The 288,358-nt window shown below is 36.9% G+C and overlaps 2 protein-coding genes and 1 pseudogene across 4 annotated transcripts; 1 reads left to right on the top strand and 2 right to left on the bottom strand.

Moving 5' to 3' along the window:
• Positions 1 to 19,632: 19,632 nt before the first annotated feature.
• Positions 19,633 to 20,113, bottom strand: LOC123580146 (annotated as a pseudogene).
• Positions 20,114 to 46,683: 26,570 nt separating this feature from the next.
• CWC27 (CWC27 spliceosome associated cyclophilin) lies at positions 46,684 to 243,372 on the bottom strand. 3 transcript variants are annotated; one of them, XM_045494468.1, is made up of 14 exons: positions 243,091 to 243,372; positions 235,379 to 235,475; positions 227,166 to 227,278; positions 224,512 to 224,655; positions 222,740 to 222,838; positions 221,995 to 222,098; positions 220,211 to 220,280; positions 211,793 to 211,872; positions 210,805 to 210,838; positions 209,401 to 209,555; positions 146,473 to 146,576; positions 79,711 to 79,820; positions 75,564 to 75,667; positions 46,684 to 47,285 (listed from the first exon to the last, which is right to left on the bottom strand). In XM_045494468.1, exons 1-14 carry the CDS (start codon positions 243,130 to 243,132, stop codon positions 47,123 to 47,125), a joined length of 1,419 nt encoding a protein of 472 aa, XP_045350424.1. In that variant the 5' UTR covers positions 243,133 to 243,372; the 3' UTR covers positions 46,684 to 47,122. The 3 variants fall into 3 exon arrangements, with proteins under 3 accessions (XP_045350424.1, XP_045350430.1, XP_045350437.1); XM_045494474.1 differs by lacking the exon at positions 46,684 to 47,285 and adding an exon at positions 49,343 to 49,361; XM_045494481.1 differs by lacking the exons at positions 46,684 to 47,285; positions 75,564 to 75,667; positions 79,711 to 79,820 and adding an exon at positions 135,078 to 135,383.
• Positions 243,373 to 243,540: 168 nt separating this feature from the next.
• Positions 243,541 to 287,784, top strand: SREK1IP1 (SREK1 interacting protein 1). The gene is made up of 5 exons (XM_045494495.1): positions 243,541 to 243,760; positions 254,351 to 254,398; positions 264,281 to 264,424; positions 282,074 to 282,146; positions 284,683 to 287,784. The coding sequence occupies exons 1-5, from the start codon at positions 243,556 to 243,558 to the stop codon at positions 284,870 to 284,872; spliced, it is 660 nt and encodes a 219-aa protein (XP_045350451.1). The 5' UTR covers positions 243,541 to 243,555; the 3' UTR covers positions 284,873 to 287,784.
• Positions 287,785 to 288,358: the final 574 nt, after the last annotated feature.

The following is a 288,358-nucleotide window of genomic DNA, read 5'->3' as shown; positions in this document are numbered from 1 at the left end:
CTCACTGTGTGAGACTAAGTCAGGTTTCTTGCTCTTGACTTAAGGAGAATGCTTCAGACAGAAGGCCAGATGGAGGCTCATGCAGGCCCTGTCCAAACCACCACTGGGCTAGGAACAGTGAAAAATGGCCACGCTATTCCTTCCTCACTTAGATGATGACAGGTGGGATGCGAATTACTTCTATAATAAAAGCATAAGTAAAAACTCTTGTCCAAATGTCCCTAAGTCTTACTGGCTTGCGGATATAAATCAAGTCATATCAGTGTAGTTCCTTAGCCCCCTTCTTAAAGCCTGCCCACACCACTTGGGGGAGCCCTGCATGGGTTAATATTTTGATATCATTCCATCTGAACATATATGTGGTGTATATTGTTTTGTCATCTCTTTTTGCACTTAATGTACTGTAAACTTTCTCCTATGGGTTAGATATTTTTCTATAACATGATTTTTTTATGGTTATGTAGTATTTCATCATATAGCTAATTTGTTTTAACCAGCCTCTTTATTGTTGTACATTTACTACCAATAATAAGTAATTCTGTGGTGAATATCTTTGCACATATTTCTAATTATGGTCCTGAAATAATTCCTGGCCATGGAATTGTTTGGCCAAGTGCTTATCAAAAAGGGTTAATGCTAGAATTACTAATAAATAATGATATCTCAAGTACTACTAAACATTGGTCCAATGGGAGGTAATTCCTCCGGAGAGAGCTCTTGAAAACAAAAATGCAACACTTACAGCCTTTCAATAATGCATTTTAAGGGTGCCTGGGTGGCTCAGTGGGTTAAGTGACCAATTCTTGATTCCGTCTCAAGTCATGATCTCACAATTCATGAGACTGAGCTCTGCCTTGAGCTCTGCACTGACAGCGCAGACCCTGCTTGGGTTTCTCTCTCTCTCCCTTTTTTCCTTGCCCCTCCCCTTTTCATGCACGCATGTTCTCTCTCGGTCTCAAAATAAATAAACTTGAAAAAAAATAATGCATTTTAAGCAACAAAAACCATTCCAGATTTATCAGTACAGAGGAACAATTTTGAATTTTGAAACCCCTTTATAAGGTGACATTTGTTTCCTAAAACTTAAATACAATATTTTTATGTAGGAATGGTAGTATCTATTTAAAAGACAATAATGGGGGTGTCTGGGTGGCTCAGTTGGTGGAGCGTCCGACTTTGGCTCAGGTCATGACCTCGAGGTTCGTGAGTTCGAGCCCAGCATCGGGCTCTGTGCTGACAGCTCAGAGCCTAGAGCCTGCTTCAGATTCTGTGTGTGTCTCTCTCTGCCTCTCCCATGCTTGTGCTCTGTCTCTCTCACTCTAAAAATAAATAAACATTAAACATTTTTTTAAATAAATAAAATACAATAATGTATAAGTTGTTTATTAGTGAATGTATCATCACCAAGTCATGCAGGGATATTTTATACTGTAGGCGAAAGCTTGGCCTCCCAGAGTTTGTTAATTTTCTACCATGGAGATTTTAAAGGTCCAGTGGTCAGTAAGGGATTAAGTGGGCGGTATGACTTGTATCCTTAACTAGATTTTAAGAGAAAGGAGTTGTCACCAATACATTTTGACCAAATGTCTTATTAAAGGCGCCACCAAGAGCAGAGCTTGGAAGCAAGTGTAGCCCCGACGCCCCTGGCAGCCCGAGCATTCTGTACTGTAATAACTCATCAGCAACAGGATGAAGTAGTTTATGTTCCAGACTTTGCCTCCTGGTATCTAGATTTTTATAGGTGTTTTGACTGAGGTGTAGAGGAGGCATTTTTTGGCCACTGATTTCTATTCCAGATTGCGGGATGTGAATAATTTGGTAAATTAACATCAATGGGTTAGACTGTTCTTTGTTACCAAAGGCCCCTGGGCTGCCTGTTCCACTGGATGGTCACATTAATTTGTAACCACATGAGGATGGCTGCTGGGCACACACGCCCAAGTTAAATTTCCTTTTGCAGGTTTTCCCCCTATTTTGGATATTCAGGTAGCCACTGAAGTCTGAGGCAGCTCTCTCTTGTGCATTCATAATTCTGACTAAACCTAGGGTTTCCAAAACTAATATCAGAGAGGAAAGATCCAAACCTTAGTGCCTTTGTGGCTTTTTTTTTTTCTGGGGCCAGCTTTCGGCCATGTTTCCAATGATCAATCTGTACCCCTAGTTATACACTAAATGCATAAACTGTGTGTGCTGCAAATGATGTTTTTCTAGCCTGTCCGTATAGCCTATTAAACCAGAGTTGGCAGTTTTCCATCCCTTAGGAGAAGCATTTGGCATAAATAATATTGTCATTTGGGAAGGCTAGACATGGTTTGAAGAAGTGACCTTGTATAAATATTGTCTGAGGTATGACTGAGGCTAAATTATAATACAGGGAGCTAGTATAGTCTGGGCTCTGGGCCCTCCTGGTAATGAAGTTGCTTCTTGTAGCAATGGAACTCTTCAAATTGAAAATGTAATCAAATATATCAGATGCTGTTAAAAACACAGGAACGAGCCTATTTATGAACCCCCAGGGTCCAAAGAATGGCAATATGTTACTGGAATTTCTTTGTCATTCAAATGGATTTGTCTTTTTAAGAGACAAAATGTCCTAGAAAGTGCCTTTTGTCTTCACCGCAGAACTTCCCCCCAGTGTTGAGACTGCTGAACATGCCAGGCCTTTGTTGATCCTCTGCCCACATGTGGGATGAGCAGTGGGCACAGACCACAGTGTCCCTGGCTGTTTGTGGGTGACTTTGTCAGTAGAACAAATACAACCCCTAATAGCCACTTTCCATTCCCTTTTCATTATCCTTGTTTAGAATTTTATTTCCTGGGTGACTCAGTTGGTTTAGCATCCAATTTCGGCTCAGGTCATGATCTCACTGTTCATGGGATCAAGCCCTGCATTGGACTCTGCACTGACAGCTTAGAGCCTGCTGGAGATTCTCTCTCCCTCTCTCTCTGCCCCTCCCCTGCTCTGTGTCTTTCTTAAAAATAAATAAATAAACATTAAAAAAAATTTATTTCCCCTTTCCTGGCCAATGTTACTCAAATGGCCTACTAATCATACAGAACTCCTGCCCTTCACTCTCTCCTCCTTTTATCAACTGATTTGTCAGATCTGTCTTTCAAAAGCGTGATTTTATTTTTATCAATCCATTGATTTATTCATTTATTCATTCCACAAATATTGATTGAATGTGGACCATTTGTCAACCACTTAGCTCTCTGCTATAAGATTTACAGTCTAATGGGGCAGACAGATATTTGACAAATAATCCCAGTATTGAACAGACAATTATAAGATAATGTGAGCATTCTGCAGGGATGAAGCAAGATTCTTTGGTAGTATAAAACGAAGACACTTTCTCTGGATGGAGGAGCAGGGGAGGCTCCTCTGAGGAAATGATAATTATATTGCAGTGTGAGCATGTATAGGTATAGATTTTAGTGAGGCAAAAGAGTAAGGCGGAGAGTAGGACAGGAGGGGCTGGGTGGAGTGTTTCCCTAAAAGAGGAACAGGCCATGGCAAGGGTAAGCGTAGTGCCATCTGAGGAATGGAGACAAGGCGGCTATGGCTGGAATATGAAGGATGAGGGCCACGCCAGGAGGGCTATGTAAGTCATGTTAAGGATTATGGTCTATGTCTACTAGTTGTGGGAAGTCATTGAAGAGCATGTAAACAGTCTGTGACTGGATCAGATTTGCATTGAGAAAAGGCCAGTTGGGCCGCAGTGGGGGGAATTGATTGGCAGTGGCAAAGAAATGAGGAAGGGGAGATAATAGTGAACTCAGGTATTAGCAGTGGAGATGAGAATTAGACAGGTCTGAATGTTGTTTATGTGGGGAAAAAAAAGACACGGTGTTTTATAATAGATTGGACATGAGGGAGAAGACATCATTGAGGATGATTGTGAGGCTCCAGTATGTGCAGCTGGATTGGTTGAGCTGCCATTTACTGAGTGGGGGGTTCCTGAAAAAGAGGACTGGAATCATGAGCAAAGACCTGGAATTTATGTAGAGAAATGATACACAAACTCATGAGAAAGGATGAGTTCACTAGAGGAGAAAGGATAATTAGAGGAGAAATGAAAATATTTTGAAACTAAGCATAAAGAAGAAAATTCTAGTCAGAATTAAGAGCAAACTTGTTGAGTTTCAAGGAATTGCAAGGAGGAGGGCAGTAGGAAATGAAAACACACAGATGTGATTGGAGAAGTTGGCAGACTGGACCATGTAGAGCCATGTAGTCCATTGGGAAAGGATTTTAGCTTTTAACTGAGTGAGATGGGAAGTTATTGGAGGGTTGCTTTTTGTGTTTTGTTTTGTTTTGCTTTGCTTTGTTTTAGAGAGAATGTGTGCAAGCTGGGGAGGGGCAGAGAGAGAGAGAGAGAGAGAGAGAATCTCAGGCAGGCTCCACACCAAGCACAGAGCCTGACCTGGGGCTCCATCTCATGACCATGAGATCATGACCTGAGCCTAAATCAAGAGTTGGACGCTTAACTGAATGAGCTACCCAGGTGCCCCTATTGGAGGGTTTTGATCAGAGGAATTACATGGTGTGACTTAGACTTTTGAAAGATTACTGTGGCTGCTCTGTGGAGAAAAGACTTTAGGGAAATAAGGCCAACATCAAGGACATCAGTTGGGTAACAATTGCAATAATCCAAGTGGAAGATGGCAGTGGTGGTGACTTACTCACATGAGGGTGGTAGCTGAGAAGGTGGTAAGAAGTGGTTACAGCCTGGATAGATTTTTAATATAGAACCAGCGGCATTTTCTGATGCACTGTTGTAGTGAGAAAGAAAGAGAAGAGTGAATGATGACACCAAGATTTTTGGCTGGAGCTACTGGAAAGATGGATTGTCTTTCACAAAGATGTAGAAGATAGTTGGAAACTTGGGAGTTTGGCTTTGAATATTATGTTTGAGATCCTTATTAGGTATCCAAGTGGAAAGATTAAGTAGGCTGATGGACATATGGCCTGAAGTTCAAAGGAGAGATACAGCATAAAAATATAAATTTGGTTATATTTGAGGTGTAGATAAATGACACTGAAACTCATGAGAAAGGATGAGTTCACTACAGGAGAAAGGATAATTAGAGAAGAAATGAAAATGTTTAGAAACAAAGCATAGAGAAGAAAATTCTAGTCAGTGATCAAGGTTTATATCACCAGGAATAAGACATACCAACATCATGTACCCCTTGATATGATGCACTGAGAAGAGTATAACATCACTTTTGTGGTATTTTTGCCCAAAAATGGATAATCTCACTATATCCATGAGAAAATAGCAGATATCCAAACTGAGAGACATTCTACAAAAATAATGACCAGCACCCTTCAAAAGGTCAAGGTCATGAAAGACAATGAATAAGAAACTCACAGATTAAAAAAACTAAAAAGGCATAACAAGTAAATACAGTGTGAGACTCCAGATTGGATCCTGGAACAGGAAAAGTATATTAGTGGGAAAACTGCTGAAATTCAAATAAAGACTGTAGTTCAGTTAACAGTATTGTACCAATGGTATTTTCCTGGTTTGGATCATTGCACTATGGTCATATAAAATGTAAATATTAAGGGAAGCTCGTTTAGAGAAATGGGTGAACTTCCTGTTTTATTTTTTGCAACTTGTCTATAGTCTAAAATTATTCCAAAAGAGAAAGTTTTAAAAAGTTAGGTTATGGCTTTTAGGCATGTACCCCCCAAGGATATGGCTGCCTTCATTTCCAGTCTTTCTAGCTTGGCATAGAGATGCTGAAGATGTTGGCAGGACCTCCCAAAGGGGTCTTTAGACTGTGTGAAAGACTTTGTACTTTTCTCTAAGAGCCAGTGAAGGATTAGGCAGGGAATGTGGAGGAAGATGGGAAACTAGACATGTTTGTTTTAGGCAAAAAGAGACAAGAAAACAGAATAAATACTGGGTTAGGCCCAGATTCAGGCAAACACCCAGTTACTCTCAATTATTCATCCTGTTCTCCAAACAGAATTGACCATGAGTTAGTTCATGACTCACAAGGGTGTTAGCACATTGTAACGTCTGGCTGGGAAGATTGCTCAAATCCCAGAGGATTATCCTTGTGGAGCCTTGCAAGTGTCCTGTTTTCTCCCGACACTCCTACAGTGCAGGCAGAACTGTAGAGGGGATTTTAAGCTTGTAAGCCTTAAAGGTAAGTTGTGGGTGCATTGTATCTGACCTTCCTTGTCTGGAATGTTTCCAGAACAAAGCTGGATTGAGATACCAACCTACAGTGAACGATCTAAATGATCGTTAGAAATGGGGCGAGAGACTCTTCCTGCACTCTGCCAACTCTGCTGGGGCAGAGGGTCACGGTAAGATGGGGCGGGGCAGGGAGTATTAGAGAATCCAACACATCAAAGTTCCCAAGGGTGTTTGTGGACCAGTTGGAGACGGTGACTGAGAAGTACTAATTAGAAAATGACATATTAAGTATTAGCCTTGGGGAAATTATACAAGTGGTTCATACAGAGGACAGAAAGGTTCCCTGAAGCTGAGGAGTCTATGCCTCTGCCCAAAGAAAGGGTGAACCATTGAGAAACGTGCTCTTTCATCTGCCTGCTGTCCTATGGGGGATAGGCTAGAAATCAGGAGAGTCCCTGGAGTCTAGGGTAGGATCACCTCCGCACCCTCACTATTACCAACGTACCTCATTGCCTGGCCTGGCAGGAAACTGCATGTCAGTACCAATGGCTAGATCTCCTCTTAGAAACTCTGAAATCATGAAATCCAATACCCTAAAGTTTAGATCCTACAAAATCCTATTATTAATGGTAGCTGTCAATTTCTGAATACTTACTACATGCTAGGCTCTTTATATAATTGCTTCTAATCCTTCTAGCAACCCTTCAAAGTAGTCATTATCATCCCCGTATGACAGGATTTTACCTGTGAGGAAATAGAGACTTAGCTTGTCTGAGGTTATACAACTAGTGAGAAACTAAGTTGGGATTTGAACCCAGGCCTGGCTTCCTGCAGAATCCCAGAGCTCTCCACTAAAATTAATGCCTTCCTAATATAGAGTGGACCCATGGAGCCAGGAGTAAGTAATCCCCTGGGAGAATATTAGCGACTCTGGGAAGTGCAGTGACTGGCACTGACCCAATTTTATAGACATATACCAATGTGCAGGATTTCAGGAAGTTTCACTAGGGATGTGGAATCAGCAGCCCATGACTCATCAGGCCAAATTCGGGGGAGGCTGCCTGATGGTGAGGCTGCAGGCAGTTTACAGTAACTGAGATCTGTGAAGAGTGAGGGGGAAGGGCCTGAGAGTCATGACCAGCACACCTGGGCTCCTGATGTTGGAAACTCATGAGGATGTTCTGTCAGTGTTGGCCTTAAGCTCCATTTCTGGCTTAAATTTGGGTGGCTTACCAAGCCTCAAAGGCGGAAAGAACAAATCATGTTGAGAGTTTGACAGTAAGCGAGGTCCAGGGTTCGAGCTGGCTCTTTGCCACAGGGTTGACGTGTGAAGAGGGGCAGAGTAGCTTCTTCCTCACCATCAAAGTCTGTCATCTGCCCCAGGCATCCCACACACAGAAAGGTAGCCAGGCCTCAACCCCACTTTCTGGAAAGAACCCCTTTGATGCAGAATTATGGAGGAGTCTAGGCCCACAAAAGGCATTATATATAACAAACTACCATATTGACAAAACAGATATGCTATTAACTATTTTCATTAGGTTCAAGCAATAGGGCAAGAGCATTTTGGGTGTTGGGGACATTTTAAGAAGTCATTGTTTTCTAGGAAAGGTAAAGGAGGGGAAAAAAAGTCACCTTCTCATTGTGGGTATTGAGGAGACAGTAAAACATGAACTCTGCAGCACCATTTAAAAGATCCAACCCCTGCCTTTTCCCTGTTCTATCTTCCACTGTTGCTTTCCTTAGCCTTTGCTCCAGTTATATCCTTCTCTTGCCAGTCTGCTTTTACATGCTTCTCTCTCTCCCTGACATAGCCCTGCCTGATTCCTCTCCCTGCTCCCTATCACCTCAGTCACTCCTACCTGTCCTTCATAACTCAGCTCAGTGTTTCCTGTCCCCACCCCCCGCAGCTGCCAGGGATATCTTCCCTGCTTACCTAAGCTATTTCCAGCTGTAAACTAGACTTCTCTACACGGATGTCCCACTGGCTCCTCCAAGTGAGTTGATCTGCACTTCCACGTGGGTTCCTTATCATCTCAGTGCCTCCATTGACCATCTCTGATCCTTCTCTCCCCATCTCCTTTATTCAATCACCCAGTAAGTCCTGTCCATTCAGATAACAATAAGGTTGAGCCCTTAATATATGTTAGATATTGTCAAAAGTACTATACGTGTGCAAACTCACTTAAGCCTCAGACAACAACACTATAAAGTGGATCCTGTCATCCTATTGCTTTTTGGATGAGAAAATTAAGGCAAAAGACCATATAAGTAGTTTGCCTAAAATCACACAGCTAAAAAGTGATAGAACCAGGATTAGGACTCCAAAGCCTTATCTCCTAAATATGTCTCAGTCTCCACAGGCCACCATAATCTCATTTCCCCCTGCAATCTATCCTTATAATGCAGTTAGAGTCATTTTTCTGAGTGAACTCTCCTTGACTCAACTTCCAGCTTCTTATTTCCCTCTAGACAGACCCCACATGTCTTAAGGCAAATGAAAAGGCACTTCTCCCATATACCCCTGCCCACCTTCCAGCCTTATCTCATGCCACACCTCAGCTCAACTCCTGGGTCCAGGACTTCCTGTCTATGGAGCACTATGGTCTCCTCCTCTCTCTGCCTAGTCATACTCTCTTCGCCCTTAGATCTCAACTCGGATGTCACTTCTTTCAGCAAGCTCTCCCTGGCCTCTGACTCCTTGGTCCTGCCACGGCATCCAGTGCTTACCTCTTTGCAACAGTCATCCTTCCCTTGAAGAGTCTGCTCCCTTCCTCTGTCTTCTGCATTAGCTGTAGGCTCTCTGAATGCAGATGTTGGGTCTTGTTTTCAGTGAATCCCCCAGGAATAGTAAAGTATTCAACAAATGTTTGTTAAATGTAGGAATAAAGTGTATCAAATTTCTGACCTGACTGATTGTACAAAGGTCCCTATCCCTACATCTTCCCAATGATATTACATGCAAAATTGCCAGATTTGTGAGTGAAGATGGTATTAAAGAGCAGATGACATGGAAGAGGGGACCACAAAGGGAAACAGCCACTCTTCCCTTGACACAACATCAACTTCCATTTCCCAAGGGGATGCAGAAGCCTTCTTGGGACTTTTTGCTTGAGAGTCTGGCTTTAAATCATTTGTCCTGCATGTATCCAGTAATCAGAGGGCTGTGGAAAGTTCGGGCTACCTGCAGTTCCTTACAGGTGTCATCACTACTCATTTGCTGGCTTTTGGACTTGGATGTAGCTGTACAAAGCCTCATTTTACTCATTTGGAAAAGACTACCTGGGCTTCAATTTGGGGAAGTATAACAAATTAGATGCCCTGGCTAACCCTTTCAACTGAAACAACTAAAATGAAATAACACAGGGGCGCCTGGGTGGCGCAGTCGGTTAAGCGTCCGACTTCAGCCAGGTCACGATCTCGCAGTCCGTGAGTTCGAGCCCCGCGTCAGGCTCTGGGCTGATGGCTCAGAGCCTGGAGCCTGTTTCCGATTCTGTGTCTCCCTCTCTCTCTGCCCCTCCCCCGTTCATGCTCTGTCTCTCTCTGTCCCAAAAATAAATAAACGTTGAAAAAAAAAATTTTTTTAAATGAAATAACACAAAAAGAAAGTTTTTTGTTTTTGTTTCTTAAACCACATTGTTCAAGTGTCCTAAAAGTAAAGAATCTGAGAATCTCAGGGTGCCTGGGTGGCTCAGTAGGTTGTTTCCAACTCTTGATCTCAGCTCAGGTCATGATGCCATGATTTAGGAGATCGAGCCCCGTGTCAGGCTCTTTGCTGACAACGCAGGAGCCCTGCTTGGGATTCTCGCTCTCTCCCTCTTTCTCTGCCCCTCTCCTGTTCATGTGCACTCTTCTGTCTCAAAATAGCAAAATAAACTAAAAAAAAAAAAGAATGTGTGAATCCCCAAAATGAGGTTAAGAGCGGGAAGTCAGAGGTAACTGAAGAATAAGGTGATTTCCATTCTAAGGTTTTTGCCTCAGCCAGGAAACTTGAACTTCTATTTTGATGAATATGCAGGACTTGAGAAATTGGAGATAAAGCCTTGAGCTTGCCCAAAGTGGAAACTGAATAAGACATAAACCGGGATCCCAAAGGCATGAGCCAGAAAAAAACTCTGCTATACGGAAGGTGAGATCAAGGAGACTTGCTTATATTGACCTAGCCACTGGGTGGAGGGACAGAACAGCTCCTCCCCTAAAGTTATATAACCATAACTGAGCCTTCATAAGGAGTTTCCAGTCTGAATTCATGCCACCTGAGTAGTCAAAAAAACGTTGTGTGAAGAAGCAACTTAAAGTAGTACCAGAATAGTGCCCCCAGGAGACTGACAGAAGTAACTTGAATCTTCTTGAAAGGTACTCACCTTCAACTCAAGCCTTTAACATTTTTTTCCAGATAAAGTTACAAGGAAAATGAACAACTTGTAATAAAAATAAAACTCAAAAATATCCTAGGAAAACAGTACACTATGAATGAAAACAAGAAGAAAAAAAAAGATAGCAGAAGCAAAATTGCAATTATGAAAATATTTAATAGGTAAAAACAAGACATTATAAACAGAAATATTTTACAGAAAATATTTAATTTAAAAGGAAAAATTGAAAATGTTCATTATTTTATTTTATTTTATTTTATTTTATTTTATTTTATTTTATTTTATTTTATTTTGTTTTGTTTTAAATACAATATACTCCCCAACATGGAGCTCAAACTCACAACCCCAAGATCAAGGGGTCCTACTTAGCCAGCCAGGTGCCCTAAGCATTGAAAATGTTCTACTTAAGATCCAAAAAAAGAAAAAGAGGTCCATTAGACATCCAGTATTTTACCGGAAACCCTAGTCAATGCATTGCCTGGAAAATTAGAAAAGATAAGAAGAGGGAAAAAAATAGCATCGTTTGCATAGCTAGTGCTTGAAAATTTAAATGGAAAGAAAAGCTTTGAACACTCAAAAAGATCTACAGATTGAGGATGCATAAGTGAGTTTGCAGCAAGACTGGATTCAAGAGCAATAAATGAACAATCACATTCATCATCAGTGCTCAATAAAAAAAAGTATTTTAAAGAAAATAATCATTTATGGAAACACCAAAATGTAAGTAGGAACAAATCTAAGAAGACAATGTGAAACTGCTTTGTGAACAAAATTATAGAACTGTATTGAAATTCGAAGAAGATCTAATAAATGGAGCCAGATAACAGATTTTTCAACAGGAAGCTTCAATAGCTTAAGTATTGTTAAATATAGAGATTCAATAGAATTCAAGTCAGTATTCTCCAGAGGTTTTCCTGGGGCTTGACAAATCGATACTAGAATTTTTATGAAGAAGTAAAAGGCCTAGAATAGCCAGTACTCTTGGGAAGATGAAGAGAGGCTGGGGAATTTGTCCTACCAGATATCAAGACCTAACTGAGCTACAAGAATTAAGTCAATGTGATATCGGCGCAGGGACAGACAAACAGATCAGTAGAACAGAATAGAGGGCTCTAAAAAATATGGACATATAAAAACTTGAATTAGGACAAAGTAGCCATTGTAGATAGCATGGAAAGAAACAAATGGTGTGGGGACAATGGTTATTCATAGGGAAAAACCTGAAATTAAATCCCAATTTACACCATATACAAATAGCAAGTTCAAGTACAATAAAGACTTACATATGAAAGGCAAAGGTGTAAACTTTTAGAAGACAAATTAGAAGAATATCTTTATGATAGTCTAGAGTAAAGAAGGATTTCTTTAAGCAAAATACAAAAACATAGACCATAAAATAAATTTTAAAAAATCCAAATCTGTCAAAGGTCTGTTGTAAAAAGACATTGTATAGAGAGTAAAAAAAGTCATACAAATGAAGATATTTCAACACATAAAATCAATAATCAAAATGACTAGTACCCAGAGTATTTTCAAAATTCATATAAATCAATAAGAAAAAGACAATACAATCCAGTAGGAAAATGGACAAAAATAGGTACTTTATGAGAGAGGGGTTCAACCTTACTAGTGCTCATCCTTTTTATTAATCTAGGAAATACATATTAAAATTATAATTTCCAGGGCACCTGAGTGGCTCAGCTGGTTAGGTATCTGACCCTTGATCTCACCTCAGGTATTGATCTCAGGGTTGTAGGTCCAAGTCCTGCTTTGGGCTAGGCTCCTCACTGGGTGTGAAGCCCACTTTAAACACACACACACACACACACACACACACACACATACACACACAAAACATCTGATAAATCCAGATGTTGGCCAATCTGTAATGAGACCTCTCATCCACTTTTAGCAGGAATGTAGCTTGGTATAAGCATCTCAGAAACACTTTGACATTACCTAATAAAGTTAAAATGTGTTTATCCTAAACTCATCCATTATATTTCTGAGTATGTAGCCGAGGGAAATTCTTACTATGTGAGCTGAAAGACATGTAGAAGAATGTATGAGCAGCATTGTTCATAATAGCTCCAATTCATAACACTCCAAATATCCATAAAGAGTAGAATGGATTGTGTGTGTGTGTGTGTGGGGGGCAGGTTATACAAAGGAAGATTACACAGCAGAGAAAATGATCAAGCTACTTTTACATGTAGCAACATGGATGAATCTTTAAAAACATAATGATGATTGAAAGAAATAAGCTACTAAGACTACTACAAGGAGTATGATTCCATTTACATAAAGAACAAAATTGGTAAAACAAAGTATTATACTCTAAGAGATGCATACATACTTGGTAAACTATAGAAAAGAGGGCTATGATTAATACAGAATTCAGATGCTGTTTCTCTTGCAGGGAAGAGAGGGTGGTATCATTGGAGAGAGGTCCACAGAAACCTCTAGAATACTGGAAATATCCTGTTTCTTATCCAGGACAGAGGTTACACTTTCTATCATTTAAAAAAATTTACAGATAAAATTATTCATTATAAAATATGTATTCTGCAAATAAATGAAAAGTTTGGTTTGTGCTAGTATGGCAAAGTTGAATGACACAAAGTGCATAAAGTGCCAGGCATCTAAGAAGTGCTCAATATGATATATGTCCAAATTTTAAAAATAGAATAAAATGATTCTAAGGCCTGGGGGTGAGAAAAGAAGGCACAGAGGAGTGGGCTGGATACTAGGATAGATTCTTATGGACCCCAAGTAGGGATGCAGAGACTCGGACATTGGCTGGAGCTGACCCAGTCCTGGAGAAATCTGCCAAGCAAAGCAGGCAGACACATTCCAGAAGATGGCATGTTTACAGCTTCTTGGCCCAACACCACGGCCACAAAAGCAGCCAGCCCAAATCCCTTTCTTCTTATCCACAGATGAGCCCCAGGACATTATACCTTTCCTGGGAGGAAATAATGTTTTCTAAGAGAAGCTGAGCCTCATTCACCATGTCTCCTCTCCACCCACCAGCCATGCAGAGATTTAGCAGAGAATGATGTGGGCATCAGATAGTGCTTATCCACCTCACCCTTGCCCATGGGCGGAGGGTCTCAAACATACCGGCTGGGGGCCAGGTCTTCCTGGGGGGTATTCAAGATCTTTTAAGAAACCTTAACTGAACATCTGCTAACTGCAAGACACTTTACCAGACAACATAGTGTTACATGTTGAATTATGTCCCCTCCAAAATATGTTAAAGTCTTAATTCCCAGAACCTGTAAATATGACCTTGTTTTGAAATAGGTCTTTGCAGATGATCTAGTGGGCCCTAGTCCAAAGCCACAGTTTCCTTATGAAAGGGAAATATGGACATAGGCACGTAGGAAAAAGGCCATGTGAAGATGAGCATTTTCCTGCCACAAGCTAAGGAACTTACCAGAAGCCAGGAGAGAGGCCTGGAACAGATCCTCCGTTAGTGCCTCAGCACCGCCCACACCTCGACCTCACACTTCAGCTCCTTAGAAATGTGACACCACACATTTCTGTGTTGTAAGCCACCCAGTTTGTGGTGCTTTAGTTTGGCGACCCTACAAATCTAATACAAATGGTGGACATGGAAGGGAGAAAGGTATAACTCCCTGCCCTCAAGGAGCTCACTGTCTCCAAGGGCATGGGAAAACAATTGCATTTTAAGCAGAATGAAATAAGTAAAAAGGCAAAAAGGCAAGGGAAGGCTTTTGGCTGTATAGGCTGGAGTGTGAGGAGTTCTAACTGCAGAGGACAAGACACAGTTTCACAGGGTCATCTATTTATCCTTTCTTCCACATATTCATTCATTCACAGGGGCTGTAGAATGTTCTGAGTAAGAGTCCAGGCTTTGAAATCAAGTAAGAGTTCATATGCCAAGTCAGGTGGTTCTTAGGTATATGATACCAGAAAAGTTTCCCTCATCTATAAAATGAGGATAATCATACCTACTTGACAGGGTCTGACGCATAGTAACTGTTCCATAAAAGCAGACAACTGTTGGCAGCATTACTATTCACCCAACTAAAGTTTACTGTGTCTGCTATGAGCCAGACAACGTATTAGGGATACAACAATAAGACAATAGTTCCTGCCTTCCCTGAGATCACAGTCTAGCTCCTTCCTGGCTTGGAGACAGACATAAAAGCAAACAGTTACAACATAATAGGATAAGTACTACTAGAGGTAGGCATCAAGGGAGAGCCAAGTTGGGAGTGTCTTGTCCTGAATGAGGCAGGGATGAGGGTAGAGGCAGAGAAGAAGGTGATGCTTGAGGTGACTTTTGAAGGATGAGTAAGGGTTTGTTGAGGAGAGAGCCATTCCAAGGAGGGGGAAGGAATGTGTATAAAGCAATAGAAACAGGAGAGAACAGGTGACATTTGGAGAAGGGCAAACAGTTTGGTGCAGCTGAAGCACAGGATCCTGAGTGAGGAGAGAATCTTGGGAAGATGGGCCAGGGCCATGTTGTGAGAAGTTCCATATGCCAGCCTGAGGAGTTTGGACTTTGTCTAAAGGCAGTGAGAGCTTTTGACTTTTTAAATAATGGACGGTAAGCAAGGGAGTGACATGGTAAGATTTGCTTTTAGATGTATTGCTCTAGCATTAGTGTGGAGGTGAGAAAAGGGGCAGGCTAGCCTGTTAGGAGGTTATCACATTAGTCAAGACCACAGACTCTGAAGGCTAGAACTGAGTCAGTGGTGATGGGGTAGACTTGGGAAACAGAACATAGTGTTAACTGACATCTGTGATGTCTGGTGGCTGCCCAGCATTTCGCAAACACCCTTCCCATGGTTGGGGGATTTCCCAGCCGATGTGTCCATTCTCCTCAAAGAAGAAGCCGGAAACTCACTTTCCCAGCGTCCCTGTCAGATGGGGCGCATGCGTAAAATCTGACCTCTGCCCATCAAGACTTAGTTTTGGGGAAGAGGGTTATGAAGAAGATAGCACATGTAATCCATTCTGACAAGGGTAGTGGGGGGACCCTGTAGTCACTCTCCCCCCAGGGGCTTGCCTGTGATGTGACGCACAGTAGTGCACCAGCCAGCGGTAGCAGCAGCAGGGTGTCTACTGGACAGCCGGGCTCGCAGGCCTTCCTGAAGATTCTCTGTGCTATCGAACAACTTAATAAATTCTTTTTGTTTGTTTGTTTGTTTAAGCTAGCTAGAGTGGCTTCCGTTATTTGTAACTAAGAACACAGCCTGGTACAAATAGAAATGACAAGATTTGGTGATAGATTGGGGGTGAGAGAGAACATGAAATCTGCAATGATGCCCAGATTTCCATCTTAGGTGCCTGGGTGAATGATAATGCTGTTAATTAAGCTTGGGAATGAGGAGGGAAGAACAGCTGTGGGAGGAGAGCTGGAAGTAATAATGAGCTCAGTTGAGTTCAGTTTTCAACATGCTGAGTTTGAGTTTCCTTTGGGACATATGGGTCCTAGATAGATACACGAAATATATGGATCTGGATATCAGTAAGGAAGTCTGAATATGAGTTTTAGGCTTGTTAGAATATATTTATCATTAGATTAATATTAATTGAACACTTAAAATGTTACAGTCACTGGGGAAACAACTATGAATAAGATAAAATCCCTGCTCTCATAAAATTTAATGGGATAAATCATAAATAAATAAACAGGTCAATAGAAAATGTGATTTGGGGGTGATATGTACTACAAAGAAGAGTGAAGTAAGGAGATAGAGAGTGATGGTTGGAGGTGGGGCTGGGAAGTGTGTCCAGGGAAGTTGTCTCTGTGGAGGTGACACTTGAATAGAATTAGAGAGTGAGCTCTAAAAAGGTTTGGGGGCAAAGAAAAGCAATCTAGGCAAAGGGAATAACAAATGCAAAGGGATAATAAGCTTAGAGTTTTTAAGGAGAAGCAAGAAGGCCAATGTGGCTAGAGTGAAATGAGCAAGAGAATGGTGGATGTGCAAGATGACTTCGCAGGGAGGTAAACAGGGACCAGACCACGTGGTATCTATACTGTTGACCATGATGAGGAATTTTTATTTCATTCTGAATTTGATGAGAAGCATCAGAGGTTCTGAGCAGGGTTCTGTGACTTATGGTTTTAAAGATCCCAGCTGCCACATGGAGTAACATCTTTGAGGGACAAAAGTAGAAGAAAATAGACCAGCTGGGAGGCTGTTGCATTAATGCAGGCAGATGATGGTGGTGGCTTAGACAGAAGAGATGATGAGGATGGCAGGTGGTGAGAAATGGTTAAATTATGGATATCTTTAGAAGGAACAATCAGTAGGACTTGCCAGTGAGATTGCTGTGGATGTTAGCGGGAGAGAAATCTTGGAGATTGACTCCCATGCTTTTGGCCTATGGAACTAGGTGACCAGTGACATGCTTTATTTATTTTTAAAATTTATTGATTTATTCTGAGAGAGAGAGAGCACATGTGGGCATGAGTGGGGACGGGCAGAGAGAGAGGGAGAGAGAGAATCCCAAACAGGCTCCACACTGTCAGTGCAGAGCCCAATGTGGGGGTCGAACTCGTGAACTGTGAGGTCATGACCTGAGCCAATATCAAGAGTTGGACACTTAACCAACTGAGCCACCCAGGCACCCCAGTGGTATGCTTTAATGAGGGGTGTGGTGAGAGCTGGTTGGGGAGTGGTGGTAGAAATAAAATATTTTGGTTTGAAAGTAAGTTGGAGATGTCTATTAGACCCCAAAACAGAAAGGTTGGGGCAAAACTGATCAATTTGGACATCATCCTCTCAGAGACAGTATTTAGCCACATCCCTTCCCTTCCCTCCCCCCATAAATCCATTCTCAAATCCCCCCTGCAGCCTCAGGGAAGCTTCCTGTCATGGGTGACTTATGGAAGGAATCTTTTATCTTTCCTCTCTGGCACAAGTCTTTCCCCAGGAGGTCTGTGCTGAGCCTACCACAAGTAAAATCTAGAAAATAGAAAAAGCAGAAAACCAAGACAAGACATTTTAAAGAAAAGTACATTGTATTGCAGTGCATTATGAATTTAAAAATTGTAAGTTGATTGATTATATATGTGTGCTACATGTTTTAGGATTTAAACTTCTGTAAAGCAGCAGTTGTTCTGTTCTGTGTTTTCTTGGGAGGCAGTTTAGAAAAGCGGTTAAGATCACTGGCCTTGGACTCCTACTCCTTGGGTCCAATTTAGAGATATGTAATTCTGGTCTAGTTATTAAATCTCTCAGCACCTCAGTATCCCCATATGTGAAATGGAGGTTGTAATAGAACTGCCATTTTAGGGCTATTGTAGAGATTAAATGACTGAGCCTGAGTAAAGCCCTTAGGATGGTTCCCATATAGAATGAACTCAATAATCACTGACTGTTAGTACATATTATGTGTTCTACAGGAACATAGCATATTGTGGATCCCACATAAGAAATACTCAAGCAGAGGCTAAAATACTCCTGTAAGAATGGTGTAGGAGGAACACCTTATTGGGAGGGGGTAGTTTCTGGATCTAAAACCTTCTAATTTTGGATTCTTTTCCATTCTATGAAGTAACTCCTGTGCTGCCTGGGAGCATGGTATGTTGATTGACCATGTGACAAAGTGTGAGGCTGGTGAAAACAGGGAACTTCTTGGTTTCCTTTAGATGCCATCATTTTTGTTGAGCTGCCTACCCTTATCCCAGATGCCAGAGGATCTGCTGTGCTTTCTGCTTACCTGGGTTCCCTGCCTCTGTCATCCTATCCAGACTCCTGATTCTTTAGGTGAGAGTCTGCTAGCCAGCTGACCATAAGGTGTAGTCTTTCATTATGGCTGGTAGGCAGTATTCACATTCATGACAAGTTTGCAGAGGTGAGCAGTGACGGGCACACTGAGTGAGGAAGAGGATTGCAGAACCTGCACTGGACACTGTAGTGGGATTTAGATAGTTGCAGGTCCCTGTGGCCCATCCTGCTGGAGCCCTGGGGAAAGTTATTCTAGAAGAAACTAAATGTATCTAAAATCTAAGTTCTGGAAAAGAGGAAATGAAATTTGTACACCGACCAGTTGTCACCATGCTTACATACAGGGCCGGACTCTATGTTCTCTGGAGAGAACGGATAAGATCTTTAAGTCTGAGAACAAACACGGTAAAACTCGTTTGCAGCTGTGTTTAAGTGTTGTGCTATTTGCAAGTAGGCGCCATATCCCTGCACTTGCTTCAGAAAATCCAGCTATGTGGTTTGCATTAAAACACACACACACACACACACACACACACACACACACACAAGAACCTAACCATTACAGTGTCAGCTCCAGGTGGTTCCTTTCTTTTTTGGTATTAAATCTGTTTAATATCTTTAATAATTCTCTTACTTCTAAATCTTTCCACAAAGGGCAGTACAGTTCTTCAGCTTATTGCAAACATGTCTTTAAAAAAAAAAAAAAAGCAACCTTAATGTTGAAGGTCTAGTTACAAAATTTTAGTTATTGGCATTATACCATAAAGCCAAATATTGTCCTTGTTTTAAAACAAGGTCAATATTTCACTGGAGAATATAGCCAACACATTTTTTTCCTCTATATATCTACATCCAATGGTGGTATTTTATAGGCTAATTTAAAAACAAATGCAAATTTTAAAAAATTAATGAAAGCCATGTTCTGCTCAGGAATACTATTGTACACATACCACGGAGGTTGTTTTTTTTTTTATTTTTTATTAAAAAAAATTTTTTTACGTTTATTTATTTTTGAGACAGAGAGAGAGCATGAACAGGGGAGGGTCAGAGAGAGAGGGAGACACAGAATCTGAAACAGGCTCCAGGCTGTGAGCTGTCAGCACAGAGCCCGATGTGGGGCTCGAACTCACGGACTGCGAGATCATGACCTGAGCCGAAGTCGGTCACGCAACCGACTGAGCCACCCAGGCACCCCCGGAGGTTGTTTTTACAGCAGATACTAGTTTGCCAAACTTCAATGGCGAAACACTAAGTTGTGAGTTTGGTATTGTCCCCCTAGCTGCTTCTTGCTGCCCTGGAGAATCTGGCCATGAGTGATGTTGACAAACCACCTTGTTGCCACCATTTCCCTTCTTACAGGTGACCGCACAGTGCAGAATATGCATATCCTTAAGATGCAAGGCCTAGCAAAAAGCCTCCCACAAATCCACTGGATATCAACATGTTCTGTTTGATAAATTCTGTTGCTTCTTCAATTATACTATTGATTTTAGGTGCTGCTGTATTTGCTCATTTCTCAATCTTTCACTTGGTTTACATCTTTTTTGCTCTCTTCCAGTCAGTCTGCACACAGCCACTGTGACGGGCAATCTGCAGAAGAGCAAAGCCACCTCCTACTGCAGTTGCTGTAAGCTCTCCAGCTCTCCGGGACAAAACCCCCTGCATGCCAGCCAGTCACACCACCCATTACAATCTGGGTGGCTACTGAGTATTTTTCTACCACAGGTCCAGAACTGTGGCCAAATACTCGATTCCACCAATGGTGTCTTCTTGCATACTCAGTTAAATCTAACCCTTCCTAGGACTCATCATCGCCTTCCTACTCTTGGGGGGTGGGTGCGGTTGGAGGGTGCGGTTCCGGGGTCGCCATGACACCGCCAGTCCAGGTGGTTCCTTTCAGATGTAACTGAACCAACCATCTCTCTCTGTTCTGCCCCTCCCTCACGGAGACTGTGAGGAGTGTGGTCCTCAGCCAGGTATTTAACAGAAGGTCTCACAAGGGGAAACGCTAACACTTTCACTGGGTCTTTGCATAACCAAGTGAGCAGCCAAATAAAAGCTTTTCCTAAAAGAACGTAACAGCCAAATGTCATGGGTGATTCCAGATTGGATCCTGAATTTAAAAAAAAAAAAAACTGTCAAATATATTTTGGGACAATTGAAGACAGTTGACTATGGATTGTATGCTAATTAGATCCTCATCATTCAGAATGTAGGCCACTGACCACACCAGCCTCATCACCTAGGAGCTTGTAAGAAATGCAGTGAAGGGGGGCGCCTGGGTGGCGCAGTCGGTTAAGCGTCCGACTTCAGCCAGGTCACGATCTCGCGGTCCGTGAGTTCGAGCCCCGCGTCAGGCTCTGGGCTGATGGCTCAGAGCCTGGAGCCTGTTTCCGGTTCTGTGTCTCCCTCTCTCTCTGCCCCTCCCCCGTTCATGCTCTGTCTCTCTCTGTCCCAAAAATAAATAAACGTTGGAAAAAAAAAAAAAAGAAAAAAAGAAATGCAGTGAAGGGTCTGGGTGGCTCCGTCAGTTAAGCATCCGACTTTGGCTCTGATCATGATCTCAGGGGTTTGTGAGTTTGAGCCCTGCATCAGTCTCTGTGCTGTCAGCGCAAAGCCCCCTTCAAATACTCTCTTTCCCTGTCTCTCTGCCCCTCACTCGCTCCCGTGCACACGTACTCTTTCTCTCTCAAAAATAAACATTAAAAAATAAATAAATAAATTATGGGCACCTGGGTGGCTTAGTCAGTTAAGCATCAGACTTCACCTCAGGTCATGATCTTGCAGTTGGTCAGTTAGAGCCTGGAGTCAGGCTCTGTGCTGACAGTTCAGAGCCTGGAATATTCTGTGTCTCCCTCTTTTCTCTGCCCCTCCCCCACTAGCACCCTGTCTCTCTCTCTCAAAATAAATAAACATTTAAATTTTTTTTAAATAAATAAGTTTAAAACAATAGAAATGCAGCATCAGTCCCCACCCCACGTCGTTTATATGCACATTAAAGATTGAGAAGCATGTGTGTGAGTGCTCGTGCATATTCCAAGTAGAATTCAGAGGTATGTTTGCAAACCAGACTGAAAGTGATGCTTTTAAAGGAACTGGATCGTAGATTCCTACAAGGCACCATGGACTGTCCTGCTGGAGCCATTAGTCTTCTAAGTGGACAGACCAGGCATGGAGCTATCTACTGCACCAAGAAGAGGAGGAATGATGGAGTTAGACCACCCCACGGGAAGAAGCTCCAGAGACCCAAAGGTGCCTGGGGATTCATTGTCACTATGCGACAAGAAGTCAACAAGGTTAGGAGTTTGGGTGTATCCCCTTAACTTGGTGGGGATTTTTTTCCCTCAGTTGGATGACACAGCTTAAAATTCCTTCCTTCATGTGTTGTAATTCCCTCTGGTTTTCCCCAACCTTTACTGTGGTTGGACAACACCCCTTCAACTTTGTGTGTTGGTGACAGGGGAGAAGTGAGACCTTCCCTGTGGTCACAGCCCTTAGTAGAGGCCTTTGCAGGGGTAGAAGCATCCATGGCAGGGTGCAGGGGGCCCTGGGTTCCAGGCTGCATTTTCTAGAAGGAGAGTTGGCACGTTGCCACTCCTGGGTCTCATTTAAGTGTCTCTGTCTCCTTGCGGGTCTGAGCCTTGTATTCAGGATTACTAACTCTGAGAACTTGTAAGTGCCAAATCACAGAAGGGGAAGTGGTCAGGATGAGCCTCCCCCAAGCCCCATATTTCTCTAGCTATAGAGAATTTGAGTCATGTTGGGGCATTTATTTCACATAAAGACTAGCAAAACCAAAAAGAACTGAGAAATTACCTCTCCCCATTCTTGTTTCCAAATTCCATTCAGGTTTGGAACTTATTTGAACAATTTTCATTTTGAAACATGAAAAGGTGGAAGATTCCAGCCTCTTTCTGTTAACAGTAGACAAAGATAAGCATCTCTCCACAAAGGTACAAGATTATGTTACCCTTCTGGAATCCTGGTAGCCAATTCAAGTTGTTTTTGAAGCACAATGCTACCCATGAGGCCTAAACCAAAAGAACCAGACATTCCAGATTGACTCAAATAATTCCATTTTTTAAATGTAATGTTCTGGCACCTCTGTGATTTCCATATTTGTTCCAGTTTTCATCACACCCTGTGATACTGAATGGCAACATCAGGAACAGAATGCTTCTTTGAATAACTCAGCTGCCTTCCTACCTTGTGGCTATCAGGTGTAGGACACAGTTTGTCAGGAATTAAAAGAAAACACAATTTCCATTCAAGAATTTAATTCTCTTTCAACACACATAAAAACGGGAAAATTTATTTTGTGGTTTATTGTGCGGAGGACAAGTCTTCTAAAAAAAACGAAAGAAAGCAATTCTCAATGGAAACTATGGATCTTTGATGAACTTTTTATTTCTGCATGATTTGAGATTTATGAAGAGCCAAACTAAAACCTATTTTGTTTTTCACTGTGTCTTATAAGTAGGGGAAAAAATGACATTAGTAACTATTGAGCCATGTGACTCTCAAATACATAGTAACTTGGCTTTGTATTCGCTCACAATGCTTCTAGAAACCCCACGATAGAAAGATTAAATCCTTTTCATTTTCTTTGGAACTATTTGGAAACATTCACAGCTCAGAGCTGGGATGTCCATCCTATAGTTTATGTAGCATAACTGTGCTGTCTCTGATTCTCCAGAACAAGAGTTTACAACCGAACTGGAAAACAACTGTCCTGCGCTACGTCTAGTCTAGCTACGTAGGCCAGACTTTATCAGTTTTTGGTACTGCTTGTGATAATTACCTCTTGCCAAACATGCTTGTCTGAATTATTCCATAAAACACGCTTGATAAATGGACTTATCAAGACCATTAGGTCTTGAAGAACTTAAATTAGTCCCAGATGACTCTCTTTTCAGTTAAAAGATAAATTTAAATAAAATGTGAATGTAAACATATTTTCAACTCAGAGTTCTATTTTAACCACTGAAGCACATTCTGGCACTAAGTACTGTATCTATTTTTGACATTTATGACTTTTGCATTTGTTGGAAACACACAAGACCTCAGGTGGCTGTATCTATTTTTTATATTTACGACTCTTTTGTATTTGCTGGAAACAAACAAGTTCTCAATTTTCTATCTGTAAAATGAAATAATAACAGATGCTTCATAAGGATCTGAGGATGAGTAAATAAGATAGTAGAAAGAAAGGGGTTTATCACAGTACCTGGTACATAGTGAGTGTTCAGTAAATGTTACAATAGAATTCCTTTAACTTGTGGCAGAGGTACACACATTAGGGAGGTGATTTAAATATATTCATTTCCCTTGGTTTTCAGACTAATGTATTTATCTTTCATTGTACTATAATGGCTATCAATAGCAATTCGGAGCTATTTGTGCATTAGTTAAGTTTTAAAAATGTGAGGCTCCTTCTGATCTGCTTTTAAGGCCCTCTGCTTTTCTGGTGCAGCTTCACTTCTTTCCTGCTCCCAGCTCACCATCTGTACAGAACCATGACTGGCCCTAAGAGATACTCCACAGTTTCTTTTCCATTCTTACTGACATATAATTGACACATAACACTGTGTAAATTTACAGCGTATTATCGTGTATGGATTTGATACATTTACACATTGCAAAATGATTACCACCATAGGATTGGGTACAACCTCCCTCAGGTCACATAACTACTTTGTGTGTGTGTGTGTGTTTATATGGTGAGACATTTAAGATTTATTCCCCTAGGAACTTCTCGGTATATAATACAGTATTATTAACTATTAATCACCATGCCATCTAGTAGATCCCTAGAACATATTCATTTTCTAATGAATATAAAACTGGCATTTTGTGCTTTTTGACCAACATCCCCCTATTTCCTACCTCCCACCCCCAACCCCTGGTGACCAACATTCTACTCTCTGTTTCTATGAGTTCAGCTTTTTAATTTTTTTAGCTTTTTCTAAGTAAGCTCTATGCCCATCGTGATGTTTGAACTCATGACCCTCAGATCAAAAGTCAGATATTCTACCCACTGAGCCAGCCAGGTACCCCGAGTTCAACTTTTTTAGAATCCATATATAAGTGAGATCAGACAGTGTTTGTCTTTCTCTGACTTATTTCACTTAGCATAATGCCTTCAAAGTCCATCCACATTGTCAAAAATAGCAGAATGTTCTTTCTTGTGGCTGAATATTTTAATATATACATATATATATATCACATATGTATCACATATATCATATATATATCACATCTGCTTTATCAATTCATCCATTGCAGAGCACTTAGGTTGTTTCCATACCATAGCTATTGACTCCACAGTTTCTTGTATCATTTTTTTTTTCCTGTCTGGAAAACTTCCCCAGCTCTCTTGGTTATGATTCTGTTCTTCCTTTAAGACCTGGCTCACACATTTTTTCTTTTACAAACTTATCTCTGATTCCCTTAGTCCAAAAATAATCTCTACCTTAGAGTCATTCTAATGACATTGAAAAAAAATTTTTAAGGTTTTTTTTTTTTTTTTTTTTTTTTTTTGAGAGGGAGGGAGAGAGAGAGTGCACAAGCACAAGCGGGGGAGGGGCAGAAAGTGAGAGGGGGACACAGAATCCAAAGCAGGCTCCAGGCTCTGAGCTGTCAGCACAGAGCCTGACGCAGGGCTGGAACCCACGAACCATAGGATCATGACCTGAGCCAAAGTCAGACGCACAACCAACTGAGCCACCCAGGTCCCGACATTGAAAATTTTTTAAATAAAACTTTAAATTTAGAATAGGATCAGAATTACAGAATAGTTGTGAAGATTATATAGAGGATTCCTATATACCCCTTAGCTCATGTCTCCTAATGCTCATATTACTATACTACATTTGCTACAATGAATAATCCAGCATTGGTACATGCATTGAGCCCTTTTAATTTATTTTGTAGCCGACTCAACTGTAAACTCCTTGAGGCCAGACTCTGTGGCCAGTAACCTTTTCATTCCTGTAATCTGTACAAAGTCTATGCTTACCATCGTGCACTGACTAGGTACTAAAACAATATTTGTTGAATGAATAGTTGCCTTCATTGCCTTAACTGCCTGCTTCAACAAAACCCTCAGTTTGTTTATTGTAAATCAACTTTGTGTTCAAGTAGAACATACATGCAAAAAATGTGATCATAAATATGGAGCTCAATGAATTTTCACAAAGTGGACACATTCATGTAACTATCACTGAGATCTTCAAATAGAACACTTCCTGCTTATTTCCTTTCCTTGGAAGCCCCCCAGTGCACCCCTTCCAGTCTTCCATTTTGACTTCTTATAATGCCCTCATTTTTATTTTAACAATGGGATTCAGTGTCATGGTTTATGATTATAATGTAACTTTCTTTTATATTGTTATCATATCCATGCAACGTAGCTTGAATCTATCTATTAAAAAATTCACTGCTGATTAAAGGAAGTACGATGAAGTAGATTTTCCAACCGCCAAACAATGTCCATTGTCCTTGTAGTTTATATAATTTCTTCATCAAGGCCCAGCTTATAGTTGGGTGTACCCACTTTGAGCTGAAGGACAATTCCAGTCTGAAAACATCAGTCGGGCCACTGTAGGAAGTAGGATATAAACCATTTTGGTTTCTGTTCCCTTAGAAACACATGGAACAAAATAAAGTTTGCCAAATGGAAATATACAAAACCACTGGGGAAATAAATGTTATTTTTAAGCTTCTAAGAGGCTATCACAAATAACCGGGAGGAGAGTGGAAAGAATTCAAAAAGCAGGTGACCTTTTAACAGGCAGAACACAGCAGGGTTAGCAAGTGCCTGGAGAATGTTGTGACTTGGAGAAAGAGATGCTGAGAGCCCAGGCTGGGCGGGACTGACCTCAGTGGACATGATGAGAATGGAGCTGGCTTTTCCCCATCTTACGACAACTGGATAGCAAAAAGGAAACCATCCTCCAGAAATGGGAGCTGTGAGAATCCCTGGGTACCAAAAAAGGAGCAGATTTGGAGATCTGGGAGCTGGTGGGTTTTTGTTGGCAGCCCTATCTGGAGCGTCACGCTCAGAAGGCTGGCTTTCCTCCACTCTTAGAGCAAATATCACCCTGCAGAGACACCAGGGTGACCTGTCCTCTAGGTGGAGACCACAGAGGCAAGGCAGGTTGGTTAAAAGGAGGAGGATAGCTGCACTGTCAGTAGAGAAAGCTGCTCTGGAAACGAGACAGGGAGAAGGGCAGGCGTCTCTTCTGGGTTCAGAGGGGAAAAGAATCCACCGTGGCCTGTCTCTGTCCTTCTGAGGTTACTTCACTGCTAGCGTTCTCAGATGGATCAGGAATTGACAGCTAGTTTGCACAATATATACCAGTTACACAAGTTGCCTGCTTTGTGGTGTGTATTTATTTATTTAAAATTTTTTTTCTTTTTCTTTCTTTTTTTTTTTTAACTTATTTTTGAAGGACAGAGCATGAGTGGGGGAGAAACAGAGAGAGAGGGAAACACAGAATTTGAAGGCTCCAGGCTCTATGCTGTCAGCACAGAGCCCGACGCGGGGCTCGAACTCACGAACCGCGAGATCATGACCTGAGCCGAAGTCAGACGCTCAACCGACTGAGCCACCCAGGCAACCCCCCCCCAATTTTTTTTAATGTTTATTTATTTTTTGATAGAGACTGAGTATGAACAGGGTAGGGGTAGAAAGAGAGAGACACAGAATCTGAAGCAGGCTCCAGGCTGTCACCACAGAGCACAACACAGGGCTCGAACTCACTAACTGTGAGATCATGACCTGGGCCAAACTCAGCCGATTAACCAAGTAAGCCACCCAGGCACCCCTATGGTGTGTGTTTAAAACAAGACAGAGAATGTTGCCAGTTGGTCAGTCTAGCTTTCCACACAGAGATAGCTTTGAGAAAACTGGCTCGACTAGAGATAGTGCATGCCACATTTTCTCTCATAAAGGGAAAGCCTCTCCAGACCAAGCAAAGAGGGAGATGCCAAGAGCTGGCTGTTCCTGCTTATCCCTTGGGTTACAGACAGTCACAACTCTAAGCACAGCAGGGACCCATAGTGCTGTGGCATTCACGTAACTACTAGCATCGCATGTCCTTTAATGAGCAGACTAACAAACAACAGTATGTGTAAGATCTTCTGGAAAAACGCTCTCAGAAGCCTGAATGTGTTCTCAAACCATCAGCCTTTCTTCACCATTTCCTTCTACTACCACAACGGTCAAAGTGACTTGCCGGAGGTTAGTAGAATAGGTGCATGTAGGAGCTCACAGAGAAGTACTGGATGGCTCCTGGGCTTTGTTTATCCTAGATACCTGCAATCTTACAAAAATAGACCAATCTCTCTTTCTAGCGAGGCAATTCACAGCAAGGCAGAAAACACACTAAGTGGCGTTACTCTTCCTTCGCTTAGCCCAGTTCTTTTTCCTCATTTCTGATTTTTTGTTTTTAATAAGAGAAAGAGACAAGAAGAGTTTTCCCAAATAACACATTGAAGCTTGTGACGAACAGAAGTAAAACTGAATGTTCAACATCAGTGTTATAAAAATCATCCACTTATCTTCCTGGAGAGTTTTTCTTTTAGGTGCCAGCTTACTGTTTTTTTGTGGACTCTCTTCCTTACCTGAATGAGAGGTGCGTTCTCTTTTGCTACTAACCTCCACCTCCATTGCAAAGACTGTGACCTCCCACTTTAGAGGCACAAAATCTCAGCCCACTGCTCTGTACAATCAGTCCTCTCTCCTTGCTCTCTACCATCAACAATATGGAAAAGAGCAGAAGTGTCCAAGGTTCCGTCACTCCTGAACATACACTGGGTGAAATTTAGGCAGGGATTGTATGCTTGTATGCTCCACCAACCAACAACCCCTAAACACGGGCAAGGGTGTAGGGATGGCCTACTCACTACCTATATACCAGTGAAAGTTAAGAGACATACTAGATGCCCATAAATTGAAATTGTGTTTAAATAACTGATGGCACATCCACTAAGGGGACTCTAGGAGCTTTAATGTTTGCTAAAAGTGCATAACATGTTTCTGCTACAATATTAAGTAAAAAAGGTAGGATACAAAATATATGTATAATATGACTGCAGCTGAGCAATGTTTAAAACCTAAAAATCTTTTGCAAAGAAAAAAAGAAGGAGAAGGAGGAGGAGGAGGAGGAAGAGAAGGAAAAGGAGAAAAAAAGACTGGACACAAATGCTTCAGAATCAACAGACTGAGCCCTGAGGGTGACACTTTGGGTGATTCCTTCTCTGTTTGTAATTTTCCACCTTTTACTCGAGCATGTCCTCCTTTTATAATTATGAAAATCTTGAGTTCTTGCATTTAACCAGTGAGCAAAAGCAGTAGACAGAGGCGCTGTGGCCGGGCACCCAGTGCTCCAGGGGCCAACCGGGCGGATTTGGCGGTGGCTGCCTGGGCCGGGCGAGGTCCCTGAGCCAGCCTCCGGGACACAGGACTCTGCTGGGGCAGAAGCCTCCAGAGAGGAGCCTAATTTATCTGAGCACAGCTGACGTCGCTCAGAGAAATCCAGAAAGTGCTGCTGATTAATCACGCAGTCAGGGCTAATCCCTGGAAAGAACTCGAGTCGAGGTGACACAAAACAGTGCCCCAGGCGGGAACACGACCTCAGGCGCCGCCGCGGGGCCAAAATCTGGGCCTCCACGTCTCGCCGCCGCCTGGAACGCTCTGCGGCGCTGGCTGCGCAGGTGGCGCATGCGCACCCCGCAGGCCGGCCCCTCCAGCCGCCGGCCCGCCACCTGCTCGGCGTCCCCAGGCTCGCGCCCGCCCCGGGCCGGTTCTTGTGAGCGTCAACTCTGTTTACTGCTTCGTGGTCGCCAACCCATGGGCACTGCTCTTAAGGTTGACTGTCACCGTGGTGGGAAGACATTGGCCAAGAACTGTTTTCCTTGGAGAGAGCTCTCACACAGTCTGAGAGAAAATTAGTATTAAAGGTTGTCTGCTCTAGAGGAGAAAAGAGTGATTCAAAAGACCGTGGAGACCTGAGATGTCAGTGGAGGCACCTGGCAGTGAACTATATTGCTCTTACGAATGGCTTTATAAGGGGCGCCTGGGTGGATCAGTTGATTAAGCCACCTGCTCTTGGTTTTGGCTCAGGTCATGATTTCACAGTTCCTGGGGTTCGAGCCCCCGTCAGGCCCCGAAATCTTCGAAAAGAATCCTGGGCGAGGCCAGGCAAGCAGGAGAAAGACTCGAAGCGTTCCAAGTGGGAACCTACTGGGCTCTGCTCAGAAGGAAACGCTGCAAAGAGTGCGGAGGAGCCGGGGGAGTGCGGGACGGCTCCTCTTGCCTTCAGAGCGTTGCCTCCTAACAGCAGAAGCTCGCGCTAACTTGGCTCTGCTGTCAGTCTTGAGGGAGCCCCCCCATTGGTCTCCTGCAGCGCAGTGCCCCAGCTCCCCCAGCCCGGGCTTGTCTAGTTTATTAGGCACCCAATGGGCAGGGTGTAAGAAAGTACCTGGCACCTGGAGGCGAGTGGAAATAAAGCTGGAGTTCTGGTCCAGGTATGTGCAACTGGTACCCTCCCCCCCCCCCCCCCCCCCCCCCCCCCCCCCCCCCCCGCCGCACGCCAAATACCCACAAACACAAATTGCCCTCCTGATTTGTTTTAATCACTTCAAGTCACAATCTTTATATTTTCTTTCCTGTTTTACTTACTGTTAGAAAACAAAGGTCTCACTAGGCTTGTTTTATGACCTTCACCAGTACACTTGTGCTATATCATGTTAGATTGGCTTGGCAAGGGGAAGGGCGCTTTATCTTCTTTTGATCACTGTCGGAGTCACAGGCCTTTAAATCTTTTGAACTCACATCCCTTGTTCCACACTAGCTGCTACTGATTCTACAACCCTGGTGCTCTCTCTTTGACTCAAATATGAGATCTTTTCTGTTTCTTGGGCCCAAGGGACTGGGATGTGGAGGAAGGTTCCTAAGCCATAATCAGCAGCTTAAGTTCCTGTGACCTTGTTGGAGTTCATAGTCACCAGAATCAACAACAAACTGGGTTTAGGGGAAACAGAAGCAGGTTTATGTAGTTCAGAAAAGATAACCCAGTTCCAAGACATGGGGAGAACAGATAAGCATGTTTGGTAGTTGTTAAAATGAGAGCTTCTCAAACTGGGGTTATCATCAGAATCACCCAGACACCTTAAAAATACAGACTTCCAGGGTAGGGAGTGGGGCAGACATCTGTGTTTTTCAAAACCCTTGGGTGATTCTGACATCAGCAAAGGCAGGGCCTGCTGGTTTATGGCTAGGCCTACTGTGAATCAGGGGCATCACTCAGCTTAGGCAATACAGTGTGTCTGGGGTTGGAGTTGCTGATCAGAACTTATGAGGGTCTAGAGACACGTTTGGCCCAGTTTGCCAAAATTATACCCTTACTGTTGGATATGACCTTAAGACTTGGGGCTCAGAGGTGAAGGGGTCTGGGAAGAGGACAGACAGAAGTACCCACCTTCTGAGTGACTAGGTAGGAATCAAAGACTTGCAGATTCCTAAGCCCTGGGGAAGGGTATTAGGCTCAGGTCAAGGAACCACCAGTGGAGAGGAATAGTAACAGGAGAATCCAGGATAGCTGTACAGTTCTGCTGAGCCTCCACCGACCTCATTGCCAGCTCCACCAGCAGGGAGGAGCTGTAACTTAGAGCCTACCGGAGTCTAAAACTTACTATTAGACAAATATTCTAAACTAGGTAAGTTTTGATTGAAGGAGGTAACAATAATATTAATAATAATTATTACTAACACAAATGCTATCGGGATTAGCACTTATTGAGCACTGTGCGAAACACTTTACAAGAATGGGCTCTTATAATCCCTTTGAGGTAAACCGTATGTCCAATTTATAGATGAGGAAACCAAAGCTCAGAGAGTTTAGGTGCATCATCTAAGGATTCCCAACTAGGTGCTGGCAGAGACAGAACTTGAACATATGGCCATTTGACTCCAGAATGTGAGTTCTTTTGATGTAAGACTTCCCATTTCAGCGGCCTGGTTAGTCCCACCAGAGTGGAGCTGAACACAAGTCAAAGAGTGGGATGGTGGTTAAGAGAAACTTAAGAATGAATGGCTGTAAATGCTAAAATACGCAGAGAGCAATTAATTTGAAAACTCACATTTTACAGAGGTAGGATTGTTGTTTCGATGTGGTTATTCATAATCTGAGATTATAGTAGGTCCATGACACCTTTATATCAACCTGAAGATTAGATAGGCACATAATAAACCAAATCAGTGAGCCTGGAGGATAGTTAGGTTCTAAATTTTATTTTATTATATTTTTAATGTTTTATTTATTTTTGAGGGAGAGAGAGAGCATGAGCTGGGGAAGGGTAGAGAGAGAGGGGGACAGAGGATCCAAAGCAGACTCTGCTAACAGCAATGAGCCCAGTGCTGGGCTTGAATTCGCAAACCATGAGATCATGACCTGAGCCAAAATCGGACACTCAACCAACTGAGCCACACAGGTGCCCCCTAAATCTTGTTTTAATAAACAATTATTCATACCTTTCCAGAATCATGAAAAAAAACAAAAACCAAAAAACAAAACAAAAAAAAAACCCAACCCTAGTAGTACTTTGTTAATGTAGCTTTCACATTTTAGCACTGTCTCTAAAGTGCTCACCAACATGGTTTGAGTAGAAGATTGGCAATGACTTGGAAAATATGTCGTCCTTGTAACATGGGCTTGAGAGTCCAGTGAGGGAAGACTAAAGGAAATGACAAAGCACCCTTTGGAGGATGATGACAGAAATCTACGTATGAAAATAATCACACCTTGGGGATCTTGGAGGGTCTGCAAGCACTACTGATTACTCACCAGTTGTAAGCTCTCCCAGCATTAATCCATCTTGGCAGTGGGAAGGACATTACTACATGACTGCATTGCCTGCTGGCTTCTTACAAACTCCTGGCTGGAAAAGAAAATGAGTGAATATTCACTCTGGAAGATGGAATTGTTTCCTGTGTAGAGTCTACCTCATGGAGGTCCTTCAGGCAAGTAAACCAGGTTTTAAATTTTTATTTTTCTGTTGACCACATTCCAACAAATTTTGAAGCATCTAATTCCTATCTTGGAAGAGTTTCCTTAAGGTTTAACCAGACTCATGTCAGGCCAGTGACCACCAAGGTTATTTTTTTAGCCCTATTATAATTTTAGACTGCAATGAAAATGTCAAATCTCCCCCACCCCCCATCATATTGGCTGAGAAGGGGGAAAAAAAACCCTGCTTAGTTCTTGAAGGTGCTTTAACATTTTTATTTCAATGTTTACTTCGTTTTCAGCGTGTAAGATGGTTAGAGAAAAGGTGCACTTGTAGAAAAACAAAACATCCTCCCCTCCCGCCATCAGTGGGATATATTTTACTCACAAAGAGTAAGGATAATGTGGGATACAAGGCAAAGGAAACTAGCATTCAGGTGCTGGAAGACTTTGGCCACCATGGATTTTGAAATGGCTGTCTCTTCAAGTGGTTCTTTATGGGATTGTCAGGAAAAAAAAGCCAGTAAGTTCAGGAAGCATTGTCCTGGATATTTAAAGGAGGGAGAAAGAGAGAAGAGAGGGGAGAGAGAAAGGGGTATGTTTACCATTCTAGCATATTACTAACCCTTGTTAGAGGAGGTTGTCTTTGAAGAGAGGCAATAAATACTTTTCCGACATTTTGCATTCAGGAAGGGTTCACCCAGGAGCTGAAGGCAGGTCGTGGACCATATCAGAATGTCATCCAGGAACATGATCTTCCCTAAGCCCAGTAAGTCATGAAGATCTCATTCTTAAACTTGGGAATATCACTAGCCAGTGGAGAGACACTTTAGTTACTCATAGCGCTTACAGGGCTGTGAAGAATATCTTTGTTCCTCACCATACTGGGTGGCTATTGAATTATAGGCTTGATGAGGAACCATCTTCCTCAGAATGTTGTGGAAGGTTGGAGGCCAGAAGCAGAGGGCTGTGGCCCTGGACAGTGATTCGCAGAAGTCTTTTTAGTTACTATAGAGTCTGAAATTCCAGATCCTTCTCCCGAACAAGCCATGGGGCTCTGCAGATGCAATGGAATATCACATGGCTCAAGTCACGGATGATTGTCTTGTCACTGAATCTAGAGGCCTGTGCCCCACATTTTACAGGAAGACAAGCATTTACTGGAATATTTGCCCTGGGAAACAGGGAAGGGGTACAGGCTAAGTTGTATTGGATAGGCAGCCCTTTTAGCTTCCACCTGCAAAATACCTTAGCTCCAAAGGCCATTTTAGCTCAGGGAGAATTGACAAGATTCCTCAGAATTAGAGTCTAAGAACAGAGCCCACAGAAAACAGGAGCAGAACAAGAATTGCTACTAGGAAAGGGAGAAAGAGAAATCAGGATTAAGAGTGGGAGGACAGTGACCTTATCCACAGCAACTTCTTACTCAACACGTCTCTGGAGACAAGGGAAACAAAAGCAAAATGAACTATTGGGACCTCATCAAGATAAAAAGCTTCTGCACAGAGAAGGGAATAAAACTAAAAGGTACCCGACTGAAATGGGAGAACATATTTGCAGATGACATATCACATAAAGGGCTAGTATCCAAAATCTATGAAGAATTTATCAAATTCAACACCCAAAAACCAAATAATCCAGTGAAGCAATGGGCAAAAGACGTGAATAGACACTTTTCTAAAGAAGACATCCAGATGACTAACGGACATATGAAAAGATGCTCAGCCTCACTCATCATCAGAGAAATACAAATCAAAACCACAATGAGATACCACCTCACAGCTGTCAGAATGGCTAAAATTAAAAACTCAGGCAATGATAGATGCTGGCAAGGATGCAGAGAAAGAGGAACGCTTTTGTGCTGCTGGTAGGAATACAAACTGGTTCATCCGCTCTGGAAAACGGTATGGAGGTTCCTGAAAAAATTAAAAATAGAACTACCCTACCACCCAGCAATTGCCCTATTAGGTATTTATCCAAAGGATACAGGTGTGCTGTTTCAGAGGGGCACATGCACCCCAATTTTATAGCAGTGCTATTGACAATAGCCAAAATATGGAAAGAACCCAAATGTCCATTGACAGATGAATGGATAAAGAAGAAGTGGTATATCTATACAATGGAGTATTACTCGGCAATCAAAAAGAATGAAATTTTGCCATTTGCAACAATGTGGATGGAACTAGAGTGTATTATGCTAAGTGAGAGTAGTCAGTCAGAGAAAGATAAATAGGACTTCACTTATATGTGGAATTTAAGATACAAAACATGAACATTTTTTTCAAAACATGAACAAAAATAATATAAAAACAGGGAGGGGGACAAAGCATAAGAGACTCTTAAATACAGAGAATAAACTGAGGGCTGCTGGAGGGGTTGTGGGTGGGGGGATGGGCTAAATGGGCAAGGGGCATTAAGGAAGACACTTGTTGGGATGAGCACTAGGTGTTATACATAGGGGATGGATTACTGGAATCTACTCCTGAAATCATTATTGCACTGTGTGCTAACTTGGATGTAAATTAAAAAAAAAAAAAATACATATATATATATATATATACACACACACATATAGATATACGTATATATATATACATATATATATACGTATATCTATATGTGTATATATATAATTTAAAAAAAAAGTGGGAGGAGAGAATTCCAAGAAGGTAGATTTGAATTTGAATTTGACAGGAAGAGTATCATGAGTGATCTTTGAGAGAGCAATTTACTAGAGTTTCAGTAGGACTCAGGAGCATCTGGGCTGGCTAGCAAATGGAGAAGTCTGAAAGCAAAGGGAGAGAAGGACTAGCTGTTTCTCACAGTTGTGCCATTTTGATCATTGCACAAGGGTACTGTGACTAAGGGGACATGATTTCCATGGCCAGCAACATAGATTTGATATTTGTTATCTCAGTTTTTCTTGCAGATGTGGTGAAGTGTCTTTTTCAAACAAAATCAGTATATTATTTCAATTTTATGACATATGGAAGTAAAATGTCTTGGGGAATGGGTGCCTCTTTCTAATTCACATAAAGGCACCCTATGGACTAGTAATGACCCTGAGGAAAAAAAAGCACAGTGCTCAAAAGACATTTCAATGCTATAAATCATGCCAAAGCTATAGAATCAATGAAATACTCTAGAGAGAATATGTTTATTTTTTTACCCTTCTCAATCTGTGGTTAAGATGTAGGCATTGAAGGTTAATATTTTTATGTGGGTGACAAGTAGGAGATCCTGGAAATGAATCTTTCTGTTTTAACCTGTATCAAAATGCAAGTACATTCTATGTTTTGAAAATTTGTAAGGGTTTTCTTCTGCAATCCTGTCATTTCCTAACTCCCTCCCACTTGGGCATGAGATCGTTTTCTGCGGTTGCTAGATGAGATTTGAAAGTGGCAGGAGAATGGGTAAGTGGGAAAGAATCACTACTCAAGTCAAAACCACTTGACTTACATGTGAAATCCTCATTGTGTTTCAAAAGCATCATTTGAAACACATAAATAGTGATTTTGACTTTCAATTGTGACACCTTAGGTAATGAGGGCCTCTAACAAAATTCTCCCAATTTATTTTCTTTCCTATATCCTTGGAAGAATATTAAGAGAATGAGTTGATGGAGCTCAAAATAAAGAAACAAACAAACAAAAATAAATCCACTTATCTCTCTTGTATTGTAGTATAGTCAGTGCTGCCAAAAAAGAGGCACCTAACAGAGGATATGTAAAGAAGAAACACTCTAATCTTGATGTTATTATGGGGCACATTTCACTGATGAACTCTTTGAATAACTAGTTAGCTATCTACTAATTTCAAGGTTTTATGAAACGATGGCTGTGGGTAGGTTATACTCAAATACCTGGATAAATCACCCATCGGTTCAGTGAACTCAACTGCTTTTTTTCTGTGTGATAAATAAATGACTCACTTAGCCTTGGAGCACTAGAGAGATTTACCAAGATCATTTGTTACGATTACCTATCAGGTAAACATTGTGTTCAGGAAGGGCTGTAGTGGGAAGTGTAGTCTTGCTGCTACTCACGCTGATTGCATAGGTGTATTTGACTTGATGCTGTTTCTGTGGAAAATTCCGCACATCAGAGAACACAGTGGATTTACCTACGAGCTTATTACATGAAGGAATAATGAAGGGTTGTGATTTTTTGGGTTAAGAAAAGAAAATTAAATCTGTTTTATCATTTTATAGTCACATGTCCAATAGATGGTTTTCATTTTCTAGCTTTCCCCTTTAAGGCAGCATGTCTAAGTCCAATTTTCAGAAAATAGGCATCAGAATTGGTTGGGAGAAATTGTTAAAAATCAAACAAAAAAACAACAGCTTCTTAGGCTCCTATCCCAGATCAATAGACTTGTCATTTCTGAGGCCTGGGAAACTGATTTTAACAAGTTTCCTGAACCTTCTGCCTCCTCTAGGGTGATTTTGAAACACATTAATATATTTATGATCTTACATTCTGTGTTATTCCTCTGGTTGGAGGAGGGGGAGGAAAGAGAGGGAGAGATAGACAGAGATTGAATCTCAATTTTGTACCAAACCATGAACAAGGAGAGATTAACTTCTGTTCAAGGCTCTTTCTCTTTTGAAATGAACAAGGAAGTAGTTGAAGAAAACCTGGATGTGTTTGTAAAGGGCATACAACTGGCTGTGTAGGCTGATAAGCCTGGGGCTGTAAATATTTGAAACTGCAAATTTGTAAAACCATGAATTGCATAGATATTTAGAATATTTTTTTAATATGCGTGAGCACACTATTATACAACTAGCATAGTTTGAATCTAATAGATTGGAATTTGTAAGATAAACTTGATTCTGATCAAATAAGATACTTGGAATTTTTAAAAATCTACAAAATATCTAAACCAAGAGCTAAACATTCCAAAGTTTCATAAATTAAGGATTTAAAAAATATATATTGTGGGGTGCCTGGGTGGTTCAGTCAGTTAGGCATCTGACTTCAGCTCAGGTCATGATCTCACCATTCATGGGTTCGAGCCGTGCATTGGGCTCTGTGCTGACAGCTCAGAGCCTGGAGACTGCTTCAGATTCTGTGTCTCCCTATCTCTGCCCCTCCCTTTCTTGTGCTTGGTCTCTGTCTCTCAAAAATAAATAAATGTTAAAAAAAATTTTTAAAAATATATTGTAACTTTTTGGATTCAGCCATAATTCATGCCTGTTAACAGGCTTCTATAATGCCAATCTGTCAAGTAATGTATGTATTGTGTAATTTCTCACAATCTCATTTCATCTAATTTACTCATACCTTTGTATATCTAAAGTTTACATTATATGCTGTATAAAAGCAAATGCCATTAAAATACCATCTTTTTGGACTTTTCACTGAAGTTATGTCTACCTGACAACCTGAATCCAGCCTTCTCAATCCTTTCATGAAATTGGGCTTGACGAGAAGGCAATGTAGGTGGCTCATAAAGGAGAGATGTGTCTGTGGTTCATGTACCCTCTGCCCATGGTCCTGGCTGTGGCCTCTGAGTGGGCGGTTGAGGGGAGGGGTCTCTTGGGGATCCCCTCTCACTTTACTACTGTGGTGAGGCTGAAGGCAGCTGCTTTCCCAGGCCTCCGCGCTTCCAACCTTAGGGTGATGTGCAGTTTCACTCCCTTGTCTAGCCCATCATGACTTCCTGTTCTTTTTCTGTAATGTTTTTCAGATCCACTCCTTCCTGTTGCTTTCCCAAGCCTGATTCTGATCCAGGCTCTAATTACCTCACACACACCTGCACTCTCCTAACATCCTCTTTCCTGTCTACAACTTTTCCTCTCACCATTTTTTTTTTCAGGGTTGTTAGAATCCTCTTCCTGAAGCATCATTTCCATCACACTCCTCCTCCAGCAGCTCCCAGTTGCATCAAATCTAAGCTCCAGGTTCTCTGCTCCAAAGCCCCCTCTCGTTGCCTGGGCCATTATCTCCTTTACAGCTGGACTCCACTCCAGCCAAGCAAACGTCCTGACACCATGTCTATACAATGCTATAACATCTGGTTAATCCCGTCAACTCTGTCAGATCTTCAGTTAATCATCTGGATGTTTTGTCTACAAGATGCCAAACATCTGGATTGACTGAAGAAATTCACTACATTGATAGAAATTTTTTTTTAACTGAATTGACCAGATGTTTTGGCATTATGTAGACACATTGCTGTCTCCTACATTTATCTTAATAGCTTGTCTGCACAATGTCCTCTCCACCAGAAACATGACCTGTCTTCTCGATGCCATGTTCCCCTTTCCTTCCATATTATGGTCAAAATTGTCTGTCATGAAGCAGTTCTAGATTAATGCCACCAAACTTAAATCCTGGTTCATTCTAGCATCCACTTAGTTTTTACATATATAATTTGTTTCAGGTCAAATCATTGTGTTCTGTGTTTTAATTTTTGGGTATTGTCTTCCCCCTTTGCCTCCCTAGATTATAAACTCTATAGGCACATATAAGGTATACTGTAAAACAGTCTGGCTTGTGTAGTGAGAGGCATGGTGGCTTGACCAAGAGCAGAAATTCTGGGAGTCAATCTTATTTTTAATTCTAGCTCCTCTACTTACTGTGTAACCTGGACAAATCATTTAACTTCTCTAAGCCTCAGATATCCTCCGCATTTGTAAATTGGAGATAATAATAGAGCGTACTTCATAGAGTTGTTTATAAGGATTGAAAGAGTTACTCAAGATAAAGTGCTCAGAAGGGTGTCTCTGGCATAAACTATCCGTTAAATTTTTGCTCTTATCATTATAAGCTTTGTAAGAGCTTGGTTTTCATGTCTATTCTTTCTTACTGTGACAGCTAGGTAGGAAAGGCAGCTGTTATTGTTCCCATGTGAGAGAAAAGAAAACATATTAGGAAGTTATACCATTTACCCACTAAATCACTTGCTGGTCTGAAACCTTATAGCCTTACTTTCTACATATTATGTGTTAGCCCTCAGTTCTTTCTAGTCTCAGGAGTTAGAATATTGCTTTCTATGAAGAGCAGGTACTCAGGGCTCCTGGGTGGCTCAGTCGATTGATTGAGTGTCTGACTCTTGATTTTGACTCAGGTCATGATCCCACGGTTGTGAGATTGAGCCTGCATCTGGCTCTGTGCCTGCTTAAGATTCTCTCTCTTCCTCTGCTGCTCGCCCCTGCTCATGTGTGCTCTCTCTCTTTCTCTAAAATAAACAAGTAAAAATATAAAAGCTAAAGAGCACGTGCTCAAGGGATATGGGTAGAAATGTGTTTCCCTACACACCAGTGGTTCCCCAAAATTGGTCTGTGGATCAATGCCCATCTGTGATAAAGTGTCTTGTGTTAAAAGGAGAAAAAGATAATATAATAGGTTTCCTAAAGCTGAATTTATTCAAATGTTAGAGCTGTCCCTGAGATGAGGTTGAATCATTCATTTATTTTTAATGTAAAAATGTTCTAACTCTGTGAAATGATGGCGATCTTAAATTATAAAATGTGGAATAATGTTATATTGTATACTTTTTAAAAGGTACTTGGTTGATTTATTCATTCAACAAGTATTGTTTATTTTTATTAAAACTTTTTTAAATGTTTGCTTATTTTTGAGAGAGAGACAGAGCACGAATTAGGGAGGGGCAGAGAGAGTGAGAGACACAGAATCTGAAGCAGGCTCCAGGCTCTGAGCTGTCAGCACAGAGCCTGATGCGGGGCTTGAACTCACTGACTGCAGGATCATGAACTGAGTTGAAGTTGGACTGCTAACCAACCGAGCCACTGAGGCACCCCATCAACAAGTATTTATTAAGTATCTACTATTTGTTAGGCATGGTTCTAGGCACTAGAACAATAGTAAAGTAAACTGAAAAAAATTCTTGTCCTCATGGAGGACCCTCTAGGATAGGAGATAGCTGATAATAAGTCAGTGAGTAACCTCTCTAAGGCACAGTTTCCTCTTCTGTATAATGATAATAAGGGCCTCTGCTACATAGGTTGTTTGTAAGAGTTGAATACATTGGGGGTGCCTGGGTGGCTCAGTTGGTTAAGCATCATACTTTGGCTCAGGTCATGGTCTCACGGTTTGGGATTCGAACCCTCTGTGGGCTCTGTGCTATCAGCATAGAGCCTGCTTCGGATCCTCTGTCTCCCTCTCTCTCTGCCCCTAGCCGTTCGTGTGCATGTGCACTCTCTCTTCCAAAAATAAACATTAAAAAAAAAAAAGGGTTAAGTATATTAGTGAGGCAGAGTGCTTAGGTGTTCATAGTATTATTGAATATAATGGGAGACAGAGATTTGGAAAGATTGAGCATATGGGGAGGAGATGGGTTGCAATTTGAAAGTAGAGCAGTTACTATAGGCCTTCTTGAGAAAGTGCCATTTGAGCAGACTTGATGGAGCTGAGGGAGATAGACATTTGGACATCTTGGGGAGAGTGTTTCAGGTGGAGGGACCATTCAGTACCAAGCACCCGAGGTGGACCACACCCAGCTCATTTGATGAAGTGCTGGAAGGCTGGTGTGGCTGGGACAGAGTAAGCAATGGTGAGGGTAGTGAGAGAGGATGTCAGAGGTTAAGGGGTAGGGGTGGCAATTATCTGGAGTCTTGTAGGCTTTTATGGGTATATGAGTTTTTACTCTGAATTAAGTGAGGGAACTACTGAAGGGTTTTGAGGGGAGAAGTATAACTATATGACTTCTGTTTTAGAGAGTTTCACTTGGCTACTCTGTTAATAATAAATTACAGGGAAACAAGGGTAAAGCAGGGAGACTAGTTAGTATTTGTAGTCCATGTGCAAGTTGATGGTCCCTTTGACCTTGGTGGTAGCGGTGGGAAGTAGTAAATAATGGTGAAATTCTGGATATAGTTTGAAGGTACCATCAACAGAATGTCATAACAGAATGGATGTGGGGAGTGAGGTAAAGACAGGAATCCAAACATTTATCCCGAGCAGCTGGAAAGATGGCATTGCCCTTAGCAGAGATAGTAACACTATGGGTGAAGTGGGACTGGTGGAGGCATGGCTAGGAGGCTAGGAACTGCAGAGGAGAGTGTAGTTTTGGACATGTCATTGATGGGACATGAAGTCCATATAATGAAATTATGAAATTTCACTCTGAAGCAGATCTGGGCCTCACATAGTATCATGTATAACTTGTCTAAATTAATTCAAAAATCACTTGTTGAATTCTTTCGTTGCTTGGGAGATAGTATCCATTCTTAGTCTATTCATTTACACTGATAAGACAGTACAACTTTAGAACAGAGATGAAATGGTCATATTCCTCTTACCCCCGATAAAATATTTCCTCAGAAATTGCAAATAAAAGAAATAATTTGTACACATCAGAAAGAGGAAACTCACAAATTTTAAGTTCACTCATGACTGTTGAGAACTAGCCATAAAATATATTCTGCTTTAAAATAGTCATTTATTCTCTACACATGATACCCTTCATATTTCAAATATATTGTCTTTAAAACATTTGAATATTGAAGCTCCAACTAGATTAAATTCAGAAAATATAGGAGGAAGTGAAGAGTTTCCTCCTCTCAAAATTTTTTTTTTAATTTTTTAATGTTTATTTATTTTTGAGACAGAGAGAGAGAGACAGAGCATGAGCGGGAGAGGGCAGAGAGAGAAAGAAGGAGACACAGAATCTGAAGCAGACTCCAGGCTCTGAGCTGTCAGCACAGAGCCTAATGCAGGGCTCAAACCCACGGACCATGAGGTCATGACCTGAGCTGAAGTCAGGCACTTAACCGACTGAACCACCCAGGCGCCCCAAAATTATTTTGATTATTAAAAAGTATCTGTACATTAGCAACAGTTACTCTTTTTGGCATCATGAAGATGAGAGACTAAAAATTTTCAAAAAGACCAAGAATACCTTCTTTTTGAGTGGTGCTAAAAAGAAAGCCTCTAGAAGTTGTTTTTGCTGAACAAGTAACATGAATACCATGATCTAACCTTAAAGGAATAATTCCCAGCAGATGTGGAGAGACCAGACTTCTGTTTGCATTTTAATTAGAAGCCGGTCTTCTTTTCTCTTCAGGTAGGATTCTCCATCCCTAATCCAAAATACCTTAAAAAAAATTAAAAGATGAATTTATATGTTATCACTTATTAGAGAATAATTGAAAACCTATAATTCCATTTCTTTCCTTCCTGCCCCGCTACTTCTTTGCTGTGAAATTTGGTTGCGTCTTGAGTTGGACATGTGACTGAGGCAAAAATGACAGGCAGAGGGAATAAGAAATGTGAGCCATGTGGCTTTGGAAAACTCCATTGAAAGAGAATCTAAAGATACAAACTAGTCATAAAAACATAGAGTGCAGATCTTACTAGAACTTAGAACTTGACCAAATTATGTGAAGTAATCTTAAAATAGAAATACATATGAAGATTGTGATCTTGGAAAAAGTTTAAAAGCTTTTGTGAGTTCTTTAATGCCAATGCAAGAGTTAATATATAAGCTTTTAGCTCCTGGTGAAACAGAATGGGAAAAATTACCAGTTGTGTATTGGGGCTTCCTTTGGTGGCTTAAAGTCAGCCGTGGTATTTACATCATGGAAATCTGCATATGCTACAAATCAGCGCTTTTTTTTTTCTTTCCATTTATTTTGGGAGCTGATTGTAGTTCTGCATTGGGATTAATGAAACTTTTAGCACCTGTGACAAAGGTATTCCTGCATGGCTTTGGTGAGGGGCATTTTGGGGAATAAATGAGTATTTTTTTCTATAAGCAAGGGACTTCTAATACCCAACTTAGTAAGATTTGGTGTTTTATTATTTCTCTTGGAATTAAAATTTCATCAAATTCTTATGAAAAAGGATTTCTCTAAAATATGGCCTTTGTTTCACTTCGCTTCATTAAAAGGTAAAAGAAGATAAAATATATGTGTGGCAGGAAAACTTACTGCTTTCTAGTAAGCAGAAGTAGTACCACCTGATAAACTGTGTAGAGTCACTGGAATGGAGTCAAAGCCATAGAGAAACCAGACCTGCTTGCTTTTTTTTTTTTTTTTTTTGTGAATGACAGTGTTAAAGAATGTAACCCCTCTTAACTTCTCTACACCCCTAAATACAAATTGCTTATACTGATACAACCCTCAATGGTAACTCACTTCACACCTCTATTTTTTGTTTTTTTTTTTTCTTGTTATCACTAAGATTAAACAGCATGTTTGGGCAATATTCTGCATTCATCTAACCTTTCCCATACAGGCCACACTGATACAACAGAACAGGTTTATGTACCTCACACGTCAGATCCTATCAAGAAACTTGGTAGTGACAGTTTGATAAGGACACCATAGCTTATTGAACTTGTTCTAAAAACAACAGCAGCAAACCACTCATCTCACACGTTTTAGTGACCTTGTTCTATGGTGTCCCCATTTTTAAATGCGGCAGATGTATTACTGACTGGGTGGCTTTAGAGCATAAAGAAAGCTGAGGCATGTGACAATGTATGTTTTGATACTACTCTGTTAAAAATTGTAGAGAGATCTGTATTTAATTCAATTACCTATTGACAAAGGAGAGGTCTAGGGTTAGTTTTAACTTTCACCTTGCCAACAGCTTTAACCAAAGTGAAAAAAAATGGCTGGTCAGAAAGTGAGAAAAAAATTGCCAGGACCTTTTGCTCTTCAGAAAATCCAGGATTGTTATAGACAATGAACAAGAATTGTTAATAAACTTCACTGTTTCAGGGTAATATCTCTAGGGCAAGACACATAAAAGTAAACCCAAATAAATAAAACATTAGAATGACCCATAAAGGCTAATTTTCTTACATGTTTTTGTTTTTTTGTCTTTTGAACTGATTTTTTTTTTTTTTTTTTTTTGGCCCAAACACATTCCTGTGACATTTCCAAAGACTTTACTATAAGCACATTAAATATCATATTTAATAGATTATTTAAGTTTTTAAGCTTTAAAACATTGTTATTATTAAGTTAAAAGTGAATTTTATTCTCATGGTGAAATTTTCTGATGGGATTCTATCTAATCTTTGAAATTTCATATCTTTCTGCTCCTTGTGGTTAAAGCAGGATAAGGAGCATTCAACCAACTGAGGGTTTAATTTTGTCACTTTGTTATCTCTTTATACCTACAAATGTCATTCTTCCAGCTTGTGCTCTGGAGCTCTGTGGTCCCCTCTGTTGTTGGGATACAGTACACTGGTAAAGATGGAGATATTCAGGGAGAAACAGGAGAGAAACCTATAGGATTCTTTGATAGAAACAAATACAGTGCTAATGCATTTCATAATAACCAACAGAAACTTTATGAATATCTGTGAAACAACTGATGTTATAACTTTGTGGTGAGGGGAAGATGGCACGCTTCCAAACACTGGCTTATATTTTGGTGGGTTTGTGTCTGATCACTCTGCTTTTGAGTGGGTTGACATTTCTCCAGAACTCCCATATCATACCCTCTCCTCCTCTTTGAAACATTGTCCTACTTCTGAAGCAAAAATGAAAGTGTTCTTGTTAGTATCGGGAGCCCCTTATGTTTTCTCATCTCAGATTCTATAAAGGATCATAAAGGAAAAAACATGAAATATTTCAGGGATACTAGAATGTAGAGAGGGAATAATAGGCCTGAGTACCCACAATCTCCCTTATTACAAATGAAGCCCCTTATATATTCCTTGTGCCTCCTCAGAGGTTACCACTATTTTCATACATGTTTTTATACTTCTGCCACACATTGCCACATGTGTACATCCATAAACAAAGTAGAATGCTGTTTTGCTTGTTTACATTTTTATATAGATGGTTCCCTTTTTTCCCCCATTATATTATTTTTAAATGTATATTTATTTATTTTGAGAGAGAGAGAGAGAAATAGCACAAGCAGGGGAGGGGTAGAGAGAGAATCCCAAGCTAACAGCACATGTGGTGCCCGATCCCATGAACTGTGAGATCATGACCTGAGCCGAAACCAAGAGCCAGATTTAACCAACTGCGCCACCCAGGTGCCCCTCACATTATTATTATTTTTTTAATAAAGATGTCATATCCACATCCTATTTAAAAAAATTGTTTTAATGTTTATTTATTTTTGAGAGAGACAGACAGAATGCTAGCGGGGGAAGTACAGAAAGAGAGGGAGACACAGAATCCGAAGCAGGCTCCAGGCTCTGAGCTGTCAGCAGAGAGCCTGACACAGGGCTTGAACCCATGGACCGTGAGATCATGACCTGAGCTGAAGTCCGTTGCCTAACTGACTGAGCCACCCAGGTGCCCCTCCCTCACATTATTTTTAAGATAAGCTAACACATATAACTCTTGTTTATTGATCTTTACCACTACAAAGTATTCCATAGTACGGCTATACAACAACTTAGTTATCCATTCTTTGGTTGATGCTTTTGTGTATATTTAGTACAGGTTTTCTTGAGCAATGTTGTGAGAATTTCTTTAGGGGACAGACTTAAGATTAGAATTTTTGGATAACTGGATATGCCTATCTTTAACTTCACTAGATACTGCCATGCCCCCAAAATTGAATCATCAGCAGTGAAACCAGCAATCTGTATAATAAACCCTCCGGGTTCGAAGTTTCAGATTCAGTAATCTGGAAGTGTAGTCATGGTGGTGGGGAGTCTGGCAAGAATTTGCATTTCTTTTTTTTTTTTTTTTTTTTAATTTTTTAAAAATGTTCATTTATTTTTGTGAGAGACAGAGAGACAGAGCATGAGTGGGGAAGGGGCAGAGAGAGAGGGAGACACAGAATCCGAAGTAGGCTCCAGGCTCTGAACTGTCAGCACAGAGCCTGATGCAGGGCTTAAACTCATGAACTGGGAGATCATGACCTGTGCTGAAGTCAAATGCACAACTGACTGAGCCACCCAGGCGCCCCAAGAATTTGCATTTCTAACGTCCCCAAGTAATGCTATTGCCACTGCATTGTAGTGCCTGGGACTACATTTTGAGAACAGGTGTTCTAGGGAAAGTCTATTGGATTACTTTTGGGAAAAGAGAGCCGATGAGACATTACCTGGAAAGATGTGGCTGGTGAGGTTTTATTAGGTAACCGAAAGTTAGCCTGAGGTATTATTTGAGGAATCAGATTCTAGAAAAACTGAGTTAGTATAGATAATATACAGTAAATAACCAGTGTGAGTGGTTGTCATCAAGAGCTAAATTCTTGATAGTTCTGTTGCTAGTGTCACCTCTGCATGTGCTCTTGTTGCTATGCTGAAAGGGCAGAGGAGTGGGCAGGAGGCCTGCTGTTGGGCCAGGGTGTGCAGTAAGCTTGGCTGACCTTATTTAGTGTATTAGCGTCTTGATTACGTCTATAAAACCCAGGCTTTGGCTTAGATGCAGGTGACAATATTCCCTTGGAGATTCCTCAGGCTTTAAGGCATGAAGCTACTGGGTCTTACTGATTTGGCTATTTTTAGATATTTATATGCAAAACGACAACAACAAAAATCAATCTTTATGTATATAATTTTTATTCTATTCCAAATTCAGTACTGTGGTAACAGAATGCCAGGGAGGTTTCCCTTAAATACTCTTTCTTGAAAGAAACTTCTTATAAAAAGTCTTGAAAACAAAGCCTTCGCATATTTTAGGATAAAAAGACATAAACAGGCTGGCACAGTCTACAAATGGTTAACATGTAAACTGGCAGGAAAGTTATTTCAGATTTAGCAATAGAAAAAGTCAATTACAGAAAAAAAAGCATGAACCAAAAGCATTTGCTTACATCATCCCACAATTTACATAACAAGATAATTTTTTTTCAAAACCAGACAACAGGTTCAAAAATACTTCTTTTCACACCCTTAAGTGATGTTGTTGGGAACAACGGCTGTTATAAGGCCATTTATTGCAGGCACATTTCTACCTAATTATCATGACTGTAATTTTATCTTCTTTCTTTTTTCTCTCTCATCAGCTTTTTGCTTTCTTCTCGTCTTCTCTTATTCACTGGATTCCGAGGATCATAGATTTCAAATGTGTCTGAATCTTGCATGCTTGCATCTTTCACTTTTCTGCTTTTATCCTCAAACTGAAGTACATGTGACATCCTGAAAAGGGAGAGAGACAGTTCAGTGATTTTGGCAGGAGAATGGAAAGTGGAAATTTTATACTATACTGTCCTTGGCATAATGAACCATAAGGGTACAGAACACCAACATGGGTTTATTGTTTGTTGGTGCTTATACCACATGGAAACCAACTTCTCAGAAAACACTTAAATTTGAAAAACATGACTGGAGTTTGGTCCTGCTGCTTTGTATTTTTAGTAATGAGTCTCTTTGCCTCCGTCTTCACTTGAAGGTCCTTCCTGGATGAGAGGTTAAAAGAGCTCTACCCAGGGTATTCCTTCAACTAAGAGACCGTTCTGCCAGCTTCCTTTAAAGAGCACACTCACTTAGCCAGAGTGGGCAGGGTTGCAGAGCAAAACCCCTAACAAACCAGCCCTATCTGATCCTGTTTTTAGTAGTTGAAGGGGTCAAGAGTCAGGAATGTGTTAAGAAAATTCTTGTTCAAATGGTGTTATGATCCTTTTTCTGGGGAGTTGCAGGGTTAAAAAAATTATTTTTTTTCGTGCAAAATGAAACTAAGCTTTGGCATGGCTCCATGGACTAATTTCCTCCTCTTACTGTTGATTACAACAAATTTAGCCATCCTGCTTTCCCACTTTATCAAATGCTTACTGGTCTTAAGGTATCAACATGTACTTGAATCGTAAGTGGTCATAAGCTGGCTATCCTTAGCAGCCGGGAAATATGTAAGTGATTAGCTCTGCCCCCATTAGGAGGTGTCAGAAATAAATAGGGAAGTCAAAGACCAGATTTCAAGGCAGTTGAATGAATTTGGAAAGAGAAAAGTTCAGTTTTGACATATAAACAAAACTTCTAAGGCTTTTCCTACTCATTATAAAAGCAATTTAAAAATGGGCATACTCAGCACTTTTATCACAGCTGATAGGGCTAAATTGCCTATAGGATTAACACTCCCGATACACCCATTGTAACTTTCCGATGAAACCCAAATATTACATTAATTTATTTTTCCCTAAATAAGCAGAGATTTGGGCAGTAGGTAATAGCATAGATCCCCCACCCCTTTTCCCTGCAAGTAGCACATATGCTGAGTGAAGTTTACTTATGCGACAAACTCTCATGGATATATTCAGATTTTGAAGAAAAGATTTTGTGGCAAATGAAAAGTTACGAGATTAGTGATACTGCAGTTACTGAGGGTTCAGTAGCTACTGTTCTACAGGGGTGACAAGTTGAGTCTTAACTACCATTCCCAACACTTCTATATGAGAAAAACTACTGGAATGCAATTAGTACAAGTGATATTATTATGTAGATGACGCAGAATATACTTTAACTTACTAAATGAGGTAAATCACATTCACATTTCTATACTTATTAATAATACTACTTACACCAAATTTCATAACTCATTTCAATACATGAACATGCCATATCATTCATCAGAACTGCTGACTTATACTTCTCTTGCTTTAGTAAACACCCTTATTTAGAAAAGGTGTCATAAGTTGTGTGTCAGGAGTGGACCTAGAGGGTATTATGCTAACTGAAATGAGCCAGACAAAAACAAATACCACATAATCTCACTTAGGTGTAGAATCTAAAAAATAAAACAAATCAATAAACAAGCAAAATCAGACCTATACATGCAGAGAACAAACTTATGGTTGCCAGAGGGGAGGAGGGTGGGAGGATGGGCAAAATGGGTGTATGGACATGGGATGTATAAGCTTCCAGTTATGGAATGAAAAGTCACCAGGATGAAAGGTATAGCAAAGGGAATATAGTCAATGGTATTGTAATAGTGCTGCATGGTGACAGATGGTAGCTACACTTCTGGTGAGCATAGCACAATGTATAGAGAAGTTGAATCACTATATCGTACACCTAAAACCAACCAATGTGATACTGTATGGCAGCTATATCCACACACACAAAAAAGCCCAACCAACAACCAAACAGAACAAAAAGAAAATCAGAAAGTATAGTTATCTCCTTACCATAGCAACTGCAGTGGAAAAACCATGCTGTTAAATTTTAAGAGTGGTGGCAATGAAGCCCATGCTTCCTGTTTCCAATTTAAGTTGTTTCTATCTTCATTAAAAAAGAGCAGATATATTTAATGGAAGAAATGGAAAAAAAGAGCTCTGAATTAAGGTAACAAAGAAAAAGCACCAATTTTATCATAGATAATCATATAATTTAGTAAGATACATTTGTAGATTCTTTGTGGGAGGAGGAAAATAGGGTATTCATAGGTATTGATTACAACTTTTCAATTGGAGATAACTAATAAAATCCCAGATGTTACAAATACGAAAAAAAAATGCATCATAGGATCATTGCTTATTTAAATGGATTCCTCAGAGTTTGATTTTCCTGTCCTTTCAATTTCCTACAGTATTTAAGTATTAGCTTCTGAGAATAAACAATCTCAACTCGTAGAAAAAGGCTCATCATTCTACATTCATGGTAACAAGGGACTACTAGACCCGGTTTGAAACACAAACTGGATTTAATAAATTAATGATTTGCATAGGCCTAAATGACCAGTGACAACTCAGTTCAGTAAACACACCTCTGAAAGCCAACTAATCAGTGACAGCCTTATGATTTTGAAGGTTGGCCAATCAGTGGTCAACTCAGTCTAGTAAACACATTTCTGAAAGCCAGCCAATCACTGACAGTCTCTCCTGAGTAATGGGGCTTCTGAGGCTGATGTCAACCACTAAATAATTCCTGATCCCAAAACTCTATATAAGATTTGCAACCCATTTAGCTCAGAGACTGTGCCTAAAAGCATAGCTCTTCCTTAGTTAAGTAGTAAATTAAACCTTTTGTTTCAGGTAGTGAGAGGTGGCCTTTTTCTTAGATACTTCTTACATTTTGTGCTGCATTCCCCAAAGTATACTTTTTTAGGAATTTTAAGTGTACTTCCACTGATGAGGAACAAGTTTAGAAAGGTGGGAGGATGTTCTTTTTAAGGTCCTTTACCACACATCATGGGGAGTCCAGATCCTGCACTGCATTTCAGTAAGTGCTTAGCAAGTGATTCTTGTGTAGATACCTAAGCCAAAACCAGGAAGTAGCTCAAAACATGCCCTTTAAAACAATTTCATTCAATACTCCCATATTGATAGTGAAAAACAAAAACCACTGTCTTTAGTTAACTTATTCATATATATATATATATATATATATATATATATATATTTCTAAAATTATTGGTCTCTCTGCCCAAAAATACAGATGGATTTTTTGTAATATCCATTTCTAGTAGAGACTGTCCACATTTCAAAAATGGCTTTGCCAGAACTTGTCAATTAAAACCAAATAGGCACCTTCCTCCTTTCTATCCCACGAGAGTATCTTGCAACTATTGGATTTAGTTGGCTCTGGTATAAGAAATGAACTCTAGACATGTGAACAACAGCACAAAGTCCACAAAGAGGAACAGATTTTCCTACAAATTTGAAAAAAACAGAAAGCCGTAAATTAAAGTAGCTGTCTTTTTCAACTGTTTGTTTCATACACCACTGCACTAAACAAGTCCAACATTTTGATTAATAACAAACCTAAACCCAGAGGAAAGAAAGGGCTCTCAGCTTACAAACTACTTCAGCTTTAATACCATAATACTTAGCATGGCTGGTTACTCAGCAATAATATTTAATCTTTAATAGAAATAAAAGCATAATCAAAATGGTTCACCCATTTATCTTTCAACATGCTTTGGTCACTTCATTTTAAAAAGCAAAACAAAACAGTTATTATGATTTTCAGCATAATAAACTCCTGACCTATGTGCCTCCATAAATCACAGACTGCAGGAATTGAAAGCATGCCCACATTTTAGTCTCCTGTGAGAATACACATGCAGACTTATAATACAGACTTAACTCAAGTACATAAGGGTCTGGTCATTTACAATTTTGTATGTCCCAATAACTCAGTACTATTTACTCTGTGGCTGGTTATGGAACTGACCAAACAAGAGCAGTGAATTTTTTGGAATTAATTGCATGCTGATCATTTACATATGAACATTTTAAAACTTGTTCACTTGAAGGCAAAGACACAAAATTTAGTTCTGATTAATAAAAAGATTTACATAAGCTCAGATTCTCAAATAAGAACACTGACTTGGGGTGCCTGGGTGGCTCAGGTGATTAAGCGTCTGACTCTTGATTTTGGCTCAGGTCATAATCTAATGGTTTATGAGATTAAGCCCCATGTCGGGCTCTTTGCTGAGATCACGGAGCCTGCTTGAGATTCTCTTTTTCCCTCTCTCTCTGCCCCTCCCTTGCTTATGCTGTCTGTCTCTCAAAATAAATAAACTTAAAAAAAAAAAAAAAGAACATTGACTTTAGTGTATTACAGAAATATAGAGGCTTACCATTTTCATAGAGGTTGTTTGACAGAGTAATTTTTTTTTCATATGGGATTGTATGAAATTATAAATAAAAGCAAACAACCGAATGTTTGAAAAAGACCTGGACCTTTAATAATCTCACTAATTTGACATCCAGTTTTAGAAGTTCTCCCACAGTTGTGAAACACATGAAGATTTATGACAGCAATTAATATTAATGGAGAACACAAGAGAGGTACTTAGTCTCAAACATACAGTAAGTACAATATAGAATTCCAGTACTAATTTGTTAATGACAAAAATGCAATTAGGTTATTTATGCTTATGTAATGTAAGCTGTTATCTTTTTCACTGGAAATTTTATAAACCACTCGTTTCCCATTTCCACTCGACTCTTAGACTTTTGTAGGTGTTCTAACTGTTCTACATCTGTACTATGTCTCTTTCAACCTCCAAAAGTTCTAAAATAGTCTTTCTTAAAAAAAAAAAAAATGTTGTTTTAAAATTAAGTAGGCTCCACACCCAACGTGGGACTTGAACTCGTGACCCCAACATCAAGAGTCACATGTTCTACAAACTGAGCCAGCCTGTTGCCCCTAAAATAATCTTTCTTTCTTTCTCTCTCTCTTTTTTAAATGTTTATTTATCTTTGAGACAGAGAGAGAGAGAGAGAGAGAGAGAGAGAGAGAGAGAGCACATGAGCAGGGGAGGGGCAGAGAGAGAGGGAGACACAGAATTCAAAGCAGGTTCCAAGCTCTTAGCTGTCAGCATAGAGCCCAACGCGGGGCTTGAACTCACGAATGTGAGATCATGACCTGAGCTGAAGTTGGATGCCCAACCCCCTGAGCCACCCAAGTGCCCCATAAAATAATCTTTCTTATACATTTCTTTCATACCATTTCTTTGACCAGGAATTATTGGCTATTGTGTTAGACTGAACAACTCGGCTGGACCCTTAAAACTCTGTAACAACTGCATCTTCCTATCTCACCAGCCTTATTTCATTTCTTTCATCAATTACTCTTTTGTAATTGGCTGTTGACTTAATTGTGAACAGACTGTCAGTTATTTGAGACAGTATGAGTCTTGTTCACAGCTGTATTCCCTGTGCTGAGAATGGTGATTTGTGTTGTAAAGCAAAGCCTTCAGATCCTTTGTACTGGCCAGGCCTGCTGGCTGGTACTAGCTGGTTTGCTAAACTAACACTTGACCTCCTTTTGTGGGCAGGGAATGTCTTTTATTTCTGTGACAAACTTCTAAAATGTCTAACAGCCTCTGCAGAAAGTCTCAGGCTCAGCACAAGCCCACCTTTTCATGACCTCTCATAGTTTAGCACATACTGATTGCTGCTTTTCCACTGTGCTCCTACCAGTGACAGCTAGTTTTATTTGTTCCTGCTCATAGACTGCAGTGGGAGCGTGCCTTATGTTCTTTTCCATTGACTTTGGTCCCTAATGTAAAACTAGATAGTTTATTTTTTATTTTTTATTAAGTAAACTCTACATCCAGTGTGGGGCTTAAAATCATGACCCGGAGATCAAGAGTCACATACCCCACCAACTGAGCCAGGCAGGCGCCCCTAGATTCTTTGTATTTTTTTTTAGCTTTTTAAAAATTTTATTTAAATCCAAGTTAGTTAATATATAGTATAATAATGGTTTTAGGAGTAGAATTTAGTGATTCATCACTTACATATAACAGCCAGTGCTTATCCCAACAAGTCCCCTCCTTACTATCCATCACCCATTTAGCCCATTAGATTTTTTTTTTAAAGTTTGTGTGTGGGGGGGCAGGGGGGGGGGAGAGAGAGAGAGAATGTGTGCGTGCACACACACACACGGGGGAGGGGCAGAGAGAGAGGACAGAGGATCCAAAGCAGGGCTCTCGCTGATAGTGGAGAGCCTGAATCAGGGCTCAAACTCACCAACTGCAAGATCATGACCTGAGCCACAGTCAGATGTTCAACCAACTGAGCCACCCAGGCACCCCTAGATAGATTTTTTTTTTTTTAAAGCAATGTCTCTCTAGAGCACTACATCAAACACAGATGCACATTAGAATCACTTCAGTAGCTTTAAAAACTATGCCAGGCTTCCAGCTACAGAAGTATTGATTTAACTGTCCTCGGATGGGGCCCCAGCATTGGTAATTTAAAAGTTTTTCCTGGTGATTTTAAAATACAGCCAAATTTAAACTATAACACTAAAGTTTAAGAACCTTTACATTTTCACACTGATTTATTTCATCAGCCATTTGTTCTGGCCCCTTCAGAGATGAATTGCTAGTTCCTATTGACAAGCTACTCACATGCTTGAAGAAGCATAAGTGGCCTCTGAGCCTATTAACTGAATAATCTCAAGTGTATTATCCATTTCTTATATATGGTTTGAAGATAAGGCAAGAAGCTAGATTCAATTATTCACTCAACAAACATTTGAGGACTTTTTATGTGTGAGACCCACTGTCAGACACTGGTGACACAAAGCCAAATATGACCCAGGCCCTGCCATCCTGAAGTGAACAGTCTGTTCAGGAGATGAACACACAGATACCAGAACAAATGCATATATTGGAATTGCCTGCAAAATGTGAGGCAACAATTATAAGACGATCCATTGATACAGCTCTCTACGAAAAGCTTTCACATGTTGTCTGCTATTATCTTCATAGTAGTAACTATATGGGGTAGGCAAGAAAGATGTGGTTATCACCCCCATTGCACAGACTGGGTAGTGCTTATTTTGGAATAAAGAAAATGCTAAAAATGCAATTGTAAAGAGACCAGAATTATTTGTGTAGCTCCCAGGCTGGCCTTTAAAGCAGTTCCAAAAGGGAAGCTCCAAAAATGTGGGAGCCTCTTTGGGCACCTCTCTTTTAGATGAACACTTGCTTAAAAAAAAAGGGGGGGGGTAATTAAAATTCACTGTAAATTTTATCTCAGCCTCAGTTTCTCCTTATACTTCCTACAATGGGGATGCCACCCCATTCTGGTGGAAGTCCCACAGGGGTACAGCCAAGGGCCCACAGCCTGACCCTATAAGGGTAGAGGTCTGGCAGTCTCCTCTCAGGCATCTAATTACTAAGGCATGCCTTGTGCTTGATGATGGTATCCAGGTCTTTTCTGTTACATATATATATATATGTATATATATATACATATTTTTTTTTCAAAAATGTAAATCTAGCCATGAAAACTCTCCTGTTTTAAATCCTTCACTGCTCCCCATTGTCTGCACAACGAAACCTAAATTTCTTATGTGGCCTCTATGATTTGGCTTTTGCTTCCCTCTTCAAGTTCCTTTGTCACTCGCCCCATCACATTTATATCCCAGGCATCCTGAATTGCTTGCAGTTTCCTGAACAGGGCCTGTCTCCAGCCTGTTTACTGCCTCTCTATGGTGATAACCCTTCTCTCCCTCATACTGGCTGAGGTGTCACCCCGGATTTCTCTCCTGGCCTCTCCTCTTTTTCCGTGGGGTTAGGCCCTCTTCTGTACAGCTCTCTAGTTTAGGCTCCCTCACTAGAGTGCACTTGGCTCTGTTTTATGGGCCTTTGTACTAGCACCAGTCACCAATACTTGGCAAGAAAAACACCTTCAATAAATTTCTGATGAATAAATAAATGTTTCTGAGAAACCAGTCACTTCTAAAACCTTTGGCTAGAATTCTGGTTTTGTTCACCATTCTCCTGGATAGTATTAACACATAATTCCAAATTACTTAGCTATTAGGTTTTAAACGCTTGAGTTTTCTAGGTTAGTAATTCTCCTTTCAAACTCCATTAATACCAGAGAAAAGGCTAATATTCAAAAATCTAAAACAAAATATTTCCACCACTACTAACTGTGCTATGAAAATCCAACACTTTCTCAAATGGCCACTTAAATTATCTAATGATTACATTTGTCTTTTGTACCCTTTGTCTTTGAGGTATGAGGTGGGGGAAAATGCATATATTGTCCTCAGCCTCCCTCCACTTGGGTTGAAAGGCCTTGCCATTCTTTACGAAACATTGTCATCCACGTAATTTGTCTTTTCTGTACTGTGTTGACAGGTTCTTATTTCTCTGTTAAATTAGAATTCTTAAGAAATCCAACTAAATAACTCCTGGTTATTATTTAAGTTTATCATTCTACAGGACTACAGATAGGGAACTTAATTGATATGGTTGAAGTTTTTTTTTTTTTTTTTTTTTTTGAGGGGAGAGCTGGAAAGGAGATTTGCATTTGAAAAGCAAAAACAGTCCTTTTTGTTTTTAAAGAAAAATTTCAGCAAGACAAAACAATTTTCAAGTTTTGCCCACATTTGATTCTCTGAAAGGACCACACCCTGTTCTGTATCATAGATGGCCTGCAGCATGCTTTCTTTGTCCATGTCACTTCTCTGGAATGCCCCACCACCCCCTTCCCATTGGTCTATGTCCCTTGTCCTTTCAAAGCCCAGTGTAATTCCCATTTTCTCCTAAAATTCTTCTCTGACTGCCCTGGGTTTCATTCAGGGCTGGCTCTTACTTTTGAATTTATCTGACACTTTCTGTGGAAACTTTTGTGGACTGCAGTTGGAAGACCTGGGTTTGAGTTATAATTCAGTCGCTAAATGTTACTGGAGGACAGTCACATTGCTTTTCAGGTCTATTTCTTCATCTGTGAAGAGGAGATGGTAATATGCACCCTAATTACCTCACATAATTAGAATGAGATTCAAACATCATTCCTCCAGTAAGTCCAACACTTACTTTCATGTCAATTTATTTTGTATTTTGTATGTATGTATACATACAAAGTGTGCTTGTATAAAGTTATCATTTTTATAACACTCTGTTATGCTTCATAGACTTTTTCAAAGTGTTTTCATTTATATCATCATACACAAGAACTTACTTATTTGATCTCGCCTAACTTTGGAGGCCTATATATATTTAATTTTTTTTAATGTTTATTTATTTTTGAGAGAGAAAAGGACAGAGCATGAGTAGGGGAGGGGCAGAGAGAGAGGGAGACACAGAATCCGAAGCAGGCTCCAGGCTCCGAGCTGTCAGCACAGGGCTTGAGCTCACGAACAGCAAGATCTTGACGTGAGGCGAAATCAGAACACTTAATCGACTGAGCCACCCAGGTGCCCTGGCTTATATATATTTAAAAATATATCCTGTCTGTCCTAGACTACATGCCATTCGACAGGTAGAAACTGTTTAAAGAATCAAAGAATTATAGAAATTTTACTTTTATAACTTTCGTGGCATGATTAGCATGTATTGACTATTTTTATGTGTTTTTCCCTTGTGTAAAGTAACATAATCCTGAGAAGCAAAAAGAAAAGACAAACAAAAATCATCTGTAATTCCATAGCTCAGCAGTAACTAGTGTAAACATATAGGTACATCACTTCCTGTACTTTTTTAATGCATCTCTATACATATATATGGATGTATGTATTATATATATGTGTGTATATGTATATATATTTGAAGGGATCATAATGCATGTATTTTATACTTTTTATACCCAACTATACCATGATCATCTTTTTTTTTACATGGATAATTATACTTCTATGTAATTTTATTCATTTTCTAGTATTTGATCTTATAGATAATTTACAATCAACCCTGTATTGTAGGATTCTTAGGCTTGTACATATTTTCACCTTTATGAACAGAATGCTGCGAATAATATCTATGTGAATAAGAAATATTTGGATTTTCTTATTTGTAGTAATTTTGGGAAGGAGAGGCAGGTTCAACCTTCTTTCTTTTGGTAGCATAATTCTTCTTTTTCTTTCAGAAATGACCCTTCCCCACTATGAGTCCATGTACTTGGAGTGGGATGACACCCCCTTGTGCTTGTCCCAGGGAGGGGACGCATGGAATAGGCCTGTCCAGAATAACCAGTAATTACATTTAGGGCATGGGCATTTGAATTTGAAAAGGCTAAACACAACTGGTTCAAGAACTTTTTCTAGAACTACTGGGTTGACTACATAATGTAAACCTAGAACTTCTGAAGGCCATCTTTGCCAACCCCTAGGGGAAGTCTTGGATGAGGCCAAGTGAGAGGAAAATGGGACCAGGAGACAGAAAACAGAGGGAGGGGGAGAGAGAGAGAGAAAGAAAGAGAGAGAGAGAGAGAGAGAGAGAGAGAGAGAGAGAGAGAGAGAGAGAGATTCCTGACACTGGTTGAATTCTCTGATCTAGTCACGCCCTAGGTCTACTCCTTAAGCTTTCCATGATGGATAAATTTCCCATTTTTGTTTAAGATATTACTATCATTTGTAATAATCTTTACTAATGCTTACTAATGCTTAGGATATATTCCTAGAAGTAGAATTCTTGGGACAAAGATTTGTACATATTTAAGGTATTTCATATGAATGGTCTAACTTCCCTCCACAGAGGATTTATCAGTTTACAATCTCATTGGCAGAGTGCCTCATTTTGCTCTAATACCTTTTGTTTTTATACCCTCCCCCCATTTTTTGGCTTTTTGAATTTCTTCTTTTGTGATATGTGTGTGCATCCTTTGCTCATGGAAAAAAAGTGGCATATTCATCTTTTCCTTATGGATTTGTGAGAATTTTTACTATGTTAAGAATATAAATCCATATTCATCACATAAATTGCAAACAACTTTTCTAGTTTGTCATTTATCCTTTAATTTTTTTTTTTTTTTTTTGGTCTAGGTTTACCTACCTATCTCCTTTCCTCTTCCATCCATCCCTCTGTCCTCCCTTCCATATAGAAATTTACAATTTTTTTATACAGTCATTATGAGCAGTCTCCTTCTGTTTTTAAAGTTATGCTTAGGTCTTTCTTCACATTAATACCATGTAAAAATCCACTATATTTTCTAATAGCACCTTTACATTTCTCTTTTCATTTGTTATTCTTGTATCAATTTAGAATTTTTTTTTAGTATACTGGGTCAGATAAAGTTCCAATTACTTTAATTATTTTTTCCATGTGGCTACCTAGTTGTTCCAACTTCATTTCTAGAATAATTCACCTTGTACAGTATCCCAACCCACTGGTTTAATTATTATAATTTTGGCATCTGACTGGGAAAGATCATTACTTTCTTATTCTTTAAAAAAGAGTATTTTTTTTAATAGACTCTATTTTTTCAAGAGGTTTAGACTTACAGAAAAATTGAGCAGTCAGTACATACAGAAAGTTCTCTCATACCCCCAAACCAATTTTTCCTATTATTAACATCTCATGTTAGTATTGTACATTTGTAACACTTAATGAACCAATATTGATAACTTATTATTATAAGTCCATAGCTTATTTATATTTCCTTAGTGTTATGGACTAAAGCGTTTCCCCAGAATTTGTAAGTTGAAGACCCAATTCCCAATATGACTATATTTGTAGATATTGTCTTTACAGATATGATTAACATAAAATGTCATTTTGCAACATATACAAATATTGAATAATTATGTAGTATATCTGAAACTCATATGCTAATTATACCTCAATTAAAAAATATCAAATGAGGTCATAAAGGTGGGCCATCTGCAAGCCAAGGAAAGAAGTCTCACTAGAAATCAACCCTGCTGACACTTTCATCTTAGACTTCTAGCCTCCAAAACTGTGAGAAAATAAATTTCTGTTGTTTAAGTAACCTAGTCTGTGGTATTTTGTTATGGTAGCTCTAGGAGACTAATACACTTAGCTTTTACCTAATGTCCTTTTTTTTTGTTGCAGGATCCCATTCAGGATATCACATTACATTTGGGTTGTCATGTTTCCATAGGCTATTCTTGGCTATGGCAATTTCTCAGAATTTCCTTGTTTTGATCACTTTGACAGTTTAGAGGAGTACTGGTTGGGTATTTTGTACGATGCCTACACTAAAGGGATTTATCTGATGTTTTTCTCAGGGTAAGAGTGGGCTTACAGGCTATTGGGAGAAAGACCACAATGTAAAGTGGAATTTTCATTACATCATATCAAGGGCAAATGCTATCAAAGTGATTTATGATGTTGATGTTGACCTTGATCACCTCACTGAGTGCTTGCCAGTGTTTTCCACTCTAAAGTTACTTTCCCCCCTTGCTTTCCATGTGGTACTCTTTGGAGGGAATTCAGTATGCATAGCCCACACCTAACGAGTGAGAAGTTGTGCTTTCCTACTCTTTTTATTAAAAAATTTCTGGGTTATTTTTGCTTGCATCTCTTCTCCCCTCCTTCAACTGGTATTTTATTTGTATGATATTAGGTTTATAAAATAATCTTGAGATAATTTGTTTTTTGTTAAAAATTAAGCATTCTAGAAACATGGTATACCTATCTCTTTATCTGTATAACAGGTTGAGTTTTCTCAATTAGAAAAATGTTTTCTAAGTGATAATTTCACAGCAGCTGATGAACTGATACTGATCTTTGTGTATTTATTTTGTTTCTGGCCACAATACTTGAAGTCTTAGAACTTTAGACAGATAACTTTGGATTTTCTATATCTGCAGATAACTTGGTTTCCTCCATTCCCTTTTACAATTAAGTAACTAAAGAGAAGCTATTGAATTTATTTATCAAACTGAAGCCTGCTTCCCAGTTCATAGCCTAAAAACTTTGGAAACCTAAATATGACAGATACTTTTAAGGGTCTTTTGCTGCTAATGAAAAATAAAAATTTCTGTAGAATCTGGGTAACTATGTTAAACATTTGATACTTATTAAAGTTTAAAGAAAGTATATCTAATATGAAAATCATAACTTTTAGATTTATTCCAAATGAATTAATCAAAAGTAGCTATATAGAGATGACATTATCAACCCCAATATTACAACTATATTTTTCTATGATTCTCTGCTAACTTTTGATACTGCTTAAAATGTAAGTGGCAATTTTGTTTGAACATTTTGACATTTTCATATGAAGTCTAGAATATATTTTCAAACATTAAATGGAGGATTCTTTCATTTTGATAATATTTTACCTATCAAAATGTAATATTTAGGTAAATGTCTTATAAACTTTTAATTTTAGAACTTTTCTCTATCAATAATTACAGGTAACTTAGGGTTCTCTTTTTACAAATGTTCAAAGCTTCTTAAGGAATTAAGATATTAAAGCATTAAAGTATCACTATATATGAAAACAGTGTGGATCTTTTTCAACACGAATTAGATAGTAGAAGTGACAGTAATTCATATGACAAGACAGACAGACAAAACATGAATGAGGCCAGAGATCAAAGTATATTTAAAAAAGTCCAGGAAAATGAGGTCACTGGGATTCTTCATGTCCAGCAGAGCAGGTCAGCACAGGACAGAGATGACTGAGAAACAGAAGAGGCTAAATAAGGGAATGAAATCAAGGAGAAAAAGGATAAAAGAAGAGTCAACATGGGAAACAGAAACAGTGACTTAAAGGAAGCAGAGAAAAATGCAGACAGAAATGGCCAAAACTTAGAAGAAATTTAAAAATTGACAGCAGGACAATAGTAACAAAACAATAAAAGAAAAACATTGAAATATTTGAAACAAATGAAAATCACTATAGGAAAATAGAACATTAGGTAAACCAAGCAAGCCACTGGCCTATGGAAAAGAAAACAAAGATAAAAACTAGTGGAATTTCTTTTACTGTTCATCATTAACATGGGAAAACTTCTTTTCTTCTAAATTTTGAATAAATGTTAATATTTCTCCTTTGCTTTGGGGTTTTGAAAAGCCACCTCTTAAAAAAACTTTTTGTTTTCCTCAGTTAAAAAGAAAAAAATAATCCTCATATTATAGAGTGTCTTGAATAAATATTGAGTATTGTTGGAACAAAAGTGAAAAGATGTAATTTTCAAAATATCTTCAGCAACGTGGGAATAGTTTCTCAGCTTTCTTGACTATCTAATATGCTTCACACTCTCAGTAGGGCACAGGTGGAAAGATTTAAGAGGCTTTCCAGAATAAATCTGTAATACGCATTCTTACACCTGCCCTGGGGTTTAACCAACTGCCCAGCCAATAACATTTAATCTGTGCCTGGTGAACTAACAAAACAACTTGGGGAGATGGGGTTCCCAGTCCAAAAGGCCTGGTAAGCAGCTGGGGTACATGGCTATCTGCCCGTCTCTCTCAACAAATCCACGAACAAAGCAAGCTTACCTAATGTGATAGAAACTTATTTCAGGTCAAACTGTATGAAAGCAGAGTAAATACAGCAGAGCTTTCTTTATTCAGAAGTAAAAGGGAGAAAAAGAGGTGACTTCAGGGACTGGACAGAGGGCTTAGAATGAAAATAACTGCCTTTCCAGGGTCAGCAATTCTGACAAGGTCCTATTTATAAAGAACCTCACTGGTCTTCTGCAGCATTATTTATAGTCCTTTATAAAATGAATACCAATTAGGCAACCGGGTCTATAATCATATTTCCTCTTGTTTCATTTTATCACTATCTTAGAACTTGGCTAAGAGAGAGAAACAGAAGAAAAACATTTACCTTACACTGAGTTGATAATTTTGTGCTCTCTAAAGTTTATATTAAAATTTTATTTATAGTTGATATCCCTTCTGCCATTTTAAGCACCAGTCTCAAGGAAAAACAACAACAATATTTCATTAATGAGGCATTACTGTCTACCATAAAAATATCAAATCTCAAATTTATTTTATCCTAGAAAGAATCATGATAGAAACTGAAGTTAACCATTGCAACTTATTATGGGTTAATTAAGAAAAGGTAAAAACAAACAAACAAAAAAACCTGTCAAACATTATAGAAATGGTATAAATTCTAATCATCTTGGTAGATCTACTGACAAATACAGAGAAATTAGTTTTCAAAAATATCAATGAGAACATCAAAAATGAGAACAACAAAACCTTTACTGAGCACTGATACCCTGTTAAATCCTTTAAAAAAAGTATTTCATGTAATCTACAAACTAACCTATCAGAAAGGTACTATTTACTATCCTCAGACTACAGTTTAAGCCACAGGATGAGACAGGTTATACAATTTGTCTGAAATCACACAGCTAATAAATTCAAATCAGGTCTGATTCCAAATCCCATATTCATAACCACTCTCCTGTATATTCCCATGGAAAATTCTGGGTAAATGTGGCAAGAACTTCTTATTCAAGTTAAACTTTTAAACAACTGTCTGCATTTTAATTTTTCAAATTAAAGGGATTATAATATTAGGGACATGGACTTAATATCTGCTGTGATTTAAAGGGAGCTGGACAATTTTTGACCAAAAATTTATAATAAAGTGCTGAAGTCACTTGTTTGGCCTTATTACTACAGCAATAAACAATGACACTGCTTTATAAGCAAATGTGAAAAATATGTAGGCTAGCTGGAGAAACTGTTGCAGTATAAAATCACACAAAAAAAGACAACTACTGAGCCAAGCATGATTAGCTATTTCTGAGATCTACCACTTTCTAGCTCTGAGATCTTGACCCAAGTTACTTAACCTTTCTCTGCTTCAGATTCTTCCCATATAATTTAATACCATTTAGCTTATAGGTTAAAAAAGATTAATATTTTGTAAATGTTAGTAAAAGTTAGCTTCTTCTTACAACTTTTATTTCTACTAAAAAAACAGCTCAAGCCCAACATTTTGTATATCGTGGCTGATTGAATTATCTGCACACAAAGAACAGAACATTATTGTTACATTTAACTTGATTATCTGCATTAATACCAGAGAGGATAAGGGATGTTAATAATTCAAAATGGTAGGTAGTAGAAAGATTATTAATGAATGTCTCTGGAAGAATATTTTGTGGCTTGCATTTATATACAGCAGTCCTAGATGTCCTGGGGATTACCATCATGTAAAATAAAAGTGAGATGTTATCTACTGTATGATTTTGTTAATCCTTTGTGCTTTTTTTTTTTTTTTCATTACCAGGGAAATGGAAAAAATTCTGATCAAACCTCTCATAAAAACATTTAATAACCTATACCATAAATTGGCAATCAAATATCCTAAATTTTGTTCTTTTTTATTCCTCATGCTACTTATTTTCCACATGCAATCTTTTCCATTACTTTGAAGGTAGGGAGTTTGTCTAAAGACTGATTATTTCCTTCTTGGCACTAGGGTCTCAATTCAGGTAGTGGCCACCTGTTAAATAATGGGGCCTTTTTATTGATTCCATGTTCAATTGTCTAAGATTTTTCCAGGTGTGGTTTACTCAAAGAAAATACAAATGGAGCACATTATCCAGTTGCTTAAACTTTTAAAGTAAAAATATGTGTTGAACAATAGAGATCCAACTTGCTTACCAGATATTAAATAGTATTATATGGCTGTAATAATTTAGCAGTGAGGTACTGACACAGGAATAGACAGAAAAATCCTTGTAAAATGATGAAACTGACCCAAAAATATTTCTAAGCCCTTAGTATATGATAAAGGACATGTGTAATATCAGTGGGGAAAAACAAAGGATTATTCACTTGTGGAAGTTAGTATAATACAAAAAAAAAAAAGTTATAAGAGTAACCTAATATAATACACCAAATAATAATTTCCAGGTAGATTAAAGATGTAAATTAAAAATGAAAATAAAACCACAAAAATACTAGAGAAAGATATAACTAGGTATTTATATAATCCTGGGATTATAAAAATTTAAAGAATGATGCTGGGCCAAAAACATGAAGAGCAAGATTGGCAGATTTATAAATACACATTTAAAACTCCATGTTAAAAACAAAGCCAAAACAAAACAAAGCAAACCCTTCACAAACAAATTGTTAGGTAATGACAAACTAGTAAAAATATTTAAAACAAAAAATAATATCCTTAATATTTTTAATTTTTTTAATGTTTATTTTTGAGAGAGAGCGAGTGAGCATGAGTGGGGGGAGGGGCAGAGAGAGAGGGAGACACAGAATCTGAAGCAGACTCCAGGCTCTGAGCTGTTAGCACAGAGCCCGATGCGGGGCTCGAACCCACGAACTACAAGATCATTACCTGAGCCATTGTTGGACGGTCTACTGACTGAGCCACCTAGGCGCCCCAAATTCCTTAATATTAAAAAGCTTTTGCAAAGCAGTAAGAAATATATAATCATATTAGACTATACACTTAATAAAAAAAAAAGCCTTATACACTTAATAACCACCACCACAAGAATGATGAAATATAAATGGCCAGTTAACACATTTTTAAAAGTTCAACTTCATCAGTAAACAAAGAAATACAAAATAATACAAAGTAGAAGCTGGCAAAGATTAATGTATCTATATCTATTACCTATGATATATTACAACATACACATACGTGATACTTAGCATAAGGAGAAACCAGCCACTTCATACATTACTGGTACAGGTATAAATGATTTAACCTTCTGGAATGCAATCTAGCAAAGATGTTATCAAGACACACTTGAGCTGACAAAAATCACAATGATCTGGGGGAGGGAACTGTTTGAAAGGGGCATGAGGGAAATTTCGGGGGTGATGTAAATGTTCTAGGTCTTGTTTTGGTGGTGTTTACTACACGGGTATGTACGATTTTGAAAATTCATCAAAATTAACAAATAAGAACTATGCAATTTCTTGTTTGTAAATTATAAAAAAATACTTAACAGTTTCACTTCCTTTAACCTAAGGAGATAACAGTGGACTTACAAAATATATAACAATTGGATTATTCACTCATGAAAGACTCCTAATGAAAAATCAAACAAATTTTTCCATTCTTGAGAAAAGTGTAATATAGGTATAGACAAAAGGATTAATGATGATTCTCTGTAGGGTATGAAATTACTAATGACTTTTTATTTCCTGTCCTTTTTCAATGTTTTTTATATAGATTGCATTATAACCACAGTGGGTTATTTGAAAAATCAATATGACAATTAGTATTGATTTCATCTAATAATTTTCTAAAAGAAAATGACACAAATTAAACATTTTTGAAAACAATTTAAAAAATTTGTAAAAATTTTATTTTTAGAAATACAAACAACTCTGTACAAATTCTGCATCTTCTTTCACAAAATTTCACCTGGAACCTTAGTACTTGGGTTTTTCTACATCATTTAACTTTGAGATATGGTTAAAGTAATAGAAATTTTGTTCCTATTTTCTTGATTGCCTGTGTATAATGGCCGCTTTCATTTTGTACTGGCTTGGTTGCTATCTGTAACTCCCACTATGAAATGATTTTTTTACTACAATGTGCTTAATCCCAAGGACCTTTGCTCCTTAAATCTTCTTCCCAATAGAAATGAACTACTTATGCCTACAAAGGCCTTTCTCTGTTTCAAAATGCTGTCAGCTATAAAAACCCCCAAAAAACAAAAAACAAAAAAAAGTTTCTGGAGACGGTCCAAGTCCACGATGTATGACTGTATATTCCCAGCATAAAAAAGGTATTCTTGTCTACTCTCCTCCTCTTTCTCTATGGATGCTGAATTTACATTAGCTAAACTCTGGATTCAGAGTTATATAAAATTATATTCAGAGTTATTATAGTTATTATAAAAGCCTTCGGATTTTATAATCAGATTCAGCTAAAGAATCTGCTTTATAATACTTGTCTCCTTTTCTCAAAAGATTTTAAAATAGAACCATCATGCACAGCTAGCAAATTTAATAATATATCCACATTCCTTCTAGGTTACAGACAACATAACTGAGGTAAATTAACATTTGCCTTTTATTTATATATTATTTTTCTTTGATATTATTACATCAAGACAACTGTATAACTAACAATTTGTCAATTTAATTTAGAGTGTTTACTGAGTAATTTGTCAGGCCTTACCAATATTACCCCAGTACCATGCACCCTTCTCCCTCTCTCACACCTAATATTTCCTGAGCATTTCCTTAGAGTCAGGAACTTTGTAACTTTAGAATAGAACCACTTTACACGAATTATCTCATTTAATTCTAATAATAACCCTGAGGTAGATATTGTTATTTCCACTTTACAGGTGAAGAAATTAAGGCTTGCAATAGAGGTTGCTTGTTCAGGCAGTCTGATTTAATAGCTCATTGTATAATTAAAATATAATTCAATATATAGAGCCTCCATAGTGGTGCATTTCTTGAAAAGAATGTGAAAAGTATTCCAAAGATTAGAATGGATGATAAATGTGCTATAACCAGCTCCATAAGACAGATAGTATTATTTAGAATCAAAGGTCTTTGAAAGTCAAGTTGATTTCCCCCACCCCTCATTTTTATCACTTCATGTTAAAATCACTGTGCTAGAAATTGGTATTCTGGGGCTCTTAAGTGTGACCAAGAGCCTCACTATTTATTACTGTGTGATCTTCGGCAAATAACCTAACTTTCTGAGTCTAAGTTTCTTCATTTATAGAATGGGAATAATACTGATTCTCTAGTGGAGCTGTAAGAAACAAACCCACCATAGCTGGTCCCTAACCTATGAGCCCTATGAGGGTTAAATGAGGGAAGATAGCATTAAGGTCCTAGCAGCATACCTGAAATATATCACATGCAAATATCTGCTTCAAGAATAAATTGGTTGAGGGGGGTGCCTGGGTGGCTCAGTTGGTTAAGTGTCCGACTTTGGCTCAGGTCATGATCTCACAGTTTGTGAGTTCGAGCCCCGCATTGGGCTCTGTGCTGACAGCTCAGAGCCTGGAGCCTGCTGTGGATTCTGTGTCTCCCTCTCTCTCTGCCCCTCACCTGCTTGCACACATTCTCTTTCTCTCTCTCTGTCTCTCAAAACTAAATAAATCATTTAAAAATTTTTATAAAAAAAAGAATGAATTGGTTGGATTCAGAACCACCTTTATCTCCTACTACCAGTAGAAGAATATGAACAAAAAGCATAAAAAGGATGTATATTTACTTTAAAGTCAAGTATAAGTGATTTCTACTGTCAGTTATTTTGCAAATCTTATTAATTAAGATGAATAACTGACAATTGGCTAAAAATATACTTAACAGCTGGTTATAAAAGAAATGATGAGATTGCACATTAAAAGTAACTGCAGACTTGCCAAAACTAAAATGTTTGTGAAAATGTAAACACTCCACAAGCAAAAAAAAAAAAAAAAAAAAAAAAAAAATCTAGACACAGATCCCACAGCCTTCAAAAAATAATTCACAATGGATCATTGGCCAAAATAAATAAGGCACAGAGATGAAAAGTACGGCATAGGGAATATAGTCAATAATACTGTAATAACGTTGTATGGTGACAGATGGGAATTACACTTGTCCTGGTGAGTGCTGAGTAATGTAGAGAATTGTTGGATAAATGTCATACACCTGAAACTAATATAACACTGTATGTTAATTTTATTTCAATTAAAAAATGGATCATAGACCTAAATGCAATATGCAACAGTGTAAAACTCCTAGAAGATAACATAGGAGAAAACCTAGATGACCTTGGCTATTAGATGCAACACCAAAGGCATGATCCATGAAACAAACAGTGGATTACCTGGATTTCATGGAAATTAAAAACTTCTGCTCTGTAGAAAACAGTACCAAGAGAATGAGAAGACAAGCCACAGACTGGGAGAAAATATTTACAAAAGACACACCTGAAGATACAAAGAACTCTGAAAACTCAATAAGAAGAAAATGAACAACTCGATTAAAAAGCGAGCAAAAAACCTTAGCAGACACCTCACAAAAGCAGGTACAGAGATGGCAAATAGCATGTGGAAAGATGATCAACATCATAGGTCATTGAGGAACTGCAAATTAAAAGTACAATGAAATACCACTCCACACCTGTCAGAAGGGTCAAAATCTAAAACACCGAGAACACCAAATTCCAGTAAGGAAGTGGAGCTATGGGGACTCTCATTCATTGCAGTGGGAAAGCAAAATGGTCAAGCCACTGTGGGTGATTGTTTGGCAGTTTCTTACAAAACTAAACATGCTCTTACCATATGATATAGCAATTATACTCCTTGGTATTTGCCCTAAAACTTATGTCCATACAAAAACTTACACATGGATGTTTATAGCAGCTTTATTCATGCTTGCCAAAACTTGAAAGTAGATGAGATGTCCTTTAGTAGGTGAATGCATAAGTAAACTGTGCTACGTACAGACAAGGAATATCATTCAGCACTAAAAAAAGATCCATGAAGGCATGAAGTTCATGGACGAATCTTAAATGCATATTACTAAGTGAAAGGAGCCAACCCAAAAAAGCTGTATACTCTCTGATCCCAACTATATGACATTCTGGAAAAGGCGAAACTGTGCACACAGTAAAATCATCTATGGTTGCCAGCCTTAGTGGGAAGATGAGAGATGAATAAGCAGAACATAGAGAATTTTTAGGGCAATGAAACTATTCTGTATGGTACTATAATGGTGGCTACATGTCATTATACATTTGTCCAAACCCATAGAATATACATCACTGACAGTGAACCCTAATGTAAACTGTGGCCTTTAAGAGATAATGATGTGTGAATATAGGCTTTTCATTTGTAACAAATGTACCATTCCGGTGTGGGATATTGATAGTTGAGAGGGCTGTGTGTTGCAGGGGAGGGAGGGGGAGGATTACGGGAACTTTTTATAGTTTCTGCTCAATTTTGCTGTGAGTCTAAAGCTACTCTAAAAAGCCTATTACGAAACATTTCTGAAAAAGGAAAAAGAGCAGTTAAATGCCAGTTTGGAGTTGCTATGGGCATGGTAAGAATTATGTTGTAAGCAGGTCTCAGCCAATAGGCCGGCCAAATTTAATTCGAAAGCACTACTTTGGTACTCCTTGAGAACAAGGATCACAAACTGCGAAGTTGAATAAAGCTTCCCAGGACTTATAAAGTGGGTTATTATATCTAACAAAAAGAATCATCATGACACACACAATGACTACAGATGCTTTAGTCCATCAGTTCTCAAACTGTGACTTGAGGATCGCTGTGTCTCTATTGTCAAAATTATTTTAGTATGAATATTAAAACATTGTCTTTTTTCATTTTCATTCTTATCCTTATGAATTCACGGTGGAATTTTTGAGAGAGTACATGATGTGTGGGATCAAAACAGAGTGAAGAAGAGGCGCCTGGGTGGCTCAGTCGGTTGAGCAACCGACTTCAGCTCAGGTCATGATCTCGTGAGTTCGAGCCCCGCATCGGGCTCTGTGCTGACAGCTCAGAGCTTGGAGCCTGCTTCTGATTCTCTGTCTCCCTCTCTCTCTGCCCCTCCCCCACTCATGCTCTGTCTCTGTCTCAGAAATAAACAAACATAAAAAAAATTAAAAAAAAAGACAGTGAAGAAGATATGAGAATCCGGCTGCTTCTGTTATGTCAGACATTGGGAGATATGCAAAAAAAAGGTAAATTAAAAAAAAAAAGGTAAATCAATGGCACTTTTCTCACTAGATTTTCTCCTATGAAAATATAATGGTTCTTCATACAATTTTTATTTATGTTAACATGAAATGGGTTTATTATTATTTTTAAGTGATTTCATTCTTTAGTTTTAATTTCTAGTAAGGTAAATATCAACAGATATATTCCATACAAATCAAAGCTCTTTGGAGTCCTCACTAATTTTTATAATTAAAAAAAATGTTTTTTTAAATTTTTATTTACTTTTTGAGAGAGAGAGAGCATGAGCGGAGGAGGGGCAGAGAGAGGGAGACACAGAATCTGAAGCAGGCTCCAGGCTCTGAGCTGTCAGCATAGAGCCCGACGTGGGGCTTGAACTCATGGACTGTGATCATGACCTGAGCTGAAGTCGGACGCTCAACCAAATGAGCCACCCAGGTGCCCCAATTTTTAAGAGTATAAAGGGGTCCAGAGAAAAAAGTGTGAGACCTGCTGTCTTGGCTAATGCTAAATGGGTAAAGAAGATCTCTTGCTTGGCTATTGTGAGTTTTCATTATTCTCACAGCATCTGTCCTTATACCTGTATTTGGGTTTGTCTACACTGACTTGTTATCCATGCTTGGCAAAGTCCTGATTGAATGAAGTGGAGACTATAATTACAATGTTCCTTTGTAGTCATTGTACCCTTCACTCAATACATGACTAAACCTCATAGAAATTACAGTATTTATTATATATAAAAAGTATTTAAAGCTTTGCCAATGAAGTGAAGCTATGTCCTTTAATGGTATCTTATAATGAGGTCTGAATGGACCTAACAGTCAATACTTTCTTTTACATCTGCATTATTAAATTTTCACAGTTTTGAATACTCAGACAACTGGTTTTTATTGCTTCTATGCTATGCTAACTCCTGAAGAACACTTGAAAACTACCTCATGCTAAATCTGGTTCTCAAACTCTAATCTCTAGCACAAACAATGACTGATGGACAAAGTGATTTTTAATGCAAGCCAAGGTGCAGTAATAAAACTGAAAAACAAAAACAAAAAAAGAATCCAGATCCAAAAGTCCTAACCAATAAGATTATCTTAGAAGGATAATTTTTTCAGAACCAAGAACAAAACCATTTAAACCTGAGGATCTTGAAGAGTTATGATGAAATGTGTACTAGTTTTATTAAAAACAGAAGCAAACCAGACTGCATATTTTTAAAAACTTTTCAAAGGCAAAACATGTTTTTGGAAACGTTATTCTCTTTCAGTAAGTACTACAAAGTACCTTAATTAATTATTGAGATTCTAACAGCCCTAAAAGCAAGTCATAAAAATGATATTTATTTGGGAGTATAGACTGGAATGACATTTTGGGAGGGCCATGAAAATATTTAGCAGAAGCCTAATATGCATACCCACTGACTAAGGAATTCCAGTTTTGGAAACTGATCTGGAGAAAACTGGCAATGATGAAGATACATGGATGTTCATTACAGTGTTGTGTATAATACATGTAAACTGGAGGGGCGCCTGGGTGGCTTAGTTGGTTAAGTGTCTGATTTTGGCTCAGGTCATGATCTCACAGTCTGTGAGTTCGAGCCCTGCATTGGGCTCTGTGCTGACAGTTCAGAGCCTGGAGCCTGCTCCGGATTCTGTGTCTCCCTCTCTCTCTCTGCCCCTCCCTCACTCATGCTCTGTCTCTCTCTGTCTCAAAAATAAATAAACATTAAAACAAATAAACAAAACATTAAATAAACAACAAAAAAAATAAACACTAAAAAAACAAACTGGAAAGAGCCTAAATATCCAAAAACATGGGGCTGATCAAGGAAACTGTGGTTTATTTTATAATGGCATACTATGTGGCCTAATACAAAAATATAAAAATTAATCATAAAATTATGTATGGCAAGGAAAAGTATTTACTTTTCTATATATGCTATATATTGCTAAAAGCTGAAAGCAAGTCATAAGATTATAGCATTATATGATTTCATTTCTGCCTAAAATGTGCATGGGCATAAAAATATCTGAGGTGTATAAATTAATGATATTTATTGTTGAGTTGGGGATCATAGGTGATTATTATTTACTTTTTTTGAGGTGTCCGTAATCTGGTTTTGGTATAGTGAACATCTTTTCTTTATATAGTAAAAATAATTATTCTCTAATTCTTAGAATACTGAATACTGTACGTACTATGAGAAAGTGGTGGTGGGGAGAGAGATGAGAAGAGGAGGGAGGAAGGCAGATAGACCTTTATATGGTTTATTATTTTATCATATATATTTGTTGCAAAGTATTAGGTTAATCTTAGATTAACCTGGAAAAACATTTGAATGGAACATAGTAGTAAATAGTTAAATGTTCACAAGATCACATTCTACTCTCATAGATTTAATTTTTCTCCTCTCCTTGGAATGCTGATTTTGTTCTGTAGGAGCAGGTGGCTTTCTTTTTTATGTCTCTCTTCTATCTTGTCAGAAACAGCTCTCACAAAACTTTTTTGGGAGCTAACCAAGCTTTATCTAACCAAACCCAAAATGGCATATGGACCTCATCCACATGGTCATATGAATCTGCCTCGCTGATGATTCCTGCCATGTATCTAATGGTTTTATAAAACCCATGCTTGAAGAAAGATTCTATAGCTATAAGAGTGTGATGCTGTGGGAAGAAGGAATGTAGTGGCAAAGATGCTACTTTAGCTGCTACACTGGAGTCTGGGAGCCATCACTGCCACCAAATACTGGCAGTATATATCTTAACAAAGGAAGAATCTTAATAATTTTGAGTGAAAAATTTCTATCATGCATTTCAGCTTAGATCTACTAATAACACTTCTTTAAATGCCTTGTTAGACAGTGAAATCTGGGAGTAATTATCAAACACCATATACAGTGTTTACAATAGAATCATATTTCTTTTTTTTTCCCCCTCCCACTGTTTTGTTTTGTTTTTTCGTTTTTTTTTTTTTTTTTTTTTTTTTTTTGCATAAAAAAGTAGAATGCTGCTGAATGGTACCCAAATGTCTGTTGTATACCATGCCAATACAGCAGCTTAGCCAAAAATGCGAACCGAAAGTTTGCCAAGTAAAAGAAAACATAACAAATTGGTAATGGTTTCTATCTTGACAGAAAATGAAAATGATCCCTCAATGTGTGGTCACTCATGCGGACACATAAAAATGTCTGAGAAGCAATCATTTTACCTCAGATAACAGACCTTGACAGTGTAGTACAGTACTGGCTGACTTTCACTTCTTAGAAAAGCGGTAACCGTGACCTACAAAATAGTCTGGTAACCATGTAATTTATGCATAACACACATGCACATGCCATGCACTCATAATATTTGCCATAAATCACTTTTAATATAAGACTTCTTTTCTGAGTGGAATATACTTTATGAGTGATGGTCTAAATCACTAGAGACCTGATAAACTTGAACGGGTGTATTTATGAACAGACAGGATGTTGTTGCTTATCAGGTTACAAAATTTCAGTAGTCTATATTGCAATAAAATAGTCCCATGTATTCTGTATGATTCTGTGTAGTGCCTTGAAACACTAAAGGTATTTTTTACTAGATGTTAGATAAAACAAATACAAAAAATGTGTAGGTACATAGTGTATAGTTCTGACTTTCTGTTTAGGAGACTGTAATTGAAAGTAGAAATGAACCCCCAGAAGACCTGGTAAGTCTTTAACATACTTACCCCTCCTTTTCCACTTAGTTTTGTTCCCCAAATGGAGAACTGGTCAACATCACTGACCAGCGATTTTACCATCTGGTAAAGTTTTCCCATTTGTTTACTTTCTAATGAGGATGTTAGAACATAGATTGTACTGTGAAATCACATCAAAAGCAAGAATGACAATTTTAAAAACACTGATTGACATCTGCAGCTAATGAGGAATTCACAGTGAGAGAATTCGGAACCAAGTGGCTCGGAAGAACCTTGGGAAGCTAAATGGTCTTGCCAAGTTAAAAGTAAATTTGAATCCTGTGTGTTATGAGTTTCAAATGAAATTTCTGGGTCTAAATTTGTTGGTGACTTTCCTGTTCAATAAAAAAGGACTTAAATGGCTTATAAAAAGGTTAAAAAAACTTATTGGGCATCAAACTGCTCTTACAAAACATCATCTTGATGAGTTAAGTGTAAATGAATCAGAAACACATGGATCATGTTTCCTTAAAAAATGCATATGGATTCAAAAATAAGGGGAAGAGGACTTGGCAAAACATTTTTTTTGTGTGGTGGCTGAACCCAAAACATTTGAAAGATATTTTGAGACATTCAGGGAATCCAAAATAAAACTAAACCTGTCCAGTCATATAAAAAAACAGAAAATTCTTCTATGTAATGTGCATTTATCTCTAAGGGTCAGTCAACACTCACTGAGCCTTCACCTTTGGCACACAACTGTGGGAGGAGCCAGCTTCTGCCTTTAAGCAACTTTGAATTTAAGTATAAATAAGTACATATAAGTAATAGAAACCAATTAAAAGAGTCTCAGGGTTAAAAAAAAAAAGTACATATCCTAGATCGTACAGAAATTATATTTTGAGAAATATATAAGCATTTCAGGGGCCTAGGGGAGGTAGGATTCATTCCATTCAAATCATCATCCCCTCAGTCCTTTTGATTAAAGTTGTATATAGTTGCAGAATCCTACTTGCTTAAATGTTTTCTTAATAAGTGTTTTTATGTCTTTTTAAATGTGTGTCCCAGCCCTCTTTCCTCCACCCTTTAGATTTGTGAGTGCTCAACAAATCTTGCTGACTGGTTTCCTGGAGGATGGGAGTGTTGAGCAGTTTTGAAATAGGAGAGAGATGCCGTCTGGCAGAGAGGAGTGAGGCTATGATTCTGGGTTGGGGTAATGGCACATGTGACAGTTCAGAGGCTCCAGAGGGTGAGTCATATGTGGGGGGTGACCCTTTGGCTTGCTTGCAGTAATGTGCTTGCGCCAGGGTGTAGTGGGAGGTGAGGGCAGTTAGGTGTGGGGAGTCCTAATATACTACATGTGAAGTCAACTGGAGGACAGAGGAGTGTGATAAGGGAAAGCGCAATTCTTATTCCTTTTTTTTTTTTTTTCCTTTTTGCCAGTATAGGATAAAGTGTTAAGCACAGGACATGTACAAGTCATTAATTCCTTTATTTCTTATCAGTGTCTTAAAAAGCTGAAAAACAGCCAAAGAAAAAATAAGTTGACTGTGTATGATTGCTAGGATCCTGTAGGTCATAAATTTTAAGAGGAACTTAGTAGGATTATGAAATGTATTACTGAGTCCTAAAATGTTTGTGGGAAAGTGTAAAAAATAAATGATTTAGAATCTTTTGAGGCTGCTTTCTAGCTGTTTAATGTGAATCTTATCTTTTCTACAATATTAGAAAGTTATTTAGGACAGGGAGAGTGTCAATATATGTCTTGTATATTTTCCACTGGCTAGCACAATACTGGGAATACACCAAGCACTCAATAAATGCTTATGGAAGTGAAATGAAGTCAAAAGATGCTGAGGCTCTATAATGATGAAGGTGTGATTAAAGGTGAAGTCTGGGGGTGAGGGGAGAAGACGACATAGTGGAAATGTCCTAATATCCTAATAGTACCTCTGCTCTGAGCCTATTTGTTCATGGTTAATACAGAGAAATCAAAGCCCTTACCATCCTTCATCATCTTCTACTTCTGCTTCAGAAATGTCATTTTCAGGAGTTTCAGCAATTGCTTGAGTGAGTTTAGATTTAAACTGGTTCAGCAGCGCCAGGGTCTGAAATAATGATTACATGGCTAAGTTTTCTGATAAGGATAAATATAATTTTAGAAGAGACACTGAAATTTGGTAGAAAAAATTTGAAACACTAAGACTTAGATGAATTTTTAATTTTGAAGGAAAATAACAAAACTCAAGCAGTGATTATTCTATAAACCTCGACAATGCCCAGTTTACATTTGCACTGACATTTTCCCTCAGGCATATGTGACAGTTTCTGATTTGGGGAACATAAGTTTGCTTATATAGAAGACACTTAAACTTTAAAATGCATGCTTGTTAATGACTAATTTTTAAGGTCCACAAGACAAGGAGCTACTTCACTAAAATATGAGAAATCACAAAATAAAACACCAATGACAAATAGTATTTGTCATTGAACAAATTGCCAAAAATGTAAAAATATCAATGGCAAGGAAGGCAAAATGAATAAACACATTAACTGGTGGAAGATGGGTAAATTGGAGTGATATTTTAAAAAGCTATTTAAATTTGTCAAAACTTTAAGGTGATCATTCCCTTTGACTCAATCACTTCAATCCTGGGAATACATGAAGAAAAATAGTATGAAACAGAAAATGGCTTATGGAAAAGATGTACACTGCAGCCATATTCCTACAAATGGAAAAATGAAAACATGTTAATATCTATCAGTAATGAACTAGATATATTTTGTAAAAAGTAATGAATATAGTATTACATTGTTAAAAATTATATACAACAGCATTACATTCTCTTGTTAAACAAGTGGGACGTAAATACCATGTTCAGTAGATTTTTAAGAAAAGGGCACAATTTCTGTGGTTCTTGTTTGTCTCCCATGTCCTTTGCGGGTAACAAACAACAAGTGTCTATAGTTTTGTAATTAATACTCAGCTTACCTCCAGAATATGAGTAGAGAACAAAAGCTGGAAAAAATATTTTTATTCTACAGTTTAAAAAAGTAAATACTTGTGAAATGGGGTGAAGTACTACCTGTCCAAAAAAATCAAATGACTGATTAAGAGACTAGCACATTGAATTCAGTATTAAAATACTCATATTTCACAAGGAAACAGAGGTATGATCGTTCAGTATGTGAATAACAAGTACAATACGGCATCACAATAAATTGCTAGGCTCTGTAATTTATCTAAGAAATACCACTGAGACCACAGTTCATGGAAACATTAAGAAGGTTTTGGTGGTCTAGAACTGAAGCTCAATAAAGACAGATGATACAAGAAACAAAGGCAGTTACTGCTACAAATGATAGTGAAAGTGCCTTATATACTTTATAAGTTCTGGAAATTTTAATGCCCACATGCACAACAGATGAAAATATACACATTACCATAGTGTCCACTTGGAAATGAGACAAGTTTTGGGGGAAACACTAAATTCCTACAGAATATCCTCACGGGCATTCAGAGGGCTCCTAGTGCATTGGGGTTAGGTATTTTGTCTGTTTTCAGAGTAGTAATTAAAAGATTAAGCTCTTCAAACAGTGTTAACAAAAAAAGAAGGCATCCCTTGTTTTTAAAACTTATTTGTTAAAAAAAAAACCTTTTGCTTACAAACTTTTCTTATATTTGCTTTATAATAAGGAAAAGTTTAATTTAGAAATATTAGAAAATAAGGAGAAGCAGAACAAAATTATCTATTATTCCATCACTAAGATTAACAATTTTTGACATTTTGGTATGTATCCTTCCAGGCTTTTTAGGTGTTTTTTATTTTTGTGTATGTGTACGAGCTTATATATCTATATATATGTTATATAAAATATATCTCTAAAAGTGTATTTCTGTGTCTATAGCTTAAAAGTAAACCCCATTAATTTTTTTAATGGTGGACCTTTGTACACTTGGAAATGTCTTTTCCAAAAACATAAAGAAAAATGAAAACAAAGGAGACTTCTTAGTGGAATGAAATTTAAAAGCTTCCTAGAAAATTATGCTAGACCTAGATCTTTTTCCTTGAGTTTTGAAAGTGGCAAGGCAGTCTGTTTTTAGGGCCAATTAATGTGCTACTGGCATTTGCTCAAAGAAAGAGGACTGTAGCAAAACATCCTCTTGGCCTTTCTTAGCTTCTCCTATATTTGTGATTAAACTTTTTCTAGCTGCGTTCTAAAGGCAGAAGACACTAGGCAGTAAAGCAAACGTCATGAAAATAATGGGGCACAACATATGGTGAAGAAGATAGGATTTGCATACGGGCATTTCTGTTCAGCATCTCTAGGGGAGTGGGTCTTCTGAAGAGTGAATGGCTAACTACTTACAGCATGGCTCTTCAACACAGTGAGAGTCTTCCTAGTAGGAGGAAACTGTTTTGAAGAGGTCCTGCCTTGGCAAACTTCATGCATGCATACCTACACAGAAGAGTCTCTTCAACTGGCCTCTACACCTCTAGTCCTGCTCTGGGTCCAGTATAGTCTCTATACCACAGCCAGATTGGAGGAATCTTCCCAAAGTGCAAATGAGATTATGTCATCTCCTTCTTTCAATGGCTCCCCTCTGCCCTTAGGGTAAATATAAATTTCTTAGTATAGCTCAAAAGTGCCTTGCATGAGTTGGTTTCTGCTTCCCTCTCCAGCATCATCTTTCTTTTAGTTTGGTATAGTCCATACTTAACATCTTTTATAGTTCTTCGCAAACAGATCCAACATTTCTTATATACTCTTCCTTTGTCTGGCCACCTGTCTCCTATTCAACTTTCAAAGTTCAACTGACCAATCATTTTCTCAGGGAGGCCTTCCTAGATTCTTAGTCCATGTTTAGTCCTACTGTTACACATTTACATAGTTCTCTATACTTAACCTGTCAGAATGCTCACCTTCTTTTATTGGCATTACTTGTTTAACTGGCTCTTTTCCCTAACAGCTCCAAGAGGACAGGGATGTGTCCACCTTGTTTAACACCAAATACAGTGATTAGTACATGGTAGGTTCTAAATAATTATTTGCTAGGAGGCAAAAAAGAAGAATGAATAAGAATGAAAAAATGATCCCTAGGGTATCTCTGGTAGTAAATTGACTGTAGTTGCTATTCAAAGGGCTTTGGACTCCATGAAATCAAGTTAATAATGTACTTTTTCTTAATTTCATTTGATGTGTCATTTCTTTTGAAAATTGCTCAAATTAGTTCTCTATAATTACAATTTCCTATACCTGATTTCTTACTGAACTTTCCTTATGGTTATTTTCATGGTAAGTACTGATGTATGATCCTTCTTTACCAGTAATTAGGTGCAATTTATAATATAGTCCCTGATTATATTAAGTTATTCAAATTATTCAAATACACTTGGGCTTTTTAATTTACTTTTATTTTTCCTATTTTATTTATACACCTAAAATAGCTTGTTCTCAAATATATATACATATATACACCAAAAACCATTTATTTTTGGTGCTGCCATATATAGCCATATATATATATACATGTATATGTATATATACGTACATATACACACACACACACATATATATATGTATATATGGCAGCACCAAAAATAAATGGTTTTTGCCTTCACCCTAGCTTTTCAATATGAAGGGTTGCTGGAGATTTATTTCGATTGCTAAGTGTTATATGGTGTGTACAATTGATTTTCAAATTGTTGAAATAGGTTTTTCTTATTTCTAACAATCTTATTCTTAAAGGTTCAGAAATTACTTACAAGAAGCAGAGTTCTGCAATATTATTTACAATATTGCCTTATTTACAGGCAGTGTACAACTTCAAGCAGAGTTGGCTAGTCAGCGTGTAAGATACTGTGCTAGAAGAGATCTCTTCATCATTTAATATGTGGCTTTGCAAGATTCCTATGCTTGATATGGGAGCACAAGGTTGAAACCTGAAAGTTTTAGGCTTTTTCCTGTAATGTCTGGAAAGAACATGAATGGCCAAGGTCCTTGTCATCCCACCCTATACGAATATGTCCTTTTTCATTTTTAAGAGGTAGTGCTTTCCCAATGTACAATCAAATTAGGCTCCATTAGCAGCACTTAAAGACAATTAAAAGGCAATGAATTACGTATGGATTTTGGTTTGTGACATTACCTGGTCTTCCCGGGAAGTTCCCTTCTTTGCCTGTTGCTTCCTCAGAGCTTCATACTTTTGCTTTTCTCTTCTGTATTCTGCAACAGCACCGTCAGGAGCAGTTTCTTCTTCTGAAGAATAATAGAATGTTCTTAGAATAAATAGTAAAAACGCTGGGTGGTTTCATATTAACATTTATGCTTATTACAGAAGATGAGGTCAAAACCTGGGATTGGTTCTCACCCATTTAAAAATCAAACCAATAAATGCCACCAGCTCCACAACTATTACCTACACTAGAAAGTGACTGGTATTAATTTATCAACCAATTTTATAAACATCTTCATTATATATTGTACTATTGTAGTTCTCACTTGTTTGACTGTAAAATTAGCTATCTCACTTTAAAAATAATTAAGATTTTCCTAAAATTCAGCAATGCCATTTTACATTATTCTCCTGCCTTATATAATCTTCCAGTATTGATTGATTTTCCAATTACCTACCACTTTTGTTCCCCAGTTAAAACAACAATAACAACAACAAATACACAAGTTCAATTTGATGTCATCATAAAAAATTAATATATCTAGCAAATAACTCAGGACAGTAATCAGAAGCAGATAAAAATAATTGTTACTAAGTTAGAAATTAGAAAACCAATTTATAGATTTGATCCTGCAATAATTCCCTATGAAGATTAGTTAACATCTGGGTTTACAGAACAGAGTTTTGCCTAAAAAAAAAAATTTTTTTTTTACATTAACTTACATGCACACAAATTAATGAAAATTTGTGACTTAAAACAAACACTCAACAACCTATCTCTTATTATTTTTGGCTGGTAAACCAAGAGGAGCTGATGTAATCAAGAATGCAAGTAATCTTGGGGCGCCTGGGTGGCGCAGTCGGTTAAGCGTCCGACTTCAGCCAGGTCCCGATCTCGCGGGCCGTGAGTTCGAGCCCCGCGTTAGGCTCTGGGCTGATGGCTCAGAGCCTGGAGCCTGTTTCCGATTCTGTGTCTCCCTCTCTCTCTGCCCCTCCCCCGTTCATGCTCTGTCTCTCTCTGTCCCAAAAATAAATAAACGTTGAAAAAAAAAAATTAAAAAAAAAAAAAAAAAAAAAGAATGCAAGCAATCTTTCTACTCAAATCTTGGTTTGCTGCTTGCTTTTTTGTTATAGAGTTTTAAGAATGTTATTAACATGCAGTGTATTAACAATTAACTATTTTGTTCAAGAGATTTTTTCTTTTTTTTTTTTGACTATATCAACATACTTTTATTTCACATCTTTTTAAAAAATAATTTATTTTATTTTACTTATTTATTTTTATTTTTTATTTTTTAACATTTATTTATTATTGAGAGACAGAGAGACAGAGCATGAGCATGGGAGGGGCAGAGAGAGGAGACACAGAATCTGAAGGAGGCTCCAGGCTCCGAGCTGTCAGCACAGAGCCTGATGCGGGACTTGAACTCACAAACCGAGCAAGATCATGACCTGAGCCGAAGTCAGACGCCCAACTGACCGAGCCACCCAGGCTCCCCATTTTTTTAAATAATTTATTGTCAAGTTAGTGAACATAGAGTGTATATACAGTATAGTCTTGGCTTCAGGAATAGATACCCATGGTTCATCACTTACATACAACACCCAGTGCTCATCCCAACAAGTGCCTTGCTCAGTGCTCATCAGCCATTTTCCCTGTCCCTCCCCAACCCTCCACCCCCATCAGCTCTCAGTTTGTTTTACAGAGAACAAATTTAAGAGTCTCTTATGGTTTGCTTCCCTCTCTGTAACTTATTTTTCCTTCCCTTCTCCTATGGTATTCTGTTAAGTTTCTCAAATTCCACATGTGAGTGATAACAGGATAACTGTCTTTTTCTGACTGACTTATTTCACTTAGGATAATACACTCCAGTTCCATCCATGTTGTTGCAAACAGCAAGATTTCATTCTTTCTTTACCACCGAGTGGTATTCCATATACACACACACACACACACACACACATATCTTCTTTATCCATTCATCCGTTGATGGACATTTGGATTTTTCCCATAATTTGGCTATTGTTCATACCACTGCTATAAACATTGGGGTACATGTGCCCCTATGAATCAGTACTCTTGTGTCCTTTGGATAAATTACTAGTAGTGCTATTGCTGGGTTGTAGAGTAATTCTATTTTTAATTTTTTGAGGAACTTCCACACTGTTTTCCAGAGTGGCTCCACCAGTTTGCATTTCCACCAACAGTGCAAGAGGGTTCCCCTTTCTCCACATCCTCACCAACATCGGTTGTTTCCTGAGTTGTTAATTTTACCCACTCTGACTGGTATGAGGTGGTATCTCAAAGTGGTTTTGATTTGTATTTCCCTTATGATTACACTATTGAGCATCTTTTCATGTGTCTGTTGGTCATCTGGATGTCTTTGGAAAAGTGTCTACTCATATCTTCTGCCGATTTCTTAACTGGATAATTTGTTTTCCAGGTGTTGAGTTCGTTAAGTTCTTTGTAGATTTTTGATACTAACCCTTTATCTGATGTCATTTGCAAACATCTTCTCCCATTCTGTTGGTTGCCTTTTAGTTTTGTTGATTGTTTCCTTAGCTGTGCAGAAGCTTTATACCTTGATGAAGTCCCAATAGTTCATTTTTGCTTTTATTTCCCTTGTCTTCGAAGACATGTAAGAAGATGCTGTGGGCAAGATCAAAGAAGTTGTTGCCTGTTTTCAAGGATTTTGATGGTTTCTGTGTTACATTTAGGTCTTTATCTATTTTGAATTTATTTTTGTGTATGGTGTAAGAAAGTGGTCCAGTTTCATTTTTCTGCATGTCACTGTCCAGTTTTCCTATCCATTTGATAAAGAGACTGTCTTTTTTCCATTGGATACTTTTTCCTGCTTTGTCGAAGATCAGTTGGCCATACATTTGTAGGTCCATTTCTGGTTTCTCTATTCTATTCCATTGGTCTATGTGTCTCTTTTTGTGCCAATACCATACTGTCTTGATGATTACAGCTTTGTAATAGAGTGTGAAGTCCAGGATTGTGATGCCTCCAGGTTTGGTTTTCATTTTCAATATTACTTTGGCTATTCAGGGTCTTTTGTGGTTCCATACAAATTTTAGGATCATTTGTTCTAGCTCTGTGAAGAATGCTGGTACTATTTTTATTGGGATTGCATTGGATGTATAGATTGCTTTGGGTAGTATCAACATTTTAACAATATTTGTTCTTCTCTTCCCTGAACATGAAATGTTCTTGCATTCGTTTGTGTCTTCTTTAATTTCTTTCATAAGCTTTCTCTAGTTTTCAGTGTACAGATTTTCTACCTATTTGGTTAGGTTTATTCCTAGGTATTTTATGATTCTTGGTACAATTTTAAATGGGATCTATTCCTTGATATCTCTTTCTGTTGCTTCATTATTGGTGTATAGAAATGCAACTGATAAGAGATTTTCTAACACAGTAACATTTGCTGCACAAACCCAACTGTGTGAAAAATCTGGTCAACTCTTTCTTTTTTTTAATTTTTTTTTTTTTTAACGTTTATTTATTTTTGAGACAGAGAGAGGCAGAGCATGAACGGGGGAGGGTCAGAGAGAGAGGGAGACACAGAATCGGAAGCAGGCTCCAGGCTCTGGGCCATCATCAGCCCAGAGCCCGACACGGGGCTCGAACTCACAGACCGTGAGATTGTGACCTGAGCTGAAGTCGGACGCTTAACCGACTGAGCCACCCAGCCGCCCCTCTGGTCAACTCTTATATTTCCTAACTGACTATATCACATTACTATAAAGTACTTCTCTTTATATATGATCAACTATGAATAATCACAGAACGTTAATTTTTCATTTTGATTTGTCAATGGTATACTCTGAATAATTTCCTTAGTTTTATTTCAGTTCACTAATTCTTTGTTTAGTTGTATCTAAGACATAAACTGTTTTAAGTTTTTAGTTTTAAGACATAAACTGAGCCATTGATTTTAATAATTATATATGTATTTTTTAGATATTCTATTTTGTTCTTCAAATTCACCTGCTCTTTTGATAGCCTTAGTATTTTCTTTTTTTAGGTTTATTTATGTATTTTGAGAGAGAGAGACAGTGAGCACGTGAGCAGGGGAGGGGCAGAGAAAGAGAAGGAGAGAGAGAATCCCAAGCAGGTTTTGTGCTGTCAGCATGGAGCCCAACGTGGGGCTCGATTTCATGAACCATGAGATCATGACCTGAGCCGAAATCCAGAGTCAGACACTTAACCGACTAAGTAACCCAAGAGCCCCAGTGATAGCCTTAGTCTTTTATTATGATATTTCATGATTTAAAAATCTCTTTTAATTATTTAAAATACACTTGTTATATTGTATCTTTCAGATTCTTCTTGGGTATCTTTCTGTTATGTCTTCTTTCTCTCTTCTTAGGCTTATCATTTCTCTCTGTGTTTTCTAATTTTTGATTGTGAGTTTATCTTGAGCTAGAGCTTCATCTCCATCATGCTCCATAGGAATCCTAGGCACCGCAGGATTGTGTAAGAATTTCTACAGAGAACTTTCACATTTGTTTCTACCAGGCAATTTAGGGTTTCCATTGGTCTGAAGTCATTCTTTTTTAAATTAATTTCTTGGCTTAGGATTCCTGTACCATATAGCTAGTGTGTACTCAAACTTTGTAGCCATGCCTGGTAGAGATTTAGAGTTTTGATTTTTTGTGAGACTCCTCCCACAGGTAGCTCTCAAAAATGAAAAGCTGCATTGTGGCCTTCCTGACCAGGTGGACAGTTTTTCTAGTTCCCATTTCTCTTGACCCAAGGCCACATTGCTGTCCATGTCTTAGATAAAAACCGCACTTTCTAGCTAGTAGAGCCTACATCTGGTTCCAATATGCCCCTGAGCAACTACAGTATCAGCTTGCCCACTTAATGCTCTGGTTACGCCTCCCCTTTGTTTCTAGTACCCAGGGCTTTTCTTTTTTTCTTATCTTCTCTCTCTCTCTTTGAAGCTTAGCTAAGTATGTAAATTGGGCTTGATCATATTTTATCTAGTGTTTCTATATATTTGAAGAAGAAGGAAGTTCTGTGCTCAGTCCATGTTGCTGGAACAGGAAGTAGCACATTCATTTCTCATGTGCTTGAATCCCCCTGAATAAACAAAAATTGAATAAGTGACTGGATGATTTTAGTGACATAAAACTGGCTAATAAAATACATGAGGAGTTTGAAAAATTTAGTTTCTCTAAGTACAGACTGTTCTTTTACTTTTCTTATAAATCTCAATATACAGTGGATGATAAGTCATAAATAATAATGACATAGTATGATGACTATTTGTCATTAACTGAAATTTCTACAAAACATGCTGAAAAATAGGAATAAAGAATAGTGGGGGAAAAGAACATTTACTAAAGGCTATAGTTAGGCACCATGCTAAGATGCTTTGATTATGAAGTGTCTATAAACCATATGAGGAAACAGGAATTAGAATATGGTAAAGCTGGGATTTGAGCCCAGGTATGATATGAAAGGCCAACGCTGTGCCCTACTGAGTTCAATTAAAACTTCAATCTGGAAAACAAAATTTTACTAAGTGTCTCTAACCTGGTGGGCATTCTGAGAAATGCTATAAAAGATATTTAAAACATAAATGATAACAAGCTTTTCATTCTATAATGTAATGGAAAAGGTAAAATGAACATAAGATAAAACATAAAAAATTCACATAAGATATGTGAAATAGTTAAGAAATCAAGTTACTGATTTTTAGTATCAAATTGCTGATTCCTTAGAGGGCTTAAAGCTTACCTATGTTGTAGTGTTAGAATAAAATATCTTTGCTGTCTCTGAGATAAAACTAGGTAATATACATGAAACGTTTTGGTGAGGGGAGTATCCAACATCACGGTAACCATCAGTTTAGTACTGGAGCATCAGTTTACTAGAGCACCAGAGCTGGAAGTTGCTTTGAGGATCTTCTCATCTAACTTCTCCCTTTATAGGTGAGGTAACCAATGTTAATGTAAGTGAAGTTACGCAGCCAGTCTCCCAGGGAGATCAGCAGCAGAGCCTGGGCTAAAACTTGTGTTCTGACTCTTAGTGAAGGTGACGGATCTAAGTTAAGTACTGTACTTCAGTTCCTGCATGTTACAAAGAATGCCTCTAAGCCTTCCCCTAAGGGCTAGTCAGAAACTTAATCCTTGCTCCACTTGAATCTCTTTTGTGAAACCTTTTTGTTCTGAACATAAAGGAATGGTGACTGGTCAGTCAACTGCGGTTACTTAGCTGAAGAACCAGTGGTATCCATCTACAAATCTCATTTTATAGATAAAGAGCTCATTCCGTCCCCTGTCTCAGGACTAGAGCTCAAGGAGCTAACAGCTCCAAGTAGCTGTACATTCATTCATTTTAAAAAAAAGCTTATCAAATGATCAGAAACAGTGTCAGAAACTGTTAGTAAGGCTGCTTATAAATTATTTTAAATATATCTGGATCTAGTACTTCAAGGAAATTTTTGAAAAATTCCCATGATAAATGAAAACTTTTATACAAATAAAGGTAATATATTACTGCTAATAGTAAACAGCATTTGGAAACAAAAGGGGTAGACTTTAATGGATATAGAATATATCAATGCTGGTGATACCTAGTTGTATCTCATCATAGTTCCTGGAAGCTAAAAAATATGTTTTTTAATCAAATTTTATATACACCCATTCTTAAATTAATTCTAGGAAATGTAACAGACTTGAATATAGCTAACATTTTAAGTACTCTCTATGTGCCAGATACCAGTACCTGAATTACTTGGTTAATCCTAATAACCGACCCAATGAAGGAGACATACTGTTAGCCTTATTTTGCTGATAAGGAAACTAAGGTAGTAAGAGGTTAAATAACTATGTAAGGAACTATAAACATGAGAATATAAACCCATGTAGTCTGGCTCTAAATGACAAGTTCTTAACCAGCTTGGTTATTTCTTCTTCATGTTTGACATACAAGAAAACAGAAAATACTCCAATTTGACACAAAAAGGCATCAGGTCACCAGTTGGATGTGTCTGATGAAATAAAATCCTGCCAAAAAAAGGTTCTAAATTCCTCTCAGACCATAATAAATGGGAAGTACAGTCTGCCAAACAGTGGGTTTATGTAAATAATTTCCACCTAAGAAGAATCCTTTATGGCTTTTTCTTGATAATCCTTAATTAATCATATTTTCCCCTCATTTCAGCCTTCAAACAATTTAAACACTATATCATAACCGCTTCTTTTTCTGTATTGCCCCTTGGCTACAAACACACATGGCAGGAATTGTCCCCTTTTTGGAGTCTAGCATATGTCTTGCATAAAGCGTGGACTCAATAAATAGTAGCTGAATGGACAAATGAACAATTTGATCCTCTTTAGGTCTTAAGTTCCCAGTGTCCCTAGTTGCCTTATTGCTCTTGCATGACGGAATGGCTCCCTGGGGGGTTTGTAGTGTGTTAGGACCCCTAGCATACAAATACTTTTTCAATAGATAGTTGTTGAACTAAGTTGAGTTACAGATAAATAATTTCTCACGTGTATTAAATAGACATAAGAGGAGTACAAGTCAACTTTAAGGTAGTTACCTCTGACTAAGGTCCCTGAACACTGAGCTTTCTGTGTAGAATCTGTGTTAAGAGTTGTACCCATTCACTGAAGCTTTACCATCTGCTTGAGGAGCTGCTGGGGATGAACTGTATATCCTGCCCCCAGCCAGAATGCCTATTTTTTGGTTTGTTTTATTAGGAAAATCCATTATGAAAAGGACAGTAATGGGGGTATTCTGTGACATTAAGGTGAGGGCCTACATATAGTATATTTTTTATTATCACTTTTCATAATTATAATCCATAGTACTTATTGAATGACAAGAGGTTAGATTTGTACTAATTATGTTTTAAAGATAATTAAAGGTTACTTAGATGATGTCTTTGAAAAGTGAATAAGAAGAAAAGTGGTCTCTCTTCCAATGAAACTACCCAAATGAAAATTATTCAGAATTAAGAAATTATTTAATAGAGGGAGGGTGCACATTTACAAAGATTAGACAGAATTTAGGGGAAGACTAGCTAAAAGTCTAGTGTCTTTCTGTACTGTGAGCTAAAATAAAAAATCTATGATTTATTCATTTTATTTAACTACTTTTTATTTTCAGCATATTTTTTGTGTTACAAATTGAACAATACTGGCTCCATCTGGTGGTCAAAATAAGCCTATAGTTTCATAAAGATAAGTCAAAGTGGTTGAATAATTCAGGGGCATCACCTGAAGTATCCTTGAACACCGAACACTGACATATGCTTCAACACTGAACAGTGATTAAATGGAATTCAGTCTCCATTTAGACGAAGTTTTTATTTTTCTTTCCCTGTTGTTCATCCTAATTTCAATGCTTCATGTTATTTTAGGCTTAAAATAATCCTCAAAATAAAGTAATACACAATATTTTCTAGTAGCTGTGTTTTTCTACTAGCTGATTCGAGAAATGTGAAGGTAACAAGTTATAATCCAATTAAATTAATCCAGATTTTCAAACTGTATTCCATTCTGGAATATAAATACAAAAATGCTGATTTTCAGCCTGCATTTTCCATTAAACATTTCTTTTTTTAATGTTTATTTATTTATTTTGAGAGAGAGGACAAGCATGTATGGGGGAGGAGCAGAGAGAAAGGGAGAGAGAGAATCCCACATAGGCTCCCTGCTGTCAGTGCAGTTTGATGTGGGGCTCAATCTCACAAATGGTGAGATCATGACCTGAGCTGAAAGCAAGAGTCAGAGGCTCAACTGAGCCACCCAGGCACCCCCACTCCATTAAACATTTCTAACAGGGATAGCCTATGAATAAATGGAAGTTCATATCTAGCAGTTCTGTATACTTCTAGTCTACTCGCTACTTAATCTTGATTTTTTTTGAACGAGAGTGAGAGTGCAAGCAGGGAAGGAGCGGAGGGAGAGAGAAATCTTGAGCAGACTCCACTCCCAGCACAAAGCACGACTTGGGGCTCAGTCTCACAACTGTGAGATCATGACCTGACCGAAATCAAGACTCAGATGCTTAACCGAATGAGTGACCCAAGCACCCCTACTAAATCTTAATTTTTAAATTCAGTACAAAAGGAATATGTCCAGTATCACAACACAAAATATTAGTACTATGAAGTTTTTAGGCAGCAATAACCAGCTCCTTTACAGATGAAAAAACTGAGGTTCAGAGAGGTCAAATGATTGTGTTAAGCTTGGAATATCAGAAACCAGATTTTCTGATCACTCAATGTTGTTTCCTCTCTCTATATACTACTATGTGTACTTTCTTTTTGGAATGTGTAATCACCACAGATGTATTTCATTATAATCTAATAGTCACTTTGAAATTATATACCTTTATACTACAGTGTGATCATTTATAAAATGGCATGAATCTCCAATATAGATTTAATTCTCTAATTAGGAGTCTTTTGGTTTTGGTTTAGTTTTTTAGAGACAGAGAGTGTGAGCAGGGGAGAGGAGGAAAGGGAGAATCCCAACCAGGCTCCATGCTCAGCACAGACCCCAACATGGGGCTTGATCCCACAACCTTGGGACTCATGACCAGAGCTGAAATCAAGAGTCAGATGCTCAACTGACTAAGCCACTCAGGCACCCCTCTAATTAGGAGTCTTCTTAATTTTAATTTTTGTTATTTTACCTTAAGATGTTAGAATCTTTAGGGGCACCTGGGTGGCTCAGTTGATTGAGCCTCCAACTTTGGCTCAGGTCATGATCTCACAGTTCCTGAGTTCAAGCCCCGCATCAGGCTCTGCTGACAGCTCAGATCCTGGAGCCTGCTTTGAGTTCTGTGTCTCCCTTTCTCTCTGCCCCTCTCTGCTCACACTCTATCTCTCTCCATCTCTCAAAAAGAAATAAACTTTAAAAAAATTAAAAAAAAAAGATATTAGAATTTTTTTTTTACATTTATTTGTTTTTGAGAGAGAGAGAGAGACAGAGCACGAGCTGGGGAAGGGCAGAGAGAGAGAGGGAGACACAGAATCCAAAGCAGGCTCCAGGCTCTGAGCTGTCAGCACAGACCCCAGTGTGCGGCTTGAACCCATGATCTGTGAGATCATGACCCTGAGCTGAAGTCGGAAGCTTAACTGACTGAGCCACCCAGTGCCCCAAGAAATTAGAATCTTTAAAATTAAATTAAGTTTTTAAAAGTTTATTTATTTACTTTGAGAAAGAAAGAGAGAGTGTGAGTGGGAAAGGGGCAGAGAGGAAGAGAAGGAGACTATCAAGCTGGCTCGACGCTCTGCACTGAGCCCCACATGGGCTGAGAGATCATGAGACCATGAGATCATGACCTGAACTGAAATCAAGAGTTGGTCACGTAACCGACTGGGCCACCCAGGTACCGAAGATATTAGAAAATTTTGAAAACTTGTTTTAATGCCCCAGTGCTATCCAAATACAAAATTTTACCTTTTATTTCCCTAAGTGTATTGCTTTGTTGAGTTTTTTTTAATTTTTTTTTTAATGTTTATTTATTTTTGAGACACAGAGAGACACAGCATGAATGGGGGAGGAGCAGAGAGAGGGAGACAAAGAATCCAAAGCAGTCAGGGTCCAGGCTCTGAACTGTCAGCACAGAGCACAATGTGGGGCTCAAACTTATGAACGGAGACATCATGACCTGAGCAGAAGTTGGACGCTTAACCGACTCATCCATCCAGGTGGCCTTGCTTTGTTGAGTTTATAATTCAAATAGCAGTCATGTTGGTAATAACTTACATAATAACACATAAATTAGTTACCACAAAATATTAAACTAAAAATCAATTCAAATGAATTAAATGAACTTATCTAACAAATTAAGAGATGAAGAGAGCTCTTACCAGTAAAGACAGGTTCTGAACACTAAAACATGAAATTGTGAGCTTAATTGTCTTATCTTCTACTAATACTTCTTTTTTTATTACACAGACTCTATCTGATAAGCTTTTTATCAGATGTTTCTCCATTTTTCTTAATAATGATCACAAAAAACAATTATAAAATGATTACTGAGAATTATTGAGGGACACGAAAGGCTTTTCTTCTGGGGGTTCCAGCTTTCCACCCGTCAGCTCTAGTCTGTTGTTTCTGTTAAAATTTACCTCATTCTTCCTCAGCTGGACCCCAGTACTAGCACAAAGATTGATGGATTTTTGTCCCCAGGTCTCTCAACAGAGCACACTTTGTACATCTCCAGATGGTGTGACCCACAATTCTTGCATTTTGATCGCCATTTTGATAATATCCCTACGTTGCACTTTCATTCTGGATATGGAAACTACAAATTTTATACTCTTTGTTGTAGCAAGAAGAAAAAAAAAAATACAAAATTCTTCAAGATAAAAAGATTTCATGAAACCAGTCAGGGAGGATACTAAAGAAAGCACTGCTATCTACAATTGCCCAAGGCTGTGATTACCCCTAGCAAATTAAACACTGCAGAATATCTACATTTCTAATAGCACTTAAAGGAGGGTTCTATTGTTTTGTAGTAAATTCATGAGGTACTTTTCCCCGAGTAGTTACAAGAGTTTACAGACCAGTTCAAAATAATCCTTAAATACTTGCATGTGTGGTTCGGCATGGGATTTTTTTTATCCCCTATGTGACTAAGGAAACTGAAGCAATAAAATGACCTCTAAAATACAAGTTAGGACCACTGCTACTAGCACTCCTACCACTTTTGAGGCCCTAGCATGTCTGAGATATAAGGCTAAAAAATCTGAGCCTGCTTTCTCACTTAATTCTGGAACAACAGAAGGGGTATTATCATCTCTATTTTATGCTTGAGGAAACAGAGGTTCAGAGAGGTTAAGTATCTTGCCCAAGGTTATATGGCTAATAAATGATAGACCAAGGATTTGAAATCAGAGCTGTCAGACTTCAAAGCCCATTGCTGTTTTTATTCTATTACACGGCGAGCAGTTATGGGAAAGGAGGGGGGCACTAGTGCCTATGGGAGTGAGTGAATCATAGACGGTTCCTGACATTAAGGAGCTCCTGGCTGGAAAAGGGATAAGATATATCTTTAACCGTGTGGTGGTACAAATGACATAAGAGAGGTCCTGATAAAGTACTTATGCAATTCATGCAGGGATGACAGAGGGAAAGTTGAGAGGAGGAAGTGGCAGCATAACTGGGCCTTGTAGGAGAAATAAGATTTAGCCACAGCAGGTGGAAGAGACAACACTACCAAAGCAGGAAGGCAACGTAGTGCAGGATGCACAAGAGGATGAGGAAAAATGTTCTCTGAAAGTGAAGAACAGGGGAATAAGATGAGAATAAGGAAAATAAGATAAAAATCTGATCATGCACATACTTTTTTTTGGTAAGCAATAGAACAGCCATAATACATATCTTGCAGGTCTATACTGAAAGGAAATCATTTACAAGTATTTATGAGCCTTTTGTAAAACTAAATAAAGTGGGTTGAACACCCTAGATTGGTATGTTGTTTGAGCTCATTTCTAAAAAAAAAAAAAAAAAAAAAATTAAAGAGTATTTTCTTATTATGATACTAGTTTGAGTTAGTTGATAAAACAGAGGATAGAGTCCCAAGTTTCCTCATGCCTACACTTCTGTTAATGAAAACAATGCCCGCCTCAGTAGTCCAGTGAACAAGAGGACAAAGGCAAGTAAGTAAGAGAGAGACAGAGAGAGACTGACTCCCAAAATCTCGTTGGGATTTTCCCCTAATTAGTTTAGGAAGGAACTCTGAAAAACACCCTGATAAAATTACTTTTCTATATCTATCAGAATATTCTAATTTAAATGTGAAAAGTGTGCAATTACTTAAAAGCACCATGTCCAGTTGTTTCTGGCTGCACTTTTTACCTGTAATTCTGAATTTGCTAAAGAATAAGCACTATCTAGGATACCTGTCTGGCTCAGTTGGTGGATCACATGACTCTTGATCTCAGGGTGGTGAGTTTGAGCTCCATGTTGGGTGTAGAGACTACTTAAAAAAAAATAAAATCTTAAAAAAAAAAAAGAAAAAGAAGAAGCACTACCTGCTGGCATACTGGTAGGATGGTAAATGTTCTGCCACTCTTATCACCTGTCTGTAGAACACTTGTACAAATAAGGTTTTCCGAAAATGTGCCAGTCAGTATTCTAAGTGCCCCTGTCTCAGCCTTTCTGAACCTGCCTACACCATATTCTCTACTACTGGTACACTAATTCTGGCTCAGATTTCACCCCTCTTCCTCAATCCTCATCTTAAATGTTATCTCTAACAAGCTAAATTTTGAGATGAGGTGAGGGAAGGACAAAGGTCATCACGTTATACTTCATCTGAAGTAGACCTGTGTTCAGATATGCTTTCTGGAACTTGAGGCTGGAGTGTGAGTTGGATGGGGGGGTCACCTTTCTCAGTCTTACTGGTAATGCTGTGAACTGTAGGCCAGCCCTCAGCTGAGCCAGTTGATTCTGGCTTCCAGCTAACAGGTCATTTTGCTTGTGGCTTATTTTATTTTATTTTTTAAGGAAACAATGAATTGCAGTTGTAGAGTGGAAAGAATATTGGACAGAAGTTCTGACTCCTCAAATTGTTTCATTTAGGATGAGTATTAAATGTTTTTAATGCTTAGGCTTCTTCGTTTGCAAAATAAGAACTATAATACTTGTTCAATCTACTTCTAAGGACTGTTACAGAACTAAATGTAATGAGGCATGTGACAAGACTTTGTAAACTGGTCATGTTCTACAAATATGAGGTATTATTATTTGGCACTGAAAATAGGGCACCATATTTTATGTCTGTAAGCTACTTCATAGCTATGGCTCCCTTCAAAAGATTAAATCTCATTTGAAGAAGCAAGGAGTAGATATAATAGTTTTCACTTTATTAGCCTATTTGTTTTTGTTTTTTAATGTTTATTTATTTTGAGAGAGAGAGAGAGAGACAGACAGAAAGACAGAGTGCGAGCAGGGGAGGGGCAGAAAGAGAGAGGGAGACACAGAATCCGAAGCAGGCTCCAGGCTCTGAGCTTTCAGCACACAGACCGACACGGGGCTCAAACCCACGAACTGTGAGATCATGACCGGAGCCGAAGTCAGATGCTTAACCAACTGAGCCACCCAGGCACCTCATTAACATATTTGTTTGAATAACAAATATTTCTGTATATTAAATCATATTTTCAAAGTACCAGTAATATTTACAGTTGGAAGAAATGTGGAAAATCCTTTTGTGAAGCAAATTATCAAAACAATTGAGTTATATTTCCATAAATTTAGATGTTCAAATGTAACATTCTTATCATGAGGCTTACCTATAATTTTGAATTTGCTGCAGAATAAGCACTATCTGGGGTGTCTGTCTGGCTCAGTTGGTGGAGCATGCGACTCTTGACCTTGGGGTTGTGAGTCTGAGCCCCACGTTGGGTGTAGCGATTACTTAAAAAAAATAAAATCTTAAAAAAGAAAAAAAGAAGAAGCACCATCTGCTGGCATACTGGTAGGATGAAACATGGAACACTTGTACAAATAGGGCTCTCCATGTGCCAGTGAGTATTCTAAGTGCTTTATGCAGAATAACTCATTTAAATACAACAGGGAAGGAACTGCCCCTGGAAAGTCCTAACCTTCTGAAAAAAGCTGAAGTTTGGAAAAGTATATGATGAATGAATACCTGTGAGCTCCAGCTGACATGAGTACCAAAAGCAGACCCAAGAATGTGAGTTCCTAGAGGGCAGGAACTTTTTTGTTTTCACCATTTTATGTCTAGAGAATTTGAACAGTGTCCGTAAATTTTCAGAGTCTTGAAAGAGATTATTTAAAAAAATTTTTTTTTCAACGTTTATTTATTTTTGGGACAGAGAGAGACAGAGCATGAACGGGGGAGGGGCAGAGAGAGAGGGAGACACAGAATCGGAAACAGGCTCCAGGCCCTGAGCCATCAGCCCAGAGCCCGACGTGGGGCTCAAACTCATGGACCGCGAGATCGTGACCTGGCTGAAGTTGGACGCTTAACCGACTGCGCCACCCAGGCGCCCCTTGAAAGAGATTATTTAAATGAGTTAATTAAGATATTTTTTAAAAAGGAAGACGATTTTTGAGAGTGAAGTGGATTTCTAGAGAAAGTAATTAGAAGAGAGAGTGGGGAGAAAGTAGGGACAAAGCAGGGTAGTCTGAATAACTGGCCTTCCTTGTCCCGAACCTTGAAAAGCTGCAGTCATCAAGTGCCACCTTAGCCTTAATGTCTCCCAACATTGCTTTTTCTAAGTAATATTTATTTATTTATTTATTTATTTATTTATTTATTTATTCATTCATTGAGAGAGAGAGAGAGAGAGAGAGAGAGAAAGAGCACACGAGTGGGGTGGGGAGGAGAGGGGCAGAAAGAGAGGAAGAGAATTTTAAGCAGGCTCCACACCCAGCACAGAGCCCTACACATATCTCACGACTGTGAGATCATGACCTAAGCTGAAGTCAAGAGTCAGACACTTAACTAACTGAGCCACCCAGGCACGCCTAAACATTTCTTATGTGGTACTGGCAGCCAAAACATGATCAGGAAACAATAGAAATACATTAAGATGATATATTAACTAAAGTTAGTCTCTGAACTCTATATTACAAAAACACATGTGCTAGGGAAAAGAAAAAAAATTATTTTTTAAAGTGCCTAAGATTTGAAATGGCATTAATTAATCTTTTAATAAAGAAGGATTATTTGGCTTATTTGTCTTATTAATTTCATAAGCTAAAATCGTTACACTAAAGCAATCTTATATTTTTTTTCTTGGTGAAGTGAACAATTTCTCACCCTCTTATTTTGGATTAGAACATAATTAGAGACACATTCTCACTGATTAATTTTTAAAAAAAAACCTTTGGCTTAGTCACAAAACAAAGCCAACACATTGAATGGACTGGGTTCAATATTTTGAGTTAGCAACTTCACATTCTATTCTCAGCTTCGTCACTCACTGGAGTGAAGGCTTGAGTTGGCTTCACAAATGCTTTGTCTTTATTTTCTTAGATGGTAAATTCAGTGTTAATTACTATTTCCTTAAAGGCATTTAAGGTAGTGAATTAATTAGTATGATACACTGTTAAACTATCCAAAACAGTAAAAGTATGAATAATAGAAAAATAAGCAAGCCAACCTTGAGAAATATTTCTGAGAAACTGAGTTGACTGGATTCTATCCCAGTAGTCTGCCTAGCATCTTCACAAGATACCACAGACCAGCAAAGTCCTTGGCTGTGGTAGAGTAAATACTGCAACCATTTTCTCTTCAACTACAATCAAATCAGTAAGAAAAAAACGTAATTATTCTTCTATATATGCCTCATATGGCAACTTATCATGGTGTGGAATAAAGTGTAAGGGACTTCTCCGTGGGTTTTAAGGAAGGGAGAGTACAAAGGATTTATTTTTGATGTTGTTTTTTTATCATTGACTCAAGCCAGTCTCCTCACGTCACAGTAATACTGCAACTAAGATATTAAAACAAACAAACAAACAAAAACACAGAAAAAAGTGGTGAAAAGGAAACTGATGCTAATTCTTGGTTGGCTTTATCTGAAAGGAGACCAAAGTGTAAGGTTGATTCTAGAGGGAAAATATAGTAATACAGTGTCTAATATACACTGTCAAATAATAACAATAAAAATATAGACTTACACAGTATAATAAAACTTTTATTCTTTCTTAGGTGTTCCAAGAGTAAATAGATGTTTTGTCGGTAAGCCTAAATGGTTATAGTAAAGGGAGAGGGTAAAAATGGCTGCATGAAAAATTCCATATCCTTCCCACTCTCTGTTCCACACTTAAAACTTGCAAGATAAGAAAAGGTGCCATGCTTTCTTTTATCTCCATGCATTTGCATGCACTGTATCCTCTGTCTTGAATGCATTCATTCAACTAACTTACTCACCTGAACCAGTAGCTTCAAAATTTGTAAAAGTGAGAGGTTTCTAGTGTACAAAATGACCCACTCGAGAGGTGACAAGAAACTGTTAGAATGCTATTTTATCTATCTATCTATCTATTTATCTAATGGTAATACATTTATTTCTTTATCTATTTATTTTTAAAGTAAGCTTTACGCCCAGCATGGGGCTTGAACTCATGACCCTGAGATCAAGAGGCTCTACCAACAGGCACCCCAAGAATGCTATTTGTATTAAACTATTATTTTTTGTGTAGGTTATATATAGTAAGTATAATGTTCAGTAATCTCTACAAATGAGTCATAAATACACTTAAAATTTATTTTATAACCCAAATGTCCATCAGTTGACAAAGAGATAAACAACATGTGGTATAGCTATAAAAGGGAATATCATTTATCCATAATGGGGAATGAAGTATTTGATACATCCTACAACACAGAAGAACACTGAAAATATGCTAAGTGAAAGAAGCCAATCACATTCATATGAAATGTCTATTACATAGAAATCTATAGAGGCATAAAGGAGATTAGTGGTTACCCAGGGCTGGGGGAGGGAAGTCAGAGTCTATAGCAACAGACAGTAAAGGGTACAGTGTTTCCTTCTGAGATCATGAAAATGTTCTAAAATTGACTGTGCTGATAGTTGAAGATACCTAATGAATATAGCAAAAGTCATTGAATCACATACTTTAAAATTGGTGAATTGTACAGTATGTGAACTCTATCTAAATAAAACTCTTAAAAATAAAATAAAATAAAGAAAAAACTTTATGGTGTCAGTGCAATAAAACATTTTTGGAGACCAATGGTCTAAATAACTGATGAGTCTACTTGGGTTTGTGTATCTAGAGAGGTAATGCTGCCATCTAGATTTAATTGCCTTGCTTTTGCTCCCTCAAACCTTCAGGAGAATATATATACCATGTTGTATTTTTTTTTTTTATGTTTTTATTTATTTTTGAGACAGAAAGAGAGCATGAGCAGGGGAGGGGCAGAGACAGAGGGAGACGCAGAATCCGAAGCAGGCTCCAGGCTCTGAGCTGTCAGCACAGAGCCCAATGCAGGGCTCGAATTCACAGTCTGCGAGATTATGACCTGAGCTGAAGTCGGACGCTTAACCGACTGAGCCACCCAGGCGCCCAACCATGTTGTATTAATGACTGGTAGGTTGTCTCTTTCACCTGCTAAATTAGAAACCTTGTATCCTCACTCCACATCATGGACTAAATAATTTTCAGGTGGCTTAAGCAATTAAAAATAAAAGTAAAAAAATAAAATAAATCCAGGAAGATATAGGTGAATTTTGAAACATCTTGACCTGATATCCGGGCAGCTTCAGAAAGTACTGACACCTGGGTTTCACTTCCTGAGCTTTGGAATTTCCAGATGATTCTAATGTACAGAAAAGCTTGGGAACCACTGGTCTAGTGATGAAGGAGAGATCAGAAAAGCCATTTTAGAGAAAGGACCTTAAATGGCAACTTGAATACTGAGGCAATATTCATCACATACAGAAGGCATTCCAGGAAGTTGTGACAGCGAGAGCTGAGGTGGGAAATAGCTGAGGTGAGCTTGGTGTGTGGAAAGGTTTAGCCTATATGGAGCATACAATCCATGAGAGATGAGACTGGTGTGGCAGGCAAAGTTTAGCCACGTTGGGCCTTGTATGGCATGCAAAGGATTTCATCCTGTAGGAAATGAGATGCCATTAAATAATTTTATGAAGGGGATTGACACATGATCAAGTTTGTGTTTAAGAAAAGCCACACACAGAATGTATTGGCAGGATCTGAGATTAGCGACAGAGATCTGTTGGCAGCCTGTTAGCAGGTTGTTAAAATAGCCCAACAGAAAAATTGTGGCTAAAATGGTCACGGTAGGTCATGAGACACAGGCTAGAAACCTGTAGGAAAGGGGGTGGAGTTTGTAAGAAAAATGTACAGAGAACAGATTTGTTTTGAGGATACTGTAGTCTTTTCACATCTAAATCTAATTCCATTCACTCAGAAAAATATGCAAACACTAATCCCTCATTGACACATGATGAATGATGTTTTTTCTAAAAATACATCTAGGTATCTACACAATAAAACAGTATCCAAAATAATTTTCCAAGGTCTTGGATTTCACATTCATTTTAGGAAGTCTTAGGAAATTTTTTATTTTCTAAGTAAGATAATAAATTTTCCTGAGGTTGTAATTTCTACATTTCCCAAGGTTCTTAAAAGAAAAATTACATTTGAGAGAAAAACTAAAAAACACCAACTAAATAAAATTAAAGCTCTTTTGTAAGGTACTATGAGCTCTGAAGAGTTGATAAGTCTTCCCAATCAGAAAGGTCCTTGACCACATTAAAGCTAGTGGTTTTCCAGGTGGAACTGTTTCCTGATCCTGTTTCTTCAGAAGTGTGTACTATTCATGCTTTCTGACATATAGATTATTTCCTCTGTGGAATCAAGGTTCTATAATCTATTGAACTCTTGGTAGAGAAATTAAGATGTTACAGGAGTGTGCCCCTTCCCTGTAATCAGACTCTGACTATAGCAGTTCTCATTGCTCTGAACATCTCTAAATCTTACAGTTCATCTGCACACCAAAATTCAAGTAAGCACTTGAAATACTGTCTATTAATCATGAATACTGTTTAAATGACTATTAGTTATTAATACAGTTTCACTATTAAATATAAAATAACTCTTTCACATGAATTAGCCTTGTTCTATGTAGCAGAGGCTGGCTACTTGAGAACTAGGGAAAAACATTCTGTAGGCTTTTGGGGGGCTTATTGAGCACAATGCTATTCAAACCCAGTGGTTTTTTGTTTTTTTAAACTCTTTGGACAGTGACGTATTATAGGAAATATATTTTCTTATTAACTGGACACACATATATGTTTGGTATACAGCTATATACCAAACTATATATAAGGTTAAAACAGATGAAACTACTGACATTCTATTTTGTTTAATTACAAAGATGGGCAGTTTTATATTGTTCAACAAAATATAATGAAAAAATTCAAAATCTCCTAAAACAATACTTATCCTAACTACATGATTCACTCTTCTGTTTTCTGGTCTCTGCCATTTCATTAAATAAAAAATGTTGATTAAGATACACTACTGATTTTTATCCACCAGTGAATTAATGGCTACAATTGGAAAAACTCTGCTCTAACCTTGACCCTATAGCCTAGACTAACAGGTAAAGGGATTCTGAGAGGCTCACAGGAGACCACCAAGGTAAAGATGAAACAAGTAATGAAGATGGTGCGACTGCCTGGAAACTGTGCACTTGGCAGAATTGGCAAGGATCATACTAACTGGGGAGAATTCAGAGATTGAAGATTTTGACTAAATCTTTTCTGATTTGGCACAACTAAAGTGATCACATAACAAAGAATTTGATTCAACATGGTTGGCTGGTAGTGTTCAGAATGAGGGTTACCCCTTGGGACACATTGATATTTTTGTTGTTTATAGGTGATTCTGATGTTTGAGAACCACTCTCCTAATGTTGGGTAGAGGAGTGGTTCTTAAGGTGTGAGCCTGGACCTAAAGCATCAGCATCACCTGGGAGCTTATGAGAAATGCAAATTATTGGACCCTACCCCACACCTACCAATTCTGAAACTCTGGGGTTGAGGCCTATCAGTCACAATGATATAATGCTCTATCCAAAAAACTTTGCATGTAATGCCTGTTTTCTTTCCACAGAGAGGGTAAGTCCATAGGGAATATTTCTGTCTGACACTTCTTTTCTTGCTTTCTAGAAGATCGTTATCATGCTACATGAACTGGAACTTCCCATGCTGTGTAACATTTTCTAAAAAGTGAAGCTTATCCAGTTCTGTTAATAACTAGTGAAATAATACAGATGATAACAGATTGCAGGCAGACTGCTTATATTCTGATGAGGCTTTTAGCATATTAAAAATGATGTTGATATAAAGATCTTGTACTTACGGTTAATTATTACCCATTTTGTCAATGAAAACCAGAAAACATGAGTTCTTAGCCACATGTTTCAATTATTATCAGACTGATGCTGATACACACACGGGCAGTTGTTACCATCGGCACTGAGGTACAGCTAAATTAGACTAGACTTCAAGCAAGTGGGCACACAGGCTAACATGGAAGCAGTAAGAATACTATTAGTTTGCTCATTGGTACTTGAATCGTGTGCATGCACACTGCCCCCTCTCATCCTCTGTGTTACCAGCAGCTTTATCTGATGGAACAGTGTTGACAGAACTTGAACTGGTGCCAGCCCTAGTGATGAGGAACAAGGTGGAACAGTTGCTGGCTGGAGGGAATGTTTCCTTTTTAGGAAGTAGCCGTAAGATGATATATAGAAACATGGCTGGAATGGAACTATCACAAGTTGTTGATAAAAGAAATGTTTTTAGTTTTTAGAAAACAAAGGATCAAAAGAAAGTAAAATAAGTGACTGGTGTATAAAAAAAGGTACTCAAACAAGATGTAAAATATAAATCTAAAGGAAATACCAAGTGGCCGCATAGATATGCATACTAACAACTAAACTGAGTTCTAGTTGATGCAAGCTTATGCTTGGTCCTTTACATCAGCAGATTAAGCATGAGGAGAACAGTAAAGACAAGAATGGTTAAGTCCTAGTCATCTGAGAGGACTGACTTCTCACCATGTCAACCAAAAACCACAGACAATTTATGATGTCCATATAAAAATCAGATGGAAAAGAAATTGCTTGTCTGAGTGCAGGAAAGAAGTAAAACTTGAGACAGGTAACTTTTATAACTGAAAAAGCTAATAAGGATAAATGGAAATACTAGTTTCATTAATAAATATCTTTCCTAAACTCAGCATAGATGCATTCATAGTAAAGTCCCAGACCAATATAATCCAAGGTCTTGTATCTGCTCCATCTTCTAACCTCGTGGTAGAGCATAAGGGCAGCCACTGCATCTTCCTCACTAAATAGGGAACCTGAATGTCCATCATTCCATTCTCCACAAGTTTTGTGAACCTGAACGTCTGTTTATCCACAATGCAATAACAAATAATAACCTTGATATTCACCAAAAGAAGCCACAGAATCCAGAAGTCTATTTTGAAATGTCAGAGAGGGGGGCACCTCGGTGGCTCAGTTGGTTAAACGTACGACTCTTGATTTTGGTTCAGGTCATGATTTCATGGTTCATGAGTTCAAGCCCACATCAGGCTCTGCACTGACAATGTGGAGCCTACTTGGGATTCTCTCTTCCCCCACCTCTCTCTGTTCCTTCCCTGCTTGTGCTCTATCAAAATAAATAAATAAACTTTAAAGAAAAATGCCTTATTTAAAAAAAAGTGTCAGAGAGGGAATAAATCACATTCAGGATAGTCTTAGTGTTAGATATTATATGCATTACGTAATGTGTACACATTTATGGTATATGTCTATGCATATAAACATAGCTAGTATATTAGTATCTCAGCATTTTAAGAACTTTAAATAATTCCTTCTAGGCAACAGAGTTTACAAGTATCTTTTTCTCTACCACCTAACAAAACCAATGACACTCATGCCTGCTCACCTTACTTGACTGATTAAAACTAAAAATTTTATTTAGCATTTGGAATATGTGGACTGTGGTTCTGGCTTGAATGGATGCTAGAAGAGATAATTTCTGGTAGAGAGGAAAGAGAAATGATGTGGGCAAAATATGGAGGAATCTGATAGAAAAGCAACATGTTCTGGTAATTCATTATGTTATAAACTACATAATGGCAGTAAATAATATATCAGTAGCTAATTTATCAATTATTACAAACTACTTTAATCCAAGATACAGGAAAGAATAAAATCTTAAATATGGAGTGTTTTGGGGCTTTTAAAAAATTTTTCATTTTGACATGATAGGCCAAAAAAAAAAAAAAAAAAAGGCAGATTCATAATCACTTTTCTGGAGATAAAGGCTCTCTTGGCTTACCTAAAAGATTGTACAGTATTCCACAAAATGTTGTGCCTAGATATAGATTGTCACCACTATTGAAAGAGCTTGCAGTTGCTATCAGGCAATTTGGGTCCAACTAGCTATGTTGGTGCTCTTGGGGAAAAATTAATTATCTGAGGCAAAATTTTTTTTTTGTGCAATACAGTACCTGTCCTACTTTCCTCATGGGTTCTTCTAAGACAGAAATGAAGACGGGGAGAAGAAGAAAAAGGTATAAAGTTACTCACAAGTATGAGCTGTTATTAAAGACACAGTTGACTGCCCAAGTAATAATTCTTCTACCTTCTTTTTTTGCTAACAAAATCCAGATTTGGTTTAGGCAACAGAATGCTCAGGATCAGGGGACAAATCATGACTGTTTGAAGCCATTTAGTTCATCTTTCATCTTTGATTTCACTCATTCCTTCTCCAAATATTTTTTTGAATGCTTACTATATGTCAAATATTGTTCTAGGTATTTTTTTTTATTAATAAAGAAAACCAACAAAAGTCTAGTGGGGAAGACAGAAAACAACAAATAAGTAAAACATGTAGTATATCAGAAGGTGATGATATACAGAAAAAAAAAAAAGTAAATAAGGGCAATTTAGGGAGTGCCAGGTAGAAGTGGTCAGAGAAGGCTTCACTGAGAAAAAGACCTGAGAGGTAAGGGAATGAGTTATGTGGATATTCTGGAGGAACTGCAGTCCAGACAGGATAACAGCATGTGCAATGGCCCTGAGGCACGGAGCATGCCAAACATGTACTCAGAGCAAAGAGGCTGCTCTGCCTAGAACAGAGTGAATGAGAGAGAAGTAAAAGGAGATGAAACCAGGGGTAAAAAGGAGATGGGGCACAGATTATGCAGACCCTTGCAGACAAACATAGGGGCTTTAGCTTTTAAGAAACCCACTGGTGTCTTAAAGAAAAAGTGTGACAAGACATGACTTAGATTTCTGAAGGACCATCCTGGCTACTGTGTTGAGAATAGACTTTCAGAGGACACTGGAAGAAACAAAAACCAATTATTAGACAACTAGACTAATATGGATGGGAAATGGTTGTGGCTCCCACCAGAGTGCTAACAGAAGTGGCTAGATTATATATCCTAGATTTGTTGATTAGTTGGATGAGGGGTATAAAAGAAAGAGATTAGTCAAGGGTGACTCAAACATTAATTGAGATAGGGAAGATTTCAGGAGGAGCAAGTCTGGAAGACATGATCAGTAGTTCAATTTGGGACGTGTTAAGTTTAAGATGCCTATTAACCACTTTAGAGTTTGTAAGCATATAGATGATATTTAAATCCATAAGGTTAAAAGACACCAGTAAAGAAGGAAGTGTAGTATAAGAAGGAATCAGAGGCCAAGTAAAAAGGTGATTCAAAGGGAAGGGAGTGATCAACAGCACACGGTCCTGGTAATAAATCACTTAGGAAGAGGGTTAAGCAGTTGACTTGTGAGAATGGAAGTATAGAGAGGGAACGAGAGGAGAGGAATTGGAGATGGCAAGCATGTACATTCTTTCAAGGACTTTTTTTCCGCAAAGGGACAGAGTTACAGGGCAGTGGCTGGAGGGGACAGAAACTTTTTTCTTTTAATATAGAAAATGTTGCATGTTTTCATGCTGATGGTAAATGATCCAGTAAAGAGGGAAACTTGATGCAGGAAAGAAAGAACTGCTGGAGTGTTGTCTGCAGTAGGTGAAAGGTAGCAAAATCTGCACAAGTGGAGGAGTTGGCCTCAGCGTAGAACAGCTCATCCATAGTTACAGGAGGGCAGGCAAGCAAATAAATGGCCCAGATGCAGGTGAGTTGGTAGCTGTGGGTGAAAGAAGTTTTCTTCTGGTTGCTTATAGTTAAGATACCCCGCTCCACTTTGCCAGTGATTGGTCCAGGTCATATGTTCACTCTCAGGAGACCCACTTTTGGCCAGTGATATGCAAAGGGAAGTCTGGTGGGGGTTCTAGGAAAGATTTTCTTTCCCATAAAGAGAAAGGTCCAAAAAGAGAAAAGTCTTTTGTCTCTACCTTTCCTTCTGCTTGGATGCTATTCAATGAAGACATAATGCTTAGAGCTGCTATAGACATCTTATGACAGTGAGGGGAAATCTCTAATGTATATGCCAATAACTTCGCAAATATGGGTAGAATGTAAGGTCCATTAAGGCAGAAGTCTTTTTTTTTCCCAACTTGAGTACACACTCAACTAAGTATTTGTTGAATAAATGAACTATGGTCAAGATGGACCATGTTTTTCAGAAACTCAGTGTGCTGATGTACACCTGCAGATAAAGAGATAATTAAACTCCCATGCTCTAAGTGGTAAGATGGGGGTAAGTACAGGGTGCTTAGAAGTTGAAGCAGGTTTAACTGACCCTGACTCTGAGATGCAATGGACTTCCCAGATTGTAAATATCAGCTTGCTACTGTTTGAATGCTCATTATAAAATGTTTTGTCTTGTATGAGTATTTTCTGATAATTTCTTGAATTCCTTTATAAAAATAAATATATTTCATATAATCCTTATACTTCTCCTTGGTGAGACACAAATAGGGCCATGATTGAGGGCAACATTTGTTTTATTCATTAACTCCTTTCCCCCTGCTCTTGTCTCCATCTTTTTTCGACCTAGGAGTACAATCATACTGATGAAATATTTTACCACAGCTATCACCAGTTTTTATTGAAAAGCATACAGGATGCCCTGTTTTAAACATTTAAGAGTTTCAATGTCTGCTTTTTTCTTTAGAAGAGTTATATTTCTATGCTCCATGCCAGCATTCTCTTTCCCTCTTTCATTTTAGCAGATACCATTATCTTTTTCTTCTGGAATCATTTTGTATACCTGAGTACAATGAGCTCCTTCACCATATGGCAGAAGATAAAGTATTTACAATTTTATTATAGGAGCACACATGTGGCATTATATGTAAAAGAATAAAATTAAAGCTGAAGTGTCCATAGCCTGGACTAAAACCATATTTCTGCTGCTGAAGGCAAGAAAAATTATTTAGTCTACACTAGCAAGTAAGTAGCAGCAAAACAAATATTTGGTTGACTGGAAAGCCAATGTTTTCATTACTTGTTATAAGCATAAAAGCTAAAAACAGTCTGACCAAGCACATTCTGACAGCAAATAACACATGTATTCATCAATCTTTTGGTGTATATAAAACTGTGACTCCTAATATGAATTTACATGTAATAAAGGTATAACCACCTATGCCTTCCATATATATTACGTACACATATGTATTTATATATAAAATATGTAATATGCTTTTATGCATGCATGTACACAATATATATTCATATTGTTTCTTTATTTTAAAAAGGTCTGCTTCAGGGGTGCCTGGGTGGCTCAGTCAGTTAAGCATATGACTCTTGATTTCGGCTCAGGTCATGTTCTCATGGTTGCAATATCCAGTCCCGCATTGGGTTCTGTGCTGAGTGTGGAGTCTGCTTAAGATTCTTTTTCTCTCTTTCTCTGCTCCTCCCCTGCTCATGCACACCATCTCTCTCTCAAAAAAAAAAAATAAATAAAAATAAAAAAATTTTTAAAAAATGGAAAAAAAAATCTGGTGCAAAATTTTTTCTTTACTAGTATAATACCTCTTGCCCTTAAAAATGCTTTAATCTAACTGAACTAGGGCAAATAATTCTTTATTTTTTTTAAGTTTATTTATTTACTTGTTAAGAAAGAGAGACTGTAAGCAGGGAAGGGGCAGAGAGAGAGAAGGAGAGAGAATCCCAAGCAGGATTTGTGCTGTCAGTGCCAAACCCTACATGGAGCTTGATCTCATGAAGTGTGAGATCATGACCTGATCCAGGATGATGACCTGAGCTTAATCAAGACTCAGACACCTAACTGACTGAGCTACCCAGGCACCCCTAGGACAAATTCTGCAATTTGTATGGACCCCCAAAAGACCCTGAATAGCTAAAGCAATCTTGAAAAAGAAGAACAAAAACTGGAGATATCACAATCCCAGATTTCAAGATAGATTACAAAACTATAGGAATCAAAACAGTATGGTATTAGCACAAAAATAGACACATTGATCAATAGAACAGAATAGACAGCCCAGGAATAAATCCATGATTATACGGCCAATTAACTTGACAAAGGAAGCAAGAATATGCAATGGGAAAAAGACAGTCTTTTCACCAAATGGTGTTGGGAAAACTTGACAGCTCCATGCAAAAGAATAAAACTGGGCCACTTCCTTACACCACACACAAAATCAGCTACAAATGGATTAAAGACTTAAATGTGAAACCTGAAACCATAAACATCCTAGAAGAGAACACAGGCAGTAATGTCTGTGACACTGGCCATAGCAACATTTCTCTAGATACATCTCCTGAAGCAAAGGAAACAAAAACAAAAATAAACTATCAAAATAAAAAGCCTCTTCTACACAGCAAAGGAAACAGTCAACAGGACTAAAAGGCAATCTACTGAGTGGGAGGAGATATTTGCAAATGACGTATCCAATAAAGGGTTTGAATCCAAAATATATAAAGAACATGTACAACTCCACACACACACACACACACACACACACACACACACACACACACAAAACCCAATTAAAAAACGGGCAGGAGACGTGAACAGACGTTTCTTCAGAGAAGACATACATGTAAAAAAAAGAACAGAACCTGGATGTATCACAATCCCAGATTTCAAGATAGATTACAAAGTCTTCTTTTGCTTACATGAAAAGATGTTCAACATCACTCATCATCAGGGAAATGCACATCAAAACCACAATGAGATATCACCTCACACCTGTCAGGATGGTTACAATCAGAAACACAAGAAACAACAAGTGTTGGTGAAGATGTGGAGAAAAAGGAGCCCTTGTACACTGTTGGTGGGAATGCAAACTGGTGCAGCCACTGTGGAAAACAGTATGAGGTTCCTCAAAAAATTAAAATAGAACTACCCTATAATCCAGTAATTCCACTACTGGGTATTTATCCAAAGAATATGAAAACACTATTTTGAAAAGATACAAGCACCCCTATGTTTATGGAAGTACTGTTTTCAATAGTCAGATATGGAAGCAACCCAAGTATCTATTGATAGATGGATGGCTAAAAAACATGTTGTATATTTGCACAAAGGAATATTACTCAACCATAAAAAGGATGAAACCTTGCCATTTGTGACAACATGGATGGATTTATAGAGTATAATGCTAAGTGAAATAAGTCAGTCAGAGAAAGACTGATTTCATATGATTTCACTCATTTGTGGTTTAAGAAACAAAACAAATGAATGAAAAAGAGACAAACCAAAAAAGACTCTTAACTATAGAGAACAAACTGATGATTACCAGACATGAGGTGGGTGGGGTGTTGGGTGAAATAGGTGAAGGGGATTTAGAGTGCACTTATCATGATGAGCACTGAGTGATGTATAGAGTTATTGAAGCACTATGTTGTACACCTGAAACTAATATAACACTGTAAGTTAACTATACTGGAACTAAAACAACAACAAATGCTTTAATTTAGTAAGATATACTCACCATACTATCAATGAACTATTTGTCTACCCATGTAAATAACGGCTTCGGTAATTGGCAAACAGTTATAATTTACTGAATGCTCACTATGCTAAGAAGTTTGTGATTGGTGACATACATATTATTTAATATCTTATAACACATGTACTTATTTATTTAATGTTATTCCCATCTTACAGATAAGGAAACTGAGGCTCAGAGGTGACTTGCCCAAGATCGCTTATCCCCGAAATCAGAGTGAAATAATGCGGAAGGCCTCATCTATTTGAGGTAGGATTCTGTAAAATCATACTCCTGATAGTATAGCAGAGGGGCTAAAATGTCTCACAAATGTAGGATTTTTGCACTTAGCAATTTAATTTATAAAAATTTTCTGCAATAAATATCTGTTAATTTTTAAATAATGTATTTGCCTGGAGAAAAAGAAGCAGCAAAGGAACAAGGATTCTTGTTATTAGAGAACACAGCTACAAATATAGAAGGAGGGAAAGAGTAGAATGTACCCTGTGGTGTGGGACTGAAATTAGTCTATCAGTATTTCTTCCTGCTCTGTTGACTGCAAAAGCCTAGAAGCAATAGTAATGAGCACACGTGAGCACCCACATCTTGATTTTTAAATACTATTCTCCACTAAAAAAAACAGAGCTCATTAGAAAAAAAGGGTGATTCCAGGGCAGGGGCAAGGGAAGTATAAGTATAGAACGTCTCGTTAAATCAGAAAATAAGGGAGAACTCAAATAATAATGGAAAAATATCAAAGGAACACAGGGACCTGTCTGAATAGGCTCCTACTCACCAAATAAAAGTAAAATAAAAATATTTATGTTGAGCACCAGGATAAATAATGATAAAAACAGATTACAACCCATGAAACAAGATTCCATGAATTTATACTGCTATATTTAAATAAATGGAGAAGAAAGAGAAGCTGTTTTTACAATGGAATGCAAACTATAAATAGAAAAAGAATGATGGAGTTAGGAAATCATTAGTGAGGGTACCTGGGTGGCTCAGTCGGTTATGTGTTGGACTTCAGCTCAGGTCATGAGCTCGTGGTTCCTGAGTTTGAGCCCCACATCAGGCTCTGTGCTGACAGCTTGGAGCCTGGAGCCTGCTCTGGATTCTGTGTCTCCATCTCTGTCTGCCCCTCCCCTGTTCATCCTCTGTCTCTCTCTCTCTCTCTCTCTCTCACTCAAAAATAAATAAACATGAAAAAAATAAGAAAAAAAAAAAAACCCTTTACAATACTGTACTGTAAAAAAATCCATGTATAAATGTACCTGGTCAGTTCAGACCCCTGTTGTTCAAAGGTCAACATATATCCAATGAACAGCTTATATATAAGACCCCAAGTCAAGTCCTACAGATTAGCTAGAGCAGTAGTTTACTATCAGCTTTACTTGACAACTTGACAGAAATGCAAATTCTTCAGTTCTACTCCAGGCCTGTTTATGTTCTGATAGATATAGGGCTGTAATAGGGGATAAAAATGATTAACCATTTGAAAGCAAGACTATGAAGAACAAAGGTAGATGATTTTTTAAACTTAATTTGGTATGCAATAAGTAAGACACTATAGAAAGTTTGTGAGCAAACGAATAATACAGTAATTAAGATCACTTTAGTACCAGTGTATACAATGGATCACTTCTAGGAGATTCTAGAGGAAAGACCAGTTTAAGTTTCTTATAATAGTGCCAAGAAAGATATATTAAAAACCTGAACTAGCCTATGTGACTGGAAGAAGGCAGAGAGAGATTCCTTAGTGGGTGAGTGCCTAAGAGTTGTCACTTGGTTGCAGGCACCTGGGTGGCTCAGTCGTTTGAGCATCTGACTCTTGATTTAGGCTCAGGCCACGATCTCAGTGTTGGTCTACGCACTGGGCTTGGAGTCTGCTTAGGATTCTCTCTCTCTCTCCTTCTGCCCCTCCCCTATGTGCTCTCTCTCTCTCTCTCTCTCTCGCTCGCTCCCGCTCTTTAAAAAAACAAAACAGAACAAAAAAAGAATCGCCACTTGGCTGAATGTGACACAGGCACAGGGTAAGGAACCAAGGATGAGTACAAGGGAAGGAGTGAGGAAAAGACAAGAGCAATTAAAGGTTAATGAGATTTCAAGCCTGAATAGCTGATAGAACAGTCTGGATACAGATGAATTCAAGGAAACTTCCTATAGCTGGGCCTTTTAAAGGCCAAGGATCCCAGCCTTATAATCCTATAAAAGCATGTTCTTCTAAACAGTGTCAAGTAAGGAAGCCGTGATTCGAGGCTTACGATTCTATAAAGCATGTTCCTGTAAACAGTGTCATGTAAGGAAGTGGTTTTCAGACTTGCAGATTTTAAAGATCTGTAAACATTCCAAACAAACTTTAATAGATGAGTTGCTTTTTGGTTTTACAAATTGGGAACTTTAAAAAACATTTCTATTAGCTTTTGAGAGTACAACTTGGTAAAACCACTCTGGAATAAATGGCAAGATCTATGAGCCAAAGGTGTGCATACTCCACAGAATATGGTTTGTGTATAGTGTATTTGCTAAGAACATACATCAGTTGAAACAGGGCTCTGACACCAGGACTTTGGATAATTTACTTAACCACTAAGTTACTATAACTTAGTTTCTTTATCTGTAAAATGTGGGTAATAATAGTGTCTGTCTATTGTTTTGAGAATTAAATAAATACATATGAGACACGAAGTACACTTCTTGGTGCACAGCATTGACAAATGTTACCTGCTATTACAGTTAGGAAGATGATGACAACTCAGACCAGCAATTCCATTTCAAGACATATCCTAGAAGAAACTCTTGTTTATGTGCACAGGAGAAATGTACAGGGGTGCTTTCTCCAAAATGTTTAAAGTAGAAAATATATGGAGAAAACCTCAAAGTCCATGAGCAGGAGAAAAATAACCTGGCATAAGCATTTAGTGAATATATCATTTAAAATGAATAAACATATACTACATTTAAAAACATAGATACATGAGGAAAGCATAATGTTAAGTAAAAAAACAAGGTGTGGCTGGACACATACCATTTGATACCACTTACATATATGAGGTGGCATACTTAACAATATTATTACCTATAACAGGTCCATACAAACAGTAAAAGGTTAAAAACATGCATAGGAAGGAAACACATTTACTTCTGGGTAGTGGTACTTCTGTGGGGGACAGAAATGAAACTGGAGAGTATATAAAGTGGACTTAACAAGATCTATGGTTTATAGTTTTAAAAAATCTAAAGCAAATACAAAAAAAAATATGATTAGTTGGGTAAAAACCTGGCTAAATCCCTCTACTTTTATGTGTGTTTAAAATACTACCTAAGGTAAAGGAAAAAGAAAACGAAAAAATGTCAATTTGAATGTTTTTAAAAATCATATTTTAATATTTTTTTTACTCTGAAATTATTTGAAATTTATAGAAGTTAAGGAGAAATATGAAAACTCATATTTTTTCTGCAAGATCACCAATTTGTAACATTTTGCCACAGGTTTTTCTCCCTTTGCACATATAAATATATATTTTTTCAACTTGAAAATAGTTTGCCATATATCATGGCCCTTTACTCCTTAATATTTCAGTTTGTAATTCATAAGAACAAGGATAGTCTCTTAACTATAGCATGATTACCAAATCCAAAAATATAATACTGATGCAATACTTTAATGTACCACCCATATTCCAGTTTGGTCAAGTGCCCAATAATGTCCATTTTAGCATTATTTTTCCCTTTGTTCCAGGATTCAGTACAAGATTATGTACTGCATTTAGTTTTGATGTCTTTTTAGTCTCCTTAGCCTTTCTTTGAATTTTATAACATGGACATTTTTCAAGAACACCGGCCTGTTGTTTTTCGAAAAAAACACTTTGGGTTTGTCTGATGATCCCTTACGATTAGATTCAGGTTATGCATTCCTAGCTAGAACACCAGAGAACATTGCCTGATTTTGTGTTCTTCTCAGGGTATCGTTAGGAGATATGTGGTGCCTTCACTGCTGATGTTAATTCTGATCAGGCAGTCAAAGTGTTACCTGGTTTGTCGTATATATATTTTACATTGCACCTAACAAGCAAGCAGGCAGATTTAAGATCATGCAAATAATACTGCTCTTCATCAAACAATCCCCCCAGATTTAGTATCCATTGATGATTTTTGGCCAAATCAATCTTTATTATGAGAATCGTAACTTTCCAACTCTACCACACCTTTCACATTTACTAGTTAGCGTCTTCTATAAAGAGGAGACTTCCCTTTTCTTCTAAGTATTCATTCATTCATTTATAGCATTATGAATTCACAGATTCCTATTCTTTTTCTCATTGGTTTAAATTCCATTATTTTCCTCAGTTATTTTAGACCTTTTTATTGAGATAAAATTCATATAAGATAATTCACCACGTTAAGTTGTATTTTTGGTGGTTTTTAGTATTATCACAGTGTTGTATAACCATCACCATGATATAATTCATAACATTTTCAGTGCTCCTAAAGGAAACCCTGTATCTTGTTAGCAGAAACACTGTTAGCAGTCAGAACTCTCACCTCCCAGCAGCCCCTGCCAACCACCAATCTGTTTCTATGGATTTGCCTATTCTGGACATCCTATGTAAATGGAATTATACAACGTGTGGCTTTCTGTGTCTGGCTTTTTTCACTTAAGCATAATATTTTCAATGTTCATCCATGTTGTAGCATGAATCAAAACTTCATTCCTTTCTATGGCTGGATTATATTTCATTATATGGATATACCACATTTGTTAGGTTGTTGCTTTGCGTTGTTTCTACCTTTTGGCCATTATTAATAATGCTGCTGTGAATCTTTGTGTACAAGTTTTTGTTTGAACACCTTTTTAAAAATTCTGTTAGGTACATACCTAGGAATTTCTGGGTCATATGGTAATTCAATGTTTAACTTTTTGAGAATTTTTTCCATAGTGGTACCCTTTTATAATCCCATCAGCAATGTATGAGGATTCCAATTTCTCCACATCTTTGCCAACATTTGTTAATTTGTTTTGTTTCTTTTATATTATAGCTGTTATAATGGGTGTGAAGTAGTATGTCATTGTGGTTTTATTGTTTTTACTATTTTTTAAAATTTTATTTTGGAGAGAAAGAGAGCATGAGTGGTAGAGTGGGGCAGAGGGAGAGAGAGAGAATTTCAAGCAGAATAAATGCTCAGCATGACGCCCGATGCGGGGATCAATCCCACAACCCTGGGATCATGACCTGAGCCAAAATCAAGAGTCGAACACCCAAGTGACTAAGCCACCCAGGTACCACTCTCACTGTGGCTTTGATTTGCATTTTCCTATAGCTAAGGATGTTGAGCATTTTTTATATGCTTGTTGGCCATTTGTAATTTTTCTTTGGGTAACTGTCTATTCAAATGCTTTGCCTATTTTTAAATTGGGTTCTTTATCTTTGTATTTTTAAGTTATATGTCCTCAACTATTTTGAAGTACAAATTATCCCAGATTTGACCTGGAAGTCAGGGGAAAGACCTTTCAAGATGCCTACTATGACCTGTTGACATGCTACCATCATTTTTTAGAGTACTTTCTACTTTCTTGCATAACAGGTGTTCCAGTCTTGGGAATAGCCATTTCTCCAAAGAGCCCTGGTTCCTTTCAGTGGGAAATGGTATCAGAAATCAATATGCTAGGTGTGCTCTTTGTTACTGATTCTTTTTTTTTTTTTTTTAGGCCTTTTTAACAGCCAGACGTAAGAAGTACGTACACACACACACACACACACACACACACACACACACACGTATAAGATATCAGCCCATACAAATCACATCTATCCCCTGAAAATAGTTGTCTTCCCTCATTCCCTATTTTCATGTCCTTTATTCTATAAGAATAATAACATATGTATTGCTCCTACAACATCAGCATATGTATTCATTTACTAAATTTTGTCATATACATCAAAGAGTATTTTTATTAGTATGTTTATAGCCCTACAAAAAGAAAACTTACTAAGAAGAGTTTAAGGTTTTTTTTTTTTTTTTTTTTTAGAGAGACAGAGAGTGCATGTGTGTGAGCGGGGAATGGGCAGAAGGGGGGAGAGAGACAGAGAGAGAGAGAGAGAGAGAGAGAGAACCTTAAGCAGACTCCATGCCCAATGCAGAGCCTGATGCAGGGCTTGATCTCACAACCATGAGATTATGACCTGAGCTGAAATCAAGCGTGGGACACTTACCCAACTGAGCCACCCAGTGCCTCCCTGCTTTTCAGTTTTTAAATAGAGTGAGAGAGAGCATCAATTTTGTTTACTGTTCTTCCCCCTACTCAAGACAAATATAATACAGTCAAAATATCATGTTCAAAGTTTGAATTAATTTTCTCTGCTCCTCATCAGTGTAATATTACTCATTAGAAATGTAATTGTTTATTTGTTTCTGTTTATACTCAGTTTTAGTTTCTTTTTCTGCCCCATGTTGACTGATTTAATTTTTAACATGTATAGAACACAAATACATTTCCTAAAGTCAAAAGTGCATCAAAAGATAAACTCAGAGGTGTCTCTGCCTTCCCCTCTCTTCTAACAATTCTCACTCTTATAAATAAAGAATTCTCATTGTTTTTTTTTTTTTTTTGGCTTACTGTTCATATATTTATTTTTGTAAGAGTGTATCTGTGCATGTGTGTGTATATTGTATCTTAATTTTTCTCACACAAAAGTCTATATATATCATAAATAGCATTTACATAGCATTGCACTTAGTTTTTTTACATACTTTTCAAAGAATAAAAAAAAAATTAAGATCCTAAAAAGGCATTTTTCAGGGTATCACTAGGAAGGAAGTGGTAAATTATGACTTTCTCTGCCTTTATTTGAAAAAATCTGCTAATAATTTCCTTTCCAGTGCTAGCCTCCCTGGAGATTGCTAATAGGGAAAAAACTCCAACTTTCTGACAGTGGATAAAAAAGCAATATTATCATTACCTAATATTATTTTGTATATCTGGACTTTTAAATGTTTATTTTTGCTATTGAAGAGTAAAAGGTGTATTTTAGAAACACAACTGGGATCCCTATGTTGTAAGCCTGAAGAGGCAATGGTGGTTAAGTAGAATGAAGTTCCTTAGGGGAGTGTGAGGACTGAGAAAGGGCAGTGAGTATGGGTGACTGCTGATTTTTGAAAGAACAGGATTCGTACACTTGTGAAGTTGGGTATCTAGATCCCAAGAAATAATAGTTGTCAACAAGGACAGGTGGGGTTTCAGACTACTCTCTTCAGAAACAGGTTAACAGTGAAAGGCAGCGTTTGGAAAGGAGCACACAGAAGAAACAAGGTTAAAACATTATCTTTAAGGTCAGGGAAGAAATGAAAAATTGAAAGAGAAGGGAAAAAAAATCAGTGGATATGGAGACTTCTGCGAAAGGCTATGGAGAAGAAAAGGCTTCTGAAGATTGTCGGGAGGGGCAGGGAGATGGACAGCCTTGAAAAGAACTGGGGTCGCTTTGTGCTGCGAGAAAAGGCAGGCCAGAGAAATGTGTGGGGAAACAGAAATTCTGAGGTGGAGAGAAGCTCATATTAGATGGTCTTTTCAAAAGAGTAAAGATGAGGTAATCTGTGCAAGGTTGGGGAGAGAAGCAGGGTTGGCACTGGAGATGTGAAGAGTGTGGAAAATGCTTGGCACAGAGAGGCCATGTGGAGAACGCAGTACAGAATGAACAATATAAACACGACAATCTCTGTATTGGAATTTCTTCAGCTTTGAGAAATGATGTAACTGTTCGGAAACTCTTGCCATCCTTCTATTATTGAACTAAAAATTTTAAGCTATCCCATAAAATCACAAACAATATATCAGTTCAACTAAGAGTTGAATTTTTAAAAATACAGCACTTGCTAAATCTGAATTAGAAATAGGCATATTTGTGATTATATGCACATATTTTATGTGCATGTTATTTTAAACTAGTAATAGTATTAAATATCTATAGAATTCTATTCGCCTTTATAAATACGTTACCAAATGAGCTAACTTAAAGTTTAATGTTCAACAAAGATTGCTATTACACAGTAAAACTCACCATGTTTTGAGAACAGTCCTTAGGAATGTCTCTTGATATTTAGAGGAAGTCAAAGGAACCTGACTGTTCTTAACATAAAATGGCTAATGCAAGCTCAGAGAGAGATTAAAAAGTAACAATTTTAAAGAAGCTGAAAAGGCATTCTCTGGGATAGCAATGGGAAGGAAGCAGTATAATATATTCTTTCCCTTCCTTTACTCAAAGTCTGCCCTCAAGTAATTTCCTTTGCAACACTAATCTTAAAACACCGCGCTATTAAAAGCAAACAACCTTTCTGTCAACTTAAAACTGATAGAATTGGCATTATCTCACATAATATTGTATATTTACTTCTTTACTGCCAGTCTCTACCCACCCCATTCCCAACTCTCAACAGGAGTGTAAGGCCCATGAGAACAGACACTTCATCAGTTCGTTCTGTTTTATCCTCACTGTCTTGAATAATGCTTAGAATGTAGTGGCACTCAATAAATAAATATGGATTAGTGAACAGGAAAACAAATATAGAATCCTAATGCTTATAAGGAAAAAGCAAGCCTGGGAAAAATAGGTTTTTATGTCATAGTGGAATCAGCATTGTGGATTACTGATTATACATTGGTTTTACATTGTTAAATGTCTAAAATATACTAGAATCAAGAGTATAAAATTCCTTGTTAAGGTAAGGTTAAAATTTTGTCTTAAGTAAAATTGTATTTAATTCAAGGAGATACATATTTACTGTGAGCCTTAAGAATTTATGATATAGACTGCCATAGAGGATTAATATAAGGAAGAATATGGTGAGTAGCATGAGATATTCACCAAGATATCCAGGGAAATGCATTTTCAAATGTATCTGAGGCTTGTATCTAGAAATGTAGATTGGGGAATCATCTGTCAAAGGAATCAATAACCCAAAAACCTATTTTAAACATAGCCTAAGGAAGTTTGGAAAAGGTTTATAGGAGGTAGTGGGTTTTTTTTAGTTTTTTTTTTTTTTTTAATGTTTATTTATTTTTGAGAGAGAGGGAGAGACAGAGCATGAACAGGGAAGGAGCAGAGAGATAGGGAGACAGAATCAGAAGCAGGCTCCAGGCTCTGAGCTGTTTGCACAGAGCCTGACGCTGGGCTCAAACTCACAAGCTCGAATTCATGACCTGAGCCGAAGTAGGATGCTTAACTGACTGAGCCACCCAGGTGCCCCTATAGGAGGTACAGTGTTTGATATAGGACATAAAAGATAAAAATACCATAGACTAAAATGGTAGAAGGTGTTCAGGTCAATGGCATTGCATAAATAACATGACACAGACCAGAAAGAGTGGGGATGTATCATGAAGGCAGTTTGGGGAGAATAAAGACTCTATCTGAGGAAATAATGGAAGAAAGGACTTAACATCTGTATTACGGCAGATCTTGAGGATTCTGCATATAGTTTGCTGGAGAACAGGATGGGCACAGGTCAAGGGTTTCTGCTTACTTTAAGATGATCCTCTGGACAATCATATGAGGTTGGTATTACCATTGTGGTGGACACATTTCTCCCTGCACTCCTGCGTCCATGTGACTCTAGTGGTGCCAACTCTATCTCTGGCTTGAGAAATGGCATGTGACTACTCAGGACTGGCCAGTTAGAGCCTTTAATTCCATAGCTACAGTAATTGTTGCAGGGATGGGTACATGACAGCATCAGTGACAATGAGATAGATTTTTGTCAAATGGAAGTATCCTTGTCCACTGGATTAGAATGTGGAAAGATGTGAGGAGTAGCTATTATGACTATTCAACCCCATGGGGAAAGCCTGAATGGCACAAACAGGGATGTGTGTGTGGGCATGGGGGTAAAGGCAGAATCAAGAAATGGAGATATAAGGAGAAAATCTAGGTCCACTTGACATTATTTTAGCTTCTGATAATGCTGTGCCTGGAATCAGTTCTACCTATAGCCCCGAAGGAAATTTTTCAGTATAAACCTGATCAACTATTTGAAACCATAAGATTCCTAACTGGAAATGCCATTCTCATTTTACAAATGAAGAAACTATAGGATAGAGAAAGTAAGTAATTTGTCTAAGATCACATAGGTTTTTAAATAGCAGATTTATAGGGGCACCTGGGTGGCTCAGTTGGTTAAGCACCCAACTTCAGCTCAAGTCATAATCTCAAGGTTTGCGCATTCGAGCCCCACGTCGGGCTGTATGCTGACAGCTCGAAGCCTGGAGCCTGCTTTGGATTCTGTGTCTCCCTCTCTCCCTGCCCCTCCCCGGCTTGCTCATGCTCTCTCTCTTTCATTCTCAGAAATGAATAAACAAACAAAAAATAACAGATTTATAGCTCTAACTCATATCTGATGGCTCCAGGCCCACGCTCCTAACTACAGGTTCTTTATTTTTTATGTTTTCATACATATATGTGTATATGTATCTAAGAATGACAGAGAGGGAGAGCTTGACTTTGGTTGGTTTATTTTGGTCTATGAAAATAATAATTACTACTCACTGAGCACTAGGCTAGGTACTTTACATAAAATTTCTATAGATGTCAATCATTACTAGCTTGTCTATACCCGCTTCTACTGGAATCTTTCTTTTTCACAACTGCGGTTCCCTGTCTTAGCCTGAGAAGCTGGGGTTAGGGGGGCATATAAGGAGATATACTATGACTTGTGTAGCGAATCAAAATATGAGATGGGCCAGTCAGATTCCGTTTTTGCAAATACGGTGAGACTGAATCAGTTGGTGATAGGCAAAGGGATATGCATGTTCAGAGTTGGGGTGGTCATTTGAGACCATGTGCAACACAGACTTCTAACGGAGAATAAAAATAGAAGACTGTGCACAGAAAGAAGAGTACAGGACAGACTTAGAAAAAGAAGAAGAGAAACAAAGGGAAAAGCAGATTACATAGCTTTGGAAGGAGAACAGCCTTAGTTTCTGATCACATGCTGTATTGCTACTCACTGGTTGTTGTCTTTGAGTATTCATGAGACTCCACTGTGTATAAGAATCCCCTTTAAAGCAGCTTGAATAATTCTTGCATAATTAAACCAGTAAAGTACAAACTGGAACAATACATCATCGTAGTGAATTATCACAGTGAATTAACCCAGTAGGTAATTATTTTCAAGATAAAGAAGCTGAGATTTAGAGAGTTCAAGTAAATTACCTGAGGGAAACAACCAGTATGAAACAAAGGTAGGATTAAAACCCAGGTCTTTGTGTTTTAACTTCACAAGTGTAGGGCTAACTGGCATTAGGAAACACCGGAGACAAGGAAAAACAAAAGGAATTAACTTCAGTATTTTAGGAAGAGGTAGTAAGAGACACACCTAGAGCAATGGATGAAGTAATGGAAATGATTTGTACCTATAAACAGAGGGATGTTTTATGGAGGTAGGCTGAGGGGTAAGTAAAGAAGTAGAAACCAAAGGTGACACGAAATCTTTTTATCTTGGCTTATTGGAAAAACAGAGGTGCCATTAACAGTACTAGTAGGGAAATTAGGTCAGGGGCTTATTTTTGTGGGGAAGAAAATACACTTAATTTTGGTCACTATTAGTTTTAAGTAAACATGTTTAAAAAGGGAATTGAAAATGTGGGCCTGGAGCTCAAAAAGAGGGATTCAGGAATTATTTTAAATAAGTGACTTCATTGAAGTCTTTCTAAAACTTAGTAAATCATAATGTATTCAAGAAAAAAATTCAGTATTGTACAAGTACAAAACTTAAAAGATAAAGATTGTATTTAATCCTCAAAGAGATCACTTTAGATTTCTAATTTACTCTGGCAGTATTTATGGTGACAAATTTATTGGACCCAAATAACAAAATGAAGCAACAGAATCTGGTTATTTAATGCCATAGAGTCAGCAGTGTGCATGTACACATACACACGCACACACAAACACATATATATGCACATGCACACAGACACAGACATACTCAAGCATTTATATCTTTAAAGGATATAATGTTTTAAATTATACAGCAAAAATATATAGATATAACATAAAAAAATGACTTGTTTTTATGCCTTGCATTTCTCCATGGAACTTAAAATCCTTTAACAGACATTATCTCATTGTTTTAAGAACTGTTATGAAACAATCTGACATTTATATAACACCATTCATACTCAATAATCCCAAAGGACTTTACAAACCCTGGAAGAATGACTCTGCTCATGTTCACCATGCAACCACTGAGGGATGGAGGTGGGATGGGTGGGTAGAGAAGTGTATAGGACTGTGGTAGACATTCTGTGGAACATCGCAGTAACATGATACAACCGAAACCATAAAGAGACAAGCAGAAAAGATCCAAGGTAAGACATTGTATTACACGTGTTAAATTTGAGAGCAGCATTAATACCAAGTGGTCTCTCTTTCATTTTTGTATCTTATGAGAGTGATATATAGATATCTTCAAGGTAAAAACAAAAAACAAAAAACAATGGAGTATCATCTGCTAAGTCAAGAACTCCATTTCTTTTTTCTTAACAGATTTTATTTACTTATTTATTTTTAAGTAATCTCTACACCCAACGTGGAGCTTGACCTTACAACCCTGAGATCAAGAGTCATATGCTTCACCGACTGAACCAGCCAGGCAGCCCCAAGAACTCCATTTTCTATAGGGTTTTTTTGTGTGGGTAGTGGTCTGTTTTCCAACTGTCAACCACATCCAGGCCAGGATACTAAATTGTTAGTGATTTAAAATGTTTTGAGGGAGCTGTATTTTTTAAAAGAAGATTTCTCCTCCCCTCTTTCCTTTCCTTTTTGAACTGAGACTAGGATGCTAGAAAACAAACACTCAACTGGAAGAGCATAAAAATGGTTTTTTGTTTTGAATTTATCAGGCGTATTAGGATTCTCCAGAAGAAGAGGATCGACAGGATGCATATATATATATGTAGAAAGAGATTTCTTGTAGGGAATTGGCTCACAAGATTATGAATTCTAAGAAGTCCTGGATCTGTAGTTGGTAAGCTAGAGATCCAATTTGAGTCTGAAGGTCTAAGAACCAGCAGAAGAGAGGGTTTAAATTTTAGTCTGAAAGCCAGAGGTTTGAAACCCAAGATGAGCTGATGTTTCAGTTTGATTCTGGAGGCAGGAAAAGACTGGCTCAAGGCAATCAGGCAGGAGGAGTTCTCTATTACCTTCTCAAGAAGGTCAGCCTTTTTATTCTATTTAAACCTTGAACTATTTGGATGAGAACCATCTATACTAGGGAGGGCAATCTACTTTACTCAGTCTACTGATTCAACTGTGAGTCTCATCCAGAAACACCTTCACAGACACACCCAAAATAATGTTTGACCAAATATCTGGGCACCCTGTGGCCCAGTAAAACTGACACAAAATATTAACCATCAGTTCAAATTAAGGGCTTCTGTTCTTCCATGACAAAACTAACAGAATTCAGTTTTCTGAAGCATTTGAGGTCAATGTGATAAATCATTTAAAGAACTTATTGCCAGATACCCTACTTGGACAAGGAAATATGCCAACTAATGACTAAAGGTTATTGTACTACCCCAGTGTTGTTTCCTTTAGTCACATCATACATCAAGGGGACTATAGAAGATGAGTAGCACTTTGGGCAAATGGGTGGAGGAAGAGGGAATTCAGGGAAAGAGCTGGACATCACAAAATACTGCAAAACCAACCTCTCAGCACCAAGCCATATGGTTGAGGGAATAGAGCCAGCTTTCCAGAGGAATGAGAACAATAAGCCTCAGAACTACACTGAGGCTTTGACTATAACTTTAGCCAGCTCATGGTAATATGGGGAGAACATCCTTATTAACTCTCCAAAAATACCACTTGAGATCCTAGACCTGAAGATCATCTTTCAACACAGAGCTTTGGGTCAGTACAAAGTGACTACTATCACCACTGCAACTACTGCTGTTGCCACCAAAGTTACCATATATTTTAGATAATATACATTTTACATATTTAAACCTTACAATAAACAAATGAATATACCCAAGGAAACTGAGGCTAGGAGAGGCCAACTACTGTAGGTATGTTTTTGTTTGCCTTTAGTGTGTTCTTGGTCCCTTCTTCTAATAGATCCTGCCCCTGTTGACACAGTAACACATTATCAATCAGTCAGTGTCTGTCTCCTAGGAGCTGGGTGCTCTAGAAAGAACGTAGGGTGAGTTGTTCGATGATCGATCCTGGAAAGAGTCCAGGAGCTCCTGCATCCAAGGTCCCTGGTCTTCTCACTCATCCTGAAGCTTGGCCATTCAGCTATGTTCCATTTTGTGTGCTATCTCAATATCCCATCCTTTGGCTTAAATTTTAGTTCGTTTTGATCAAGACCCTTCAGAAATACACAGCTATGTTATATAGTTTATCCAAGAGCAGATAGGTATCAGTGGAAGAGATAAGACTCAAACCTAGATTTGTCTGACTTCAAAGGCTATATATACTTTTAACCATGACACCTCACTGGTTTTCAAAAATTGGGATCCTCTAATGTTATCTGCCACCAAAAGGAATTATAGCAGCCTTCTAATTTTATATCTTGGCTTCTTTAGTAAATTTTTTGAAAAGAGTTAAGATGGGGCGCCTGGGTGGCGCAGTCGGTTAAGCGTCCGACTTCAGCCAGGTCACGATCTCGCGGTCCGTGAGTTCGAGCCCCGCGTCAGGCTCTGGGCTGATGGCTCAGAGCCTGGAGCCTGTTTCCGATTCTGTGTCTCCCTCTCTCTCTGCCCCTCCCCCGTTCATGCTCTGTCTCTCTCTGTCCCAAAAATAAATAAACGTTGAAAAAAAAAAATTAAAAAAAAAAAAAAAGAAAAGAGTTAAGCTAACATGGAAAATCTTGTAAAATTACTCTATAAAATACAATTTCATTGCTGAAAGGGAAAATCTTTAGCAGGCATATCTGAGTTGGGTTGTTAGAATATTGTATAGAAGGGGCAACCAAAGGTATAAGAAAATGGTCCTTGAGCTGTGCGTTTTCTCAATCAGTGAGAACAAGTGAGAATAAAACCTACAAGAACATTCCAGAAAAGCAGGCAAAAAGTAAAAAGTGCATAGACTTTCTGCTGGAGGTTGATAAAATGGAAAAGACCCAAATGTTCAAAGTCTTCTAACTCCACAATTGTGTGAAATGGGCAAAACTAATCTCTCAGAGCCTCAGTTTTCTCATCTGTAAAATGGGGACAGTAATGCCTATCTATGTAGAATCACTGTGTGAAGTTATATTATCTGTCTACCTATCTATCATCTGTCAAAGTCTATGCCCAACAAGGGGCTTGAACTTATTACTCTGAGATTGAGAGTTGCATGGTCTACCAACTGAGCCAGCCAGATGCCCCCTGAAGTTAAATAATATAAATAAATCTTGTAGTGTAGAGGCTGGCACATTTTTGAAATGGTAATTGCTATTATTGTTGGTATTTTTGAAATGGTAATTGCTATTATTGTTGTCGCAGTCATTAAACTGAGTCAGGTGATGATGGTTAGTAGGCTGACAGGAGAAGGCAGTTAAGAAGAGTTTGGAAATAACACATAGTTGGAAACCAAAAGGATAAAAGTATCTAGTGAACAGGAGTTTTTAATTCTTTATTAGGACCTCTTGACTTTGTGTGTGTGTGTGTGTGTGTGTGTGTGTGTGTGTGTGTGTGTTTTATAATGTTTATTTTTGACAGAGATAGAGACAGAATGCGAGTGGGTTAGGGGCAGAGAGAGACACACACACAGAATCCAAAGCAGGCTCTAGGCTCCGAGCTGTCAGCATAGAGCCTGACGCGGGGCTCGAACTCACCAGCTGTGAGATCATGACCTGAGCTGAAATCGGACGCTCAACCTACTGAGCCACCCAGGCGCCCCGTGTGTGTGTTTTTAATATTGCATTATTGTAAAATGTAATGCAAATACTAAAAAGTGCACAGATTTCAAATGTAGAGCTCAATGATGTATCACAAAATAAACAGCCAAGTCAGGAAATCAAACCCTGCTGGCCCTGTAGAAGTACCCCTGCTGCCCATCCCAGCTACTATCTAACCCTTCCTTCTGGGACAAAAGCAACCACCAAAATGTCCTTTGTGATAATCACATCCTTTCTTTTCTTTACCAAATACTACTTAAGTCTGCATGTTTTTTTTCATTTTATGTAAATGAATTAATATATATTTCTTTTGTGTGTAGTTATCGGTAATTAATTTTCATTGGTATATAGTGTTATATGAATATATTTACATTTTTTAATCATTCCACTGTTGATGGGTATTTGTGCTGTGTTTGTTTGTTTTGGCTGTTAGAGATAATACTACCATGAACATTCTTGTACATTGCCTACATTTCTGATGACTAGGTACCAAAGAATGAGTAGAATCAGTGGGTCTCAGAGTATATGTATTTTTAACTTTAGCAAAAAACGCCTATGGTTTTATAAAGTGGTTATATCAACTTACACTCTCAACACCAAAGGATCAGAGTCCCAATGTTCCACATTCTTACTAACAATAGATATTGTCATTCTTCTGGAGAGTGCGTGTAATATTGGCTTCAATTTACATTTTCCTGAACATACATGAGGTTGAGCACATTTTTCTTAGGATTATTGGGCATTGGATATTTTCCTTTGTTAAGTGGCTATTGAAGTCTTTTGCTCATTTTTCTTTGAGTTATTTATCTTTCTCCTTGATTAATAACAGTTCCTTAGATCTTCTGGCTATCTTGTAAATATCTTTTCCCATTCCATGGCTTGCCTTTTCACTTACTTCAGGGTGTCTTTAATGAACAGAACATTTTTAATTTTAACATAGTAACATTTAGCAAACATTTGCTTTACAATTAGTTCTTTTTGTGTCCCAATCCTTAAATATCTACAGAAAGGTCATAAGGACATTCTCCTAAATTATATTCTAGAAGTTTTATTTTTATGCTTTTCCCATTTAGATTTATAGTCTATCTGGAATTGATTTTATGTATGGTGTAAGGGTTCAAGTATTTTTCTATCCTTAAATTAATCTAGTAGTTCAAGCACCATCACTAAAAAGACTCTCCTTTCCTCATTGCTTTGCAGGACCAACTTTCCAGGCTTCACATATCTGTCACTCATTGTACCAACCCTACACGATCTTAATTATGTAAATGTATAAGACATCAGATGACATATACTTGTCACCATTTTGATCTCCCTTATGACTCTCTTAGCCACTTGGATTTCCCTATACATTTTAGAATCAGCTTATCAGGTTCTATAGAACCTGTTGGATTTTGATTAAAACTGCACTGAAACTATAGAACCATCTGGAGAAAGTCAGTATCTTTACACTTCCTTTTTTTCTAAATGTTTTTACCTCTGATTCTTTATTATTATACCAGCTAAGTTTTCCAGTAAATCTTCATGACTATAATGATGTTGAATAAAAGAAATTATAATGTGCATTTTATCATCATACCATTCTGCATATTTGCTATAGGTTGTTTTAGGTACGCTTTTAACAGCAGTCCTATTTCTAGTGTGCTAGAACTTTTTGCTAAAATCATGAACACTTGTTGAATTTTATTAAATGCTCTTTCTCCTTCTATCAAAATGATAAAATGTTTTTCCCTTGATTCTATTAATGTGGTAAGTTACATCGGTTGATTTTTAATCTTAAACCAAATTTACATGCCTGGAATATATCCAATTTTATAAGAATGTATTATGCACTGAAAATATTGCTTCATTTGATAAACTAGTATTTTGCTTAGAATTTATGGAGTTTGGCCTATAATTATCTTTTCTTGAAATGTCTTTACCAGGTTTTCTTATACAGTCTTCATAAATAGAATAGTAAAGCATTCTGTTTTTATTGTCTGGTAGAGTTTCTGTGAGATTGGTGTTATTTGTGAATCTTAAACTATGGACTTGATTTCTCTAAGTTAGAAGTAACATTCTACTTCTAACTAAGAATCCTACCTCTTCTTAGGTTAGTCTTAGTAAGGTGCAATATTTATTAGTAGCATAAGTTTGTCTGTATTGTCTTGAAAGCATTTTAGTGTTCATGGGATCTGTAATTATGTTTTTTTTTTTAATTGTTATTGATTATTTACACCTTTTTTTTCCCTATCCAAGTTAATGAAGAGTTTAGCAATGTGATTAATCTTTTAAAAGAATGTGTTTGTCTTTGCCATCGCTATACTTACATGCATGTTTTCTACTGCACTAATTTCTGCTTTTATTTTTTATTATTTATTTCTTCTTTCTTTGGGTTTAACTTGCTTTTCTCTTTTCTAATTTCTTTTTTTTTTTTTTTTTAATTTTTTTTTTCAACGTTTATTTATTTTTGGGACAGAGAGAGACAGAGCATGAACGGGGGAGGGGCAGAGAGAGAGGGAGACACAGAATCGGAAACAGGCTCCAGGCTCTGAGCCATCAGCCCAGAGCCCGACGCGGGGCTCGAACTCACAGACTGCGAGATCGTGACCTGGCTGAAGTCGGACGCTCAACCGACTGCGCCACCCAGGCGCCCCTCTTTTCTAATTTCTTAAGAGGGGTAGTCACTCAGTTTTATCTTTGACTTTTTGAACAAAGTAAGTATATTTATTTTAAAGAGTATTTCTGATAATTTCAATTTCTAGAGTCCCTTCATAATTATTTCTATTGGTTGTTTCTGCCATTTCCCCCATTCTTCACTGGCTGTTAGCCCTGACATTCTTCCTTCACTTTCTTATTAGTTCTCCAATGTGTTAAAAAAATTTTTTTAGGGGTGCCTGGGTGGCGCAGTCGGTTAAGCGTCCGACTTCAGCCAGGTCACGATCTCGCGGTCCGTGAGTTCGAGCCCCGCGTCGGGCTCTGGGCTGATGGCTCAGAGCCTGGAGCCTGTTTCCGATTCTGTGTCTCCCTCTCTCTCTGCCCCTCCCCCGTTCATGCTTTGTCTCTCTCTGTCCCAAAAATAAATAAACGTTGAAAAAAAAAATTAAAAAAAAATTTTTTTTAAAGATTTTAAATATTTGTCTAGCTTTTCTAGTTGTTTTAGTTCAAATTACCTGGCCTACCTTTACCCAAATCAGAAGACTCCTAACACTGCTTCATTGCCTCAGGCACTCATGACTAAACCATATTTTGATTCATACTTCATACTATATACAAAAAGTAACTCAAAGTGGATCATATACATCAATGTAAAATCTTACACCATAAAATTTCTAGAAAAACACATAGGGTAAGATCTTTGTGACCTAGGGCTAGGCAAAGATTTTTTAGATACAACATCAAAAATTCAATCCAAACATGAAAAAAGTGAATTAGACCTCATCAAAATGGAAAAATTTTGTTTTTCAAAAGACACTGGTATGAGGACGAGAAAGAAGCGACTATTTGGAAGAAAATATTTGCAAAAGCATCTATCTGAAAAGACTTGTATCCAGTGTATGTAAAGAATTCAAAGTCCAACAGCAGGAAACACATAATAAAAATGGGCAAAAGATTTGAATAGATACTTCACCAAAAATACATACACAGATGGCAAATAAGCACATGAAAAGATGCTCAACATCATTATTAATTATTGCAAATTAAACCACAAGATAACACTACAAGCTATTAGAATGGCTAAAATTAAAGGGTGACTACACCAGTGTTAATGGGGATGGAGCGATAGGATATCTCATATACTATTTGTGGGAATGTAAAATGGGATGAGCTGTTTGGAAAACAGTATGGCAGTTTTCAAAAAGTTAAACATACACCTATCATATGACCTAGCCATTTCAGTTCTACATCTTTGTCGAAGAGAAAAGTATATGGCTATACAAAAACTTGTGGAGTATCTATATCATGGAATACTATTTAGTAATAAAAGGAATGTTCCTGATAAACGCAGCCGCATGGATAAATCTCAGAATACTTACACTGAGTGAAAGAAGCCAGACAAAAAAAGGGAACATACTGTACGTGATTCTATTTAAATACAATTGTAGAAAATACAAACTGCTTTATATTGATAGAAAGAACTTCAGTAATTGCCTGGGGATTGAAAATGGGATTACTCAGGGGCATGAGAACAGGTTGGACCTTAAAGAATATGTTCACTGTCTTGATTGTGGTGAAGGTTTCACAGATGTATACAAATGCCAAAACACATCAAATTGTTCACTTTAAGTTAGTGTTCAATAAAGCTGTTAAAAAATATTTTTTGTGTGTGTTCTAATTACTGTTTGTGAAGTCTGTCTTTTGACTGGGTCCTTTCTGACATCTACCCAATTTAAAGTAGTCCTCTAGTCACTGTATCAGATTGTCCTGTTACATATTATTTTCATAGCCCTTATCATCTGAAATTACTTTGTTCATTATTTGTTCCTATGTGCTCTTCATTTGACCATAAATTCATACTCAGAAAAATAGATAATCTTGAGTTGTCTGCATTCTTATTTTTTTTCCCCTTATACATTATATATCGTCCATTTAAACAAAAGTTAATTTCATTAATTCCTTCAGCAATTATTTGTTGAATGCCTCTATTTTGCCAGTCACCGTGTCAAGTACCAGGCATATGAAGATGAATCAGTTATGATTCCTGCCTTGCAGGGCAGTCTTCCAACTATTGCTCTACTTACTGCCCTTCATTTATTTTGCAGTGAAATCTTACTCATCTCTTAAAACCTGGCTCAGATACTTGGTCAAGCTTTTCCTGACCAAATGGACTACTGCCTTTTTGGTTCTTCCTAAGCCTTTGTTTATATTATGTAACAACATCTGCTAATTTCCTCCCTAAATTCATTTTCCCCTTTTACGTTTTAGTGGTAGAACCAAACCCCACCTTTCCCACCCTTGACACTAAGTTTTAGCTGGGCGGTCAGCCGCCCAAACGTGGTTTAGCCTTTCTTACAGCTAGGTATGGGCATATGACTTCAGGATGCTACGATATGACTAAAACTGCTCTGTGCAACTTTTTTTTTTTTCCTCTGTGCAACTTTTGAGTCACCTTCATCTTCAAGATGAAGCCACTTGTCTGGTACTTATTCCTTCCCTTCCCTCCTGAAAGGCCAGATTCAATCATGTGAACAATGAAAACAGCCTAGGAGATGGCAGAAAAATAAGATGAAAGAAACCTGGGTCTTTCAATGTGCTGCCAACCATTAAGGGTTCACCCCTGGGCTGTTTTGCAGAAGAGAAATAATACCAAATATTATTTAGACACTGTATTTTTGCGTGTCTGTCTGCTTCTCTCTACTGCTCTTTTTAATAGCAACTTTTTGTGACTAATAAAACTAGCACTATTAATATTAACTTCCCTATGGCACTCCTTGTACATAACAAGTAGTTACTTTCTCTGGATTGGAAGGACATCTGGGAAAGAACAAGTGACAAATGTCCAATACAACAAAATCAAATCAATTTTCTGGGTATCTACTATGTGTAAGGGACTAAAAAGTTATATTACTGGTTATTTTAATTTTTGTTCTCAAAAATTAAATCTAACCTCACTCTAACAAGTGTTTTCCATTTTACTGATTTGTCTTTATTATTACCTTCTTTAAACTTCATTGGGTTAGGGGCGCCTGGGTGGCGCAGTCGGTTAAGCGTCCGACTTCAGCCAGGTCACGATCTCACGGTCCGTGAGTTTGAGCCCCGCGTCAGGCTCTGGGCTGATGGCTCAGAGCCTGGAGCCTGTTTCCCATTCTGTGTCTCCCTCTCTCTCTGCCCCTCCCCCATTCATGCTCTGTCTCTTTCTGTCCCAAAAATAAATAAACATTGAAAAAAAATTAAAAAAAAAAAAAAAAAAAAAAAAACTTCATTGGGTTAATTTTGCTTGGTTTTTTTTTTTTTTTGTTTCTTTACATGGGAAATGTTTCCAGTAATTTTCTTGTATTGTAATAGCCACATCAGTATATTCAAATATCAGTAATTTTAAAATCAATTGTTATTGTTAACAACTGCATTTTGTTGGAGCAGGTAGTCAATTTGAAAACAATCCTTTGAAATTTTTCTAACTTTCTTTATGGCCCACCATGTGGCCACTTTCCATAAAAATTTCAAGAGTGCTAGAAAAAAGTGTATTCTGAAGCTACTGTTCTGAGCTCTGTTTATGTGCATGATATCAAGCATGTTAATTATACAGCACAAAACTGTCTATATTTTTATTAATTTATTTAAAAATTTATTATTTTTTAAAAGATTTTAGTTAAAAAATTTTTTTTTTGTTATGTGTATTTATTTGGTGGGGGGAGAGGGGCAAGAGAGAGCCGGAGACACAGAATCCAAAGCAGGCTCAAGGCTCTGAGCTGTCAGCACAGAGCCTGACAGGGGGCTCGAACTCACAAGCATGAGATCATAACCTGAGCAGAAGTCAGACACTCAACCAACTGAGCCACGCAGGCACCCCTAAAATATTTTAGTTTTTTAAGTTATCTCTACCCCCATGTGGGCTTGAACTCATGACCACAAGGTCAAGAGTCACATACTCCACTGACTGAGCTAGCCAGGCACCCCTCTATTTTTTTATAAGCTTATTTACTGAGAAAAAGGTGTTAAAATCTCCTACTATGAAGGACTTGTTTACTTCTTCTTATAAGTCTTTCAATTTGGTTCATACATTTTGAGTCTGTGTTACGAGATCCATTCATATTTAGGACTGTTACATCTTCCTGGAAAAGTGAAGATGTTGTTATTAAGTAGAGATCCTCTTTAACCATAATAATACATTTTGCCCTAAAGATGCGATTGTCCAATATATTTAAGATATTTCTCATGCAAGCAGGATATGACTAAATTTGTGTTTTTCAATCCAGTTTGATAGTGTTGGTCTTTTAGGTGAAGAGTTGGACTTTTCAGTTATTTCAATATAATTACTGATATATCTATATTTTATTTCATCTATCTTATTTTTGCACTGATGCTTTTAATATTCTGTTCAGTTTACATGTCTTTTTCTTTTCTTTCTTGTTGCCTTTCAGGTTATATGCTTCCCTCTAATTCCATATTTTTCTCTACTATTTTGGAAGTTATGACCTTTTCCTGTCCTCTTAGTAGTTTTCCTAAATTATCAATGTGGATATTTAATGTGTTACAGTCTAAATTTAATTTGTATCTCTACTTTCTTCCAGAACAAGAATCCAGACAAGAATACTTTTCCAAACTCCTTTTACCTGTTTCCCAAACTTATGTGCCATTTTTTTAATGTATTTTTTAAAATTATTTTTGAGAGAGAGAGAGAGAGAGACAGAGAGAGAGAGAGATACAGAGAGACAGAGCATGAGCGGGGGAGGGACAGAGAGAGAGGGAGACACAGAATCCGAAGCAGGCTCCAGGCTCTGAGCTGTCAGCAGAGGCCGATACAGGGCTTGAACCCATGAGCCCTGAGATCATAACCTGAGCTGAAGTCACACGCTTAGCTGACTGAGCCAACGAGGTGCCCCACTGTTATGTATTTTAATTATTATCTTTATTTTTAACTCAATAAGACATTATTATTTTACTTATTCAGTATTTCTTTAGATATATATTTACTACTTTCTATGTTCCTTTCTCTTTGCAGTACAGATCTTCCATCTAAGCTCACCTATCTTTGGCCTGAAGTATGCCCTTTAGAGTTTCCTTTAGTGAAGGTATGCAGGTAGCTAAGTCTCTCAGTTTCTTTGAAGAAAATTCTCCTTCAATACACTGCAGATAATATTCTGTCTTACGTCCGTGCTTGTTGCTGTTGAGAAATCAGCTCTTGCTTTTTTAAAGGTAATGTTTTTCTCTCTGGCTGCTTTTGAGGTCTCTTTGTGTTGAATACTCTGAATGTTATCATGGTGTGTGTAGATCTGGATTTATTCTTATTTATCCTCTGGTAGATTTCTTCATTTTACTTCCTTACCCTGTAAACTGATTTCTTTCATTAGTTACAGAAGATTTCAGCTATCAGCTCTTCCAAATATTGCCTCTACTTGTCCTTTGAATTCCTCCTAGAATTTGATTAGATTTATTAGATCTTTTTTTCTATTCTTCCAGGTTTCCTGTTTCTTTTTGGGCTGAAATCTATATAATTTTCCAATTTTACCTTTCTGTTTACTAATACTTTTTTTAGCTATGTCTAATTTGCTAGTAAACCTATTGGATTTAAAATGTTTATTTTGAGAGACAGAAGAGAGAGAGTGCACACATGTGTGAATGAGTGGGAAAGGGGCAGAGAGAGAGAGAATCCCAAGCAGACTCCATGCTGTCAGTGCAGAGCCCAATGTGGGGCTCAATCTCATGAACCGTGAGATCAGGACCTAAGCTGAAATCAAGTCGAATGCTTAAGCAACTGAGCCACCTAGATGCCCCAAAACCTAAATATCAACTATTATATACTTTTGATTTCTAGGAGATTTCCTAAGTTAGATTTATTTATTTATTAAAAAAAAATTTTTTTTAATGTTTATTTTTGAGAGAGAGAGAGAGAGAGAGAGGGAGAGAGAGCATGAGTGGGGGAGAGGCAGAGACAAAGAGGGAGACACAGAATCCGAAGCAGGCTCCAGGCTCTGAGCTGTCAGAACAGAGCCCGACACAGGGCTTGAACTCGGGAACTGGGAGATCATGACCTGAGCTGAGGTCAGATGCTTAACTGACTGAGCCACCCAGGTACCCCCTAAGTTAGTTTTAAAATCTGCTTGTTCCAGGGTGCCTGGGTGGCTCAGCTGGAAAGTGTGCAACTCTTGATCTTGGGGTCATGAGTTCAAGCTCCACATGGGGTGGAAAGATTACTTAAATAAAGCTTAAAAAAATAAAATAAAATCTGCTTGTTCTATATAGTACTTTTAAACTTTTCTTGAAATGTATTATATATACTTATTATTTTTTAAAGATTTTGAGTAATCTCTACACCCAACAAGGGGCTCAAACTCACAACCCTGAAATCAAGAGCTGCATGCGCCAGTGACTGAGCCAGCCAGGTGCCCCCTGTATGACATATACTTATTTAACATTTAGGGTCTAAATAAAAACTGAAGAATTTGTGAGTCTGATTCTGTTGTCTCTTCTTTCTATTAGCTTTTTGTCAGGTACTTGTATTCTGAATCTGTGTGTTTTCGTTCAGAGCCACTCATTTTATTTTGAATTTTCTTTGAGCACAGTGAATGAAAGCAGGTTTCTCCTGAAAGGACTTATGTTTGTTTGTAACAGGCTTCTGGGAGCACTAAGGATCCAGGACTGTGTCCAGCTAAATTCTTGGCTGGGGGATTTTAACGCCACCCAGGCAGGGTGAATTGGGGCTCTAAACTGATGAGAAAGCTGCCAAGTGTTTATGGTTCGTAGGAAATGCTCTTGTCCCCAAATGCTCGGCACCATGATTCAAGATAGGCAGTTTTCCTTGTAGTTCTTTCTTTGATGGGGATAAGATGCTTCTGCTTATTTTTATTTCTCCCTGACACTAAGGATGAGAACCTTTGGGCTCCCAACTATATGGGATAGTTGAGAGACCTTGAGAAGATCTTAGGTTCTCTTTGTAAGACCTCAAAAAACAATTCTCTAGTTCAGTCAGTTTAGCAAATATCATTAGGGCTAAAGCAAGATCTAGTGCTCCACTTATTCTCTTAATTCACATCTTTACTTATTCCCTGGTGTGGCTCTTTCTTTCTTTCTTTCTTTCTTTCTTTCTTTCTTTCTTTCTTTCTTTCTTTCTTCTCTCTCTTTCCTTCCTTCCTTTCTATTCTTTCTTTCCTTCCTTCCTTCCTTTCTTTTCTTTTCTTTTCTTTTCTTTTCTTTTCTTTTCTTTCTTTCAGTTTATTTATTTATTTGTTTGTTTATTTATTTATTGAGAGCAGAGGGAAAGAGAGAGAGGGAGAAAGAATCCTAACTAGGCTCCAAGCTGTCAGCACAGAGGCTGATGCAGGGCTGGATCTCACGAACCATGAGATCATGGCCTGAGCCAAAATCAAGAGTCAGATGCTTAACTGACTGAACCACCACAGGTGCCCCCCTGGTTTGGATATTTCTCATTTTATTTGGCTAGTTTCTTGTTTGTTTGTTTGTTTTGCAAGTTCACAGGATAATATGAGAAAACGTTTTGATGCTATATACAACATTTTTAGTTGTTTTCAGTGGGAGGATCAGTTTGGACTCAGTCTGCCATGTTGCCAGAAGTTAACATTTTCTATAATATTTAAATTTTTTGCCAGTCATTGCAAAATTTCATGTTTAGTCTTTGAAAAGGCAAAAGTACGACAATAATATGTTCTTTAAAAGACTCTAGGTTTGAAGAAAGACTTTTAGAAACAATTATTCTCACCAAAACCAAAGTAGCTTTTAATAGATACCAATTAAAATTTTACAGACTGTATCTATTCAAGGTTGGATCAAATTGAAGAACAGAGTTGTGGAAACAGCACTGGACTGGTAGCCAGAGGACTTAGGAGTTTGCTGTGTGATTTGGGTAAGCCCTTTTATTGGCTGGCCTTTGGCTCTCTATGTATATGATGGAAAGGTAGGGCTGGATGTGCCTTTCAGGACCAAAACTCTGACGACTGCACAGAAGTATTCACTGTAAATAGACCACACTCAAGATCAGAGTTTTTGATGCTCATGACATTTCTTAAGGCTAGCCCACTTTCACATTTTAAAACTACTGCAGCATGCTTTAAATAAGCATACTGTGAGACCATTAAAAAAATCAATATAAACTACTTTTGTACATCAAAATAGAGTCTTAAGGATTCTTAACATTTTGACATCTTTTCACATTCTGAGAACTTCTTTATTCTCTTTGTCCTTTCTGGCACTTCAAATTCTTTCATGTAGTTTTTAATATGATTTAGAGATTATCTGTTTTTTGCATGAAAAATTATAAATACTTAAAACCTGCATCTGTACCATCTGCCAGGAGTTTATATGAAGAATTTTGAAAATATAGCCGCTCAAAACTGTCAGCATATTGCATTAATCGTTAAAAAAAAAAAAATCAACCCAATACCACACAGATTAAACTGTCTAAAGTAAGTTTTAATGCAACACATTCACAGGTTTACACTCTAAAGTTGTGAAGAGATTATCTTTTTCAAATTTGATTAAGTGCTGCAAGATGTGGAAGAAACTCAGCACTCAAATGAATTATATGTTTGATGTCATTTTTGGCAAACCTCATAAAGTGTCACATAAAAGAAAAACATCTTACTTAAAATAAGGTCTTGACAGCAGTCTGGAATAGTTAACAACTCCACTCCCAAATGAGAATGCTGGTTATAATCAAAATTTTAATGACGATATTAGTTCTCCCCTTGAGACAATCTAAATATCAAAACAAAACAAAACAAAAAATAACATGCATGCATCCACACACCCCTCACATCTTCCTTTTTAAAGGGGGAAAATTTGTAATTATTTTAGTTCATGATCTCAATATTGAGTATAATGTTTCCTTGCACATTATAAGGTTTCCACTACGAGGCAATGTCAATCAGTATGTTTTTGTTGTTTAGTATTAATTCATGAGAGGTATAAATAATGCCCATCAGCAATGGAAGTGGAGTCCCTGGGTGTCAGTGCCCTCACATCTTCTAAACCCTAGAGCTGAAAATGGTGGGAACTTTTTACCTTTCAACTACATTTATAGTCTTTACATCTATCGTCCTCTATATCCTACTCTCTGATATGAGAAAATTAAAAGGAAGAACACCCCTAAAATCAAGTTTTCCATTTAAGAGTTATCAGTCAATTTCACTTGGAAAGTTTTTTAAAAAGCATATTACAAACAAGATTATATTAAAAACAACTATGGAAAACATGATGCCACATGTACACGTGTTTCTGGCATGAAGATAAAAAAAGTCCAGAAAAACAAATATTACACAGTTAACCATGGTTGTCTTTGGCAGAAGTATCATGGGGTGATCTTTTTTATCCTTTATGCTTTTCTACATTTCTGATATTTTTGCAAAGGATACGTTACTTTTATAAATGGAAGAAATAATATAGCTTTTTAAAAAATTGACAGTTATGGCCAAAGATTAATACTTACTATCAATTAACCTATTTTTACTGGATTAGGAATGGCATCAATATTAGTAACAGGAAGATAAAGTGCAGTTACTAAAAATATAGTTAAAGGCTCTTGTCAAACTTCCTATATTGGAATTACATTTACCAGCAGGCAGAAGTAACGTTCATTTAAAAACTATTTTTTTAAGTTGATTTATTTATTTTGAGAGAGAGAGTGTGTGAGCAGAGGAGGGGCAGAAAGAGAGGGGGAGAGAAAGAGAGAATTGTAAGCAGGCTCTGTGCAGTCAGCACAGAACCCGATACGGGGCTCGAACTCATGAACCGTGATGTTATGACCTGAGCCAAAACCAACAGTTGGACGCTTAACTGACTGAGCCACCCAGGCGTCCCAATAGGACAACCCAATTTTTTTCCCAGTGAGCTCTAGGCCCAATGTGGGGCTTGAACTCATGACCCCGAGGATCAAGAGTCATATGCTCTACGGACTGAGACAGCCAGGTGCTCCTCTCATTTAAAAACTATTTTAAGGGGCACCTGGCTGGTTCAGTCAGTAGGCATGTGAGTCTCCACCTCAGGGTTGTAAGTTTGAGCCCTATGTTGGGTGTAGAGATTGCTTAAAAACAAAATCATTAAAACCCCCACTCATGAGCTGTCTCTCTCTCTCTCAAATAAAAAACAAAATAAAATAATTTTAAAAATTTTTAACAAAAAAACAAGAACAAAAACTATTTTAAGACAGTGAAGGACTGCAAAGAGATAGGCCTGACACAGTGGTTTATAAAAACAGCAGCCAATGAGTCCTAAATAACCATTAGGAAGACTGGTTAAAGTCTATTTTTCATTGCACATAAACATTAAATGTGCCCATAATGTATGATTCTCAAAGTAAGGCTCAACAAGGTTTGCTAATGACAGCTAGTGAGAAAGTCTGAGATGGACTGTCCAAAAAAGAACAAAGTACTTTATGGACTCTCAAATTAGAGACGATCATCTCTTATTCACTCTACCAAAAGATTAAATTCTTCGTCTAAATGTGAGGGTATGTACATCTTTACATTTACTATATACCTTTAAAGATCTTTACTATTTTTTTTAGAAATTATATTAATGAAAGACATATTATTAAAAATATAGCATGCTTTCTGGCCCATGAAGGTAGTGGCATGTATTTAATACAATTTTATTTGAGAGACTGACTATCCTTGCTACAGAGGGAGTTTTATTTTTTTAGGACTTCTAAGAAATGAAGTATTCGACATAACTAAATATTTCAGAAAAGAGAATCTTATCTCTAATTGATTAAAATGATAATTTTATTTTTTTACCAATTAGGTTGGAATCATTACCCAATCTCTGTCTTACTAAACAATAAGTACCATCTAAACTTTTCTTAATTGAATGACCATCAATAATTTTAATACTGACATGCTCTCAAAGTATAATGAAATACTATTAATAGCAAATCCATAATATTCCATTACTATTAGTTCTTGTGCTTTCTTACTTGCTGTCAAGTGTTCAGCTATCACCTCTTGCAACTGCCAGAAAGAATGTTCCTAGCTGTGCCTTTCTCTCTCACCTTTTTTTTTTTTTAATTTTGTTTAAGTCCAATAAAATAGTGGGCTAGCAAGACACAGGCCAGCCCCTACCCTGGCTTTTCTTTTGCTTGTTTGCTTGCTTGCTTACTCATTCATTCATTCATTCATTCATTCATTCATTTAATTCTTGACGTTATACTTCATATACCATAAAATTTCCACCTTTAAAGGGTACTCTCCCTCACTGTTATTATTCTTTAATCTGTATTGAACTTAGAACCCAATAATCAATTTGTTAGTGCCATGTACAAAGTAAGAATAAGTAGAATATTACTGATGGCTGGCCTGAGAGGCTTTCTATGGGTCAACTGCAAATATACTTTTACTCTTCTGTGTAAGTAACATTAAAAGTTGCACGCAGGGGATGCCTGGGTGGCTCGGTAGGTTTCAGCATTAGACTCCTAATTTCGGCTCAGGTCATGATCTCATGTTTGTGACTTTGAGCCCCACATCAGGCTCCACGCTGACAGTGCAGAGCCTGCTTGGGATTCTCTCTCTCTCTCTCTCTCTCTCTCTCTCTCTGCCCCTCCCCTGCTTGTTCTCTCTAAGTAAATAAATAAACTTAAAAAAAAAATAGAAGCACACAGATTAAGAGTAGACTATGGGAAAAATAGGTCTGATACTTCTAGCCTCCAAGAAAAGAATGATGACTCAAGCACCTGAAGTAAGTTAACTGCTTTGGAAAAAAGTACCAGTTTGCTTAGGGAGAGGAATGGATTCTGCATGGCATTAGGCACAACACAGAGCTAACATTCCAAAAGCACTTCTGATTCTTATAAAAACCAAGGTTAAGCTAGTTTAACATTCTGTGTTAGATAGATGAAAAGTAGTCAAAAACTATATACTTTTACAACCTATCAAGCCTGAGGGGCCCTAGTCGGACTTAATGCAGTGTTAAAAAGAGAGTCTGACAAAACTTAAAATGGCTCAGTGCAATTTGAGAGGTACAAAACACCCCAGGGATGTGTTCATGAAGAGGCTTTAAAATTCTTTCTTGATTTACAAGCTCAGATTGCCCTTCTTCCTCTAATTTCTGGCACCAGTCAGAAAACAGGTATTGTGTGCTTAGAACTTTGAAAAGAGGATCTGATACCTTATCTCTCAAAAAGTGATTTGAGAATATGTCCTAACCTGTATCTCTATGTGATTATTTTCAGTTTGGTACTAGTTTTGATATGATAAAACTCAAAGAAACCTGGAAAAGACTTAGAGACATAATTTCATGAAAAGGATTATACAGTTTATTAAAGAACCTGACGGAGCCAACAGAGGAAAGCGACCCTATCTCCAATTAACTATCAATCTTATTCAAAATTGATACAAAACCCCTGTGCATAGGCTTGGATGACTCACAGTGGGACTTGAGAGAAACTCCCAGGCTGTAAACAGGATTGTCCTGCAGTACATCTCTTCTGACATTGCTGATGTCTAAAGTCAAATACTACATTCCTTGTTTACCTAACTTGGGGTGTTAGAACCTACTGCAAATTCCGTATTCAACTGAGAATATGATTTAACTATTTTGAATTTTAGAGTCAAATTTCACACTATCAAAACAATTTGAATTATACACTAAAATAATGGTTTTATTCCTCGATGTTCTGTTTCTTTCATTTAGTGAAACCTTTTATACATTATCTGAAGCCTTTAAATATATATAGATGGCAAGTTAATGGTAAAAATTATGAGTTATATTTATGTAATGCTGTTCTTATAATATTGAGGTATAATTATACGTTCTCTGACAATATCCTTGTGATGTAAGGAACAGCAGGCTTTGAGCTTTTCTGGGAAGACTGAAGAGACAATGGATGGTCCTATATACATTTTTAATACATAGAGAAGCTTTGTTTTACATTGGTTTAAAACAGATTAATAGGTTGGTTCAATTGTAAGTGTATGTTTTCTTACTAGAGCAGAGATGTTAAGAGATTTTGGGGCTATAGATCAATATTCTTGGGGAGGCAGCTTTGTTGGGGCATAATTGGTGTATAAAAGAGCTGCGCTTGTTGGACATATATACTTTGATGGTTTTGGACATGTGCCTATACCCATGGCACTATCACCACAATTAGGTAACATCAAACAGCAATACATTCAGGATTGTTCAATTGTATGGGGCCTAAAGTATTTACTGATGTAAAGGCAACAAAAGTATTTTATCTTCTGCCATAATGTAATTGAAGGAGTTAATAAGAAGTAAATACTTAACAGTAAAACATTATGAAAATACGAATAGCAGATTTTATCTTTAACTTATATAGAGAGAAATAGATGGGTCTTGATTTTACAGCAACTTGCCGAAGGTGACAGAAGAGACTCAGAAGTACAACCATAGTTAGAATATAAATTCCTGTTTGTCTTATACCAAACTGGCTAAGGATCCAGTCCAAGAAATTGGGTAAAGATTATCAAACCAAAGGAATATTACTCTCTGATTAAAGATTTCCTAAGATGACAAAAGCCCAATAAAGTATCACATCTATTAGAACACCTGGCTAAATGCTAAATAGGATGCCTCCATTCACACAAGAAGGCCACAACGGGGTAGATTAATGCACAAGCATTAGAACACAAAGCTTTTTTGGGGCGCCTGGGTGGCGCAGTCGGTTAAGCGTCCGACTTCAGCCAGGTCACGATCTCGCGGTCCGGGAGTTCGAGCCCCGCGTCAGGCTCTGGGCTGGTGGCTCAGTGCCTGGAGCCTGTTTCCGATTCTGTGTCTCCCTCTCTCTCTGCCCCTCCCCCGTTCATGCTCTGTCTCTCTCTGTCCCAAAAATAAATAATAAAAAAAAAAACGGAAAAAAAAAAAAAAAAAAAAAAGAACACAAAGCTTTTTTGTTCTGATGTTTTTTTTCACCAAGTGCTTTTAATCTGAGGATAATACACTAAATTCTAAAATGAGGTGGCAATAGTAAACAAGTGTTAGATTCGCCAGATAAATTCAGAAAATCAGGAAATAATACTACTGGATGTTTTACTTAAGAATGTAGTCAGGCTGGGGCACCTGGGTGGCTCGGTCGGTTAAGCGTCCAACTTCGGCTCAGGTCATGATCTCGTGATCCATGAGTTTGAGCCCCAGTCGGGCTCTGTGCTGACAGCTCAGAGCCTGGAGCCTGTTTCAGATTCTGTGTCTCCCTCTCTCTCTGATCCTCCCCCGTTCATGCTCTCTCTCTATCTCAAAAATAAATAAACGTTAAAAAAAAAAAAAGGAATATAGTCAAGCTCACACTTAAAACCTTTTTAACAAAGAATAGGATTATAGAAATGTAACTTAGAAAGCATATGAAAGAAATATTTATTTTGAAATTTTGATTTATGTTGTATTTATATATAGTTATATTGATTACAGGCTTTAACTGCAACTAACACAGTATTAAAATTCAAAATTTCCGGGGGCGCCTGGGTGGCGCAGTCGGTTAAGCGTCCGACTTCAGCCAGGTCACGATCTCGCGGTCCGTGAGTTCGAGCCCCGCGTCGGGCTCTGGGCTGATGGCTCAGAGCCTGGAGCCTGTTTCCGATTCTGTGTCTCCCTCTCTCTCTGCCCCTCCCCCATTCATGCTCTGTCTCTCTCTGTCCCAAAAATAAATAAAAACGTTGGGAAAAAATAAAATAAAATAAAAAATAAAATTCAAAATTTCCATTTGTAGGATTTCGATAAGACAAAATGAAACCAGAATTAGCTACATTTTTCTTCTTAAAATTTAAAATTATTTTTATACACCACTGTATATTTATTAAAGGTCTTCTCATTATTTAATTCTTACAAGAATCTTGAGGGGTACACAAAACATTTTCTACATGGATTTACGACAAGAGAATGGAGTCACACAGGCTTAAATAACTTCACTGTTAGTAACTAGACTTAAAAGTTTTAATACTTTCCTGTTTATTTTTTGATAAGATATAATATTCTAAAGTATTCTTCTAACCTTTAGTGTTACATATAACAAGCACTTAGTATTACTATCAAAAATTACTATTAAAAATAACAAAATTGGGGCTCCTGGCTGGCTCAATCAGTTCAGCATCTGACTGTTGCTCTTGGCTCAGGTCATGATCTGATGGTTCCTGAGTTTGAGCCCAGTGCACCAGTCTCTGTGCTGCTGGTGTGAAGGCTGCCTGGGATTCTCTCTCTTTCTCTCTCTCTCTCTGCCCCTCCCTCACTTGTGCTTGCATGAGCTCTCTCTCTCTCTCTCTCTCTCTCTCTCTCTCTCTGTGTCTCTCTCAGAAAATAAATAAAAAACTTTAAAAAAACACCAAAAGTAATGTATTTTTAGACTCTCTAAATTAGCAGATGTGGTACATGCATCCAGATGTAAATTCGTTTGGAAGATAGGTCTATATTACACAATAGCTTATACATCAAAATATTCAAAATGCTCTTTTTAATAATGGATTATCTACTTCTAAGTTTGTTGGCAAATTAAATTTCTAGATATAGCATATAATATTCAAAAGACCAAACCATCCAGAGTTGCCATAATACTCAAATAATTTAGTCTTGGATTAAAATAAAGTGTCTTATAAAAGCCAGATACGCAGGGGCTTTTATAATTCAGGGGCATTATATGCACGGATGTGTGGGTGGCTCAGTCAGTTAAGCGTCTGACTCTTAATCTTGGCTCAGGTCATGATCTCACGGTTCATGAGGTCAAGCCCCATGTCAGGCTCTGTGCTGATAGTGAGGAGTCTGCTTAGAATTCTGTCTCTTCCTCTCTCCGTCTCTCCCCTCCTCATTCTCTCTCTCTTTCTCTCAAAATAAAATGAACTTTAAAAAAAAAAAAAAAAAAAGCCAGATATGCAGCCATATAGCCCAATCAAGAAATCTTTCTTGAATTGGTTCAGATGATGTATGAAGTTATAGAGCCAAGGTCAAATATCACTTTCAACTTCTTTTCACGTGATGATCTTACTATGAAAATGCTTATGAGAACTTTTGGATCTGTTTCCAGAGTTTATATAGTTCTAACCATGGAACATCTTTCACCTGGGAAGGTAGGCTAAGTTCTGACATATATTCAGGGAGGCTTAAAATTCACAAATCTTCCATAATAAATTAAAAGAATTTTTTTTAATGTTTAATTTACTTTTGAGAGAGACAGAGCACGAGCGAGGAAGGGCAGGGAAAAGACACAGAATCTGAAGCAGGCTCCAAGCTCTGAGCTGTCAGCACAGAGCCTGATGTGGGGCCCGAACCCACGAACTGTGAGGTCATGACCTGAGACAAAGTTGGACGCTTAACTGACTGAGCCACCAGGCGCCTCTGTAATAAACATTTTTCTAACATTATACATACTAGTCAATTTAAAAAGATCAAGTAAGTTTAGAGGAAATACAATTCCAAGAAAAAGGTAATTTATAACGCATCACAGATAGGGGCTAAAAGCAAATTTTGTTCAGCATTTTAACAAGATGGTGATAATACAAAACTGCTCCTAATAGCATTCTAAAATTATTAGAATCAAAATAAAAAGACTGACTTAGTGCCTAGATCTTGGTTTCTAAATACAATGGAAAACAAGAATTCCCTGAAGTGGTTGATTCCAGGCCTGGAGAAGGGAAACCACAAGATCAATTTGGGCTTCTAGTGCTAGAAAGTAAAAATGTTCTCAAAGTGGGAGCCAGTTGAAAAGACACAGGAGCCAACCTGAAAGAACTACTAATGACCAATTCTGGTACTATCTGAACAACAAAATAAATGATGATAGTTTGGGATTATAACACATAGAATAAAATAAATATTCACAAGTTCATATTCATATAAATAAGTGAATAGTGATATAAATAAGTAAGTAATAGAGAAAAAGAGCGAGAGAGACCTCTTTCTTAAAGAATTCCAAGTAATAAAAGTAGTAAGAAAAAAGAAAATAAAAAGTTACCATTAGAACACCACAGTAAATAACTGTTGCCTATAGGCAAGATCCACCAATGGATGCTAAAATTAGCGGAGGTAAGCTTGAAAAGAAACAGAATAGTCTCACAGTATCTCCCCCCAAATACTTAAAATCTCAAAGGGAAAGAGTAACTTTAGAGTGTAGCAACTCAACAGACACCACTTTAAATTAGTCATCAAGGCAGTATCACCAGTAAAAAGACAACAGACAACTTTATAATGCACTGGGAAGGACATATCATTTCTGTGGCAATCTTGTCAAAAAAAAAAAAAAAAAAAAAAAGCATAACCTTAATCTAATCACAAGGCAACATCAGACAAACTCAAATGAGACATTCCCCAAAATATCTAACTAGGACTCCTCAAAGTGTCAAGGACATGAAAGATAAGAAAAGATTGAGGAACTGTCATAGATCAGAGGATACTAAGGAGGAACATGATGACTCAATACAGTATGGAATTCTGGATGGAAAAACAGAACAGAAAAACAACGGTAGTGGGAAAATGGGTGAAATTCTTATCAGGTCTGTAGTTAGTTAACAGTCATGTATTAACATCAATTGCTTGGTTTTCACCATTGTACTATGGTTATATAAGACCTTCATGTTAAAGGTATATGGGAATTCTGTATTTGCAACTTATCTGGAAGTCTAAAATTATTTCAGAACAAAGCAATCAAAAATAAATAAAATGACCCACTTTTTGTAGAAGCTAATTTTAAATGATATTCAGATTTAAGGAAACTCCAGGATATTTCTAGAAGATATAAGGAAAATTAAATTGAGAAAAGTAATTCCTAATATAATTCTCTAATTATGGCATAACAAAATGGTTTTATATGGCTTTCTCATCAACAGACTGAAATAAGCTCTAGAAGAAATCTTCTCTTTTGTGTTAAGAAATCATTCTAAGACTCAAATGTTTCTTTAATTGCATTTAATATTTTAAAGGCAGATAAATAATTTAAAACAGCACTACTTATATTTAATATAAGCCTTAACTATAAAGCACTCTTGCAGTAATTATCTATTTCCAATTCTCTCACTCTGACTAGATCATGAACTATAAAGGTTAAGAACCTCCATCCATTGCCAACTTCATACCCCTAGTCCTGCATGGTTCTTGAGGAATGGGAGTACTAATAATTATTTGCTCAAAAATGAATTAAAATTTAAGTAAAAGATCTTTCTAGTTGAAAGGAATTACTCTCATATATTTAAAATGCTTTTAATTATAAGGAACAATACTCTGAGAAAATTATGTCTAAACTTAAAAAATAGGGGTGCCTGGGTGGCTCAGTCGGTTGAGCGCCCGACTTCAGCTCAGGTCATGATCTCACAGTTCGTGAGTTCGAGCCGTGCGTCGGGCTCTGTGCTGACAGCTCAGAGCCTGGAGCCTGCTTCGGATTCTGCGTCTCCTTCTCTCTCTGCCCCTTCCCCGCTCATGCTCTGTCTCTCTCTGTCTCTCAAAAAAAATAAATAAACGTTGAAAAAATAAATAAATAAAATAAAATAACCTTCACTGTATTTCTTTCAAGTCGCAGTATTGCCAATATAGCTTGTTTCTGTTCAGGGTTATACTTTACCTACATGACCTGGTCACATATAAGTTTATCTTTTCTTTTCTTTTTAATTTTTTTTAGTGTTTATTTTTTTGAGAGAGAGACAGAGTGTGAGCAGGGGAGGGGCAGAGAGAGAGGTAGACGAAGATTTCCAAGCAGGCTGTAGGCTCTGAGCTGTCAGCACAGAGCCTGATGTGGGGTTCAAACTCATAAACTGTGAGCTCATGACCTGAGCTGAAGTCGGATGCTTAACCTACTGAGCCACCCAGGTGCCCCTTTCCTTTCTTTTAAATAGAGCTTATAATTTGTGTCATCATGGAGAGTTAATTTTTTAATAGTTTCATTCAAATATATTTTGGTGACTTTGAATTCTTCATTAAGTACCTGCCATTACTATAACAGTCATTGGGGGATATGGTGCAAATAATCTAAGAACTATGTCCTTTAGATAGTTATGTGGTTATTACCTGTGCTACTTAAATACTAATGCTGAGGTGCCTGGGTGGCTCAGTTGGTTAAGCATCCAATTCTTGATTTTGGCTCAAATCATGATCTCACAGTTCATGATATTGAGCCCTGTGTTGGGCTCTACGCTGACATCGTGGAGCCTGCTTGGGATTCTCCCTCTCTCCCTCCCTCCCTCCCTCCCTCTCTCTCTCTCTCTCTCTCTGCCTCTCCCTCTCCCTCTCACCCTCTGCACCTACCCCACTTGTGCTCTCTCTCTCAAAGTAAATAAACTTAAAATAAAGCCCTAATAGCTTCATAAAAATCATAGTAAAATTAAGAATATATTTAACCTGTATAAATAGAAGGGTATTATTTTGATTAATTTTTGATCAACTTTATTGATAGTTTAGATTTTCAGTATCTTAACAAAAACAAACAAAAAACAAGAGTTTATATTTCATACTATTCAAACCAATGCACAAATATTTACACAAGTCCCAAATATAGGGCCTAAATGCTTTTTAAAAATGTTTTAAAGGGTATGCAATATAAGAAATGAACATTCCATTCTTGTGCACTCCTAGACATGTGTTATGGCAACATTTAAGTTTTGCCTGAGGACAAGTCTCTGTTAGTTTTCATTAATCTTCTTAGTATACCAGTTATGATCATGTTTGACTGAATTTACTTCATAGACAAAATCCTAAATGGAAATTTATTTTATTGGCTAACTGTCTAAGTATTAAAAAAAAAAAAAAAAAAAAAAGCAAAACTTAGAAAGGAGGGAGGAGGGAAAGAGGAGAAAAGGAAGGAAGGGGAGATGGAGGGAAGAGGGTAATGTTGTACAAGTGAAAATAAAAACCTGATAAATATTCTTACCTTCACTTTTTTTTTCTGCTTGTTTTGTTGCATTTTCTACTTTTTTTTGTTTTGCTGCTAACAGTTCCCGCTTTAACTGTCTTGCTTCTTTTCGGAGCTCGTCACTGTAAAGCAAAAACAGTTATATAAAGTACATAATACACGGAAAGAAAAAATTGTTTAGCAAAAACAGGCATATTGTTTTTTACATACACTAAATCCCTAAAAAAACACACACAAAAAAAATGTAATTCATTTTGTTTCTTACCTGTGTATTGTGCTATGGAAACAGAGCTATAGAGTATTTTAGAAGCTGTCATTTTTTAGAATAGCAATATAATATGAATTACCTATAAAATATACTCCCTATCAAGTATGTTAAACAGAAATAGATAAATGATAAATATCCCACTATTCTAATTCATTTGCCAATTTAGCATTCTAGTTCCAGTTTAATAATTCATGAAGATGCTGAATCAAAACAAAATTTTAATATAAATTCTACTTACTAAACTTGCACATACACAAAAAGATGTGGCTTTAAAACTTGGTGAATTCCTCAAAAACAGACACATAGACCAATGGAATAGAATAGAAACCCCAGAACTAGACCCACAAACGTATGGCCAACTCATCTTTGACAAAGCAGGAAAGAACATCCAATGGAAAAAAGACAGCCTCTTTAACAAATGGTGCTGGGAGAACTGGACAGCAACATGCAGAAGGTTGAAACTAGACCACTTTCTCACACCATTCACAAAAATAAACTCAAAATGGATAAAGGACCTGAATGTGAGACAGGAAACCATCAAAACCTTAGAGGAGAAAGCAGGAAAAGACCTCTCTGACCTCAGCCGTAGCAATCTCTTACTCGACACATCCCCAAAGGCAAGGGAATTAAAAGCAAAAGTGAATTACTGGGACCTTATGAAGATAAAAAGCTTCTGCACAGCAAAGGAAACAACCAACAAAACTAAAAGGCAACCAACGGAATGGGAAAAGATATTTGCAAATGACATATCGGACAAAGGGCTAGTATCCCAAATCTATAAAGAGCTCACCAAACTCCACACCCGAAAAACAAATAACCCAGTGAAGAAATGGGCAGAAAACATGAATAGACACTTCTCTAAAGAAGACATCCGGATGGCCAACAGGCACATGAAAAGATGTTCAGCGTCGCTCCTTATCAGGGAAATACAAATCAAAACCACACTCAGGTATCACCTCACGCCAGTCAGAGTGGCCAAAATGAACAAATCAGGAGACTCTAGATGCTGGAGAGGATGTGGAGAAACGGGAACCCTCTTGCACTGTTGGTGGGAATGCAAATTGGTGCAGCCGCTCTGGAAAGCAGTGTGGAGGTTCCTCAGAAAATTAAAAATAGACCTACCCTATGACCCAGCAATAGCACTGCTAGGAATTTATCCAAGGGATACAGGAGTACTGATGCATAGGGGCACTTGTACCCCAATGTTCATAGCAGCACTCTCAACAATAGCCAAATTATGGAAAGAGCCTAAATGTCCATCAACTGATGAATGGATAAAGAAATTGTGGTTTATATACACAATGGAATACTACGTGGCAATGAGAAAAAATGAAATATGGCCTTTTGTAGCAACGTGGATGGAACTGGAGAGTGTGATGCTAAGTGAAATAAGCCATACAGAGAAAGACAGATACCATATGGTTTCACTCTTATGTGGATCCTGAGAAACTTAACAGGAACCCATGGGGGAAGGGGAGGAAAAAAGAAAAAAAAAAAAAAGAGGTTAGAGTGGGAGAGAGCCAAAGCATAAGAGACTGTTAAAAACTGAGAACAAACTGAGGATTGATGGGGGGTGGGAGGGAGGTGAGGGTGGGTGATGGGTATGGAGGAGGGCACCTTTTGGGATGAGCACTGGGTGTTGTATGGAAACCAATTTGACAATAAATTTCATATAATAAAAAAAAAAAAAAAACTTGGTGAATTCCTCAACTGGCACCAGTAGCTACCATTTATTAAGCAATTACATGCTAGGTGCGGTGCTAAAATGTTTTTAAACTCAGTTTTTTAAACTCAATTAATTTTTAACCCACTTAATACCATAATTTGGCAAAAAATTTCCTCTTCTGTGAAACCTACAAAGCTGAGGTATTCTGATGAGTAGTACAATCATGTATTAAAGGTAAACTGGGATATAAATATTGACTTCACTACAAGTCACTAGGTGGCTAGCTTCTACAAAGCCAGTTTTAGGACAAATTCAAATTCATGTGCTTATAAAAAATTAATTACCCATGACATGAACACTTAGGATCACTAGTGGCCAGTCAAACTTTGAATGTCAGGCATCTACTCTATTTCAGTAAAAGCTAGAGTGGATAACAGACACTCAAAGAATCACTATAAACCCAAGTAGGCAACAAGTCTAGAAAAGGTCTCCAAAGACACCCAAGCCACAGTTTACCGGGATCTTAAATCTAAATAATTCCATACTGATTCAAACTTTGTGCTTCTTCCTGGTCCCCAAATCTCATACTTTATTTTTCTTTTAAAGCATGTCATATATTAGTTACCAAAGTAATAGGTCTTACAATGTGCATAACTCAATTCTTACTCTTCTTTTCTACATCAAACACAAATGGCTATAATTTGTATCTGCTTGGCCTCCAAGATCCTGAATTCTGAAAATTCCTTCTAATTAAAATCTACTACCTACTTGGGGTGCTTGGGTGGCTTGGTCGGTTAAACGTCCAAATTCAGCTCAGGTCATGATCTCAAATTTCCTGAGTTCGAGCCCCGTGTCAGGCTCTGTGCTGACAGCTCAGAGCCTGGAGCCTGCTTTGGATTCTATGTCTCCCTTTCTCTGTCTGCCCCTTCCCTGCTCTCTCTCTCAAAACAAACAAACAAACATTAAGAAAAATTTTTTTAAATCTACTACCTACTTCCTCAGTTTTTCATTGCTATTGAACCTGTTCTCACTCAATATAATAATGAAAGCCCGCTTCTTCATAGTTCATGATCTGTCAGCCCTATTCTAACCCAACTGGCTCTCTATCCATTCTAGATGATACGGTCAGCTATTTCACTAATGTCCTCACCAGCACCTTTAATTTTCTTGACTTGTTTGTCCTTATGAATATGTGATAATTACCTAGAAGACCTTGTTCACAACATGTTCCTAGAGACAAACCTCCAAAGAATGTTATTTTGTTAGATGTGAGATGTTGCCTGGGAATTTGTCCTTGTAACAAGTTCTGGTTGATTCCAATACGCATTCAGGTTTGGGACCCAGTGCATTAGGACTGCCGTATAGCAATTATCTTCTCTTCTTTACAACTCCAAGCACTCCTACTTCACTAATCCTTTCATTCAGCCAACAAACATACTCAAATTTCCCTGGACTCTGCTCCAATCGAGTGATGATTATCTTTACCACTGGACTCTTGGCCTGAAAGAACAGTTTATATATAGAGTCTACTTTCTCAGCCTCAAACTTCTTAATCTCTTGCAATCTATCCTTCTTATACTCTATTGAAACTGCTTCTGTATCAACCAAATTCAATGGTCTTTTCTCAGTCTTCCTTTTTTCCTCTTTGGCTTCTCTACCATTCAATATTAACCACTCCTTCCTTCTTGAAATTCTGTCCTAATCAGACTATGTACCATTTTAGAGTATTGATTCTCCAATCCTTATTCTAATTACTCTTTCTTTTCTCAATCTATAATTCTTGGTATTTTTCCCATTTCTGTACCTTGTACAATGGCATTTTGTCTAATCTCATAACATTTGTCTAATCTCATAACATCAGATATCACTTTTATGTAGGTTATTTCCAAATCTAGATGTTTTTCTCTGATTGTTTGGTCCTGCATTTTTAACTGTTACAAACCTTCCTGTACATTAGTACTGTCCAACAGAAATATAAGGTGAGACACATATGCAATTAAGTTTCCTAGCTGCCACATTAAAGAAATAGCAAAAGGAAACAGGTTAAATTAACAACTTGTTTTAACTCATTAACTTAGTATGTCCACAATATTATTATGTCAACATGCAACCAATATAAAAATATTAATACTGTATTTACTTTTTTTTTTTTTTTGGTACTAAATGTTCTAAATCTGGTGTGTATTTTATACTTACAGCACACCTCAGTTTAAACTAGCCACATTTCAAGGGCCCAGATCTAGATGGATAGTGGAGGCGAGACGCTGCAATGTTCAGACTTGAAGTCATCTCCTCCCTGCCCAAATCTGTTCCTTTTCCTGAAATCCCTGTTTGAATGTGGAACTATTTTCCTCCTAATGACCAGACTTTAAACTTCCTCTGGGACTGTTCCCCCGCCCTTTCACTGAATCACTGTCGGAGTATGTCATTTTCCAATCTCTCTCACGTATAATACTCCTCTTGACTCTCAACATCAATGCCCAGTTTAGGCTCTCATTATGTATTTCTCAGATAAATTACTTCCTATTTCTTGAAGTTATATGAGCACAGGGAATAGCAACCACATCTTTACTCCATCCACTAAATACCATCTTTTATTATACTAATTAAAAAAATTTTTAATTTGGTAAGTAATACAGAAATTTAGATGATGTTTTCTGAATACTAAGGTCTTTGAGGGGAAGATTATTTTGAAAGTTGAAGAGGAAATGCTGCATGATGGCTAAACAAACTAGTTATGAGAGTCATTTGAAGTATGCGAAGAATGAGGCAATGACAGTATATACTGTTGCAGAGGTAGTAATGCACAGTTATCAAAAGGATTAACTTTGGATTCAGAAAGTCTTGATTTAAAAGCTAACTCTAACACTTATTATCTGAGTGGCCTAAGAACAATTATTTAACTTCTGTGAGACTCAGTTTCCTCAACTATAAAATGGGGGTAAGATATTTAAAATATTGGACAGACAATACATGTTCAACAAATGGTAGCTATTATTATTTAGATCATGTTAAAACAGCATTACAGTTAAGGGTTGTTTGCGATGTAGGAATATTTCTTTATTATGTTATTTACTACAAATAAATGCTACCTCTACTACATATGGAGATCAACTCTTCATAATTTTTATAAAGGGCAATGAATGCATAATGCCAGCTTCTAAAAATCTATCCTTAAATAGTCAAAGACTTAGATGCACTGTTTAAGTAGCCATAATAACAGCTAGTGGCACCACGGTGGCTCAGTTAGTTAAGTGTCCAACTTCGGCTCAGGTCATGATCTCACAGTTTGTGAGTTTAAGCCCTACGTCAGGCTCTATGCTGACAGCTCAGAGCCTGGAACCTGCTTTGGATTCTGTGTCTCCCTCTCTCTCTGCCCCTCCCTTGATCGTGCTCTGTCTCTCTCTCTGTCTCTCAAAAATAAACATTTAAAAATTTTTTTTAAAACTTTAATAACATATAAAGTGAATAATGAATAAAAACTAAAAAAAGACAAAGTAAGATAGAGAAGGGAAGGTCTATAAGATTATTAAAAATTGCTTCATTATACTAAATTTTTCAAGTGATTCAGAATTTACAACATTGTTAAAATCTGTCAGACTATTCAAATAACACTATCTGTTGGTACTTGAGGAATCCATAACTCTTAGAATGAAGTGCAAGTTTTTAAACTAGTCTTTAGGTCACAGTCTGTATATTCTCTAGAATATAATCTTATCCATTGGTGCTAGAATATCTTTAAACTGTTAAAATGAGAACAAAAGTTGTAAGCCTGGAGTTTATGTCACCTGAATACTGCTAAACTATGGGCTTGCTTTAGAGTCCAGGCAGTATCTTTATGCCTTCAGAGCCTAGTTTCTGCTTGTATGGTAAAACAAATGGCTTCTGTAAGCTACTATTAACTTTGAGCTAATTGACTTTTTTCTCTAATAGGTATGTTTCTAATCTGAATTCATTTGAATTTTAATATGGTTTATATTTTATGGTTTATATTATATTTTATTTTTGATAGGGAAAGAGTGTGACTGGGGGGAGGACAGAGAGAGAGAGGGACAGAGGATCCAAAACAGGCTCTGCACCGACAGCAAGGAGCCCAATGTGGGGCTTGAACTCATGAACTGTGAGACCATGACCTGAAGTGAAGTCAGATGCTCAACTGACTGAGCCACCCAGGTGCCCTGGAAAAGAGAATGTCTTTAAAACAAATCATCCCAATAAAATATAGCAGCCTAGAAATTATAGTAGCCTTTGTATATTTAGTAATAGCAAAGAAAGTACTAATTTCTTCAACAATTATTGGAGCATCTAATATTTTTACGGTACCATTCTGAGTGATGGCACAGAAATCAAAGTGAATAAGGAGGGAAAGGAACCTAGTTAGCCAGATTCTTTAAACCAGTCACCTCCCTGGTTACCACTTAATCTCCTCAAGAACCTGTGATATAGGCATTTTACAGAAAGAAGTCTGAGGCCTGTGGAGATTAAATACTTAGCCTGAAGTCACACAGTCTATCAGTCACTGATAGAGGTAAAAACTAAAAATGGGACTGTCCATATTCTTTACATTATGGTACACTAATACCTTGAGAAAATCTCCAAGGAGCCTAAATTCCAACGAGGGACATAAATCTCGTACGTGAATAAATAATAACAGTACATAGTTGTTTGTTTTTTCTTTTAATATTTATTTATTTCTGAGACAGAGAGAGACAGAGCATGAGTGGGGGAGGGGCAGAGAGAGAGAGAGGGAGACACAGAATCCGAAGCAGGCTCCAGGCTCTGAACGGTCAGCACAGAGCCCGATGCGGGGCTCAAACTCACAAACCGTGAGATCATGACCTGAGCTGAAGTCGGATGCTTAACCAACTGAGCCACCCAGACTCACCCAGTTAACATGGTTAACTGCCATGACAAAGAAATGACTGAAGCATTTTTCAACTCAGAGAGGGAAACATTACAGTAGGCTAAATAAAGGATGGCTTCACAGAGGAGGCATCTGATCTGGGCCCAGAGAGATGAATAGGAGTTACCCATGTGGAGGTACAGTGAAGAGGCAGGTACTTAAGTAGTGTGTTTAAATGAAAACAGGGAGGTGGTGAAACACAGGGTGTATGCTAAAATATTAGGCTATAGAATAAATGATTTAAGGGGCTTGGGGCTAGTAACAAAAGATAGGGCTGGGAAAAGAATCTGCGACAGTCTAAATGCCAAGCATTCATGAGTGACCAGATGGGAATATTTTCCTTGAGTTTCTCTACAGCTTCGAGCTTCCTTTTTTTTTTTTTTTATAACCAATTTCTCAACTGTTCTTGTTGCTTCACTTTACCTGCTTTCCACCTATTTTAATACTTTACTAGTAACCATGCACTACTAAACTGCTGTCTTAGGAAAAGTAACTTATGACCTCCTAATAAAAAATTTCCACAGCTTCCCATTGGATGCTAACTTAGACCTTCAGTAGAATCTCACTTTGTTGACCACCTTACCTCTGACCTTTTGGAATCTCAGACATAGTGTCATGCCAGATCTCCTCCTACCTTACTCATATTCCGTCTCTATTTCCACTGGCTTTTACTCTTCCACGTCCTGCTTCTCCAATGTAGGGGCTTCTCAGTAGCTTAGTCTCAACTCTCTTTCTTTTTCTCTTTTCTTTAGAAATCTCATCCACATTCAGGACTTCAATACCATCTATCTTAATGCATTCAGTGCATAAAATCAAGATTGTTAGCCTGATGCTTTTGACATATTTCCACTTTCAAGCTTAAATCGTATTTCTAACTGCCAGATGGATACTTGCATTTGATATTCCACAAATACATCAGATTTACCATTTTAAAAGTCAGACTGATCATTTTGGTTTCTCAAAAAACACCACCTTATTTCTGTCCTTCCTGTTTTTGAGCCACCAAAATGCTGGTTGTCAGGCCTATCTACTAGTATTTCTCCTGTATCTTCTAAAGCTGATTAGTAGTCACATCCTTCTTTTACAAAGTCTCTTCTTTTCTGTGGTCAGGGACAGGTGTTTGGATTTTCACAACTGCACTATCACAACAGTCCTCCTACCTGGTCTCTGTGCCTCTGGTTTGGCCACTCTTCCATTCATTTAGCACACTTATGCCAAACCTACAATTCTACTCCCCTGATCTTCATAGTTCCCTAAATCCTACTGAATTGTGCACTAAGTTTCTTTCCCAAGCATGTGAATCCTCCCAAAAGCTACCTTCAAACTACTATTTCAATCTTATCTCTCACATATCCTCTACAGTTACTCTAAATTTTAGCCAGAAACATACTAGTCAAAATTACGTTGGCAAACTTTAAGATTCAGCACATGTACCCTTTTGTTCCTGCTATTTCCGTGACCTAAAATGGTCTTTCTTCCCTATCTCTGTCTACTCAAATCTTCCTCAGCTTTCAACACTTCATAGAAAAAGTGGACTTGATCACAGCGTTGGGGCAAGGTTGTCAACCTCACTGAGCCTTGGTTTTTTCTCATCTATAAATTGTGGCTATATTCAGCATATGTATTATAACAAAACTAGTGCAAAGATTAAGGATGAGCACAGTAAAAACACTATCAGCTGCTTAGAAGGCATGGTTTTTTAATGACAAAATATAATCCAAAAAACTCATAACTATCAAATTACATAAGCAATTTAAATAATTAAAACTAAATAATCAATAATTTTAAGTAAAATTTGATGGTAAAATGACACTAAGTGCTATGCTATTAAAGGTATCTACTCTAATGTGATTGATGGGTTTTTTCTTTTTATTTTTTTAAAGTTTATTTATATTTTGAGAGAGAGAGACAGAGAGAGAGAGAGAGAGAGAGAGAGAATGCACACACAAGCAAGCAGGGGAGGGACAGAGAGAGAACGCACACACAAGCAAGCAGGGGAGGGACAGAGAGAGAGAGAGAGAGAGAGAACGCACACACAAGCAGGGGAGGGACAGAGAGAGAGAGAGAGAGAGAGAGAGAAAGAGAGAGAGAAAGCACACACAAGCAAGCAGGGTAGGGACAGAGAGAGAAGCCCAAGCAGGCTCCACACTGGCAATGCAGAGCCAGACGTAGGGCTTGAACCCATGAACTGTGAGATCACGACCTGAGCCAAAACCAAGAGTCAGACACTTACCCCAGGTGCCCAGGTTTGTTGTTTTTAAAACTAATGTTCATTCCAAAAATTAAGGAAAAAAACACTTCAGTAAAAACAGAGACATGTTTATCAGAAGACCTAGACCCAACATCATTATATGGCCACAAGAAAACATCCTTCTTTGCCTCAGTTTTATCATCACCCAGTACATTCTGAGAAAGGTGTAAATTCATATTTCTGAAGTGCATAGTCGTAATTATAGTATAAATGTAAAAAATGATAATATTATACAGATCGTCTTGTTTCAACTTCTTTGTATTAAGGATCTTGACACCCATTATTTAAGGAAATAGTGAGATGCCAAACAGTCATTTTTGTCATAGATACAAAAAGTTGAAGTATAGAGACACTAAGAGATTTTTTTCAATATTGCCCAAGTCAGTAATGGAACTGTAAACATGACACAGGCTTCTGATTCCTTATGTGGGATCTCACTTAGTTTGCTAACTATTCACTGGGTGAAAAGTACATTTAGATTGAATACCTTATTTTTTAGCCAAACATTTTTTTTATACAACAGAAGACACTATGAATAAGTAAGTACACAGGAAAGTTTTTATAACTATAGTATGCTTAAATTTTTATCAGACTGCTTATATTACTTTATATAAGTAGTTAAAAATCTTTCATTTTTATTTTATTTATTTTTTTAATGTTTATTTATTTTTGAGAGAGAGAGAGACAGAGAGACAGAGAGAGACAGAGAGAAGCAGAGAGAGGGAGACACAGAATCTGTAGCAGGCTCCAGGCTCTGAGATGTCAGCACGGAGCCCAATGTGGGGCTCGAACTCACAAACCGCAAGATCATGACCTGAGTCAAAGTCAGACGCTTAACTGACTGAGCCCCCCAGGGGCCCCAAAAATCTTGCTTTTTTAAACCTGTGCAGCTTTTAAACTTGAGATTGAATATTTAAAATGGCAAAGAACAATTATCTTGCATAATTTTCAGTTTTTATTTTTTCCCAGATGCTTTTCTCATTTTCTCCAGTTTCCAGGAAGGTGCCTTAGGAAAATTTTGAATTATATCTGTTCTTTTTTCTTATGGCATGAGAAATATTATCTTAATATTAGGGTGATGAACTCAAACAATGACCTTTTCTAACATTCACCTTCAAAAAAAAAAAAAAAGGTAAGGTTATTAAGACCTGTTTGACATGCTTTTGAAAAGAACTTTAGTCTACAAAAATGAAGTGGACAGTAAATGAATTTGTTTAGAGACCTTATTAAGAAAGCTGACAGCTAAACATATGTCCACTACAGATGACTGTTTCTTGGACCATACATGTAGTGCTTGCAGTTAGCTTAAGCCTGCTATTTCCCAACATCTGATAAGAATTCATAACACATGGAAATGATTGCAAAGCAAACAGTACACCCTTCATGGTTTTTAGCCTGCTGCTTTAATCACAAAGATACTGAATCTGTTTGTAATGAAACAACAGCTTGGCTGTTGATGAAATCATAAAATAGCCATAATAGAAGCCTGTCACAGGTATTAAAACTGTAAGTGTATGGCATGAGTTTTACATTTATGGTATCATCAGGAGGAACAGGGATGGAGGCCATGTATCGGAATGTATACTATGTTGTAGTTTATACATGAATTTTGAAAATATATAGGTATATCCAGGAAATATCTAACCAAATTTAAGGGAAACTTGTTGTATGTTTAAAGCTCTGCTTTACCTATTACTAGCAGGATGGCCTTAGACAACTAAGTTAAGCAATCTAAGTCTCAGTTTCTGCATCTCAAAAGGTGAAAAGCAGTAAGGTTGTAAGAAATGAATACAATTCCATGGAAATTGCTTACCATACTTAACATGACGCTGGGCCTAGAGTGTGTACTCAACATTGGTTTGCTTCTATTATTATTTATCTTACCCCCGCCACTGACACTATTTCTACTTTTACTATTTACAGAATCAATTACTGACAAAATGAGACCTCAGGCTAACTAAAGAGATCAAAACGGCATATCCTTTTCTCAAGAATGCACAGATTTCAAAAACTTACGGATAAGTTTTTATGTCTGATGCACTGTTTGGATTAAATACCATATACTACAAAAATGAAAAATGTAGCAGTTTCAAAACACTAAAAATTACAAAACTCACATATCTTAATTCTGGTCACTGAACACTTGGAACTGAATTGCTTATTTTCTTTCATTGTAATCTAGTTGAGAAGGTAAAGAATAAACAAGTCAACTTAGAAACGGCTATATACTTACAAGTTCTATGAGGGAGGCTAATGGAGAACCTGTAGTATTTTAGCCTAAATGATCTTAGAAGAAGATATCTATCAAAAGACAGGTTTGGGGTGCCTAACTGGCTCAGTCAGTTATGCATCTGACTTTTGGTTTCGGCTCAGGTCATGATCTTGTACTCTGTGGGTCCAAGCCCTGTATCAGGCTCTTTGCTGGCAGTGTGGAGCTTGCTTGGGATTCTCTCTCTCTCTCCCTCTCTCTCTGCCCCTCCCCTACTCACACACTCTCTTTCTCATAATAAACAAACAAACAAATAAATAAATAAATCTTTTAAAAAAGATAAGGTTTAATCTGAGAGATAATGTTCTACATGTCCTTCATAATCTGTTGGACCAATATGTAGGAATAGAAAGACTCCAATTTGGAAACAAGGAGGAGTCTAAATGCACCTGCACATAGCCTTAAGACTTAAAATTTTACTCATTTCATATGAAGGATCACATTTATTTCTACATAAAAAGTTTAGACATCTGATGTAGGTTGCCATTAATCTTTGTAAGATCTCTCTCAAATTTTAGACCATTTTGTTCTTTTCCAAATCAGACTAAACAATGAATCCTGCACAAAATGATAAAATGTCCATACTGGTAGGTGATATTGTTATTCTGTCTAAACACCAAGTAAGAAGTTCAGAATCAAACATGTTATTTTATAGCAAGGCCTTGGCTTAGCCAATATTTCACAGAAGTGGAGTAAATTTGTTGTGGCAGAAATTCGGTCTTTAGCCATATGTCTATTCCCCAATCCAACTTTACGAATGATATTAACTGAATATGAAAAACATGAGATTTCCATTTCCAGTAAGGCTTCATACAAGGTAATCTGAAAATTCTCTTGCAATCAAATACCAAGAAGAGCTGAATAAAGTACATTTAAAAAATGTAATAAATGCATAACTTAGCTCTTTAAATATATAGCTTAGCTCACTAAAAACCAAGGGGTTGAAAAACAAGGAGAGGACTGAGAACTAGAGCAAGAGGAATTGCACTTGTTACTGGGCCACTCTGAGTTAAGTGGTCTCAGTAATCTAGGATTGGGTTTTAACTTGGGGTTTTAATCATGAGGACTGAAGTAGTACTCCTACACATAAATCTAAGGATTCTTTACTCATTGGAAAGGTGGAAATAAACACATCTACTAAAAAAGCACAAGAAGACTATAAAACAGGTTGTCTGTCTCAGGTCCATGCAGGTAAGTAGGCTCTCAAACTAATGAATATTCTCAAAACATCTCAGGAGTATTTTTAATTAAAATTACCAGTGATCTATAGTACTTTAATGGGCCTGTTGGAACAAAAGGCAAATTTTCTCTGAAGAAAGAAATCCTCAATCATATTTCAAAGAACAGTCAAGAGTTCTTAAAAAAAAAAACAAACAACCTCCCAATAAAAAGACTTCACAATATCATTAATATATATATATAAAAAAAAACGGCATTGTGAGTGAGAATCAGAGGAACAACAAATAACAGAACCTGACCCTCCAAATTTCAGACTGCAAAAATAAAACAAGTATGTTTATTATATGGAGAGAATAAAAAATTGAATACAAAATCCACATCCATGACTGGAAAAAGAATCAAAACAACTTTCAGAAGGGATGAATAGCTAAAATTAAACTCAATGAACTATTGAATAGCTGAATAAAAGAGACTGAGTGAATTAGATATATCTGAAAACGCACATAACACAAGATGCAAAACACAGAGGAAAAAAAAATCAACAACTGTGGGCGGTTAGAAGAAATGGGAGACAAAGTGAGAAGTTCCATTACAGGTGGAATTGCAGAAAGAGAAAATAGAAACTGAAATTGAGATAATGTCTGAGAATTTTCCAAAACTGATGAAAAATGTTAGTCTTTATGTTCAGGAAGCTCAATGAATTCAAGCAAGATAAATAAAAAGCAAATCCAAATGCAGACATATCATAGTCAAAATGCGGAACACCACAAATTAATCTAAAACAACTAGCATAATTAAGGATAAATCATTTAAAATTAAATACACATTTTTCTTTGACAGAGAAAGTAGCCTGACATATTGTGAGAATAAAGCAGTCATACACTCATGCAGCATAAGGCAAGAATGATATCTTTCATTGTTGTCATTAAAGCAAAGAACAAATAATGGCTGGATGCTTAAGCAAAAATGATTATGGATTAGTCCTAACTAGCTTAACTCTTTCAAGAATGTGAAAAAACAGGTCAAAGTTAAGGTTGGGATATATTTCTACCAACACACAAACAGGTTCTTACCCATTTTCTGGCCTATAATGCTGTCTTGGGTATAAAGCAGAGGACAAAACAATTATAGGTGTAGGATATAGGGGTGGATCCAGGGGGTAGCAGGAGTACTAGCAGCAGCAAGAATATAAAGACAGAGGGACATTTAGCTGACAGCACAACATGAGTCAACACCATGATGTGACTGCCAAAAAAGTGTGCATGATCATAGGTCTGATTAAAAGAAGTACACTATTCCCTATATGCATGTTAGACCTTTTGCAGTTGTTCCACAGCCCTTGGTATTGTTTTGTTTCGTTCAGTCTTTATTCTCCCAGCTTTTTGGTTCACAGAGATTCTACTAATAAATATCCTCTAGCTCAGAGATTCTTTCCTCTGTGTCCAGTCTACTAATAAGCCCATTCAAAGGCATTCTTCACTTCTCTTACCGTGTTTTTAATCTATAGTGTTTCCTTTTCGTTCCTTCTCATCTTTTTGGTCTTCATCTCTCTGCTTATGTTGCCTATGTGTTCTTTCATGTGGTCTCCTTTATCCAGTAGAGCTCTTATCATATTAATGATGGCTGTTTGAAATTCCCAGTCTGATAATTCTAACATCCTTGCTATATCTACTCTGATGCTTGCTCCGTCTCTTCAAACTGTGTCTTTTGCTTTTTGTTATGCCTTGTAATTTTTTCCTGGTCGCCATTCATGATGTACTAGGTGAAAGGAGCTGCTGTAAATAGGCCTTTAGTAAAGTGGTGGGGAGGTGTGGGAGAAGGGGATGCCCTATAGTCCTATGGTTAGGTATTAGTCTTTAGTGATCCTATGCCTCTGGACTATGACTTCACAATTGTTTCTCAGGTTTGTTTTTCTGATTTGCTTTTGTTTTTGTTTCTTTCCCCCCATTAGGTGGGGCAGGATGGCTTGAGTGGGCTAGAGTTGCTATTTCCCTTCTCCCACAAGGAGGACTAGAGCTAGAGGAAGTTAGCTATTTCCTTTCCCCCAGGTAGTTAGGCTCTGATAATTCCCCAGAAGGTTAGGCTCTAGTTAACTACTTTCCCTTAAAGGCAAGGAAGAGGAACACGGTATTCTGGTATATTAAAAAAAAAAAAAAAAAAAAAAAAAGTTCCTTTTACTCCCTCCCTGGAGGAAGCACTAAGGGATTTTTCTGTTATATTTACTGTAAAAACCTAGTTGAACTCTCAGAGGTAAATCTCACAATATTGTGGGGAGGCCTCCCTATGACTGTGTCCCCCTGGAGTTTTTAACTCTTAGGTTTGTCCACACTGAGCCTCCAGCAATTCATCAATGATGGTTCAGGTTTCTCATCCCAGCCCTGTTCCCATGGCAGTTTGTTCTGGTGCTCAGGTGAGTTGCAAATCCCTCTGTTCACCTGTCTTTCCAGTCTTGAAGGCAGCAGTTTGCCCTGTTTCCTCCTCTCTGGTGGTGATCCAAGGAGAGGAAAAAAGCAAGGTTAAAGAAGTAATTTTCTTAGAAGAGAATATATTTTTACTTTCCTTGAATTTAACATAAAAATACTAAATGGAAGACTAAAAGAGTTTCTAAATTTTATACAAATGCTTCTTTGTGTCAAAAGATTTCCTAAGAAATCCTTCCATTTTATGAAAAAATGTCATAAAAACAGTAAGAGAGTGGAGTTCCTTTTTTTTTTTTTTTTTTAAATGACATGATTCAATTTTAGGCATACAGATTAACTTCCTTTCCTAAAGGTTGAGGAAATTAGTGTACTTAACATTTTTTCCACTTTTTCCTTCCTCCATTTTCCAATTTGGGTTACTTATATTATTGTTTTCACATTGTCAGTGTTCATAGCATTTATATGCACAATTTTCACGGGTGAATAGCCTAATTTTATATTTAAATGGATTTATTGTTCACCACCATCTCTTTTGCCGCAGTCCTGAGTTTAAGAGATATCTGGGGGCGCCTGGGTGGCGCAGTCGGTTAGGCGTCCGACTTCAGCCAGGTCACGATCTCGCCGTCCGTGAGTTCGAGCCCCGCGTCGGGCTCTGGGCTGATGGCTCAGAGCCTGGAGCCTGTTTCCGATTCTGTGTCTCCCTCTCTCTCTGCCCCTCCCCCCCTGTTCATGCTCTGTCTCTCTCTGTCCCAAAAATAAATAAACGTTGAAAAAAAAAAAAAAAAAAAAAGAGATATCTGGAATAATGTTCACTTACTGTGAATGATAGTTTTCTCTGGATGTAGGTGTGTTATTGTTTTGGGTTTCCTATTCTTGCTTGGGGATATACTGCCTTAATTTTTTATGAGTAGGCATCATTTTTACAAAAAACTAAAGTCATTTAGAAAAAAATTTAATGAGCTACACTTAGCTCATTAGTTAGATACACAGTATCTAACACTGTGATTCATTATGTAGTACAGGCTAAATAAATATAGGCATAAACTAAGGGAGAAATGGTATCAGAATACTAATCATGAGAACCATCAGAGAGATGTGTACAAGCTAGATACGAGGAGGAATTTTATGAGACATGTCATATGTAACACAGAATAAAAAGCACTAAGTAAACTGCAACAGATGAAATAATATACACCTAAAAATGATAAGGTCATTTTTGTGAAGGTCATACTTACTAAATGACCAATAAGCATTATGTAAATTATTTATTAAAGACTTCCCACTTCCCACAGTATTCTTGCTTTGCTAAACTTGTTTCACTTACCTCATAATGACTTCAGTATTATGTATAAGTATGAAGATGTGAACAAATGACTTTAAATATAGTACCTGGTAAGGATTAAGTGAGGAAGAAAAGTGAGGCAGAAGTTTTTCTGGCATTCAGCTAGACTTTCATCAGCATGGATTAGAATTGTACAAATTGGCTTCCAGAGAACCATAAGGTTTTACAACAGTGTTTCACAAATGGAGTTGCACATGGATGGTCCTCTTAAATCACTGAGACTGCGTACATTTTAAGTTTAGGGACTGTTGACCTTGCCTTTCTTATCTAATACATGCAAAGACATTGAGGTCCCTCCTTCACCTGCAAACCCCTTTCAAATGGCTCCTGAACCATCTGTGATGAAGACAAAAAGTAAATCATGAGCTTCTATTCCACTTGAGCACGAGTCACTCTGTTTTAGGTCTATAATCAAGTCTAATCCAAGTGTAGTCTTTCTGAGAGTAACTACAAGATGGTGATGATGATGATGATGATGATGATGATGGTTTTATTATTATACCTTATTTTTCTGATTTCAGACTCTCTTCTCACTCGCTGGGTGGGAGTTCCCAAATTCCCCCAAAAGTACTTTGCTTGATTTTTCAAGATAGATGAACCATTAGATAAATGGTGCTCTTGTTTACCTGACTTTGAAGACTACCCTTCGTAACTGCCTTGTCTAATTGGCAAGCTTAGACTCTTTTGGTACAGATGGTTTCCAAAATCAAGTTCACTGCAGCCTTTTGACCTGAGGACGGATTTGCCTGCCCTCAAGTCAGTTTCCAAACTAGAGGCAGGGTAATTTTTTAAAGCTCAAATTTGATCTCATTGATTTCTTGCTACAGCACCCCTTAATTCTTCAAGTCCATACCCATTAACTTTATTACAAGGTTCTTCATGGTCTCAACTATGCTTTATTCTTTAGCTCTAGCTCTGATGCTTCACCCCTTGCATACATTCCACACATTCTAAACTCCTGTTAGTTCTTAGAATGTATCATAATCCTTGACACCTACTCCTCATGGCTTATAACACTCCTCTCTTCCACTTCCCTTCTACTCATAACTCACATTTATCCCTAAGATCTCAGCTTCCATGCCCTTTCTCTGCAGAGACTTCTGACTCCAAAACTGGTACACAAGCTCCCTATATTTATCTTCACTGTCACACTTACCATATCATATTTTTAACTGCCTGTTACTTCTTTGTAATCTCCATTAGTCCAATAAAATCAAGTCATTTTACTTTTATAACCCAAATAACTAGCACAGAATCTGACACATAAGCAGTAATTCAACACTCAGTAAATATGTCAAATAGTACACCTAACACTAAAAAAAATAATTCATTTCTTTTAAGCATTGGCAAAATGTATCAATGCTAAGTGTGTGAACACTTTAACTCAGTAATTTTAGGCTGCATTGTTAGGTGCCAAAAGTGTTCAAGCACCTGGATAGGTGCAAGATAATGTGCTGACTCTTCACTACATCACTGTTATAATGGGAAATGTTGATTTAAAATCATTAGAATACATAATACAGATTATATACTAAAGACAAAGTATTTTTTGATTTATAAAGAATCATGTGTTTGTGAATGTGTGCATACCTACACACAAAAACAAAAATAGGGGCACCTGGCTGGCTCAGTTGAAAGAGTCATGCAACTCTTGATCTCAGGGTAATGAGTTCGAGCCTCACGTTGGGTGTAGACATAAACGAACAGACTTTTTTTGTTGTTGTTAAAGAAAAGATATGAAATGAGGTTTGCCAAAATGAATATGATGATTAGCTCTGTAGGGTGCAATACCATGTGATAATGATTTTAAGAACTCTTCATTCTGATTATGAAGATAAACCTATTTCTGTTTAGAAAAAGAAAGGTTTCTGTTGTTAGGGGGAATATATCAAATGATTTCCTCTGAATATCCTTGGTAGATATTATAATCCATTGTTCCTTCCATGATCTTCTTTAAAATTCAAAAAAAAAAAATATAACCAAGAAGTTAAATAAAAAATATTGTGACATCCAAGACACTTACTGCATGATTTTTACTGATTTTTGATTTCCACAATGGTCTCACTACGTAGTCTTAAAAATCTGAGAGTATTTTTAGTAACATATATTAAGTCAAGAACAGGAGAAAGGGTATGGCATATTTCCTTACACAACATTTAGATTTTTCTATTTGCAAGACAAATGAAATTTAACGTAAGGTATACTCCAATTTGTACTAATAGGTCTATTACTACAATGATGGTATTGAGTCTTTAAGCAAAGGTTTCTTAAAATTTCCATTGCAATTTAATTATCCACCCCTATGGATAAATAAACTCGCTTTATGAATTTGATGAAACTACAAGCCCAGGACACTCAAAAACATTTTGCTCAGTCTTGATCTCACCTCTCACAACTAAACATTCGGAGCCTACCTGATATATGCTTCCGTAAGCCACTCAGGATGTTTTGGAGAAAGAATATAAACTTTTACTTTTTTTTTTTTTTTTCAAAGCTTCTTTTCTATTCTAAGGGTCATGGGGGCAGGGGATGGGGGAAGAAGTAAGGAAATAAGACAGTTAAAGTAGAAGAGAAAAGGTTTTACCATTTTTTCAGCAGTAAACAATAAACCTTTCAATTGAGGGAGAGGGAAAAAAAATAGTTTCTTTCCTTTCTAGCTACATAAATCACACAGTTCAGTATAAGAGTATTATGGATATGAAAGGCTCTAAGCCACAGCTGGAGCCATCAATTTGTGCTTCCTGACTTTTGTAAAAACTTTCACCTACGTTGTGGCTAACGACTTGTTCTAAATTAAGCTACAGATTTTCTGTTTCTAGAACTGTCTGGCATTTAGCTGAAAACAAGTTGCATCCTTAGAGGCATTAGCAACTAGTTCTAAGAGCTGATTTATTCCCAGGGTATTGCTGCAGAAAAAGCCAGTTTTTCTTCCTGTGAGTCTATGTACGACTTAACCTCTCTGTGGGTTTCCTACTCTCTTACCACCTGGCAGACAAATAGGACCAAAAAATTTGCCTGAACTGTGCTAGATCAGCCTTCAAGAAAATAAGGACAAGATGTGAGCCAGGAAAAGCACTTTGGAAACTACTTGCACCTAATAAAAACATATTTTTAATTTAGCTAATGTGAAATCCAAACCAGTTCAGTCCAAATGGAAAAGATGCTTTATTTGTATTTATGTGAGTTCTTAATTTAGTCTTGATTCATGCTTCATGAATAAAATTTTATAGAATAAGTGGCACATTTGGCTATGCATCCCTTTGCTTTTCGTTAAACCAATATGAGGTATGTGGCAAGATTCAATATTTGTCCTTAATTTTGTCAATAAGCTAGAATTTTCTTTTATGGAGTAAATTTATTAAAAAGTTATAATCACTAAAGTAATATGACTAGAATCTCACATGGTTACTTTTATTTTTTTTCTCTAGTCCAAAAATATTCCAAGTACTGTGCTAATAAAATAAGCACATCCATACGTACTATCTCATTTAGTCCCTAGCCAACTGAGCAACTCCAGCTGAGGCCCAAGATATAGTAGAACAAAATGAACCACCCTCTTTGTACCCTGTGCAAATTCCTGATCCACACAATTATGTTTCTTGTTTTAGTCACTATGATTTGGGGTGGTTTTACACGGCAAGAGATAACTGGAACAGGATAACACTACGATATGTAGTCATTTATATATTAATAATCTACCAAGAGCACTCATAAGTAAGAAACTAATGATATCTTTTGAAGAAATTCACGATTATTAGTCATTTCAAATGGTGCCCACAAAGAGTTGGGTCAAAGTATTTCGAGTTAAGAGGCAATAGAAGTGTTTACGTTACTAGAGTTTACAGTATTCTGTTATATATGTAAAGTACACACTCAGAAAATCTATGGGAAATTTTAAGCCAGGAAATTTGACGCTGTTATATTAACAACATTAATAACATTTGAATTTTAAATATCAACAAATGAATAAAACTGTTAAATTGTGATCATCTATTGAGGTCAACAATATAACGGTAGCTTAAGAACAATGCTTAAGTAAGGCACAGCAGTTAAGTACATTGTTATCTTAAGAGAGACTACCTGAGTTGAAGTTTGCTGTTATTTTTTAGCTTTCAACCATGGCTCTTCAACTCAAAATGGATCTAATAATACTAACTACTGATAGGGTTGTTCAGAGTGTTTAATAAATTAACACAGATGAGTGTGTGCATAAGATGTGCAAATAAGTACTTGTTATTGTTATATTTTAACTTTATCAACAATAAAATGTTGATACCACAGTCAAAATTAAGTAAATAATCACATTTTAAACTTCTGTACAAGGTCTTGATAAGAATAAGAAAATCCACATAAAGAGCTCTGTATAGTCCATGAGGCATAATAAGTACTCACAATAATAATAATAGAATCCTAATGGGAAAAATCTTAAATCTCTGGTTCTGCTTCTAGAATGTTGCCCTCTTATTGGTTGTATACACAGCACCTTCCTTACACAGACTTTTCTATGAATAGTCTGCTTTCTTTTTAAAAATAAACTGAAGGGGCGCCTGGGTGGCTCAGTCAGTTAAGCATCTGACTCTTGATTTCAGCTCATGTTATGATCTCACAGTTTGTGGGTTCGAGCCCCCTCATCAAGCTCTGCGCTGACAGTGCAGAGCCTGCTTGGGATTCTGTCTCCTCTCTCTGCCCCTCCCTCGCTTGCATACTCTCTCTCTCAAAAATAAATGAATAAACTTTAAATAGATAGATAAAAAATAAATAAATAAATAAATAAATAAATAAATAAATAAATAAGCTCAAAACACTCATAGTTAACCTTACCATTCCTGATAGGTCTGCTTCCTATTATGTTAGTGATATGTGCAATTCTACTCTGAATTCTAATCAGGTCTTGCTCTCAATTTTAAAATGTTCTTTTCTTTGAGATACAAACTGTATCTTAAGTATATTTAGTTCAGTTAAGTTTTAGCAGATATATACACTGTGTAACCCAAATTCCTGGAATGTTTTCATCATCTCAGAAAGTTGCCTTGTATCTTTAGCACATAATCTCTGCTACTCCTGCTACCTCCTCACCCCTTGCTCACAACCACTGTTCTCTTCTCTATCACCATCTACTAGTTGCATATTCTAACAATTCATGTAAATGGAATCATACAGGATGTTCTTTGTGCCAGACTTCTTTCACTGAGCACAAAGTGTTTTCTAAGGTTCACAGAAATGACTACAGTATGTATCAGCAGTTTCTTTTTATTGCTGACTAATATTCTATCATATGACTACACATGGTTTATCGTTTTCTTGTTTATGTAAATCTAGGTTGCTTCCTCGAGTTTTGGGCCATTATGAATACAACTATTATGAACCCGCATAGACAAGTCTTTTTGTGAATAAATCCTTTCATTTCTCTTTGATAAATACCTGGGCATGACAAATACTTAAGTGTGATGGGACACGGGTACTTGTATGCTTAACTCTATAAAAAAACTGTCCAATTGCTTGTCATATTTCATACTTTCACCAGAGATTGGTATTTAACAGTTCCAGTATACTACATCCTTGCTAAAGGATTTTTTTTTTCCAGCTAGTCTAATGGGTGTTTTGGCAGTTTAATTTGTGTTTTCCTGTATATGATATTGAACATTTTTTTCATGAGCTTATCGGCCACCCATTTGTTTTCCTATAAAATGTCTGTTTGAGTCTTTACCACATCTTAAAAACTGTCTTCTTATTTTTGAATGGTAAGATTCTAAATATAAGTTTTTACCAAATTTACATGATGTACATGTTTTCTCCCAGTCTTTGGCCACCTACTCATTTTGTGTGTGTGTTGATGTCTTTTGATACACAGAAATTTTTAATTTTGTAGAATTCCTTGCTTTCTCTTTAAAGTGCAAGTAACACAGAAATGATGTAAAGTCCAATCACGATTCTAGTAACAGTTTATTAAATCCAAAAAAGAAACCCAGAATGAGGCCCAAGATGAGTTTTTAGTAGGAAACCGAGATCTGTCACTGACTTCTGATCCAGGGTTTCTTCCATGACTCTGATATATCTGACCTCACTAAATGGTTTTTCCATTTTTGAGTTTTTTTAAATGACTTGTTAAGGCCACTTTGAATGAGTCCCTGACTTCCAGTATTTTAGCAATGTCACCTTATTTACGCAAATGTATTATTATCTTGAATCTTTTTTTTTTTTTTCAAAGTCAACAAACTGGGTATTAACGTGGAACGGGCACTAATATAGCCAGGTTGCCAAAAACTGCTAACAGGTCCTCTGTGGATATGATTCTTAGATTACCCAACAGTGGGACCCTGTCAGCAGTTCCACTTTTATAGGCTTTGTATTGCTGGATTTCTTAAACTTGAGAGCTGTCGGGTGAATTCCTGACTGAGCTTATCTTGCCCACACATAGGCATTTGTCTTTGTCTTTTTGTGAACACTGGTAGAACACTAGTCAGTGAGTAACTCTGGTGAAAAAGGAAGTCCAGTCTTTATTAGGCAGTGATGAATGAATTGAATACTGAAATTTAAACTGGTAATAAATGGTGCTGCCTAGACTTTATTCTTTAAAACAATATATTGCCCAGATGTTAACTTACTCAAACCTTAAATCAACCAAGAACTCACAACATCTCTAATCTGGTACCTTCTCAGAGAGAATGGAATGGAAAATGCATTGTCAACTGACACTTTTCTCTTTGCTATGAAAATATTACTATTCTTTATAGGCTTTTACACATTCATAGATTTTTTTTCAACATACTTATATTTTCAGCCTAAGCTAGTTGCATTAGCTCACAACATCTGGTCCATCACAAAGCGTTACTGTATGGAGACCATTTACAGAAATAAAATTTAATGCAGATATGATTTTCAGAATTATAAAAAATAGTATTTATTATACAGAAAGGCTGTGAAAAGACAACTAAGAATAAGTCAGTTGCTACTGCTTCCAAAGATTCCTTCAAATCCTTAATCTTTAACTCAAACAATTTCTACTCCGTAAGACTACTGACTTAAGGTGATTTCTTTTCTTCTGATGAACGTGATATCCCTGAGTGATCCAAGTCCCTAAATTCCTCCAGGAATTACTTTTGCAAATAGAGCAATAAGAGAACTTTCAAATTTCTTACCCCAAATGTCACCACTAAAAACAAAGATGAAAACTTGCTGAAAAACTAAATTTTATTAGAAGTACAGACTGAAATCTAAGTACCTCTTTTACATATACTAAATTTCTTTAAGACAAATATGAAAGTAACATAACAACTCTCAAAATATAAATACTGTAGTTTTGAGAAAAATGAAAAAACAATTCTCGGTTTTAGAGTAAATGCTTTATAATATTTCCTCTAATAAGGACAACTATTTGCATTTACTTTTCAAAGTATACTCTACAAAAGCTTTAATTAAAGCATAAATATATTAACATTTTAAAAAACTAAAACCATTGAACAAACCAATTGTGTCCCTATAAATATAAATATTAGGTGGTGAGTGCTAATGATATAACTGGCCCATCAAAGGACCCTTTTTTGCTTTTTGAAGAGATTGTGAGATACCTGCTAAGAAAAAAATCATTAATGTTGGAGACTGCAATCATCTAAAAAGAAAAAAACACAAAATCTGCATCCAAAAAGAAGGATGTTGATGTTAATAATTCTCCCTAATCCAAGCTTCCTCCTGCTAGTTGAATTTACATTTAACCTGTTCATATTATGGATTTCTTACAAATAGCCATTTTTTTTTTCTTTGCTTATCTGTTTGAAGCCTATAACGATACTGCATTAAATTGGGAAAGAATTTTCTCCTATAAAAGCAAGGGAGAGGGAAAACGTCTGAATAATAAAGGTTACTCCTAGTTATTCATGCTTCCATATGCTTATCTTTCTTGTCCTATTAAGTAAACAGGAAAACCTAAAAAAGCTTTCTGAAGAATCCTTTTGTATTCAACCAAATATTATTTATGAAATGGTCATGATGGATACATTACTTAAGTAGGTACAGTGTTACCACATTATCCTTAATGCTCACTGTGTAGGCTTGCTTTGGTCATTATTCAATAAACATTTATCTCTGTAAGGTCAAAAGAAGATGTTCTACTTGTTTGAGCCTAATAGCGCTTGGTTTTGATTCATAAATAGAGTACAACTATATCTTACACATTTCTTATATTACTTTCAAAGAAGGGAGTAAATTAATTGAAACCTCCTCATTTTAAACACAGAACTAATGGAACCCTGCTCTATATCAGCATTATCTGTATAAGGTGAAACACTTAGAGACCACCTGACTATTATGCCAACATGTTCAGAGAAAGATATATATCTTCTAGATGCAAACACAGAAGTCTCTGAGAATGTTGCTTTCACTCATTGCTAACAGAATACTACTTAAAACATTCTCTTGCAATAATTACTAAGGAGTTAAAATGTTCTGCTCTCTTGTTCTCAAATCAGTTTTTTCAAATATGACAACAACAATAAATCTCTTTTTCAAAAGGCCAAGAATTGCTAATTATTATACCATTAATATTGAAGTTACCAAGCATTTATTCAAGATAGCAAAAGTTTAAACATGACCACACTAACTATAAACTTGGCTCAGAGCACCAGTGATCTCATATCAGCCTGTAGGCACTGCAGGGGAGGAAAGAATAGAAAAACTAAACACCACAATTCTAAATGTAGTAAACTAGATTCTTTTTTCTTGACAAGCCTCTTAAAAACAAACAAATCTCCAAAACTTCAATTCCTAGGTACAATGAATGGTTTTCTTATAGAAGAATCAGCATGTTTGTCTTTCACAGGTATTATAAAAAAAATCACTGGGCTCAAAGAAAGGAGACTACCAAAGCCATGGATAGTTTATGACCCTATGCTAGAACAGTGATGGGTGTTTATGAGAATAACACATAAAAGTCAACATCAGTGCTGAAAATTGGAATATTAATAGTGTTACAGCCATAAGAAGAGCTATTTCTAAGATGTGTCTTATTTTATCCTAAAGCACAGAACATTGAGTCTATTAATCTCTATCCAAGATCAACATTATAAAGCAAACATTTTATGAAAACCTAGTTTTAGTACATCTCAACCATGAGCTTTTATAAAACAGCTGCTATGTGTAAGGTGTTTATTGCACAAGGCACTGAAATCAAAATTGTGTCAGTACTTCTCACGCCCATTCAGGTCGCTGCTGTCAAAACATACAAACAAACAAACCGAAAATAACAAGTGTTGGCAAGGATGTAGAGAAATCATCACCCTTATGTACTATTGGTGGCAATGTAAAATGGTGCAGCACTATGGAAAACTATCAGTATGGTGATTCTTCAAAAAATTAAAAGGAGAATTACCTTATCAATCAGCAATTCCACTTGTGGGTATATGTCCAAAAGAACTGAAAGTAGGATCTCAAAGAGATATTTGCACACTTGTGTTAACAACATTATTCACAATAGCTAAAATGTGGAAGCAACCCAAGTGTCCATCAGTGATGAACTGATGAACAAAATGTGGTACATAAATATGGTGGAATATTATTCAGTCTTTAAAAAGCACAAAACTGACACATGCTATAACATGGATGAACCCTGAGGACTTGATGCAAAGTGAAATAAGCCCATCACAAAAAGACACATACTGTATGACTACTTATCTGAGGTATCTACAATAGTCAAATTCATAGAAACAAAGTATAATCATGGCTGTCTGGAACTAATATGGAAAGGAAAATGGGGGCTATTAGTGGATAAAGAATTTTAGTTTTGCAAGATGAAAAGTTGCAGAGATTGGCTGTACAACATGAATATACTTAACGCTACTGAACCATACATTTAAAATGTATAGGATGACGGGGCGCCTGGGTGGCGCAGTCAGTTAAGCATCTGACTTCAGCCAGGTCACGATCTCGCGGTCCGTGAGTTCGAGCCCCGCGTCGGGCTCTGGGCTGATGGCTCAGAGCCTGGAGCCTGTTTCCGATTCTGTGTCTCCCTCTCTCTCTGCCCCTCCCCCATTCATGCTCTGTCTCTCTCTGTCCCAAAAATAAATAAACGTTGAAAAATAAAATAAAATAAAATAAAATAAAATAAAATAAAATGTATAGGGTGGTAAATTTTATGTTATCTGTATTTTACCACAAATTAAAAAAAAATTTTTTTAAATAGATTTCCGGGGGCGGGGGGGCGGGGGGGGAGGAAACAGAAATTGTGTCAGTACTTTGCATGTGATAGTGCTCAATACATGCTAAGTAAATTAAATTTTTAAAAATTGAATTATAGTTGACATACAATGTTATATTAGTTTTAGGTATACAACATAATGATTCAACAAATCTATATGTTACGCTATGCTCGCCACAAGTGTAGTTACCATCTCTCACCATATAATGCTAACATAATACCACTGACTATATTCCCCACACTGCACTTTTCATCCCCATGACTTATGCATTCCATAACTGGATCTCTCCCACTCTCCTTCACCTATTTGCCCATCTCTCCCCACCTCACCCTCCCTCCCCCAAGCCATCAGTTTGTTCTCTGTATTTATGGGTCTATTTCTGCTTTTTGTTTTCTTTCTTTCTTTCTTTCTTTCTTGTTTATTTATTTATTTTGAGAGAGAGAGCCCACTAGGAGGGGAGGGGCAGAGAGAGGGAGACAGAGAATCTCAAGCAGGCTCTGCGCTTTCACTGCAGAGCCTAATGCAGGGCTCAAACTTATGAACGTGAGTTCATGACCTGAGCCAAAATCAAGAGTCAGACACTTACCTGACTGAGCCACCCAGGCACCTCTTATTTTAGATTCCACACATAAGCCAAATCATATGGTATTTGTCTTTCTCTGTCTGACATATTTCACTTAGCAAAATACCCTCTAGGTCCATCCATGTTGTTGCAAATGGCAAGATCTCATGGTTTCTTTGTTTTCAAGTTTATTTTGAGTGAGAGAGAATGCAGGAGTGTGGGAGGGGCAGAGGGGGGAAGAGAGTGAGAGAGAGAATCCCAAGCAGGTTCCACGCTGTCAGTGCAAAGCTGGATGCAGGGCTTGAACTCACGAACCATGAGATCATGACCCAAGCCGAAATAAAGTAATATTCCACTACACACACACACACACACACACACACACACACACACACACACACACACTACTCTTCTTTATCCTTTCATCTAATTGATGGACACTCAGGCTATTATAAATAGCAGCTATTATAAATAATGCTGCAGTAAACATAGGAGTGTATAGGTCTTTCTGAATTACTATTTTTGTTTTCTTGAGGTAAATACCCAATAGTGGAATTACTGGATCATATGTTAATTCTATTTTTAATTTTTTGAGGAACCGTACTATTTCTATAGTGGCTGCTCCAATATATTCCTGTCAACAGTACAGGAGGATTTCTTTTTTCCACGTCTTCACCAATACTTGTTATTTCTTGACTTTTTGATTCTAGTCATTCTGACAGGTGTGAGGTGGTATCTCCTTGTGTTTTTGATTTCTATTTCTATCAGGATTAGTGATACTGAGCATCATTTCATGTGTCTGTTGGCCATTATTGTAGCTTCTTTGCAAAAATGTCTATTCAGGTCCTCTGCCCATTTTTTAATGGCATTTTTTTTGTTGTTGTTTTGTTTGTTTGTTTGTTTGTTTGGTGTTGAGTTGTATGAGTTCTTTATATATTTTGGGATATTAACCCCTTGGCAGATATATCATTTGCAAGTATATTCTCCCATTTCAGGCCTGGTCTGTTGGTTAGAAAGTTTTTCATTATTGTTGAACCCAAATCTGCCTCCTAGTAACTTTCATTCTTTTATCCTGGTTCTGTCTTTAGGAGCCTAGAGAGGACAGAAACAATCTAGTTCTTTCATATTGCCCCCTTCAATATAAAGGGCTTAGACACAATTCCATAATAGCATAGTCGCTACTTTCTTGTTGCGGGTCCATTAGCCCATTTCCCTGAAGCACGGGCAATAGAACCCATATAATTCTATGTTATTTTCTCTTAAAGTAGACTTCAAAAAGAGCTGATTAAAAGCTTTCAAAGGAATGTGAATTCATTTGAAATCATTTATAATTTTAAGTCTTCTTTCTATTGAAAAATGCAAGCCTTTCATTTCATAACTAAAAGCGATTTACTTCTTAAATAATGTGCAGCCAGACCATGAAACTCCATTTGGCTCTTCTGTCCTTCTCCCAGGTAGCTCTCAGACATCTAACAAATGCTGTTAGCAAAGTCCTTTGGGCTGAAGGTTATGACAGAAGTATAATATCTTATTAATAGCCATTTAATTTTCACTTATGTTGGAGGTTTTAGCTCTTCAGTACTTACACAATCTAAAGTGATTGCTACATTTTTAGTCACTGTGATCATTCAGTTCATTTACATACACATAAACATGAACTAATATTACGCATCAGTTAGCAGCAGCTACAAAATTACTGAAGCAATAACCAATTAGTTATGTTTTCACATCTAAGGAAATCTCTTGTGTTTTAGTACTAGTGAAAATTTATTTCAGGAAATAATAAAAGTAATTTAGGTAAAGTATTATGGTTTTAAAACTACACCAATAGGTTATGCTCTCTAAATTACAATGATAGGCTATGGCATGCACTGAAATAATTGTTGGTAAACTTTTTTGAAGAGTTTGGTTTTAAGTAATTGATTGAAATTTATTATTAGCTATAAAAGGGCTGGAATTCACCTGAAAAGGGAAAAGAAAATAAGATAAATGTGATTGAATTTTCAACAAAGTATAGAATAAATGACCATGCAGTGCCTTGGACTTAGTAAGTGTTCAAAAAATCTTGAATTGAAATGAGCCTACCTTTTTGCTCTGTATATTTTGTTTACTGTTTAGATGAAATCACATAAATAAGTTTGATATTTCTCAAAAATTTTCCAATACATTTTATTTAAAAAAGAAAAATCTATATAGGTACCTGACTGGGTACAACTACACTTCCATTTTGACTTTCCAGTACAATAGAAAATTCTGTTAATGTTCAGAAAGAGAGAAGCAAATAATTCCCTTCTTGAAACATCTATGACTTCCCCCAAATCAAAATATATCAGTTCCTTTCATTTTCAACCTAGAAAACAAGCTTTTTTTTCCCTTAGAATTCTTTCTACTGTATGCACATTTGCCAAAATATTTACATAGTATTAAGTTTTACTGGGCTGGAGGGTGAAAAGAAGACTTATTTTTGGATACTGCCAATCTCCTGGGAATTCTGTCATTAGCAGAGTCTGTTTGAGACTAAAATTCCAAATGAAATGCCTTAAAAAAAAAAAAAAAAAACCCACCTGAAGTAATTAGAATTGAGATGCTAAAATGAATATTTTCTCATATATGTAGCAAAACTTTGATTCTATTCCTTCTTGCATAGAAACCACCTCTAATTTTTCCATCGTGAATTTGGAATCCCTTATCTCTGAGTTTCCTGATATATAGTAGTGGTCTACTCAGAATCACAAAATAAATGAAAACAGCAGAGGTGTTAAAACCTTAGCAAGCCTCAGAACTCTTGCTGAACAAGTAAAGCTAATGTCTGGCAATAATAGTTACTTGCTTCCTTTTTAATGACATAGACAACTGACAATCAGTTGACCAGGATTTTCCAAGAAACATCATCTCATAAAAATACAGATTCATTGGGTCTCCTGTGTGGCTTGGTCAGTTAAGCGTCCAACTTCAGCTCAAGTCATGATCTCACGGTCCGTGAGTTCGAGCCCCGCGTTGGGCTCTGTGCTGACAGCTCGGAGCCTGGAGCCTGTTTCAGATTCTGTGTCTCCATCTCTCTCTGCCCCTCCCCCACTCATGCTCTGTCTCTCTCTGTCTCAAAAATAAATAAACGTTAAAAAAAAAATACAGATTCATCAAAGAATCCCAATTCAAGACCTTAAAAGATTAAACTTCCTCACATTAACATTAATGGTTATGTTCTCATGTTAATGATCCCTTTAAAGTAAACCTTTACAAAGGACTTAAATATTGACACCTAGGCTTTAATGGCAAAGGCATTGTGAGGAAAAATCCGGAATTTGAAAACTACTAGAACTTATCACCTGATGTGCTAAAGAGTTGTAGATTTGATTTTGTTGCCTGTTGGGAGCCATCAAAAAAATGCGAACAAGTTGGGGCGCAGGTTGACATGAATAGAACGATGTCTCAGGAAAAATCACTCCATCAGCAAAATAAAGGCCAGACTGAGGACTAAAAGAAGGGAAACCAGTTATATTAGAACACTACAAGGCAGGGATCAGCAATATTTCTGTAGAGGACCAGAGAGTAAATATTTTAGGTCTTGTTGACCACATGGTCATGATGGCAACTACTTAACTGTGCCACTGTGGTATAAAAGCAGCAATAGACAAAATGTAAACAAAACAAGCGTGTCTCTGTTCTACTCAAACTTTCAAAAGCAGGTGATTAAAAAACAGGTGGCAGGATGTATCTGGTTTATAGGCTTTTGTCTGTCAATCCCAATTCTAAGTCAAAAACAAAAAGTAGAACTTGGCAAATACAGTAGCAATGAAGATGTGAAGAAACAGATTTTAAAGATTTAAGTGCAAGATCTGGTAGGTTTTGGTGAGTAACTACATATAGACATTACAGAAATAAGAGGCTAGGATGACTTCCAAATTTCTAGCTTAAGCAACTAGGTGGCTAAGAACATAGTCACTGACAGAAGGAATCTAAAATGGGGAGTAATTTTGGTAAGAACGGTGATAATTTCTGTTTTGGACATATTGAATTAGAAGTTCCTGTGGGACATCTAATTTAGACAATTTTAAAGTGAGGGACTGTAATAGAGACAGTAAAGTATAGTTTGCTTTTCCACCTCCACAATGTATCAATCATCACATCCTGTCAATTCTTCCTTATAAAATTCTCAAATTCCTTTTTTATTCCCCATTTCCAATGCCTTGGTTAGTCCTTTATGACCTGGGCTATTGAAATAGTTTCAGAATGGGTTTCCGGACATCAAGCCTTGGGCCCTCTAATATACTGTCTATACTATGGCCAAAGGAACCGTTCTAAAATGTGAATCTAATCATTGTCGAGCCCATGTGTAAAACTTTCAAAAGCTTCCTGACAATGCATAAGCCCTTTAATGATCTAACTTCTCTATCCATTTGCTGTTTACAGGCAATGACAAGTAATCATAGTAGGTCTCTTTTGCTGTTACTTGGTGTATACTATTACCTTCAGCTAAACGAACCTGCTTTATAGAAAGACTTGTGGAAATTATGTCCGAATATTAACAGCTCTATATATAGCTGGTGAAAACTATTTTTTTCTTTTTTACCTTTTGTTTTCTAAAATGTACTGAATGAATATATATATATATATATTTATATATATATATATATATATATATATACATATATATATATACATATATATATATATAAATATATATATATATTTTTTTAATGAAAAGAGAAAGAAAGTTCAAAACACACACAGGAACAACAGACTCCCTTTCCTGCCAACTCTTTCTGATCAGTCCTTAAGAAGCCTTCATCTTCACATTTATTGTCCCTTGAGGACACCGCTCACCCAAGTGCAGCAGTTATCCTTCCCCTATCTGGTTTCTGCGGCTGGTCCTCCTGAGCATTCTGCAGAGCTCAGCACACTTGTTCCTACCTCAGTGACTCTCAAACAGATTAGGAGATTTGGCTCTGGAGAGGGCGAGCTGGAAGAGCTATGCCCCAGGCAAGGAGCTCATCTGTAGCAGTTTCCTCCCAAGACAGCCCTTAGAGAGTAGGTTTAAGAGAGTTTATAATTTGTACTTCTGGCCACAGATGATCTTGCACAGGCAGGTACCATGGCCCTTATAAGAAGTGTTAGGAAGGGGCGCCTGCCTGGGTGGCTCAGTCAGTTAAGCATCTGACTTCAGCTCAGGTCATGATCTCACGGTTTGTGAGTTTAAGCCCCGTGTCGGGCTCTGTGCTGACAGCTCAGAGCCTGGAGCCTGCTTTGGATTCTGTGCCTCCCTCTCTCTCTCTGCCCCTCCCCTGTGCATGCTCTGTCCTCTCAGTCTCGCAAAAATAAATAAAATGTTTAAAAAATTAAAAAAAAAAAAGAAGTGTCAGGAAGTCTCTTTGATTCCATCCTCTTTGGGCACTTAATCAGCTGCCATGTCTAGCTGTCATTTCTTTTACAGCCAACTTTCCCATCTTCTCTTTTCTATGTTCTTGTCAAGTGCTTTAATCTCTCCCTTGTATTAACTGCCCAGATTCCTAACTGATCTTTTTGCCTCCAGTCTTCCACCACTGTAATCCATCTTATTAATGACCTCTTGAATAGACCTCTGGAGAAACATGAGAAGACCTGTGAAGAAAGCTGAAACAGTCTGCATCGGATCTCCATACTTGAGTGCAACACTTCTTTTCCCATTACTTGCCTATAGAGATAGAGATAGTTGGGCCTCTCCCAGATCCCTCACCAGATCCCATGCTTTCCTGTTGCCTGGTACTTTCTCAAATCACCTCCAAAAAGCAATAGCATCCTTCTCCCTGTTTTTATCCTACGAAGTTTTAAGGCTTAAATGCTACCTACTCTGTTATACTTTCCTTGTTCATAAAAGTCAACTTGAATTCCTTTAATACTGCCTTTATTATACATACTTACTCCCCAATTTCTGTCCCCACCCCATCCCACCCCTTTCTTATACTGTAGCTTTTTAACCCTCACCTTCTTCACTCTTGGAATCTTCACAGAGGCCACCATAATTCAGTGTACAGGGGTAAATACTGAATGAATGTTTCTTCTCAACATATATTTTAAGGACTGATTGTCCTCACATCTCTAACTCATCCACAGAGCTTGGTGTAGAAAACCCTCACATTTGTTACCAGAAGTTTTATGAATAGAGAAATAGTTTTTTCTTTCATGGTCTAACCTTGCATTGTTTTGAAAGATTATTTTGCTACCAAAGAAGAGAAAGACCAGGCAGTTTTCCAGTTTGTCTTGAGTCAAGTTTTCATAGTATGATTCATTATTTTTCAGAAATACCCTAAGTACATAAAGCCATAATCAAACCTGAACATAAAAATCATTCTAAATCCAAACACAGATGATTTTACACATTTGGTCAATTCAGATTACGATACTTGTGTTCCTCTTCTTTGATGCAAAAAAGTGAAGAGCTTACTAGGTTACTCTAAGATTCAAAGTTATAAATTTCAGCTTTGATACTTATGGGGAGATGGGCTTTCCAGAACATGTGTAAGTAAAGAGGCAGAGGACACCTGGGTATTAACTCTGTTTTCTCCCACTGGATGAGAAAGTGTCCTTGCTGACACCGAGTTTGGTACAAGAACCAGGGAAGTCTGTTAATTATAAACATTCCCTTAAAAGGAAGCCCAGAGATTGTTGGTTCAAGTTCTGGAATAGTGATGAAAACGGAATAGTCCACAGATTACTAGTTCTCTTAGAATAGTAAATATAAAAGGGTAGTGACACAAGAAATGAACTTTTCTGATTCACGGTCCCTATCTTGCATGTATACTGTTGTGAGCAGGTACTGATTGTTCATAGAGGTCATGGCAGTAAAGAGCAGCTATGCTAAGATGTGCCGTATCTGCTTCTGCCCTGACTTTACTTCTGATACAATATTGGATCTGTGGTTAATTAAATTGGGAACTACAGTTAAAAAGTACACATGTGTATGTATGATCGTGTGCATGTTTTCCTCCTGTCAATCCATAGCCAGCCTAAAACACTGTACTTGACTGAGAGAACTAACATGGCAAAGGCAATCTAATCATGTTAAGTAATGCTAATTACTCGGGAGTAAATCGGTTATATAATCAATACTGATTGTGAGAATGTTCATTTGAACTCTTGATAAGGACACAAAATGTAGTAATTCAAGAATCTCTAGGGAAAATGTAGTGTTAGTAAGGTGCTTTTTAAGAGATACTTCAGTGTCTTAGAAATGATACCTCAAGAGAGAGAAAAGGTTGAAAATGCCTTCCAAAGGAAATACCATTAAATGTTTTCAGCTTCAAAAACACTTCAAAAGGAAATGGGTTTCTAGGACCAGGAATAACTACTTCAGATTTCATATTTTGGAACAGGTTCAGCAAAATTATACACTAAATTAATAAGTTGTAAATTTGTAAAACTCTAAGAAAGAGGCCTATAAGCAGTTTTTGATTTGTTTGTTTTTAATGTCCAAAATGGAAAAAAAGAGTAGTAAAATGGATTTCATTAAGCCTGGACTTCTTTCTTGTTGGGTTAAGGACAAGCCAGTTTGCTATATAATAAGACATAAAACTAATGCTAGATATTAAACACAAGTTCACTGAAACCTTTTCTCATTTCCTTATGAAAAAAGAAACTAATTAAAATATTTTTATGAATTCTGAAACCAAATTTGGCACTTCAGTAGCCAATGTAAGCACTGGAGTCACATTAAAAACTTATCAGGGTACAAAAGTTCTTTTTAAAAGTTAGCTAACATAAAGTAAGCTATTGAAAATTTTAACATCTTTAAATCCCAGTCCCCAACACCAAAAAAGTAGTTACATGTGATAAAGATTACAATTGTACCAAAGGTGTTAGAATTCCTTCTGGAAATAAAGTGAGCCTCTGATATATCTACTTGTATGCAAAAAATAAATTTATAAACCTTAAAAGCTAAACCTCATTCCATAAATGGAGAAGGAGGGCTAATTTTCTGAGGGTTTCTCATTTGTACCTGGAAGAGTCTTGAGCTTGAATGACTTGTGAACCGCAATTACGCACACCCACAAATGACCTACTGCAGACATTGAGTATTTGTTTGTAACATTTGGTGGGCATGAAATGGCAAGCACAAAAGCCATCCTTTTGAAACTTTTCCTGGTGTATGGAAAATCTTAGTTTCTCATTTATGTAAACCAGTCCTGTAACTCAGATAAATACAACTTTTTTAGAATAGAAACATTACAGCAGCCTTGCTTTTCCTTAGCTAAACTTAGAGCATTCAATGATGGGCACATTTTCTGGGCTCCACCTTCTGCAAACAAATTTAAAAGTATTGAAAAGCAACCAAGGCTTTACATCACAGAATAACAGATTTAGGAATGAAGACTGGAGAAATGTTACAAACAGTACTGTTACCCTGTTGGGTGATTTAAACAGTAAGATTTATTGTCTCCTTCTAGCCTAAATTTTAAATGTGGATTTTGTCAAAGGTTACTTCTAACTTAGATCAAATTAAACTTGATGTGAATGGGCCAACTCACTCCCAACCACATAATAAAAGTAGGAAAATGATTTGCCCTTTTTTTTTTTAAAGGTCACAAGCCTGGGACCTCAGCAAACAGTAGTATTATTAAAGGGAAAACTCCATGTGGTTCCAAGAATGGCAAAAACATCTTCACAGAGGAAACTCTTGATTAGCAATTGTATTTAAGTAAAAAAGTTAACAGTTAAAGTGAAATCTAAAAACAGAATATTTCACATAATCCTCTGCAGAAACACAGCAAACAATCAGTGCTATTTGTGTCTGACTGCTGGAGATTCACTCCTTTTCTCTTTCCTGTCCATTGTCCTCTAAAGCCACCAGTGAACATTAGGTCACCTCAAAAGTGTAGGACTTGTAAACACAGGGAAAAAAGTCAAACCGCAGCAATATTAAATGTAAGTCATTTGCTGAGGGTTCATTAGATACCATTATTATTTATAAAGGTGATATGAATAATATCTCAGCTGAGTGCCTTGTATGTGATAATTAAACAGTATCCAAATATTTGTTAAACTGGATATAGGATATAATTTATAAACTAGTTTACTTCTTCATTAAATACCTTGTTCTTGAGTTAAGAAATTTAATATCTGTTTTATCATCAAAATTAAATCAGCAAATTTTAGCGGTACCTGGGTGGTTCAGTCGGTTAAGTGTCTGACTTCAGCTCAGGTCAAGATCTCAGGGTCTGTGAGTTCCAGCCCCACATCGGGCCCTGTGCTGACAGCTCAGAGCCCGGAGCCTGCTTTGGATCCTGTGTCTTCCTCCTTCTCTACCCCTCCCCCCCTCCCAATCTCAAAAATAAATAAAGATTAAAAAAAAAAATTAAAAATTAGCAAAATTTAAATCTTTGGGTTTGACTGCCCACATTTCAACAGTCCCAAGAATTAAGATAGGCTTACAAAGAAACGAGATACAGAAGCAATATATATCATGACAAGAACCAAGTCTTTTTTCGTTAGGCAAGAAACCACAGGCAAGAATACAGTGGTTTCTCTCATAAAAAATAAACTATCAAAAAACTAAAAAGACAAACAACAAAAACCCCCCACATAAAATATAAAGATGTCCTATAAAATAAGTCACCTGAGAAGTATGATTAATTTTGTTGGAGGCTATAATTCCATAGAAGTTTAGAGGGAAAAATAAATTATTGAGACTGGATCTTCCATATAATGAAAGAATATTAAATTAAAATTTAAGTTATACCAAAAACTTGACCATCACTTTGTGGCAAATGATTCCTTCTAATAGAAATGAATCCACATTACTTATATTTAGCAAAATAACATCATAGAGAAATATATAGCTATTTCCACTGCTAATTTACATAATGGAAAGTGGAAAAGTTTGCTGTTTCCACATCCCAAGCCAACTATATAATTATCTTTGCCAAACATTCAGCAATCTACAGAGTTTGAATGTATAAGATATCCACAGCCAGGATTACATCTGTTTTATGGACATGTCTGTAATGGGAAGGAGGAATAGAGATTTAGCCTATAATCCTCTAAAAATGTTATTTAGACTTTTACTTTACATAGAAAATAATCATTCATTTATTTAGTAACTTTTTGAAAAGTAAAATTTCCAATTATAATTTTGGAAGATGTTTACTGTTTAAAGACACTCAATATATACTGAAGAGGTTGAGTGGAAATATCCTATTGTTAGAAAAGTGTCTTCAGTCTATTACTATACACCTGAAAGGATACCTTTATATTTTTCAAAACAAATAAATTATACTTATAAATCTAAAAATATTAAGAATATATATTTATTATAATGCTCTCCATTTCTGTTTTGTTAATTCAAATTTCAAAAGATATGTTTCTGTACTGTTGAGAAGGAAACCCATGCAGCCTCCAGAAACCGTCAGTTGTTTGGGTGGTGGGAGCCAGGGCACTCCCAGAATTACGAACTCTTTTCCTGTTCTACAAGCGAATCCAAGGACAATCTTTAGAAACAATTCTTGCTTCACCAAATATGAAACTTGCTTTTGGAGATGGCTCAGGGGAAAGGATTAAGAGCTTAGGTGTACGCAAGTCTGAAAAACAGCATAGTGTAAGCATATGAATGGGAAATTTTGGATCCTAGGTATAGAATACATATGTGTCCTTGGAGTTTACAAAGACACACTTTAGTTTCAATCAAAACAAGTAAGAGAAAATACAAGAAAGGACATACATCAGTAAAAATAAAGTTAAGATAAATGCTTGGAAATCTCTCCACTTTCCTTTTGAATGTGTAACTGCAATGAGCATTACCTTTTGGCCAAACTGAGAAGGGTGATTATCATCTAGTCTAACTTACAGTGAAAGGCGTTTCATAGAACTCCAAAAACCAAATTATAAACATGAGGTTAAAACAAAATATGAAATTATTCCAGATCTTTTGTAGGGTCCTAGCAAATTACATCAAAGTTCTCTTGGTTAAAAAAAAGAAAATTTCCTTTTGTGTTTATGACATGTAGAAGAACACTGAGATAGTACAAGGAGACGAAATGTCAGAGCTTTATAGAAGGGTTCATTTAAAGTTCATATCAGAAAAGAACAGAGTTATGTTGCTGGTTACAAAGATGACCAAAGAAACTGAACTTATTACCCTTTTATGCAAACAGATGTAAATCATCAAATTTTGAAATTTTCCGAAGAGTTAACTTGGTGTTACTTTTTTTGTTTAGAATGTACAATTTGAATATTAATGATAGAACATGATTTCTTTAAAAAAAAAGGGGAGGGGCAAATTTTGAGATTACTTCCAAAAAAAAATTCACAGTTGATTTCCCCCCCATCTCCTTTTTAGTGATAGTGTACAAATCCAGGTAATGTTATTCCTATTCTAACAGAATAATGACATTGAGTGTGATTGATTAAAAGCATAAATGCTCCTGTTGGTACCCAAAGTATGGTTAAAGCTACTTTTATATTCAACAGAAGTTCTGGCAAATAAGCTCAGAAAAGATAGAAGCATTCAATAGCTTGTGTGTTCTGGCTAAATGATGGATTTAACTTTAGCAAAGACTAATTTTTACTATATTAAGAGACTCAGTATTTCCTTCCTACACCGTGAGGCAAAGATGGTGACTAGCTTCTTTTTTTTTTTTTTTTTTTTAACGTTTATTTATTTTTGAGACAGAGAGAGGCAGAGCATGAACAGGGGAGGGTCAGAGAGAGAGAGGGAGACACAGAATCTGAAACAGGCTCCAGGCTCTGAGCTGTTAGCACAGAGCCCAACGTGGGGCTCAAACTCAAGGACCGCAAGATCATGACCTGAGCCGAAGTCAGACAACCGACCGAGCCACCCAGGTGCCCCCTAGCTTCTTATTTTTAGCACAAAGCCCTGGGTGAAGAATGTAAGAAAAAGAGAATAAAAATTATGATTCTGTCACAGAGTTAGTATCCTTCAAACAGATCCAAATTCCAAAAAACATATGAACTGAAAGCAAAAGGTAACAGAAAGCGGTGCAAACGGTTGCTAAGACAAGCCAAGTTGCGTTATCATTTAACGCTGAAGACCAAAACAATCTGGCAACCCTTTTATATCACACTGAAGATACTCCTCAAGGCCATTTAAACTGCAGAAGGAATCATCACAATAGCACAGAGTGATCAGTAAGAGAATCCAGTTAAAGAATATATAGATGGAAGCTCTCTTCTATTATTGCTATGAAAGCAATTCCAAGTATACTTTGCAAACTGAAGTGGTATAAACAAGATATCCAAAGAACTGTCTCTGAGGGTCTTCAAACTAAAATATGGGTCATCTGTTTGGTCTAGCTTAAGTATGAACTGATTTAAAAGCAGTGAGATGATCCTGACTGGAGTTTTCAAATATCCAGAATTAATGGAATACATACATAAATCTGTATAATACAAAATAATAATTTGCAAACATACAGGCTTACTCTATGCCAGGTACTCTTCTAAAAGCTTTATATATATTAACTCACATCCTCACACAAATACTATTATTAGTTTACTTTACAAGTAAAGCTGAGGAAATTACTTACTTTAGATCTCCAGAGCTCACAGCTAGGCAGAGCCAGATTTGATTAGTTCTAGAGTCTGTACTCTGTGCTCTTAAATCACTACACAAGCATTCTCAAAGTGTGGTTTGTGGACCCTGGAAAACCCTGAAACCACTTCAAGAGAGTCCATAAAGTGAAACTGTTTTAATAATAATACTAGGATGTGATTTGCCCTTTTCATGGTTTTGACATTTGTACTCATGGTGCAAAAGCAACAGTGGGTAAGACTGTTGAAACTGTAGCATGAATCAAGACAGTGGCAGCACACTGTGTAGACAGAAGTCATTGTATTCATCACTGCCAGGTATAGTAAAGAACAAACACATTTAAGCCAGCTTCACTTAAGAATATCCTTGATGAAGTAATAAAAATTATTAATTTTATGAAATTTCAACCTTAAGCACAATATTTTGTGTGTTGAAAATGAAGTATGCATAAAACACTTTCACTGCATACACAAGTATGGTAGTTATTTTGAGGAAAAACATGCACTTATTTGAACTGTGAACTAAAACAGATTTTTTTGTTTTTATTGTTGTTGTTTTGTTTTAATAGTCCACCAGTTTTATTTGAAAGAACAACTGACAAACTTTGGTTATTGTGATCTGGGGACAAAGTGATCCTCTCATCAAGGAAAAAGACAAAATTCTTGTTGACAAACGATAAAAACTTGAGCATTCACAGAAAAGAACAGAATTTTGGAAAATTCAAAACACCACCATGAGACTGACCAAAGATTGGAAGACTCTGGAGATGAGTGATGATATTAATAAATATGATTTTTTTTTATATTGTATGGCAAAGTGTATCAACATTTGGAAGATCTGCATAACTCCATGGACCAATACTTTCCACATGACCAATGCATAATGTTACAAGATCATGCATGGTAAAACACCCATTCAAAGTGCACAATAAACCAATGGATAATGTATAATCTTTTAATGTATAAAAGATCATGAAGAGTTACTTGATTTCACGTTGCATTTACCAGTAAGGCATTAATATTTGTTGAGTTTTGGTACAGTATCAAAGAAGAATAACCATAATTGTCTGAAAAGGCTATTAAATACTCTGTCTCCTTAAAGTACATATCTGTGTGAGGTCATATTTTCCTCATGTAATCTAGCAACAAAGTTCATAAGAAAAGAATGAATGAGAAAGAAGATATGGGCATCCAGCTGCCTTCTTTTAGGCCAGTCATTAAAGAGATTGGCAAAAATGTAAAACAATACCACTCTTCTCATTAAAAATTTGTTATTTGGATAAGAATATTTTTTTCTAAAATATGTGTTATGTTAAAATATAATGGAGTTTGTTAAAGTATATTAATAAGTATTTTACAATTTTTCTCAATATTAATTTCTAGTAAAGTAAATATTGATATATATAACCTCCCCCAAAACAAGCTCTTTGGGGTCCTCAGTGATTTTTTAAGAGTGTAAAGGTCCTGAGACACCTGGGTGGCTCAGTTGGTTGAGCATCCAACTTCAGCTTAGGTCATGATGTCATGGTTTGTGAGTTCAAGCCCATGTTAGGCTTTGTGCTAACAGTTCAGAGCCCGGAGCCTGCTTCAGATTCTGTGTTTCCCTCTCTCTCTGCCTCTCCCCTGCGCACACTGTCTCTCTCTCTCTCTCTCTCTCTCAAAACATTTAAACATTAAAAAAAAATTTAAAAAAAAGAGTGTAAGGGTCCTGAGTTCAAAAAGTTTGAGAACTACTGCACAGAGCTACACCATCTCTCTTCTGCACATGTGTGTGTGTGTGTGTGTGTGTGTACATGTACATGTGGTAGAGGCAGGGGGGATGGGAGGAACAGTAGCCCTTGGATGCTTCCATATTCACTAATCTTCTGGAGCTTTGTTTTCCTTCTGAAGTAGGATTCCCTGCTTCCCTACTGGGAAGAGAATGTACTGACCACAAACAAAAATAATCTTGGAAGTTATAATTCTATAATTCAGCAAAGTGTTATTTAGCATTAAAAAAAAAAGTAGTATTTTGATTAAGCAGAAAATAGTTGTAATAAATTAGAAAGCTCTGAGGGTCAAATGGCCAGCAAATCTATTTGAGTACTCCTGAAAGTTACAAGAACATAAAATTAAATGTGTGATTCACAGACCACATTTATAATGTAAGGCAAATGCTGATACAAACACAACATAATGTAGTATCACTTATTCAAATCCCATCCATTCTTAAAGATCTAGCTGAAATATAAGCTTCTTAAAATATGCCTTAATCAGGGGTGCCTGGGGGGCTCAGTCGTTGAGCATCCAACTTTGGCTCAGGTCATGACCTTGCAGTCTGAGTTTAAGCCCTGTATTGAGCTTGCTGTTTTCAGAGCAGAGCCTGCTTTGGATCTTCTGTTCCCCTCTCTCTCTCTGTCCCTCCCCCACTCTCATTCATGCTTTCTCTCTCTCTCAAAAATAAAACATTAAAAAATAAGTGAATAAACTTATTAAAATCATTCTCCTTCCTCAGACCTGTCTTTGAAATTAGTGTCAGGATACCGTTAGCAATCACATATATGTGGCTTTATGTGCAATTCTAATGGCATTTTGTAGATTTTACACAATACACATTTTGTAGGTGTAAACAAACATAGGCTACATATTTATTTCTTGATAACTTTTTTGCCCCCTAGTGGCATTCCAGTATTTCCCAATGTAATTTCCCAAATTGGGGAAAACCAATTATTAGTTACAGCCTGTTTCTATAGGAAAATTTTCTTAAATTCTAAATAACACACAAATAAAATTGCAAACATGATCCCTTTATGAGTCAGTAAGTACCCTGACATTCAGCCAATAATTCTAAAATTGGAAAATGATTGAATTTCCTGGATCTAACAAATAATCTAACCAAAAAAAAAGACTAAAACATGAGTCATAAAGGTATAGATGAGGCCTGTTTTTAAAAAACTCAAATCAAGAAAATCAATTTTATAAGAAATGACATTAAAAGCCTAATTACACTTTTGTAATCAAATCTGTCTTAAATCAATATAAAAATAATAAAAACCACACTTACATTTTGCATAATCACTGTCATTATCATTTGCATGATCATAGATTTGACATTCACTTATTCCTTTAACAATGGTTGAATGGTTACCATATACCAGATGACCATTGGCAGAAGCTCTGACCAAGTCTCTAGGTGGTTTCCTGGCCTTTTTCTTGCCTTGTATCCTTTTTATTAACTGTTCAGTGAATGGAAGAAAAATAATGTGAATTTAATAGCTGCTTCCATGATTTAAAATGTTGCTGTAGACTGGTGAGTGGTTTGGAAGCTTTCAGAGGGAAGTAAAGGGAAAAGCATGCCAGATTCACATTTAGACTCATTGACACTACCTAAGTTGACAGAAGCAAACGATTTGTCACTTATCCTCTAAAAGCGTTATCTGCAAAATGAGGAAATTGAGAGGCAGTTGATAGGGATCTTCCAACTTCAAACTTTCATTCATTCTATTTAGATACTGTGAACATTTGGTGTAGGAAGACGAAGTGGGACAGGAGATTAAAGGTTACCTAATGGGAAAATCAAAGTGTAAATGACTCATCCTAGCTATTTTAACAATGTATTATACATTAATCATTTTTTCTTAAATAAACTCAAATAGTTAAATGAACAGTATTCAGCAAGAATCACTTGAAAGATTCTGAAAATATATTAGAGAATATCATTCTAAGTATGAAGTATCTTGAAAACAGAAACAAATATTATAGCTGATGTAATTTTAATCACTATTATTTACTGAATGCCTTCCAACTCATCATCATACAATCATCTGGTGAAATAGGTATTTTTTATTCCTGTTTTATAGGAAAAAACTGAGGCCAGATAAACAATTCACCAAAGGACACTTAAAGAATGGCCCAGCTGGGTTTACAACCTGGGTTTCTGACTCCAAAGCAGTACTCTTCCCACTACAATAATGTAATGCATTTTGATTCCTACAAATGAGTCTCTTTTTTATATAGTCAAGCTCTAATTACTAATGGTAATGAGAGTAGGAACAACATGGAAGAAGAAATCCCATATAAACATGGGATAACAGATTATGCCATGGATAAATTCCAGTAAAATAAATTCTGGGCTGGGTGAGATTCTCCATCAGATGGCTTCTCAGGCATCCTAACAGTGTCTCAAATTTAAGTCATATTCTCAACTCACTGAAGCTTTAACAGGTTATCTAATCCATTTTCCCACTCATTATAGAAACTTACAATTTATGCTACATGAATGATAGAGTAATCACAAAGAGTAGGCATATAATTTAAAGTAATTATATAGGGAATCTTCTAAGGAAAGGATTTAAAGACTTGTTTTTTGTTTTTTTTTAACTTTCTATTTTGTCTCATTGAGTTTGTTTAAAAGAAAAATGCACTAAAAATTCAAAAAGCCATTTTCACCCTGGCTAAAAATGCTTTCTTAAAGATGAGAAAAATTGGCTCCAGAGAAGAATATACTGATTTTTCATTTCCATGTACTTTTTCTGTTCTTAGGTTGAGACAACAAAACTGCCACACACACACACACACACACACACACACACACACACATTAAAAATGATCTGAAGAATATTAAGTAGGACAAGTCCAAGAAAATTTACCAACTAAAAATTTATTCTTGGATATTCAAGAGGAAACTGAGAAAGAATTCTAAGTATTATACAAGATAAAACTGAAAGTAAAAGACATGAAACAGTTATATTATAGCCTATTGCAAATAAGTAGCAAGAAACATTAGAAATAACTATTAACTTATTAATTAAAATAATTCATGAAGTATAAAGTCAGAACTTAGTACTGGTCTTTTAGGTTTTCAAAAATGGGATAATTTAAAAAAATCTCATCAATTAAGGAAATTTGTAAGTTACCAGGTATAATTTAAACATTAAAATGCAACACTAAAGTGCCATAAAAAATATTGGGGTCAATAACAGAACATTCCAAACAACCCTAGTAGAATACACATTCTTTTCAAGTGCACATGTAACATGCACCAAGATACACCATATTATGGTCCAAAAAACAAGTCTCAATAAATGTAAAATAACTGAAATTGTACAGAATATGTCCTCTGACCACAATAAAATTAATTAGGACATCAGTAACAGAAAAATATCTGGAAAATTCCTGAATATTTGGAAAATAAACAGCACACTTCTAAATGACCTATAGGTCAAAGAAGCCACAAGGAAAATAGGAAAAATGTTGAACTGAATGAAATTCAAAGCAAAATCCTATCGGTATAGGTTTAACCAGAGAAACAGAAGCAGTAGAATATACTGTGTATATATATCCAGTAAAGAGTTGGCTTGTGCAGTTGTAGGGGCTAGTTGGTCTAAAATCCAAAAATGTGGATCAAACATCTGAGCAAACAGGCCATCGAGAAGGACAAGCTGGATCTCTACACAGCACAGGCTAAAACTGCTATCCACAGATGGAATTTCTTCTTCAGAGAATTCTCAGCTCTGTTCTTTGGTCTTTCAACTGATTCAATCAGGCCCCCAGATTAAGTTGGATAATCTGTTTACTTAAAAGCCACTAATTATGGACTTGAATCACATCTATAGACAACCTTCACAGCAACACCTATGTTTAGGTTTGATTAAACAACTAGGGTCTACAGCTTAGCCAAGTTGATGCGTAAAGTTGACTATCATAACAACAACAAAATTGGTGAGATGCAGAGAGAGTCATGCTTAGAGCTTTAAATGCTTCCATTAGAGAAGAAGAAAGTACAAAATTAACTATGAAAACTTCCAGCATAAGAAGCTAAAAAAACCAAAACAATGACAGCCTCCACTACCACCACAACAAAAAAAACAGATAAAAAGAAGAAAAAGGAGAAGAGAAGAAGCAAATTAAACAAAATAACTAGAAAGAAGGAAGTTGGAGGACTACTTGATTTTAAGACTTACTATTATAGAACTGGTAAATACATATCTCCAAGACTTTTAATGACATTTCAGATGTGCCAATTTAGAAAATCCCCAGCTCCAACTTCTCCCTGCTTATCATGCTCTAGATATAACTTTCTGGAAGTCAAGAACTGGATGCCCCCTTGAAGGTAGAAGGTAGTTCCATCCTTTCATTTTCCAGAAAAGAACACCCAAGGCCAAATACTTGTGCTCAAGGACTAGAACCCTGGTTTCCAAAACCCCTTCCCAGAGCTCTTCCCATTACAATATACGGTCTCCAAGTTGTCTTACAGGTCACTAAAACTCTGCCACACCTAGGCCACTGTGCTGTAGTAACCATTGGGAAAAGCTACCACCTACCTGTCTGCTCATTTTCTTTTACTTCTTAAGTTTATCCACAGGCTTGCACAAGAAGCAGTTTTATGTTAATTAGAAAAGGGCACACCCTCTTGGGGAACCTCCTAGGAAATAAACATCTTTTCTTGGCTGAAAGATTAGAAAAGGGCACCCATTCCCTGAGGCTGATGTGGCCCTCTCCAGTGCAGACGGCCTGGAAGTGGCACTCCACCTAGATTCCAACCCAAGTTCACATTCCATGGTGAAGTCCTCTGCACAACTATCTGCAGTAGCCTAGCTTATTTATCATTCACCAACTTAGCAAATGCAGAAAATCAAGTAATGTCATTCCATAAAAATACTCCATTCATCGAGTCAAATATTAAAAAACTTAAAAAGAATCATATCTTAAAACTCTTAAGCTATATCTTAACTCTTGGCATACCAAGGTTCTAGTATTGGAAATAATTCAAGCAGAACTATAGTGTTAAAAGTAGACAGGAAAACTTTATTGCCAGTACTATTTTATTTTATTTTATTTTATTTTATTTTTTGCCAGTACTTCATATGAAAAAGTGATATTTTATGTTTGTTTTGTTTAGTAAGATTTGAAGTGTTTCTCTAAGTGCTATATTAAAAATCACATAGAAGGAAAATTATAGCAACATGTTTTCCTAAGCAATAAATGTCATCACTGAATTTTCAGCAAGGACATTTATCTTTCTAAAATAAAACTGTTGGATACACTAACTAAAGTTAGAATTTTATCTTTTAAATTTGTTTTCTTATGTGAACATGTCCGTAATCACATTTGTAGACACATGCTATTTTTGTTTTATGCAGTTGTCATTAAGTTTTTAGTATAAACAGGATGTTCTCAAAAATACTTCCATTTTTTAATGAACATTCAAAGTGAAACAAATGAAATAAGATAGTAATTAACAATTTAAGTAAAATGTAATAAATTAGCAAACTCATTATCTTAGAAGAGACTATTTCTTTTACTTACAAAATTACTCCCATAATCTACTTACTCCATTTTACGGTCTTGCGGTTGGCAGTATAAACGTGCCTGAAAACAAACCTTCAGGAAAACTAATTAACCTCATCTGACTCAGCACCATTTTACTTGGATTTCCTATGCATTTAGAGCACCTAGTCTGTCTGCACCATTTTGTACTTTTTAATGTATTATTTTCTTAAGTAATTTTATGTGTCCAATGTTTTACACAGCATGATTTAGGCAATAATCACATCTGATGTAAAGTACATTCTCTGAAGTCAAGAGAGAGGATGTGGGAGGTGGGAGAGCCAGCATGTTTATGAAGGGCAGTAGTGTCTAATTTTCTTTCTAGGTATACTTGGCTTGTGTCCCCAAACTGTCACCATGGACTGGGTTCATCTCTTCTATTTCAGTGGTGTCATACCTCTTAAAAACATACATCCCCTTAGATACTGTGGTTGTTATATTTGCTCAATAACCACTGTCAATTACCTGGCATTAATTTTTCATTTTATTTTGGAATATGGCCTGATTGGAAGGAGCTACCAGAAAGTGAGCTGTTCTAAGGCTGTTAAATCAGAAGGTTGGATTGTGTGGCACCAAAGGCACTTAAAATTTTTTTTTTAATGTTTATTCATTTTTGAGAGAGAGAAAGAGAGAGAGAGAGAGAGAGAGTGCGAACAGGGGAGGGGCAGAGAGAGAGACACACAGAATCCAAAGCAGGCTCCAGACTGAGCTGTCAGCACAGAGCCCATCGCAGGGCTTGAACCCACAAACCGCGAGATCATAACCTGAACCGAAGTCAGATGCTTAACCGACTGAGCCACCCAAGGGCCCCTCAAAGGCACTTTAAACTCTATAATCATAGGCCATCAATGGCATCATGTTTTAGAAGCAGTCTCATGTGCATTATTTCATCTGACATGACTGACCACAACCCTATTAAGACAGGAAGGGCAGGTATTAATCACATTTTATAGGTGAGGAAACATTTAGAAATGCTGACTTGTTCATATCTCATTTAGAATAAATGATTGTGGAATCAGAATCTAAGATTTCATAAACCGCAACTGTTATTGAATTTAAATAATGTTAATTATATAAAAAAATTTATTATAGTGCTAGAAATAAAAATTTTTCTTAAAAAAAATTTTTTTTAATGTTTCTCTATTTTTTTTTTTTTAATTTTTTTTTTTCAACGTTTATTTATTTTTGGGACAGAGAGAGACAGAGCATGAACGGGGGAGGGGCAGAGAGAGAGGGAGACACAGAATCGGAAACAGGCTCCAGGCTCTGAGCCATCAGCCCAGAGCCTGACGCGGGGCTCGAACTCACGGACCGCGAGATCGTGACCTGGCTGAAGTCAGACGCCTAACCGACTGCGCCACCCAGGCGCCCCTAATGTTTCTCTATTTTTAAGGGGGGTGGGTGAGAAGGGGTAGAGAAAAGGAGACAGAGGATCCTGAGTCGGCTCCACCCTGACAGCAGAGAGCCCGATGTAGGGACTGAACTCACGAACCTAGAGATATGACCAGAGCTGAAGCTGAAGGCTTAACCGACTGAGCCACCCAGGCACCCCTAAAATTTCTCATTTTGTCACTAGGTAGATTCATTCCTCTCCCTAAACTACGACCTCATTTACTATAGGGATTTAGTGTTCACTTGCAAATCATAGAAAGTAAAACATAATTGTCTAATACAGTAACCCCACCAAACCCTCCTACTCATATATCTCCTGTCCAAAAATGTAGAAATCCATTATTCACCCAACCTTGAATCTTTCAAATTGGTTTACTCTAGGTGAAAAAAGAAGATGATCTATGTGTTTCTGTACACTTGAATAAACACAGAAATCAAGCAAAATGAGTTATATTTGCACTTTACTATCCTGGAAGGTATCTTATGATCGGGTCCCAACCTATCTTTCCAGCTTTATTTCCAACGATATCCTCTCCTCTGTTCACATAAATTGTTCCTCACTTTTCTCAGTTTCCTCTACTGGAAATTCCCTTCTCCACCCATTTCCTCTTATTCAAACTTTACCCCTTCTTCAAGGCCTAGTATTAATGCTATCTACTTTGCATACATGCAGACTTCCTGATCCGTAAAGTCAAAATTAATCTCTCCCTTCTCCATGAAGCTACTGTACTTTCTCTGAACTTCTGCTTTATATAGAGTTCATTGTGTACAGATGACTATCTGTTTGGCTCAGCTGAGAGCTTTTTTTGTAGGCAGGGGAGTATCTATCTTTCTATCCACCACGTGCATATTGTAGATGTTTGGAAGAATGTTTGCTGAATGCAAATTACCTTGTACACAGAACAACTGTCTTGGTCTGGGTTTTCACTGTAACTGATCTGCACTTGGACTATTAAGGCAGCCTTTGGTTGATCTCCTCAACCTGTAGTCTTGTCTCCTTCCAGTTTATTTTCCACGCTACTACCACAATGATCTCTCTAAGACAAAAAGCTAATCATGTCACTTTACAATTTTAAAACTTTTATATTGTTTCCCACCATCTAAAGGACAAAGTCCAGTTTCTAAATATGCCATACAAGGCCCATCTTGATCTGGCCCCAGTTTACTCCTCTAAAACTTTCTACCATAATTCCTGCAGATGTCTGTCCCTGTATACCTAACTTCCCACAACTATCAGGATATCAAACTCTCACCAATCCCTTTGCATGTACTGTCTGTATCCTGGCCCACCATTCTTTATGCCTCATCTCAGGGGAAGTATAAAATGGCAGTTAAGTGAACTATATCTGTGTTTAAATCCTGGATTGTCCATTGCTTGGAGAGTAATCTTGGATGAGTTAAACTTTGCCAATACAGCTGAAGGAAGATTAGAAAGGTGTCTGGCCTCACCATTCTCCCCTTAGTCTCTTTGCAAAACCACTCTATTCATATGCTTTGGTGGGCAACTCTGGCATTTTGTGTAAAATACAAAACTAAGAGCCAGTATTAGACTCTAAGCCCTAGGGTTCCTTGTAGGTAGATGTAATTAGTCAAGTTCCAGATTAAAAAATAGATAAGCTTTAACCTTGTTTTCCTAGCTCCTTATTCACTATATATTAAAATGTGATGTAATAATACATAGAAATTTTAAACCCTTGTCTGCAATGGTGGTCCATGTCAGCAAGGATGCACATTTAACATATTTTCATATATTGCTTGCCTCATATATCTGCGGTGAAATATCTGCTCAGATCTTTTGTCCATTTCTTAAATTGGTTTGTTTTCTTATTGTTGAGTTTTCAGAATTCTTTATATATTCTGGATATAAGTCTTTTATTAGATATATAATTTGCAACTATTGCTTCCCAGTCTGTGGCTTGTCTTTTCATCCCTTAAAAGCATCTTTTTCAAAGCCAAAATTTTTAATTTTAATATAGTCCAATTTATTAGTGCACTTCACGTCTTTTTGTATCTAAAACTCATTAACATAACCAAGTCCATAAAGATATTCTCCTACGTTTTCTTTTAGAAGCTTAATAGTTTTACTTTTAAGTCCATGATCTTTTTTTTTTTTTTTTTCTTTTTAAAGTAAGCTTCACACCCATTGTGGGGCTCAACGTGGGGCTTAAACTCATGACCCTAAGATCAAGAGTTAGATGCTTAACTGAGCCACCCAGGAGCCCCAGTGTCAATGATCCATTTTGAGTTAATTTTTGTATACAGTGTGAGGTAGGTATCAATGTTCATTTTTTTTGCACATAGACTTTCAGTTGCTCTAACACCATTTGTTAAAAAGATTATTTCTCAATCAAACTGTCTTTGTACTTTTGTCAAATTATCAGTTTGACTATATATGTGAGTCTCTTTCTGGGCTCTGTATTCCGTTCCATTGATACCTCTCTGTATCCATTAGCCATCTATTTTTTTCCTCTGTAAGATTTAATAGGTATGTAATGTTCTAGAGGGTTATAACCAGCATATATTTAAGTATCCCTAGTTCAAGGTATCATAGCTCCAAATAACAATTGCTTTCTGTTCTAAGAATCTGAAACAGAAAGGTAGCAGCAACATCAAAAAGCGAAATGAACAGAACCTGGCTGATGTGAAGCAGAATAAGAATGTTGTAACAGGCAATAATACCCTAAGGCTAGGCAACTGCTCTGCCTGGAAACAGAGTTTTCAACCTTAAACAACCCAGATGAGGTGAATCCTTTGGCATAACCTATTTCCATGTCAGTTTCATAGCTCTGTAGGGGGTTCAATTGTTTGTATTTTGTTTTAACCTGGCTTAGGTGCCAGATATTAATCAAAAATTCAGCAGCCACAGTGTTCTAAAAAAGAACCATTCACAGGTACATACAGTATGAACTTACAGACATTCTTCAAATGTTACTCTAGAAACTTTTAGCCAAAACAAAGCAAAATTAATTTTCTCATACAGAAACATTCCTTTTATGCTTCTTTGTTGGAATAAAGAGTATTTTATCAGTATTTTGTGAAAATTATGTGAATAGTAGCCTTTCCACATTATAAAAGGCTCTCTATCATCTTAAGACTTTAAGACTCCATGAATCAAAGTGATGCAGACATCCTTCCATCCTAGAGCCACAGCACAAAAGACCCAAAGCAGTGGTGCTGCAATCCTACCATCCTTAGGTTGCAACCCCCTCTGGAGGCCAGGCTGTTAGGCGCTTCATTTTTGTTGCAGGCTGGGCTTACGTACTGTAACAGGTGTTATGTCCCCTTATTCCTACTTAAAATTGTTGCTATTCACTGGCACAGCTTAGAAGCAAAGCTAGCTAGGTTAGTAGAAAGGACTCTCATTTTGTCTCTCTAGAAGAGCATAACCTTGTCTTCTGCAGACATCCGAGCCTAACATTGTAAGAGACAGATAATCTAGATCCAGACTTGCTTTTTAACCTTATTTACTTGTATTCACCTATGCTCCCAACATACAGGAAAAGGTTAAGTGATATGTATATTTTCATCACTGATTCATTTACTACAAAAACTACGAGCAAAACCTTTAAATATTGGCTAAAATGTAAACACATTTTGTTCCAAAATTCTTTCCATACTACCCAGCAGAGGTTAAAACAATAAAATGCAGAAAGCATAATTTTTAAAACTCCACTGGAATACTGGTAAATCGTACCTGAGAATATAATAATGAACATAACGCCAAACAATTAAGGCTGGCTAATAACTTTGCAATGTTATCCTGGTCTTCAATTTCTGGGCTACTCTCTAGAAGCATCAGGATCAGACATTCTTACCTTCTATCACACTAAATGTACTTTCACAGGTCAGCTACATATCCTTTTTTCTAGGTGACTGGGCAAGTACATACCTAGTACATCTAAAACCAAGTCTTACCACACAGCAGCAGGATATAAAATAAAAGGACTACGACACTCTAGCCTTTGTATGAGGCCTACATGATATCTTTCTAAACTCTTGGAAGCCAAGCCAAGGGGTTTTCTTTTTAACTCCCTTTAACAAAGACGGTCTTTAAGATATTTCACGTTACTGTCAGTCTTGTGAACAAATAAGCATATCTGGAAATTTTCTATTAATTTGTAATGATTAATAAGACTAAAAAAGTAAGTGCTTATCTAAAAGGAAGAAAAATTAACAGGAAGTCATTATATAATTTTTGAAGTTAAGAAAACATCTTTTTTCACAGAACCAAGAAAATCAAATATGCAGCAATGAACAAGTCTAATTTCCTATCTGTTAAGAGAGAGTGTATGTGTGTGTGTGTATAAGTGAAAATACAAATTAAAGAGAAAGGATTTGTTACTTAAGCTCATATGCCAATTAATCTACCTTTAACCACAAGAAAAGTGCTTTTCAGTAGGAAGAGAGACCTACCCATGATCATGTAATAAATTTGAGACTGTTTAAATAAGATAATTCTTTAAAGAAGCAGCTAAGTCAATACCATAAATTTGAAAACAGAAAGCAGACTAGTTGACATGACAAAATTAGCAGTTAGCAATAGCAGGAAAATGCATTAAGGATCTTTAAAATAAAGGAAAAATTTAAGTGAGTGAAAGTAACAAATCAAATATAAAATAATATTAAAAATCTAGTAAGCTACTTGTGTACTTCAAAATAATAATGGAAATCCTATTTATAACATTCACATAGGTGCATTTAGTTTTTACTTATTTTTTTAATGTTTATTTATTTATTTTTTTATTTGATAGAGAACGCAAGCATGGGAAGGGGCAGAGAGAGAGGGAGAAAGGATATAAAGTGGGCTCTGCACTGACAGCAGCAAACCCGATGCGGGGCTCGAACTCACAAACCACAAGAATATGACCTGAGCCGAAGTCGGATGCTCAACTAACTGACCCATCCTGGTGCCCCCATGTAGGTGCATTTAAATAGTAAACACATTGAAATCAACATGAATACACATATATATTGAATGAACTAATAATACACAGAGTGTAGCAATATCTAAACAATAAGACTAAGGAGAGAAGAGGGATCAAATATTACTAACATATCAAAGTTGGCAAAAAGGTAGGAAAGAACTGTAATGAATTCTGTGAGATTCCTCTCCAAAGTAGGTCATTACCAAATAATTTATATTGTGTCTACTTTTAAAAAGACAAGCTTAAATAAAGGCAAAGATTCAATAAGGTGAACAAAAGAGAACAAAATCCACTCATTTAGATTAATGTTGATGAAACACTAAGGCAGTCGTTCTTAAAAAAAGTTATAGAACTTGTAGAAACTGATTTTGGCTGGCAGAACGGACTCTCTTACTTTATCTTCCTAGAATAGAGTGACCTTGTCCTCTACAAACATCTGAGCCTAGCACTGAAAAAAGACAAATAATCTGGATCCAAACTTAATTTTTAACCTTATTTACCTTTATTCACCTATGCTCCCAACATTTAGGAAAAGGTTACGTAACATGTATATTTTCAACACTAATTATTTGGCTACAAAAACTATGAGAAAATCACATGCTAGACTTGCTGAATGATTTTTTCTTTGTTTTGTGTTTTTGTTTTTTGAGGGGGGTGGGTCCTACCACATGCATTTTGTAAAAGCCAAACAAAGTTTAAAAATTTGTCTTTAGGTTATTCGAATACGCACTCTTGGTAGGCATGGAGGGAGTTATTTAATTTAATTAATTATTAATTAATTAAAGTTTATTTACTTAGAGAAAGAGAGTAGAGAGCATCAGTCGGGGAGGAGAGAGAGAGGGAGAGTAAGAATCCCAAGCAGGTTTGCACTGGCAGCGCAAAGCCCAATGTGGGGTTCGACCACATGAACCATGGTATCATGACCTAAGCCAAAACCAAAAGTCAAAGGCTCGACCTACTGAGCCACCAAGGCACCCCTGGAGGGAGTTATTTTAAATAGTATGGTCTGTAAAGATGTTTGTTTGAGCAAAGAACTGCATGAAGAGAAGGAATGGTTACTAAGACTATCTTAGAGAGGAAACTTTCAAGCTGAGGTAACTCAGAGTGCACAGGCCTGAAAAAGGAATGAGCTTGGCATGTCTGTGAAACAGCAAGAAGGACAGTATGCTGCCTTTGAAGTGAGCCACTAGAGTAAGGTAAATAGCTTGGCCAAAGTGTGTAAGAAAGCCGAGGGTGTGAGGACCAGAGCACAGAGTACAGGGGTTGCCTTTGTCAGAAAGAAGCATAGAAATTCCGATGCAGATGGGTAGATTGGTGGCGGGCAAATGAGGACTTTCTCTCACTGGTTCAGTTTCCGTAATGAAATAAGAAGCAAGGTGATCAGCCAAAAGTGAGAAGAGTAGTGAAGCTGTTGGGTGTCAATAATTAATATGATTCTCCTCTAGGAACAACAAGAAAACCAACTAAGAAACCTATTAAAAACAATGAAGCAGCTATTCATTTCCTCTCTGCCTACATCCCCATATTAGGGAATCTACCCTACTCCTAGCCCTGGAAGAAATAGCCTTATTCTATCAGTTAGGTTCAGGTTCTGCTACACTTAATAGAAACTCCAATAACGTGACTTAGATAACTTGAAGGTTCTTTTATCCCACACAAAAAAACTCCAGAGATAGGCAATCCAAGTTGGAATTGTGGTTCCATGAGGATTTTAAGGCCCCAGGCTCTTTCAATCTCTCTGTTTTGCTAAGGCTAGCCCCCTCCCTCTTTCCTTTAGAAAAGACTGCCTGAGAGTCAGATACACTTCTGTTTCATTTCATCAGCAAGAATTCGGTCACAAGGCCTTGCCTGGCTACAAAGAAGTATGGTGAATGTCATCTGATGAGGCGGTCAAGAGTCCATCTAAATATTTGGGTTCTCATTACTAAATAAGTGGGTAGTGGAAGATGGAGGGACATAGCATCTCTGTCACACCTGCATATCTCATGGCTTTCTAAGAGCCCCTCCACCATCACTGTCCCCACCAATGACATAACTCAATGGATGGCTAACCCAAGCCAAGGCAGTAAGATTCTCTCTCTGGAAAGTCAGGCTTTGGGACACAGAAATCTAAGCAATTACTTCTGAAGGGCTGAACTGCAGGAGACAACAGGCAAGAGCCCTACTGAGAAAACACAAGATTGTAGAAGAGAACAAATGAACAGACAAAAGGAGAGTTGAGAACGCAGAAGGAGAGAAACATAAGTTTGTGACAACAGCCATTCCTGTCAGGCCTGTATGCAATTCTTTTATTTGGATTCTGTGCAACTCTTCTATTCTTTTATGCAGAAATCCCTTTAGTTTATTTATATGTAAAATCACTTTATAGAAAAATATGAGTTTTTGAGTAGGTTCCTATTCCCCACAACCAAAGGATCCTTAAGATAGCTAATAAAAAAATTATGATTTAATATTATGTGCACATGAAGTATTTCTGTATCTTTGGTGAAACTTGTGGAAGATACTCATCATGTTCTTCTGCACCCCTTTTGGACAGATAGGTAAGATAGAATTTCCTTTAGAATTTTGTATTTTTTAAAAAGCATATAATAGGGGCGCCTGGGTGGCGCAGTCAGTTAAGCGGCCGACTTCAGCCAGGTCACGATCTCGCGGTCCGTGAGTTCGAGCCCCGCGTCAGGCTCTGGGCTGATGGCTCAGAGCCTGGAGCCCGTTTCCGATTCTGTGTCTCCCTCTCTCTCTGCCCCTCCCCCGTTCATGCTCTGTCTCTCTCTGTCCCAAAAAAAAATAAATAAACGTTGAAAAAAAAAAATTAAAAAAAAAAAAAAAAAAGCATATAATAATTAGAAATTGATATCCTTCTTTTTTAAATTCAGATAATGGCAGTTAGGTAATGTTTGTCTTTTTCTGTCCTACCAGGAAGACAATGACTAGATTTATTACACAATTACAAGTATTTATAGCAATTCCTGGTTAGAGGACAAAGCCTGGAGGAGATTTCATTATTGTTTCTAAGCATTTACTGCTCTTCCTTGTAAAACGTTTCTATTTCACCACAGAGCCACCAGGCTTGGCCATGTCACTTGTTCTCACCAACAAAATGGTGAGGTGATAGATGCCACATCTAAGTAGAAGCTTTAAGAGTTAGCATATGATTCCATCGTCCCTCTTTTTCCTCTGCCGTGCCTCTCGGCCAGAGGCTTTTCCTTCATTCTGGACCCTTCAATGTAAGTGATATGCAGCAGATCCACAGATCATGCCAGGATGTAGCCAGAACAAAAGAACAAACATTAGTTTTAAACCACTGAGATTTTGGGATTGTTTGTTATCATAGCATAACCTAACTTAAGCTGACTAATAAAAGAAGCAATTCAGTGTGTTTATGGGCAGGACACTGAGATAGATCAGAAAGGACAAAAGGACAAAAATGTCTGAGGGGACCACTAGGGACATCCAGGATTCCTGTCTCAATACCTATCACCACCACTCAGCCAGTTATCTAAGCCACAAGCCTAGGAGTCATCTAGAATATATCTTTCTCCTTTGGGTCTCCTATATCCAAATCTTTTGCTTACTTATCATCTAAATCCATCCCCATAGATACTACTTTAGTGGATTAACCCTTATTACCTCTTCCTTGGACTAATAATCTACTAATGTGTCTTTGTGTTTTGATCTCCTTCTTCCAGCCCATCCCCTACACTTATGTAGAATAATATTTCTAACATGATGTCATACCTTTGCTAGAAACATTCGATGTGAGAGTTTCACTTCAGCTGGACACAAGTAAGCTGGCCCCGGCCAACTGTTCTCTGGGCTCTGGAGGGGCTGTCAGACCATTAACAGGTTCAAGCACCAGCTTTGCCACTTTCTGCACACAAATCACTTAACCTCTTTAAGTGCAGTGGTTTTTGTTTGTTTGTTTTTGTAAAACGGGAATCATAATACAGACTATATCTTGCAGCTTTGTTGTAGAGGTTAAATTCGAGAAATAAATTGATTTGGCAAATCAGTGGTCTGGTCACACTGTAGAACAAGAAATATTTGTGGAATAACAAAACGATTCTCTGGCTCCAGCACCTATGAACACTTCACAGCCCTTATCTGTTCATACAGCTGTCTCTACTAGACACTAAGCAACTTGTGAAGAAACTCGGACTTACTAATCTGAGCATCCTGGGACCTGGCACAGTGCTTGGTACAAAGGAGAAACTCAAAATAATGTGCAAAAGTGAAGCCATACCTGAAAGGTGGTAAAATCTCTCAACACTTTGGGGGGAAAGGATACAAAGAGTAAAACTAGAGAAAAAAAAAGACAGGAGGAAAAAATAAAATCACTAACTCTAAATTTCCCTCAGGCCCTTGTGCAACTTCATGTGTTTTTAACTTTGTGCTAAACAAAGATCTTTGCATCTTGAGTGGCCTCTTTCTTCTGTATTTTGCCAATTTAATTGATAGGTGAATTCACAATGTATAGACAAAGAAAGTAGGAAAGCAATGAATTTCACAACTCTTCAATGTGACTAGATTTGTCCCAGGGTAGAGAATACTTCCTCAAATGCTTGAATAACTTAAGAAATGTTTTTCTGCACATAATCTCAACGCTACATTTCAAATGTACAACTCCGTTCTCCAAAAACAAGTGATACTACCAGATCAATAGAATGTAACTCTCAAGCATAATACAAATCAATACATTCTAAAGAGATGCAAATGCTTTTTCTCCATTTTGACAGGAGAATCTCCCCCACGTGGGCATTTCACTGCTTCCTGTCTTCCATTTGAAATCTAATTGTAAAAACAGTAGGGTTGTCAAATTTCTAAAGTATATAATTGAAGTTCAAGGATTTTGTTTGTTTGTTTTATTTTGAAGGTGATTCCTAGGATATGGATTAAGGTTCTCAATGAACTAACTGGGCATTTTAAAAGTGTTTTTTTTAGTTCAAACAGCCCAAGAAACAGTTTTGTTCAAAATATCCAAAAATCCTTGCTATAAAGACCCAAACAGAAGAAAAGTAGAAGCTTGCCAGAAATGCCAAATGATGGTATGGTTTACATTATAATTTTTACTATTCCAAAATTTTAAATGTAACAGATAAAGGCAGTAAAATAAACCATCTAGTCTACATTGGGGTATTATACAACACTAATTTCAAGGATTGGACTTAATGCTAAAATGTTATTTCTTTCCAATAGTGGCTCCAAAAAATGGTTTATCTTTCTAGCATTAGGGTATAATTTATGAAATTGATGATATTTGTCCATTCTTGATCTACAAAAATGGCAATTGGACATTCAACTCTTTTTTTCAATGTTAATTTATTTTTGAGAGAGAGAGAGAGAGAGACGGAGTGTGAGTGGGGAGAGGGGCAGAGAGAGAGAGAGAGAGAGAGTGAGAGAGAGAGAGACAGAATCCCATCAGCACAGAGCCTGATGCAGGGCTCAGACCCATGAGCCATGAGATCATGACCTGAGCAGAAGTCGGACGCTTAATCGACTGAGCCACCCTAGTGCCCCACATTCAACTATTTTTTGACCTGGTATTTTGAACTTTCCCAGAAATATATATTGCCTACCTAACATCCATAATAATTTGTAGACACGTCTATTAGGGCACTCGACATACTAAATTGTAATTAATTGTTTATAATTGCACTCATATACTGTATTTTGAACATGTGCCTTTATTTTCATGTTCCTGGAGTCTAGCACTGTCTGGCACATAGCAGTGCTTGCAGCATCTGGCTACAACAGTAACATATGTTTGAGAGTAGAATGACTGCTTAGGAAAGAACATATACAAAATAAAAAGCAAGTTCTAGTACAAGTTAGCATGCAAACTTCATTAAAATTGAGACTGCTCCATAGCTTAGTTATCTGCTATTCCATACCAAAGAGATAATATCTGCAAATTTTCTTTATTCAGAGACCAAGTTACCCACGGTATATATCTCGCATTTCTTTCTCTTCCTCTTTTTAAAAAAAAAAATTTTTTTTAACGTTTATTTATTTTTGAGACAGAGAGAGACAGAGCATGAACGGGGGAGGGGCAGAGAGAGCGGGAGACACAGAATCGGAAGCAGGCTCCAGGCTCTGAGCCATCAGCCCAGAGCCCGACGTGGGGCTCGAACTCAAGGACTGCGAGATCATGACCTGAGCTGAAGTCGGACGCTTAACCGACTGAGCCACCCAGGTGCCCTGACTCTTCCTCTTTTTAAATGTCTGCTTCAGTAGACATCTCAGAGCAAACGAAGGTAAACAGAAGCAGAAATGCTCTAAATGGTTAATGCAGTCCTGCAGTCCTTGCTTGTAAATGTTCTGTTGAACAGAAGAGGGGGACTTCTCAGAGATGATGATTCTAATGGTTAAAAATGGGTTGTTAAAAGGTCTGCGGATTTTAATCTGTTATTGTATTATCTTTTAAAATTTGTACTATAATTTAAAAATGCATACTATCTTCTAAATGTTTGAAATTTAAATTTGGTATTATCTTTTTGAATCTGGACTTCCTGTGACTGATCATATTGAGACTCAGATCCCCAAGGCTGAGAGAAAGCTCACAAATGTTTTTGAGAAGCTAGAAACAATAGGAAGTTAAGAAATCCTAGTAACATATGTCAAACCCAACAAAGAGAGACTGGAGAGGCTACAATTGGCACCATCTAATTTGGGTGTTCACCCAGGCCTCGGGGAATATACTCAGGAGGTATTTACGACTATATTACCCCTTGCCTCGTAACTTAAAGTTCAATCCAACTCATTAGGTCTTCCATCCCAACTTCAATATCCATATCTAAATTCCTGGTACTATCATAATAATGATATTTCATATTCAGTCAACCTAACATAAGTCATAACTAAAACACAAATACGACTTAACTTTACCAATAAGAGAGTTGTTTTAAGACAAAGGTCAACTAAATATCATGGGTCAACAGAACACAGCTGATCAAACCAGAACCTGTTCAAACATCAAAACTAATACCACTCTGGTTAACCTTGAAATATTTCTATCAAATGTTTAATGATTATAATTTGAGGGTATGTGTCAGTATTTTTTTGATTCATATTTCAATGTAATGAAAATAATTTAGAAGAGTAATCACAATATAATTACATTTGATAGAAATTACACAAAGACAGAATTTCTATAATGATTATAATCATCACAACAAACCAACGATTTCTAACTATTTGGTCTGCTTGTTACGTCTGATTTTATCCTTTGGTCTTTTATTATGAATCCCTACACGGATGCTAAAAAACAGGGCAGACAGCTGAATTTGGTTTATAGGATTAACTTGCAGCAGTTGAGCTCCACCTACAGGCAAAAAAATAATTCTTTACAATCAACTTTAAAATAGGACGTTCCAAAAGACCAGTGCCAATTAAGTCCAAACTTAAAATTAACCTTAGGTGCTCAGTAGAATAACCTGGAGTGCTTTTGTTTTATTATTTATTTTATTTTATTTTATTTTTTATTTTTTTTTCTAGAGTGCCTTTTTTTTTTTTTTTTTTTCAACGTTTTTTATTATTTATTTTTGGGACAGAGAGAGACAGAGCATGAACGGGGGAGGGGCAGAGAGAGAGGGAGACACAGAATCGGAAACAGGCTCCAGGCTCTGAGCCATCAGCCCAGAGCCTGACGCGGGGCTCGAACTCACGGACCGCGAGATCGTGACCTGGCTGAAGTCGGACGCTTAACCGACTGCGCCACCCAGGCGCCCCTAGAGTGCTATTTTAACCTTAGGATGCCGTACCAAAATTTCTGACAGACTTAGTCAGGGGTGGGGCCTATTCTTAGGTGACCTCAATGTACTGAAAAGGTTGAAAGACACTGATTTAAATCTTTACCAGCACATATCTTTTTAAAACATCAGAAATACTTAAATATCATATTTTATTCCTTATAAAATTATTTCAGTCCCAGTATATTGACCCTTTTATTTTATTTTTTTAACATAACACTAACTTGAGAGTTAAACTATAGTGAAGCTGCTATAACTAACTAATAATTTTGGACATTTTTTTGTACGCAAAATAACTGTTCATGAGACAAATGTGGAAATTTCTAAGTAAGAGTGAAAAACTGTATTTTCCCTTTGAAATCCTGTACTGTCTTCTCTATCCCGACCTCCTTATTTTTCTTTTATTTCTCTTTGAGGGCAGGAGAGGTAAGATGAAGGAGGGAGAGAGGAGGATGTCAATATTGAAAATCTGGGGGAAGAGGGGAACAGTTAAAAATAGATGTTTTGGTGTTTTCACTATTTATTAAGGCAAATTTTGCCAAATAAGCTTTATTTAGTACTTAAAGAAAAGTCAGCTCTGCTAAATTATAAGTTATATTAATTACAGGGTGTATAAATATTGCAACTTGTATTAAAGCCAGTAAGACAGGAGAATTGAGGACTTAAGCCCTTAAGCATAACAACTATTTGTTTCATCTGTTAAAAATTCAAAATGCATTTTTTGTCACATTATAAACCTAACCTGTACCATATTCATAGTTCTTACAAATCAGAAAATGCATGTTTTGAATGAAAATGAGAGAGAAAAAGCATCCTTGATTGTATGTATAATCTGACTTAAGGTTACAGACTTGATATGATATATAAGCTCATATATGATCACTAAAACATTGCCAATAGTTGCCCAATGTTAATCTACTATATTTAAGTACGATTTCTGAATATAAGGGTTTATTACCATCAGTGGAGATTGCTGACAATTACTTTTCAGGTTACATGAAGGAAAAAATTGAGGAACCGAAGCAGTGCCAATAGGGAAATGCCTTTTATTTTTAAGTTTTTCTATATGAAGTGGAGAAACATAGCAGAAAAATAAGAATGTTGCTGGGGTTCCTGAGGGGCTCAGTCAGCTAAGCATCCAACTCTTGGTTTTGGCTCAGGTCATGATCTCACAGTGCTATGAGTTCCAGCCCCACGTCGGGCTCTGTGCTGACAGTGTGGAGCCTGCTTGGGATTCTCTCTTTCTCTCTCTCTCTCTGCCCCTCCCCTGCTCACTCCCTCTGTCTCTCTCTCAAAATAAATACACTTAAAAAAAAAAATAAGAATGTTGTTTATATGTAGTTACACCCATCTTATCCCCAAATGTAGGCGATCCAAAGAAAACATTTTTAAGGCAGTATTATTTAAAATGTATACCATAAAGTTGAATAATAAAATCACAAAGGACAGTTTTTCAGTCAAGTTGAATTTCAGAATATAGTGTTGAGTCACAAAATTTAACAACTCTTCACTATCAGACATTTGCTGAAATTTCTTTTCTGACAGAGATTAGGAGGGGTATATGGTATAAATCAGAGTTGAAAAGATACTTAAGAATTTTTTCAGGCCCGCACACTTTCATAACCGGTTGTGTCATATTTTACTCACCTAAATGTAAGGACTTGGCTTTTCATTCTATATGTTACTCTGCTGCTTGCATTGGTATTAGACAAACACGGCCTTCCTCATCTAACTAATATATTGCTTGCCCCACATATAGAAATTTGTAGGGGCTTTTAAAGAAGAGATTAGAGAGAAAATGAAGAGGAATTTGACTCGAGGGACCATTGACGTAAGTACTTTAAAACTGTATGTTAGGCCCCCAAACAGGCTAACACACAACTGGCATATCTATCAAACATTATGAAAATAGTGTTCTGAAAAAGAAGTGGAAGAGAGGACTCAATACTAATTTAGAGTGAAGGAGAGAAAGACAACTGACACCAGGAAGCACCATAACTGACTCACCTGCGGGTAACCAACTTCTTCACTTCTCCCTCTCCAGTGGACTTCACATTTGCACCGGTGTCCTTTTTTAATTTTTTTGCAATCCTTTCTCTCATCAGGTTCTTCCCATCACCATCAATATATTCATCATGCTCTGCACCTTCATATTCTCCATCCTGTAGAAATTGAAATGCAGTATTTGCTAGGCATCCCACATCCCCTCACACCACCAGAGATCCATCTCCGACTCTCCACATTGCATTCTAAGCCAGTTTTGTTTTTTTATTTTAAATTAGTAAGGACTCGAAGCATTTGCTACAGGCGGGAATACCCGTATGGTCTGCTGTAGGCCAACTACATCAGTATGGGATACCTGAGTAAGGAGTATTTGCTCCCTTCACACACAGCCCCTCCGTGCAGCACAGGCCGTGCTCCCTCTGTATCACCCAGGATATTGTGTTGTCCACATTCCTGTTCTTTTCCAGGGGAAATGTAACTTCTGCAGGCAGTTGGCCAGCATACCGACCTCAACCAGAGATTAATTCAAGTAGATGAGGAGGAGGTGGAGAAGCTTAGATTTCTTACTATAGTTGAAGTCACAGCAATTACTCCCCTTCTCAGAATCCTCCAGGGGACCCTCAACTCACTCAGGACCCTGTACAGTCTGTACTCCCTGACACAATCTCCTACAACTCCAGGCCAGCGACACCAGTCACCTTTAGCGCTGGCATTCTCTCCATTCAGAAACACCCAAATTCTATGCACCTGCATTGCTTGCTCTTACACCTCCTTTAGGTCTTTTTTATAATCAGCTTTAATAGCCAATACAATTAATAAAGATCACTTTAGTCTTGAATGAGAATCTTCTGAATTGTGTACATTAAGGAATACTGCTATAAATGACTGATCTAAGCATTTTCCCATATGTTGTGTAGGATGCCCACGCATCAACATTTAAACTTTTGTTTAAAACACTTTTTTTTTATGTTTACATATTTTTGAGAGAGTGAGAGACAGACTGTGAGCAGAGAAGGGGCAGAGAGGGAGACACAGAATCTGAAGCAGGATCCAAGTTCTGAGCTGTCAGAACAGAGCCCGACGCGGGGCTCAAACTCACGAACCGTGAGATCATGACCTAAGCCGAAGTCGGACACTTAACCGACTGAGCCACCCAGGCACCCCAACATTTAAACTTTTAACACAATGAAATAAAATCAATGACATCTGAATTTTGAGTATTCTAGTAGTGAGAGGGAGAAAAATGGGCTAGAAATTCATATACGTATGATTTCAGTTTGTAGGGAAATACACATCTACATGCACACTTGGAAGGAAATACTTCAATCAAAATAAATGATTTAGTTTTCAGATCTTTAAAATTTTTTTAGTTGTTCAAACTATATTTATAGTAAGATTAATACTCACATTAGCTGAATCTCCTGCTGCATCACCTTTTTCGCTACAAAAAAAATGAAAGTAAAGTTTACCTTCAAGATGAAACTAATAAAATTATTCACTAATCAAAATTTAGAATATTTTGCTGGGATTAACAGTTCAAAACATAGGAATTTCAGAATGGCATTGTAGAGCAAACAGAAACATTCTAAAAGAGATTCATTTTTACAAATAGAATAATAAGTATGCCCCATTAGCACATATACAAATTCACTAGAATTAACAGAAAAAAGCAAATAACAACCAATAGTGATATTTTTATGAACAGAGGAGTTGAGAACACAATTTCTTCCATTGGCTTGACATATTCTGGCTGAAAAGGACAAATCCTTAAACTACCAGGATATTAAGAAAAGATTTTTTTGAAACAGAATTTTTTAACACAAGCTAAATTCAGTACAATAGTGTTTTAATCCCCATTTGAGACATTGTCCCAATATCACGTGCAGTTGTATTTAACAGTAATACATCCTCCCTTCTCAGAGAGAAGCAACAAAGATAGTTTTCTGTTAACTCCTAAAATATGTCAGAAAAAAATACTCAATGAATTGGTCTAAAATACAGTGACTTCACAAAACTTTTCAACTCTGATTTGTCTACTCATCATACCAACTGGTACAAAATGCTTCAAAGCAACTTTGAATTAAACATTAAACTTAAAAAAAAAAAAAAAAGCAAACAGTTTCCTATTCAAACTATCCCAAGATTTAAAAGTTTAGCACTTAATTTTAAATTTAATCAGTTCAACAGAGATAGATAGTAAGATGAGTATAAGAGGCCAGTGTGCTTCCCTCCATTATGCTAGAACCTCTACTATCTCCATCACCAAAATGCTTTTGTTTTTTGTCTGAGTGGAAAAAACTGGATTTAAGAGAATAGACCATTTTGTCACAAAAGCAGCGAGAAAATATCTGAGCCAGAAAATAAGGATTTGGGAACACATTGGTAGCATACTAACCTTCCAACAGCTGGCACAGAACTGAGATGGGGATCATCCTTAAGCAAGTCATGACTACTTTTGCTTTTTCCCTTCATGCTCTAGGAAGAAATATATGATATAATCATAAGTGAGGAAGAAATAAAATAGTCTTCCAAAAGGGCAAGTTAACAAATTTACATAAAATCTAGTACTGCTGTAATGTGGCTAGCAAAAGATATATGTTCCTGAAATTTTCAGCATAAATTAAAGCTTTATAAGTAAGAAGCTAACTCTTGCATTGATAGAAAATATTATTTTAAAAACACCTTTTCTTCCAAAAAATGATACATCCTTCAAAATAAGTTACCACAGAACTACACATATACATGTATTGTTTCTCTGAAGAACCTGATCACATTCTCTGACCTTTAGCACAGAACCAGAGTTAATAGTTGAAAAATAAAGATCTCATAGGCCACTTAATCTAGTCTCTCACCCAAAGCACGAATCTCCTTGACATCACTGCTGACTAGTTAACCAGTATCTCAACACCTGAAAGGAGCTTACAACCACACACCACACACACACACACACACACACCACCATTTTTTTTAAATTTTTTTTTTTTTTCAACGTTTATTTATTTTTGGGACAGAGAGAGACAGAGCATGAACGGGGGAGGGGCAGAGAGAGAGGGAGACACAGAATCGGAAACAGGCTCCAGGCTCTGAGCCATCAGCCCAGAGCCCGATGCGGGGCTCGAACTCACGGACCGCGAGATCGTGACCTGGCTGAAGTCGGACGCTCAACCGACTGCGCCACCCAGGCGCCCCCACACCACCCTTTTTAAATTCTTCTAGTCTTCTCTTCTTGGACAGTTCTCTTTCTAATTGGAGGGTAAAAAATTCACGTGCAATTTCTAACCATCCAACCAGTCCTAGTTTTACCTTCTAGAACTAAAACAAACTACAAGCAATGTCTGCTATTAGGTATAGTGAATAGAGTACAGTTTAAATACAAAGAGATTGGTAGGTATAATAATGACCCCCTACAGATGTCCACATCCTAGTCCTCAAAGCCTGTGAATATGTTACCTGACATGGCAAAAGGGACTTTGTGGATAAATTAAGGATTCTGAGATGGGGAGATTATCCTGGTCTATCAGGGTACATCCAATGTAATCACAAGAGTCCTTACAAGTGAAAGAGGGAGGCAGGAGAGTCCATCCCATAATGATAAAGCATGAGAAAGACTCTACGGGCTATTGTTGGCTTTGAAGCTAGAGGAAGCGGCCACAAGCCAAGGAATGCAAATGAGCTCTAAAGGTGGAAAAGTGAAGGGAAGAGATTCTTCCCAGAACCTCCAGAAGGAAGGAAGCCCGGCCAATACCCCAGTATGTAGCCCAGGGAAACCTGTTTTAGACCTGTGACCCCAGAGATGTACCATATAAAATCTGTTTTGCTTCAAACCACTAAATTGATAGTCATTAGTTACAGCAGAAATATGAGATGAATACAAATATATTAACATCTTTTTAAAACTAGTTAAGTATAAACAACTAGGACGATAAGTAAAGTTTAATACAATTTAATTAGGCCAGAACAGTTTGTAAATTAGACTGTTCAACATTTCTGACAACTTCTGTGCAAAAGGCCTGGCAGCAGTCTTCATGCTGTGTGCACCCCCAGATCCAAGTTTTTGGGAGACTTTAATTTCTTGGAATAAATGAGAATAGGACAAAGCATTCTTATTTTATTCTCAAAAGTGGTATATTTGTCCATCCATATAACTTTTTATGGGTGAGAAAAAGAGTCTTTTTATAACTTGAGATTTGAGGTAAAAATGTTAGCATCTCTTGCAGTGAGAGAAATGCTATGTGTATCACTGTGAATGTGGCACAGTTTACTCACTATTTTTTAAATCTAGCTATTGAGATACCTTTATAATAAAACTACCACTTAACTTGCCTCATTGAAAACTGCTTGTTTGATTGTAGACTTTCACATGAAAAATATTTTCTGACATCTGTTTTTAAATTAGACACAAAGATTTGGGAGTAAACTTTAAACCAGTACAGACAGTTGAATAAAACTATTATTTAAGAAAGCAAAACGAAGGCAGGGATCCTCCAGATAAAAACTGTCCAAATGTTTGAAGCCTAGGACCACATTTTCACTTAGTTTTTACATCTTCAAAGTATATCCAGCTCGTCAAGCATTCTCCATGTGCAATGGTTTTTGGCTTCATCCCCATCCTCCGTAAGATCCTCCCTTCCTCTGAATGCATCTGGTTTGTCAGTATCCTTCTTAAATGTGTTCTGAACTGAACAAAATGCTGCAAATGTGATCCCCCCAAATGCAAAGAATGTTAAATTCCTTATTCAGAGACCTTACTCTTATAATTCAACTAGGACTTATGGCCTATAAAGTCTTATACCTATTCAGCTGATTGCATTAAGTTCAAGTACAGAATTTACATGTACTCTATTCCACTTTAACTTCCTAGTTCAAATAATCATGCACAGGTTGACAACAAAGCACTCTTTGGGCAGAAGTATTCAATCAACTATAAACCCATCTGACTATAATATCTCCCAGATCACATTTCCTCGTGTTGTCCACAAGACTCTGACAGTATGCTTTCCAGAACTCAAGATATGTTATTATGGCATCCTCCTATCATGCAATCCTATCAAAAAGGAAATGAAGTCAGTCTGGCAAGTCACTTAACTAGAGTCTCAGTTTCCTCATCTATAAAGGAAGGAAGTTGGACTAGATCCCTTTGAGCTGTAAAATTCTATTATTCTAAAAGAGATTTTATCAGGTAGTAGAAAGATACTGAAATAAATAATGAAGGAAAGCTAACCCATGTGGGAGAGGTACTTTGTCAGGAATAAATGAGTGGGGTGAAGTTGTCTCTGTAATCCCACACTGATAATCCATAAACCAGAGGGGTTCTATCTTATTTCTACTTTCACATAAAGTAAAACCCCAAAGCCCCAGTTAAGACTTCAGCATTATTAACTTGTGATGTTAGACAGGTTCTGGAATAAAGCTTAACACACTGTGGAGTCAATGAACTTGATAAGCAAATGAATAATGAAACAATTATTTTCAAGACTTCTAGAAATATTTAATTTCATCCATCCAGTGAAACTGAAAATTGTTCTTGGTCATTGTAAAAGACACTTACTTGACTTTGGTTCTAATTATTACAAACATTTAAAAACGGTAAGTCTTACTTTTATCTATTGGTCATACTTTTCCAATATTCAGGCTAGCATTCATTTTTCTTAGCAAGGTCTCATTTAACCCCAAAGGTAAACTGTATTGGAACAGTTCTCAAAGTCTGAAGAACAGTACAAAAGGAAAATATATAAAATATACTTCCTTTTTTTTTTTTTTTTTTTGGCTCTGGAGTTTGTCTCATGCCCTCTAGAGAATTTCCCTTCCTCTAAGTCAACAACCTGCAATGATTTTTTATTGTTGTTGTATTTTCTCAAACTAAACTTATTCATGTCTCCATTATATAAACAGACCAAATAGCTAAATTCGGTAAGCCAAAGATTCTGCACAGTGTGCCGAGACCCATTCACATGTGGAGAATGGGTTGTTGGTGGGTCATGATGTACAGGATGCCCTTCAAGGCTGCTCAAGCTATGATCCAGGAGCCCCAGGGAGTGCTCAGTAAGAGCACTAGGGCAGTTGTGTGGAGTTAAGGCTTCCAACCCCAAATTGTTGGTGAAGTTTTTTGCCAACCCAACCCTCTAGACTGCTTTAACATGAGGGCAGCAGCGTCTGAATAATAATCACAATCATATTAGAGACTGTTTGATATTCTTTAGCTCTCTGAGAATATAATACAGATTATAACATAGAGTATACTGTTTAAGACATTTGACTTTCAAAAACATTTTCCAAGACTGCATATTGTATCGAAGTAATGACTACCCACATCCTTATTTTACAATCTAAATGGTTCAGAGTATTTTCATGTTACAAGGAGGAGATGTAAGGCTCGGAGAGACTAAGTAAAGGTCACAAAGTATCAGTGGAAAGCAAAGTGCCAATATGAGTGTGTATGATCCCAAATCCATGCTATCTCTACTCCAACCTACTGTCACTCAAAGATGACACAGTTTACCATCAAAGAGCCCACAGCCCAGAACTCTACACACTTAATATAGAAGAAAGAAAAGGGTATAATGTTTGAGTAGTATACAGTGAGAACATAGTCACATATTTCTTGTGTAATAAAACAAAGTGGATGTTATTAAAAGGAAAATGTTAACTGTCACAAGAGAAGCAAAGGTTAGATCAAAAAAAGAAACAATTAAGAAAAGACATTTAAAAAGATGGTATTTTAGGTGTTGAAAATAAGTGTGACTTTGACATCCAGAATGGGATAGGACTTCAGGCAGGTGAAAAACGTGAACAAAGACACACAGAAAAGAAAATACAAAACATTTATGTAGAACAGCAAATAGTTCAGGTCTGCTAACAGTGTTTCCTACATTTCCCTGATAAGAATTCCAGGGAATTCATTAAAAGTACAGCTTCTCAGACCCCTTCCTTGGAGATTCTGATTCAGTAGGTCTGAAATGGGGTATAGGAATGTAATTTTTAATTTTTAAGGAAGTATTGGACCTATTTTCCAGTGGTTTTAAATGGTTTAGGAAGTATTAGACAAGGGCGCCTGGGTGGTTCAGTCAGTTAAGCGTCTGACTCTTGATTTCAGCTCAGGTCATGATCTCAGTGTTCGTGAGATTGAGTCCCGCATGGAGCTCTGGGCAGTGCAGAGCCTGCTTAAGATTCTCTCTCTCTCTGTGTCTCTGCCCCTCCGCTGCTTGCGATCTCTCTCTCTCCCTCAAAGTAAATAAATAAACATTAAAAAAAAAAAAAAAAAAAAAAAAAGAAGAAGAAGAAGAAGTATTAGACCAAAGGGCAGAATTGGTAAAGGGGGATCATGGCCTTACTTCTATAGTTAACAGAGTGTAACTGTGACATCTTAAAGAGGTTTCAGGGTTTCAGGAAGACTGTTCTGAGTGAAAGAGAATAAAGAGTAAGAACTTGGGAGACCAGTCTATAGACTAAGGCAGCAGCCGAGGCTAGAAATGAAGGCCTGAATGAGGGTAGTAGCAAAAAAAATTAAAAGGAAAAATAGATTTAAGATATGTTATGGATGAAAAATTGGTAGAATACTACAACAAACTGGTTTTGCAGAGAAAAAAGTAAGAAAAACACCGGAATCTAAAATTTTTCTTTAGAGGATACTGATACCAGGGAGTGGAAAAAGAAGTCACAGAACAGGGAGAAGTCTGGAAAACAAAGATAATGAACTAAGCCTTGGCTAGGGCTTGGGTTACTAGTCAGATATTCAAATAGAGAGAGATGGCCAGTAGGCAGCTGGTGAAAAGAAGAATAAGCCAACTAAAAGATACAGATTTGAGGGTCAGAAACAAACTTTTGATAATTTTATCACACAGCACAGAGTCAGATGAGAGAAATATGATGACACAATACTAGGCCTATACTATTCATTTGATAATGGACTGTGGTTTGCAATTTTCTTGGCAAAAAGGAACGAATTTAGTCTTTCCAATGTGTGAAGTGTTTTTCAGGTTTGAGAGCAAACATAAAGGGCAAGACAACACTATCTGCAGTGCTCTCCTTTTGCATTTCAACCTTGTAGCAAACACAAATTGCTTTTATCAAGTTCACGATATTCAGTGTAAATTAAACATTTTGTTTGTTTTACTTTGTACAATAATAGTAAGCAGCAGCAGCAGCAGATATGCTTTAAACATGTAACACATACTGTTGTTACAAATAGAAAAAATTCAAACTAATTTCCTAGTAAAGTCAATCCTAAACTTACTGAACAAAACTTACTTCAGACTAGAAATTTAATTTGACAAAAAGAATGATAGAAGAACTCCTTTCTCCTACCCTGGCTCTGTCTCCAAGGCAGCTCCCTGGCTCAGCCTGATGTCCAGGACCCTGTGGGAGTTAGGCAACAGCAGGGGGCCAGCTGCACTGAGCTGCCTTCCACCCCAGAATGCTGTGCCACCAATGCAATTTCCCGCCAGCCTTCTAGATGGCTTCGGCTGGGAGGAGGCAGCTTCTGAGCACTTGAATCATATTAGAGACTTAAATGGCTATAGAAACCTAAGACCAAAACTCTGATTTTATTACCTCTTAATTACATTGGTCTTGCACAGTGACCTAGTCTTTCTGAGTACTGATTTATTTGCTTAAATAGGAATAATATCTATATTACATGGCCATTTTAGAGATTACATAAAATAAATATTTATTTATAGTGGAGCTAAATCTAGTGGAGTCAAATGATGGAGAAGACGCTCCAGACAAAAGGAGAAACAGGAGTGGGGGTATTGTGGGGAAGGCATGGGTATGTAAGGAAACTTGACATCTTCAGAAAACATCAGTGAAAGGGACTCCTGGCAACTTCCAGATCTGACATTTGTGGTTTTGTCCATTTACAAATATACCCACAGGATCATGACATGACGTATATCTTTCATTTTAATAAGGCACAAATTTGAATCATGAATAATGCAAAACTAGTGCTCTGACATCTAAAGAAGATAACTTCAGACATACTGGGGTGCCAGAGTGATCAATGATACTGAACAGGCCTAAAGAAAGGAGGTTTTCATATAAAGATGTATTTAACTTTGACACCTGAAGTAGAGATGTTTCCTAGAGAAAAAAATCAAGAATGTGGGATAATAGCCCAGAAATAATATTGGGCTGTGTTCCTAGAGTTCAGAATTATTAGCATACAGGTGGTAGCTGAATCCATGGTATCAAACATATCACTCAAGGACACTGAAGACAGCAAGACAAAAATTATGACCAGAACATTTCTCTTTTTTTAATTTTTTTTTGATGTTTATTTATCTTTGAGAGAGAGAGGTGTGTGTGAGCATGAGCAGTGGAGGGGCAGAGAGAAAGGGGAGAGGATCTAAAGTGATGAGGGAAGTATATGGATAAAGAATTAAAAACAAGGGTAAAAATAATGTGCTTTTAAATCAATGCTGTCATTACTGTTGGTTAGAAATAGGTAACTATTTCTAAGCAAATAAGGCAGTGCTAAGTTATGGAATTTTAATTACTATGATAAAACTTTGAACCTAATCCTTTAGGTCTCCGTGTTCACTAATCTTCTTTCTTTCTTTTTAAACACTGCAAAAAGGGGGCGCCTGGGTGGCACAGTTGGTTAAGCGTCCGACTTCAGCCAGGTCACGATCTCGCGGTCCGTGAGTTCGAGCCCCGCATCAGGCTCTGGGCTGATGGCTCAGAGCCTGGAGCCTGTTTCCGATTCTGTGTCTCCCTCTCTCTCTGCCCCTCCCCCGTTCATGCTCTGTCTCTCTCTGTCCCAAAAATAAAAAATAAACGTTGAAAAAAAAAAAATTTAAACACTGCAAAAAGGTAATCTATTTACAGAAGAGTGGTTTAAAGGCATTATGGCTTTCTTTACAAACAGATGTAAGAACTGGAATTGTCCACTTTTTAAAAACTCTGCATTTCAACCCTCCACTATTATTATAATGTACCAAACTGCTGTATCAAAGGCAGTCCTCCCTCCCCTTCCTTCCATCCTTCCCATCCCTCCCCAATTTGATTCTCTAAATAAATTTCCATAATTTCTTCATCATCCGTGGGAAGACATACCAGAATCTTTGGGAGTACAAACCCTTGAGGATGATTTTCTTGGAGTATATTTAACAGATTCACTGCTCTAAATAATGGCAAGGCACCATAGGTGTTCACAATGTATACTGTGATAAAAGTGATATTCAGGAAAATGATACTTATAGGCCTAATGGAAGCACTGGTAGGGTCAAAGGCCAGGAGGCAATATATAATCCAAATACATGTATCTTATACTGAGGCAGACATAGGTTCAAATCCCAACTCTAGCTACTTACTAGTTGTGTGGCTGAGCAAATTATAATCTATCTATACCTTAATTTATTTATGGGTGAAATGGGGATAATGATAATATGTATCTTAAAGGGCTGTGATGAGAATTAATGACATTAATAATATATAGATAGATAATATTAAAATGAATGTAAGACCTTGGTCTGTCACTATTTATTATAACAATGATCATAATCATTATCATCTAGCAAATCATTTAAATAGCAATTAAAATCTGAATCACAAAGTTGAGTCATTCTTTAACTCTAGTTCTGACTGATTAAAAAAAAAAAAAAAAAAGCCAACTTAAAAAACGCCACGAAATTACAATTTTAAGAAGGCATATCATCTCAGGAGTTGTAAATATTACTAACAACAGGTCATTTTACAAATCAGTTCGACGAACACTTCCTGACTGTGTACTATGAAAAACATGCTGTGCCACATGTAGCAGGAGATACAAAAATACCTTTTATAATTCAGAACAGAGGGCAACTTAGCGTTGTACCTGACTAACTCGATTTACTTCCTCCTCTTCTTCTTCAGCTTCCTCTCCAAATGAAAGTAAACTAAAATTTCTTATCAAAAAAAAAAAAAGGGAAAAAAGAAAATTAAGAAAAAATTAAACAAAACTTATTGCATTTTCAAAGCAATAGAATAGAATACACAAAAAGAAACACATTTTGACCATTCAGCAATATCTAATATAACTTAGGATTCAGCAGAAATCTACTAAGGATCTGTATTTTCAGCATAATGTTAAGGCATTGGCTTCAGACCATAGATACTTCACATATTAGATGAAACTAATGACTAAAATCCATCCTGAGCACGACCATTAAGTATACTAAGTCAAGCATGACAGAAATAATTAAGCTTTTTTATATATATATAAATATTGGTTAACAAAATGGAGATTTCTGAAAAACTAATATATAGCCCCAAGAGCACTACAAATGGGAAGCAATTAATCTAGCATCTTCCAAAATAGGTCTTGAAATTTAAAAACTGATAAAAGTTATGCAAAATTGTCAAATAAAAAAAATATAAGCAATAATCTTAACAAAAAAAGAGCCCATGGGGAAGAAGAAACTGTCTTCTCTGAGGCTTCAAATTAAAGACATCTCAAGGAAGATAAATAATAAGTTATTAAAACTCTCTCTCAAGTATTGGAAAAATAAAAGATTTGGCAACAAAGAGGAATTTTCTTTCAAAACCTAGATGCAATCAATGACTACCAAATCATCCCTAGGATATTTGCTATGAATTAAAAACAAACAAAAAACAAAAACACATAGCTTTCAGGCTTGTTGCCAAGATAAATAATAGTGATGAAATACTGTATCTGAATATGGTGACAGTGACCTTTCACTCAGAGATAAACTACTCAAAATAAATGAATCAAAAAATAGGAGAGCAAATATATAGCTATATAAGAATTTATTTTGCCACAAGACATCAACTGCTTATTAAAGTGGCTCGTATTTGACAGTTTATAAAAGTGACTTAACTTATATTGTAGGATGTCACAAAAAGAAACAAATATGTATTGAATACCCATACCACTGGGTGTTTTCAAATTCCTCTTTTTGTTTTATCTTCATAACAACCAGGTGTTGTAATTATAATCTCCATTTTACAAGATGGGGAAACTGGGGCTCAGAAATATTAACACACTTTGCTTCTTATAAACTGAGGCAGGATTACACTTAGAACTGTCTGAATCTATCACTTAGGAATAAAATAAAATAACTAATATGGACGCTGGAAATCACTAAAAGATCAAGCTGAGATCTGACACTCTGATATCTATTTTTATAAAATAGACAAAACTAATAATGTGAAAAATACTGTTGACAAAATACTGAAACTTATTTACTCCAACACAGGAGCGAAAAATTATGTAACCATGCAGTCATTATATCATTCATACTTTACTTTCCAAGTTCTTTATACTGAGCATACATTAACTGAAAAATTAGTAAAAAAAACAAAAATTCTCAACTCATTTATATAAATAATTGCTATAGTGATCATAAATATTTATCTGTTTATTAATACAGATTTCATATAGACAGCTGACACAATACTTCTTCAGATTAAGTTCAAGTTATATACAGTTTTTAAATATAAGAAATGAATTTTTAGGAAAAACCGCATAATTCAGATATCTTCCTGGCCCACACTGGCCTCCCCCTTCACTAGTAGACAGTTGTCACAAAAGGAAATAAAATGAATTAAATGAATTCTTCAGCTTTTCAATCTGAAGAAAAATGTTTCTATTATGATTACTTTGTGCCTTTGGGCTTCAATTTCTTTACTTCCTCCTCTGGTTTCTCTTTTTTTGGCTTTTTTATTTCTCTGGGAATGATGTCATCAAAAGGATTAAACAAAACCTATGAAAAAATATTTTGAAAACATTATTCCATTTTTTAAAACTTCACAAAAAATTAAGACCAATATCTAATTATGTTGACATTAGCATTTATATTTTTTGCTCACATAACTATTATAAGTCTAATATATATACTACATAAAGTGCTTCCACTTACATGGTCTCATTGTATTCTCTCAATAATCTTATGTGCAATTAAGTAGAGTGTATTTTATCCTTATTTTATAAAGAGGAAAAATATTCAAGAAACCTTAATATCTAGTAAGGAAGACAAACTCAAGGGTTTTGACCCCAAAGCAAATGCTCTTAAGGACCTTGCTTCCTCAATGAAGGATCACTCTTAAATTACTTAGGAAGTTACTTCATTCAGCTAAATAAGTCTAATTCCTCTAACTTTCCCCTGTAAATCAAGCTTTTCGTGCATTGGATTATCAGCTAAAGTCTCATCCTTGAAGTCAAACCTTCAATTAAAAAAAAAAAAAAAAAAATTCTTAATCAGAAATTGCACCTAAATTACACAGACAAAATCTGAGTTGTACTACTGATTTAGTATAGAGCCTCCATCCATTAGTTTAAAATACTAATAATCAGTTTCTTTTAAATGATCAATTAAGCACTGTATCTTAGAAATCATGCTCCTACCTCACAACTTCTTATTTTATGTGGATTGCGTGGTCTTTCTTCCTCATCAACGTCTACTTCTGTTAGCCGTAGCATGTTATATACTGTATCCCCTGTAACCTATCAGATAAGAAAACTGCAAACTATTATAATTATTCTTTGAATTTTTCTTAACATTTATTTATTTTTGAGAGACAGAGAGGACAGAGCGTGAGTGGGGGAGGGGCAGAGAGAAAGGGAGACACAGAACCGGAAGCAAGCTCCAGGCTTTGAGCTGTCAGCACAGACCCCAACGTGGGGCTCGAACCCACGTACCGCGAGATCATGACCTGAGCCAAAGTTGGACCTTAACCAACTGAGCCATCCAGGCGCCCCTATATTCATCTTTGAAATAAAGGAAGACTTCTGAAAATATTTTTTTCAATAACTAAAAGGAAATTTCATATTTTTATATAGGAGCATATGTAGTAATAATGCAAATAAAGCAATTTCATCTTAATCTTAAGGGGGAAAAGGAGAAATGGAGTTCAATCCCTTGATAACATTTTTATGAAATTTCCTATATATATATATATAATATCAGTTTTCATTAAAAATAAAAATATAATGCCAGGTAACCTCCTACTGAATGACAACTTTTCATTAAAAAAAATAATAAATTTAGATTTTAGAATTGGGCAGAACAAGCAAATAAGAACACGTGGAAGTGCTTTACAGATATTATCTTGTTTAAACCTCATAAACATCCTAAATACAGGTCCTTATACTCCTTATCTAGAGAAGAACATTGAGATTCAAAGAAGTTACACAGCGACAGTGTTGGCCTTTCTGAATTCTCATCACTCAGCTATACTTTGTCTCCAGTGCGAAAGGTATATAATAGCAATTGTAAAAAGGGGTTCACAATGACAACCTAAATCTCATTTTATTATATGCTGTTACTTTTTTTTTTTTTAATAACAGGAAGGAAAATCGTTGAACATCAGATAACCTGTGCTGGAGTGGTTCAAATGTGCCAATGTTTATTTCTTAACCTATGTTGTTAAGTTTTAAGCAACGATATTGTACTACATGTTTTCAGCATGAGTCCTTACATTCAACATTTCTCAGGAGTTTTAAAGCAATACCAGTTTTCCAGTTATGCTCAGTTTGTTTTTTCCTCTTCATCATCAGAAAATCCAGTTTCATCTAGCTGTGGGGAAACCATTCCTACTGAACCAGCAGAGGGAGCTGATACACTAGGGATGTGTAACATGCCTAAGACTTAACACATGTGGGAATGTGGGAATTAGAAGAGAAAGTGAGAAAACAAAACGGTCAGAATCCTCCTTTAAACAAAACGGTTCAAAATTCTACGGAAATGATATTCCCTCATATGCTAAACGTGAGCAGGATTAAATAGCTCCTATTCAAAGTAGTATTTCAGGTAAAAAGTTTTAATGTTAACACAATTTCCACTTTAAACTTTAAGGAAAACTTAAAACTACTAAATCTTGTTACCTAGATAATGCCTAGGTTTCTAAGAATGTAGAAATAATATTAGCTGAGTGATGCGGTAGCTAATACCATCGGTATGTTTTAGAAAAAGGAAAATTTTAAAGTTATAATCAATGACTTATTTGAAACATACACACATAAAGTTCAGATGGTCCTTCACAGTTCACTATAAAAGGGATATATTCCACCATTTTTAGAAATAATAAAAGAATAACCCAGGGAATATTTTTATGAGGGCAACTCCTAGATAAGTTGGCCATATGTATCATAGAAGCTGAAGATAACTGGACACAAACCTTTCCAAAAATGGTGTGCTTATTGTTAAGTTCATCTGCTCGACCCAGTGTAAAGAAGAATTGGCTGCCATTATCATGAGGACCAGCATTTGCCATGGCAACCAGCCCTCTCCGATTAAAACGTAACCGTGAGTGGAATTCATCCTGAAGCATTAAAAAAAAAAAAAAAAAAAAAGTTTAGTGAATGATCTCAGTTATAAGGACCTTCATAGTCAGTAAACAAGGTTCTTTACAACTTCTAATCAAAAATGCTAAAGTTTTATTTAACTGATTTTCAAGTATAAGCAAATCCAGTATTTATTCCCTCGATGCTATTAAACTTGACTTCACTAGCCTGGAAGTATCTTCTAAATATACACAAACACAAATTTAGCCTATTTTATGGGAAAGCTGCCCATATTTACACAGAAGAAGACATTCAAAGGGTAAGTGATTTCAAACTCATTCCCCTATTCTTCACATCCCTCAAAGTAATCTAACTTTTTAGAACCTTCTATTTTTTTCTCCAAAAAAACCTACCTTTGAATCACGGCAGAGTCTTCAACTACTGCCCTTCCCCACTCTGTTCTAAAGGTCATGAAAAAATTGCTTTCTTCTTGGTGTTTAATTCAAGGAACTACTATAAATTGTTTTACTCTGTTTTTTACAGGTCTTTGTTAAATCTTTTCTGAACAAGCACTGGTCCCATTTGCCAGTTTTCCAAACAGCAAGAGCAAGCCTTTCTAAGGTGAGTTTCTTGCTATGGGAGGGCTCCATAACCTACATTAGTCTCTCCGTTAACAGAATTTCATTCCAGGCCTGATGCGAGACTCATTTATAATATAGCCATGTTATGTAATCAATGCTTTTCAGAAAGAAAGTTATTTTTCCTTAATAAATAATTGTCAAAGATTTGAACTCAAAGAGTCCTAACTCTGTATACCCCGTGAAAAATGACCTAACTAAAAAACTTAACAAGGTAACCATATTACCTGGACATAATAGGCAAAAATCTCAATTTAGAAGGAAATTGTCAAAAAGAGCTATTCTGTTACACTGAATAACAGAATAAAGGAATGCTTCCTACTAGATGGAAGCTCCAAAATCCGGAGACATCTCAATTTGGTAAAATACAAAATAGTTTTATAGTGACATTTGAGACTTTTTTATTATAACCATTCCTCATTTTCTAAGGCCATTATCATCTGGAAATTAAAGCAAACAGGTCAAGTGTTGTTCTCAAAAATCACACAGTGACCCAGTAAAAAATTAAAAGAAACTCCAGACCCTCTATCTCATTAGTAAAAACATGATGTCTTCAAAAATTCTCTTACTTTAAGAACTAATGATGTTTACTCATTCAAAGAACATGATATTAGCACCATCAGATAAAAAAAACAACAACATTTAGTGTTTACTTGAACCCTCTGTGATTTTAATACCTTAACTAGGACATTAACTCTTTTTTTCTTTTTAGTTCTGTGTTGGCAGTTAACAAATCACTCACCTATTCTTTTTTAAATTTTTTTAAATGTTTATTCATTTCTGAGAGAGAGAGAGAGAGAGAGCGCGCGCGCGCACGCACGCACACGCACAAGCAGGGGAGGGGCAGAGAGAGAGAGATGGAGACACGGAATCTGAAACAGGCTCCAGGGTCTGAGCTGTCAGCACAGAGCCTGCCCGCTGCGGGGCTCAGAACTCACAAGCTGAGCCGTAAGATCATGACCTGAGCCAAAGCCAGATGCTTAACAGACTGAGCCACCCAGGTGCCCCATCACTGACCTATTTTTGATTAATAGACTTTTTTCTAACACTTTTTATGTTAATTCTTTCTTCTGTCCCTTTGTGATTTCCTGTTGTGTAATGCATTTTCCACTACAGGGGTCTACTGTGCACAATTAAGAATGAATTCTGCATTGGACCAAATTGTGTCTCCCCAGAATTCATAGGTTGAAGCTATAACCCCCAGTGTGACTATATTAGAGACAGGGCCTATGAAGAGATAATAAAGGATAAATGATGTCATAAGTGTGAAGCCCTAATCCAATAGCAGTGATGTCCTTATAAAAAGGGGAAGAGACACCAGAGCTCACTCTCTCTACCATGTAAAGACAGAGCGAGCAGGCGGCCGTTGACAAGTCAGGAAGAGAATCTTCCCCAGAAATTGAATGCCAGCCAGCTGATCCGTACTTCCTAGCCTCCAGAACTGTGACAAACAAATTCCTGTTGTTTAAATCACCCTGTCAGTGGTATTTTGTTGTAACAGTCCAAGCAGATTAATATAAATTCCATACAGTATTAAATAAAATATTTTAAAATAAAATGGCATATGAAATGTTCTAAAACCTTTTTACATTTACAGAGTTGTAGACATCAGATACAGTCAGCTATCAAGAATTATGTTACGTAGTCTTTTTTTCTGACTCACATTTTCCTCACTACCACCATTAGCTCTACCTGAATTCAATCTAGCAAAAAATTAGCAATAAGACAACTCTGAAAGAATGCTTGATAGGGTAAGTGCTGCTGTTATCCCTTATAATCCCAAACATGTGATAAATACCAGATTTTGTGCAGTAATGTGAAATGTAGTTTTTTCACCAGGGGCACAGTGATTTTCAATTAAGGAATCCAAATTGATTTGCAAATAAATAACAATAAAAATTCAGTCTCACCTTGAATGGGGCTCCATAGATAGACTCTCCACCAGTCCCTGTGCCAGTAGGATCTCCCCCTTGGACTATGAAACCAGGTACAACTCTATGAAAAATGGTGTTGTCATAATATGCTGAAAGAAATTTAAAATAATTTAGCAAAGTCTAAAGTGAAGTATATAGCTATCAGAGTTAATATAATTACAGTCACAAGATTTCCGCCCCCCCCCAGAATGCTAAATAGGCTCCTAAACCCAAACCTTTTCTTCCCTACTTATTATAAAATGCCTACTCAAAACAGCACAATTTCTACAAAAAAGCATGACTGTTGTCGTGTTGTACTTATTTCCAGGAGTCTCTCAAATTGCATTACAGTTTATACATAAATATATTATTTGGAAGCTTTTAATATACAAGAGAGATCACATATGATCTCCTAATAGTACTTATTATCGGGAACCTAAAATCACGAGGGAGACTTCACCAAGGAAAAGAAGTTGCATGTGGGAGAAGCATGGCATCTCAGTGAGGTAAATCATGAGCAAAGAAGTTGTTGAGAGCAAAATGGCAAAAATTAGGGTTTGACTGAATCAGGGAGTTTATATTAAGAAGTAGCAACAATGGACAATATGAATAAGAAAAGATTCTCAATATCATTAGTCATTAGGGAAATGCTAATCAAAACCACAATGAATACCACATCACACCCACTAGGATGGCTATCATCCAAAGGAAAGGAAAATAGCAAGTGTTAGTGAGGAGGTGGTGAAACTGGAGCCTTGTACACTGCAGGATGGGTTGTAAAACGATACAGGCACTGTGGAAAAGGTTGATGGCTCTACAAAATTTAAACACAGAATTATCCATCAATCTTACTTCTATGAATACATCCACCCCCCAAACTGAAACCAGGTACTAAACAAATACTTGTATATGAATGTTCACAGCAGTGCTGTTCGCAACTGCAAAAGGAAGAAACAATCCAGATGTCCATCAATGAGTGAATGAATAAACAAGATGAGGTATTTACATACAGTGGAAGATTACTCAGCCAAAGAAGGGAATCAAATACGGATATGCACTACAACATAGATGAAGCTCAAAACTGTGCTATGTGAAAGAAGACACACACACACACACACAAAAAGTCATATATTATATGATTCCATTTATATGAAACACCCAGAATAGGTAAATCCATAGAGATGGAAAACAGATTGGTGGTTGTCAGGGGAGGAGAGAGGGGAGAAGTGGAAGTGATTGCTTAATGAGTAGTTTTCTTTTGGGATAATAAAACTGTTTTGGAACTAGACAGAGGTGCTGGTTGTGTAACATAGCAAATATACTAAATATCATTGAATTGTCTTTGAAATGATTACTTTCATGTTATGTACATTTCACCTCTTTTATAAAAGATCCCTGAATGAAAGGAAAAAAAATTATTTTTACCTCACCCAAAGTAGTTTTGAACTTTATATTAACTAATCAGGTGAGTACAAGAGGAAAATTTATGTAGAATATAGGTGTAGCCCTGAAGTAAGTGCTGAATAAACAGACTCTATTATTGTTGTTAAATCAAACAAACAAAACCCAACTAGCAACAGACTAGACTGAGGTGGAGTCAATTACTGAGTGTAGGCCTAGCTCAGTCACACACTGAGGCTCGCAAAGAGAAAGATGGGAAAAGCAGAATTTCCTGAAAGCTTCGCTGAGCCTGCAGAACTGCCTGACATCAGTTTTCTTGTCGTCGTACAGGATTATGAATGTCTTTATTATGTAAATAACATTGAAAGGAGTCTTTTCCTACTTGCACCTGAACACAGCCTAAGTCATATAATGACAAATACAAATCAAGTGCCTACCGTGGGCCAGGCACTGTACTGAAAAATTACTGATAGAATTCATGAGGTACCTATTACATACATACGCAGTGACACTTCATGAGTCAAAACAAGAATGTGGTTTATCATAATTCATAAAGTACTGTAATATAGTGGCTTGCAGGCACCCTCATAATTATTTACATTTGCGAGATATAACTGGATATAAAATCCATATTTTAAAAAATCTAATATGTAATCTAACTACTGTATCCAGTATAGAGGATAGATAGGAAGAAGTAGACAGGAGAAACAACTGATTTTTTCTTTCTTTCTTTTTTTTTTTTTTTTTAAACGTTTATTTATTTTTGAGACAGAGAGAGACAGAGCATGAACGGGGGAGGGGCAGAGAGAGAGGGAGACACAGAATCGGAAACAGGCTCCAGGCTCTGAGCCATCAGCCCAGAGCCTGACGCGGGGCTCGAACTCACGGACCGCGAGATCGTGACCTGGCTGAAGTCGGACGCTCAACCGACTGCGCCACCCAGGCGCCCCACAACTGATTTTTTCAAACCCTTCTCCCAGTGAAGTTGTTGGGCTGTGTGCACAAGAGGTCTCCAGTGCAAACAAGTGCTCCTTGGTTACAAATAGAAACTAAAAACTAAGAGGTCTAAAAGTATCTCTCCTATACCCTTAAGTAACCATTTATTCAGGTTAACCCTGTATGCAGCATGCAGGAGGAGTTCTGAGTCTTGGCTTTTGCTAGCTGCTAGCTTAAACTCCATTTATTTTTTCCCCTCTTTTTATTTTTTTATATTTATTTCAAGAGAAACAGAAATAATGAGAGTGGGGAAGGGGCAGGGAGAAGGAGAGAGAAAGAATCCCAAAGAGCCTCCGCACAGCTAGCGCAAAGCCCAACTCTAGGATCAAACTCACAGAATTGTGAGATCACGACCTGAGCCTAAACCAAAACCAACAGTAGCATGCTTAACTGACTGAGAGCCACACAGATGCCCCTCTTTTTTTCCCTCTGTTTAAATCACTGGGATACAATTGACATTTAACATCACATTGGTTTCAGGTGGACAACATAATGATTCACTATTTGCATATATTGTGAAATAATCACCATAATAAGTCTTATAGTTAACATCCATCACCTCACATAGTAACACATTCCTTTTTCTTGCAATGAGAACTTTTAAGATCTACTTTCTCGGCAACTTCCAAATATGCAATACAGCATTATTAACTATCCTCCACATGCTGTACACATAATTTTCTCATTATAAAATTAATATTATAAATTATTTCACTGTGTTCTGAAGATTAAATAAGATAATGTGGAGGCAATCTATAAACTTTCAAGTTCAACACAAATGTGAGGTCAAACTTTAAAATTTTCGTTTAAATTCTATTTCGTTTAAATATGCAACATGCCCCAGTCTACATCAGAAAATGATAATAATCCTTTAAGTCCATAATATGCAACCAATCAACTTTTTTTTTTTATCAGATCTGCTTTTTCAAAATATCAAACTCCCAGTATAGAGAATGGACTGGAAGGAAGTGACAAGGCTGGAGGGACAGGGTGTTGCATCCACACGACTCCTGAAACAGAATGCTACGGGCACCAGTGACAGTCACAACAAAGTTTATTACAATGAGAGGCACCTGAAAATAGAAGGGCATTAAATCTGGCTTTTGTCTCACAGGCAGCCCCAGACATTCGGAAAAAGTTACAAAAATTAGATGGGTTTGAAGGAAAAAATTTATCTGAGTTGGTTGAAATAGCCCAAAAGGTTTTCAACAATAGGGATTCTCAGGAAGAAAGACAGACAAAAAAATTAAGCAGGGTGGTGGCAGCCGTCCTGGATGCCCGTGAGGGAAGAGGACCCAGAACGCCCAAAGAATTCTGGTCTGGACAAAAGAAAAAAGATAAACAAAGGGTTAAAGTGTCACTAGGAAAAAAATCAGTGTGCATATTACAAACAAGAGGGACACTGGAAAGAGGATTGCCCCAACTTAGCCCAACGCAAAACTCGGCCACTCCAGGTATCTGTGATGGGAGTCGATTTCAACTGATGGGGCCGCGGCTCGGTGGCCCCTTCTGAGCCGTTGGTTACTGTTAATACAGGGGGCCAACCTAAGACCTTCTTGGTGGACACTGGGGCAACATTTTCAGTTCTAAAACAAGATCCTGGCCCCACCAGGCAAGGGGCAACCCTGGTGCAAGGAGGAACTGGGTCCCAGACTTGTAAATGGACCACTGAACGACAAGTAGATTTAGGCCGTAAAACTGTTACACATTCTTTCCTAATTTACAAGAGTATGAGGCGTAGTTTACCAGAGCAAAGCAAGGCTGTTATCTCTTAACCTTCAGTGTCAACACAAAGCTGTTATTTTTCAAGCTAAGCATTAGCCCTACACTACAATTTAACCCTTACAAGGGAGCAACTATTGTCCCAAGAGTAAACCATGACTGTGACTTCTACTGAGAGGCACATACTTAAGAATTCTCTAGAATAAGACTCAGAAATCTATTAGATGTGAGGGAAGGGGGATATGAAAGAGATCTTTATTATTTGTGCTTTCCAATTTTAAAATAACCCATCTTACTCCTTTTTCCTATTAAATCTTTTAGTGATATTGGCTTTTTACTTTAAGCTTTTCCTTTTTATATTCCTAATTATATTCCTGTTGGATGAATGAAATTATAATACCATATATACTGAGTAGGAATTTTCTATAATTACTCTACACCATAATTTTATAATCTACCATGGCTAAAATTTCAAAATTCTACAAAATCTCCATATCCATCATTTCTATTTCCATGTAACTTATTCATATCACTGCTGACAATGCATTTATGGTTGTCTTTATAGTTTACTATGTACTATAATAGATTTTGTAGCATGCAATAATGTTTATTTGACTTTCTTCTTAAATGTTTTTATGTATCATTTCCATAAGTATTGTGAAGAAAGTGATTTTCTCATTTCATTATGTCTGGTAATATCTTCCTAAATTTTCTCCACTATTGAAGAAAGACATTTTCATGTATCTTAAATATGAAATAAAGTTCCTATTTGGCCTCTGTGGTTCCGGTATTTGCCATTATAGTTTTTATTTCTGGCTGTACAATGTATGGGTATCATGGTACACTTTATCTAATTATATTTCTGCCGAGTACCATATAGAAATTTACATTTGCACTTTTAAGTGATTTATGTGTATTTTTCTAGAATCTGGTGTTTGTGTTTAATTTTATAAACATTATCATTAATAACTTTTTATTTATAACTCCTTTTGTTTCCTGTCTGCCCTGTTTATTTTGGCCTCTTAGGATTTTTTTAAACAAATATTTTAGTTTTATAAAGATATTTCTTTTGACCTCTTAATTTATACTTATGTTGGTCACTTCTAAAGAATAGGAGGTAGGGGATAAAGATAAATGATAAAGAATAGACTTTTTTTTAACTTTTTTTAAATTATTATTTTAGAGAGAGAGAGAGAGAGAAAGCACAAGTGGAGAAGAAAGGCCGAAGGAAAGAGAAGAATCTCAAGCAAGCTCTGCTTGGAGCCTGGAACCCAATGTGGGGCTCAATCCATGACCCTGGGATCACGACCCAAACTGAAATCAAGAGTCAGATGCTCAACCAACGGAGCCACTCAAACACCCCAAGAATAGATCTTAAAGAGTAAATCTGAGGTAAAATAGAAATAAAGAAATTAATAGTTACATAAAGCATAAAAAATTTGATTTTCTTAACTACTTCTCTTTCTGCTTCCCACTTTGTTTTGCCAAACTAAAATTTTACTCCTTCCTCATACTTCAGAGGAACCAACAAAACTATCAAAAGCAACAAGCTTCCCTTTCCTTCTTTTTTAACCTATTTTTTAAAAATTTCACTCACCTTTAAATATTCACCTAACTATTCCACAAAACCTGAAATCCAAGAGTAAGGCTGTGTAATTCTAGATCTTTCATTTCTATAAAAACTAAAGACATCCCCCAGACACCAGAATGACAAATTCTGTATGTGGAGTCTAAAAAAGTTAAACTCATAGAACTGGAGAGTAAAATGGTGGTTGCCAGGTGCTGGCAGGTGGGAGAAATCGGGATATGTTGGTCAAAAGGTATAAATTTTCAAATATAAAACGAATAACTTCTGGGGATTCAATGTACAACATGGTGAGTATAGTTAATAATACTGTATTGTATACTTGCAGTTTGCTAAGAAAAAAGATCTCAAGTGTTCTCACTACACACACACACACACACACACACACACACTCGTAACTGTGAGGTGACGGATACGTTACTTAACTTGGTTGTGATAATCATTTCAGTGTATATGTATAGTACACACTTGTACACCTTTTAAAAAATCATGTACAACCTAAATATATACAATTTTTATTTGTCTATAATAGCTCAGTAAAGCTGGGGGGAGAAAAAGACTAAGAACTTCCGCTATGAACAGCATTTTAGTTGGGAGCCATATCTGGCTCCACCTTCCTAGTTTTTACTTATTTCTTTTTTAATTCTGGAAATCATCCCCTTTTGAAAAAAATACTGATATGAATGTTAAAAGATCTTGACATATCATGACTTGTTTAAGTAACAGAATTAGTGAGTTAAATGAGGTTCTCCAAATTATATTTTAAAAACTTGACTTTATTTGGGGGTATCTTCATTTCAGTTAGCCTTCTCAGGCTTCTTGTTAGCCTTTGCAGTAATAATTCTCTCTCTCACCTGTTCAATTAAGAGAATTGCTGTAGTTATTTTTCTTATGATTTTTCTATTCTCTTTCTCCACATAGTCTTCTATAGAGGGGAATAATTTTTGTTGTTCCAATTAAGTTTCATCATGACCTAACTTAAGAACTTTATTTCTTCTTCACTGTCATATTATATCCAGATGTTTTCTGTTTCTTCCATTCACCTGGTCATGGATTGTTAATTACCATTCATTCTTTCTAATGTTTTTGTACTTCCAGTCTTCCCCTGTAAAATTTGAGCTTTTGAGTCTTCAAAACTTCTTTCCAGAAACAAGTCTGACTTTTCTGTGTCTACTGTGTTTCTCGACTCTGTTGATAGTAATTTGAGGATTCTCTGACTGTACTACCTGTCTGACTCAATTTCCTTCCTGCCTGCCATAGCAATTATTAATAATGGTCTTCACAGATGTCCTTCTCTTTTTCTTTTTTTTGGGGGAGGAGGCTCTGGGTATTTTTATACCTTAAATCTTCCCCTGATAATTATCTATTTTTGTAATTATTATCTATTTGGAGAGCTCTAGCTGTACCCTTTTACTGGTTATATTGAATTATCTTTCACACCCTGCCTTTGACTCAAAATGCTGTTTTCTGATACCTAATTAACCTTGTCTGTCTCTACAAATCAGGTATAACTTAGAAAGACTATGATTTGCCACCACAGGAGATATTTGAAACCATATGCAAAGTATCGTCAAATCCAAGTTGCAAAAATGTTTAGAATGTTTAGTTATAAGGGAATATTCTGAAGGAGAAAACACTCAAGTGGATATAATTCTGCAAAGTTTACTGAAAGAAAAATAGTCAAATTGTGACTCAGTCTAAAAACAGACTAGAGACATCTATAATGACATCACTGAATCCTGGATGGAAGGCTTCGTGGAGAAAGCAGAATTTTGGACAGAGATTAAAAAGTGGGTAGACTTGTAAACAGTAAGGAAGGAAAGAAAAGTATTCCAAAAAGAAGACTGAGGACATGAAGGAGGTATGTGGATATGTGGACAAGAAGGAACTGCTCAGGAAATAAAATAATAGTCAACTGAAACCATATAGTTATTTAGTGCAATGAAACCAAGTTGAAAAGCTAGGAAGCTAAGCTGTCTGAGGATTCAAATACCAGATGAATAAATAAAAGGGTAAAGAGATTAGATAGAAAGACCAGGTAAAAGACAATCATAATCATGCAGGTGAAAGTCAAGGCAGTGTGGTTTAGCTATAGCTGACAGAGGAAGATTGGAGTAGAAAAGTCCACTAGTCATTTTGACATGTAAATTACAGCTAAGACAAGAGGAAATGGCCGGAATTCTAAATCTGACAGTCATTTGGAGAGAAGTAACAAATGAAGAGTAAAGACAGTGCAGAACTAGGGGCAATCATAGGGAGTACTCTTATTTAGAGGATGAAAGAAAGAAGTACAGAACAGGCAAGAAGATCAAAAAGGATCAAAGTTTTATTTGGTGAGATAAATTTCTCTGCTAAAGATATAAAGATTTATTTGAAGGACAATCTTTATCTCCTCTATCCGTTTCCTGACACAACAGCTCAACACCATATCATTCATACCCACTCCTATCACTCATTACCACTATTTAACAGCAGACTTCAATGTTGTGGAAAGATACACTTTTACCTTCCAAACAAAGCTGAATGAAATTTCTGCAAGCTTTGGGAGCTTCTTTGGACCACAACTCTATGTCAATATCTCCAGCTGTAGTTTTCAATAAAACCTATGGAAAGAATATAACATCATTATATTAAATTATCATTTTGGTTTGATAATCAGTTGAATTGCTGCTCAAAATGAAGCATCCATTAATGAATTTCAATTTTAAAGTTAAAATTTTAAAAACCTGCTGGGCTTTTCTTGTTATACTAAAAAAATTATAACAGGGATATCACAGTCTTTTCAACAAGTGGTACTGAAAAAACTGGACAGCTACATGCAAAAGAATGACACTGGACCACTTTTCTTATACCATACATAAAAATAAATTCAAAATGGATTAAAGACCTAAATATGAGACCTGAAGCCATAAAACTCCTAGAAGAAAAGGCAGACAGTAATTTCTTTGACATGGGCATTAGCAACATTTTCCTAGATATGTCTCCTCAGGCAAGAGCAACAAAAGCAAAAATAAACTACTGGGATTATACCAAAATAAAAGCTTCTGCACAGCAAAGGTAACAATCAGCAAAATGAAAAGACAACCTAATGAATGTGAGAAGATATTTGCAAATGATATATATGATAAAGGGTTAATATAAACAATATAAAGAACTTATACAACTCAATACCAAAAAAAAACCCAAATAACACGATTAAAAATGGGTAGAGGACCTGAATAAACATTTTTCCAAAGAAGACATACAGATGGCTAACAGACACATGAAATGATGCTCAACATCATTACCAATGCAAATAATCAATGAAATGCAAATCAAAACCACAATGAGATATCACCTTAGACATGTCAGAATAGCTAGAATCAGAAAGACAAGAAATAACAAATGTTGTCAAGGATGTGGAGGAAAAGGAATCATCATGCACTGTTGATGGGAATGCAAACTGGTGCAGCCACTGTGGAAAGCAGTACAGAGGTTACTTAAAAAATTAAAAATAGAATTACCATATAATTAACTCCACTACTGGGTATTTACCCTAAGAAAATAAAAACACTCATTTGAAAAGATATATGCACCCCTGTGTTTATAGCAGCATTATTTACAATAGCCAAGATATGGATGCAACGCAAGTGTCCGTCCATAGATGAATGGATAAAGAAGTGGAATATATATAAATATACAGATATATAGATATAGATATATATAGTATGTGTAGATACACACACACATATATATAGTATGTGTATATATACACACACATATATACACACTGTATATATGTATACATATATATACATATATACACATATACATATATACACACACACACATATATATACACACACACATACACAATAGAATATTACTCAGCCATAAAAAGAATGAAATCTTGCCATTTGCAGCAACATGGATGGACATAGATGTTAAAATAATACTAAGTGAAACAAGTCAGACACAATAAGACAAATACCATGTTTTCACATGTATGTGGAATTTAAGAAACAAAGAAAAAAGACAAACTGCAGACTCTTAAAAACTAAGAACAAACTGGTGGTTGTCATAGGGGAGGTGGGGTTGAGACAGATAAAGGAGATTAACAGTACATTTACTTTGATGACAGTGAAAATTGTACAGAATTATTGAATCCTTATACTGTTCACCTGTAACTAATATAACACTGTATGTTAACTATATTTCAGTAAAAATATTCATTCAGTACAAGTCATTATACATTTATATCTTTCCTTTTTTTTTTTTTTTTAGTGTTTGTTTACTTTTGAGAGAGAAAGAGAGGCAGAATGTGAGTTGGGGAGGGGCAGGGAGAGGGAAACACAGAATCCCAAGCAGGCTCCAGGCTCAGAGCTGTCAGCCCAGAACCCACAGGGCTCGAAGTCATGAACTACAAGATCATGACCTGAGCTGAAGTCAGACATTTAACTGACTGAGCCATCCAGGCGCCCCTACATTTACATCTTCCAAACAGCAATTTCAGAAATAATTTAAGATTTAAGAAAAGCAGCATATACCTTTATTAATCAGAAAAACTTATTCATTTAAAAATCAGTCATTTAAACTTGCTTTAATTAAGAAAGTTTCTTGCACCTTTCCTTCCAATAAAATTGGTATAGCAAATTAAGAAACTAAAGAACAATGAATCTATGAAATTGTGACACTATGAGACAATTTTACAATTATCTTTTTATATACCAACACTCTACTTGCTCGTTCAAAATCATGCAATTCCTAATTTAAAACAAAACATTCCTAATCTAATTCTGGGTTGTATATGTTACTAAAATGGTATGTCTTAAAATCACCATCTACAGTACATGGAATCCGTTCAAAGTCTCCTTTCTACCAGCTCATGAAGGTAAGGCCTTCTAACTTGGCATGGCATGAAACTATGTGCAAAATAAATACTCTATCATGACAAACCAACCCAGCTGGTTTCTCAGTTTCTTGGAAGGTATATATTTGGGATGCAAACTGAGTTGGCTGAATAACTCCCTAGACTGTATCTATAACAGTGGGTAATACCTTCTGGTTTTCCATGAAAACTGGTGTCCATCCCAATCTTAAAAGTACAGTATATCTCAAAAGACAATATCCTGTCCTACCTATTATCCCCTTGTATACTTGAAATAAAATGCTACTGTTAAAGGGACGCTTGACATGTCTTCCCTTCCTTGCAACTCTAATACAGTGATCTCCAAGTTTTTCAGAGTGTGCATCCCTATTAGCAAAGAGGAAAAGGGAAGTGGGAAGGGAGGTAAGGAATTGGAACACAGAGTTCCCAAATAAGTACGTTTAAATACATGTAGTACTATATTACTCTAGTACTGAAAGAGTCACAGAAGATAAACATTTCAAAGCATTACATAAAAACAGTATTTTAAAATATTTCTTAATTTATTCTTCTTTACCAGTGGTATAATGAAACTTAAAAAACAAAAAAACAGCTTTACTGACATATAATTCACATACCAAACAATTCACCCTTTTAAAGCATTTGTTAGTATAATCCAGACTTTGGCCACCACCACAATCTAATTCCAGAACATTTCCTCACCTGAAAAAGAAACCCTGTAACCCATTAGCAGTCACTCCCTATTTCTTCCTACTCATAGGCCCTGACAAACACTAATCTACTTTCTGTATCTATGAATTTGTCTATTGAATATTTCATATAAATGGAATCATACAATGTGTGGCTTTTGGTATTTGGCTTCTTTCACTTAACATAATGTTGCTTTCAAATTGTAGAGGTCCATCTTCCTGTTCTACTCACTTCGTTTTAAATGTCTTGAAAATGACAATGGCTTTATATTCTTACTGATAAATATGCCAAGGCACAATATACACTTAAGACAAAGTTCACCATTAACAATAAACAGAAATCCGTATTTCAAATAATTTTCATAGTAATTTCTAATTTTTTACATACTTCCCATGTTGAGGCATCAGGTCTACCATTTTCTTGTGGTTTGTTTATGTTTATATTATTAATATTACTTTCAATATGAAATTTGTGAGGGCCGGTCTAGTTAATCCAGATTAACAATGAAATGTAATCCATTTAGCATGATATTAGGAAAAATTACATCATGACATATAAAAAGTGACTAAGTAAATGAATTTATATGTTCCTTTTTATATATAAAAGATTACATTTAGGGGCGCCTGGGTGGCTCAGTCAGTTAGGCGTCCAACTTTGGCTCAGGTCATGATCTCACGGTTTGTGGGTTTGAGCCCCGTGTTGGGCTCTGTGCCGACAGCTCGGAGCCTGGAGCCTGCTTCAGATTCTCTGTCTCCCTCTCTCTCTGCTCCTCCCCCACTTATGCTGTCTCTCTCTGTCTCTCAAAAATAAAATAAAAACATTTTTAAAATATCTTAAAAAAGATTACATTTACACAAAGGAAACGATAAATGCAAGCAGAAGAATGTAGCTTTTCTCTTTGCATCTCATGATGGTTTTGCACCGTCCCTGAAGTGTGCACTCACTGGTTTAGAAACCACTACTCTAAAGAATAAACTAATGCACACCATCCCTCCCTTTACAGGTTCTGGAGTCAGCTGCTCAAATTCCAGTACTGACTGACCCTTGCACTTACAAAGGGTAAGGAAGTTTTTTACTTTGGACATGCTATCTAACATATCTGTGACTCAACTTTATTATCTAAAATAGGGACAATAATATCCTCATAGGTTTCTTGTGAGAACAAAATCATTTATTACACATAGACTGCTTAGAACATTACCTGACAAATAGTAAATGTTCAAAAAATGGTAGCTACTATTGTTGTAATTATTCTTCTTCTATAATATTTTTGGCCACAGTCAACTGACACCCAGTAAAAAGAATGCATCCACAGTTGGGCTACCTTGTTTACCAGAGTTTCTTACTCTTGCCACTGATAAGCTACGGAATTTATAAAGAAGGCACATGGCTCCTTCCTCCATGCATTTCTTTTGGCCATCACTATTTTGTCAAGTATTGGTGCTCCCTTTCTTAAAGATTCAAAATAAGGCAATACTTTGATAATAAAATGTTTCTTTTTTTTCATTTTAATGTTTATTTGTTTATTTTTGAAAGAGAGAGAGCACAAGTGGGAAAGGGGCAGAAAGAGAGGGAGACACGGAATCAGAAGCAGCCTCCAGGCTCTGAGCTGTCACAGCACAGAGCCCAACGCAGGGCTCGAACTCATGAACCATGAGATCATGGAGCTACAATAAATGTTTATTCTTAAGAAACGTTTTATTGGGGCGCCTGGGTGGCTCAGTCGGCTAAGTGTCCAACTTCATTGTGGCTCAGGTTATGAGCCACAGGATCATGAGCTCCCAGTGCCACAGGATCAAGCCCTTAGTGGGGCTCTGTGCTGGGTGTGGGGATTAGGATTCTCTCTCTTAGGATTCTCTCTCTCCCTCTCCCTGCCCCTCCCCCCACTCACTCATGCTCTCTCTCTCTTTCCCTCTCTCTCTCAAAAAAAGAGAATATTAATATGCAATTTAAATTAAGTGATCATAATACATAGAAATTTCATCTTGATTGTATAAAGACATTTCTATCAAGTGGTACATTTCTGTGTGTCATCTTCAGAGGCCAGAGTTACAACAAAACACAGCACAACTTATAAACAACCACTGATATGATAAGTGAATTACTTCCCAGGTTGATCTTTGAAGGGAGGAACTTTGTCCCATTTATTCTGAATATCTCTTAATCCTTTTAGTACCTAATGTAGCATTAGACAGCATAGGCACTAAACAAACATCCACTGAGAAAACATATTGTTGTATCTGTTTAAATTCCTTCCAGGCCCAAATTCTTGCCATGTGTCCTCTTTGGTACAGAACTTTGAAGCTTCAATGTCCTCAACTGGTCTTATGTTAAAAAAAAAAATCCCCAACTGTGTTTGAAGAAACTTTGGCTATGCCTGATGTTCTCTGTAAGCCCAATTCTGTTTCAGAAGGACAGTATTTTTTTTTTTTTTTTTTTTAGTTTAGTTTGAGAGAAAGAAAGTAAGAGAGAATTCCAAGCAAGCTTCACACTCAGTACGGAGACTGACAAGGGGCTCAGTCTCACAACTGTGATATCATGACCTGAGCCAAAACCAAGAGTCAGACAATCAACTGAGCCACCCAAGTGCTCTCAGAAGGACAGTATTTATCAGTTTGCATGTACTTATTTACATGATTATTTGGTGAATGTACATTTCACTCAACTGACTCCATAATAGAGACAATGCTGGTTTTCCTTTCCCTTGTATTCCTAAAACCTAGCATAGAGGTTGGCATGTGCTAGTTGCTAAATAAATATTTTTTGAATAAAAGATCTCCTGTTCAGGCATGTATCTTTGTTAAAGGTTTTCCTCTTTATGACCATGTCAAATCTTCCTTCCAGAGTAAAACAACTAAATCTTCCCTTGATCAGCAGCAATATAACCTCAAAGTCACTGATGCTTAATACTTTAAGAGAAATAAAATATTAATCCATCCATTCATTCAATCAGTCAGTACATATTTGAACTCCTCCTACCATATGTCAAGCACCATTCTAGATGTCAGTCCCTGCCATCATGGTGCTTGCATTCTATGGGGAGGAGAATGGGAGGCAGAGGACACAATAAACAATAACTAGTAAGTACACAGAAAAAACTGAAGAGGGAAAGGGCAGGGAATGTTGGAATGCAGGACATGAATGGAGTTTGTGATTTTATAGAGTAAACAGAAAAGTCCTCTCTGCCAAGGTGACATTTGAGCAGGCCAGAGTGTACTAAAGAAAGGAATAATAAGTGTGAAGGCCCTGACTAGCAGGATGGGCAATATTTTTATTCTCTACTAGTGTTTATTAACTGAGGGTGATACCACCCTCAAAAAACATCTGGAAATATGATGAGGTAGGTATTCTGAGTTTTCACAATGATGTGAGATACAGGTGAGGAGTAAGGAGAAGTTCACACAGCAAAGAATTAAAAGAATGGCCCATCTGAAAACACCCACTAAAATTCTTGGTGGGGATATCAATTAGAGCATTATTGTTTTTGTTTTCATATTGCCTTATTATATTACAAAATGTTGATCAACAAAAGATTGCATAAATTATGATATAGTCATGCAACAGAATCATATTTGATGTAAATTTAGTTTATCCTAATTTAACTATGTGCTTTAAAGTTAAAAAAAAATGTTTATTTATTTTTGAGACAGAGAGCGAGCACAAGCAGGATAGGAGCAGAGAGAGACAGACAGAATCTGAAGCAGGCTCCAGGCTCTGAATTGTCAGCACGGAGCCTGACATTGGGCTCAACTCAAGTACTGTGAGATCATGACCTGAGCCCAGTCAAAGGCTTAACTGACTGAGCAATACAGACGCTCCTCAACTAAGTGCTTTCAGTCCCACTATTTTCTCCACTATGTTGGTCCATCGCATTTCATATGTGGTGAGACTAGCTCACAGTTTAAGAATCCCAGTGATACTTATTCCATTATTGACTCCTCTGCCTCATACTGCATATAAAAATCTTTGATGGGAACTGACATACCTTGACCATTAAATCAATCAGGAAATCATTCTCCCATTCTAATGTGGGAACATTTCTCATTCTCTACTTTCATGTTTTAAGACCAGCTCAAAAGATGCCTCCTCCACGAAGCTTTTCTCTTCTTCCTCAGTGGCTCATTTTTTAGTACTTACCGTAGCACTAGACTTCCTCTCTCCATAAGCATGCCTATTGGACTTACCAGGTTTTTCTTTACCTGCTTACCTCCCAAACAAAACCATAAGCTCTTCTAGGGCAACAACTAGACCTTACCCATCCATCTTTGTGTCCCCAGCACCTAGTACAGTGCCTGGTGACTACTAGGCATTCAATACATGATTGTAGAATGAATGGAGAAAGAGCGATTTACAAGTTAAGAAAAACAAAAATCACAATTTTAAATATACCTAGGTTTCTACCAAAGGCCCTAGAAAACGCCCTAGAATGTGTTAGGCTGAAGCAAGAAATGTGGCCAGACACTGGAGAAATCTCCATTTGAGGACTTTTCTCAAAGTATTTGCCGAGAGGTGTCAGTAGGTGGTTTTCGGTGCAATCCCGTCCAGAGGCAGGAGTAACGGACAAGACATTTTGTGATTTTTCCAACCCTAACGCCCCAAAACTCCCTTAATGGGTGGGGTATCACTTTGGGGAGCCCAGGTACCGTAGATGAGGCTCTCACCTTTCCATTCGTGGGAGGCTCCTGGATGTAGATGTTGCTCATGCTGCTCAGTGCTCAGGGCTCCGCTCCTAATTGGGAGTGAGAACGGAGAGCCGATCACTAAAGCAGTCCACCTATCAGTGGCACGCTTCCTTCAATCGGGTGGTCGCAGAAAGCTCCAGTTTGTCAATGTCCCAAAATAAGCGGCACCAAGCACTACCTTTTCCCAAAACTAGTCCCTCACGGACGCCGCCATGTTGCTCCTGGGCCTGAGCACCGCTAATCCTGAGAAGGGGGGTTCCAATGGCCTCCAGGAAACGAAAAAAGATTATTAAGCACCTGCAGGTTAACTAAATTTGTATTACGCTTTTACAAAAGGATATATAAATGTTGGTGTTGCTTACTTCAGTACATGTATGTGCAGGTTTCATTCATCTCCACCCCCGGGGCTGGCAGCAATGGTTCGGACCATGTGTGTTCTGTAATATGACTCCCCCGGAAACTGCATCATCGTTACTTGGTTCCGCTATCGCCAGAGGCCTTCCCCGACTGGCAGGGAAGTCCGGCGGCGCCGGTCGGAGGAAGAGGCCGCCCTCGCCGTTTGTGGTCCTCGCGGCAGGCGGGAGGCGAGCGTACTCTCGAAAGCCTACAGCTCCTGCGACCCCTCTTACCAGCGCAATGGCAGTCCCAGGTGAAGACGAACGGCAGGGCCCCTGGGTCTAGGCGAGGAAAGGAGCGGGTAGGGTAGCTTGGGGTGCGCTGGGGGTAGGGAGTAGCGCCCATGGGGATTTAGGCGGAGGGGTTAAAATTAACAGGTTCGTTTGTTCTACACGAAAAAGTTTACACTCCAGAGATAATGTCTGAAGGGAAGAAGGAAGACAGAAACTATCTCCCCCGCCCCAGCCAGGCTCCGGCTGTGCTGGAAGGCTTACAGGGAAAGTGTGTGGTGGGGGGAGGTGGGGGAGGAGGGGCAGCAACTGTAGGCCTAGGAGGTAGCCGAGAAAAACTGACCTAACTTTGGGATGGCTCGAAAAGAGAATTGATGTGCAAGCACTTGACGGACCCCAGGAGCCAAGAGGCACTGTTTGTAGTGGAAGTCCCGGGGACCAAATTGGCGTCTGGGGTTCTCCTTTCCCTTCCTATTGTATGGAGTTCCTGTGTGGCCGTGGACCAGTCGCTCTCCCACTCTGGGCCTCATTTCGTGCATTTGGAAAAGAAGATTTATTCCTCGATGTCTGTGGGTTCTTCCAGCGCGCAGATTCTGTGTCCACTGACTACCGACGTAAAACAGTGCACCCTGCGAAAGAAGTGCTTTAGAGGTTTCCCCGTCCACAACTACCCGCTTGCTTGGAAGTCCTGGTCGGGTAGAGCACCTCCTTACATCAGCTCTGCGACGGTGTGTTCGGAAGAACACTGGTTGTAGGAGATATTTTGAGAATTACACCCCCACCCCACCCGCTCAAGCACACACAACTTGGAGGTTCACAGTGCACTTCAGGGTATGAAAGGCTCTGAGAAGTACTGTGGTTCAGAACCCCCTAACTTTGTTTTCACCTGCCCTTCCCAGTATTATCTGACGGCGTTTGTTCGGTGGCAGCCTTCCCTGAAGTGTATTTTACAGATAACTGTTATAGGAATATTGCACTTTTGTTAGCACTGCAGTTTGGGGAGGAGAGGGGTTGTGAGAGGGGAAAGATACACTCATTCATCCACACCACCGTGACTATTAAGGGCGTGCTAGCCAGTGTGCTAGGCATTGGGAGTACAGTGGTGAACAGGACAGTGGCTCCTCACACAGAACTTAGAATTTAGCAGTGGAGAGGAAGTACCAGAAAGTCGGACAAATGCATGGCAGGGGAAATACAGAGCCTTCAGGAGCACGTTGTAAGGGCACCTACGGAGACAGAAGGGCTTTACAGAGGATGTGGCATTTAGGATGAGCCTTAAAGGATTCCAGGAGGGTTGGATTGATGGGAGGGGAAGTTGCAGCCAGAGGGATATGTAAATGAAAAGGAGATAATAGATGCTCCCAATAGATGGAACTCTTAATACAAATGGGAGAGAAGTGAGAAATTAACTGGAGAGTTAATGACAGTAGCTAATATTTACTGATGTATCAGATGTGTCAGTAGCATTTACTATGTATCCAATGTGTCACACACTGTGTCAAGCCATTGTATTTTATCTCATTTAACATTCATGTCCACAGTGTGAGATAAGTATTAATATTTCCGTTTTATAGATGAGGATACTGAGGGACAAAGAAATTAAGTGTTTGCTTGTTCAGGGATATCTTGTAGGTAAGCAGTCTGACTCTTCTAGTCCCCATGCACTTACCCATCTTGCCATGTAGGATAATTTACAAGGTGGTTTCCAGCTCTTAAAGGACCTTGGAAGCCATGACAGATAGTTTGGATATTTTCCCAAGGATTAAGGGAAGCCATTTCAGCATTTTTAAACCGATTCATATTTCGGAAAGAACATTTTGGCTGCACAGTGGATTGGAAGGATGATAGTTTGGAGTTAAAGTCACCAATTAAATTCTGGTAAGTTATGATGATACTTCACATGTGGTGTCAGGAAGGGAGAGAAGCCCATAGATTGGAGACACATTTTTGCTGGTAGAATCACGGGGAATCAGTGACTGATTCAGGGTAGGTAGGTAAGACAGGAAGTGAGGTCTACTTGGGTTTTACTGTTAGGCAGTTGGGTGAGACTCTTTACTAATATAGGCAACACCTGAGAAGGAGCAGGTTTTAGAGGGATGATGATAATTTCAATTTGGGCTCTGTGTTGAGGTGTAGTCAGACATACAAATTGAAACATTTAATAGGCAGTGAGAGAGAGAATTTGTAGCTTAGGAAAGAAGCCAGAATGTCATCCACACATGAAGCAGGCGTTAAGACCATTGTCAGTGACTATGTTAGCAGTATAGAATGTGAAGGGAAGCTCTGTGGCTGAAGCCTGGAGGATATCATCATGGAAGGAACTAGGAGAGAAAGGCCATTCTGCCGAGTAGCTTGTCTGGGCATCCTGATCATTTAAGTCAGCGCTGGTGATCTTTGAACCGCACGGCTGCATCTAGAGTTGACCTCTCGCCGCTGGTTTTATTACTTGAGCAAGCGTTTTGAGCACCCAGATGGTATAGACACTTAAGGGGACACAGTATCACAGCTTGTGTCCTCATAAAACTAGTTATGAAAATGGGCAACTTAAGAAAGGAAAAAAGTGATTTTTTAAAAGTCCCTATTGAAATTGCTCTAAACCTAACCCAGTGTTACAGACAGGTTAACTTGCTTCCAATTCATAGTGATGCTCCAAAGTGTAATAATCTTAAATTGTGTCATTAAGATGGATAGCAAGACATGGGTAAACTGTTTAAACCTAGCAAAAATTGAGATAATAGGCATGACAGCACTGTAAGAGCACAATGCAAGTACCATTAGAAAATACAGATACAGAAAATGTTAAGATAATTTCTTGGATGATCGATCCAGATAGTGTATTTAAGAAAAATAGGGCTCAAGGACAGGCATTATGTTATGCTCTTTTATTTTTAGGTATAATGCTCATATGGATTCAGCATGGCATTTCTCTGGTGGTCTTGCTAGTGATTACTACAAAATATGACTATAAAGTGATGAGGCTACTTTCCACAAATGAGTATCAGCCTCTTCTATTTTATGGTGGCCTACTTCAGCTGTTTTTCCACAGCATTAAGCGTAAGCATACACCATTATGTAGGCAACACAATGAAATGTGCACTTTCTTAGGGAAATCATAGAGTCTTAGTTGTCATTTTAAAAGTGACATTTAAATACAGGTTCCAGTGAAGTTTACTTTCTTTTAAAAATTGCTTTACCCATTCACAGTTGTTGAAATTAGTTCTGACATCCATTTTAATGATGCTCCATTCCCCAATGAGAGTTGACCTGGCTCAAGGGGCAATGTATGTTTTTGATGTGGTTGGCACAAAAACTCTTTTTCTCTCATTCAGTAAAATCTATAGCCAAGGTAGGGAATTTTCTGTAGCCAAATTAACAATACATCTGGCATATCAAAGTGAGTCCAATTTTTAAAACACATTACTATAACATCTTAGTAAGAGAAGAGTTCTGAATTACAATGCATCCAGTTTCTTTTCACTTCTAAAACTACACTACACATAGTTTCTTTTCTCTATAGTCTGTGCTTCCCATTGCTGCTGAGATAATTTTCCGAAACCATATATCTGATCCTGTCTTTCCTAGGGGCCAAGAATTTAGTTCTTGTCCCCAACTGTGAATGTTGTGTTTCTCTTCAAGCAACCTAACCTTTGCAAGGCTCATTGTCCTTGGGTATGTAGTGAAGGAGTTGATGACCGAGCTTTCTCTCTCTCTTCCAAACTGTTGTGATGCCAGAGGTGCCCATCTCTGCTGGAGTGAAGTGCGCACTCCTCAGCATGGCCAAATCACTCTTGCTCCTCTTTCGTCCCGCCCTTCCTCTGAAGCATTCTACAGTCTTCTGACTTGGTCAGCTATTCCCAGAACCTCTCGTGTACCGTGCTGCCTACATGCTTTTGTTATCACTGTCCCTCCTTTGCTGTCCATAGGTACCTGTGGGAAGCCTTCTCAGTCTCTCAGCTGAAAGTCTTGCCTGCCAGTTCTTCCTGCTTACGAGTAGAGTTTTGTGTTTTTTACAGTGACATATTCTAGCATGTTTTATAGCTGTGGATGTATTGTCCTAGATAAGCTAGTATATTGTATTTCCTTTAGTGTAGGGACTTTATTCATCTTTATGGCTTCTCTAACATTCGTTTCAGAGATAAGCCCATAATAAATAATAATAATTGGATAATAATTTAGAGGGTTGTTCACTAGAATTGTTGGTGAGCAGAATCTGGTACTAAAGTTAACAGACTAAACAGTAATTGTGATTCTGTTTCATTAGTTAATTCAAATGTTCATGTCTCTTAAACTGATAATACCTATACCTTTTTTTCCCTCATGGGTTATTTATATTTTGAGGCAAGTGGATGAAAGATTTTATACACTGACTTAAATGGTAGCTGTTTCATGTCAGTAGTTTATTTATTTTTATTTTAGAGAGAGAGAGAGTTTGGCAGAGGGAGAGAGAAAAAGAATCTTAAGTAGGCTCCTTGCTGGGCATGGATTCTGACACAGGGCTTGATCCCATAACCCTGGAATCATGACCTGAGCTGAAACCTAGAGTCAGAGGCTCGACCAGCTGAACCACCCAGGCAGTCCCCTGTCAGTAGTTTAAAGTAAGCAATTATTTGATTTACTTTCATCTCTCCTTTTGAGTATCAAATGATTCTGAAGGCATTTTTAACTAAAGATGAGGACATCTGCTCTTTCAAAATGTTTACATCAAGGATCCTCTTTTTTTTTTTTTAATTAATTAATTTATTTTGAGAGAGAGAGAGAGTGCACACGAGTGGGTCAGAGAGAAGAGAGAGAGAATCCCAGGCAGTCTTCATGTTGTTAGTGCAGAGCCCAACGGGAGCCATGAATCATGATTTGAGCTAAAGTCAAGGGTCAGACACTTAACTCACTGAGCCACTAAGGCTTAGGAGATCCATCAAGGATCTCCTTTAACCCATTTTTTAAATTCACAGAGAATTAAGATATTTCAGGATCCCAAAGAAAGGATTATATCTATGAATTCTTAATATAAAGCATCAGAAAAATTTAAATATTTGGAGTTTTACTTTGCATTCAATTTTAGCAGACATATATGGGTATTTGTATCTATGTGGTATATACAACCTAGCTACAATTTGAATTTTAAAAGCAGAATAAATTGAAGTTATCTTTAAGAGTTCCCAAATTATGATAGAACTATAATGGAGTAACCAAATATAAAACTTAAAGCTTAAAAGGAACTAATCTAATCTAATTGAATCTAGATAATTAAAAATGAAAAGAATGGACAGAAGTGATTGCAATTGCTAATTGCATCACTTAAAGGGATAGTTAGTCCCTTTAGCTATTTACTTTTAAATGTAAATGATTATAGAAAACATTTTAATGTAAATAAAACTTTGACAGGCTTCCCCAAATCTAAAATACACGGTAAGAGAAAAATATAATACTAAGTTCCAAACATTCCTGTTAAAGTTCCCAGTGACTAAGTTAACTTAGCAACATAGGTGATGTGAAATTTCAACAAAAAAATTTAGATCAGTATGATGTCTTGCCCTACCTCTGGGGGCCACTGAATAACCAGAGGCATCTGTTAGGGACACTACCACAAGCATCCCTTTTGCTTACATACTCCTATTTTCTCCCTCTGGTCTTTGTCCCTGGTTTTTAGTCTTCTCTAACCTCTCCCTTTTCACAGACTGTTTCTTTTTTTCCCTCTATGCTAACTGCTTTACTAAGGTATAATTTACATGTTAAAATAAAATGCACATTACAAATGTATAGCTTGAAGAATTTTATATCCATATCAAGATTTTAAATATTTTCATCACCCTGGAAAGGTCCCTCTGCCTCTGTCATTTTTCCCTTCCCTTGCCTAAATAATCATTATTTTTATTTCAGTTGTCCTCCTTACTTTTATTCCTGTTCTTCCATTGCCTGTCATTCCTCAGATGAGCCAGTAACACTGCAGACACTATCTAGTTTCGTAGCTGGCAACTGGGAGCAACAGAAGTTACTGATTCCCAAGTGCTGAAGTATTTTCTTAAGTTTCTAACCTCAAAGCAGCAAGCATTTGTTGAGGACATCTAGGGAATCCGCACCATGCTGAGCAGTGAGTTGTATATAGAATTGTCTGGCATGTTCTGGAATCTAGAGAAATTGGCATTCTCTATTCCTTTAAGTTACTGGGAGGTAAAAGGCCAACTGGTTACCCATGCCCTTCCTTGCCACTCAAGTTGTTTGACAATTTTCTAGATCCATAGTAATCCCTTGCTAGTATTTAACAAATAAGGAAATCAATACCTCTTAAGTTTGTTCCTAAAACCATCAGTTAATAAAATTTTTTTGTAAATCTGTAATGTAGCTTTCCTGAAGAATTTATAGGTACAGTCTGCCTTTGTCAACGAATACTTGCACAACAGCACCTCTTCTTAGTGTTGGGTTTGTTTGAGGGAGGTTTTTGGTTTGGTTTTTGAGAGGGTAATCAATCCACATGTTTCAGATTAAAAAAAAAAAAACTTTTTAACATTTATTCATTTTTGAGACAGAGAGAGATGGTATGTGAGTGGGGGAGGGGCAGAGAGGGAAACACAGAATTTGAAGCAGGCTCCAGGCTCTGAGCTGTCAGCACAGAGCCTGATGTGGGGCTCAGACTCATGAACCTTGAGATCATGACCTGAGCAGAAGTGAGATGCTTAACTGACTGAGCCACCCAGGGACCCTCACATGCTTCAGATTTTAAAAGTACCAAAAGGTGGATAGTGACACATTTCTCACCCTTTTTTACCCCTGGAGGCAGTTCCCCATTTCTCAGGTACCTAATATATATCCTTACAGAGAGATTTTTTTTTGTATATCTCCATCCATCTGTTAATAAAATCTATACATAATTTGATATTTTATCTAATCTCCTTTCATACAAATGACAACATACCATGAGTACTGTTCTGTACCTTGCTTTTTTCTTTATATCTTAAAGACCATCAAATATCATTAAGTAAAGACCAACCATAATTTATTTATGTCTAAATTATTTCTACTCTTTTACTGTTACAAATGATGCTGTGGTGAATAGCTTTGTGCATAAGTCAGTATGTATTTGTGCAAGTAAATTGAGAAGATTAATCTCCCAGTGTGGAAGTGCTAGGTCAAAGTAGCACTTTGTATGTATAAATGTATAAATGTACATTTGTACATTTGTATGTATGTATAAATGTATAAATGTACATTTATAGTTCTGATAGATTTTGTCAGCTTGCTTTCCATAGAGGTGGTATTGAGTTACATTACTATCCAGTACTGTATTAGAGTGTGTCTCCCCCAAACTCTCTTCAACCCTTTCAATCTTTGCTATTCTGATAACTGAAAATAGAATCTCAGTATAGATTTTAATGTACATTCCACAAATTATGAATAAGGCTAAGGATCTCCATGTTTCCAACTTGTTTCTGTTTCTTTGAGCATTCTGTTCATCTCCTTGGCTGAGTTTTTTTCCTGTTGGCTATTGGTCTTGTTCATAATGATTATCTGGGTTTTATAAGGTAAGGATAATTTCCCTTTTTTGGTGCTATGAGTTGCAGATATTTCTTCCTCTATTTTTATGTGTCTTTTGAGTTTGTTTTTGTTGGTCTTTGCCAATTTTTTTTTTTTTTAATGTGAGCAATTTTACAAGACTTTATTGGTGGTCTTGGGACTGTAGGTTATGATTACATAGGAACATTTTGAGGGAGCCAGGCTGTATTGCTCTGAATAGCATTAGCAAACCTTAAAGAGGAATGGAACAAAAAACAGCATGAGAACCTAAGATGGGGAAATGGATAACTTCTGATTGAAGTAATAAGGGCCTTTCAGTATGGCCTTCCTATTCACTTTGACTCCGATCTGGAGCACCATTGTATTAGCAGAGTTCTTGTTCCAAACAATAGAAACTGACTAGTTAATTGAAGCAGAAAGGAAAGATACCAGGGAGCTCACAGAATCTAAGCAAATGCTAGATAACAATTCTTGGAAAATAGACAAGACCAAGGACATCCATAGCCAAGATCCTGCACAGTCCCAGACCTGATTAGGACTGCTGCTCTCTGTGACATCACTGCCTCTAGAAACTGGATCTTGACAGGAGAATGAATGAACTGTCCCCACTTCATTGTGTTACTTGTCCCAGATATCTTTGTCAGAGGCATCAGATTCAATGTCCTAGGTAAAAGCATTCAGTTGGCCCAGCAGTCATGAAAATTATGGACAAATAAAGCTTGAAACTTTCATTTAACCAAAAACTGGTGAGAACATAGTTGATATGGAGTTACTTTATTTAGAATTCTGGCATTTTCCTTTCATGTAAAAGTTAAAACTTTGTTAAAGAAGATGACCTTCTCTGAAAAGTTTCATATTTTGTTCATTCTAAAAATATGAGATAGAGTTAGTCATAAATAAGCTAATCTCTCATAAGTACTGAGATGAGATCATTTCAGATCTGTCCATTACAACATTTTTAGTTTGTTGTGGGAATGGTAATGGTGCATTTAGAACAGTTTTGTCCTGTCTATTCAGCGTCTTTGGTTTCTATGGAAACAGACTTAACATTGACCCGGATACTCTGGGCTTTTTTTCCAACAGGCAATTATTTCATAATGAAAGAGCCTCAGATTTTATTATTAATCCAGTCTTATTCCACAGTTCTGCTGCAGTGCAGCAGATGTGTTCCCACTTTATGCAGTAAAATCCACAACGTTTATGAGAAAAAATGAGATTGGGGCACACCACTCAAGAACTTCATCAGTGATACATAAAAAAATGATAGAAACCTAATAAAAACAGCACAGTTTTGCATATGTTAATTGGTTAAAAGGCACATAAATACTACAATTAATAGGGTACTATACCTTCTAAAAGACCTGAAGTTTGCTGTGAAAATGCAGTTCATAAGAATCAAAGCTTGTAAATTGTTCTGAAGGAATGGTAGGAAGAGGATGACATGATTGGATCAAAGTTATTTTACCAGATGTGGATGGGCACTGCTCACAGCACCCATACTGAACTAAGGTCACCAGAAATGGTTTGGGTTATGTCCTTGTGTGTGTTTTGTATATTACTATGAGTCTCAGAGCAATGGGGTACCAGTTTGTGCATTCACATAGTGTTTTTCTTGGACAAAAGTCACATTATGCTCAAATTGTGCTGTCTTACATCACTTGCATTGGAACAAGTTTATGTTTTTAAAAGAAGCATTGTAGCAGACCTGAGTGTATTTTACTAGAATAACTCGATAATGTATATTTTAACGATTGGGATTAGGAAAAAATGACTGATGTTTTGACTTCATAACAGTAAAGAAATGGTTCAAAAATGATCTTTCTTTTATAATTAGCACTGTTTTATATTTGCACTGTATGTACTTTTTTAGTAAATTTGGATTATATCTCCATATGAAAGATTAAGGAGTTAGATGCCTTTCATTAAGATAATAGAGCAATTCTTTCCTTGCCCTCTGGCTGATGGAAGCCCTTATTGGAGATTAAAAGTAGTTTCAACTCTCTCTCTCTCCCCCTCCCTCTCTCTCCATATATATATTTCACCCATAAAAAGGAATGGCATTCTGATAATGTGTTACAACATGGATGGTCTTGAAAACATTATACTAAGTAAAATAAGTCAGACACAAAAGGACAAATACTGTATGATTCCACTTACATGAGATTCCTAGAGTAGGTAAATTTATAGAGGAAAAAAGTTAGTGTTTAGGATGTTGTACAACATTATGAATGTACTTAATGCCACTGAATTATATACTCGAAAATGTTTAAGGTGATAAATTTTATGTATATTTTATTATAAAAAATCAATTTTAATTTATGTCTTCTCTCTTATTTAGATCTTCAACATTTCTTGTGTGTACCACTAATTATACAGAAATACTCTAAATATTTCTAAAAACTGATCAGACTGAATATGTGACTGATAGTTTTCTCTTGTCAGAATTTGAGTGGTGCATTTGGATGTTTCTTATAATACCTATCAATTAAAGTATTTTTCTGGATTTTTACCAATTCCTTTAATAAAGCCAGTTTGTTTTTCTTCTAAGGGAGAGCAGAAAAACATTTTTTATCCCAAATATTCATATATGTATGTGTGTGTGTGTGTAAATATATATATATATGTATATACATGTATATAAATATACTATATATAATAACTAATATATGTAATAGAATACATAATAAAAATATTAGCACATATGATAGTATATAGGGAATATGTATATGTATACACATATGTAGTTAATTATTTTACATTTGAGGGACAGGCTGAAATACTCAGGAATTTCTTGCTCAGTGTTAGAGAATTCTTGGAATGTTTAAGCTCTTGACTATAACACTGTATTTCTGTTAAATTAGAGAAAAATATATTCTGGAGTTATTTTTAAAATACTGTCAAAGTAATATGAGTAAATTGGATTTTCCAGTGATTCCTAATAATGATGACAAGTGAATAGTGTTACTAAGCTGGGTCAAGAATATTTTTTTCTTTTTTTTAAAGAAATTCTACAACAGGTGGTTTCTTAGCTTTTTTCATGGGATGGAATTCTTATGTTTCTACCTTTTATATGTCTGCTAAAATGTTATCCAATTATATTTCAGGTTGCAACAAGGACAGTGTCCGGGCAGGCTGTAAAAAATGTGGCTATCGTAAGTACATTAAAAAATAACATTGTGAAGAGTGAATCATTGCCTCCTTGGGCAATGTGATTTGGCATCCTGATTTCAGGGCCCTGATTTCATCTTAGTTCTTTAGCCCTGTTATTCAGGCCAGATTTGCAGATGATTCAGAAATTCCCCTAAATAGTTACTTTCTTCCCTGCTGTAGACTGAGTGACAGGTGGCTATGTATCTGTTGACTAGCAAAGATATCAAGTACAAGTGGAGTAGTAGATTTAGGAGCATGCAGAAAGTATATTCCCCCCCAGAAAGTACATGTATACTTATTCTTTTACTCTTTGTTCTTCTAGATACTGGGTGAAGAGGGGAAGCAATGAAAATTATTTTCTTTATGAGGATAATATTAGTCCCAGAATTTCTGCTCACCGGCAAAAACTTGATTTAAACAATCATAAATGTCTATTATGACTAATGAAATGGGATAGAAAATTAAACTTTAACGTGCAGTTATATAGTCTAAATTTATAATTATGTACCTTAAATACCATTTCTTTAGTTACATGTAACAATTCTTAAAGGTTTGATAACAGCTATAACAGTAGCATTTGCTATTTTTGTTTTCTTTAAAAAAATTTTTTTTAATGTTTATTTCTGAGAGAGACACAGTATGAGCAGGGGAGGGGCAGAGAGAGAGGGAGACACAGAATCTGAAGGAGGCTCCAGGCTCCGAGCTGTGAGCACAGAAACTGATGTGGGGCTTGAACTCACAAGTAGGGAGATCATGACCTGAGCCAAAGTCTGACAATCGACTGAGCCACCTAGGCACCCCAGCATTTGCTGTTTTCTCACTTGTTTGGAGACCATGCAAGTGAGCCTGGATTAGGGTTAATGATCCATACAAAATGTATCCATCTATTTATTTATTAATTTAGAAGTATAGTTATATTTGATGCACAATGTTACATGAGCTTCAGATGTACAGTCTTATTAAAAAAATAAAGGTGATTAAAAAAATTTTTCCCCGTAAGAACATGTGATAAAAGAACCCTCGGCATAAATCTCCATTAAGAGGGCTTATAATGAAAGCATGCTGGGAGAACCAAGTCACATGCCTCCAAGGGAAGGCTGAGATGTGGCTCAAGGGAATCTTGCTCAGTTAGCAAATGTGGATACATAAGTACACATATCCTTGACATAAATAAAAACTCCTGAAGAATATACTTGCATGCAAGAAATAAGTGCAGTGAAATCTTTTCTGTGTTTTAGGCTTGTTTATATTTATTTCTGCTTTGTATCCTTTCTTTAAATCTTTGCTAATTTCTGTATTTCATTTTTATTTTTAAATTAAAAAAAGTTTTTATTTGAGAGAGAAAGCTCATGAGGCAGAGAAGGGCAGAGGGAGAGAGAGAGAGAATCCCAAGCAGGTTCCATACTCAGAGTGGAGCCTATTGCAGGGCTCAGTCCCAGGACCACAAGATCATCACCTGAGCCGAAATCAAGAGTCAGACGCCTATGGGGCGCCTGGGTGGCGCAGTCGGTTAAGCATCCGACTTCAGCCAGGTCATGATCTCGCGGTCCGTGAGTTCGAGCCCCGCGTCGGGCTCTGGGCTGATGGCTCAGAGCCTGGAGCCTGTTTCCGATTCTGTGTCTCCCTCTCTCTCTGCCCCTCCCCCGTTCATGCTCTGTCTCTCTCTGTCCCAAGAATAAATAAACGTTGAAAAAAAATATATTAAAAAAAAAAAAAAAAAAAAAAAGAGTCAGACGCTTAACCAACTTAGCCACCCAGGCGCCCCCTCCATATTTTATGTCTTGATTCAAGACTTAGGAATGTGCTCATCCATGCTCTGTCTCTCCTTCCCTCTCCTCTCTCTCTCTGTCTCTCTCTCTCTCACTCTCCCGCCACCTCTCCCCCCCACCTCTCTTTCTCTCTCTCTCTCTCTCTCTCTCTCTCTCTACATATATACATATATGTATATGTATATAGCATATACCTATATGCTGTATTATGTACTTAAAAATCTAGAATGAATTTCCCAATCTCTCTACTAATGCCACTTTATCTCCTTGAACTACTTTTAGCTTAAGACTTATAGGAAAATAATCAAAATAATGTTTTGGAAATATAACGTTGATGTAGTCTCCTTATTGCTTTTTTATTTTACACAATGATGGAAGTATCTGTAGTAACTAGAATTTTTTTTAGAGAAGCCAAGTAAGCAAATAGCTTTGACAGTCTTTCTAAGTTTAGTTCCTATAGTTATTATTTTGATCTATGATTTTAGTGATAAAGTTATTAAATAGCTTTTCATTTATCTCTTTTGGAAAACTTTAGTAATACTTCCCTTCTGTGTTAAATTTACATCTTATACCTGTTAAAGATGAAGGTCTTCTCAATTTGCATGCCTTTCTGATAGAAATTACATTTTAAAAATTATCTGTTATTTGTAGGCCAGAATCTTTGTATTGATTGTAGATGTAAGAGAACAGTCCACAGAACTCTGAAATGTTTTTAATACCTTAAAATATGCATATTCATCATTTAGTTACAAAGGAGTATTGTCTCTCTATTGTTGTGAGACTAATGGTTTAGGTTGTACAGTTTTTAAATTTTATTTATTTTGAGACAGAAAAAGCATGAGTGGGGGGAAGGGCAGAGAGATGGGGATAGGGGAGAGAATCCCAAGCAGGCTCCATGCTGCCAGCGCGAAGCCCAACATGGGGCTCTAACTCACAAAACCATGAGATCATGACTTGAGCTGAAACCAAGAGCTGGATGCTTAACCAACTGAGCCACCAAGGTGCCCAGGATGTACAAAACAATTTAATACTCGACTGAAAAAGATTTTATTGTGTCCGTATGTTTCAGTAATGGCTATATAGTTTTAAAAAGTTTCAAGTTAAGGATGAATCTGTTACTAAATAACATGGATGTTGGTTTTTCATGGCAAAGTTTCCTCAACAAAATTAGAAGAATTGTTTATTTCTATGATGAGTTTTTATATGAATACTTTTGAAGTTGGCAACTTCTAAATACTTAAAAGCTACCAGAACACTAAGCTTTTGTCATGGAATAAATGTCTCAATTATGATAGTTCTCAGAAAATACACCTTTAAAAAGTTCAGGATAGGATACTTCAGTAATTGAGCATTTGCTCATAGTAGCAAGAAATAAAAACACACCTAAATACCTTTAATGTTTATTTAACCTAAAATGCTAATCTATTGATATACATTCATGACCTTGTCTTTGCCTATGAGTCTGCTAATTATTGTTTCACATAGTCTTTTAAGTGCAAATTATATCTGAAATGCATTTCCTACTTTGTATAGTTTGTTTCTTCCAAGATAAGCAAGCAGCAATAATGAGAAAGAAATTTGAGTCCAGAATCACTTTATCATTAGTTCTCAACTAGGGTTAATACTGCCCTCCTGGAAATCTGTGGCCTTTTTTTTTTTTTTTTTTTTTTTTTTTTTAATTTGCCCCTATGTGCTTGTGGTTGGGTAACAGTATGATCTTTAGTATGTGTGATTTATGGTTTATAAACATCCTGGGTTGTGTAAGGTAGTCCTGGACAGTGAAGAATTGTCTGGCTCAAAATGGCCATGGTACCCCCTTTGAGAAGCAGGTACCTTTTCTCATTGTTTTAGATTCTTTCTCAATCTTGTACAGTCTTGATGCCAGTACCTAATTTGAAAACTACTCTTCAAAAATAATCCATTTAAATCAAGTGTTTCCAAAAGTACAACTTTGTTTTATGGAAACAACCTCTCTTTTTTGCTCCACATTTGTATTTTTCGCCTACATGATTTTATATAAGCAAACTTTGGAACAATAACAAACTCTTAGTGGAATAAAATATCAACAGGTAAAGTAAAATATCTAGGCATGAGCTAAGGAAAAAGTGACCAAGAAGGTACAATACTAGAAGAGGGAGTGGGCAGCAACAGATACACCAAAAGAGTAAAGATTTTCAAAGTTGAGGGAAAATTGTCCGATGTAACCATTAGGATTTGTAAGAATTTGTTTGAAAATTGTTCATTGAATTTACCAGGTAGAGTGCTTCTTTCACTGTGGGAAGATCAGTTTAAGTAGAGTGGTAGGTCATGAAGCAAACTATGTAGATTCAGGCCTGAATTGCGATGGATAAAAAAATGGAGAGCTTGTATGTATAGTCTCCTGTTTCAGGAAATTTGCATAAGTAAAGTAAGGAACTGTCTCAGTCTTCATGAGCTACTATAACAAAATACCACAGGCCCAGTAGCTTATAAACAGAAATATATTGCTCATAGGAGGCTGTAAGTCAAAGTTCAGGGTGCCAGCAAGTTTTCCAGGTCATAGACTTTTCATTTTTTACTTGCACAGTGGAAAGGACTAGAGAGTTCCTTGGAGATCTTTTATAAGGCACTAATCCCATTCATGAGAGTACCACTCTCAGAAACCTAATCACCTCCCAAAGGTCCCATCAACTAATACCATCCCCTTTGGGAGTTAGATTTCAACATATGAATTTTGAGGGGATACAAACATTCAGGTCATAGCAGGAACATATTGAATACAGTTGACCCTTGAACATCATGGGTTTGAACTGCACAGGTGTAGTTTTATATAGGTTTGTTGTTGTTGTTGTTTTAAATAGAATACCGTAGTAGAACATGAACCACCACATGTCTCCTCCCCACGTGCACTTAGCCAATCTAGATCATGGAATGATACTCGTTTCTTGCTTCTCTACCTAGGAAGCAAGGTGGTCCACACCACCTCCTTCCACGCAGGAAGGTAGAGAACTAGGGAAGGCAAAACACCAGTACCCTTCTCTCTAGGTCACTTGCTTCGCCCAATCCCCTACATGTGATTATAGTGCAGTTTCTGCTTGTGGAAAATGGCTGTGAAGGGGTGAGCTGCCAGTTCCCCAGCAATATTAAATCCCCTCCTCAGAAAACGTTCAGCACCCTGGACAGTGCCCCACCCCACTGAGACCCAGGCTTCTCTGTCTGATACTGTCCCCTCCCTGGGGCCCTCCCTGGTGTTCTCCCACACCCCTTGGTGGGAGGTGAGGTATTGGGTGGGTTATTATGTGGTTTTTGGTTACTTAAGTGAAAATCCCTCCCCAGAGCCTGTTTCTTTCACCTCTCCATTCAAGACCTCAGTCAACTGAGCTCCCCACAGGTAGTAGGATGGAGAATGCCAAGAGCAGACAAGAGCCCTGCTGTTCCACCTTTTCCTACAAATTTCCTCCATCTTCACTTTGTTTTTCCCCATTTGGCGACTTTCTTACTTTTCAATCACATAAAATCCAGTAGTTAAGTTTGGGGGGAACCATAAGTTATATGTGGATTTTTAGCTGCCTGGGGATCAGCATTCCAGGGTCAACTGTAATTCCTAGAAGGGAATTTGGGATAAATGGAGGGTTTTATATTTAAGATAAAAGATGTGTATAGAGACTAAAGGGATATTATAGGAGATGTTGCAGATATTGGAGACAGGAGAAGATGGAGCAATTTCCTCTAAGAGTTATAATAAGGATAACTTTTTTTTTTTTTTTTAGTGCTTTATTTATTTTTGAGAGAGAGAGAGACAGAATGTGAGAAGGGAAAGGGAGAGAGGGAGGGAGACACAGAATCTGAAGCAGGCTCCAGGCTCTCAGCCGTCAGCACAGAGCCCAATGCTGGGGCTCAAACTCCCGAACCGCGAGATCATGACCTGAGCCAAAGTCGGACGCTTAACCTACTGAGCCACCCAGGCGCCCCATCAAGGATAACTCGTAAGTTTGAAGGAAACTAGGTGAGAATAAGTATGGATATTTTCAGGTATGGAAACAGAAAGTAGAAGGAGACTTTGGTAATCTCAGTTTTCTTGGTAAGTTAGGAGGTGCAGTTGTCTGTTTGGGAAGGGGCATTGAGTGAGACAGAAAAGTGGTTGAACAATGATTTAAGTCAGGCATAAGTTTAGAAAAGTCACTGAGGGGAATAAGAGAGGAACTTCACCAGGGACAAACACAAAAATGAAATGCTTTGTGTTTGTGCTAATGTCCATGTATGTGTGATTGTACTTAAGCATTGCTTGACTGCTCAGGGACAGGCACAACCTCAAGAAAGGTTAGCTTTGAGCCAGAGTATTTGTTTTACAGTGAGGTATGGCAGAAGAAGAACATGAATGAGTCAAAGAAAAAACATGTAATGGTGTTTGGAAAGTCAGGAATGAGAAGTGTGACAGATTAGAAGAAAATGAAGGGACTGAGTGAGTTAAGGTCTTAATTTTCTAAAACAGATATCATATGATTTCACTCATATGTGGAAATTGAGAAAGTTGACAGAATAACATAGGGGAAAGGAAGGAAAAATAAGATAAAAACAGAGAGGGAGGCAAACCATAAGATACTCTTAAATACAGAGAACAAACTGAGGGTTGATGGGGGTTGGGGGAGTAGGTTAAAAGGTGGGTTAAATGGGCATTAAGAAAGGCACTTTTTGGGATGAGCACTGAGTATCATATGTAAGAGATCAATCATGGGGTTCTACTCCTGAAGCCGAGACCACACTGTATGCTAACTTACTTGAGAATAAGAAAATAAAAATTAAAAATAAGTAAAAATTTAAAAAGATACAAGAACACTGAGAAAAGGGGAGGATATTAAATGCTCATTTTCCACAGTAGGAAGTCAATTAATTATGCCTGAGCTGAAAAATCAAGAGGTAGCAGTTATTAAGAGAAATGTGTATTTAGGGAAATAGAATAAATTAAAAAAAAAAAACTAGACGAGGAGAAAGTGATTTTGTCTGGTAAGGGGCAAATGGCAGGTCAGAAATGTGGTTTTTTATAGAAGTTTGTAAAAATGTGTATTTATGCACATTATAACTTTGCACATAGATATATATGTGATAAATGTAATAGTTAAAAAATTCTTGTGCTCTACCTAGTTGATTCTCTACTCTTGGAAATGCTAAGCTCTAACTCTCTTTGGAATTGACAGCTTTCATGTCAACAATTACCTAAAAGAAGGTGACAGCAAATAGGTTTGTTTGTTTTTTTCCTTTGAGAAGTAAATGTAGTAAGAGTGACATAAATAAAAAGTAGATGGAATAGAGTGTTGACAGAAAAAAAAAAATTCTAAACACATCTTTGCATGGGTGTAAGGGAATAAGAAAGCTAGAAGGATTAAAGCTTATAGTCAGTATAATAGTGGAGTTGAAAACTTACGAGATGGAACACTTCAGGTGATGACAAGGAGCATAGTGTGGCCTTGGCATCTAAAATGGCAAGGAACTATGAGGCCATGCACCACTCTAGCCTGTTCGCGTAGGTTTGTGGGAGGGCCTAGGGTGAAGAACCCAAGTCTGAGCCAGATTCCAAAGACTTCAGTAGATGGGCTATTAAACAGCAACAGAGAGCTGCATGGGAGATTAGAGGACTGCTATATTGAGAAACAGTATTAAGGAGCCTGGAGGATACTAATAATACCGAGATAAGCTGTGGAAAAGTGTTCTCAGGGAAGAGCCAAATGTCCTTTAAAACAAGTGGGAGAGGGAACAAACTGTGAAGAGGTGACACAATTTGTCCACTAAAGATTGCATGTTTCAGAAGCTGTCATAAAAGGATTGGGGGAGGGGCACCTGGGTGGCTCAGTCAGTTGGGCATCCGACTTCGGCTCAGGTCATGATCTCCTGGTGAGTTTGAGCCCTGCGTCGGGCTCTGTGCTGACAGCTCAGAGCCTGGAGCCTGCTTCAGATTCTCTGTCCCTCTCCCTCTCTCGCTGCCCCACCCCCGCTTGTGCTCTGTCTCTCTCTGTCTTTCAAAGATGAATAAACATAAAAAAATAAAATAAAAAAGATAGGGGGAGAAGGGGGTGATGATTGTAGGTCAGGGGAGCAGTAACAGCAATATGAGGGTAAGGCTTCAAGGAAGATAAATAGATTCAGAAGCCTTCATTTTTGGGTATCATAATGATAGGGATATGAAGCTTAGCGGAATTAGTTATGTTTAATAATTGAGAAGTTTATGATACAACCTTTATGTTCTCTATAATCATAGAGGTATTTAAAAATTATACCCTCAGAAGTTATTAGGCAAAAAAAAAATAATAAGATGGAGAAGATTTGAGCAACAGAGTAGACATAGCACTCTATTCAACAGTGATATATATTCTTTTAAAATGCATACCAAATCATTTCATGAATTTACTGCATGATAGTCCACAAAAGTAATCTCAGCAAATACCAAATAACTGATATCATACAGACCCTACTTTCTGATAACAGTGTAATATCTTTATAAATCAACAAAAACTTAATTTGAAAACTCCCTATGTTTGGAAACTGAAAAGAATACTTACAAATGATTCATTTGAAAGGAAATCATAATGAAGTAAACTTATTTCCAGCAGTATGGCAGACAGGATCCTCTTGCAAGCAGTTAAGAAACTTGTATAAAATGTGCAGTACATATTTTAGATACAATAGTGTTCTAGGAAGAAAATAATTAGGGAATGCTCAGAGGACAATAATCAAAGGAAAGTAGAAACTCTAAGAGGTAAGACTTGAGAGTATTTCCTGAGCCCAGGGTTCTTGAACTTGGGTTTTCATGGGTTTGCAGAGTGCAGGGGATAAAAGCAAGGCCCAGGGTCCTAAGATTGGGACTCTAATACGAGATGTTCTTGAATAAATCTAGAACTTCCAAGAGAGAACTAGAAATAAACTCTAGCACAGAGTTATGGTGAATCATTAGTGTGTTGTGGAGTCAATTGCATGGTTACTGTTAGCACTTTTTTGTTGCTTTTTTTTTTGTTTGCTTTTTGTTTTGGGATATCACATGTAGTACTCAGGTCACTTTTTGTTTCATATTTGTGTATTAGTGTGTATTTGTATTTGGTTGTATATATCAATACACTTAGTTTTACTGTTATTTTTTACCATCAGTGAATCATAGTAAAAAAAAAAAAAAAAAAAAAAAGGAAAGTTGCTGCCTTAGAGAAACAATGTCGTGTGCAGAAAATACATGTACAGCTACTCATTTCAGCATTATTTATAATAGCAAAGTACTGAAAGCAAACTAAGATTCTAGCAGTAGTAGAGAAGATAAATAAATCGTATTCTTATATAATGGAACATTATTCATCAGATAAAATGAGATAGTTATATATACTTATGTTAATATAGGTAAATCACAAAATATAATATTGAGTGGCAAACAGTAGTTGCAGATTGGTAGGTAAGTATAATTGAGTTTATGTGAAATAAATAATCAGATATGCTGTTTTGGAAAGATAAATACAACTTCAGTATGCCAATTCTGAAGAAAGAATAGAATGGGATTAGGACAGGGTTCTAAGGAATGGTGCAAGGCCCCCAATTTTGTGTGTGTGCGCGCACATGTGTGCAAACACTTGCCATTAAGAAAAAAAACACTCTAATTGAATAACGAAACGTTAACATGTGAGTGGATAGGCACTTGGATATTGGTTATATAATTTCCTGTACTTTTCTGGTATTTGTACTGTTTGATTTTTTTTTTTAAGTTGTATCATGTCATAAATATGTAACTGCTGTAGTTTTCTTGTAGGGATCAGCTTTAGGAGGTGAATGATGTCAGAATGAAAATTATTTTTCAAAATTAAATTTTTAAGTGTTTTTTAGAAAAACACAGTCAATTATATTGTCATGACACCTTTAATTAGATGAAAGCTATGTAGTTGCTATGCAATTAAGTACATAGGGAAAACAGGAAAAATTTCTCTGGTGTATTCAGAAAAAGCAAACTACTACTCACTGAATAAAAGTTGAAACTAAACATTATACTTTTAAAATTGTAACTTGTTTAACCCTGAGGCAACAAAATAAAAATATATCATAAAAATATAATGAGTATCTTTAGGTATCTTTTATTTTGTCATTTACATTTTTGTTTGTTTTACTTAGCTGGTCATCTGACATTTGAATGCCGCAATTTTCTCCGAGTAGACCCCAAAAGGGACATAGTTTTGGATGTGAGCAGCACAAGTAGTGAAGAGAGTGATGAAGAGAATGAAGAACTGAATAAATTGCAGGCATTACAAGAAAAAAGTAAGTAATACTTTTCTTTCCCTACATCCTTTAAAAATGTTTCTAAATGTTCTGCTTTATTATGTAATGTTTATTTATTGTTCTGTTATACTTATCATTAAGATACCTTGTGTATATATGTAAGAGGTACTGCATAGGTAAGGATAGACTTTGGATGTTGTAAGTACTTTGCCCCAAATCAAACAGCAGATCAGTGTTAGAACCAGGAGGCACATCAATTTCTCATTCCACAAAGCAGGTTTTGTTATTGTTGTTTTTCCATCACACTAAGATGTGTCACATGGTACAAAGAATCTGATTTAAGACTTGGTTTCTAGACCCATTTGGCCATTTTTTAGCATGTGACTTTCAACAAGTTGTTTAACCCCTGTGAACCTTAATTTCCTTGTAGGATAACACAAAACATCAGTTTGTCAAATCACACTAATTCAAATCAGAGATATTAGCCAGTACCAAGCTTTACTAAGAATTTCAAGTACATAAATGATCATGAAGCATAGGGAAAACTGCAGAAATTCTAGGGCCACCAGAACATCTCCCTGGGTATTTTCTTTCTTTCTCCTTCACAACCCATTCTGGCCAAGATTAACATGAGGTTTCTTCATTACACAAAAGAAAGTCATTTAATCATGAAACATGTCAATGTTATGTCCATATAGTTACATTTTCCAGTGAGCCATGCCGCATAAATCCATAGATTCCAGGATTATATATCATAAACTGTCTTAGATCCAGTACATCATGCTATAAGTACTCTATAAATAAGGATTCTCTTGCCAACAACTTGATTGTGGACTTCTAGCTTTTAGAACTGTGAGAAAAAGCACAACCCTCCACCTTCCACCCCCAAAGGTATTCTCGAGCTAGCAAACACCATTAATTTGTTTCCAGGAGGTCTGTCATTAGCATGATTACAAAGAGATTTGACCAAGTTACCTTCTTTTTTTGTTGGTGGCATGCTCCTCTCTCCTCACAGAAGGAGTAGATTGTATACCTGCTGTTTAATCATTTCTTTCCCATCTTGTATATAAAATGGCCTATCCTTGAAGTGGGGCTTTTAGGGATACGGTGTAATGCTGTATGTGGAAATACACCGTGGACTTCAAAATGATATATGGTAGATGTCACACAATCAAAATGCAGCTTGTTTGAATATGGCTTTAGGCATAGAATGAGAGATACAAAAAGTTAAAATCTTACTTTAGATTATCAGAGAACAATAAACAAAAAACACCTTAAAACTTCTTAAGCTTTCCATATTATATCTAGTGAAGGTAAATGAAAAGTCAAATGCCAGAGTACTAGGACAAGCTAAGAAGGCAGAAGAGGGAGAGAGTCTCAAAGAGGATCACTAAGGCTGAGTATATACAGCTTCAAGTAAAAGTAGCTGCTTGAGTATATATACTTGATTTTATTCCCTACTGAAACACCACTGAAATGATAATGGAAGAATTCAAAAAAAACATAAATGCACAAAGACAAAATGAGGTAGGAAGCAATAGTAACACAGTTATGAAAAGCAGTTGGGTTTAGTAACAACGGACTGCATACTTGAGAAAGTTCAGTCCTTTAATAATAGGAAATCTGAGGAGTAACCTGATAGTGCACATTTTAAAACTCCCAGACAACTTGATAATGAGTATCCTTAGGTACCTCTGTGAGGATGTCAGTAAAGCTAAAAACAGAGGAATTGGTTAAAAATCTGAAGTAATTCCCTTCAGTTACCTTTCCCTACTCTGTGAAGCCAGATGGCTTCCCTCCATTACCTCAGTAGGCTATTGCAGCTCTGTTTTCTAGACAGGTAAAACAAAGGGTCTTTAAACTGAGATATACCAAACACCTGTGAAAACAGTAAGTTAAAGGTGAGAACCTTCCAGCCATCTTCACCTGTTTGGTTCCCAGACATGTATCACCCAGGCAGAAGATCGGAAGATCTATCTTTGGGAGATCTGACCAGTCTAAGAAAAAAGAAATAAAGATGATGACCAAAGACGTGACATAGTCACATTATCAGTTAAGTTGAGATTTCCATGCTTTGCTTGCTCAAAGCTTCAGCTTTTTAGACAATCATCAAGCACTAAATTTCTGAGGAAAGACCCTCAAGTGAAATATAGATACTAAAACCAACCAATGAACAAAAAAAGTCAGCTTGAAGGATACACAGGCTGTGAAAGGAGAAAAAAACAGAAATCATTAATATCCAGTTTTATAGAAAGATAAGATATAGCACCCATGAAACAGAATAAGATACTATAAAAAGAACAAATCAGCAAAAGAACTTTTGGAAATTAAAAAAGAAGCAGACATAAAGAACTTAACAGAGATGGAAGATAAATCTAACAAGCAAAACAAGGGAAGGAAAAAAATAGTTAAGACAATTGAAGAATCAGTCTAGGAAATACTTCATTCACCTGAGTCCCAGATACAGAATACAGAAGGAATTTCCAGGAACTGAAGGACATTAGTTTCCAGATGAAAGGGTTCAACCAGTACTAAGCACAGTGTTAAAATTAGACTCACATAAAGGCACACTGTTACAAAATTTCATATCATAGGAAATGAGAATATAATTGAAATTTCCAGAGTCAAGGATAAAACAAGTCATAGGTAAAAAATCAGGAGTCAGAATAACTTTGTTCTTCTCTAAAGTGATACTGGAAGCTAGTAGATGTGGATAATGCTTTCAGATTTTTGAAGGAAAGTTGTATCCAAATTAGAATGATATACCCAACCAAATTATCAACCAAGTGTGGAATAGAATAAAGGCATTGGCAGACATTCAAAATGAAAAAAAAAAAAAAAAATTATCTCTCACATACCCTTTCTGAGAGCACTGATTCCAGAGGTTTCTACCAAAGTAAGGGAATATACCCTAAGAAAGAAGACTTTATAGGAAGTAGGGGAGATAGGAAGGGAGTCCCTAGGTCACTTGTAAAGGAGATCTCAGGAAGACAGGCACCAGGCATAGAGAGCAGGCTGAAGGAGCAAAGCTGAAGATTCTAGAAGAGAAAGCCCAAGATTGCCAATTCCACAAGGACAGTTTCTATCCCATCCGTCTACACTGCTGTGTCTAAAAACAAAAAACAAACAGAAACCACCACCCCCCAAATCCCAAAACCAAACAAAAACAAAAACTTGAGAATTAGTAAACCTCTTAGAAAACACCTAATTTAAACCTAGTTTTACAGAAAAGGAACTGAAGACAGATGACTCCCAAGTGACTAACTCATCACAGTGAAGCCAGCACCGTGATCTGTGTTTCTTGCCTACTGGTCCTATACTGTTTACACTGTAGTGTGCGGCTCTCCTACTGTGGAGATTATCCAGTCTTTTGGTTCTTCACTTTTTTTTCCTTCACCATATGAATCTTGAAGGATAAAGTACACTGTCATTGTGAATAGAGGTTTATTCTAGAGGTGATTTTTCAATCAGAACACCTGGGACAAATCTACCCTGGCAGGAAAGGGAGGGAATTAACATACCATAATCACCAGGAAGGGATAAAACTTCCTTGTTCAAATCAGCTTTCCCTTACTTTCATGCTGAAAATGACTGACTCAATGTAGATTTTCTTTCTTAAAAAGGTACACTTGCCTATGGTCACTTAGAGGCTCAGAACTTGTTTCCCAGTATCATGACTCCCACTCAGGAGAGTGCTCATTCCTGTATATCATGCAGATTTCAGTAATAAAGTATTATAAAAGGGATCCAGGTGGCTCAGTCAGTTAAGTCCGACTTCAGCTCAGGTCATAATTTCACCATTCGTGAGTTCAAGCCCCACATTGGGCTCTGTGCTGACAGCTCAGAGCCTGGAGCCTGCTTCAGATTCTGTGTCTTCCTCCCTCTGACCTTCCTCCACTCATGCTCTGTCTCTCTCTCTCTCTCTCTCTCTCTCTCTCTCTCAAAAATAAATAAACATTAAACATTTTTTAAGGGGATGCAAATTTATTTCATGGTTATCTAGTGGAAGCCCAGTGCCCCCCCCCCGCCCCCAACTCCCGCCATTCAAATAAACAATAAATTGGTTCGTAAATACAGGGAAGAAGGGAGTGTAGAGGTTGTGGTTCTTAGTTCCATTGATAACTTTCTGTTACTGCTCAGGATGTCTGATGGGGTCAGGGTAAAACACTGACCTATTGATTGTGAGTTCTCATGCCATATCCTTTAGTACTCCTGAGGGTTCCTTGAATCCTGGCTTGGTTCTTCAAGATGGGGAGCTCTCGTACCAACTGTCTTGACTAAGTTTTGTGTGTGTGTGTGTGTGTGTGTGTGTGTGTGTGTGTGTGTGCTTTTTCTTTTTGTTTTTGTTTTTAATGACAATAAAAATAGTGAGCCAGGAGAAAGCTAAGAATTTTTAATGTGCTTACATTAATTAGTTCTGCTTTCATGAAACAGAGACATAAAGGGGAGGAGAGATAAATGTCACCAAAAAATAAAACCCAAAATTTATTTTTGTATGTTATGTTCTTTTTTTTTTTCTGTTTGTATTTATTTCTATTGTATATTTTTCAATGCATTTTATATACTTAGGGAATTAAAAGAAAATAATCTTTCATTTAAAACAAATAAAATAGTCTAAATGACAAATATATCATTTTTTTGACACAAATTAGAAAATGTGAGAGCAGGACTTGACATGGATGGGTACAATCATTGCAGTTTTATTATAATCAACAACCTGGAACCTGTACAGCCTTCTAAAATTGTGTTACCAGTGCTGTGAACAGGGAAAGATTGAACAATCAGTGTCTGATGAGGATTATACAATCTTATTGACTCACAATGTGTGTATATGTATGTTTATGTGTGAAAATGCTTACTGTCTAGTGACACTACAATACTCTAGGAAACTTGTTAAGGTTTTATACTGTGTTTTAAACTTGCTGAGAAACTTTCCTTTGGAATTGTATATGATAGTAGCAAATATTTGAAGACCTGTTTATATTAGAATATACAGAAAGTCAAGGTAAAATTTTACTATTTACAAAGGACCCAAGAAGTTCAAGAGTATGGATTTTTTTTTCTCATTCTATTTTACCTAGTGTTATTTAATATTAATTAGCTATTTACCTGTAATTAGGAGGTATTACTCTACTTATACATCCCTTAATATTTTATGATATTCTTTTATTTCAGTCCAGAAAATAAATATATTTTGACAAATTTGGAGGTTTGGGTTATTTTGATGGTTTGGTTTGGTTAAGAAAGTTTTATGAAAAAACAAATAAATAAATAAATAAATAAATAAATAAATAAATAAATAAAAGTTTTATGTCATGGGTGCCTAGGTGTGGCTCAGTTGGTTGAGCATCCAACTTTGGCTCAGGTCATGATGTCACTGTTCCTGAGTTCGAGCCCCACGTTGAGCTCTCTGCTGTTAGTGCAAAGCCTGCTTCGGACCCTCACACACTCTCTCTCAAAAATAAATACACATGAAAAAAAGTTTTATGTTAAATTCATACTTGATATCATTTAAAGATGGTTGATACTGAACAATGCCCAGGAAATAAATGCCAAAATAAGATATTTGCATATTACCATAATTGTATTTGTTATTTCCTTTAGTAACTGCTGGAATCAGATTCAAGTAAATGACTTACACTGGTGGTTTCAGGGTTCATAAAGATAGGGCTTACATGAATCCATGGGGTAATTGAAATAAACCTCTGTTTGGCTCAAAATGTACTTTTTATAAGAAAACTATAAAAGATATTTGCAAAGTAGTTGATTAGAAGTCACAGCAGTGATTGGGAAATTTAGATGAATGGATCTAGGTTGGGAACTATCTAGTCAAGTATTTAAAAGCAACTGGAGTAGCTACAAACCTGGTGACATATGCAGACAAAGATCTGGTATCTGACCCTGCAGGTACTACTGGACGGTTTTTTCTTATTATTACAGAGTTGTCTCTAAGCACAGGATCATATCCTCTGACTTCTGTATGTCACACAAGAGACTGCCACTCTTGATGATCGTTAAAAAATTTAAGTGCTAAGGAGGCTTTTGCCTTCAATTTTTTACTCCAGTGTTTGTATCTTTTACCAAGAAATTCCTGTTTTGCAGAAACTCAAATTCTTTTCCCTATGCCTGTGTACTATTCAATATCCTGTCTCAGACCTTCAATAAATAGAGGTGGAATAGTTTTAAGAATGGTAGTATAGAAACACTGAACTGTCTAAATCAAACTTTCATCTTCAGTGCTTGAATTCTCATACACTATTATCGTAAGTACTGCTAGTTCCTAAGGGTAGTAGCCAGGAAAAAAGATGTCTTAAATTCTGGGATTGTTTTGTTTTTATTAGAACTAATTTCTCTATATAAACTAGTCAGTGGACTCCTTATCCATCATTCCTAAATGGAAGAGGTTATTTTTCCCATAGCTACGTGTTTGCTTTGTTTCTTATAACTTTGGGAAGGGTCATGTTTACAGTAGTCATTCTGAGCTTATTATAGCTACAAAAAAAAAAAAAAATCTCGAGATAAAGCTAAAGTGACTAATATCAGATCAAGTCAATTTCAAAACAAAGAATGTTTCTAGAGATAAAGAGGGTTTCTTTAAAATGATAAAAGTGTTAGTGAAGAGGGCATATGAATACTAAGTGTTTATGAATACTAAGTGGTTATGCACCTAATAACAAATTTAAACTATATGAGACAAACCCTGATAGAACTACCACAGAAAATCCTTGTGGATAAACAAATTCACAATTACAGTTGTAGATGTCAGTCAGATGTCTCAATAATTGATGGAACAGGTAGACAGTAAATCAGAAAGGATATAAGACTTGAATAACACTGTCAGCCAACTTGACCTTTTTAATATTTATAGAACACCTCACCCAACAACTGCAGAGTACACATTTTTTTCAGGTTCACACAGAATGTCTAGCTAGATAGACCTTATTCTGTGTTATAAAACAAGCCTTGATAGATTTTAAAGGGTTCACATTATGCAAAATATATTCTCTAGCCACAAGGAAATTAAATTAGAAATATAGTGACAGCTTCCTGGAAAATTCACCCAATATATGTAACCTAACACTTCTAAATAACCCACTGGGTCAAAGAAAAAATGCAAAAGGAAATTACAAAGTATTTTGAACTGAATGAATAAAAACACAATATTTATGGGATGCTCATAAAACAGTACCTAAAGGAAATTATAACACTAACTTCCTGTATTAGAAAGCAGAAATATCTCAAAGTTATGACTTCACCTCTGCTTTAACACACTAGAAAAAGAAAACTGAATGAAACCCAAAGTAAGCAGAAGAAAGATAATAAAAAAAGATTGGAGATGAAATCACTGAAATGGAAAATAGGAAAACAATAGAGAAAATTAGTAAAACCAAAAGCTGGTTCTTTGAGATCTATAAAATTGAAAAATTGCTATCCAAACTGATCAGGTAAAAATCAAAACAACAAAAAAAATCAAAACAAAAACAAACAAAAACAAAAGAAACAAAAACAAAACAAAGAAACAATACCAGAAATGAAATAAGTGATAATACTACAGATTATACAGATAGTAAAATAAGGGAATATTGTGGAAAACCTTATGCCAATAAGTTGAACAACTTAGATAAAATAGACAATTAGTTGAAACATACAAACTATAAAAACTCTCTCAAAAAATGAACTGAATAGCCTGCATCTATTAAAGAAGTTAAATGGTTAGCTTAAAAACTTTCAACAAAGCAAACTCCATAGCTGAATGACTTTTCTCCTAATTCTTCCAGATGTTGAAGGAGAAATAATGCCATTTCTACATAAGATCTTAAAAATTGAATATGATGGAGAACTTTCCAACTCAATTTTTAAGACCAGCATTCCTCTGAGAAACTACAAGAAAAGTAGAGATTCCTATAAACACAGGCACAAACAGAATTTTAAGCAATTTTAGGCAATTAAAAGAACTTTAGCAAATCAAATCCAACAATATGTGAAAAGGATAATATAACCAAGTGAAGTTTATCCCAATAGTATAAGATGTGTTTCATGTTCAAAAACAAGACAATGTAATTCATCATTTTTAACAGCTCTTTACAAAAGAACACGTAGATGATAATTACAGTATTTTAAATAATTTAAAGAAGTCCACTGTCCATTTCTGATAGTTTGATAGTAAACTAGGAAAAGAAGGGAACTTTATCAACTTCATAAAGGACATCAAAAAAAAAAAAAAAAACTGGAAGATTACATAATACCTAATGGTAAAAGACTGAATGTTTCCATAACATAAGGAACAAAGCAAAGATGTCTACTCTTCCCACTTCTACTCAACTTTGTGGTGAAGATTCTAGCCACTACTCAACTTTGTGGTGAAGATTAAGGCAAGAAAAAGAAATCAAAGGCATCCAGATTGGAAAATAAAGAGTGAAAACTATTTGCAGATGACATAGTTTTCTATGTAGAAATCCTGTGAAATCTACCAAAGAAAACTTCTGGAACCTAATAACCTAAGAATGAAGTTTAGCAAAGTTGTAGAATATAAGATCAATCAATGGGCAAAAAATCAATTGTATTTCTGTATTGTGACAATAAACAATCAGAAACTGAAATGTTAAAAATACCTTTTATAATAGCATTAAAAATATGAAATATTTAGGGATAAACTGACTAAAAGATGCACACGACTGAAGCATGTAAAACATTGCTGAAGGAAATTAATGAATGAATCAAAAGATATACCATATTCATGGAATAGAAGATTAAACATTTTTAAGATGTCATTTCTCCCCCCCTTGATTTATAGATTCAAACTAAACACAATCAAAATTCTAGCAGGCTGTTTTAGAAACTGACAAGCCAATTTTATAATTTTACAAGCCAATGATAATATCTTCCAGAATTGTAGTATAGTATCACAACCAGGATTCTGACATTGGTAGAGTCAAGATACAGAATATTTGCATCACTCATATCACCTTTTTAATCTTTATTTTTTATTTATTTTTTCATATTGCCTTTTTAAAAGCCACACCCACTTCTCTCTTGTCCTTACTACCTTCTTAATTTCTGGCAACCAAAAATTTGCCATTTCTGTAATATTGTAATTTCAAAAATGTTTTATGAATGGATTCATATAGTATATAATCTTTTTAGATTTTTTTCAGCTAGCTGTAAGTCTCTAGAGATTCACTGAGGTTGCTGCATATTTCAATAGTTTGTTTCTTTTAATTATCGAGTAGTGTTTTATCACATAGATATCCCATAGTTTGTTTAACTCTTCACCCACTGAAAGATATCTGACTTGTGGACCATTAGGGGCTATTACAAATAAAGCTGCTATTAACAGGATTTGGGTGAACAGAAATCTTCATTTCTATGAAATGAATACCCAGAAGTACAATTATTGGGTTTTATGGTATTTGTATCTTTAGTTTCTTAATAAACTGCCAGACTGTTTTTCAGAGTGGCTATACTATTTTACTTCCCTACCAAAAGTGTATGAATGACCCAGTTTCTCTGCAGCCTCACCAGAATTTGATACTGTCTTTTTTTTTTTTTTTTTTAAGCATTCTGATAGGGGCACCTGGGTGACTCAGTCAGTTAAGCATCCACCTAGATTTCAGCTCAGGTCATGATCTCAGGGTTCTTGAGCTGGAGATCACGTCCGGCTCCATGCTGACAGCCCAGAGCCTGCTTGGGAGTCTTTCTCCCTCTCTGTCTGTCCCTCCCCTGTTCATGCTCTCCCTCCAATAATAAATAAACTTAAAAATATATATATTTTAGCATTCTGATAGGTGTGAAGTTATATTTCATTGTGATTTTAACTTACATTTCCCTGATTGCTAATGATGTTAAACATCATCTCATTACTGTTGAATCCTTTATGTACTCTAGATTCTAGTCCTTTGTTGGATATCTGGTTTGCAAATACTTTCTCTTAATATGTTGCTTATCTTTCCATCCTCTTAATAGGACTTGAACAGTGAATAGTTTTTAATTTTCATAAAGTCCAATTTCTCAATTTTTCCTTTTTTAGATTACTTTTGGTGTCAAAGATAAGAACTCTTCCTATCTTTAGATCCCAAAGATGGTCCCCTTTACTTTTTTTTACAAGCTATCACACCACCCCCCAGGAAGGACATGTATGATATTCCTTGGATACTCCCAGCTATCCCAAAACAAGAAAGGACAAAAAACAAATGGTTAAACTGGTTAGACTCTCCATCAGTTTATGAGAAAAAGGCAATTCCATCAATAGCCTTAAATCCATGAACTCCCTACTGTCTTAATGCTTTGCTAGAGAGAAAAACAACCTTAGGTTGACAATAGCTAGGCTTCCAGTAGTCTGTGAGACTTTAGCATGTGAAAATCTTTTTTGAAAACTTACCTTTTGACTCTACCTCCTCCAAGTCCATGGTATATAATAACCATTCATTCTTGACAACCCCAGTGCAGCTCTCTCTGCCCATGGTCCTGTCCCCATGCTTTAAAATCACCTTTTGCACTCTCCCCAAAAAGTTTTGTAGTCTTACATTTTCACTTTAAGTCCATGATTCATTTTGAGTTGATTTTTGTAGAAGATGAGATATTTAGGACAAGTTTTATTATTTTGCTTAGGATAAGCAATTATTAGGGCACCTGGGTGGCTCGGTCGGTTAAGCGTCTAACTTCGGCTCAGGTCATGATCTCACGGTTTGTGAGCTCGAGCCCCACATCAGGCTCTGTGCTGTCAGTTCAGAGCCTGCAGCTTGCTTTGGATTCTGTGTCTCCCTCTCTCTCTCTCTCTGCCCCTCCCCCACTCTTGCTCTGTCTCTCTCTGTCTCTCAAAAAATGAATAAGCGTTAAAAAAAAAAAAGATAAGCAATTATTCTAGCACTCTTTGTTGGAAAGCTATCTTTCCTCCATTGAATTGCTGTGTACTTTTGCCAAAAACCAGGTGGTCATATTTGTGTGGGTTTGTTTCTGAGTTCTCTCTTCTGTTCCCTTGATCTATGTGTCTGTTCTTCCACCACCGCCAACAGTCTTGATTAATGGTAGCTATATAATAAGTCCTGAAATTGAGTAGACTGATTCTTCCCACTTTATTCTTTTCCAGAAATATTTTAACTACTGTCTATTCTTTCCATATAGATTTTTAGAATAATTCTATGTCTAGAAAGAAATCTTGCTGAGATTTTGACACGAATGGCATTAAACATGTGTATCAGTTTAGGGAGAATAGATATCTTTACTATGTTGAGTCTCCAATCCAAGAACTTAGTCTGTCTCTCCATTTATGTAGGTCTTTCACTTGTTTACATAGATTACTGTGTAGTTTTTGTGAGAAATAAGCCCACTGACCCAATCAAAGGAGGGATGCAGAGACTGAGCACAGTGAAGAGAGGCTTCTTCTTGCAAGAGTGGGTGTCTGGTGGACAGGCACAACTGGGCGGTTACAGCAGGCAACTTATCTCCTAAATGGTGTATTTTGAATTTTGTTTCTGTGTATTTATTCCCAGTGTGTAGAAAGGCAATACCTTTGTGTCTATTTCTCTTATATCCTTGCTGAACTCAATTATTTCATTTTTTATAGATTCCTTGATATTTTTTATGTAAACCATCATATCATCTGCAAATGGGAATGGTTTTATTTTTCTCCTTTAATCTGTAAGTCTTTATTTCTTGTTTTTTTTTTTTTTTCTTTTGTTGTTGTTGTTGTTTTATTGCCATACCTAAAACTTATAGTACTGTATTGAGAAAGTGGTGAGAGATGACTTTCTTACCTGGATTCTAATCCTAGAGGGCAAAAGCACTTAAACTTTCACCATTAAGTGTAATGTTAGTTGTAAGTTTTATGTAGTTGCCTTTTATCAAGTTGAGAAAGATTCTCTCTATTCCCATTTTTTTTACAGTTTTTATTATAGAATGGTTGTCAGATTTTGCCAATTCTTCATTGATCAGTATGATATTATGATTTTTCCTTAGCTTGTTAATATGGTAGATTATATTAATTGATTTTTGAAAATTGAACCAGCCTTGTATCCATGAATTCTATTTGCTAATATTTTGTTAAGGATTTTTCCATCTGTATTCACGAAAGATGTTGGTGTGTAGTTTTCTTGCTTTGTACTATTTTAGTCTAATTTTGGAATCAGAGTAAGAGTTACATAGAGTATTGATAAAATTCCCTTCTCCTATTTTTGGATAAAATTGCATAAGATTTGTATGAAAGTAGTATTTATTTTTCTTTAAATGTTTGGTAGAGTTCTTCAGTGAAGTTATCTGGGCCTGAAGATTTTTTTTAGAAGTTTTAAAGTTAGATATTCAATTTCCTCAATAGTTAAAGGGTTATTGAAATGATCTACCTCCATTAGGTGAGTTGTGGCATTTTGTTTTTTGAGAAAGGGGTCCATACTATCCAAGTTGTCACATTTATTTTTGTAGGGTGTTCATAGCTTTCATTTATCTTTTTGATGTATATAGGGTCTGTAGTGGTAACCCTTTTTTCATTTCTGATATTGATGATTTGTGTCTTTTTTTCTTTCACATTTTTCCTAGAGATTTGTCAGTTTTATTGAACCAGCTACTTGTTTCATTCTTTTTCTCTAATTTTTTTGTTCTGTTTTCAATTTTATTAATTCTTGTGCTTTATTATTTTTCTTCCTTGTACTTGCTTTGGGTTTATTTAGCTTTTTCCCCCTAGGCTCTTGAGATCAAAGTTAAGATATAATCAATTTGAAACTTTTCTTCATTTCTATCCTAAGCATTTAGTGCTATAAATTTTCCTCACAGCACTGCTTTAGCTGTGTTACACAAATTTTAATATATATCAGTTTCATTCAGTTAAGTATGTTTTGTTTTCCTTGAGACTTCCTCTTTGCCCAGTGGATCATTTAAAAGTGTTGTTTTGTTTCCAACTGTTTAGAAATTGCCCTGTTATCTGTCACTGATTTCTTATTTGATTCCATTAAGGACAGAGACATAACTCTGTATGAGTTCAGTTCTTTTAAGTTTGTTAAGATTTGTTTTATGACACAGGATATATTCTGTCTTGGTCTATGTTCTATAGGTACTTGAAAAAAATGTGTATTCTACTCTTGTTGGGTAGAGTGATTTTAAATCTTGTTTAGATTCTATTGTTTGATGGTTGTGGAGTTCTTCTGCATTCTTGCTGACTTTATGTGTAGTATCTATTAATTGTTGAGAGAATTGTCGATTTGTCTGTTTCTCCTTTAAGGTCTCTCAGTTTTGCTTCATGTATTTTTTAGCTCTATTGTTTGGTGCATACACATTTAGGATATGTCTTATTGCTGAGTTGAAACTTTTATCATTATATTTGGCCCTTTCTCTCACTGGTAATTTTCTTTTTTCTGAAGTCTATTTTATCTGATCTTAATACAGTCACTCTAGCTTTCCTTTGATAATGCTTGTTTGGCATATCCATTTCTATCCTTTTATTTTCAGTGTGTCTATATCTTTTTCTTTGAAGTGGGAGTCTTGTAGGCAGTGTATAGGTCAATCATATTTTTCAATCAACTTTACCAACCACTTTCTTTTAATTGGTATTTTTTTACATTAATGTAATTTTTTATATGTTAGAGCTAATCCTACCACTTTTTTATTTGTTTTCTGTGCACTCTGTTTTTCATTCTTCTTTTTTCATTTTTGTTTTTTTTTCTCTGCCTTCCTGTGGATTACTACTTGAACACTTTTTAGTTTTATCTGTAGTGTCACTGGAACACCTATAGAATTGCATATAATTTATCTGTAGTGTCAAAGACACATTGTGTCCATAGTGGGTTTTTTTTAATTTTTCTATGATATTTTATATGGCATTTTTAGTGGTTGCTCTAGGTATTAGATTATATATACATAATTTACCACAGTCTACTGGTATTGTCTTTTTACCAGGACAAGCAAAGAGTAGAAACCGTGCCTCCCTTTATGTCCCTTTACCCTCTTTCCTTTACAATACACTTGTCGTAAATATATTCTCTACATACATTTGAAACCACATGAAACAATGGTATAGTTTTTGCTTCCACAATCAAACATAATTTAGGAACTCAAGAGAAGGAAAGCCTGTTGTACTCAGGTTTTTGCTTATTCTGTTCTTTCTTCTTGATGTTCCAGTGTTCCTTCTTTTATCATTTCCTTTCCATTTAAGGAATTTTCTTTAGCCATTCTTTTAGGGTCTGTCTGCTGGTGACGAATCCTTTTACTTTTTCCTTATCTGAGAATGTCTTAATTTCTCCTTCATTCCTGAATAATATTTTTACTGGGTAGAGGATTCCAGGTTGACATTTCTTTCAGCATTTAAAAAATAGCCACTTCTTTCTGTCTTCCATGCTTTCTAATAAGAAATCTGCTTTCATTCTAATTGTTTCATTCATATAAGTAATACATTATTTTTCTCTGGCTGTTTTCAAGATTTTTTTTCATTAGTTTTCAAAAGTTTAATTTTCATATCTCGATATGGATTTCAAGTACTTTTTAAGCCCCTCCTTCTTTATACTCTTTATGTCTCCTTTGACATAAATATTGTATCTTGTGTTACTATCCCACAGATCCCCAAGTCTCATTCCTTTTCTTTAAATCTGTTTCTTCTCCATTGCTCAGATTGGGTGATTTCTATTATTCTGTTTTCCCATTCAGTGATATTTCTATTCAGTGCTTTGCATTCTGCTATTGAGCCCATCCACTGAGTGTTTTAATTCCATTTATTGTCATTTTAGTTCTAAAATTTCTATTTGGTTCTTTGGATTTTGTCCCATTTTGGGGGGCTTTCATATTTTTTCACTTCTTTCAAGCATTTTGTTTCTTAGAAACATTTTTATGATGACTACTTTAAAATCTTTTTTAGATTATTTTAAAAATAATCTCATTGTGGTGTTGTTATATTGATTGTTTCATTTTTCATTCAATTTAAGATCTCTGGACTTTGATGAGTTCTTTTCAACCAAAATTTGGACATGTTTATATTGTATTATGAAACTTTGGCTTTCCTTAAACCTTGTCTTTTATATGATTTTCTTTGGTACCACCCCAGAAGAGAAAGTGGCTTTTTATTGCCAGGGGGAGACAGAGGTTCTGTTTCCCCACTTAGGTTCTACCAACACTCAAAGTGTTCATGGCTTCTTGTTACTGCTGGGTGAGGGGATGAGTTCCAGCTCCCCATTGGTATCCCATGGTGGGAGTGGTCTTGTTACTTACTACTGGGTGATGATGAATGCCCCCACTTTCTTAGATATCTTCTGACATCATTTCAGCATAGATGGGAGGGGTACCTCATTACTACTGGCTGGCAGCAGAAGTCAAGGCTTCCCAAGTGGTCTTTATTGACACTATTAGTGGATATCTCTTTACTGGGTAGTGATAAAGGTCCTGGTTACCTACTTAGACTACTCATGCTGAGGAATTGGGAGATCTTGTCACAGCTTGATAAGGGGGAATGTCTAGGTTCCTCACTCAGAGTCTGCTGACATGGGTGGGGGTTGTGCCAGTTTTTTCTGTGGTGTTCGGCTTGAGTAAGGGCAGTTGTTACCTACAACCTATTTGTCACTAGGCTGTCTCTGTTTTGGTCTTTAGGCTAGAGAAATCTTTTTATCTGTACCTGTATTGACATTGCCAAAGCTGCCAGCTTCTTCAGCTCCAAGTCTGGGCTAAAGGAAGCAAGAATTCTGCAGAACTCACTCCCATGTCTTTCTCTGGATTTCAAGATCCATAGCTAGTCTGTCTTGTTTCTACTTTAAAGTTGTTGTTGTTTTTAAGTTTACTTATTTATTTTGAGAGAGAGAGAGCACAAGCAGGGGAGGAGCAGAAAGAGAGAAAATCCCAAGCAGGCTTCGCACTGCTAGCTCATAGCCTGACAGGTGGCTCGAATCCATGAACTGTGAGATCATGACCTGAGCCAAATTCAAGAGTCGGGCACTCAACCGACTGATCCACCCAGGGACCCCTACTTTTCAGTTTTTACGTTTGTTTTTACAATGTCTGGTATTTTTAGTTGAACTTACTGGGAGAAATAGGAAAAGTACACTTGCTCCTCTTCCCAGAAGCAGAAGTCCAACTTACTTTTTTTCTGTGCAACTGATTTTTGACAAATATGAAATAAGTTGCAAAATATTATACATGCCACTGTATTTGTATGCCATATAAAATATCACTTATCCATCTTTCAAAAAAGAGAAAAACTTGGGACTTATTTGTAACTATTTTGTATAAGTGATTGTATGTGCATATTTGGTTGTATGGATAGCAAGCTTAACAGAAAACACACCAAATTGTGTATTTCAGAAACAAGTTAGAGAGTAGTATATATTCTTTCCTTCTAGGGTACCAATGACATAAATATTATTACATTACTTTACAGTCCTGTGTTCTTAACATCCTAGAATACCATAATCCTCATTTTGTTTGAAAAAGAAAAATTTAGGGGCGCCTGGGTGGCGCAGTCGGTTAAGCGTCCGACTTCAGCCAGGTCACGATCTCGCAGTCCGTGAGTTCGAGCCCCGCGTCAGGCTCTGGGCTGATGGCTCAGAGCCTGGAGCCTGTTTCCGATTCTGTGACTCCCTCTCTCTCTGCCCCTCCCCCGTTCATGCTCTGTCTCTCTCTGTCCCAAAAATAAATAAACGTTGAAAAAAAAAATTAAAAAAAAAAAAAAAGAAAAAGAAAAATTTAAACACCTGTATTTGAGGGGTACCAGGTTAGCTCAGTCAGTATATCATGCAACTCTTGATCTCAGGGTTATGGGTTCAAGCCCCATCAGGCTAGGCATGGAGCCTACTTTAAAAAAAAAAAAAAAAAGGCTGTATTTGATTGTATTGTTTTGTTTTTTAAGACCTGAAATAGTACCCACCAAACTGTTGACATTGATCCGGTGTAGGAATAGCAGTGGAGTACTTGAATTTTTTATTTAATGTACCTAGTAGTAGTTGAAATTTTTATAAATAGCATGTAATATTTTTATAAGCTTCTCAATAAATAAAAATAATTAGTGGACCTTGAGGGTATTAAGCTAAGTGAAATAAGTCAGAGAAGGACAAGTACTATATGATTTCACTTATATGTGAAATCTAAAAAAGAAACAAACACATAAAAAAGCCAAGCTCAGAGATAAAGGAAAAAGATTTGTGTTTGTTAGAGGCAGGTGATAAGGCTGGTCAAGGAGTACCGGGGTGCCTGGCTGGCTCAGTGGATAGAATATGGACACTTGATCTCATGGTTGTAGATTTGAGTCTCATGTTGGGTGGAGAGATTATTTAAAAACAAAATCTTTAAAAAATAATAAAAGAGGTACAAACTTCCAGTTATAAATAAGTCATGGGGTTGTAATGTATAGCATGTTGACTGTAGTTAATAGTACTGTATTGTATGTTTGAAAGTTGCTAAGAGGGTAGATCTTAAAAGTCCTCATCACAAGAAAAAAATGTTGTTGGTATGTATGTAACATGGTGACAGATGTTAACTCGACTTACAGCAAATATTTTGGAATGTGTACAAATATCAAACCATTATGTGGTATGCCTGAAAATAAACAATGTTATATGTCAATTTATACCTCAATTTGAAAAACAAGAAAGGAGAAACTGTTACAAGAGAAGTGCAGTATCCTAACCAATAAAATTCATCAACCAGTAACCAAAGTGGAAAAACTGTATACATACCATATTAGTGTGCAGATTCATGGTGTCCTGATTCTTTCCCCTCAATACACAGGAGTAAATGAAGAAGAGGAGAAGAAAAAAGCAAAAAGCAAAGAGAAAATCAAGTTGAAAAAAAAAAGAAAAAGGTATTTTTTTAACATCATTGTTTTTTAAAAGCAGGACTGTGAATCCCAGATGGATTATAAAATTTTATATTTTGTGTGTAGTTAATTTAACACTAATTCTTTCCTTAATGGGGATCAGATATTCAGTTGTTTCAGTAAAATAACAGTCCTTGAGGAATCAAAACTAAAGTCAATACTCAGCCACCTTGAATTTTTTTTCTTGGAGCAAATTAAGGTATAAATAAATAATAGCCCCCCCCTCCTTCTTTTATGTATTCTATTTGTGTTCTAGAATTTAGAGTTTAAAACATCAGCCACACTTTTAATTGGATGATGTCTAATTTCTTTACATATATATTTTGTCCTCATGTATAAAGTTGGGGCTTAAGTATTTGTATTCTCAAAATGTCATTGCAATGGCTACAAAGTTATTAATAGGATTTACGTACCCACTTATTCTAACAATTCATTCAGGTCTTTCAGAACCCACATCAGCCACCAATGAATTTTTAGTGTCAGCTCTTTTAACAACTAACTGGTTAAAGCAATTGATCACAAGAATTAAGAAGCAGCTTCTTTTATGGTTAACAAGTACAGTTTCATATATACTAGAATAAACATATATATACAGATATCTTTTAAGGTATTTGACAATAATAATGTCTGACTTGGACCCTAGTTCTCTAATAGAGTAAGTTCTGAAAATCAGGTGTTACTTCATAGAGCATTTAATACATACCTTTCAACACCTCAGCTACTTCATAATTTAGAAAAGTTCATTTTCTCTCAAGTGTTGGGAGTCAAATAATATTTAACATAAAAGCTAATAGGAAGATAGAGGTCAGTGTATTTTATAGTCGGACTAATGTATTGTTGAATCATTTGCATTAGCACACCAAGGATTGTGTATAGACAAAATGAAATCATCTGTTTTCTTCCAAATTCTAAGATACTTGTTTTATTGTAACAGATTATTTATTTGAGCCTCTCTACTTTGGGTCTCACAGACCTCAGACAGGGCCTGAAATTAAATGAACTTTTCTAGTCATACTCAGCAGAGATTTTGCCACCTCTTGGAGTTGTTATGTGCAAGTCTAACACCGGGCCTTAAAAATTAAAATCCAGGACCAAAAAGCCAAAGAAAAATGTACAAACAAGCTCTACTCAGAATCCAGAGGTCAAGCAGGGTCTTTAAAACAGGAAAACAGGCAAGAGTTGACAATAACAGAGATGAAGAGGGAATAAGAGAATACATGAGAAAATAAGACCAGGAAACAGCCAGAAGTCTAAGTAAGACAAAATGGAGAAAGAAATACAGCATTACAGAAATGAGGGAAAACTCGGAGTTTCTAAACAAGAAATTCAGTCAAGTAATTCATGAGAATCACTGACAGACACAGACTTGAAGTCTCATGCATTTATTTCTTGCTTACTGTAGGTCTGTGTCAGGTTTTCTTAGTTTGGGCTTTAACTTCTAACGGTTAGCTCACTACTACCTTTTTAGAAAGCTGTCTTTTTTGGGGCGCCTGAGTGACTCAGTCGGTTAAGCAACTGACTTCAGCTCAGGTCACGATCTTGCAGTTTGTGCGTTTGAGCCCCTCATTGGTCTCTGGGCTGACAACTCAGAGCCTGGAACCTGTTTCCAATTCTGTGTCTCCCTCTTTCTCTGCCACTCCCCTGCTCACGCTCTGTCTTTCAAAACTGAATAAACATTAAAAACAAAAAAAAAAAGTGTCTTTTTATTTTTTATTTTTAATTGACTCAGTTTCTGTCTTCTGACACATTTAGAGTTTGGGTGTGGGGAGATTGTTGTATACCTACTTATATAAGATCTTAAGAGATGGCTTTTCTGTTTTTTGTTACTTTTCTCTTTTTTAATACTAGAGGAAGGAATTGCATAGTTTTTTTTCCAAATCTAGTATTAGAGGAATATTAGAAAAATAAAGAATAATGATAAATCATCTTCGTTTACTTGTATGCATTTAAAACGTCTCTTTTTGTAACTAGTGAAAATTACTTTGGAATGCAAGTGCTCATCTGTATCACTTGAACAGGAATTTAACAGAAGTCCTTTTATTTAGCTAATTTTCAGCTTTCACCCATTTTTACCAAGGTACAAATATAGCCCTTTTTACATAATTGCATCCTTTTGTAGCTCTTTTAAGAGAATATGCTAACAAGTTATTGTGTATGTAAATGAATTGTATATATGATAAAGGCTTGGTAAATACCACTTTGTTTACCTTATAAGATTTTGAAGGGTACAACAGGATGAAAAGCTGAAAATCACAGAAAAATTATTGCATCCTTACTGAGTTTAAAACTTAATACTAGAGTTGAGCAAAACAGAGTTATTTGTTTTGTCAGCTTCTATGACCAAGGAGCAAAAATTCTGAAGTCTATATTGTAAGAGAATACAAATATATAAAGCACATTTCGAGTTTCTTTGTTTATACCCCCCTTTGCTCCAAGAATGATTTCAGGCAGTTAAATCCCATTTAAATTTAGCTATTAGCCATAAATGCAGTTATCAGTCAGTCTCTATTATTGCCCATAGGTCTTATTCATCCAGTTCCACTGAAGAGGACACTTCAAAACAAAAGAAACAAAAATATCAGAAGAAAGAAAAGAAAAAAGAAAAAAAGAATAAGTCAAAAAGGGGGAAACACCACAAAAAGGAAAAAAAGAAGAGAAAAAAGGAAAAGCATTCTTCCACCCCTAATCCTTCTGAGATCTGCAAAAAGTAACTGAATCTTCAGCCTAAGCCATTAAATTTTAAAATTTGGTTTTAGAAATTATTTGACCTTCCTTGGAATTTGCTATATAATCATGCTTTGCAATAAATCACAACCTTTTCCATATAGACATTTTTTTCGTATATGGGACCATTGTCTTCTGGCAATAGATTTTTAATGTGCTGACTATAAAGTATTGAATCAGTCTTATTACTTGATAGCCACACCCCAAATATAGATATTTATACATACAAAACACATCATTTTTGGTATTCATGACTGTGTCTGACTAGTGTTGTTACTTTATAAGTTGATTGTAAATGGCTTTACTCCAGTCAACACAGGTAATCTACCTAGCAGTTAATGAGTATTGCTCAATCAAGTGTCCACCTTCCAGTGATAAAATGAGGTAGGGGATAATGCTTTGCTCTTGACTCTGAAAAATTTAATAGCTTTATTTCCTATGATAATGTATAAAGATAGTGAAATTTTTCACTGTCATTTTTAAATCTTGAAACTTTTTTGGATGTCAAAGGAAATGAAGCTGCTTCACTGGTCTTAACTAGGACATTTTAAGCGAATGGTGTTGGCAAGAAGATAATGAAAATACTTATAAGGAAGTTTTACTGTTACACGAAATGCAGAGTGTCTAGTACCTGCCTCCTCTGTTATTGTAACAATTAAAATTCTCTTCCTCTTTTAAAAAGACAAGCGTAGTCCAGCCTCTCAGAGTCTTGCAGAGATGATGCTGTGTTGGGTAGAATATTTAGGATAGACTCCTGGGTTGTTTTACAAATGTGCCATATTGGCATCTCTTAAAGTGATACCTCAAACACAGAACTTTTTAATTAGGAGGATGACAGCTAAATCATTATTAGAACTGATTTTTATTGTATCCTGTATGTAAATTTTATGAAGCTTGTTTCTATGAGTAATGTGGAAATTTTTTATAAATGTGAACATATATATTTATTTGTCTAAAATAATTTGTAGTTTTGAAGCAGGTTTCACACTGAATTTATGGTTTCAAAAATGACCAGTTTGGGGTGTTTCTCTCTTTTACTTCATTCTTAGACCTTAAGAGCAGTGACAAAAATTTAGGGTTAAGAATTTTATTCTGTACTTTTTAAAATATAAGAGCCAGGGAGTTGCATCATGAAAGCCTTTATATAACAATGAAAATTTTATATGAGTAAGCATTTTCAAGCATATATCAGTAGATATAAATGTTTCTTACACTGTTAATTTCACAATGATCAGTGTTACTTACTTTGCTTGATATTTGGATATCCCTTACGCCCAGTGAGTTAAGCACTTAGCAGCATCAAACATCAATCACTTATCATGGCACAGCACCAAAGATTGCATGTACTCACTGTGGTGCAGTTATAAATTTTCAGATTACTAACCTACAGACATGGTGTCAGGCAAATTCATTATGGTGAAACCAGGTAAGTACATGTAACCTCGCAAGCTGGAAAAATGTACTGATTCTTTCTTCATCCAGCTCCCCTTGCTCACATGACCTCACTCACACTGGGGGAGCTCACAGCTCCTCATAATATCTGCTTACCATGCTGAGATCTAGGGAAGCTACACCCACATCCCTCTTCTAGCTTTATACTGAGGAAGCTTTCACTCTTCTAGCTTTTCCATCACCTAATTTCGTCATATGGCCTCTTCAGAAAGAAACTCTTTTGTTTAAATAGCTTAGTCAGGTGTTGAGAGAGAAACATAGAGTTATTAAGTTATTACATTTTTAACTGTTTGTTTGGCCTTTGCTGTATTTTCAGTATTTTTTAGCTGTATTTTCTGAAAATACGGTTCTTTCATTATCATAATGAAAAAAATAAAAAAACTTAAAAATGATAGGAAAATGCTGCATGCACAAGGATGGCCTCATCCCATTTTAACATGGTTAAAAATGCTAATAATTATAGTGAAACAAAAGTAATCTAAAGTTACTTGTGAGTTTTATTTCTGTTAATCGTAGAGATTATAAATTGGCTCATTAGATTTGTTTTCTGAATGGGAACACAATTGATAATGGTCCAGAAGAGTTACATAAAATTCAGCATCATTAACTAATACAGTGTGCAAATTAAAAAATTTTATTGCTCAGTAATTTTGTCCCCTAGATACATTCTTGGAATTATTCTTGAGTAAATTCCCCATAGTATGAGAATAGTTTATAAAACCTGTCATCTGAATAAAATTTATTTGTTTTTACTGGTTTTCTTGTAAAGTGATCTTGTTGGGATTGGATACAAATCTCACTAATAAATTTTAGGAGAAAATTAGTGAGATTTTCTATGAGGCAGTATGTACGTAGCAGAAGGAAAACTGAACTTAATAGTAAAAATCCAAAAAGTCCTGGCCTTTCTAACTACCTTCGTGACTTTCAACTAAATTATTTAGCTTCTCTGGGCCTTGGTGTATTTGATCTGTAATATATTATACACAATTATCTCTGAGAACCCTTCCAGTCCTTAATGTATATGATTATCAATATGTTAGTATAATTCAAGTAATATTATTCATTTTAGAAATTGCTGTAGGTAGGCAGGTAGCATTCTGTATTGGTAAAGGTTGAATTTATTAATATACCTGTTAAACACATTCAACTTCTTTAAGCAGGTAATTGATATTTGGTTTACATTCTTAGCAACCAGTGTATGTTTTTTTCATCAGATGCATATAGATTTTATGTTTAGATTTGTATCTCTAACCTGATTGTCTAAATACTCAGGCTATTGCTTTTGGGATGATGGATCCACTCCCCACAAAATTCCCTGTTTCTTTTCTCCGTATCCTCTTTTGACGAAAATCTCTCAGAGGTATCCCTAGTTCTTGCCCCTAATGTACATCTGTTCACATCTTTGGTTCTCTGAGACCAAAACATCAATAAATAAGGAATAAAACAATTTTATGTGTCTATATTTACGGTTCACTCCGTCTAAAATTATATAACCCTAGGTCACCTTCATTTTAACTAGATTGAAGAGTTATTAATAATGTTGATAAAAATGTCATTGCTTCCTTTCTTCAGCAAACATTGACTGAGTGCCTGGCATAGCAAACGCTCTGCTAGGTACTGGGGATACAGAGATTAATAAGACTCACTTGCTTCCCTGAAGGGGTTCATAGTTTAGTTGGTGGGAGAAACAACAGAACACATCAGTGTATAATAAATACAGTGAGTGACCTGAACATGCGTTCATAAAAACACAGAAGGATACTTAACTTAGTCTGGAGAAGTGAGAAAAGGCTACCTAAAGAAATGATGGCTGACTTGGATTTTGATGGAGACTGAAGATAGAACTCATGGCAGTTACTGATGAGTGGGTACTGTGAACAAAGATCACAGTAAAAAAAACTTGTGTGAGTGTCAAGAATTACAAGCATTATGTAAGGCAGGATGTGGTAAGAATTGAGACTACCATTCTAGGTTCTCAGGAACAAGAGAACGAAGTCTTATGTTCCGTGTTTGGAAGCTTG

This window comes from Leopardus geoffroyi, chromosome A1 (genome assembly GCF_018350155.1).
Source record: "Leopardus geoffroyi isolate Oge1 chromosome A1, O.geoffroyi_Oge1_pat1.0, whole genome shotgun sequence".
Taxonomy (NCBI): domain Eukaryota; kingdom Metazoa; phylum Chordata; class Mammalia; order Carnivora; family Felidae; genus Leopardus; species Leopardus geoffroyi.
The sequence above is the reverse complement of the archived record's forward strand: the minus strand, read 5'-3'. Positions and strand labels throughout refer to the sequence as shown.

Bases quoted from the DNA above. Each gene is read 5' to 3' on its own strand.
- CWC27 (XM_045494468.1), bottom strand. From the start codon at position 243,132: ATGAGCAACATCTACATCCAGGAGCCTCCCACGAATGGAAAG. The intron at 210,839-211,792 runs GTTAGTATGCTA...TTTTTTTTGTAG, and splicing joins TCTGTGCCAGCTGTTGGAAG to CGAAAAAGGTGATGCAGCAG. The intron at 47,286-75,563 runs GTAAGGGCTTTG...CTCCCTTTTCAG, and splicing joins GTAGAAGATGATGAAGGATG to GATGTCACATGTACTTCAGT.
- SREK1IP1 (XM_045494495.1), top strand. From the start codon at position 243,556: ATGACTCCCCCGGAAACTGCATCATCGTTACTTGGTTCCGCTATCGCC. The intron at 254,399-264,280 runs GTAAGTACATTA...TGTTTTACTTAG, and splicing joins CTGTAAAAAATGTGGCTATC to CTGGTCATCTGACATTTGAA. The intron at 264,425-282,073 runs GTAAGTAATACT...CTCAATACACAG, and splicing joins GCAGGCATTACAAGAAAAAA to GAGTAAATGAAGAAGAGGAG.